Here is a 276,074-nt window from a genome sequence, read left to right on the forward strand (position 1 = left end):
ATTTATAACTATTTTACACTAACAAATACTAATAAGAGCCTCACATAAATAATGTTAGGTTCCAGTCTCACAGCCATGCCCATAATATGAAAAAAAAAGCCACATCTATCCAACATGAAAATAAATAAATGATTTTGCCATATAGGAATTCTTAATTTTCCAAAATATTAAAATAATTCAACTGCTTCAATTTTAGCTCCTAAGTTTTAGCCATAAGTTTCTGACTCCGATTATTTAAAAATCAAAACATTAAAACTTTAGTATGTTATTTTTCTGTGGTATTAGAGGTTGAACAGAGTCATGCTCTATCTCTGAGTTATACCACTAGCCCTTTTAATTATTTATTTTAAAATATTTTTTTTAGTTGTTGATGAACCTTTATTTTATTTATTTATATATGAGACTCGAACCCAGTGCCTCACATGGGCTAAGCAGGCACTCTATCTCTGAGCTACAACCCTAGCCCCATCACTAGCCTTTTTTAGATTTTGAGATAGGGTCTCACTAAATTGCTCAAGCTGGCCTTGAACTTGTGATCCTCCTGCCTCAGTTTTCCAAGCAGCTGGGATGATAGGTATACACCATCATGCTTGGCTAGTACTTTTATTTATTTGGAGTACTAGGGATTAAACCCAGGGTGCTTAACCTCTGAGTCACATCCCCAGCCCCCTTTTTTGTGTGTGTGTGGTTACTGGGGATTGAACTCAGCTGCATTCATCCACTGAGCCACACCCACAGTCCCATTTTGTATTTTATTTAGAGACAGGGTCTCAGTTGTTTAGCAACCCTCTGTTGCTAAGGCTGGCTTTGAACTTTTGATCCTCCTGCCTTAGCCTCCTGAGCTGCTGGGATTACAGGCATGCACCACCTCACCTGGCAGCCTTTTACATATATATATGTATGTGTATACACACACACACACACACATACACACACACACATTTTAAATTTTGAGACTGAGTCTTGCTAAGTTGCTTAGGGACTTGCTAAGTTGCTGAGGCTGGCTTTGAACTTGTGATCCTTCTACCTCAGCTTCCTGAGCCACTGAGATCACAGGTGTGCACCACTTTGCCCAGCATGGCTAGTACCATTATTTTAAAAATTTTTATATCTAAATTTTTGATCCTTTGGATTACCCTAACATAAAACATGAAGTACAGATCTAGCATCAAGTGGTGAATTGTCCATTTTTCTACCACTGACACAAAAGGTCACTTTTCTTTATAAACTAAATTCTACATATTATCTACATATTATTAACATTTGGAGGTAGGCAAGTGAGCTGATCAGCAAGAACAGCTGCAAACCCCTGGAAAAGGAAGACAGTAGGCGAAGCATAACTGGAATTGTGTAACCTTCTTTTCACTCTGGCTGACCCAGTGAGTGCATGTATGGCTGCTGTCACAATATTCTCCTAACAGAGCTACTGGAGGGTTCCTAACTGCCAACCACAACCACACAGAACCAACAGTTGAGAGAAAATGCTTTTTAATATAAAACAGGGTTTGGGCACAAAAATACTATGCATAACCAGAAACCATTATTCTACTAATAAGGACATTATTATTTTATTTAAGAATACAGGAATTATGTTATTAAGGAATGACAGGAAGGAAAAAAATCTTTAAAGTCCTATTCAATTTACTTTGTTAGGGAAAAAGATGTTTATTTGGCTCTGGTCACAGTTCCATCATGTCTACTTTCTTTGTAAGTTCTGCTTCAATGGTATCCTAAAGAAAGAAAGAAAGAATATGAATAAAAATATAAGACTGATGCTATAACTTCTACTTTATTTAAAGTAGGGGAAGCAAGCTGGGGTTGTGGCTCAGTGGTAGAGTGCTCGCCTAGCATGAATGAGGCACTGGTTCGATCCTTAGCACCACATAAATATGAAAATAATAAAGATATTACGTCCACCTAAAACTAAAAAAATAAATATTTAAAAAAAATAAAGTAGAGGAAGCAAAAAAAATATTAAAATACATTTTTGAAAAATATCATTATATCAAATATGTTTTGAGATATTCCCAGTCCCTTACCTTTACATTTCCCTTCTCCCTCCCAGCCTCCATGCCCTAGTTTTCGGATTCCTTCCCCACCTGAAGTGGGGAAGAAGGCTTTAGAGAGATGGGTTAGTGTAGTGGTATGTGTCTAGATTCTTCAGACCTTTACCCCCACAGCAGCATTCCTCGGCAGTGCCTCTCACGTAACCTCTTCTCCATCTCATTGCACTTTCCTCACTGCTTCTCATCTGGCCTAAATGGGCCAACTGTTTTCTGCAATTATCTTTCTCCCTCCAATGCATCTTATAAATGGTTACAGAACAGTCTTCCTAAAGCATTGGCCTCATCAAAAAACACAGTTTTTTTGTTTTGTTTTTGACACTGGTGATTGAACCCAGGGGCTCTTTACCACTGAGCTATATCCCCAGCTGTTTCTTTTCATTTTTTTTTGAGACAGGCTCTTACTAGGTTGCTGAAGCTGGCTTCAAATGTGTGATCATTCTGCCTCAGCCTTCCATGTAGCTGGGATTACATGCATATACCACCATACCAGGCTAAAAAGCACAGTTTTATAATCATTTTTCTTGAACTTAAAACACAAGGAAACAGTTGAGTGTGGTGGTGCCCACCTATAATCCCAATGGGTTGCTGAGACAAGAGGATCGTGAGTTCAAAGCTAGCCTCAGCAACAGCGAGGTGCTAAGTAACTCAGTGAGACCCTGTCTCTAAATAGCATACCAAAAAAAAAAAAAAAAAGGACTGGGATGTGGTTCAGTGGTCGAGTGCCCCTGAGTTCAATTCCTAGTACCCCACCCACTAAAAAAAAAAACAAAAAACAAACAAACAAAAAAAACCCCCAAGGAAACAAAAAGTAACTTTTACTATCCCCTACAGCTTCCTCTATATATTTAGGATACTTTATATCCCAATCCAATGAACCTTTTTACTTTTTGTTTCTGGTAGTGCAGATTGAACCTAGGGGTGCTTAACCAGAGGAGCCCATCTCTAGCCCTTTTTATTTTTGATTTTGAGACAAGGTTTCACTGGGTTGCTAAGGCCCCACTAAATTGCTGAGGCTGACTTTGAACTTTTGATCTTCCTGTCTCAGCATCCAAAGACACTGGGATTGCAGGCATGTGCCAGGCTTCTAACCCTATTTTAAGTTGTACACTCTTAAGCAGCTGGACCTCATCACCAGCCACAGTTTGGAAAAGTCTTCCCATTTTCAATTCTTATGTCTTTGGCCGGAACAATAGGTGGGTATTACATCAACCAATCTTCTTCCATTAGGAAAATCTTCATAAAACTTTAAAAAACAAAATGTGGGCTGGGGTTGTAGCTCAGTGGTACAGTGTTTGCCTAATATGTTTGAGGTACTGGGTTCAATTCCCAGCACCACATAAAAAAATAAATAAAGATATTATTTCCATCTATAGCTAAAAATATTAAAAAAATAAAATTCCACTATGTATATATTTTTTAAATATTTCTTTTTAGTTGTAGATGGACATAACATCTTTATTTTTTATTATTTATTTTTATGTGATGCTGAGGATCAAACCCAGGGCCTCACACCTGCACGGCAAGCACTCTACCACTGAGCTTCAGCCTCAGCCTCAATATGTATATTTTTATGGAAACAAATACACACATATACACACCAAAAAAAAAAAAAAAAAATGAATAGATGCTTGGGAATGACACAGCAACTTTGGAACTACAGTTTACCTAGGAAGAGGAAAGGAAGGAGTATGAAAGGGGGTTTAGTTATACTGGCATTTGTTTTATTTCTTTTAAAGAAATTTTAAGAAAAAAAGTGGGAAGTACTTACTAATTCTCTTTTTGCTTCTTCAATTTTCACTTGAGCAAGTGATGGATTCTTTTAAAGGAAAATAAAATGAGGAAAGGTTATAATACTTCAATTCAGATGGTGGGGTGGTGGGTGGGGCGCAGGCAGAATGTACAACAATTCCTTCCAAAAAGCAGAAGAAATATCCAACATACAGACAACCCTGAAATTCACCAATGACTCTAAATCCTTAAGTGTAAACCCTCTATTATCATGACCATTCAGTGCCTTTTTTTTAATATAAAAAAAATTTTCATTAAAACTGGAAAAGGCACCATAAAAGTCCTAACTCCAGCTGTCCATCTGAAGTAGCACACCATGGAAACAGTGTCACATGGCAGGCACTCTGGGCTCACAGCTCCCTATCATGGCTCAATGGTCAAGCAATCAAGCAGGAAGAAGCTCCCATCTCAATTTGAGGCCCCGATATTACAGAGTTAAGCACCCAGGATCAATTATAGCAGGTGCCACCTTGTGCCTGGCTCTACAAAGCAGGGAGCAACAGGACTTGGTACCCATATGTCACCCTTTGGCTCTGAAAATCTAGATTCAGTTCAGCAAGAAGTCTTTTAACCCACTCCAGGTTCAGGGGGCCTGACCTCACTACCTTGATTTGACTCACTCATTCCCATCTCAGGGCTCTGTGCTTTTCTCTCTGCCTGGATCCCCCTCCCTAGATGTTCACGTGATCCACTCCTAGTTCCTGAAGCCCTGGCTCACATGCACTCTGCCGACCTTTCTAGACCACTTCATCTATACTAGCCTATGAGCACTCTATCATGTTACTTTTTTTTATAGTACTTTTACTAACTAAAACTAAGTTGATTTGTTCTTTGCTTGTTTTGTTTCTTCAACTAGAACACTGGTTCTGTGGAATCAGAGACCTTATTTTTCTTTTCAGTGCTAAATATTCAGGACCTTGAGAAAAGCCTAGCACACAGAAGTTCATGAAAATAGCAGTTACACTGTAATTCCTCACTAGGAAACCCTGCCCTAGGCTGAAAGGGGCCCATAGATCAGGACTATAGGATACAGAAGTCCTACCAGAGGGCCAAGAGAGCACCTATGGCCCAGCCTATCCCATTGGGCTCATTTTAATAAGTCACTCACTGCTCATTCAGTGACTGCCTTCACTTAAAGGCTTAGAGGTATCTGGCTGGTAGGGATTGAGGCCCTGGTCTGAGTTAATTCTCAAAGTTTTGGGGCATAGCCTCTTTTTTGCCAGAAGAGGGCTTTTTGGCCACCAGTCCTTTGTCATCCTTGCTGTTCTTGAGCAGGGCTTTGCTCTCTGAAGGGACGGAGAAGGTGAGAGAGCTCTTGTTGAAATCGAGTGGGAAGACACCAACATCTTCATCAGAGGAGTTCTTGGACACCCGTAGATACCGTTTCCCTGGCCCAGTTACCAGTTTCCTGTCCTGCAAGATCAGGACACTGTCTGCTTCTTGGCTTGTTGTGGCTAAGCCAAATATGGATGCTGTCTGCAGTTCCTTGTCATCATCCTCCTTCCGGGAGTGAGTGACCAGTGTCACGTGGCAGCTGTTGTCTGTTGCAAACTTCTGAAAGGCCCCAAGGATGTAGTCTTCAGCTGCAATTCTGTCTGTAGACAGCTATTCGTGACTCATCATGAACTGCAAGTTGTTGATGACCACATGACAAATATCACAGACATAGACCACATGTTGCATTGTGTCTATTATGCTCTGTTGCCTGTGGAAAGTCATGAAATAGAGGGGCAGGTCCTCAAAGCAGGTGGCCCACTCTTCATATTTGTCCAGTTGTTCTTCCAGCTGTTCCAAGGCAAACTGGGTCAGCAAGACCTGGGCTAGTCTCACATGGCTGATCTCAAAGCTACCCCATAGTGTTCACCACCTGGTTACACAAGTCCAGGGCATACTCACTGATAAATGTCATCTTTCCATTGCCTGTTGGCCCTGTAAAGACTCTCATCTCACCTTTCCGGTGCTCCTTTAAGAGATAATTGAAGTCTGGGAAGTGATTCTAGCAGATACCAGCTGCTTACTCTACATTTGACAGTTCTCCTAGCATCTCTTCCTGAAACTTCCAGAAGGACACAATAGGTTTGTGCCAGGGAGGCAGGGCAGTATGAAGAATACGAGAAATTTAAGCCTTAATTCATGGCCTTGAGGGATGGGGCTATTAGTCTCCAGGATGCACCAAGGAGCAACACATGGGGTTCAGTTTTCAGGCAAACACTTGGCAGTTTCCCAGGACTAAAGGTTATCCCCTAGCCAGAAGAGGACCTGTTGGAACTGTTCAAGGTAAGATAATAAGGCAGGGGGTAAGAAGACAGTTCCTGTGGGGAGAGTAAGGGCAGGAAGTCCCGTAGACTAGTTCAAGGCCAGGCTGTCCAGCTCATGACTGGACAGGACCATCGAAACATCCTGATAGCTGATTGGTGGTACCAACAGGTCATGGGAAGCACCAGGCCAGGGAATAGTGATCTTCATATAGAACATTCCATCTCCTTGGCCTTCAGCCCCCAGAAGCTTCAGGCCTTGTAATTCTAAATCCTGATGGTAGAACCAAGGAAAGACCAGGCTGCAAGCAGGTCAAAGACTCACTTTGGTAAGGCCAAACATCACAAGAGCCATCTGGGCTTTCACTGTGTCAGGAAGCTCCCAGAGGGGTATTGCTTGGTCCCAGATACTCCGGGCCTCCTTACTATCCTTAGCTTCTGGGGCCTCACCTCCCCTCTGGCCCCAACTCTCGTCCCTCAATGCTGGCCTAGAAGTCTTCCCAGCTCCCCTCTGGTTGGCTCCAGTCATTCAGAGAAGGCAGCCTGTGGTCCTGTTAATGAAGAGACTGAAGGAAGTGACAACACCAGTCTGATCTTTGAACTCTGACAACCCCATAAAGGGGCTTGGTGCTCAAAGGCAACCGTAGCCATCTTGTAAGAGGATTCCACATGCCTGCAAATATTGATGGATTTTGGTTGTAGCTACAGGGAACACTAGTACCTCTAAGACTGGGAGACCTTCCTTCCTGTACTTGCGACAAGGAGAACCTGGGACAAACTTCAGGGTAAACCCCTCCAACTCATCCACTCCCCATGCAGGGGCAGCAAGATCAGAGGGGATATGCACCTCAGAGGAGGACCCATATTCCTAGCGGAGTAGGAAGTCAATACTTGAAAAGCTTTAAATGCCTGGTTTGGGTGCCTTCATTAGGACAAACCCTAAGGAACACTCCACAGAGGTCATTGTAGTTGACTTCTGTCTCCCATAAAACTTGTCATAAACACCCCCCTGAATCTTCCTCACCCTTTTTACATTGCCACTTCATATCTGTTCACCTACATGACCTTTCACCTCCATGTCCCTCTATAAAGGCTCTCCTACCTCTAGGGTCCTTAACAGTTTCTCTCTCCCCCCACTTCACCTCTGTAACCCCTCCACATAGTCCTTGCTGCTATGGTTTCTCTGTATCTTTCCTCATCTCTACCACCCCTCCACACACTGTGTTCATCTCTACAGTCAGTCACCTGCATCCTTTTTGTGGTCCCTCTGTTCTATGACCCAAGAGGAAACCCTCTTCACAGCTCCTTTCCCTTTGGAGGGACCCTCCACACAGCTAGGGTGCTACTCTATGACTCCTGCCAGTCAGAACCCCGGAGAACATGCCCCTTTCCACCCTCCCTGCGTCTTTCCTCCACTGTTTCTAAGAGGCCCACGGTCCGGCCCCTGGCCAGACATCACAACCCTCATCTCTCCCCTTTTGCCTACAACATGGGTCATCTGCAGGTGCCACTAGTGGTAACATCAAAAGCAAAACTCCCCATTCAGTGCCTTTGAAGAATGTTAAAGAAAAGCACTTAATACACACACACACACACACACACACACACACACACACACTTACCGGCATTAAATCTAAATAAGACTCCAACTTTTTCTTCAAAGGTACAGTCTGTCGTTTTAGTTCTGCCAATTTCTGAGAGTGAAATAACACAGTCACAGTGAAACCCAGGTATTCACATTGCAAATAAATTCTCTGGTACTGGGGATTGAACCCTTGGTGTTCTACCACTGAACTATATACTTGTTCTTTTTTTTTTTTTTTTTCCATATAGAAACAGGGTCTTGCTAACTTGGTGGGGTTAGCCTCAAATTGTCATCCTCCTGTCTCAGCCTCCCAAGTACCTGGGATTATTAGGCCTATACCATCACTCCTGGCAAAACTGCCCTTTTCTGAAATAAAACGTGATAAAACATTAACACTGGGATATTCTATTTATTTATTTTGTGGTGATGGACATCAAACCCAGGACCTTGTACATGCTAAGCAAGTGCTCTATAACTGAGCTACACCTCCAATCTACGGATATTTTAAATAAAGTTACCAAATAGCTTGGAATAGATAAACTCACTTCCAATGGAAACAATACTTACAAGATGCTTAATATAGGAAAGTTCTACTCTACTCCCCTTTATTAAGAATAGGACTTTAGTATGCTGCCTAGAAACACAAAAGAATGTAATTAAGAAAAATCATAATGTAAAGGAACAACTAGAGTCTCAAATACATATTTATGAGTTGTCAACTTTAGATTCCAAGGAATTGGGCATAGTAACTCAGGCCTGTAATCCCACCCCCTCAGGAGGCTAAGGTAAGAGGTTTACAAAGTTAAAGATCATCTGAACAAGTTAGAAAAAGTCTGAGTCGAAATTTTAAAAATTTTGAAGAAGACTTAGGGGTCAGCAGTATAATACTTGCTATAAATGTGGAAGCCCAGGGGTTCAATCCTCAGTACCACACACACATAAAATGCTAGGAGCTGGGCCTGCTAACACATCTATAATCCCAGCTACTCAGAAGGTTGAGGCAGGACTGATGGACTCCAAGAGTTCAATAGCAGCCTGAGCAACATGTCTTAAAAACAAGTAAGTAAGTAATATAAAATAAATAAATAAATGATGTGGTTTGAATGATCCCTCCAAAACTTATGTTGAAATCTAACTGCCATTATAACAATATCAAGAGGTGGAAACTTTAGAAGTAATTAGGCCATGATCATGTGAGGGAATAAAGTCATTATGGCAGGAGTGCGTTCCCGATGAGAAGGATGAGCTCAGCTGATTTCTCTGACTCCTGCTGGCTTGCCCTTCTGCCAGTAGAAGGCCTTCACCAGAGGTTGCCCTCTCTGATCTTACATTTCTCAGCCCCTAGATAAGTTTCTATTACTTATAAATTACCCAGTCTGTGGCATTCTGTTGCAGCAGCAGACTAAGACAATAAACTCACCTCTGACAGTGCTAGTAGTGACTGATGAGACAGGGATGCATCCATGCCCCTAGCTGAAAGCTGTTCCTACAGTTACAAAAGAAGGTATTTGGTAAGAAAATTATTTTGAAAGTGACCATCATGGAGTATTTTTAATACATAATACAGTGAAGAGGAGCTATACATCACAGATGAAAAATTATACATGCATCTGAGTCTTCTATGTTACACGTAAATCTTTTCCACAGTGATAACTGTGACAAAATGGATATAGGGTTTAAAGGCCTGTGAGCTTCAGGGTTTGAATGCCTGACTTTGAATCTGGATCTGCTGCTAAGTAATTATGCAACGTTGGGCAAGTTACCTCTCTTCTCTGTATTTCCCTCATCCATAAAAACTGACTAATAATATTGCCTAGTTGTAAGGCTGAAGGTCAAAGAGAGCTAGCTATATTTGGTTCTTCACACAAACCTCTGCAGCTTTGATTCCAAATCTGAACTCCTCTGACTTGGCTTTTAGGAAGTCCATGTTCTGAAGACGATTGTCAACTTTGGCCCTTTCAGTAGACAGATGCAGTTCTGCCTTCTTGAGATCCCTTTTTCAAAAGCAAAATTAAAAGCATTTTTTTCTCCTCACCCTCAATGAAATAATTATTAAAACAAACAAACAAAAACTTTTTGGATTCAATACTGGCTTAGCCAATAATAGATAGCCTACTTGCTGGATCCTCTACCATAAATCTCATGTCCCAGACTACCATACATTCTTTCAGGTCACTTTCCTCACCATGCCGCCATCTGGGATTTTTTGCAGAGAATACAAAATAATTTTAAGATTAATTTATATTAATTATTCTTGGAGATAGTAATCTGCTACTCAAGAAAATGACTGAATAGCTGCTATGGTGTTACATGCTACTGAGTGGCTGAGGCAGGAGGAGTGAAAGTTTGGGGCCACATCAAAAACCTAAGGAGACTCTGCTTCTAAAATAAAAATAAAAAAGGGCCATGGATTTGTTTCAGTGGGAGAATGCCCCTGAGTTCAATCCCTAGTAACATAGATATACACAAAGAAAAAGAGAAAAAGTGACAATAAATCCTAAAGTCAATATTGTGTTCTGGGACCTCAGGCTCAGTGCGGGGAGGGCAAATCTCCACTCCCCACAGGCTGCTCCTAAGTGTTCTTTTGTCAGGGGATGCTGGTCTGGTTCCTGTAAAGAGGCGTACTCTCTTCAGTTTCAGGCTCAAATTCTTATCACCAATCTTTCTTCCATGACTACTGGACAATTCTGTTTTACCCACTTTTTTTGTGGGGAGGATGATCAAAATCTTAGAATCAAATGAACCCAGTTACATTTCCATTTTTAATCCTTTATCTTGTTGCTTAATCTTTTTTTTTTTAATTCTGTCAATACATCTTTTATTTTATTTATTTATTTATATGTGGTGCTGAGGATTGAACCCAGGGCCTCACACATGCCAGGCAAGCGCTCTACCACTGAGCCACAACTCCAGCCCTTATTGCTTGACAGTAAAAATCTGTCTACAGTTAACATTGGACAGTTATGATAGGTGCTTACCAAATGTTCTCTAGAACCCAGAAAACTGTCAACCAGAAATTAACAATGTAGATTTCCAAACTAAGAGCCCTGGCAAAGTAGCTAACCCTAGGTGCCAAGGTTACTGGGGCCAGTGTACCCCTTTCTCTGGACCTGGATCATCACTCAATATTTTAACTATTACACTGAAAGCAGGGGATCATTAAAACAAAAAAATGCACACACACACACACACACACATCCTAAAGCCCATTTGAAACACAAGGTTCCAAAGGTCTCTATACTAAATGTGACAATGACACAGTGTCTTGCATGAATTGTCAATATTTGAGTACTTTTATATACTACCAATTACTTCTGTGTTTATATAATCTCTATCACTGGCCCAAATCTCTTGGGCAACAAGGACCTAAAGAAGGACCACAGCATCAAAGAGGAATATCAGGGTTATAGTAAAAAAGCTCAGCAAAATACAAGGTATTTAAGTTTTATGTTAGTTTGGAAATTTCAAAAAAACAAAAACACATACAGTTAGATGTGGTGGCGTAAGCCTGTTATCCTAGTGATTTAGAAGGCTGAGGCAGGAAGACTGAAAGTTCAATGACAGCCTGGGAAACTTAGCAAGAGTCTGTCTCAAAATAAATAATATTTTATTATTTTTTTTAATATTTATTTTTTAGTTTTCGGCGGACACAACATCTTTGTTTGTATGTGGTGCTGAGGATCGAACCCAGGCCGCACGCCTGCCAGGCGAGCCACATCCCCAGCCCATAAATGATATTTTAAAAAGGGCTGGGACATAGCTCAGTGGTAGAGCATCCCAGGGTTCAATATGCAGTACCGAAAGGAAAAAAAAAAAAAGTACATTTGAAAATTATAAAACCCACATTATTTCTAAAACAAAAACAAAGGTAATAAATTATATAAAGTAAAAGGTAAACATTTGTACTTGACCATTCCCCACCTCCATTAAAGTCATTTTCTACAAAAAAAAAAAAAAAAAAAAAGTTTTATGGACCCCATTTTCTTATGTAGTTTTTTTGGTCCTGGAGAAGCAGTACACTTCACCACTGAGTCACATCCCCAGCCCTTTTTATTTTTGATTTTGAGACAGCATCTTGCTAAGTTGCTTAGGGCCTCAATAAACTGCTGAGGCTGGCTTTGAACTTGAGATCCTCCTACCTCAGGCTCCAGAGTTGCATATTACAGGCATGTTCCAAAAGGTCTGGCTTCTCATGTAGTTTTGAAAATCATACCTACTGTCAAAACTAAGTCTCATAATGTTATTACGTCTTTATAATCAAAATTGTCAACACATTCAACTCAATTACTTACTCTTGTAGACATTTTTCTAATACTAAAGTTGCAGTTAGATTTTTTTCAAGTTTTCCCAATTCAAGCTTTATCTCTTCATTTTTGGATTTGGTACGAAAAAGATCAGAGGTCAAATCATTCACTGCAGGGATAAAACTAAAAGAAGAATCTGGTTACATACCTGAGTTGAAGACAATAATGATAATAAGTATTTATTATTAAAAATGATCTTATCTCTATGTAGGTTCTGATATAATCAAATTGTTTCATACGCATTTTTTTGCAAGCTATTTCCATTGCTAGAATAGAAATAGCTTGCAAAAAATTCCATTTGTCTTTTAAATTCTTCAGCTGGCAAAAATTCCATTTGTCTTTTAAAACTCTGCTGTTTGGCCTACATGTTCTTATACCGAAAATGCTGCTCTGAGTATATAGAAATTCCAAGCTTTAATATTGGTAATTAAACAGAACAATTGTGTAGTTCTCTGATTATGATAAGTTATAATGGTAGTCCTAGCTAAGAAATGACCACCAGTGATAGTCAGATGAACTTTGGAGACTGGGTTAGGATCCCAATTTGCTATTTACTAGTTTGGAGAAACTATTAGCCCACTCCTCCCAAGTCTCAGTTTCCTCTTAAGGTTCTTAAAGAATCATGTATAGGTATACATATACAGGCAACTGTCACAAAGAATGAAGGTCTCTATCCTACTTTACTCAATAGAATTATAGGTACATGATCAAGATTTACCATACTGGGGCTGGGGATGTAACTCAGTAGTAAAGCGCTTACATAGCACGTGTGAGGCCTTGGGTTAAATCCCTAGTGTTGTACAGATAAAACAAAATTTACCATGCCTAACCAGATAATTTAGCCTTGTGACAGCTTTTCTTAGTGTTTATAGGGAACAATGTGATACCCAATCCTTCTCCAAATACATGTGAGCCCACCTTCACAACCTAATCCTAAAAGAAGAAAGCACCAAAAATTAACCAGTATCAAATTCATCTTAACTAATCTTTCTTACTAGAAAAAATAAGGAGTTAATTAAAATGGTTTTTGTATTTATTGTTAATTTTCTATACAGAATTACCTTGAGAAACAAAAAGTCTATGGGTCAAGACGTTACAAAATGACTACAAAAATTAAAACTGTCATAATTACCTTGCTAGTGAGGTGTCCTTTGTTTCAAGGGCCACTGCACTGTCAACCAAAGCATTCAGATACCTGGAACCAGTGCTAGACAGATTGGCAGGGGAAAAATTCACACTCTCCATGAGAAGGTCTTGAAGATGCTTAGCTGAAAGATAATTTCATGATGACTAAGATATTTTGTCTTTATTATTTTCTTAAACCTTTAACATCTATATTATAGTACAAGTCATACCATACAATCTACCCACTTAAAGTATACAATTTGATGGATTTTAGTATATTGAATTGTACACCTGTCAACATATCTATTCTAGAACATTTTTGTCACCCCCTAAAATAAACCACATATCTCTTAGTCACAACTTTTCAATCTCCTAAACCACAAATCCCTAGCAGCCACTTTATGTCTCTATTCATCTGTTTATTTTGGACATTTCATATAAATGGTATCATAAAATATGTGGTCCTTTGTGACAGCATAATGGTTTCAAGGTTCATTCATATTACAGCATGTATCAGCATGTTCATTCTCTTTTGTGGCTAAATAATGTTCCAGCATACAGAGAGAATACTCTCTGTTGTATGAACAGATCACATTTTGTTCATCCATTCATTCTTTCATGGACATTTGAAAAAATGAAAAATTCTGCTATAAATATGGATATATGTGATTTTTTTTATTTTTATTGGTTTTATTTTTTTAAATACATGACTGCAGAATGCATTACAGTTCTTATTACACATATAGAGTACAATGATTTATAGGTTTTGATATGAACATACATGTCCATATTTTTTGGTATATACCTTAAGAGTTAAATTACTGGTTGTAAAGTAACTCTATATTTAGCCATCTGAGGAATTACTGGAATGCATTCCCAAATGATCATGCTTTTACATTCTCAACAGAAATAAATGAGGTTTCCAAACTCTTCACATCTTCCCCAAATGTTATTATATCTTTTTGATTACAGCTGACCTATTGGGTACTAGATAGCATTGTAGTTTTGATTTGTATTCCTCAGTGGTTATTGATGCTGCTTATTAGCCATTTGTAAATCTTCTTGGAAGAAATGTCTAGTCATATTCCTTTTGCATTTTAAAAATGTGTCACTTGTCCTATTATTAAATCAGAAAAGTTCTTTGTATGTTGTAGGTATAACTACATGTGTATCAGATATATGATTTACAAATTTTTTTTTTCCCATTCTGTCAACTAACTTTTTTTCATTCTTTCTCTCTCTCACTTTCTCTCTTTTTTGGGGGGTGGGGATTTAACCAAGGGGTGCTCTACCAGCCCTTTTCTATTTTTATTTTGAGACAGGAACTCACTAAGTTGCTAATGCTGGCCTTGTATTTGTAATTCTCCTGCTTCAGTCTCTGGAGTCATTAGGATTATAGGTATGCACCCCTTGCCCAGCTTGAGTTAATCCTTATGAATGGCATGAGGTAGGCTCCAACTTAATTCTTATACATGTGGCCATCCAGTTGTCCCAGCACCATTTGTGGAAAAGACTATTCTTTCCTTTATCGAATTATACTGTCATCCTTACTCAAAAACAATTGACCAAGAGATGATTTCCATCATGAATCATGAACTGTTGCTGGCCTGTTTTCCAGTGAAAATTATAAAAAACAAACAACCACTAAGACACTGGAAATAGTCCTAAAAAAAAAACTAAGCAAAAGAAAAAGCATCTACTCAAGAAAATATCTATGCAAATTCAGTAAGGAAGGTCAAGACTACTCCCTCTCTCCTTCCTTCTAGTTTAATGAGGTGGGGACTCCATTGGGGACTGCTGCAGTCAAGAGCACAGGGCTCCCTTTGCTCCTAACTCCTAGCTTCAGGGCTTTCTTCCTAGTGGGAGCAGGACTACAACATTTTGGATCTTGTTGTAGCCACTGTTGCTAAGACCAAGTCCCAGATGACTTGTCATTGCTTTTGGCATAGTAGTTCAATCTTGGATGAGGTATAATGAGAATACTAGGGCCCCAGTGGCTCCTGCAGCAGCTAGTGAGGCAGAGATTCCACTTCAAGAGAGGCAAGGCAAGATGACCTAAGACTGCCACACTTCCCCACCACTCAGCATCCACAGTAGAGGTGCCACTCAGAAGCTTGCCATTGCTCTACTCCCAGACCCAGAGCCCTGGCTCAGAGGTTTTGCTTGGATGGAGGGGTTGCGGGGAGAAGCAAGTCATAAAATGGATAGTTCACCATCTCTTCCTAAAAGAACTAACTTCATTTGCAACAGAGCATGGAGAAGTTCAAGCCTAAGTGCATTCTCAAAAATGGCAGAAACTGCGGTAAAAGGCAATTGGGAGCACAGTCAGGCCAGTGAGTTTATAGAAGAGAACAAAGGAATAATATATCTAGGAGCCATGCTGGAGTTAGAACAACTATCCAATGGACCGCAAAAACTATTCCTATGCCAAATATTTAGTAGTGGCGATGTACCAATAAATTTTTCCCAGAGAAACAGAATTACTAGGCTTTACTAGGATATATGTAGGAAAGCCAGCAGCAGGCTTCTGATGGTGTAATACAAAGGCAGACTGTCTTCCTCAGGGAATTCTGGTTTTGCTCATAAGACCTTTCACTGATTGGATGAGGTCCAACCAAAATAAAGAGTGTAACTCCTGTACATACAGGCAGCTGATTGTAGATATCAACATCTATAAATTATCCTCCTGGTTGTACCTCTTAATTATTTTATAGATTGTATTGTATGCATTCCCGCTACTGTGAAATCTCTCATGTGACAAACTGACAGAGGTATTCCTTTTTTCCCTTTGTGATATCCCTGAGTTATAGAACATTTCATGTTTTAGGATAACTGGCATTTATCTACTTTTTTTTTTTGTACTTCTTGTGGAAGCTAATGTTCAATCTTTAAAAGTACTCCCAGCAGCACCAGACATATAGAAACTATTCTGAATAATTAAAAATAAATAAATATTTACAGTTATTTGCAAAACAGAAAAAAAAAAACTATTCCTTTGAAGGAGTAAGAATTTGATTAGTTTGTACAGCAACTTATGCCTTGAGGCATTGTTGAAAACAACTGTCAGCTATCAATTTGTGGAATTTCACAGCTGGATGGTCAGTGAGAGAAAGGAACAGAACCCCACCAAAACTACCATCATCCTAGGGTGACTGGGCATATTGAAGCACATGTGTCCCTGAGGAGCATCATCAGAAGCTTAACACTGTTGAAGGTAATGAGACTTCACTACAACAATCCAGCCAGCCACTGAACAAATAAAAAAAAAATAACAATAACAGGAAGGGAAAGGGAGAATAGAACCCAGCATTGCTATAACATATTATCTAAAATGTCTAGTTTCCAACAAAAACTATGAGTGTGGAGGATGGGGATGTATGTAGCTCAGTGGTAGAGTCTTTGCCTAGCATGTGTGAGGCCCTGGGTTCAAACCCCAGCACTGCCAAAAAACAACAACAACAATAACAAAAACAACAACAACAACAACAAAAAAAAAAACAATGAGGGATAGAAAGAACATGAACATATGACCCATAAACTGAAGGAAGGAAAAAAAAAGTAAGCAAAGGTCAGGCATGGCGGCACATGCATGTAATCCCAGTGACTTGGGAGGCTGACAAAGGAAGACCATAAGTTCAGGGCCAGCCTCAGTAACTTAGTGAGGCTCTAAGCAACTTAGCAAGATTCTGTCTCAAAATAAAAAAATAAAAAGGGCTAAATATATGTCTCAGTGTAAAGTACCTTTGGATTCAATCCCTCATACCAAAAAAAAAAAAAAAAAAAAAAGCAAGCAACAGAAACTGCCTGGGAGTCCATTACACTTATCAGGAGACCTCAAAATCTCCAAAATAAGCAAGTTCACAGAACTAAATGATGCCAATTTAAAAAGTAAAGAAAGGTCAGGTGACAATGTTGGATCAAATAGAGAGCATCAATAAAGAGCTAAAATAGTTTTTTTTTTTTTTTTTAAAAAGAACTAAATAGAAACTTGAAATTAATGAGTATAATAATTGAACCAAAAAAATTCGCTAGAGGGGGCTGGGTATGTATGTCAGTGGTGAAGTGATTGCCCAGCATACGTGAGGTCCTGGATCTGATCCCCAACAATACCAAAAAATTTAAAAATAAATCACCAGAGAGGATTAACATTGGATTGAACATAGCAGAAGGAAAAAAAATGAATGAATTTGCCAGGTACATGCCTGTAATCCCAGGGATTCAGAAGACATAGGCAGGAGGATCACAAATTTGAGGCCAGCCTGGGTAACTTAGTAAGTCCCTGTTTCAAAAAAATTAAAAAATAAATAAAAAGAGTTGGATATGTAGCTCAGTGGTAGAATGTTCCTGGGCTCAATCCCCATTACTAGAAAAATAAAAAAAGAAAAAGAAAAAATAAAAAGAAAGTTGAAAAAATGTAATAAGAAATAATACCTAAAAATTTATCACATTTACTAAAAAAAGAATAACTTATACAGTCAGGAAGCCCAACAAAGAGATTCACAAATAGACATTAGAATAAAATGTTGAACGTAAAACACAAGCAGAAAAATCTTAAAAGAAACAAAAGAAAAACTACTTGTTACTTACAAGAAAACCTTACAATAGACTAACAGCCAACAACAGGGACCATACATGGGAAAACATATGCAAAGTGCTCAAGAAAATAACTGTCAACCAAGTATCCCACATCTAGCAAAACTACTTTATGAAAATGAAGGCAAGAGCCTGGGGTCTATCTCAGTGGTGGAGTACTTGCTTAGTGTGCATGAGGCTCTGGTTTTAATCCCTAGGACCACAAAACAGTGTCACTCTGGCCAGGCGCGGTGGTACATGCCTGCAATCTCAGTGGCTCAGGAGGATCAGAGTTCAAAGCCAGCCTCAGCAAGAGCAAGGTGCTAAGCAACTCAGTGAGACCCTGTCTCTAAGTAAAATACAAAATAAGGCTGGGGGCTGGGGATGTGGCTCCGTGGTCAAGTGCCTCTGAGTTCAATCTCCGAACCCCCAAAATATGTCACTCCGAAAGGTTTAAGTCAGAAAAATAACCCTACTTTGAAAATTCTTAAAGTTTTAGTTATAGGCTATAGACAAAAAGAAGGCTCCTACAAAATGAAATTATCCTGGACTCAAAGCCCTTCTTCTATGTTGTATTTTAATAACTACAAAAATAATTATTTAAAAATAGAACAATTTTAGAAGAACATGTACAGAAGAATCTGAATCCAAAGCAGCAGTACATGGGAGCAATGGAATTGTTCTGTATCCTGATTGTGGGGGTGGTTCTAGACTCTACGTGTGTTAAAACAGTACATCAAAACAAAGACTCACGCTAAATGTTAATTTAATTTTATATTTTTGGTATTGGGGATTGAATCCAGGGGTACTTTATCACTAAGTTACATCCCTAGCTTTTAAAAATTATTTTGTTTTGTTTTATTTATTTATTTTATGTGGTGCTGAGGATCGAACCCAGTGCCTCACGTGTGCAAGGCAATTGTTCCAATTGCTCTACCACTGAGCCACAACCCTAGCCCTGCTTTTTTGATTTTATAAGACAGCATCTCCCTAAATTGCTCAGGGCCTTGAACTTGTGATCCTCCTGCCCCAGTCTACTGAGTCTCTGTGATTACAAAATCAACTATGTTAATTTTAGTAAGAAAAATTGGAAGAAAGTACACATGCAATAGAACTAAGTATAAATTGCACTATGTTCAAAACCTATCTAACAGTGCCATCTACTTGGTTAAATATAGGGTAAATGTAAGTTTCATTTCCTTTCTCTTTGGTATAGTTCCATATCTAAAAAGACTTTTATTAATCTTTAGTGGTTTATATTATGAAAAAATGAGTATCTGGAATGTACTTTTTCATTTATTGTTTTTTTTTTTTTGGGGGGGGATGGGGTATCAGGGATTTGACCAGGGGCACTCAACCACTGAGCCACATTCCCAGCCCTATTTTGTATTTTATTTAGAGACAGCGTTGCTTAAACACTAAGTTGCTTAGTGCCTCACTTTTGCTGAAGCTGGCTTTGAACTTGGGATCCTCCTGTTTCAGCCTCCCAAGCCCCTGGGATTACAAGTGTGTGCTGTCGTGCCGGGCTGTACTTTTTCATGTAACACATCCAACAGAAAATTCTAATGTGATTCCCTGATACATAGCCATAAGGTGATATGTCTAAGTTTCCCACTTCATGGCTGCCACCTCAGGTGTCCTAAAAATTCCTTATGACTAAGGCATGGGGGCTGGAAATAGACTAAACAAATATTTAAGGAAAAAAATACAAGGCATCTTATATATGAGGCTTATACTTTTAGACTCTTATTTTTTTAGGGCTTACCTATTTTTCTATTAGAGTACCAATAGAACATTTACTACAATAAAATTTGTGATTTGGAAAGTTACTCCTGGAACATTATAACAGTGGAAGACAATTCTGCATAAAATAAAGGATCAAAACAAGTATATACTAATCTTGAATACTTTCGTGTTATAAAAAATTTGGTTACTTCTATTATCTCTTTCATAATTCTAGACTTAATCTCACCTTCAGATTCATATTCGCTTGCTTTCTGTTTCAAGTCCTCTATTACCAGGTGGACGTCCCTGTCCCGGACCTTGTTGCGTTCTGAAAGGTGATATAAAATCTCTGTGGTCCGTGGGTTCACCTCATACTGTGGAATAGGATGATCTCCAAATATTTTTTTTAACCACGCAGCGACCTAACCATTAAAAGGAGGCAAATATTAAAAGCCTTGTTTGTTGTAATGGCACGATGCGACTATGACGAAGTACTCAAAAGCAAACTAAACGCTAAGCCTATTCCGGCATCCTACTTCACATCCCAATTTGTCTTTGGGGGGATATATTAGATGGCAGGATATAAAAAGCAAGCAAGCACATTGAAAAATGGTACAAAAGTCAAAATGAGCGTGGTGCGGTGGCGCTTGTCGGTAAACACTGCGACTCGGCGGGCTGGGGCAGGTGGATCACAACTTTAAGGTCAGCCTCAGGAACTTAGGGAGGCTCTGTCTCAAAAGAAAAATAAAAAGTTCTTAGGATGTAGTTCAGGGAAAAGTGCCCTTGGGTTCAATCCCCAGTGAGGGCTGGGGGAGAGGCCAAATGACCAAATAAAAATTCATGCCGCCTCACTTTGAAAACTTAAAGCTTGGTAAGCGGTGCAAACGCACGAGTATACACACGCAGGGTCTGAAAACATGCCTTTGCCCACACACCATAAACCCCGCAGTGTCAGGTGAATCGAGGGTCGGGATGCAGCTCTAGAGGAAAAACTCTAGTAGGAAGCAGCAAAGAACCTCAAGGCTTGGCTGGAAGGTGGGTTTGGGCTCAGAAGTCGCACTCCAGTCCTCCCGGAGGGGGTTTGAGAGGTGGCTGGATCCCAGCAAAAGGGAAGGCCGGAGAAAGGAAACGCCTTTCCAAGGGGTCTCAACAGACTAGTGCTCGCAGATTGGGAAGGCGGTTTAGAGTTTGGGAGAGAAAAAGTAGACAGGGCGTGCACAGGACATCCGTAGGCGGCGTGGATGTGTCAAAGATGAAGTTTCCAGGAAACCGCAAAATCCCGCTCCCGTCCCATCACCTGGGCTTCTTTTTCCTCCCTCGCCTCCATCACAGCGCCTCCCGCCACTTCACGCGCCACTCCTCGCGGGAGAAACGCTCCCTCTGAGGGCCCCGCCCACACGCTGTTGTCCCCGCCCCTCATCAGAGCGAGGATTTCTGGGAGTTGTGGTTTTTATTCCGACTCCAGGCCGTGGAGTCCTTGGACTAGGCTTGTCAGGGCTTCACCTCTGCAGCCTCCCCTCCTTGCCACACCTCCCTGTTCTCTCTGCCCTCTGTGGTCTAATCTTCAGGTACAACCCATAACACTGTATTTAACACTATGAGAAGTTCTTTATATAGCGATTTTTAATTTTCTGTACATTTTTATATATTTTTTTTTCACTTACAGGAACTCTGTAAAATAGGTAGACACAAATTATTTTATCCATTTTCACATTAAAACACCCACAAGTGGATTAAATGACAACCAAGATTAGGTAATAGAGTTAGACCTGACCAAAGTGTTCTGGTTGTAATTAGGAATTTCAATCTTCATACTGCTGCTAACAACCTCCTATAGTGTGTACTGTGTTATTATGAAGTGCAGAGAGCTCAAAGGTCTGTGTAATCAACTTTCTGTGATACTCGATTTAATGTGAAATTGTGGGTCAGACTTATCACCAACTATCTCCTAGATCAATTTTATGCCTATTTTAAATGATTAAGTCTTTATTTTCAAAGGAATCTTACTAGCTAGCCAATACCATATTTTATGACCTCTGTTTCAAATACAACTGTGCTCAGTAAACTAAGCAAATTTCAGTAAACTAAGTTGAAATTTATTGCTAAATTTCAGTAAACTAAGCAAATTTCAATAAACTAAGTTGGTGCAACCACTATGTATGGAGAAAATGATCTTTATGTTCTTTGACCTTATTTATTTTTTTACAAAACATATCCCTGAAATTTTGTTTTACATTCCCCCTCCCTCAAAGTACTTTTTTTTTTTTTTTTTACTTTAAGACAGGGTCTTGCTATGTTGTCCAGGCTGGCCTTGAATTTGCAATCCTCCTACCTCAGCCTCCTGAATGCTGGGATTATAGACATGTGCTACCACACCTGCCTGTATACTGTATGTGTGTGTGTGTTTAATTTTTTATTTTTGGTACTGAGGACTTAACCTAGGGGCATTTAACCACTGAGTGGCATCCCTAGCCCTTTTTACTTTGAGTTTTGTTAAATTGCTTATGGTCTCTTTAAATTGCTCAGTCTGGGGGGCTGTGGCTCAGTGGCAGAGCACTTGCCTAGCAAGGGCGAGGCACTGGGTTCAATTCTCCGCACCACATATAAATAAATGAATAAACTAAAGGCCCATCAACATCTTAAAAAATAATAATAATAAAAAATAAATTGCTCAATCTGGCCTTCTCAGGGTTAGCCAGTGCATCCTTAGACAAGGTGATGCTGGGAACCGCTTCTCTGCAGGTTCCGCTACTCACGTGGTCGCCGGGGCAACCACAAGGTCGACTGGAAATACTAAAATAAATATACAATGAATGCTGGGCCGAAGCTGGCAACAGGCGATTCATTCATTTTGAGGGTTCAGCTTAAAAAATAAAAAGAATACTTAAAAAATAAAGAAACCCACCCCTCACTCTCAAAAAAGCAGATTCGCATCCGGTGAAGCGAGGGGCGGTACTTCCGGGTCAGGTGGGCCGGCTACCTTGACCTTCCTCGGCGCTCGGCCATTTTGTCCCAGTCAGTCCGGAGGCTGCGGCTGCAGAGGAACCGCCTGAGCAGAAACCGAAGATGCTGTCCGTGCGCGTCGCCGCGGCCGTGGCCCGCGCCCTCCCTCGGCGGGCCGGGCTGGTGAGCACCGCGGATTGGAGCGGGGCGGCTCGGTGGGGCGGCAGCGGGTGGCGGTGCGCTGGCTCTGGAGCTCTGCAGCGAGACTGAAGGGTTGTGGCGGACGCCGCCATCTTGCACTGTGGCAGCTCGGCTGGGCGGGTGGGCGAGCGACAGAAGGGCCATTTTGCTTGCCATCCATGCGAAATGGTGCAGAGTGGTGCCGGGGAGTTAGTGACCTCGATGTTGCCGCGATACGGGGGTCTCCTTAGGATTCTAGTCTTGGGCCTAGAGCGGCCGGAGCAGAGGCCTTGGGCGAAGGTCAGAAGTTGGGTGCTAGCTTTCTCAGAGGACGGCTCTGGGGCTCGTTCCGGCTGATTGTCCCCATCTGGTACCTCTGAAGGTCAGAGGACTGCTGTCAGCTCTTGCTGAAGCAAGTCAGGGGAGCCTGACATTGTGTGAAGGTCAGCAGGACCCAGCATTTTACTCTAGTCGGAGGTCAGTTCAGAGCAAAGCAAACGTTTCTTGAATTCTTCAGAAGCGGTCGTGGACACACCGTGCAGATGAAGAAAAAAAAATTATTTTTGTGTGGCCAATATATCACAGCAATGAAGCTGGTTTCCAAATTGTTTCGGTGTCACCGAAGTCTGCTTTGTGTGATTTCTTGACGTGTACAGATTTCGTCCTTGAATTGTTCATCTGGTGGTTTGAGGAATTGTTGGACAGTGTTCAAGAATTCAAATAAAATAGAACACAAACTTGGAAAATGCCTCTAAGAGGTAGTGCCCTTTGTTACTTACCTCTGTGAAAGTTGAGTATGAACGTCAAACATTTATTAATTCCTAAGTCTATTGTAAACGCATTCACATTTGCCTCTTTTATCTCAAAAGTAATCTGAATTTGAAAGGTGAAATAAGTATAATGGCCGTTTTGCTGCCCTAAAACAGCCTGGTAGCTTCTTGGTTTTCTGTTAGCTGCAAAACATTTTTAACTATTTTCATCTAGCTCCTATAGAAGGCAGTAGCTTCAAAATTGACAGTGACCTGAAGGTGTGGTGGTGAACATTTGTGATCCCAATGATTGGGGGAGCCTGAGGCAGGAGGATCCAAAGTTTGAGGCCAGCTTCAGCAACTTAGCTGAACCCTGTCTCAAAATAAAAAGAGCTGAACTGGAGATGTAATTGAGTGGTACAGGGTCCCCGTGTTCAATTCTTAGTACTGCAAATACATAAATAAAAGTTGATAGTAACCAATCACAGTATTCTAACTTGAAGGAAAGAGGAGTCGTCCATGTTGCTACAGGATTTATTCATGAAGTTAAAAAAAAAAAAAAGATCCATGTGCCTTATCCTTTTAGTTTCTTAATTTAGCTCTAACATCAGTTTTTGTTTGCTTGTCATTTTCTTTAAAGTAAAATTGGGACCATATTAAGATTTGTCCTTTAGGAAGCTCTGCCATTGAGCTACATTCCAAGCCCCTCTTTAAATTTTTGAGTCAGGGTCTCACTGAGTTTCCAAGACTGGTCTCCTGAGTAACTAGGTACAGGCTATGCCACTGTCCTCAGCTAGGAAGAAGTTGTTAGAATTTCCACAACTCAAGTAAAATCTAAAGCCATAATAGTAGTACCTGATTACTTTGTTAATAGCTGCTTTTTAAAATAGACTCCATTTAAAAAAAATTATTTTATAAAGTGCTAATTGTGTACTAGGAACATTATTATATACTCAACATATACCTAAAGGTACTTCCTCAACTGAATAATACACTTCAAATTTTAAACAGAATATTTTAAATATACTTTATATTTTTATCAATAATTTGATCAAAATATGTCTGCATTTGTGAAGCTTGTCAGTTTCATGAATGAATATTCTTGCACTAGGTCTCCAAAAATGCTTTGGGATCATCCTTCATTGCTGCAAGGAACCTCCATGCCTCTAACACCCATCTTCAGAAGATTGGTAAGTCTGTGCACCACACTTACCACCTTATCATTAAATGAAAATATAATTTACAAAGATTGTATAACTGTTGGGCTGTTTTTTTTTTTTTCCATTTTCTGTCATTTTTAGTTACTACAGAATCCCAGATTCGTACACCTATTTGCCTTTTAGCTTTGTCTTGATATAGGTTCTGTTGTTCTACTGAAATGAACTCTAGTTATATATTTTTCTTTTGTTATTAGTACAGCTTCTTTGTTCTGGTAATTCTTGTGCAAAAACAAGGACATTGTAGTAGGTACCCTTTCTGATTTAGCAAAGAGTTCTTTTTCCTCACCTAAAAGCATTAGAAAATAATGAGCAGTTCTTACTGATATGTTTTCAAAGGCAGTGGCCACTCCTTTATACCTGGAAGTCTGAATTTGCAAGTTGCAAATGCAATAGAGAAATAGGGAGGTGAGTATAGGAATATGCTATAGGTTGGGGAATTTCTTTGAACATGTGTAGTAGGGTTTTTTGTCCTTTTTTTTTTTTTTGGGGGGGGGGGGGATGAGCCCTGGCCTGCATATGTTAGGCAAGCATTCTATCACTAAGCTAAATCACCATTCTTTTTTAAAATTTGAGATAGAGTCTTGCTAAGTTGATGAGGCTGACCTTAAACTTGTGATCCTCTTTCTTTAGTCTCATGGGTAGCTGGGTTACAGGCATATATCACTGCACCTATCTAAGTGCTCTGTGTTTTATATATATGCTGTTTTGAATCTTTAAATTTCTTTTAGTGCTGGGGATCAAACCATACATAGCTTTGCACATTTTAGGCAGGTACCACTGAACTAAACCCAACCCCAAGCCTTAAAACACATTCATGTTTTGTATGGATTTCAGCCAGAAATGTAGGTTTCAACATAGGTATAGGTTCTTTGAAAATTAAACCAGAAGACCAGGTGTGGTGGCACATTTCAGTTATCCCAGCTACTCGATGCTGAGACAGGAGGATCACAAGTTTGAGGCTAGCCTGGTAAACTTAGTTAAGACCCTGTCTTAAAATTAAAAAAAAAAAAAAAGAAGACCCTTAAGGATCTAGGGATGTAGTTCAGTAGTAGAGTGCTTGCTTAGCATGCTTGAGACCCTGGGTTCCATCCCCAGTACCACAAAAAAGAAATTAAACCAAAATGTTTAGCTTTGTTAACTTCTTGCCTGTTTTACATTTGACATGTGGAATACATGGCTTTGAATCATTTTCTTTTTTTATTGGGATGGTGGGTACTGGGGATTGAACTTAGGGGTTTTGGACCACAGAGCCACATCCCCAGCTCTATTTTGTAATTAGAGATGAGTCTCACTGAGTTGCTTAGTGCCTCACTGTTGCTGAGGCTGGCTTTGAACTTGCACTCCGCCTGCCTTATCCTCCTGATCAGTGGGATTATAGGCGTGTGCCACTGCACCCAGCTGAATTTCTTATTTTCATAGTGGTCGATATCCAACTTTTTGTAGAGTTTTGTGTTACATTTTAGATTGTAATTTGATTATTATGATCACAAAACTTTCTTGTTGGGAAATGGGTTTTGAGAATCTTAGCACCGTGTATTTTTTTTTTTTTTTAATTGAATTGTTCTTTCTCAGGCACTGCTGAGATGTCCTCTATTCTTGAAGAGCGTATTCTTGGAGCTGATACATCTGTTGACCTTGAAGAAACTGGGCGTGTCTTAAGTATTGGTGATGGTATTGCCCGAGTTCATGGGCTGAGGAATGTTCAAGCAGAAGAAATGGTAGAGTTTTCTTCAGGCTTAAAGGTAAGTTAAAAAACAATATTTTGGTTTTTTAGGATCTAGTTTTTCTCAATTCCAGAGATTGTGTAAGATTTTTTAAAACTTTTCATTTGTTGATTTTAGATATACCTGATAATGGTGTATTTTTGACATATATGCATAGAGTGCAACCCATTCCAATTAGGATCCCATTCTTGTGGTTGTATATGATGTGGAGTTACATGGGCATAGGAAAGTTATGTTCAGTTCATTCTACTGTCTTTTGTATTCCCATCCACCTCCCCCTCTTCCTTTATTCCCCTTTGTCTGATCCAGTGAACTTGTGTACTACTTCCCCTTTCTCATTGTGGGTTAGCATCCACATACCAGTGAGAACATTCAGTCTCTGTTTTGGGGGGGACTGACTTATTTCACTTAGCATTATATTCTCCAGTTCTATTCATGTACCAGCAAATGCCATAATTTCATTCTTATTTATGGCAGTGTAATATTTGTTAAAAACTTCTAAGTCTCTATTTGCCTCAGGCCCCCATCTTTGTTATTATGGATTAGAAAGGTGTTGTTTTTTTTTTTTTTTGTGTGTGTGTGTGTGTATGTGTATGTGTGTGTGTTTTTGACGGGGTGGGGGGGGACACTATTGGGATGGAACACAGGGCCTATTGCATACAAGAGAAGCACTCTACCACTTTGCTATATCCCCAGCCCTTTTTTTTTTTTTTAAGTTGCCCAGGCTGACCTCAAACTTGTATTCCTCTTATCTTAATCTCCCAAATAGCTGTGATGATAGGCATGTGCCACTGTACCTGGCAAGAGAATAGTGTTACAAGGTTTTGTAAGCGAGGGTTTTTTTTTTTTTTACTCTAAACAGATTTAGTCACACTGACTCCAAAATATAAAATTTTAGTGAACCTTTGCCCAAATGTCAGTAAGTTCAAATCTGGTTGTTTCTTTTCTTTCCTTTTTTTAAACCCCCTCACATGCTGGGGATCAAACCCAGGTCCTGTTTTTTTCCAATTACCTATGTAAAAGCATTTGATAACTTCAACTAAATTAATTTTTGGTGTAAAGTTGAAAGTTGGTGACTTTGTATTATTGATAGTGGAGTAGCTATCAGAAGTTCTGATGATACAAGTCAACTTTGTATTAGGTTGAGCCTAATTGGCCAGTGCAATGGCAATAAAAGTTGTGGGAGTCATGGGTTCTCTGGGGGGAAAAAAAAGAAAATAATAGGGGCAGTTTTATAAGTGTCTACTGTGGATAAAGAGCCTCTTGATATAGAAGACTATAGAGCCGAAGTTACCATTTGACCCCTCTTATCTTCAGTGTATACATCTTTACTAATGTTCAAATTTTGTCTTTCAATTGTGCAGGGTATGTCTCTGAACTTGGAACCAGACAATGTTGGTGTTGTCGTGTTTGGGAATGATAAACTAATTAAAGAAGGAGATATTGTTAAGAGGACAGGAGCCATTGTGGATGTTCCAGTTGGCGAGGAGCTGTTGGGTCGTGTAGTAGATGCCCTTGGTAATGCCATTGATGGAAAGGTAGGTTTGATGTTTATTAGATCTGTTTGCAGCTTCTAACAATCACCATAATTGATTATTCTGGGGGCTCCTTTTTATTTTAAAAATATTATTTATCTTAATTTGTTTCTCTTTTTGAGATGGGGTGTTGCTGTGTTGGCCAGGCTGATCTTGAACTCTTGGGCTCACGTGATCCTCCCTTTTCAGTCTCCTTCAGTAGCTAAAACTTGTTTATTTATTTTTTACAGGGTCCAATTGGTTCCAAGATACGTAGGCGAGTGGGCCTGAAAGCCCCTGGAATCATTCCTCGAATCTCTGTGAGGGAACCAATGCAGACTGGCATTAAGGCTGTGGATAGCTTGGTGCCAATTGGACGTGGTCAACGTGAGCTGATTATTGGTGACAGACAGACTGGGTAAAGACTTAAGCTTGTTAAAAGTTCTAGCTAAATTTGCTTTATGCAAAGATTACTTTTTCATTTTGGAATGATAAATGCTTTGGCTATACTGGGGACAGTAGAATGTGATATGAAGATTAGTAAGTAAAATTTTAGTACTAGTAAAATCCTTTGAAGTATTTAGTAACATTTATGTTTATTGTTTCTTAAGGAAAACATCGATTGCTATTGACACAATTATTAACCAGAAACGTTTCAATGATGGATCTGATGAAAAGAAGAAGCTGTATTGTATCTATGTTGCTATTGGTCAAAAGCGATCCACTGTTGCTCAGTTGGTGAAGAGACTTACAGATGCAGGTATTAAAGAACTCAGTCCCATTGCTGTTGTTTTTTTTGTGGTACTGAGGATTGAACTCGGGTGCTGTACTGTTGAGCTATATTACATTCCCAGCCCATTTTACTTTTTTTTTTTTGGTACAGGGGTACCCCTCAGTTCTATTTTTGTATTTTATTTAGAGACAGAGTCTCACTGAGTTGCTTAGTGCCTTACTATTGCTGAGGCTGGCTTTGAACTTTGAATCCTGTCTCAGCGTCCCGAGCCTCTGGAATTGCATGGGCAATTGTGCCTGGCTCCCCTTTTTACTTTTTTTTTTTTTTTTTTTGAGATAGGGCTTTAAGTTGTCAAGGCTGGCCTCAAACTTGGTGATCCACTTGCCTCAGTCTCCCTAATCTTTGGGATTGTAGGCATGCACCACCGTACCTAGTTCCATTGCTGTTGACGCCTATTGCTACTAATCCTAGAACTTCTAGTTAGCAAAGACTGATTTTTGTTTACTCCCTAATGAACTGAATTTTATAATATAAATAAACAGGTTAAAAAAATGGGAAAGTAATATAAAGTACCAATAAATGTAAAGGTTTTGTTAGTTTTTAAAAAAGTGGATGTTTGGCAATTTTTAATAGTAAATCTTTTTACCACTGAGTAATATTTATTATAGTAACGTCTAATTTAAAATCACAACTTGGCTGAGGGTATAGCTTCCTGGCAAACTGCAGGAGCCCGCTACTTAGAGTTCTCGCTCAGTTCCTGCTGAGTTCACTCGCAATAAAGTAGTTCCCGTTTCAACCTTCAAATTGCTTGTCACCTCCTGTTTATTTTTGCCTAGCCGGACTACGGCAATAGCTCAGTGATAGAGTGCTTGCCTAGTGTGGGCAAGGTCTGAGATTCAGTCCCTGTTACTACAGAAAGTAAATAAGTAAATAAAAGCACAGTATCCATAACCACATAAAATGTAAATCTTTTTCCTCCTCAGATGCTATGAAGTACACCATTGTGGTATCAGCCACTGCTTCTGATGCTGCCCCACTTCAGTACCTGGCTCCTTACTCTGGCTGTTCTATGGGAGAATATTTTAGAGATAATGGCAAACATGCTTTGATCATCTATGATGACTTATCCAAACAGGTCAGAGGAACTATTTAATCTCTTTATATGTTTACAGTACAGTGGAAGTTGACATGAAATTTCTGGTTATTAGGAGAACTTCACAACTCTCTTGTATATCATAGGCTGTTGCATACCGTCAGATGTCTCTGTTGCTACGCCGACCCCCTGGTCGTGAAGCCTATCCTGGTGATGTGTTCTACCTACACTCCCGACTGCTGGAAAGAGCAGCCAAAATGAACGATTCTTTTGGTGGTGGCTCCTTGACTGCTTTACCAGTCATAGAAACACAGGCTGGTGATGTGTCTGCTTACATTCCAACAAATGTCATTTCCATCACTGATGGACAGGTATTATTTTAATGATTAAAATAACTAAAAAGGGTTTGGTTAATTATAAGGTACTGGGTTAGACTAGTATCTATGAACTGACTTGTTAAATGTATTTTTTACTATGGAAAATTTTAAATGTATATAAAAGAATAATATAATGAAGGTTTACGTATTCGTTACCGAGTTATCATTTCACGGAGTAGTATGCTTTATTCTCTTACATAATTTTGAAGCATTTCCCAGAGATGGTAACACTTCCCTTGTAGTTCTTTCTTTTTTTGGTACTGGTGATTGAACCTGATGCTTAACTATTGAGTCATAGCCCCAGTACTTTTTATTTTGAGACAAGTCTTGCTAATTGCTAAGTTAATGAGGCTGACCTTGAACTTGCAATCATTTGGTCTCAGCCTCCTGAGTTGCTGGAGTTACAAGCATATATACCACCTTGCCGAGTTCCCTCGTCTGTCTTTCAGTATAAATTTATTGGTTTTTCCCACTAATTTTTTTTCTTTTAAGTTGTAGATGGACACAATACCTTTATTTTATTTATTTATGTGTGGTGCTGAGGATCGAAACCAGTGCCTCTCACATGCTAGGCAAGTGCTCCACCACTGAGCTAAAACCCCAGTCCCTTTTTCCTTAATCTTAAGCACATCCTGATTCAGCAGTAGGTCATGTAGGCCAGTTTGGATTGTCAAAGATAGGGTACCTCTACCATGAGAAGTCACTTAGCATTCTCTCAAGTTTTGAGTTTCAGTTTGTTGGCATTTTAATTACTTAAATTTGAATATAATTGATTTCCTTCTTTTTAGCCTTCATCATATGTATTTTTGCATTGTAGATCTTCTTGGAAACAGAATTGTTCTATAAAGGTATCCGCCCTGCTATTAACGTTGGTTTATCTGTGTCCCGAGTCGGATCTGCTGCCCAAACTAGGGCTATGAAGCAGGTAATTTTATATCACTTGGCAGAAAGGGGTATTAGGTTAAAATCTTGAAGTATTCAAAATCAGCTGTATTTGTACAGTGCTCTTGTTGTTAATACCAATTTTACTGTATTTCAGGTGGCAGGTACCATGAAGTTGGAATTGGCTCAGTATCGTGAGGTTGCTGCTTTTGCACAGTTTGGTTCTGATCTTGATGCTGCCACTCAACAACTCTTGAGTCGTGGTGTGCGTCTGACTGAGTTGCTGAAGCAAGGACAGTATTGTGAGTTGGTTTTGGTTGTTAGGGTATTCCCAGACCTACAGAGATACATCACCTGTCAATATTATCTTTTATCAAAAACACTGCCTTTGAGTTTAGTGAGTGTCTGTTTCATTATTATTTGAACGTAAATGCTGCGAATTTAGTGAAGGAGAAACTTGGTTCTCTTTTTTGGGGTACCAGGGATTGAACCATTCATTGAGCCACATCCCCAGCCCTTTATTTTATTTTATTTTTTAAATTTTGAGACAGGCCTCACTAAATTGCTAAACCAGGCTTTGGATTTGGCAAACCTCCTGTCTCAACCTCCCATGCTGCTGGGATTATAAACGTGCACCATTGTGCCTGGCATGTTTTTTTTTTTTTTTTTTTTTTCTTTTTTAAATAGTTGTAGATGGACACAATACCTTTATTTTATTTATTTTTGAATGTGGTGCTGAGGTTCAAACCTAGTGCCTCACATGTGCTAGGCAGGTAGTCTACCACTGAGCTACAACTGCAGCCCATTCTTCTTATTTTCAAGAATTAAGACCCTATTGGATCCCGTTCCCTTGGTATGAGTTTGGCAGATTTTAAAGGAATCTGAGTAGTTAGAGGTGTGGTTTAGTGGTATGGTGCTTGCCTAGTATGTGCAACACTGCAGGTTCCATTCCTAGGACTGAAGAAAAAGAAAGTTACTATGTTTTTTACCTTGCCAAAAAATGTCAACAAATTATTTACCCCCAAAATAGTATTAACAGTGCCAGATTATAGTAGTGCTTTTTTGGGTTATACTTAGAAGATGATGCTTCTGTTTATTGGGGAGGGAGGGGAAAAGGAGTGTTGCAGTAGAGTTATAGGCCAATGAGAATATAAGTTATTGAGTTATAGGCCAATGAGAATATAAGAGAAAGTGATATGTTAATAATTGAAAGAAAAAGTTTCTCTGACTTTGGTAACATGACATTTTTTTGAGCAACTTACTTGTTCTTTTTAGCTCCCATGGCTATTGAAGAACAAGTGGCCGTTATCTATGCCGGTGTAAGGGGATATCTTGATAAACTGGAGCCCAGCAAGATCACCAAGTTTGAGAATGCTTTCTTGTCTCATGTGATCAGTCAACACCAAGCCCTCTTGGGCACTATCAGGTATGAATGCAATTGTGGCCTCTTTTGGTAATTTTAAGATACCAAAGTCTTAACTCCTTTTTAGTTCTTCAGTCAGTGAATTTTTGTCCAGATCAGAACTAATGGTCTACTTTTATTTCCTAATAGGGCTGATGGGAAGATCTCCGAACAGTCCGATGCAAAACTGAAAGAGATCGTAACAAACTTCTTGGCTGGATTTGAAGCATAAAATATGGATTCACATCAAATACTGGTTTGGTTTTTGTCATCATTTCTTCTAGTAACATCATTTTCATTTATAAAAAGATTACTCTCATACTCCTGCTGTACAGAAATTACGTTAAAAATAAAAGTTCCATGTTGTGTGGTATTTTTTTTTTCTCTTTTGCTTTTGCATGGTACTGGGAATTGAACCTGCTTTACCATACCACCAAGCTACATTCCCCAGCCCTCTTTTGTATTAATTGTGGATGGACACTTTTTTTTTTTTCTTTTTAAATGTGGTGCTAGGGATTGAACCCAGGGCCTTGTGCATGCTCAACAAGTACTATACCAACTGAGCAATATCTCTATCACCTTATATGTTTATTTTATATGATGTTGAGGATTGAACCTAGTGCCTCACACATGCTAGTCAGTGCTCTATAGCGGAGCTACAACCCCAGACCTTTTTTTTTTTTTTTTTTTTGGCAATGTTTCATTAGTTGCTTCGGGCCTCACTAAATTGCCGAGGCTGACCTTGAACTTATATCCTCCTGCCTTAGCCTGCTGAGTTGGTGGGATTACAGGCATGTACCACCATATCCAGTTAAAATGACGATTTTATAATTTCCTTTATATATTGATTACCTGCCATTCTGTCAAAAGTAAAGCTTTCTTATCAGTTTGGACTCAAGATTTTTTTAAATCAATGTGATGGAATAGATTAGATTTTGACAAGCAGAGAATGAATAAGGGTAGACTTAACTGCACACACAGAGGGATGAAAATAGGAAAGTTATTTAGGGAGTAGTGACTTAATTTGCTTGTAGCATACAGCTTGCCTACCAGGGTTGTGTTTATATGTAGGGGCCTTGTTTTAGAGAGGGCAGTGAATACCATTCAACACTTCAAGCCAATCCAGAATTCCTGGTGAAAAAGTGTACAAAGGGAAAAGAAGCAGATTTGAGGGACATTATTTTGAAGTATTATATACACAACTAGAAATTAGTGGCTTTTGAAAAAAAGAAGCATTAATATTGACTAGAGAAAAGGAAAAACAGGTGGAAGTCAGCCTCATTTAGTTGGTCAAGTTACCAATTGGAGTTCATATCTCAGATCCTCTGTAGATTTGACTTATGCCAGAAATTTATCTATATTTATTTATTTTGCTACTGGGGATTGAATTTGGGCACTCATCCCACTGAGCCACATCCCCAGCCCTATTGTATTTTATTTAGAGACAGGGTCTCACTGAGTTGCTAAAGTGCCTCACCATTGCTAAGGGTGGCTTTGAATTTGCAATTCTCTTGTCTCAGCCTCCGGAGCCACTGGGCATGTGCCATCACACCTGGCCAGGCCAGAAATTTCTGATAATCTCCAAAAGGAACTCAAATAATAAACAATATCCTCTTGGAGGTCTTTATAGAAAATGACAAATTTCTGAGGCTATGTCATTTTTTACTGTGGGTGAAGGGTTTATACCAAGATGTAATTTGGCAAAATCCTCTCTTGGGGGCCAGTGCTGTCTAGAACTAGTTTCTAATCTGACCAAAAACCCTTACGGCCCCATTAATTCTGTTCAAGCACTTTTTGATGCACACTGAGTGGCATTTTCAAATACCCCACAATTTCCAATTCCTTTAGGTGATTTTTTCAACTCCAGCAAGGAACATTGTTGTAAGTTTATCAAAATGAATGGCAGAACATTCTTCAATTTGGCAGCTTTTTCAAGCAACTTATTTGTCCACAATTGTGTTAGGAAAAAGAATGTATTCTGACTTTTCCCTCAAAAGGGTTATAATATACCTAGGAAGGTGAGATATATGAATAAGAGATGGCACTTAAAAGTAACAACAATGGAGCACTAATGTATCTTCTTCCCAAGTCACTTGGTCCAAGAAAAGTTTGCCAACGTTATGGGAATTGCTGAAAAGTTTGCCAACGTTATGGGAATTGCTGAAAAGTTTACAAATATGGAACATTAGCTATTTCTAACTTTAATTAAGAATACTTTGCCAATTTTTCCTTTTTTTTAGTACTATTTTTTTTTGGGGGGGGGGGTCCCTGTTTAAGAAATATCTAGCCTAATTTTAAGATACTCGGTTTTTGATCTTATGTGGGTTTTTTTTTGATTGTTGTTTTATTTCTCTAGAAAATTTTGTTTTCACATTAGGCCTATGTGGTTTGCCAGAACTTGGAATTAGTATGTAGTTAGTTGTACTCATGGTTTGATGTATTAAAGTGAAAGGATGCAGAGCAACATTAGCCATGGGAAATGCTAGGGGGTAGGTTGGAGGAAGGCAAGTGCAAGCTTTCAAGAGTAATCTCCTAGTGGAGATGGACTTAACTGCTCCAGTAATGAACTAACATGCAAACTGTTACCTACAAGGGCCACTCATTGTTCAGAAGTTTTACTGGGGCTGGTCATGTAGACAACCTCTGTCTACCGTGTACCCCAAATCCAGACTTTTAGAAGGAAAGCAGGTATTCAGGATAAACTACATTGTTAAAATAGTTTAGGTACTCTGAGCTACTCATCTTTTAGGGAATATTAATTGTAGGGAAGTATTTGTCAGCTGTTTTAGTCAGCTTTGCATTACTGTGACCAATATACCCAACAAGAACAATTTTGAAAAGTTTATTTGGGGCTCACGGTTTCATGGGTCTCAGTCCACAGATGACTGATTGTATTTCCCTGGGCCCAAGATGAGACAGCATGCCATGGGGGAAGGGACCAGTGGAAGAAAGGTGGGGTTAGGAAGCAGAGGGGGAGAGAGGAAGGCCACAGAAAGATGCACCCATTCAGGGTGTACTCCTAGTAACCTATCTTCCAGCCATACCCCACCTGTCTACAGTTACCACCCAATCAATCTGTTCAAATTTGGGTGGACCGAATAGGTTACAGCTCTCATAATTGAAATATTTCAACTTCTGAATATCTTCATTAATGAATCCATACTGGAGATTTTGGGGGATACCTCATAATCAAACCTAACAAATAGGCAAGTTCTCAGAAACCAGCCAAGGTTTTAGTTCTTGGGCTATGAGAGTCTTTATTAAGCAAGTTGGGGCCTAATCCCACATGATGAAGATTAGGGCCTACTTTTCTTCTATTAGCCGCAGAGTTTAATTCCTAGGTCCTTGATCCACTTTGAGTTGAGTTTTGTGCATGGTGAGAGATGGGGGTTTAATTTCATTTTGTTGCATATGGATTTCCAGTTTTCTCGGCACCATTTGTTGAAGAGGCTATCTTTTCTCCAATGCATGTTTCTGGCGTCTTTGTCTAATATAATTTTGTGGGTTAGTCTCTGTGTCCTCTATTCTGTACCATTGGTCTACCAGTCTGTTTTGGTGTCAACACCATGCTGTTTTTGTTACTAATGCTCTGTAGTATAGTTTAAGGTCTCCTATAATGATGCCATCTGCTTCTGTCTTCCTACTAAGGATTGCTTTAGCTATTCTGGGTCTCTTATTTTTCCAGATGAATTTCATGATTGCTTTTTCTATTTCTATGAGGAATGCTATTGGGATTTTGATCGGAATTGCATTAAATCTGTATAGTGCTTTTGGTAGATCTACCAAGAGCAAGGTAGATCTTTCCATCTTCTAAGGTTTTCTTTGATTTCTTTCTTTAGGGTCTGGTAGTTTTCATTGTATTTCACTTCTTTCATTAAGTTGATTCCCAAGTTTTTTTTTTTGTATTTTTTTTTTTGAGGTTATTGTAAATGGGGTAGTTTTCCTCATTTTCCTCTCAGAGGATTTGTCACTGATATACAGAAATGCCTTTGATTTATGGGTGTTGATTTTATATCCTGATATTTTTCTGAATTCATTTACTAGTTCTAGAAGTTTTCTGGTGGAGCTTTTTGGGTTCTCTAGGTATAGAATAATATCGTCAGCAAATAGTGCTAATTTAAGTTCTTCTTTTCCTTATACAATAAATGGGATGGATTCAAGTTAAAAAGTTTCTTCTCAGCAAAAGAAACAATCTGTGAAGTGAATAGAGAGCCTACATCCTGGAAGCAAATTTTTACCCCTCACACATAGATAGAGCACTAATCTCTAGGGTATATAAATGCCGCAGTCTGGCTGGGCACAAATGCCGCAGTCTGGCTGGGCACACAATCAGGAGCCACCACACAGCTTGTAGATTCAAACAGCAACTCTTTATTCCCGAACTCACACCAGCCGTCTACAATCACGTTCTGGGGAAATCCACGTTCTCTGCCCAAATTCCTCCACTGGGCTTCTATCTCCAAAATATACTGTCTGAATCCCGTGAGAACTCAAGGGGAACTCAGGCAGCAGGATACGCCCTATTCCCAGCAGGAATAATCTTAAACCTTAAACCTGGAACCTAAACCGGGAACGCCCTAATCCGCCTTGGTCCTTGAACAAGGTCACCTACATTCAATGTCACTGCAACATGGGGTACGCTGGCAAGGAAATTGTCATACCTACTTGGCTAATGGCTCCCAGCATATGAAGAACTAAAAAAACTAAGCACCAAAAAAAAAAAAAAAGCCAATCAATAAATGGGCCAAGGACCTGAACAGACACTTCTCAGAAGAGGATATACAATCAATCAACAAATATATGAAAAAATGCTCATTATCTCTAGCAATTAAAGAAATGCAAATCAAAACTCATCTCACTCCAGTCAGAATGGCAGCTATTAGAAAGACAATAAGTGTTGGCGAGGATGTGGGGAAAAAGGTACCACTCTTACATTGCTGGTGGGACGCAAATTGGTGCAGGCAATATGGATAGCAGTATGGAGATTCCTTGGAAAACTGTGAATGAAACCACCATTTGACCCATCTATCCCTCTCCTTGGTCTATACTCAAAGGACTTAAAAACAGCATACTACAGGGACACAGCCACATCAATGTTTATAGCAGCACATTTCACAATAGCTAAACTGTGGAACCAACCTAGATGCCCTTCAGTAGATGAATGGATAAAAAAAAAATGTGGCCTATATACACAATGGAATTTTACTCAGCAATAAAAGAGAATAAAATCATGGCATTTGCAGGTAAATGGATGGCATTGGAGAAGATAATGCTAAGTGAAGTTAGCCAATCCCAAAAATCAAATGCCGAATGTTTTCTCTGATATAAGGAGGCTGATTCATAGTGGGGTAGGGAGGGGGAGCATGAAAGGAATGGGCAGGTGGGAAGGAAAGTGAGGGAGCAGGGGGTTAGCAAAGATTGTGTACTAAGAATTGTAATGCATTCTGCTGTCAAAAAAAAAATATTGCAAATAAAGAATCAAGGATATATAGGAAAAGAATTTAAAAAAGAAGAAACCAGCCAAGGGCTAACCTCGCTACGGGCTTTTCTTTTTTGGGGGATGGAGTACCAGGGGTTGAACTCAGGGGCACTTGACCACTGAGCCACATCCCCAGCCTTATTTTATATTTTTATTTCAGGGTCTCACTGAGTTGCTTAGCACCTTGCTTTTGCTGAGGCTGGCCCTCCCGAGCTGCTTGATTACAGGTCTTTTTTTTTTAGTTTTCGGCGGACCCAACATCTTTATTTGTATGTGGTGCTGAGGATCAAACCCAGCACCCCGCGCATGCCAGGTGAGCGTGCTATCGCTTGAGCCACATCCCCAGCCCTCTTTTTTTTTTTTTTTTTTAAATGATTTATGTATTTTGCATTACAATTTTAATACACCATTATACAATAATTTATCATATCTCTGATTATAAAGATATGTTGATTACAGGTCTTATTAATCTTTTCTCTCTGGCCCAAGACATATCAACTCAGGCACTTAAGCGTAACACTGGCAGACATTTAAAGCTGATCTAAATGTCTTCTGGACTGAGGTAGTTTCATGAAGAACATTAGTATATTTATCGCAACAAAAGAATCAATACTGATAACATTATTAACAACCAAGGTCCAGAATGTTCTGGTTTTTATCTATCATACTTTCTCCCAGAATTCCATCCAGGATACCATGTAATGTTGAGTCATGTCTCCTTAGGCTGCTCTAGGCTCAGACTTTACTTGCTTGTGATGACCTACAGAGTCTTGAGGAGTACTGGCCAGGTATTTCCTTTTTGGTCTGATAGTTTTCTTCTGGTTGGGCTTTTGGGTGGAAGACCACAGAGGTAACATTGCCATTCTCACCTATGATATTAAGGGCACATATAATCAATATGAATTATCATGTTGATGTCAATCTTGATCACCTTCCTGAGGTAATGTTTGTCAGCATTTTCCATTGTAAATTTATTTTTCCTCCATCCTCTTCCTATTGGATTCTTTGGAAGTAAGTCACTATTCAAAGCTCCCACTTAAGGAGCGAGGAATAATGCTCTACCTCTTTGAATGTGATAAAGTATCTACATAAATGATTTGGACTTCATCTGCTCGAGAAATTTGTCTATAGTCAATCCTTTTTATCATGTGGACTCATGGCTATTAATTTCATATTTTGGATTATAATCCAATATTGTATTTATTTTGTAGTTTAGATTGTTCCAGCTTTGGCCATTGGAAACTTTTTCATTTGTCTCCTGTGTCCCTTTGCTATACTCTAATTGTGTGTGCTGCGTGTGGTGGTGGTGGTGGTGTGTGTGTGTGTGTGTGTATGTGTGTGTGTGCGCGTGCTTTTGGGCACCACAAGCTGTTCCAGGCTTATCTTGTATATTTTGGCCCAGATCTAGAAACAGTTTCTGTAGTTATTTTTTTTTTTTTTAATATGCAGTACCTGACTCCCTGCAACTTTGGGTTTATGAGCTCTTTATATACACACAGGATATAAGTCCTTTGTAGGATAAATAAATAAATTTCCTCTTCTAGTCTGTGGCTTGCCCTTCACCCCCACCTCCCTGAGTCTGATAATGGTGATGAACCCAGAGTTTCTTTTTTCCTTTAATTAATTATTTTTGGGGGATTGAACCCAAGCGCACTTAGCCACTGAACCATATCTCCAGCTCTTCTTTTGTATTTTATTTAGTGACAGTGTCTTGCTAAGTTGGTCAGCACCTTGCTAAGATGCTGAGGCTGGCTTTGCACTTGCGATCCTCCTGCCTCAGCCTCCCAAGCCACTGGGATTACAGGTGTGCACCACCATGCCTGGCAGAACCTAGAGTTTCATACATGCTAGGCAAGCACTCTACCACTGAGCTACATCCCTAGCTTTTTTTTTTTTTAATTCATTTTGAATTGGAGCCTTGCTATGCTGTCCTTGAACTTGGAAACCTGCTTCAGCCTCCTGAGTTCCTGGGTTAGAATCATGTGCCAAGGTACACTTCTACCTTTGATTTTTCAATGGTGGCTTTGGATGAAAAAGAGCCCCCACATATGTAGATTGTCCTTTGTGATGGCAGTTATCAGAGTTTATCACTCTATACTACTCTGGCCAGGAAGATCCTTTGAGCCCCTTCCCTCACTAATTTCTTTCTTTTTTTCTTTCTGTCTCCTCAGCTCTGCCTCACTCATTTCAATAAAATTTAAATTGATGTTGTGTCCTATAACTCTTGTTTTTTTTTATTATGAACCCATTTTTTATTTTGAAAAGATATATGTGAAAATTTGAAAGCATACACAAACTGTGAAGCATGGTTAGTCTTTAGAGCATGGTGGGATACTGAACTTTACTTTTTATGTGTTTTCATAATGTTTTGATTGTCTACAGTGAGCATGTGTTATTTTTGTAATAAGAAAAAATACAGGTCTGTGCTGCTAAAAACAATAATTTAAGAAATGACTAAATTTCAGTTTTGCACATTAGATAATTAATAGCCTTCCTCAAATGGCTCATCTAGAAAATTCTGAGAGAAGTGTCCAGCAGGCACACTACTCATTAGAGAAGAAAAACAGGTCCTCTAACCCATGTTCTTACACTGGCAAACCTCAAAACCTACCAAGCAGCTAGCTCTAAGCCACTTAGCCTCCTTCTGGATGTTTTTCCCTTTTATTCCATTCCTGCGCTATCCTTACTCTCTGTTCCATTCTCCCAGTCAGCTTAGTGACAACATCCAGCCTTTCCAGTTCTGACACCAGCTTGCCACCCAGTTTACCCTACTCTTTGTTTGTTTGTTTGAACCCCCCCCCCAAAAAAAAAAATTTGAACCCAGGGGCACTTAGCCACTGAGCCACATTCCCAACCCAGAGTCTCGCTAAGTTGCTGAGGCTGGCTTTGATCTTGCAATCCTCTGCCTTAGCCTCCTAGCTGCTGGGATTATAGGCATGCGCCACTACACCCAGTTCAGTTTACCTTACTCTTGTTACCTTGATACCTTGGCCACTGCTTGGCCAGGTCCAGGTCCTTGGGATCCCCCCTGGCTTTAGCTACCTGGCTACTGGGATCCCTGCTAGGTTTGCTTGCCTCCCTTGAAGGGAGAAATCAGATGATGGGAATTGAAATAAAAATGAGTGTTGCTGTTGATAACTGGGAAGAGTTTATTGAAATCCCTGGCTAGCTTTATCATGGTCCAATTTGTGATTGATTACATGAGAAAATATCATCCTTATCTTGAGGTGCTCTGCAGTCTTGGGAAGGTAAGGATTCCAAGAGGAACAGAAACTAGTGGGGAGGAAAGTAAGGACATAAATAATATATCATTAAGGGATAGTTATGTGACAAGTTCTAGAAATTCAAGAAGTGAGAAGACATTAAGGGCTGGAGAAGTGGTAATGGGGGCAGGTGCAGGAGAAAGGTCACTCAGGTAGCCTGCAAACTCTAGTAAGTAGAGTCCTGAGGACACTGAATTGAATGAAAAGCTCAGGGAATGGGGGGGATGAAGGGAAAAGTAGGGTGGGGCCAGCCTTGGGAAGGAAGGTCTGAGAGGCCAGGCACAGGCAATGGAATTTAATCCCCACCTCACTCCACCCCTCTTGTACTGGGGATAGAACCCAGGGTCACTTTACCCCTGAGCTACATTCCCAAACACCCCTCTTCTTTATTTTAAATTTTCAGATGGTTGTAGAGGCTAGCCTCACACTTCTGATCCTCCTACCTCAGTCTCCCTGAGTTGCTGGGATTACAGGCATGCACCACTTTTCTTGGCTAGTATTTAATTTTGATGGGCAACAGGAAAACTTGGTAGCTTTGTGAGTAGAAGAGGGACCTGAAGAAACAAGAGTTTTAAGGATGATGGACTAAGAAGAGTAACCTGACCAGTAAACAGATGGATTAAGGGAGGGAAGGAGATGGGAGAGGAATGTGTCTCTCAGAGTTTTGTTTGTTTTCTGGTGGCCCTGGGGATTGAACCCAGATCCTTATGAATGCTAAGCATATAGTACCACAAAGGTACACCCCCACCCCCAGAGGGTTTTTTTATTTGTTTGTTTTTTGGTACCAAGGATTGAACCCAGGACTGCTTAACCACTGAGCCACATCCCCAGCCCCAGCCCTTTTTATTTTTGACTTTGAGACAGGGTCTTGCTAAGTTGCTTAGGGCCTCAGCAAGTTGCTGAGGCTGGCTTCAAACTTGTGATCCTCCTGCTTCAGACTCCTGAGCTGTTGGGATTACAGGCTTAAGCCATCATGCCTGGCTGTTTGAAGTATGGATATTGGGGAAATCTTGTAATAATGGCATTTGTTATTTTTGCCACCCACTATTCCTTTATGTCATTTCAGTGAAACTATGTCCCACTTCCTCTGGCCAGGGGGATGGAAGGGCTGTCTTTTCTTCCTTTCTTGGTCTGTGTGCTGCTGGTGTGCAGGACATCCACCCTAGGAGTGCAGGGCTTGTCCCTGGCTAACACTAATTAGTACCTCATGTGCTTCTGGACCAGTAGAGGGGAGAACATGTTTGGGGCATATATTGGGCTAATTAATGTTTGTTTGAAAAGTTAAAGGAAGAGAGGATCTCTGTTTCCTCTTGGAGGATCAATGCAAAACTCCTAGAAGCTGTCACATATAGCTTGAGAATGACACCAACACAGCAAAGGTGGGGCCCAAAGGTGGGGAACACACAGGTCTTGGTAATGTGGTGGGAACCTGAATCTAGCAGGACATGATGTTCTTACTAGCCAGGGTCTTCTTTTCTTTTCTGTTTTCTTCTTTTCTTTTTGTAAGTACTGGGGATTCAGCACAGGCCTACATAAGCTAGGCAAGTGCTCTACATAGAGTTATATCCCCAGCCCTTTTAATATTTTAAATTCTGAGACAAAATCTCAGTAAGTTGCCCAGGTTGGCCTCAGACTTGCGATCTTCTTGCTTCAGCCTTCCAAATACTTGGGATTACATGTGTGCCCCGTGGTGTTTGGTGAGTTTTTACTTTTTGAATTCGGCTAATGCTTGGAACTAGGTGATTAACTGAACTTTTCCAAGGTTCTCCCAAATCATGTCTATATTTCATTGATCCTCCATAGGAAAAAATTGGGAGCAAAAACCCAAAAAAGTCATAGAGAACACCAGTGGACAGTGTTGTACACACATGAAAACTGGTTTCCCCCAAAAACAAATTAAATAAAAACTAATTTAATTCAATTAAATCAATAATTATTGAGTATCTGTAATGGGCTGGGTACTTGTTCTGTGGAATAGACATGTGTGCAACAAAGATAGCAAGTTGATTAGGAAAAAAAAAAAGGCTTTCATAGAGCAAAGGATGTGGATAATTCCCTAAATAGGGAAGAGCCTAAAAAAAAAAAAATATGATCAAGTAGAGATTAAAACCAAGAAAATTTCAGGTTCATTGCATGCTTGTAATCCCAGCTACTAGGTGAATGACACCCTGTCTCAAAATCAAATAAAAAGGGTTGGGGGTATAATTTAGTAGTAGACACTGCCTAGCATGCACAAGGCCTTGGGTTTGATCCTCAGTACAAAACCCATTCCCACAAAAAATCAAAACCATGAAACTTAAAACCACAATGAGATAGTTTTGATGATTAAATTAACAAGGATTATGAATGGTGATGTTATTTACTATCTGAAAATCCAGGGACATAAGCATGCTGCAAACTGCTGAGTACAAACTGATATAACTTTTCTGAAAAATAAGTTGACAATATACTTTATTTATGTATTTGTGTGGTGCTGGGGATAAACTCAGGGCCTTGTGTATTTGAGGCAAATGCTCTACAACTAAGCTACATCCCCAGCCCAGGCAGTACACAAGAACCTTAAAAATGTTTACATTCTTTGATATGCAATTCTGTTATGAATAATGTTGACCAAGATTTATATAAAGCATATTCATTGCAATAGTATTTCCATAACTAGGGAAATGTTAAGTATTGGTACAGCCACTTGATGATTAGAAATTATGCAAAATCTAAGAATGAAATTGAAGATGCTTCTTTTAAAAAAATGTTTTTTTCAGTTTGTAATATCTTAACAGGGTATAAAACCCAAGGTCCAAAAAGACAAAGTGAAAAGTTAGGACTCCCTCCGTCCTGTGTCACTGAGCCCCTAGCCCCTGCCTCAGAGGGAACCATTCAAAGCACATGTCTATTCTTTCACCTCCCTATTCAAATGGCAGCTTGTTTTGTATCTTGCCGGCCCCCCCCCCCGCCCCCCCCCCCCCCCCCCCCCCCGCCTTAGTAATATATATCATACATAAACTTCCTCATTCTTTCTTTTTAATTTTTTTTTCAAAGAGAGAGAGAGAGAGAGAGAGAGAGAGAGAGAGAGAGAGAGAGAGAGTTTTAATATTTATTTTTTAGTTTTCGGCGGACACAACATCTTTGTTTTTGTATGTGGTGCTGAGGATCGAACCCGGGCCGCACGCATGCCAGGCGAGCGCGCTATGGCTTAAGCCACATCCCCAGCCCCCTCATTCTTTTTTTTTTTTTCTTTGCTTGAATATGATTTCATTGTATAGATATACCACAATATATTGAGCTAATTTCCCATAGATGGACATGTAATTGTTTCAAATATTTTGCCATAATAATCATGCTTCTATGAACAACTGTATACATTCTTCAATTTTCAAATGTAAGAATTTACCTAAATAGTTAGTTATTTGACATGAAATTGTTGGGTCAAAAGATAGATGACTCTCCACTCCCAGCTCCCAGCCCCAGTACATGTATGGGTAAATGGAGCCTACATATCCCACATGCTTTTTAACTCTGGTGAACTTTAAAAGGTGCATGCTTGTAATCCCAGCAACTCTGGAGACTGAGACAGAAGGATCACAAGTTAAAGAATTTGGGATGGAACTAAAGACCTCACCCCACCCATGATGAAGAAAATGCCTTTAAAGTGAGACTTAGTATCAGAACAGCTCTTGGTGATAAAGCATATTAAGAATATCTCTTTAGAGCGATGGTGGCTTTCTCCATGAGAAAAGTTCCCAACAGAGAAACAATGGAGTAAGCAAACAGTACAAAAATCTTAATTGGTTATTTGCAATATTATGTGAGACAGTGGATTATTTTAATCTTTGATCTTGAAAATAAATTTTTAGCCAATTGGGAAAAAAAAGATAGATGAATTTTACAATTGGGTGACAACAGTTAAACTAAATTCCTCCTCAGAGAGATTTTTGAGTTTTACATGCAGAAGGGTCTATTTGCTTAAGTATGCTACCAGACTTTTTGTTAGAAAAAGTGTATTTATGCAACACTGGTGAAATATCGTTAAGTTAAAAGAGCACAACTGAAAATTTTGTGTACAGTAAGAATTTACCCATGCAAATGGATATCATTGGAAGAGATTATGCTAAAATATGTGCAGTGGTTATCTTCATGTCCTGGTTATTTAATTTCATTATTGCAAAATTTCTGTAGCAATATTATTTAACTTTTTCTCAAAATATCTGAAATTTCACTTGTCTTTTAAATACACTGCCTGCTCCAACAATAAGTTTAATAATTTGAGGAATAAGTTCTGGCAGCCTGGACAACCATTTTAAATTTTACCATCAGGTGGTGGAAAAGAGTTAAAGTTCCAGGATCTAGAGATCTGAGGCAGGAAAGTTGGGCACAATGTATCAGGAAAGCTTGTTAGTAACTTTAAAAACAATATTCATGTGTTAAAATTTAAAACACAGACAGTGACAATTACATCCAAAACATTTGTCCCAAATATTTAAAATTTCCATGAAAAAACCAGGTACTAACTTTGGCACACCAACTTGTTAAGGGTGCCCTTTTCACCCTTGTAGTTTAGCCCATGCTTCTGGTGCCCCCTGCTGATCCTGCCAAACTTCCCTGCCTTCCTCTGACCTCACTGCTTTCAAAGCATAGGAACCACTAGGTGAACCGATCAATGTATGTCCTTGGAAAAGCCCAGGGCTGGAGGCCATCGCTCCATCTTTTTAGTTATGGGTGACTTTATTGGTGGGGTGTCATCACAATAGATTTGGGGTAGTGTTATGGGGTACAGAAACTTTTAGTCTTCCAAGTCACCCTAGCAACTGCCTTTTCACTATGTCTGGACCTAATTAGAAAAGGCACAAGAGGCAAATGGTTGCATTTCCAAGCTAGGTTGCGGGCGGGGTATTAACCAGTCACGGTACCCTTGACCTTCTTCTCCCCTCCTTGAGCCTCGCTACTTCTTGCCTGGGGTGACTGATGGTTGTCTTGCCTCGGACCCTCTTAAGAAATAGCAACCGGCAGCGCTAGACCTGGGGTTCCGTATTACTTCAAGGCAGAGACGGATCTTGCTCTGGGGTTACATTTATGAGGGTGGCAGACTGGAGGTAAATAAGGAAGCTCGGGCTCCTACTGCTGGGGTGGGATTGGTGAAGAAGAATCTTGGGTCCTGAGGACCCCAAGGGGGTCAGAGAAGAGCTGAGCTCCTGCTAAGGGACCTAGAGTCAAGGGGAGACTGCAGCAATGACATTTTAGACTAAAACTGTAGGGCCTGACCTGCAGTGGACGCTCCCGGAGTCGCGCACAGGACTCGCCAAAGCGTCCACTTCTTCCGCTAGCTTGTCAGTTCCCAGGCTTTAGGGAGCGAACACAGGGTCCTCACCACCACCCTCTGATCAGGCTGGTTTCGAGGCTCCTTTCTGCGAACCAAAGAGCCTGGATTTCTCCGCGAGGGATTCGGGTGAGGGGGGTCTTGTGGGCAGAAACCGGAGTCGAATTCCGGACCATTTCTTTGCAACCCTCAGAGGCTTACTGAAGAAGGGAGGATTCAGGGCTCTTACTGATGATTGCATGTCGACGAGGCGCTTCAGGTTGGCCTGGATCCGGGCATAGATCGCACCCTTTATCCGGCTAGTGCGTCGGATCCCCCAAATTCCTTGGTGCGCGCTGGCGGGGATGGGTGGAGCGCAGAGGGTGGACTGCGGCCCGCGGAATAGGGCGTGGCTTAGGACCTGGGGGCGGTTTCCCTGCGCTACTGTGGAACTCCGAAGTTGTGCCTGACCGAGGGCTGTGACTGGCAGGCCTCCTGTCGTGTTCCCTCCCGCTGCACCGACTCTCCTCCGCGCCACCTACTCGCGCCAGCATGACGGGCTCACTATTCAAGGCAAACTTTTGGGTAAGTCGGCAGGGCGGACAGCAGGTCCGCCCTTGGCTGAGGACAGGATCGAGGGGCGCGGCCAGCGGGCACCCAGCTCCAGCACCACTCGGTGACTGTGCGTCCTGGAGCTCGGCGGGGCCCAGTCCTGCTGCTCTAGGGCACACGCAGAGCGGACAACGGTCGCTATCCTCTCTCTGCCCCAGGCCTCTACCACCGCGTCCGCAAATCTCGGGAGTCAGTCCCTAGGGTCCACCTTGTACCCCCACGAGTGTGTATTCCAGAGGACAGGCATAGCCAGAGACACCTTGGATCAGGCACCTCTAACCCCACAGATGAAAACTGAGCCGCAAAGGGAGGAGCAACAGGTCTGGGCAGAATCGCCGCCGGCCGCTGAGGCTGAGCCTGAGCAGGTTTGGGAGGACCTGGGGTGGAGGCGCAGTCACCCCCAGGGGCTACCTTTTCCAGGAAACTAAAGCTCAGAGGGTTTTCTTTGCTGGCAGCCTGTTTTCTGACGACCTTCATAGCCCATGGGGCACCCCAGGGAGTCCAAGGTGAGAGAGAACCTAGGAGCTGGTGGAGGCATCTAAGGCAAGCCAGGGCTGGTTCAATTCATAGGTGTCATATCTTCCTGTCCCTTCCCTCTGTCCAGTCCTCTTCCCCTGCCTGTCACTCCCCAGGTATCTCTTAAAGATTCATGCCTCCTAATTCAGATGAAGGACCTCGTCCCTTTAAGAAGGATCAAGTAGTTGCCACACCTGAGAGTTGGCCCACAGCAGCCCAGAGGCCCTGCTTGGGACCCTACTTGACTCCTATCTAGCATCACGATCACTTAGCAGGTCCCTGTCCCTTGGGTTGCTGTGTGGAGAAAGCTGGCTGTCTGTCCTCAGGGGACAAAGTTTAGACCCTATCTTGTGAGGCTGACATTTTTGAGGTCCTGGGTACTGCTCACCAGTAGGATGAAGGGCTGTGGCAGCCTCACAGAGAGGATCAATAACCACACAGCTGGCGCTCTCAGGAAGTCTGGGAATTCTTCAAGCACAGTATAGTACTTTTGCATCCCCATGACAGGCACTGTGAAAACAAGCAGGACACACTTGCCTTTCCCCGCTCAAAATGTGATACCCAGTTTTCAGGTCTCAGTGCAAGTGTCCCTTCTGAGAAGCCTTTTTTGACTGCACCCAGTAGACCCTGCTCACATAGCTCATGTTCTGCAACTTCTTAGCATTTACTAGCTAATGAGTTTGGTGGTCCACAGAACACAGCACTCGTGGTCAGGTACTGTGCCTACTGTCTACACCACTGCCCCTTGCATAGCAGGCACACAGTGGGTCCTCGCCAAGTATTTCTTGAATGAGCAAAATGGGTCTGAATCCAACGGGTATGTAACTTGATGAGAGTTGAAATCTCCATCCTCAGAGGGCCCCTGGCAATTGTAAGCAAGTCCCCCTATGCATTCTTTGTGGAGTGGTCAGGGAAGGGACAGAATGAGGTCTGGGTTGAGGGAGTTTGGATGATGTTCTCTGGGAGAGACTCTCTGGGCTTCTACTTTCAGAAGTTCCCTGAGATCCCAGGTGACAGTTTGCAGAGACATTTTCCATCTTTAATTTCCTGTGACCATTGATGTCAGATAATAAAAACGATTGCTATTCTTACTACACACAGACTCTGTCAAACACTGCTCTAAATGCTTCCCTCACATTACCCTATGAGGTAGCTTACTTACTACCCAATTTTATAGACGAGGAAACGGAGTGACAGGGAGCTTAAGCAACATTCCCAAGGCCTTAGGGCTGAGAAATAGTGGCTCACAAGTCTGCATGGACTAATTGCTCAGCAAGTGCCTCAAAAAGGGCGACGCAGAACAAGAGTGTCCCAGTGTAGCTGTTTGAATGGCCTCTTGGGCATGCCAGGGGTGGAGGTGAGCCATCCTTTGACTCTTCACATGAGTCTTTCTCCTGCAGCTCCAGCCATGAGTTCCTGCAGGGTAGGAGTGTTCCAGCTAAGCCCCAGCATCTACCATAGTTCTTAGCATATGGATACCCAGGAATCAGATGGATAGGACATGGTCAGCCAGGACTAGGGAATAAAGGGGCAGGGAGAAGCTTTGGGAGATCTAAGTGCTTCCTGTCAGTGTTTCTGGTCCAGTTTCCTTGATGGTTCCCATTCCCAGTCCCTTCCTCCTCCACATTGTTAAGATCAGGTGTTCTACTCTCAGGGAGTAAAACAGGCAGGGTGTTGATACCGAGGTGATGGCTATAACATTTGTATTTCAGGGATGAGAGGTGGTGATTGGAATAGGAAGAAAACTTTGGAAACAAATGGATATCAATTTACTAGATTTAACAAATTTCTCTGGATAAGGCACTCTAATATAAGGATAAAACCACTACTTGGTTTTAAGATGGATGTCTTTTAGGATGTAAGGTGGGGAGGGAAGTTTTAGCCTTGAACACCTGATCTTAACAATATGGAGGAGGAAGGGACTGGGAATGGGAACTGACTGGCAAGAGTCAAGGAAACTGGGCCAGAGGCAGAGGGATTTGTTCCAGGGTGGAGACTGTAGGGAGGGGATGGAGGTGGGAGGTGATACTGCAGAGGTAAAAGAGGTCAAAGCTGCAGACCAAGAATGAAGATGAATGAAAGCAGGAGAGGAAAGGAGGGTGGGATCAGGCTGCATAGAAGGGGAACTGGAAAATGAGGTGGGGGCCCCTGAAATAAGGAAGTTAGTAGGAGGAACTGGTTTGCAGAGACAGAAGGAGGAGGAGGAGGTGGCAGAAATTATATAAACAATATGTAGTCAAGTTTAGCACCTGCAAGGGCAAAGGCCAGCAGAGTGCAAAGCTCCCCTCTGCACCAGTACATGTTCCTGCCCCTCTGCACCATGCCAGGGTTGCTTCTTTGGGGCGATCTTGCTGCAGTGGAAGTTTTCAGGGCATAGGACGGGTACCAGGCAACAGAGTTTTGAATATTTTAATAACTCAGTACAAACGTGGCATTGTGTACCCCTGATATTTGCTGGTTGATATTCTGGGTTTGTGGGGCTGGTGGAGTTAGCTCTTGGAAAGGGTGTCCATGTGAGAGAATTCATGGAATAGCATGACGTGCAGGAGTGTCATTGGCGGTCAGCAGAAGCTGTGAGACACACTGACTCTTACTAGTTGGGTAATCTTGGGGAGGTTGCTTAAATCCATCAAGCCTATGTTGTCCTATGAATAAAAATGGGTATAATAATAGCGTCTAATCCACAGGACTCTTGTGAGGATTAAACCAGAGGGTTTAGTACAGTGTTTAGGACAGAGCGAGCACTTGTAATTATTAGCTATTGTTATCAACACGGATGACAAAGGAGGTAGGGGACAGTTACTCAAGAAGAAAGAATAAAGAGATAAAGTCCAAAAAAAAATATAAGCACTTTTGGTAAATACCTGTTTTTAGGGAGGGGAGCGAGGGGACAGAGAAAGAGAGACAGGGAGAAGGCCCTGTCTCGCAGGCCCAAGAGAAGAACATTCCAAGGAGTTGAGAAGCCCATGGTAAAATGAAGTACATGTTCCTGAAAAAGTATAAGTCAATGCGTACTTTGCAAATAATCATATTTAAATGCATGATGAAAATGTTAATTTAATGGAAACTTTTGGTGGATAGGTTTCAAAGGGAAATAATCAGCATTCTTTAAAACTGGGATTGGAAAGCTGGGTATGGTTGGTGGTACTTGCCTGTAATCCCAAAGACTCGGAAGGCTGAGGCAGGAGGATTGCAAGTTCGAGGCCAGCCTCAGCAATTTGGCAAGGCCCTAAACAACGTAGTGAGATCCTGTCTCAAAATAAAAAAATAAAATGGGTTGGGGATGTGGCTCAGTGGTTAAGTGCCCCTGGGTTCAATTCCTGGTATAAAAACAAACAAACAAACAAAACTGGGATGGGCCCCAACTTGAGTTTGCCTGATATTAGTGACAGCCTTAGTGTGTTTTCTCTTCCACTCCTCCCTGTACAGACTTTCTTTGTGCCTAGTTGGTTAATTAGTGCTGTGTAATTTATTTTTGTTAACTTTGATGGCTGCTCATTGGAATAAGATAATGACCAAGGATGTGGATGTGGCTTATTATTCGACCATTAAGCCACATCCACAGCTCCAGGAAATGGCCTGGCCACAGTGGAGGAGAAATTCCTGTCTTGGGCAGGATCAGACACAGTGCTCTTCAGATGGACTGTGCTCAGACACAAGTGTCTTTCCAGTGTAGGCACACACAGGTGACTGTGGAACCTGTTCCAGAAGAGGTAGATTAAAGCAGTGTCCTCCCACCCCAGGGGATTTCCAGGTACCTCACTTGAGCTCCAGGTCATTCCTGTCCCTGGATAGTCTTCCTGATTCGCAAGGCTCTTGTCCATTGCAGCTTCTTAGTCTCGCCTCTTGCACCTGCAGGAGGCAGGGCTTTTCTTTCTACCTGGGGATTGACCTGGGGGAAATCCTGGGGCCATCTGAACTAGCTTATTAACCTATTGTCAACTCAGGGCTGTCCCTCTGCTCCCAAACCTTTGACCAGATTGGGATCTTGTCCTTTGGGGACTTTTCCAGAGCTGGAGCTGATGCTATGACTGGCAGCCCTCTTCTCTATAGGTTGCCAGAAGGTCAGCGTGGGAGCCCCCCACCCTTTTTAATGTGTAGAGAGAATAAAAAAAAAAAAACACTACCACAATAGCCACTCCATGCTGACCACATGCACTACTTTATACAATGTTTAGGTTGTTGCTCTAATTTTTAAAAACTTTGTCTTGGATGTGGTCCCTAGAACACGATGAAGATTATTTTATATTATTGTGCAAAAGGCAAAGTGAAGTCATTGGCAGCCACCCTTCTCCAACTCATTCTTCCCAGAGCAACCAGAGAAAGCTCTCTTTAAAGTAATTGTCAAAATTCTGTATCTTCTTTTACCTGAAAAATTTAACAAATAAGGCATGGGACCTATCTTTTAAGGAAAATAAAAAAAATATCTTACTGAAATACATAAGACAAAATCTGGATAAGTGGAAAAGCACAGAAAGTGTTTGGCTGGTAAAAGTTAACATTTTTTTTTTAAAGTCACAGTGAAACAAATACATGCTTAAAAAATTCAAATATTTCCAAAGGCTTATAATTTAAAAAACAGTGTTTTCCTGCCCTATGTTTTTTTTTTAATCAACATGAGTCTGCAGAAACTCTTGGCTCTTTTTTTCTTTTTTTCATACTACCACTGTATAAAGTATGATTATACTGCTCTTTGTGTGTGTGTGTGTGTGTTTTACCGGGAATTGAACTTGGGGATGTTCTACCATTGAGCCACATTCCCAGTCCTTGCTAAATTGCTTAGTCTAGCCTCAATCTTGGGATACTCCCAGTTGCCTGAGATGCTGAAATTATATGAACACATCACTGTGCCTGGTTTATACTGCTCTTTCTTTTTTTCTTTTTTTTTTTTTGGTACCAGGCATTGAACTCAGGGGCATTCGACCATTAATCCACATTCACAGCCCTATTTTGTATTTTATTTAGAGACAAGGTCTCACTGAATTGCTTAGCACCTCGCTTTTGCTGAGGCTGGCTTTGAACTTGAGATCCTCCTGACTCTTCCGCCTCCCGAACTGCTGGGATTTTAGGTATGCTCCACCTAGAGAGTTTGAAACATTAACTCTTGATTTACGGCTGTAATACAAGATTTAGTTCTCTCTCTCTCTCTCTCTTTCTGATACTGGGTATTGGATCTGGGTGTTCTACTACTGAGCTACATCCTCAGCTCTCAGACTCCCAAGTTACTAGGATTACAAGAGCAAGCCACGACACCGGATTTAGCTCTTTTACATCACCATTTCTACTTCCTTATATAACTATACCATCGTTTTTTATTTAGAAAAATTTCAAAGCTACAGAAATCTCAAGGCTATAAAGAATTCACAAATGCCCTTCACTCAGCTTTCTTTTCTTCTTATTTTGGTACCAGGGATTGAACTCAGGGCACTCGACCACTAAGCCACATCACCAGTTATATTTTTATTTTATTTAGAGACAGGGTCTCACTGAGTTGCTTAGCGCCTCGCTTTTGCTGAGGGTGGCTTTGAATTTGCGATACTCCTGCTCAGCCTCCTGAGTCACTGAGATTACAGCCATGCACCACTGCCCCAGCTTCAGCTTTCTTAATGTTCAGCCCCATTTGCTATCTGAATTTCTCCTCTTCTAACTGAATACACATATTTTTTCATCAGACCATTTAAAGTAAATATCACTATGTGTGTGGCATAGGATAGGCAGGAAGATTGCAAGTTCAAGGACAGCCTCCGCAATTTAGCAAGACCCCATCTTCAAACAAAAAATAAAAAGAGCTGGGGGTTCAGCTCAGAGGTAGAATTCTGGGGTTCGATCTCAGTATTGCAAAAAGAAAAAAAAATTTCAGCCTGAGGGTCAGCTCAGTGGTACAAATGAAATAATTTTCTATTCAAGAAGATGATTCTCACATGAAATTTTAAAATAATAAGTTTTTTTTTTTGGGGGGGGTATACTAGTGATTGAATCCACCAGGGACACTTTACCATGGAGCTACATCCCCAGCCCTCTTTAATATTGAGATGAATTCTTCTTAAGTTGCTAAAGCTGGCCTCAAACTTGCAATCCTCCTGCCTCAGTCTCCCAAGTTGTTGGGATTATAGGTGTGCATCACTACACCTGATATTAAAATAATAGTTTTTACTAGTCACATAATATTAAGAAAATTAGCTGGGAATGGTAGTGCATGCCTGTAATCCCATGGCTCGGGAGGCTGAGGCAGGATCATGAGTTCAAAGCCAGCTTCAGCAATTTAGCGAGGCCTTAAGCAACTCAGTGAGACCCTGTATATAAATAAAATGTGAAAAAAAAAAAAAAAAAAAGGCCGGGGATGATGTGGTTCATTGATAAAGCATCCTTGGGTTCAATTGCTGGTGTAAAAAAAGAAAAAATTGAGAAAATTGAAAAGATATCATTAGTAACTTGATATTTTTCCCAACATTTTTCTCTGTATTAATATAATCATAGTATATGTATTATTTTGTATTGTGTATTAAAATATCACAACTTTATTTTAAATATTGCTATTTTCCTGACAACTATTTTTTTTTTTTTAATTTTTATTGTGGGTTGTTCAAAACATTACAAATTTCTTGACATATCATATTCCACACTTTGATTCAAGTGGGTTATGAACTCCCACCTTCACCCCATACACAGATTGCAGAATCACATCAGTTACACATCCATTGATTTACAAATTGCCATACTAGTGTCTGTTGTGCTCCGCTGCCTTTCCCATCCTCCACCCTCCCCCCTCCCCACCTCTCCCCTCCCCTCCCCTCCTCTCTCTCTACCTCCTCCACTGTATAACCCTGAGGGTCTCCTTCCATTACCATGCAATTTCCCTTCTCTCTCCCTTTCCCTCCCACCTCTCATCCCTATTAAATGTTAATCTTCTTCTCCTGTTCTTCGTCCCTACACTGTTCTTAGTTACTCTCCTTATATCAAAGAAGACATTTGGCATTTGTTTTTTAGGGATTGGCTAGCTTCACTTAGAATAAACTGCTCTAATGCCATCCATTTCCCTGTAAATTCTATGATTTTGTCATTTTTTAATGCAGAGTAATACTCCATTGTGTATAAATGCCACATTTTTTTTATCCATTCGTCTATTGAAGGGCATCTAGGTTGGTTCCACAGTCTTGCTATTGTGAACTGTGCTGTTCCTGACAACTATTTAAAAACATAAGTGACACAACTATTCTCTTTCATATGCAAATATGGCAAAATATGCAATTTCCAAACTTTTCTGTAATCAATAATGTTGTGTTTTATTATTATTAATGTAAGGAATTTAAAATTGAGATTCTTTACATATCTATTTCTGGAATCATGTGACAGAACTTGTCACTGCGCAGCTGTGTTCCTGTCACCTGATTCTCTAATAAATTGCTCTCTCCCTTTCCATGATGATAATTTCAGACTTTTTCCACTCTCATAGGAGTGTCAGTCCTTTCTCTGTTCCTCCCCTCTTTTTGCTCCAAGGACATGTTCCTGGTTATAAAACACAGACACTGTTTTCTCCATCCCCAGGAGATCAGATCCTACCCTATAGGATCTGAATTAGATGTTCAAAAAGACCTCAACTGTGAGGAATAGAAAGCATTTACAAGAGGCCTTTGTCCACACTCTTGCAGATGGCCAGGCCAGGTCTAGTCACTGTGGGCTAATCCTATGGGCTGTCTGTCCCTCGCTCAGGCTTTCTCATCTACCTGTCCTATGGTAGTTAGTATCCATCTGTTTAAGCAGGATTCTCATATGATTCCTGCCCACAGGAGCAGTCAACTTGACTCTGACCAGCCCCACCTCAAGGCCACTGTCTTGGATGGGGTCTCTCCCTGGCTGACATAGGTTGGTATTGCTCTTGCCTGGGCAGTGTAGGTGGCATCTGTGGATGAATAACCTTCATGTTCCCCCATGTGTCCTCAACTCTAAGTCAAAGGGAGCAAATGACTTGGAAGAGTCAAGGCACCTACCTGGAGTAATGTGGCCTCTTGTAGAAATTAAATGACAGGCCCCAGGGCCAAGGGCTCGGCAAGCCAGAGCCTCTCTGTTCTCAAAGGGCCGGGAAAGTCCTGGTGTTAGGGTTTCAGATGGAGAAGCTGGGAGCTTGGAAAGACCAGAGCCCTTGAGAAAGTGAGTGTGCAAAGATTGCATCCATTTAGCAGGGAATTGTGATGGATTCAAAGAGAACAGGATGTGGAGGGAGGGAGAGGCCACCAGGCAAAGGCTGTTTTGGTCCTGGCTAGGTGCCACTTAAGGTCTTCACACTATTCTACCCAGGGAATGTGGATGACCTGTCCAAAGCCACCCTGCCAACCACTTGGAACCTGAGCTTCCTGTTGTGCATCAGGCTAGTGAGATCTGCAAGCCTGGTTCTAGGATGACAGTGCCTCAAACTGATGAAGTGGTCCTTATTGTGCTGAGGAGGTGGCTTTGTGGGTGTGATGCACTAGTATGTCAACAGCATAGGGTCTTTGCAATTAAATTAATTTAAAATTGAAAGAATGAAACTGATGAGTGCAATCACTTAAAATTTAAGGAATTTTTAGAACAAGTGAAATTTCGTCTTAGTTTCTAACAATTATTCTTTAAACCAAGCACCAGGAAAGGTAGTTATAATAATAACTCAAAGAAAGTTATTAAACAATTTGTAAGAAAAAGACCTCATTTTCATTTAAAAAATATGAAGACATAGTGGAATACCATTTGGAAAATACTTAGGGGTTGTAAAACAAATATCAATCATTGTTTTCTCTGTGATTTTAGGCAATTTGAAAAATGTAATTATTTTCTTTTTGCTTATCTGTGCTTTAGATTTTTTCTATAATAAAATAAATATAGCTTTTAAAATGAAGAATTAGAGCTATAGATGTGCCTCATGGTCCTGGGTTAAATCCCGGTACTCCGTGTCCACATCTCTCCACCAAGTTAAAAATATTTTTTCTTAATATATTAAAAATGGAACAGGCACACCTGTTCAGATCATAGAATAAAAGTGTCCAACCCAGTTGGCCATCTGTTCATACCAAGGCCAAGACCTTTCTCTTTAGGCACTGGGGACTGCATCCAGCTGGTGACAGGACCAGCCTAATACTTATCCCTGTATTCAGACTCCTCCTTACCACCTTGGCTTTTAAGCAGAGACTTGTCTGTCTAGAAGTGAATGGACAATTTTTTTTTTGAGGGGGGAGGCATATTGGGGAAATGAAGCTAGGAGACCTCTACTACTGAGCCAATGCCCAGTTCTTATCTATTTTTTTATTTTGAAAAAGGGTCTCGTTAATTTGCGATCCTCATGCCTCAACCTCCTGGGTAGTTGGGATTACAGATGTGTGCCACTATAACCAGCTAAATTTTTTTTAAGTGTATAAATGGAAGTTAATCATATATTCTACAACATGTGTTAATTGTAAAAAAATCATACATTCTATAAATTAAAATAATCTTTTAAGTGCTCCCCAAGAAATGTAGTGATGAAATCATGTGCGCATGATTTACCTGTGCAACCGTGATTTACCTTTTTGGGGTACCCTTGTAGAGGTAGAGGTCTCTGCTGAGTGAGGGGAATATAGGGCCAGGAGATACTGGGCTTGGGTCCAAAATATAAGGGAGTGCCAAAAAAGTCTCTCAGTAAATAATTCTTCGGGGGGAGTACCAGCTATTGAACCTGGGCTATTGAACCACTGAGCCACATCCACTGTCCTTTTTATTTTTTGAGACAGGAAGTCGCTGAGGCAGGCCTCAAACATGCAACCCTTCTGCCTTAGCCTCTCCAGTCGCTGGGATCACAGGTGCGAGCTTCTACAACTGGCAAGATAAATAATTCTTTAATGTGTACACAGACATATACACACACACACACACACACACACACATTTTTGCAGTGCTGGGGATCAAACCAAGGACCTTGTGCATACAACATCTTCAGCTCATAATGCAATATTTTTGAAAATCAGTTAATGCAAAAATAAACAAAAAAGAAAAAACAACAAAACCCTCATGATGAAAAAAAGTCAAGATTTTAAAGAAAGCATTTGACCCTGTGATTGCTTCCAACAATCAGAACTGCTCATCTGGCTACAAAGAGAGAAAGAAAAGGGGCTGTGTGTGTGTTTGGGGCCTCTCCAGAGGCTTCGTAAGCGAGGGTGCACACCTCAAGTTCAGCCAGGTACTTACCAAAACAGAAAGTTGCCCTATAAGGGGAGTGGTGGTGCACTCCTGCAATCCCAGCTACTTGGGAGGCAGCAGGAGGATCAGAACTTTGAGGCCAGCCTCAGCAACTTAGTGAGATTCTGTCTCAAAGTAAATAATTAAAAGGGTGAGGATGTAGTTCAGTGGTAAATTGCTGTGTAAAGATTCTGGGTTTTTCCTTAGAAGGAAGATTATACGTCTGCTTTCTCTACCTCTTTTCTTATGGGTATTTTTTTGGTACTTGGAATTGAACTCAGCAACACTACACCATTGAACCACATCCCCAGCCCTATTTTGTATATTATTTAGAGACAGGGTCTCCCTGGGTTGCTTAGCACCTCACTTTTGCTGAAGCTAAGAGATCCTCCTGCCTTAGCTTCTTGAGCTGCTGGGATTACAGGCATGCACCACTGGTTTTAAAAGTGATCTTTCCAATTCACAAGTGAGGATAAAAATGAATTGTGAAAATACAGAAAACCATGTGATGATAATAATAATAATAATAATAATAATAATAATAAACTCAAATGAAAACAGTACTAGGGTTATGTTTTTCACCTAACAAATTTAGGTAGTTTAAAAAAAGTGCCAATGCCTTTCACTGGGTAAGGAACAGGGAAACAGAAAGTAAGTTTTTGCCAGAGGCAAAATAGAGGCAGGGTAAACTGTTGGAGCTGTTTTTGGAAAGGATTTGGCTGTATGTGTTATGAGACTTAACAATCGCAAGTGGTTGCACTGTTACCTCTTTTAGCAATCCAGCCTAAAGAAATATTACAAATATGAAAAGAATCCCAATTTCCTAGAAACAGTTTCATTCATAACAACTAAAAGTTTGGACTAGTCTGGGAAGAGTTGACACTGATTTTACCTATGACAAGAGGTCCAGCTAGAGGCACAGGACCAGATATCACATCCAGGCATGCTAACAATCAGCAAAAGAAAAAAAGAAAGTGTCATAAAGAGCCATTTGCCTGGGGTCCCACCCAGAGGAAGCTTGTCCTAGGGATCTCTTACTCACAACCACCTTCCAATAATGATTTCAAATTTTATTTCCTCTTTTCTTACGAGAGAGCCTATGTTTTACATAACAGACCCTGCGATTCAAATGATCAAAACAAAACAGTTACTTCCATCCCCTGCTTTTCCACCTAGAAATTTCTTTTCGCTAGCCAGGTGCAGTGGTGCACACCTATAATCCCAGCAGCTCAAGAGCCTGAGGCAGGAGGATCATGAGTTCAAAGTCAGACTCAGCAATTTAGTGAGGTCCTGAACAACTCAGCAAGACCCTGTCTCTAAATAAAATATTTTAAAAAGGGCTGGGGGGTGTGGCTCAGTGGTTAAGCACCCTGGGTTCAATCCCTGGTGAAAGTGAAGAAGGAAGGAAGGAAGGAAAGAAGGAAGAAAGGGAGAAAAAAAGAAAGAAAGAGAAAATTCTTGCTCAGGGCTTCCAGAATGTTCCCTTCTATGAGGCCTTGTCTGCACCAACCCTGGCAATGCCGGGATCCTCTGTCTCAACAACCCCATCTCTGTACTTCAGCTGTGATACTATTTTCAATGTTATCCTAGAGGGCTCAGTGGCATAAGGCCCCCGGTGGGTCTGGGTTTGGCCCTGTTTGGCTCTGCTATTGTTGTTCCATCTTTAGCTGGTAGTGGGTGTAACTTCACTGAGTCTCTGTGTCTGCATTGTAACATTCCAGTAAGCATACCTGTCAGGGTTGGGATGAAAATTCCCGTTTTTAACGAGTGTTTATTGAGTATCTCCTTTATGCTAGTTGCAAAAAGGAGGTGTCCATACCCCAGTATATGGAACTCAGAGTAACCAAATAAATATATCATACAATTAAGGATCTTGGTAATTGATTGCAGTAGAGGAAATATGTATATATAAGCTTCCTATTGCTGCTATAACAAATTAGCCTAGACTTAGTGGCTTAAAACAACACAAGATTTACTTTACAATTCTATTTTGCTTTGCAGTATTTGAGATTGAAACCAGGGACTCACTTATGCTAGGCTAGTGCTCTACCATTGAGCTACATTCCCAGACCATCTTATAGTTCTTGATGTCAAAAAATCTCTCTGGACTAAAATCAAGGTGTCAGCAGATTGCATTCCTTAGAGAAGGAAAGGTGGAGGGGAGAATTAGTTCCTTGCTTTTTCAAGCTTCTAGAGTTTGCCTGCTTATTTTGGCTTGTGGGTCTCTTTTATCTTCAAAATCAACAATCACATTACTTTGTTTCTCTGGCTATTAAAGACCCATGTGATTTCATTGGGCCCAGTTGGACAATCCAGGATAACCTTCCTCATCTCAAAGTTCATAATTTAATTATAGTTGTAAAATCTCTTTTGCCATGTAAAGTCACATATTAACTAATTCCACAGATTAGTACATTTTGGGGGGTCGTTATCTGCCTACACCATTGGGAGATTGAATGGAGTACTGATATGTATGGGAGACAGATTGGATGTGGGGAACTTCTCCAAGGAGGTGACAGGTGAACTAAGATGTCAAGCCAGCCTTGTGAACTGCTGGGGGGAAATGAAGGGAGAAGGCAAGGCTGGAAAGTTATGTTTGAGGAACAGAAATTACAATGTGACTTCCAAAGGAGGCAGGCCAAATTGCTGAAAATTTGTTTGAGAAAAGTGAATTTGCTGAAATGACCCATTTACTAGAAAACTTGTTTCTAGTAATTAACTAGAAAGTTAAATCATGATTATCTCATTTTAAACAATTTAAAAAATTAATAGGTTTTCTTTCTTTCTTTTGTACCAGGGATTGAACTGGGGGGTGCTTAACCACTGAGTCACATCCCCAACCTCACCCTCCTGAGTCACCGGGATTACAGGCGTGCAAGACCATACCCAGCAATAGGTTTTATTATTTAGAGCAGTTTTAGGTTTATGGAAAAATTGAACAGAAGTAAAGATTTCCCGTGTAGATAGGTTTCTCCTACCCTACATCCCTTGTCATTAACAAGTAGCATTAGTGTGGCACGATTGATGTGCTAATTGATATACATTATTATCTAAAGTCCATAGTTTATTTTAGGGTTTGCTTTTTTTTTTTTTTTTGTAGCAGGGATTGAACTCAGGGGCACTTGACCACTGAGCCACATCCCCAGCCCTATTTTGTATATTATTTAGAGACAGGGTCTCCCTGGGTTGCTTAGCACCTCGCTTTTGCTGAAGCTAAGAGATCCTCCTGCCTTAGCTTCTTGAGCTGCTGGGATTACAGGCATGCACCACTGGTTTTAAAAGTGATCTTTCCAATTCACAAGTGAGGATAAAAATGAATTGTGAAAATACAGAAAACCATGTGATGATAATAATAATAATAATAATAATAATAATAATAAACTCAAATGAAAACAGTACTAGGGTTATGTTTTTCACCTAACAAATTTAGGTAGTTTAAAAAAAGTGCCAATGCCTTTCACTGGGTAAGGAACAGGGAAACAGAAAGTAAGTTTTTGCCAGAGGCAAAATAGAGGCAGGGTAAACTGTTGGAGCTGTTTTTGGAAAGGATTTGGCTGTATGTGTTATGAGACTTAACAATCGCAAGTGGTTGCACTGTTACCTCTTTTAGCAATCCAGCCTAAAGAAATATTACAAATATGAAAAGAATCCCAATTTCCTAGAAACAGTTTCATTCATAACAACTAAAAGTTTGGACTAGTCTGGGAAGAGTTGACACTGATTTTACCTATGACAAGAGGTCCAGCTAGAGGCACAGGACCAGATATCACATCCAGGCATGCTAACAATCAGCAAAAGAAAAAAAGAAAGTGTCATAAAGAGCCATTTGCCTGGGGTCCCACCCAGAGGAAGCTTGTCCTAGGGATCTCTTACTCACAACCACCTTCCAATAATGATTTCAAATTTTATTTCCTCTTTTCTTACGAGAGAGCCTATGTTTTACATAACAGACCCTGCGATTCAAATGATCAAAACAAAACAGTTACTTCCATCCCCTGCTTTTCCACCTAGAAATTTCTTTTCGCTAGCCAGGTGCAGTGGTGCACACCTATAATCCCAGCAGCTCAAGAGCCTGAGGCAGGAGGATCATGAGTTCAAAGTCAGACTCAGCAATTTAGTGAGGTCCTGAACAACTCAGCAAGACCCTGTCTCTAAATAAAATATTTTAAAAAGGGCTGGGGGGTGTGGCTCAGTGGTTAAGCACCCTGGGTTCAATCCCTGGTGAAAGTGAAGAAGGAAGGAAGGAAGGAAAGAAGGAAGAAAGGGAGAAAAAAAGAAAGAAAGAGAAAATTCTTGCTCAGGGCTTCCAGAATGTTCCCTTCTATGAGGCCTTGTCTGCACCAACCCTGGCAATGCCGGGATCCTCTGTCTCAACAACCCCATCTCTGTACTTCAGCTGTGATACTATTTTCAATGTTATCCTAGAGGGCTCAGTGGCATAAGGCCCCCGGTGGGTCTGGGTTTGGCCCTGTTTGGCTCTGCTATTGTTGTTCCATCTTTAGCTGGTAGTGGGTGTAACTTCACTGAGTCTCTGTGTCTGCATTGTAACATTCCAGTAAGCATACCTGTCAGGGTTGGGATGAAAATTCCCGTTTTTAACGAGTGTTTATTGAGTATCTCCTTTATGCTAGTTGCAAAAAGGAGGTGTCCATACCCCAGTATATGGAACTCAGAGTAACCAAATAAATATATCATACAATTAAGGATCTTGGTAATTGATTGCAGTAGAGGAAATATGTATATATAAGCTTCCTATTGCTGCTATAACAAATTAGCCTAGACTTAGTGGCTTAAAACAACACAAGATTTACTTTACAATTCTATTTTGCTTTGCAGTATTTGAGATTGAAACCAGGGACTCACTTATGCTAGGCTAGTGCTCTACCATTGAGCTACATTCCCAGACCATCTTATAGTTCTTGATGTCAAAAAATCTCTCTGGACTAAAATCAAGGTGTCAGCAGATTGCATTCCTTAGAGAAGGAAAGGTGGAGGGGAGAATTAGTTCCTTGCTTTTTCAAGCTTCTAGAGTTTGCCTGCTTATTTTGGCTTGTGGGTCTCTTTTATCTTCAAAATCAACAATCACATTACTTTGTTTCTCTGGCTATTAAAGACCCATGTGATTTCATTGGGCCCAGTTGGACAATCCAGGATAACCTTCCTCATCTCAAAGTTCATAATTTAATTATAGTTGTAAAATCTCTTTTGCCATGTAAAGTCACATATTAACTAATTCCACAGATTAGTACATTTTGGGGGGTCGTTATCTGCCTACACCATTGGGAGATTGAATGGAGTACTGATATGTATGGGAGACAGATTGGATGTGGGGAACTTCTCCAAGGAGGTGACAGGTGAACTAAGATGTCAAGCCAGCCTTGTGAACTGCTGGGGGGAAATGAAGGGAGAAGGCAAGGCTGGAAAGTTATGTTTGAGGAACAGAAATTACAATGTGACTTCCAAAGGAGGCAGGCCAAATTGCTGAAAATTTGTTTGAGAAAAGTGAATTTGCTGAAATGACCCATTTACTAGAAAACTTGTTTCTAGTAATTAACTAGAAAGTTAAATCATGATTATCTCATTTTAAACAATTTAAAAAATTAATAGGTTTTCTTTCTTTCTTTTGTACCAGGGATTGAACTGGGGGGTGCTTAACCACTGAGTCACATCCCCAACCTCACCCTCCTGAGTCACCGGGATTACAGGCGTGCAAGACCATACCCAGCAATAGGTTTTATTATTTAGAGCAGTTTTAGGTTTATGGAAAAATTGAACAGAAGTAAAGATTTCCCGTGTAGATAGGTTTCTCCTACCCTACATCCCTTGTCATTAACAAGTAGCATTAGTGTGGCACGATTGATGTGCTAATTGATATACATTATTATCTAAAGTCCATAGTTTATTTTAGGGTTTGCTTTTTTTTTTTTTTTTTGTAGCAGGGATTGAACTCAGGGGCACTTGACCACTGAGCCACATCCCCAGCCCTATTTTGTATTTTACTTAGAGACAGGGTCTCACTGAGTTGCTTAGTGCCTTGCTTTTGCTGAGGCTGGTTTTGAACTCTCCATCCTCCTGCCTCAGCCTCTGGAGCTGCTGGGGTTACAGGTATACACCACTGCACAAGCCAGGGTTCACTTTTTGTTATATATGGTTTTTAACAAATAAATAATAATATATCCACCTTTATTGTACATCCAGAATAGTTTCGCTGCCCTCAAATTTCCTGTGTTTCACCTATTCCTCCCTTCTTCCCTTCTTTGAATCCTTAGCAACTGATGATCTTTTTTACTTTTTCTGTAGTTTACCTCTTCCAGAAAATCATACAGTTGGAAGCATATAGTTTGTAGCCTTTTCATATTGGCTTTTTCACCTAGAAATATGGAGTTAAGATTCCCACATCTTTTTGTGGCTTAATAGCTCATTCTTATCACTGAACAATATTCCATTGTACGGATGTACCACCATTTATTTATGTTGTTCGTCTGCTGAGGAATATCTTGTACTCAGCCATAAAGAGAATAAAATTATGGCATTTGCTGGTAAATGGATGAAACTGGAGACTATTGTGCTAAGTGAAATAAAAACCAAAGGCCAAATGTTCTTTCTGATATGTGGATGCTAACACACAATAAGAGGTGGGGGAATAGAAGTTCATTGGATTAGACAAAGGGAAATGAAGGGAAGGGAGGGTAGATGGGAATAGGAAAGAGAGTAGATGAATTGTACATAACTTTTCTATGTTCATATATGAATACACGACCAGTGAAACTCCACATCGTGTACAACCACAAGAATGGGAAGTTATACTCCATGTATGTATAAAATATACTTTACCGTCATGTATAACTAACAAGAAGAAGAACAACAAAAGAACATCTCGGATGCTTCCAAATTTTGGCAATTATGAATAGAGCTGCTATATAAAAAATAGAGCAGTTTGGTATGGGCATACATTTTCACTCAATTTAGTTGAGATTTAGTTTCAACAAATCAGCCTAATTGGTCTGGCTCAGTTGAACATCATTGTTACATGGGTGTCACATTTGATATGCATGAGAACTCTGTTGAAAACTCATGCAAGATGTTCATTGGATCTGCAAGTTAGAGAGGGAGCAGAGACATTGGGCTTGGGTGAACGTGTGCTAGAAGAAATCCTATTATTTGAGACATGCTCAAGTTTGAGATTTGAATATACAAAACATTCTCATTCCAATAAATTATGGACCAAAAGTACAGAAAACCCCAAATACACTGAACTTGAGTTGGACTCAGTGAATAAGAATAAACTAGGCTCTGGGGGTGCAGTTTAGTGATCGAGTACTTGCTTAATGTAACTGAGGTCCCAGGGTCCATCCTCAGAACTGTAACAACAAAGCCCCAAAACAAAATCTAAAATTTAAGTTCAATTTAAAACTTTGGAAAAAATTCTCTAGAACATCACAAATTGTTGTCAATTTTATAAAGAGTTAGCTGGAAGAAGTAGAAACAAGAGCCACATATTTTGGGGGTGGGAGGAGGCTGGCTGGAGTTCACAGTGAATTACTTGGTGTTGTTTCTCAGAACCAAAGTTAATTAGTCTGATGTGCAATTTGGAGATTATTGCATTTATTTGAATATTACTGGTTGAGTAACACCATTTGCATTTATGTATTTCTGTTCATATTAGGAGTATAAAGACTTTAGTCAAAGTGTAAACTAGGCCTTAGTTTCTTCATTTATAAAAGGTGGAAGTTAATTTTATGGTGAATCTCTAAGATGCCTTCTATCTCTAATATCCTAGCACTTCAAACATGACAGAAAACATTCTAGGTATTCTAAGAATGGTGGAACCAAGAATAAACTAGAGTCTGGAGGTCTAGGAAATGGGATATTCTGATTAAGTAGTTCTGATTAATTTCTGGTTCAAACTTGTTAGAAATCATAAATCTACCTTTGCTTGGAAACATGCAAGTCCAGAGAGCATAAGGGAGGTGCTTTTTTTTTTTTTTAAGGATTCTTCTGATTATGTGTTGAAGTTTCAAGAATAGAAATGGATAAGATGGAAGAAACTGAATAGCAATGAATATGCTGAAGCCAGCTTTTACCTTAGAAAAGAACTCTTTTAGGGCTGGGATTGTGGCTCAGCAGCAGAGCGCTCGCCTAGCATGTGCAAGGCCCTGGGTTTGATCCTCAGCACCACATAAAAAAATAAAATAAAACTAAATTTTTTTAAAAAGGAAATCTTTCCCTTAACATGAAATATTTTATATTAACTCATAATTTCTTAGAATGAAGAGTTAAGCTGAGGTTTCCCACTTACAGCTGTGTAGTGCACCTCAGATATTTCTCCTCCTCCTCCTCCTCCTTCTTTCTTCTTCTTTTTCGTACTGGGAATTGAATCCAGGGGCACTTAACCACTGAACCACATCCCCAACCCTTTTTATATTTTCTTTGAGATGGAATCTCACCAAGTTGCTCAGGATCTTGCTAAATTGCTGAGGCTGGTGATCCTCCTGCCTCAGTCTCCAGAGCTGCAGGGATTACAGGCGTGTGACACTGCACCCTGCCCCAGACATGAATTCTTCAGGGATGCAGTAGCTTGTCTTCACAGTTGGTTTCTTCAGACTTCCAGATTTATGCTCTTTTGATTATTCAGTTCAACCAGATTGTTCAGTTGACAGAAATTAAAGACCTTCAAAATTATATTATGGTAGGGATGTGGCATGGAGGTATCAGAAGCTGCTTGGAATTTTTGCAGATTGGGTGCAAACTTTGCACTTGGAGTGAGAGGACACATGTCGGCTGGTACAGCATTGTTGGATGTTCCTCTGAGTTTGACTTACTTTGGATTCCTGGCTCCCAATTCTATATTTTCTTTTGAAAGTAGTAACAATACACTGGTTTTCTTTTTGTGGGGGGGAGGCCAGGGAGTGGTACCAGGAACTGGTACCACTCAACCACTGAGCCACATCCCCAGCCTTATTTGGTATTTTATTTAGAGACAGTGTCTCACTGAGTTGCTTAGCGCCTTGCTTTTGTTGAGGCTGGTTTTGAACTTTAGATCCTCCTGCCTCAGCCTCCTGAGTCTCTGAGATCACAGGTGTGCGCCACTGCGCCCTGCACATTGGTTGTTTGATCTGGCTTGCTTCTTGACTTGGTGTCTGGACTGCTGAAGTTAGTGTCTTAGTCTTGTCCCTCGTGGGAACCTAGTTCTTTTTTTGGGAACAGCCGCCTCTCAGTAGTTGCCTGTCTCTGAAGTTCTGGGCAGTGCTGGGCATGTCTGTGGGAGTCAGCAGGGAATCCCATGAGTCATAGGATGTTGAGGCACCACTGGTTTTACCCTAGATATGTGTCATCAAGTTCCTTTCAGGCATGTCCTCCAGTTCTTCAACTTGTTTTTTTTTTTTTTTTTGGTACTGGGGATTGAAGCAGGGATGCTCTACCAGCCTTTTTTATTTTTAGACAGGGCCTCACTAAGTTGCTGAGTCTGGCTTTGGACTTGCGATCCTCCTGCTTCAGCCTCCCCAACTGCTGAGATTACAGGCATGTGCCACAACACCTGGCCAATTTGATTTGATTCTTGGAACTGAACTTTCTTTAATGCTTGCGTATTTCTGGGTCAAGTTGGTGATTCTTTGAAAATCAGAAAAATGAATCACCCAAAGCAATCCATTAAAGATACACATGCAGGGACCAAGAAAAATGTGACTTTAGTAATCCATATTCATAGTAATTTTGAAGATGCATCAAATTATGCATAGCTAATCAAGGACAATATGTTGACCATATAGTAATGTTAAATATACCATGTTTTGAAATGTGATTTTCTAAATCATTTATTATATATATCGAAATGCCCATGTTTACAGACTTTATGGCCACATTGCATTTACTCTTTTGTCCTTTGCTTTTTCTCATTTAAAAATAAAAACCAGGAATCATTCCATACCACTTGTTAAAGATACTACTAATCATTTTTTTAATGGGTGCATAGAACTTGATTGTATGGATGTACCATGGTTTATCAATCACATTCCTATGTAGGAGCTTTTAGGTTATTTCTTTTGGCTGGGGATATAGCTTAGTTGGTAGAGTGCTTGTTTTGCATGCACAGGGTCCTGGTTCAATCCCCAGAACCACAGGGATAAAATAGTACCACTAATGAATACCTGATGCACATGTATTTTTGTTTTGCTGGAGATGTATCATCAGGGTAACTTATAGGATGGATCAAAAAGTTAACACATAGGTAGCTTGGTTAGATATTGCTGAGTTTCCTCTCCTAAGTTTGGACTAATTTTCATTCTCATAGGGAATGCATGAGTGAATGTTTCCCACAGCTTTCCCAACACAGTGTTGTCATAGTTGTTAATTTTATTAATCTGATGGGTAAGACATGGCATCTTAGTTAAGCTTCATTTGCATTTTTTTGTATGAATGAAGTTGTATATATTTTAATATATTCAAGGAATATACAATAATCTTTTGTTCATACCTTTTGCCCCATTTTAGGTCCTTTTCTGTCAATTTAAAATAATAATAATAATTATTATTATTTTTTGATACGGGGGATTGAATTTAGGGGCACTCGACCACTGAGCCACATCCCCAGCCCTATTTTGTATTTTATTTTAGAGAAAGGGTCTTGCTTAGCTTAATGAGTTGCTTAGTGCCTCATTTTTTGCTAATGCTGGCTTTGAATTTGTGATCCTCCTGCCTTAGCCTCCTGAGCTGCTGGAATTACTGCTGTGTGCCACCATGCCCATCTAAAATATTTTTTTATGTATTTAGAATCTTAGCTCTTTATGATTTTATTGCTAGTATTTTCTCCTACTTTGTTAGTTGTCTTTTTATGCTGTTCATGATTTTTTTTGGCTAGTAAAATTTATTTGATATGGTCAAATTTATAAATATTTTTGCTTTTGGAATTTGGATTTAAGTCATGGGTAGAAAGCCTTTTGAACACCCAAATTATAGTCACCTACGTTTACTTCTAGTTCTCTCAAAGTTTCATGTTTTTCACTAGATCTTTGATCTGTTTTGAACTTATTTTTATGTGTGATGTGGAGTTTGGAATTTTTAAAAAATATTTTTTTCAAAATGGCTAACCAGGTACCTTAGCACCATTTAACAGAAAATTCACCTTCACCTTAATGAAATAAGTGATATGAAGTTGCTGTGCTAGGGACTGGGGGCATATGCTCAGTGATAGAGAGCGTGCTATGCAGGCATTATATCCTGGGTTCAATTCTCAGCACCCTCCTCCCATTTTATTTTCAATTTTATAGTATCTTATATCAATCTTTTAATCTCAAGCAGTCCATTTTGGTAAACTATATTTTAATAATTAGAATAAGCAATTTGTTGGGACTCTCCTTTATATCTTCTATGGTTGGAATTATACTTAGATAAATCTCTCTTACTTGAATATTTTATATATTTCTATATTTTCTTCTTATATGTTTGTTATTTCTATCTTTAGATCTTTAATTCACTAGGAAGGGCTGGGGATGTGGCTCAAGCGGTAGCATGCTCGCCTGGCATGTGAGCGGCCTGGGTTCTTCGATCCTCAGCACCACATACAAACAAAGATGTTGTGTCTGCCGAAAACCAAAAAATAAATATTAAAATTCTCTCTCTCTCTCTCTTAAAAAAAAAGGTTTAATTCACTAGGAATTTATTTTATAATATTATGTTAGGGCTCTATTTTTTTTTTTTTTTTTTTTTTTAGTACTGGGGATTGAATTCATGGCCACCCAACCACAGAGCTACGTCTTCAGCCCTATTTTGTAATTTAATTAGAGACAGGGTCTCACTGAGTTGCTTAGCGCCTCCACGTTGCTGAGGTTGGCTTTGAACTTTCGATCTTCCTGCCTCAGCCTCCAGAGCTGCTGGGATTACAGGCATGCACCACCATGTCCAGCTAGGGCTCTATTTTTAGTCTTTGTCACAGTAACAATTATTGAATTAACCATCCTTTGTTTTCTGATTTCATGTCTCCTTTAAGTGAAGCATAGTGACATATACCTGTAATCCCATCTACTTGGGAGGCTGAAGCAGGAGGATTGTAAATTGGAGACAGCCTTGGTAATTTAGCAAGTCCCTGTTGACACATAAATAAAAAGGGCTGGGCATGTAGCTCAGTAATAGAGTGGCTAAAATGCCAAAAAAGCCTAGCTGGCTTTTTGAATAGTTACCTGTATTGCCTCAACATCCTGTCTCTTGACTTGCTTGGTCTCTTGTTCAGCAAGCAGTAGGACTTGGGTCCAGTAAAAAATCTTAATAGCTTGTAGCTTAGTAGCTTGTATTATTTTTTGTATAATAGGGTAAGTCTTCACTCATTATTATTATTGTTGTTGTTTTTTAACATTTTAGGGGCTATTTTCATTCACCTATTTTTCTGGGTGTCTTTATAATGAATGTAAGTTTTAAAAAGAGATAGCATTAAGAAGAGTATGGTGGTGCATGACATAATCCCAGTGACTCAGGAGGCTGAGGCAGGAGAATCACAAGTTCAATGTCAGTCTCAGCAATTTGTCGAGGCCCTAAGCAACTTAGTGAGACCCTGTCTCAAAATAAAAAAGAAGAAGGCTGGGGATGTGGCTCAGTGGTTATGTACCCCCGGGTTTAATTCCTGGTAAAGACTCACATTTTGAAAAGTATTTTACAGATTTTTTATTGGCATTGTGAATAGGATATTTGAATTTTAATTACATTTTAAAATGGGTACTGGAAAGATATTACTGTTTTTATGTTTAATTCTTTTTCCAGCTTTTTACTTGATAATCTCTGATTTTCTAAGTAGACCTGGCATTGTCCTGGAAAGGCATTTAGAAGACCTCAGAGCTGTGCTCACCATTTTTTCTCTTTGACGTTTCCCTGTGGAGGCTTTGAAGACTGCAGGGGACACTCCCTGTTGCTACTTTGATCTTTAAGTCACTGTTAGGATTCTGCTGCATCTGTCACAGCTTTGGTATAAATGTCAGAAGCAGCTGCTCTGCTTCCACTTGGTGTGGGGCAGGGCATTGGCGGGCTTCCCAACGTCCTTGAAACACCCTGAGTATTATCCATGGCTGCTCCAGTCTTGGTCCCAATGGACTGGAAGCTTAGGCCTTAGGTTCTAGGATTTTGCTGGGAAACTTGGTATACTTTCTTCTCTATTTTACTGTCTTCTGATATCTGTCCATCTAATTTATTTGGTCAGTATTTTTTTTTTTTTTTTTTGGTACTGGGGATTGAGCCACACACCCAGCTCTTTTTATTTTTTGAGACAGGGTCTTGCTAAGATGTTTAGGGCCTCTCTAAATCGATATTGGCCTCCAACTCAATCCTTCTACCTCAGCCTCCTGAGTGGCTGGGATTACAAACATATGCCACCATGCCTGGCCCATTGGTATTTTATATTACCAAAATTCCAAATGAGTCATCTTTTTCACATGTAAAACATGGAAATAACTTCTCTCACTTTGTTTATGGAACATGTTGTAGTCCTTGAATGCAAAAGCACAGCACTCTTGTGTACTTTCTCTGCTGGCCTCCCACAACCACAGTCTTTGTAGATAATGGAAACTAATTTACCTACTTCCCTTTCCAGGGAGGCTCTCTGGGCTTCTATGCCCATTTACATGTTTTACTCAAAACTAGAGGTTTTAAAATAAAATGCAAACCAGAGAGTCTTCCCTGGCTTATTTTCCTTTGTACTTTTTTGACATCATTCTCGTCTCCCCATTCTGCTGTGTCCTCTGCTTTCTTCCTGGAAGCTCCCCCAGGCAGGAATCAGGATGGTCTTTCTCAAACTGCATCTCAGTCACTTGGAAGGAATATAAAACAGTGGAGACTCCCATGCGCCACCCCAGGTTCCAAATCAGCAGGTCTGGGCTCAGCCTGAGGGTTCTACATGTTTAAGGAGTTCCCTGAATGATTCTGGCCTCGTGCATGGTAGGCCAGCACTCTACCATCAGTGAAATCCCAAGCCCCTTGGCCTAGGTGGTCCTTGGAGCCCGTGACTGGAGAGCTTATGTGTAGTGAGCATCCTGATGGGTCTGGGCTTTAGGTGCAGCACAGAACCAAACACGTGGATCCTTGGTAGCAGCACCGGTAGCCATATTGGCTTTGAACTATCATTGTTCTTATTTCTTTTTACACAGATTCATCTTGCCTGTCCTAGAACTTCATGTAAATGGAACTGTGCAGTAAATTCTGTTTGTGTCTAGCATCTTTCGCTCATGGAGAAATGGCTATCTATCCATTCATCAGTTAGACATTTGGGTTGTTTCCAGTTTTTGGCTACTGTGAATACCGTTCTTATGAATATTCTTTCTATTTCTTGATGCATGTTTTCATTTCATGGGTGAATGCTTAGGAGTGGAACTTTGGGTTATAGGGTATGTGCACGTTAGCTTTTTGAGACATTGCCCAAAACTTTTTTTTTTTTTCCAAAACGATTGTACCATTTTATACTCCTATAAGCAGTGCAGGAAACAATTTGGTTGTTCATCATTCTTGATTATACTCAATGTTGACTCTGTTCTTGTGGGCATTAAATTGGATTTCACTATAATGTTGAGGAATTTTTCATGAGCTTTTTGGCGAAAAGGAAAATATAAATATATATATATATATATATATATATATATATATATATATTTTTTTTTTTTTTTTTTTTTGTACTGGGGATTGAATTCAGGGGTACTCAACCACTGAGCCATATCCTTTTTTCTGTTAATGTGGTGAATAATGTGATTGATTTTCCAATATTAAATTAACCTTGCATTATTGAGATAAATAACTTGGGTCATGGTGTGTTATACATTTATTTATTCCTGGAGATGATATAATGATTCAGTAGAGATTTTTACATCTGTTCTTGTGAGAAAGATTTTCTGAGAATACTCTTTTCTTGTAATGCCTTTGTCTTTTTTTTTTTTTTTGTAACAAAGGTTATACTAGACTCATAAAATGAGAAGTCTTTCCTCTTTTTCTGAAAGAGTTTGGGTAAGATTGGTGTTATTTCTCCCCTTAAATATTTGATAGAATTCAATAGTGAATCTGTCTGGTCTACTATTTTTTTTAAACATTTATTTTTTAGTTGTAGGTTGACACAATACCTTTATTTTATATGTGGTGCTGAGGATTGAACCCAGTGTCTCATGCATGCTACGCAAGTGCTCTACCACTGAGCTACATTCCTAGCTCTGACACACTGTTTCTGATGGTAGATCTGTGATGCTTTCTTGGTGCATCATAGACTGCATGTGCATTCCTTTCTTGCTTGGCTCTCTTAGACTGATTTCTGCCAGTTGGCTCACTGTGATGCTCTCTCTCTCTCTCTTTTTTTTTTTTTTTTGGTACCAAGGGTTAGGGTCAGGGGTACTTGTCCACTGAGCCACATCCCCAGCCCTATTCTGGATTTTATTTAGAGACAGGATCTCACTGAGTTGCTTAGCACCTCGTGTTTGCTGAGGTTGGCTTTGAGCTTGTAATCCTCCTGCTGCAGCCTCCAGAGCCGCTGGGATTACAGGCATGTGTCACCCACCATGCCCAGCTCACTGTGATGTTCTTTGAGTAGCATAGTCAGAAGTTTCCAGACCAAATCCTCCACCCCTTTGAACTCAGCCTTGAATATTTTTTTTTTTTTTTTTTTTTTGTCTTTTTCTAGAAGTTTGCTTTCCTGGTTGCCTTGTAGCCCAGTCACTCTCTGGAAGTGACTGTTCTGTTATTTTTACAGTTGACAGCTGGGAGGTCTGGTGTTTTGTGTTTTCAGGAAACAGGTCTCGCTCTGCTCTTCCTGTCCTTCTCAGAGTATCTGTACCCTTAGTTAAGAAGAGGAAAACCACCTTTCCAAATGCACATTGTGAGACAGAGAAGTCAGACGAACAAAGAATTCTGTCTACAAACCAACTTTGAAATTGACCCTTTGTCCCCACTCCTTCATTCCACTAAGGAGTCTTTATGTACATTATTCCCTTCTGATATATCTGGCTGGGAGAAAAGTAGGCATTTTATTCTACAGATGTTCACTGTGGGCCTTTGGTGTGCATAGCATTAAGCTAGATTTCCAGGGGGAAGGGTGCAGGTGTGGTTCAAGACTTGAACAAAGCCCTAGGGACTTGCAATAGAGTTGGGACAGAAAGGTTACTCACAGGGGTGGCACTTAAGATCAAATTCAGATGCTGGGTACCCTAAGAACCCAGAGGAGGGAGTTGTGGCTACTGAGAGAAGACTTCAAGAAAACTAGGATTTGAGAGGCCAGATTTGGATTTGGGAAGGATAGTGTAAGACCCCTCTGTCTTAGCCTACTAGGCTAAGACAGAGGGGTCTGCAAGGAGACAGCAGGTGGAAGATGAGGCTTTGATGTGCCACCATGCTCAGCTCACTGTGATGTTCTTTGAGTAGCATACTGTTTATAAGATCTTTCTTTGGACTTCCCGAAATCTAAATCTATGCTTAAAGAATAGTTACAGAGCATAGAATTCAATGTATTTCTAACTTAGATTTATATGCCCACCTGTAAAATTTATGATGCTTATATAAATCCATTTAACAATGTGATGTGAGATATGGGCTCTTAAATTTCCAGTTGCCATGTTGAAATCAGACTCTGGTCTTAGTCTTGCTGGGGGTCTCTGGGATCACTGCTCAGTCAGGATATCCTGAGTGGCAGCAAATGGAAGAGAGTACATTCTGTTTCTCTAGTATCCAGGACTGGGTGGAGACATAGCTTTAGAAATCTCTCCTTCCACACTCTTTTAGTCAGCTTTTTCACTGCTGTCACTAAAAGATCTGACCAAACAATTTTAGAGGAGGAGAGTTTATTTGAGGGATCATGGTTTCAGAGGTTTAGTCTATAGAAGGCCAGCTGCATTCCTCAGGGCTCGAGGTGAGGCAGAACATCATGACAGAGTATGCCGCAGAGGGAAGCAGCTCACATCATGGTGACCAGGAGGCAGAGAGACTCCACTCTCCAGACACGAATAGATACCCCAAAGCCACGCCCCAATCCCCACCTCCTCCAGCCACACCCTACCACTTCAGTTACCACTCAGTTAATCCCTATCAGGGCATTAATTCACTGACTAGGTTAAGGATCTCACAACCCAATCATTTTCTCCTCTGAACCTTCTTGCTTTGTCTCACACCACATTTGTTATGGAGGACATCACATCTAAACCATAACACACACAGGGCTGCACCTTCCTCCATAGACTGGGGCTGGGAAGGTCAAGTCCTCTTTGTCTGGTCCACTGTGAGTCTAGAGCTCCCAGGACACACCCAGAGGAGGTCTAAACAACCTGGTCTATGGGGGCTGGAGTCCAAATCAGACAACCTGATTGTATTCATGGGGTAGAAAACAGGGAACCAACCTCATAGGGGACACTTTGATACTGTTTACAAGCCCCTGATTTATCAGTATGGGTAACTAAGGACACCTAGATTTTTTTTTTTTTTAAACCAGGGATTGAACTCAGGGGCACTCAGCCACTGAGCCACATCCCCAGCCCTTTTTTATATTTTATTTAGAGACAGGGTCTTGCTGAGTTGCTTAGGGCCTCACTAAGTTGCTGAGGCTGGCTTTGAATTCTTGATCCTCCCGCCTCAGTCTCTTGAGCTGCTGGGATTATAGGCGTGCGCCAATTTACCTGGCGGGAACCTTGATTTTTAAAGTGTACTCCACCTGGAGTTACTGGTTTGGAGGACTTAGCCAGCCAGCTTCCTCCATTATGGAGGACATAGTAGAATAAAATATGAACAAACTGCTAATTTAAGAAATGTAAGCAAGCCAGGCACAGTGGTGCAGGCCTGTAATCCCAGTGGCTCAGGAGACTGAGATAGGAGGATTACCAGTTCAAAGCCAGCTTCAGCAAAAGCAAGGCCCTAAGCAACTCAGTGAGACCTTGTCTCTAAATAAAATACAACATAAGGCTGGGGATGTGGCTCAGTGGTTGAGTGCCCCTAAATTCAATCTCTGGTATCCCCTTCCAAAAACCAAAAATCAAAAAACAAAACAACAGCAACAACAAAAACCGAAAGAAAAAACAGAAAGAAATATAAGTAACACTTTTCTCCAGATTGAGGCCCATGATGACATGGAGCACACTGGCCGCTGGACTCCCCTTCATATTTTTCAATGGGCAGATGGCCACTTTCTCCCACTCTCAGGCCTGATTCCTGGTTCCTGGCTCAGAGCTGCCTGCCTTTTGCAGAGATACTTTGGACTCTCTATAGGGCTAATTGGCTATGGGAAGAGTTGTCAGGGTCAAGCTCAGTGGCAAGTTTAAGGACAAACTGAAAATTGTATAGCTCCTGGTTAAAGTGGATCTGCAGCAGGAGTCAGTTTCCACCATCAGTGTTGTTAGGACAGAACATCAAAGTAATCTCTCGACACAGAGTCTCATGCTCAGAAAGCAAAGTTTCTTGACAGGGAAGGCCTGCCAGGCTGCCCGGTAGAGTGGTGCAGCAGTTCTATTTGAATAGGGGTTTTTATATCTTTTTAATAAGAAACAAGAGTAAGCTGGAAATGGCCCTGAGTGCAGCAAGCTAGAATTGACCCTGAGTGCAGATGGGGGTGATGATGGGAACAGGGTATCTTAAGTTTCTTTTTCTTGGCAGTTTTTAAATTTCGGTTTCAGGTTAAGATGGAGTGACTGATGTCTGGGATATCCCATTGAGTGTGAAGCTGTGCACAGCCGAAAGGCTAGAGTAGGCACTTGCCTCATTTCTGGGCAGGAGTGGAGGCCAGAGAAGGACTTGAGCACAGCCTCCTTCCTCATCCACGTGCCTCTTAGTCCTTTGTCACTTTCTTCCTGTTTTGCGGCCCTTTAATTTCATCATTTGAAAAACCCTACTGCAGCTTCTAGTCATTCTTTTTGGCCACATGTCTTGGAGATAAAGCAATTCAGGAATCTCCCATTGCTTGCTTTCCACCCCATCCGCTCCTTCCACTCTCTAGGCCTTGGGGCTGCCATCTATGCTGTTCCTGGTCTGATGCTGTCATGTTCTTTCCCACCAGAGTACGGACATCCTCAGCACCACCGGCTATGACAGCATCATCCAGCACCTGAACAATGGCCGCAAGAACTGCAAGGAGTTCGAAGAATTTCTAAAAGAAAGGTATGCTGCTGTGTCCCCGTGAACTGGGATGTTCCCACACAGACAAGGAATCACTGGCTGGTTTTGATTGTGCTTAGCAGTTCTGAAGACCCTCTGCTATAAGTTACAAAATGATACCCAAGAAGTAAATGGTATCTCTGTCCTGAAGTTCTTAGGAGCTAGTTTGCGAGAAAAGATTTATGAATGAAGCCAGACACAGTAGTGCACACCTGTAATCCCAGTGGCTCAGGAGGCTGAGGCAGGAGGATCTCAAGTTCAAATTCAGCTTCAACAACTTAGCAAGATCTGTTTCTTTTATTTATTTATTTATTCATTTTAGTTATTGATGGACCTTGATATTTTTTTATATATGGTGCTGAGAATCGAACCCAGTGCCTCACACATTCAAGGCAAGCACTTTACCACTGAGCCACAACCCCAGCCCTCAAGATCCTGTTTCTAAATTAAAAAAAAAAAAAAAAGAAAAGTTGGGGGTGGGGGTGCTCGGGATATGGCTAAGTGGTTAAGAATCACTAGTTTAATCCAAGTACCAAAACAACAACAACAACAACAACAACAAAAAGATCTATGAATGAAACAGCAAACAATAGGTAATAAGTCCCCAAAGTATGCTAAGTAGCATGATACTAAAAGGCCCTGTGAGAAGGATGGATTGTTGAGGATCCATACATTCACAGGGTGGCTTCATGGAGGAGGAGGTCTTGGTATTGGGCCGGAAGGAATTTCTGGATCCTGTGGGAGGGTGGCAAGCCTGGAGGCTGGAATGAGCACTGTCCAGGTGCTTTGAGGGAGGCAGGGCCAGACACCAAGAGCAAGGGTCAGGGCTGGGGAGCCAAGGAAGAGTGAGAGCAGGACGGTGCTCTCTTGAAAGTTCTAGGGGAGAATGTGCTCTGTGCATGCCTTTTAGCTTCTGGGGTTACCACCAGTTCTTGGAATGCCCTGGCTTATAGACCCTGGACTCCTAAACTCCCCGTCATCGTGTGGCTTCCTTTGGTTTTCACATGGGGACCACTCCCCACCTCCACCTCCATTTTTTTTTTTTTTTTTTGTAGTACTGGGGATTGAACTCAGGGATTGCACTGTCTCTGGAGTAGCTGAGATTATAAGCATGCATCATCATGCAGGTTCTCAAGAACTCTGAACACATATAATTCTGAAAGGAAGCCAGGTATAAAAGAAAGCTAGGCATGGTGGCGCACACCTGTAATACCAGTGACTTAGGAGGCTGAGGCAAGAGGATCACAAATTCAAGGCCAGCCTCACCAACGTATAAGATCCTGTGCGATTTAGTAAAACCCTGTATCAAAATAAAAAAAAAAAAACCACTAGGGATGTAACTTAGTGGTAAAGAATCCCTGGGTTCAATCACCAGTGTAAAAATAAATAAATAATTGAATACACAAACAATTGTGAAAAGATAAAATACATGTACATTATATATTTTTAAAAAGTGAAAATGGTCTTAACATCTTTTTACATGTAAAAAATACTTGATGATCATTATAGAATGTCATAATTTAGACACTATATAGATATAGTAAAAAAGGATTCCAGAAGGCAGAATATCATTGCATCTTTTACAAATTTTTTTTTAATTTTATTTTTTAATTAATTTTTAAAATTTATATATGACCTCGAATGCATTACAATTCTTATCACACATATAGAGCCCAGTGTTTCATGTCTCTGGTTGTATACAAAGTATATTCACACCAATTTGTGTCTTCATACATGTACTTTGGATAATGATGACCATCACATTCCACCATCATTTCTAACCCCCTGCCCCCTCCCTTCCCCTCCCACCGCTCTGCCCTATCTAGAGTTCGTCAATTGTATCTTTTCCTATAACTAGAGTCAGTTTCAAGTGTACTTCATTTTAAGTTATCAGGTGCTGGCAAAACTTTAGAAATAGAGTCCAAGAGTAGAGGCCTGAGAAGAAATCAGGTTATGCTCAAACTCTGCTACCGAGCACTCGTAAGATTGGGACATGGAGGAGGCTTCATTTGTACAGTCTCAGAGCAAATAGATAGGGCTGCCCACAGTACCAGCAGGACAAATGACACAATAGCCTAGCAAATGCAGTTGGCTGAAAGGAGGAAAGAAGGAAAGAGGAAATATTTGAACACCTTGATTTTCCCAATTATTTTCACCCAGGGTGCTTTACAACTGAGCTACGTCCCCAGCCTTATTTTGAGACAGGGTGTCACTAAGTTGTTCAGGGTGGCCTCGAATTTGCAGTTCTCCTGCTTTAGCTTCCCAAGTAGCTGGGATCACAGACGTGCACCACTATGCACTACTATGTCCAGCTAATTTTCTCTCTTAATCTGAGAAAGACCTTTTAGAAACCATTTTTCCCCCCTATGGCAAAGAAACAATTATTTAAATTCAGAGATGTCTTCAGCTTCTCTTCAGTTTCCTTTTCTTCTATGAAATTCAAATAAAGTCAGATTGTCTCTAGGTTTTAAAAGTTTGTAGAGTATAGTCTCATTCTTTAAAATTTTTTTATCTATGTCTGTTCATTTTATTTTATCCGAATAGCTCCATAAAGAAATGTCCATTGTAATCATCACCTACTGTTAACACTAATTATTTTTGGTTGGTAGAATTTTGGATAGTGTTTTTGCCATTTCTTCTTATTTTTTAAAAACAATGAATATGTATTGTTTTAATAAATAAATAAAGTTATTATTAAGAAAAGAAAAATAATAGAAGAGGAGAAACTTTGTAACATGAGAATAAATATTATATTTATAGTACATAAAGATATATATATATGATATACATAGTCAGAACAGTAAAAAATTGGATAATTTATAGAAGAAGAAATAACAAATCCCCAATAAGCACATAAAATGGTGTTCAATCATACTAGAAATAAAGGAAATGCAAATTAAAATTAGAGATACTATTTTTTTAATTTTTGTTTAAAGAGAGAGGGGGAGAGAGAGAGAGAGAGAGAGAGAGAGAATTTTTTAATATTTATTTTTTAGTTTTTAGGCGGATACAACATCTTTATTTTATTTTTATGTGGTGCTGAGGATCAAACCCAGCGGCCCGTGCATACCAGGTGAGCACGCTACCGCTTGAGCCACATCCCCAGCCCAGAGATCCTATTTTTTTTTAAGCCTCCTCCCCAGACTGATAGCAATTTTTTTTTTAAAAAAAGTGTTGATATCCAGTGAGAATATCCAGTGAGATGAGGGCTTCTGGGTATGTGAGCTCTTAGACACTTCAGATGCAAGTATAAGTTGACAAGGCTTCTTTGGAGAGCATTTTGTCATAATTTTTCAAGATTTAAAGTATGTGTCTAAACTGGGAACAGTGGCTCAGACCTGTAATCCCAGTGGTTCAGGAGGCTGAGGCAGGGGGATCTTGAATTCAAAGCCAGCCTAAAGTGAGGTGCTAAGCAACTCAGTGAGACCCTGTCTCTAAATAAAATACAAAATAGGGCTGGGGATGTGGCTCAGTGGTCAAGTGCCCCTGAGTGCAATCCCAGTACTCCTTCCCCCAAATATATATATATACATATATGTCTAGAAAATCCTCTTTCTCAGAACTCTTAGGCAAACACTCAGCATACCCATGGATGTGTGTTTGTGTGTGTGTGTGTATGTGTTTGTACACACACACACACACACATGTACACACACACACATCTATATCCCCAATAATTTATTTTTATTTTTTGGTCATAATGAGAAAGTAGCAACAAATCAGGAGACGGTGTATTTACTGTAGAAAACTCCATATTACGCTCCATATTATGAGCATGGTGTATCTCTATATACAGAAAGGGAAAATTCTATACCATGTATTACCAGTGAAAAACGGAACAGCAAATAATAGAACGATCTCAACTAGATAAACAAAAAGTTTTGTATGTGTGTAGGCACATACTGCAGAAGACTGGAAAAGACACACACCAAACTCAACCCTGGCTGCCCCTGGGGAAAGAAGCAGGGTTGGAGGAGAACATCGAGGGGATCTTTGTGCTTTCCACTCTATACCTCTGTGTTGTTTGAATCTTTAGCAGTGAAAATGTATTCATTTATTATTCAGAGTTTTTTTTAAACTGAAGGAAAAGGCTGGTGTAGTGTCACACCCTGTAATCCCACACTGTAATCACACACACTGATTGCACTGTGATTATACACACTGTAATCCCAGCAACCCAGGAGGCTGAGGCAGGAGGATCATAAGTTGCAGGCTAGCCTCAGCAATTTAGCGAGACCCTATCTCAAAGTAAAAAATAAAAAAGGATAGAATTGTAGCTCAGTGGTAATGTGCCCCTGGATTCAATCCCCAGTACCAACCTCTGCAAAAAAAAAAAAAAAAAAAAAAAAAAATCTGAAGATTTCTTTCAGAAAATGAAGATGAAACCTCCATCATCTTTACCTAATACATAGTCTGGATATGCCTCAGCTGGGACAAAAAGTGGAGATGGTGACAGAGAGCAATGGGAGGAGGCAGAGAAGAAGAAGCAGGTGTTTAGTGCTTGAGACAGACCCTGTAATGCTAAGTAGTAAGACATTTTGTGAGACATGCCAACTGCAGAGTTTGTATCTTGAAATTCCCTTTTCTTTGGTACAGTTTGGTTGTGCATTTGAAATGACAGTGAGAGCTCTTCAGGGTGGTAAAAGGCTCTCTTGAGAAGGTGGAGGAGGGCTGGGCCCAAGGAGTGTAGTACTGAGGAATGTACTTCTTACTCCATTAAAAATAAAACACTCAAGCTAGGGGCAGTGGCTGTGCTTGTAATCACAGCTACTTGGGAGGCTGAGACAAGAGGATTACTTGAACTCAGGAGTTTGAGGCCAGCCTTAACAACACAGTGAGACCCCCATTTTAAAACAAAAAGCAACCCCTCCAACCCCTTAGCTTTGCCATGTTAGCCATGCTGGGGACTTCTTGGTGGAGAATATTACCTTAAAGATGAAAGCCCCTGGTGTTCTGGTAATTGTCCCCCGCTTTAAAGAGGGAGATTTGCATTTCAGAGAATGGCATTATATCTGAGCTAAAGGGACAGCTTGCTTTCAAGGGCAGTAGTGTGTGTGTTCAAAGAGCCCTGAGCAGGACCCATGACCCTTTCTCTTCTGTACCCCTAGGGCAGCTATTGAAGAGAAATATGGCAAAGATCTGCTCAGCCTCTCCAGGAAGAAGCCATGTGGACAGTCTGAGATCAAGTAGGTACCACTTGACTCTGGTTCCTGGGATGGCTAAGATGCTTGGGGCTCCCCTGGCTTCAGCAGATCAGGATGGTCCGTAGGTTACAATGTGTTGCGTAGAAAAAAATTCAATGTTTTTTTCTTATTATTTACAATTCTAAAAAAACTAGAGAAGGAGAAAGAAGACTATGGTGGCTATTCTACATTTCTATATTCCATACTTTTTCATAGGTAAGATTATACTGTATATGATTTTATACTACAAATTTAGTAGAGGGGCTTCATTTTATATTTACTAGTACAATAATATATTTTAAAGAAAATAATTATAAAATGATATCAAAAATGGAAATTATATATGTAAATATTTTATGTTCTTACCACCAATGTCAAGTTCCTACACCACATTCTTTATTCTTCATCCATTCACTGAATACTCTGAGGAATGCTGAAATGACCAGGATGCAGTATCTGTTTAAGGAACATCCTCCCTCATATACAGGGCTGGTTCCATGGGTGTTGCACAGGAATTCACACTTTGAAGGGCTTTATAATCCACTCAATGTCCAGCTGGCACGGTTCTGAAAATATTGGTAGTTTATAAACGAGTGGTTCCACATTTCATTTGGCCCTCACAAATTATGTAGCTGGTTTTACTTACATTGAAATTTCCCAATTATTTCCCCAGCATGAGAATAATGAGAGAGACTTGGGAGAAATAGGTCAAGCCCTTTCTCTTCGAACCCAATCAGATGACATACTTACCTGTACACTGCTTTGGCTGTGCTATTGACGCTTATAGAGATGTCCAGAGGTTTGGGTCCTAACAGACAGGACTTGTTTTAAGCTTCAAATTGCCAAATGTCACCAGAGTGGTCTGAAAAATCTTAAGCTAAAAATTTAGTTTAAAGTTGTCTTGGATAGTCAGGTCTCTACTTACCTGGAAGATATTTTAAAAGAAACACAGTAAACACTGAGCTCATTCTGTACACACACACACACACACACACACACACACACACACACAATGATAACTTACCATTAATATGAGTCAGTGGAAGCAATAAACAGCAGAAATAGAAATGCATTAGATTTTAGGTACTAGACTAACAGATCGCCCCCAAATATATATATAAAATATAATATAAAATTATATATATATAATTTTACTTCGAGTCTTGTTAAGTTGGCCAGGTTGGCCCTGAACTTGTCATCATTCTCTCTCAGCCTCTCTATCACTGGAATTTGTCTAAAGAAAATAAAAGAGTTAGTTAAAAGTGTAAATGAGATGACTTTCAGAAATTTCCAGGAAGGACTGGGGATGTGGCTCAGTGGTAGAGCACTTGCCTGGCATGTTGTGAGGACTTGGTTCAATCCCCAGCATCACAAAATAAATAAAATAAAAATAAAAGCATAGAAAAACAAAGTTTGAGAAGTGTCCAAGAGATTTTGAAAGAACATCAGATAAAAATGAAGAACTCTCCAATGGCTGAGGTCAGGGTTAGGGAGATGTAGAATTTTAGTTGTGAAAAGTAAGTTCAAGAGATTTATCATACAATATTATGACTGTAGTTAACAATTATATTTTGAAAAACACAAAGAGAATATATTTTAAGTTGTCACTACAAAAAGTGGTTAAGTTATGTGAAGTAATGTATGTATTAATTAGCTCTATTGAGCCATTCTACAGTGTATACATGTATATCAAAACATCATGTTGTACATGATAAATACATATAATTTTTATTTGTCAATTAAAAATAATTTTTTAAAAAGAAAATCACCCAGAGTTCGTCATGGGAAAAAATGCAGAGATTAAAAATAATAAGTGCTAGGAATGTAGCTCAGTAGTAGAGCACTTGCCTAGAATGGGTGATCCCAACACTGAAAAAAAAAAGAAGGAAAATTAAGAGACATGGAGAATAGAGGAGGGGGTTTCATGCACATTTAATCACAATTACAGAAGAAATAATAGAAGGAATGAGAAGAAATGTTTTAAGCAAGAGAGGTTGAGAATTTTCTAGAACTGATGAGAGCCGAATATCCTCAGATTCAGAAAGCAAAACAAATCCCAAGCATGATCAATTAATAAGCACACAAGAATAGCCCAAATGACTAAGAGCCCAGATAATAAGAAAGTCATAATTTTTCCCCAGGGAATGATTACCCACTAATGAACATTTCTGAGCGTGAAAGCTGATTTTTCAATAGCAACAATGAAGCCAGAGACTGTAGAATTATATCTTCAAAGCACTTAGAAGAAAATTATCAACCTGGATTTGTATGTCCAGAGAAATTATTTTCTAAGAAACAAGAAATAACAGAAGTAGTTTTAGAAAAGCAAAAGTTTTGAAACAAATATTGTTCAGACAAACAAAAAGTTAACTATTACAAACAAATCTTCAATAAAGGAACTTTTAAAGGGTATTCCTCAAGAAGAAGGAAATTAATCCAGGAAAGATCTGAAGTTCAAGAAGGAATAATGAGCAAATAATATGGCAAACATGAGTCTTTGAAGAAATGGTATTCATGCCAATTTCAATTTGTGGAATTAAAAAAGCAAAATGGAACAAAAACATTTAATGGTAATACTATATAACCTAGTAGGAAGGATAATTAGAATTAAAGCATTCTTAGGCATTTTATGGTTTAGGATAAGAATAAAATGTTAACTTTAGATTCTGAACTGATCAGGAGGGTCTTCCTCTGTCAAGCCTGCGGATGAGAATGCAGCCTGGTCAACCTTGATTGCAGCCTGTGAATTCTGCTAAACCATATCCCAATTGCTAACCCACACAAACTGTGAGATAATAAATATGTGTTATTTTATGCTGCTAAATTTTTTAAGCAGCTGTCAAAAAATGAATACAGTACAATTTGTTTAATATCTCCTTCATTAGACTCTGAGGTCTGGGATGATATCTGTCTTGTGGTATTTGAAGTACCAACATCGGACACAATGCATGGCCCATAGCTTATGGTCAATAAGTATATGATGATTGATTGAATGAATGAAAAGGGAGGCAATCAGGAGCTAGGCTTTGAACACTTCCTTTATTATCTTGCTTTTTAATTTCAAATATTTATTTTGGTTGTAGATGAACACAATACTTTTATTTTATGTATTTATTTATATGTGGTGCTGAGGATTGAACCCAGTGCCTCACACCTGCTAGGCAAGTGTTCTACCACTGAGCTACAACCCCAGCTCATTACCTTGCTTCTGTGTTTCTAATTGACATACTTTAAAGAACAACTGGTATTCTTATGAGAAAGGGACCACAACTTCTATATTATCATTGAGGAAAATGAAGCATAGTTTTGGAATCTTGACTTGCCCAGGTAGACAGTGAAGAATTGATTATGCTTGGGATTGAGGAAATTGGATTTAAGGAGTTTTGTTCTTCTGTTGCTATTTTCTTAAGTTCATGGGCAATGATAAATTTGTAGGCTCTAAGATACATGGGAAGAGAGAAGTATGCAAAGGCATTATAATAAGATTTTACAGTTTCCAGAATTGAAATGATATATGTGCTTCTTTTTTAGCACCCTGAAGCGGGCCCTGGAAGTCTTCAAGCAGCGTAAGTTATTTGTAAAACTTTTGTATGCTGTCCTTCATAAGCTCAGTGTGTATCATAAAGGCAAGTTGTAATTTGAATAGCAATTTAATATTGGGTGAAAAAAAATTAGAGCAACTTCTAAGGTGAGAAATAGCCTTTCAGAATTGAGATGAGCTGGTGGACCCTCCAAGCCTGTATGTCACCACGTGCCTTTCACGCTTGAGTTGAGCATTGAAATCACCTGGAGGGCTTATTATTAACAAAGATTCCTGAGCCATCCCTAATATCAGATTTGAAATCTGGAGTGGAGTCTGGGATTCTACAAGTCTTGCAGATTTCCAAGTGATGATGCTGAGGCCACTGGGCCAGGGACCATACTGGGAATAACACCCTTAGAGGGTTATGTCTATACTGCTTCATTCTAACTCAGAGACATAGGCACCTAGGTCCTCATCCAGACTTGTCTATTTACCTAACCCCTTGTGTATTCTTATGTGTAGTCTGGTTTCTCCTCCCAGAGTCTCCTCTGTAGGGCTTCAAGGCTGGGACAACGTTGTGAGTGCCTTGTTCAGACTTTTCCCAGATCCCCCGTCACATTAATCCAGAAATCTTTAATTCCAGCAAGCCTCAAAGGAAACATTATCTTGGCTTCCTTATCTGCTACTCTAATCTGGCACATAACGGTATCATCCTCCTGGAACTTTCCTCTCCAAGGACACTAATAGTCTTTGTGTCACTAAGTCCAGTGGACAAGTGCGGTCATCTTCTTGACTCTTCAGTAGCTTTCAGCACTGTTGAGCTTTCCTCCCATCCCAAAACCCTCCTCCCTTCTGACTCCCTTGGTTCTTCCTGCTTCTCTGGCTAGTCCACTGCCCCTTTCTTAGCTCTTCTCAATCCAGCTCTTCAGTGTGACAGGTCCTCAGTGTGTGCTCCTAGCCCTTCCCACCTCAGTCGGCCCAGATAAGCACATCTCTGGCTCTAGCATCCCCTACAGCCTTTACTCAGAGAATGCACTAATGTGTACTTGAGTCTAGAACTCTCCTAGCACCAGTACTTACATCTACCACCTACTTTATGTTTCTTCTTGTGTGTTTCAAAGGCTTTAAATTCAGACTTTTCAACAGAATTGCCAGTCTTCTAGGCTGACTGCCTGAGGTTGCTCTTCTTTTTGCATCTTGTCCTGCTGTCTCCTTAATTTTTATTTACTTTTTCATCTCTCCCCAAAGTCAGGCTGCTCTATCCTAGATATGACAAGGCCCTTTCCCCATCCTTCTCCCACATCCTCTCAGGAAGAGACCCCAGTGGGTGGGAGCTCCCTTACGTTTGGGGCTGATTTTCTTGCTTTGCACAAACACTCAGCTTCCACTTTAGTGGTCAAGGCTGATTCAGAAACAGAAAGTCTTTAGAAATACCAATGTCCGAGTCAGGGTTTATCTCTTCTGGGGTCAAATAGGTGCAAACCACGATGTCCTCTGTGTGCTAATCTCCCAGTTCTTGTTTCAGTATTGTGGCCTTTGATTGCAAATAGAACTTGGAATTCACCCAGAAGATTTTTATTTAATTCTGATTACCGTAATAGGGTGACAGTCAGGATCTGGGAAACCTGGGGTCAGGCCTGGGACTTTGCTCTTCAAGGGGTCTCCTGTCTAGCTCTAGTGTTCACCAGGACTGGTGCTCAGAGGCTGCTTCTGAGGCTTCTGTCCTGAAGAATGCTTGGGACCTCCAAGTTAAGGACTTTAACAGGCACAGTCTTTGTGACATATGCTTGAAGGATTTCTGTAGCTAGTTGAAGGATTTCTGTAGCTAGCTGAGTGGTATTCTGTCAGAACAAACCCAGCATCTGTTTCCTTTGCTCTCACACCACAATCACCAACACAGAAGACTCTGGATGCCAGATGTGGGAGGATTTCTTCCTCCAGCAAGGAAGAAATCTCTTCTGCAGTGGACACCAGCCAGGTGTCTTGAATCCAATTTGGTTTCTACACTATCAACTTGAAGATAGTGTGTCAGATGCTTTGGACTGAAGGCTCAGTCCCCAGGACCGCACCCCCTCCTCCACTTTAGATACCTGTTGCAAGTTTTGTTAATTGGCTCAAGCAACTCACAGAAGGGAGACACTTCTTTGTTGTTGATGCTTCATAATAAAGGATATTACAAACGATATAGATGAAGAGATGAATAGGGTAAGCTATTGAAGAGGGAGTATGCTTCATGCCCTCTCTGAGCATGGAACCTCTATGGGCTCAGCCATCCAGAACCTCACGGGCCCCATCCTTTTGGATTTTTGTGGGAATTTCATTGCCTAGGCACACTTGTTAGTAGACAAGTGGGGAACCCCACAAGATTCCTTTATTCAGATTCTTTTTGTCCCCTCTGTGGAGTATTCCTTCCTCCAGAGTATAGGGCAGGACCCTTCTGGAATGAGGATGGTCTTGTGACCAACTATCAGGCAAGGGAGGTCTAAGAATTTCTTTATGGCCAGCTAAAGACAGGGGAAGATTAGAGTTTCCATGGTCCTCCTTGGGGAGGGAGTTATAAGCCAAGGAACCATGGACAAAATGCAAATGTCACAAGTGAAACGTTAGCTAAATAAATATTCCTCTTAACTTTCCATAGAAGGTGTCTTCTTCCTTCTTTAACTCATCAATGAATCTATTTCTCAAGGTACAGACAGTATCTTTTCATGTTTGTCTTCTTCTTCTTCTGGGATTGAACCCAGGGGTGCTTAACCATTGAATCATGTCCTTAGCCTTTCTGTTTTTTTTAAATTTAATTTTGAGATAGAGCCTCACTAAGTTGCTGAGGCTGGCACAGAACTTGTGATCTTCCTGCCTCAGCCTCCCAATTTGCTGGGATTATAGGTGTACGCTACCATGTTTGACATGTTCTCTATGTGCACTGTAACATTAAGGATATGACATAGCCCAGGAAAATTCAGTATAGTCTGTTTTCCTAAATATTTACTTTTTTTTTAAAGAGAGAAAGAGAGAGAGAGAGAGAGAGAGAGAGAGAGAGAGAATTTTAATATTTTATTTTTTAGTTTTCGGCGGACACAACATCTTTGTTTGTATGTGGTGCTGAGGATCGAACCCAGGCCGCACGCATGCCAGGCGAGCCGCTACTGCTTGAGCCACATCCCCAGCCCAATATTTACTTTTTTGCTGTTACTTTTATTTTCTCACAAAACAGATTTATTTTCTTCTTGTTAAGATTACCTATTTGTATTTAAAATTCAAGTGAGACAACCAACTATAAAGAAGATAGTATATATGGGCTGGGGGTGTGGCTCAGAGGTAGAGCGTTTGCCTACCATTCGTGAGGCACTGGGTTCAATCCCCAGCATCACATAAAAATAAAATAAAGATATTGTGTCCAGCTAAAACTAAAAAATAAATATAAAAAAAGAAAATAGTATATGGTGAAATTTTCAATTCTCAGTCATACACAGTGTTGAATATGCCACTGGATATTTTAATATAATTATAATATGTATGTATAATATATGTATCTCTTTATATACATAATAATCATAATACCATGGCAGTGGTTCAGAATCTCTGAGACCTGAGCATATGTTTTTAAGTTCCCTTAAAAATAAAAACATCCATTTAAATCATGATAATAATTTGATATATAGCTTTCTAAACCTTTTTCTATGCATTTACCCCCTTCTTCTTTCCTTTTTCTTTTGTGGTATTGTAGCTTGAGTCTGGGCCTTGTACATGGTAGACAAGTGCTCTACTGCTATGTCCCACTCTTCCTTCTTTCTTTAAATTTTAGACACACATATACATTTGGACGTAAGTAAATTTGTTTACAAAATCATCCTATACATATTTCTTTATAATTTACTTTTTTACTTAACAATACATCACAGACAGCTTTCCATTTCAGTTTCCATAGCTCTGCCTCATTCTTTTACATTTAATTTTTTTTTTCTCTATAAAATGCCAGGTTTCCTCCAATGGTTGTGCTGATTCTTCCCCACCAACACTGCTATTTTCCCCTATCCTCACCAATACCCAGAATTTTCTTGCTTTAAATTCTTTTTTAAAACTGAAAGGTAAAAAAAAAAATGACATATTCTGGGTCTTTAAGGTTTTGCATTTTTTTCAGTGGTTTTAAGGTGGAATATATTTTCAAATGTATATTGCACATTTAACCACTCTTTTTTAAATTTCATGCTCTTTATCTATATTTTAATACAAAAGTCTTTTCTATTCATAAAAGTTTTTTTTTAATATAGCTATTTCTTGTTATATAAATTGAGAACTTTTTGTGTGTCTTCCAGCATTCTTTGAGGTTATTTTGATACCCCAGTTTAAAAAACATTTTTTTAGATCAGATTTGTCAATCTTGCTAGATTTAATGCCATGCTTTGTTTTCTTAGTGAAATAAAAACTTACTTTTTTTCTATTAAAAAGGCAAGCCATGCTCATTGTAAAGACCTTCAAAAACAAGGGGAAAAACAGTCACCAGTTATCTTTCTACTCAGATATAACTATGGGAAGCCAAAATTTTGTTGTACAATCTTTCTTATAAATGTTCAGGCTCATAAGAGATTAGAGATGGAAAGAACCCAATAGATTATACAAAGAGGATGAAGAATCAGATTTAAAACTGTTAATGGTAATAATGTCTCCTGGGATGCAAGCTTCATGAATTATAACTTGGCTGACTCTTTCTCTCCAGCCCTGGGCACACACTAGATTAGTGACTGGTAGGGACATGAGGCTAAGCTAAAGACTTTCTAGTCTTGCTGTTGGTGACCTGGGTAGTGCTGGGCACATGAAGGAACTCAATACATGTTGGTGACTAAATGAAGTTTTCTTGACTCTACCACTTGCTCCAGTATTTTATGTGTGTGTGTATGTGTGTGTACGTGTGTGCATGCATAATTTTGTATATTTGAATTTAGAGGCATCTAGAACTTGATTGTTGTTTTATTAAAATTTCTTTTTGCAGAAGTAGACAATGTGGCCCAATGTCACATTCATCTTGCACAGACTCTAAGAGAGGAAGCCAGGAAGATGGAAGATTTCAGGGAAAAGCAAAAGCAACAACGGAAAAAGGTTGGATTTGTGCATGTGTTCAAATGCTGCCCTTGCTCTGTAGAAACCTCTGGGTTTGTCTGTCATTAAACTTCTCAGCTTAGCTTAGCTCTACTCCACATAGTTGTGTTCTTTCTAACCTGAGAACTTCTTTACTGGAGTCCCCTTGGGGGACTTGGACTCCATCTAGGTGGCTGTGCCTCTGCACTGTTTCTGGACTCCAGACCAATCCTCCTTTTGGAAATTCTTGCAGGATTCAGGAGTCTAGCTTGCATTCCTCTTCTTTCAGATCTGCTGCCATATTAAAACTATTGCTGGAGGGGGGCTCCTGACAAATTCCAGCCAGAGGGCTTCCAGACCACACTTCAGGGGAAAGCATCAAGGGGAGGGTGAAGTAGTGGAGGAAGCTCATGCTCTCTCTGAAGTCCATCATGCAGTCGAATGTTCCTATTTTACAAACAGAGAAACTGGGGCACTGGGAAATCCAAGTTTTTTTTTTTTTTTTTAAATCTCTGGAGCACATTGCATAGGCTCTTTTCCATTGCCAGAATTTACACTAACTATATGGAAGGAGATGGGAGCAAACAAGAATTAATAAAACTGGCAAATGTTTGGGAAGTTATAGAAAAGAAGCCCAAGACTTATATGAAAGTATTACTTGGACTAGACCAACCACATTTCTGACTCCTTTTTATTTTGTTTCTGAAAGGCTTGTATATTCATACTTGAACCTACAGTCAAGTATGGCCCTTCCAGAATTTCTTTCTATATTTGGGCTTCAAAACTGGAGCCCTGGCCTCACACGTGAGACAAAGGCTTTCCTCTCTGGCATCCAAAGATTAATTCCCCCCAGGTCCTCTGGGACATCTCTGCAGGGACTTTTGGTGACCTCTTGCACCTTTTCTGGAGGTCCTGTTGGAACCTTTCTGTATCCTGGTTTTTCATGGTCCCCTGAGATTGTCTGAAGTATTTTTATCCAATAAACAAACTATTAAGGCTGATTCTACCCTTACCTCCATCTCAGCAATTGGAATCTAGATCTGATTTCCTTGATAGCACTGGTGTCTGGTGTCTGGGTAGCAACAGTATCTTTTTTTTTTTTTTGGTACCAGGGATTGAACTCACGGGCTCCCTAACCACTGAGCAACATCCCCCAGCCCTTTTTGTATTTTATGTAGAGACAAAGTCTTGTTTAGTTGCTTAGTGCCTTGCCAGGTTGCTGAGAGTGTCTTTGAACTGGAGATCCTCCCTCCTCGGCCTCCGGAGCTGCTGGGATTCCAGGCCCGTGCCACTGAGCCCAACCAGGCAGCAGTATCTTAAGGGCCTGCCTGCGTTGCAATTATGGTCATTTTGTGAAATGCTCTTATCTTAGCATACTGCTGCCCCTTCCCACTTCACAGCCTGTACTTCTAAGGGAAGTACCATGAATATTTAAGGAACACCATATCAAACCCTTTCATACATTCCCTCAAGCTTCATGAGTCAGGCTTGTGGGGTGCATCTGGCCAAGCCTGTTCCTGAGCAAAAATAGCACATTTATCACACCCATTGAATGGCCAGACTCTTGTGCTCGACATTGCCCCTGCCACCTCTCTAGAGGAATTACAATTTTTCAGAAGCAAGAAGCCTTAGACCACAAGAGTATGCACACATGATTTCCACTCTGAGGAGATGAAGTGACATTTCCTCATGTTCTCAAGTGTCTTTGACAGACCTGGCCCTTTTAGGGAGGGTTTTGTTGATTTTGCAAGGTTTCTGAAACTTCCCCTCCTAACAATTTGCACAGACCAAATTGTTATAGCTCGAAAAACACGCTCTGAATTCTGTTAGGCAATAGAGTAGCATATGCTCAATTAGCTGCTATCATCCAAGTTCCCTCTACAGCAGGAAAATACCTTCAGAGCTCTGACAAGTCCAAAGTTCATTAAGAAACTTGTAATTACTTGTATCCATGAACTCTGGACTTGCACCACTTCTGTGTTTAGATATTTGATTGAAAAAAATTAAACTTTAGAAAGAACATTTCCGTACTAACTTCTTGTTTTTTGATGGTCAAAGTTTGCATGCTTGGGACTTCCACTTCTTGGAAATTAAGCCATTTCCACTTTCTTTATTGAAGAACTATCGGTTGGTTTCTTTTAGAAACCTGGGGCAGGGGTGGTGTGAGTGAAATGGCTTCTCACTCAGACAACTGATATTTACAAAGTAGCCACTTCAGTAATTTACTACAGGGTTATTTGGATCATTTGAAAATATCTTCCTCCTTTTCCCCTCCCTCTGGCTCCTCCCAGCCTACATAGCAGGGATGATGGTGTTTTTGCACTCCTTTGTGTTATCAATCACATAACACACCCAAATTCCTGCTGAATTTAGTCTAAACAGGAAGTCTGAGACCTAGAAGAGACACTTCTCCAAAAAGACCTGGAAGAGAACATTTGATTCATTGGAGTCACCATCAGTAGGCCACCCTATAAGTGAATATGGACATAAGGAGACTTAAGACAGTGTAGCAGGCAGAGGTGGACCTGAAATCTTGCCACTAACTCACTGAGTAGCCCTCAGCAAAATAAATCATCTCTTGGACCCCATGGATCCTGCTTCTCAGGTTAGAGTTGGATTGCTGCTTTCTAGGATCCTGTCAACTTTTAAATGCCAGGAATTCCTGAAGCCAGAGGGAGGAATAATAAGAAGTGGAAAGGTTTGGCTGGTGGGGGAAGCTGTAACACCTGAAAGGTGCTTGAAACAGGTGCTGTGTAGAACTTGGAGATAAAAAGATCTATCTTGGGTCACCAATTATAAAACAGTAGCAGCTTCCAAGTGGAAGATTGGCAGTGTGTATATTTGAATTAAAAGGAACTTGGCATTGAATGACATCACTAACAGATCAGCTCATGTATCGTGGAAAAATTAGGAATTATTATTAAATAAATCAACCCAGATCCCCTACCTGGTAGAGGGAAGTAGTCACATATGTAGACCACAGCTCCTTGCCTGCCATCTGCAATGTGTCTTTCCAGGTGGGGCTCATATTGGAGCCCTTCTCTCTGTGTCTCTGCTGTCTTCCAACATTAGCAGGTGAATGGCCACCTCCTGACACTTCTCTTTTGTCTGGCCTGGAAGAAGACTGTTAGGTACTCTGAGGGCCCCTTGGGGCACTCCCAAGGGAATTTCATGTACTCCACAAAGCTCATATTTGAAGTGAGGCCATCTCAATTATTCCATCCAAATATCACAATACCCATGTTTGTGTATTATGGTAAATGGACAGAAACTTAATTTTTATGTATCCACAGGGAAACACATTTGAATTTCATTTTCAATATATTTTTTTTCATTTTGTACAAAATCAAAGTCAGTGCTCATTTTGAATTGTTGCATCTCTCTCTCTCTCTCTCTCTCTCTCTCTCTCTCTCTATATATATATATATATATATATATATATAGTTTTTTTTTTTTTTTTACATTTTTGGTATTATAGCGCTATCACAAGGATAATGGTAGATTAGGGTAATGATAAGGAACAAGGGCTCTGGAGTCAGGCTCCTGGGTTCAGATTTCAGCTCTGTCACCTGCTGACTATGTTACTTTGGGTAAGTTAGCCAAGTTCAGTATCTTCAGGGAAATGGAGATTATAGTACTTAGAGCTGTGATGCATGAAAACTGCTTAACATAGAAGTGCTTGATATATGGGAGCTACTATGATTATGTCCAAGAGGTACATCTTTATTGCTAGCACCATTCTTTTGATTAATAAAAGTATTATCATTATCAGTACAATGAAGAAATTACTTCCAAGTAAACTTGATGGAGGGGTTTCCCTTTGCTGGGTGAGACAGCTTTTCTCAGCTGTCCTACAAACACTTCTTCCCTGCATATTGTCTGGGCACCTTTTGGTAAGGGGTATGTCATTGAAGGCCATAGAAATGAGTGCTTTTAAGCCCCTAATTTAACTGTGTAGACATAGGCTTGCAGAATTTAGACTTTTTTTTTTTTTTCAGTACTAGAAATTGAACCTAGGGGCACTGTATCCTAGAGCTACATTCCCAGCCTTGAACTTGTGATTCTCCTGCTTTAGTCTTCGGAGATAAGACCTATCTTGGGCCACAGGCATCACCATGCCTGGCTTAAAGATTCCCTTTAAAATATAAATGATACTTTAGTAAAAATTTTAAAATTCCTCTCTGAATTCAAAGTTCCTTGATTTCAGGAACTCTACTAAAGGCAGTGCTCTAAGGTGATCAGCCAGTCTCCGTGGTCCATGTTGAACTTAATGATGATCCATGTTGAACACTTAGATCTCAAGAAAAGCTGGTATTAATAATAATTTGTTTTTATTAATAGTGCTTATACTTTTTTTTTTCACAGACAGAGACTGTCATGGATGCTGCCCATAAGCAAAGGAATTTACAATTCAAGAAAACCATGGATGTGAGTTATACTCTTGTGCTTCTCATTTATCTATCTATCTATCTATCTATCTATCTATCTATTTATTGTAATGGTGACATTTTCTGAAATACTGTGCTTTGTATGAATATCTTCCTATTCAAATAAAATCTCAATGTTATTATTTATTCTTGTGGTGTTTTAAGGGAAACAGTCTTTACCAGTTTGGCTTTCCTTCTTTTTAAGGCCTTGGAAAGCTTGAAAATGAAACAAAATAGTGGAAAATACAATGGTATTATCTTTTTGGTAACCTTGGGAAATAGAGCGAGTCAATTTAAATATTTTAGGTTAAGACACAAAAAACATGCATACTATAAAATACCATTTATCTTGTGGTACTGGAGTTTTTACTATGTGGTTATTTTGAATCTTGATTGTTTTGCCTGTTTCACTGAGTGACACTTTCATCTTTTAAGATATATGGGAATTGTGAAAGCCTTCTCTCCTTTAAGTAATTTACAAAAAATTCTAGGCAAGATAGAGGTAAGATAGTTGCTAGGGATTTCACTCTAGCTTTACACAAATCTGTTAACTCTGGATACAATTAGTTCTACCATTAGAACATACATATGGCTACATCTTTTTTTTTTTTTGTACCAGGGATTGAAACTCAGGGGCATTCCACCACTGAGCACATCCCCAGCCCTATTTTGCATTTTATTTAGAGACAGGGTCTCACTGAGTTGCTAAGCACCTCGCTGTTGCTGAGGCTGGCTTTGAACTCATGATCCTCCTGTTTCAGCCTCCAGAACCACTGGGATTACAGGCATGTGCCACAGCACCCGGCTATGGCTACATCTTTGTAAGATGTATCTTCATGATATTCTGACATGGCATAAAAGTGTCGGTAACACGAGAGCAGGAGTCTGTTCTGCTGTATTTCTTTAATCTTTGATGGAGATCTCCTTAGAAGCAATGGATAAATGAGGAATAATGTCAATATAGTGAAGAACTAGTGTGGGTGAATATATGACTTCCCCCCAGACTGTCTGTGTTTTGAATAATCTGGGGCAAGTAGTCTCACAATTAAAGAGACAGCTTTATCAAAATATAATTTTCTTGATTATTTCTTCTACCTACACATAGAGCCATATCAGTGTTAGCAGTTTTTGCCAATGCCCTGCCCTGTAGCCATCATCTGCAGGTTCCCCCTCTGAATTCCAAGTCATTGATTAATTTATGTTCTCTTGTTCTGTCTCTAATCAGGGCTTCGCATCTCTCAGTGAGAAAAAGGAGGCTTATGAAATGAAGAAGAAATAACAATGGGTTGTAAAAAGTATAGTTTATTTGTAGGCCAGAAAATTGTATCTAATTAGAGAATGGAGTATTTTATGTCTTTAATTTCCATGTCTTTTATAGCCAAGTTGCTTAAATATGAAATGCATTTCTTAAGCAAAAACTTGTGTCTAGCTGGGTGTAGTGGCATATGCCTATAATCCCAGTGGCTCAGGAGGCTGAGGCAGGAGGATCTTGAATTCAAAGCTAGTCTCAGCAATTTAGTGAGGCCCTAGACAATTTAGCGAGGCCCTGTTTCTAAATTAAAAAAATAGAAAGGGCTGGGGATGTGTCTCGGCTGGGGATGTGTCTCGGCTGGTGAGTGCCCTTGGGTTCAATCTCTGGTTTAAAAAAAAAAAAACTGGGGAGTAGAGTGAAAGAAGACTATTGTAGTTATCTATTTTCTTACCATGTTCTTTTTATCCTTCTAATGTTCCAAGGTTTCTTGCTGTATGGTTAAATTTTTTTTTTTTTTTTTAGCTTCAGATAGGTCTAGATCCCAGTTCCATGAGTGTTAGATATTTTCTTTTTGTGCCAAAGGTCCCTGAGGCTCTTTATTATTTTTTTTCAGCCTATTTCTTCTCTGTGCATATTAGGTAATTCTACTATTTCTCTTTCAGATCACTGATTCTCTGTCTTTCTCTTGTTAAGCCCATCCGCCAGGTTTTTGTTTTTTGGTTATTGATTTTTTTTTGTTTTGCTCTAAAATTTCCATCTTGTTCTTCTTTATATGATCTATTTCTTGGCTTTTCTAGTTCTTTCCAATACTATGTATTTTTCATTTGTTTCAAATGTACAATTGTGTACTGAATACTTTTATAATAACTGCTTTAACATTTTTGTCAGATAATCTGACATCTCTGTCACCTTGATGTTGGCAACTATGGATGACCTTTATTTTTGTTCAGTTTATTATCTTTCTTGTTGTTGGCATGAGTGGTATGCTTGACATATGATTGATTTTGGACATTCTGGAGTTCTGTTACAAGACTCTGGATCTTATTTCCACCTTCTGTGTTAGTTGGCTTCCTCTGACACCCTTCCAGCAGGGACAGATGGGACACTGCCATTTCACTGCTGTTTGAGGGTCCAAGTCCAGGTCCCCCCTTGTTCTCTACTGACCTCACAGAGTGGGTGTGGCCCTTTTAGACCTGGAGGGTTGTTGAAATACTGATTCTTCATTAGACCTCCTCTGCCACCACCTGGGGTGGGGGCCACCTCAGCACTGTCCAGTGTGGGTGGAAGTCTAAACTTCCCACATAGCTGCCACTGGCACCCTGATTGTGTGGCTTTGTTACCTCCTGATGTGAATGAAAGTCTCAGTTTTCATTTGTCCTTCAGGGATTCTGCCTGAGTAGGGGAGTAGGTGCCTCTTGGCAGCCTCTACTGGCCTTTGCTGGCACGTGTTCAGGTGGGGCCTCAGTGTTTTCTTTGGCGTTTAGCTGCAGTAGAATGGTTATCTTCATGTTCCACTAGGCTGCCCCTTTTCTGGTCTTTTTGGCTATAGAGAATCGGCTTTGTTGGGCTTATTTTGCTGTGATCACTGGTATTTCTGGGTGTCTGCTTCTTCAGCATGTAATCTGTGATAAATGAGGCAAAAAGACACCCAGGGAATTCACTGTTGGGTTGATCTTTGAACCCAGGGTCACTAGCCAGTCTGCCGCCTTACCTTTCAGTGTTCTGATGTTTGTTTTAAATGTAATGTTTAGGGATCTTGGTTGTACTAATGTGGAGGAATGGGGAAAGGATACCTGCTCCATCTTCTCCAAATCTGGGGAATCCTTTTTTTTTTAAATTGTTCTAATTAGTTATACATGATATCAGAATGCATTTTGATTCATTGGACACAAATGGAGCACAACTTTTCATTTCTCTTGTTGTACATGATGGAGCATCACAACATATGTGCATTCATACATGTACCTGGGGTAATGATGTCCATCTCATTCCACTATCTTTCCTGCCCTCAAGCACCCTCACCATCCTTCCTCCTCTCTGCCCAATCAAAGTTCCTTCATTCTTCCCATGCCCCCCCATTATGGATGAGCATCCACTTATCAGAGAGAACATGAGGCCTTTGGTCTTTTGGGATTGGCTTACTTCACTTAGCATGATATTCTCTAACTCCATCCATTTACCTGCAAATGCCAAAATTCCATTCTCTTCTAAAGCTGAGTAATATTCCATTTGTATATATAACACAGTTTCTTTATCCATTTATCTATTGAAGGGCATCTAAGTTGCTTCCACAGTTTAGCTATTGAGAATTGAGCTGCTATGAACATTGATGTGGCTGCATCACTATAGTATGCTGATTTTAAGTCTTTTTGGTATAGACCGAGGAGGGGGATAGCTGGGTCAAATGGGTTCCATTCCAAGTTTTCTAAGGAATCTCCATACTGCTTTCCAGAGTGGTCACACCAATTTGCAGTGCCACCAGCAATGTATGAGTTGGGGAATCTTTTTAAAAAGATGCTTTTGCAACATGTTTTTGGAGCCATATGTGTGAACATATCTCATAAATCTTATACCAAGAATCTAAATTCAGGAATTGCCCCAAATAAGCAAAGGCATGTACATGTTTATACTATGATTTTCACTAATAATGAAAATTGCAAATGATTTAATTACCAACAATTGGAGAAGGGTTAAATATAGTATGTAGACTTTAAAAATACAATTAAAAAGATTGTGTTTTGACAGAGAAAAACTGTTTAACATGCCATATTTAAAAATAAGGAGATAAAGAAAAATCGAGCCAGGTGTGGTGGTGCACACCTTTAATCCCAGCAGCTTGGGAGGTTGAGACAGGAGGATCTTGAATTCAAAGCAAAAGCGAGACACTAAGCAACTCAGTGAGACCCTGTCTCTAAATACAAAATGGGTCTGGGGATGTGGTTCAGCAATCCAATGCCCTGAGTTTAATCCCCAGTACTCCCGCCACTGCCCCCCAAAAGAAAAATAAATAACATGGCAACATTAAAACTTAAGGCTTCTCTATGGTAAAAGAAAAAGAAAATCTCCTTACACATATTTCTATAATAAATGAAACACTGGGAAAAATATTTGTGACACAATATAAGGAACATTAATTGCGTTAGGAATAGTAACCTAATATATAAATTTATATATATTATTAGTATTATAATTTATATATATATATTATATATAAATTTATATATTAGGTTACTATTCCTAATATACACTGAGCTATTAGTAATCAGTTAAAATGAAAAATGTTCCAAGAGGAAAGTAATAAAATACATGAAGTAGAAAGGAAAAACTACTTCAGTAATAGTAAAAGATATGTAAATAAGAACAATATGGAAATATTTTTACTTCAATGTTAGAAAAGATTGAGACTATTGGCTGAACTTGATATTGGTTAGAGTGTGAGGTAGTGTCTCATACTATTGGCAGAAATATACTTGGTACCACTCTTGGAGGGAAATCTGATACAGGTTTATTTTATTTTTTTGCCAGATAATTATATTTCTAGGAATTTTTCCTGTATATATAAATTTACACTACTCAAAATAAAATCAGAGTTTTGTTATGTCTAATAAAAAGTGGGAAGTTGGTGGGATTGTAAGTACAAAAACTATGGAAATCAGTATGGAGGTTTCTCAAAAGGTGAAGCATGGAACCATCGTGTGACCCAGCTTTACCACTCCTTAGTATTCCTCCTAAAGAATTAAAGTCATCATACTATAGCCATACACACAGACCCATGTTTATAGCAACACAATTCACAATAGCCAAACTATGGACCCAGCCCAGGTGTCTAACAATGGATGAATAGATAGAGAAAATGTGGTATGTATACCCAGTGGAATTTTTTTTTAGCTATAAAGAAGAACAAAAATTATGTCATTTGCAGGAAAATGGATGGAACTTGAGAACATTATGTTAAGTGAAATAATCCAAACCCAGAAAGTCAAGTGTTCTATGTTTTCTCTCATATGTAGAAGCCAAAGAGGAAAAAGGAAAAGAAAGCAGTGTGTGTGTGTGGGGGGGGGGAGAGGTGGATTTCAAGAAAATTGAAGGATAGAGCAGAGGAAAGGAACTGGGATGGGAGAGAGGGAAAGGAGAAATGATATTGGCTAAATTATACTGTTATATTGTGTGCACGTAGGAATACAAATCCCACCATTATATACAACTATAATGCACCAATAACAATCTAGAAAAAAAAATAAAAAAGTAGGAACCCAGACCAATGCCCACCAATAGAGATCTGGTTAAGAAAATTATGGCATGTATAAGTAAATAAAAGATATATGTGTGTGTATGCAGATATAAATACAATTTATATCTGCTTTCATTTTCATACACATTTGAGAAAAATATATATTGTATTTATATATAAAATTCTTACTTTATAGACAGAGAAATCAGCACAGAGAGACCGAGTAATTTATTAAAGAACATGTGGAGGGGCTGGGGTTGTGGCTCAGCGGTAGAGTGCTCGCCTAGCATGCACGAGGCCCTGGGTTCGATCCTCAAAAAACCACATAAAAATAAATAAATAAACAAAATAAAGGTATTGTGTCTAACCAAAAAATAAATATTAAAAAAAGAACATATGGAAATAGGGTAGTACTTGGGGTTTAAATGGAGAAAACTATTTTATATTCACTTGTGAATATGTCAAAATGAACCCCACAATTATGTATAACTATAATGCACTAAAAATTTAAAGTCAGAATACACCCATCTATTATAAAGCAAATTATCCATATAAAATTATATTGAAGGGTATTTGTTGACATGCTAACATGTTCACAATGCATTAGAAAAGTAAGTTAAAAAGCAGTATTTGGTAAGTTCCCATTTTTGGAAATAAATGCTAAAATTCTAAAAGAAAAAGGAAAAGAACCCGTGGACAGTGGTAAGGTTGGATTTGAACCTATTCCTGAACCTCCAGTACTTGATCTCTGACTCACCAGCCAAACAAGGACTAAGAAGTGTGGGGTGGTCTTCATTCTTATTCAAGTGTTTTTCCCCACCATTTTTACTTTATTAGCTGATTGTTCAGTTCACAGCTTTGCTCTGTTTAGGCAAGTTAAGGCTCTTTCCATAGTTGAAGCAGATAATTAGTTCTAGGTTGACTAATGATTATTCTTTGTGAACTGTTTCTGTAATACTGATAGTAAGGATGGCATAGAATAGACCATGCAAATTATGTAAAGCAAAATTCTTTAAATGAAAAAGGAACATGACTATACCAAGGAGAAAGAGATGATGGCATTGGTACCCTTCCCGCCGTCCAGAGTTGTACAGCATATTAGAATACAGAGACATAATTAGAATGAATTGGTACCAATGACCAAATGGATTGCACATAAATTCTGATTATGAATGTCATATAAATGTTGGGTTACACATCTTAGAGTTCCATAAATATTTTAATTTTGCCTACTTCAAATTCCATCTTTTATTTCTGTCAATTTTTAGAGCTCATGCACTTTGTGTTATTTAATAGGAATTATTATTTCCTTGATGGAATTTCCACTCCATCCGCAATTTGAAAGAGGGCTAGAGCTAGAGAGACCTTTCAAAGATTGAGAAGAAAAAGTATCTGCCCTCTGAGAGCCACGGTCTAGTGGTGGTCACAGTGTTAACCAGAGTGCTCTGTTTGTGCTGGGTGTGGTGGGCTGGGGCAGCTGCTTTTCAAGGTTACAGCCTGCTCACCTGTCTCGTCCCTCTCTTCATTTATAATAAAGGCAAAGAAGATCTATGAGCAGAAATGCCGGGACAAAGATGAGGCGGAGCAGGCTGTCCACCGGAGCGCCAACATGGCAAACCAAAAGCAACAAGAAAAGGTACCTAGGAGGGCCCACAACATGATAAATCTGAGATTTACATCTATCAGTTTAAAGCCAGCTTAAAAAAAATTTTTTTTGGTGGTCCTGGACATTGAGCCCTGGCCTTTACATGAGCTAGGCAAATGCTGGACCACCAAGCTATGTTCCCTGCCCCTTTTTTATTTATTTAATTTTGAAACAGGGTCTTGTTAAGTTGCCCAGGCTGGCCTTGAACTTGTGATCTTCTTGCCTCATAAACCCAAGTACCTGGGTTTACAGATGTCTGCTACTGCACTGGGCCTAAGAATTTTAATTTAGAAATGGACCTGTACCCTAAGGTTAAGGCAATATCTTCCCTTAATTTATGACGATCTTCTGACCCAGAAAAACCCTTGTCCCATTTTTGGAGTTGGGGAAAAGAACTAGCAAAATATGGCCATAAGGGAACAAGAGGTGGCATTAGAGGTCTGATTTTGTTCACCTTTTTAAAAACTCAACTCCTGGATTTTTTGTTGTTAGGCCGCCTCTTGCTTGGGTGGATTAGAAATGTAATTTTATAAAATATTAGTATAAGATTGTCAGCTGGAGGGCAGGAGCATGTCTTTAGGAAGGCAGGGGCAAGATGCTTTATGATTCTTTTCTAAGGGTGAGAAGATTAAAGAGCAGGTTGAATGATTTGCTCCTGAGGGACTAGTCTCATCTAGTCAAAGTCATTGCTTTTACATCTGTTTTGCCAGGTCCAGTGTTCCTGATCTCTTGTTCTTTTCTTTCCCACAGCTCTTTGTGAAACTGGCAACTTCCAAGACTGCAGTAGAGGACTCTGGTGAGGGCGCTGCCCCCACGGATGGGAAGGGTGGGTGGTGGGGTTTGTGTTATCCTAACCTCTGAGAAAAGTACTTTTACAACTGAGAACAGATGTATATAAAATAGGATTATCAAAACGTCAGAAGTGAAGAAGGAAGGTAGGGCAAGGCATGTAGGGATGTTGGTGAGGGGAGGAAGGAAGAGCAGACCCCAGGTCAGGCCTAGATTCTGGCCACTGTCTGCTGAGGTCTTGCTGTGTGAGGACTGAGTGAAAGGTGGGGTGGGGGGAGACATGTGGTAGCTGCTCTGTAATCAGGTGTGCACTGACTTTTGGGGACATCTATCTAAAAACCTGTTTCAGCCCTGGTAGTCCTTATCTGCTTTAGAAGAATCAGCCAAGTTGCACAGAAATCTAATCAGGTGCTTGTGAAGGCTTCCACTTCCCAGAATATCCTGCAGGAGACAACATGTTATGAGGAGCGTCACTTAGGAAGCCTCTAAATCCAAACTAAAAGTGTCTTAGTGCTCCTTTGGGACTCAGGAGAGTTTCTTTTGCATCTCTTGTCTGATGGTTTTCCTGGAAATGAAAATGATGGAAACCATTGTAGTAGACAAAGGAAACCCTGTTTGAGGTTCCTCTTCAGCTTTCACTTCTTTCTTGGGGCATTTCTTGCTCAATGTTTGGTTCAGTGTTCAACGAAAGTGACACCCATCTTTGCTTATCTCACCAAGAGGTTGTGAGGGTGAAAGATGTAATTTTGGTCTTCCAAAGTTCAGAGCTCCTGGGGACTCTTCAACTCCATGCAAGTCTGATGAGCCTTTCAAGTCTGAGGTGACACTCCTCTCTTCTTTTGCAGACAAAGCGTACATGCTGCACGTCAACACGCTGGATAAGGTCCGAGAGGACTGGAAGAGTGAGCACATCAAAGCCTGCGAGGTAACCGGAACCGGAAGCTGCTCAGGGCATGCCTTCTGCCTACAACCTGTAGACTCTGCCTCTTATTATAGCACCCCAATTCTCATTCCACTAAAAGCTTGAGGGTGTTGGAAACTAGGACTTTCAGTGATGAAGGGAAGGAACTAAAATACTTTCTTCCAGGCCTCATCTTTCAGCTTCCTCCTCATCCTGACCATGCTGTCCAATTCTATCCGGAGCTTTAGTCTAAGGTTTGGTCAGTGCAGACAAGAACCAGCTGAATTGGTGAATGGTTGGCTGAGTCTACTAATGAACATTGAGAGCCTTGCCCGTACTGGCTGGGTTCTATGGGAAATGCAGACAGCTGGTGAGCGGGCTTTGAAGTTGTTTTCCAATTTCACCAGTACCCCCCTTTCATGTTCAGCACATGACCTCATGATTTCCCAGAAAAATTTAAAAGATATAATCCAGAAACCTCCTCAAGTTTCTGTCCCCTTGTCTGGAAGTTTCCTTGCCAGTGGTTGTCCAAGTGTGGTTTTAGGACTAGCAGCATGAGTATCAACTGGGAAATTGTTAGTGATGTAGAGTCTCAGACCAAGCCCAGACCTTTAGAGTCAGAAACTCGGGGTCCGGTGACTTCTATGAATTCAATATGAGAACCACTGATCAATAGCTCCCCTTCTCCTATCAGAAGGGAAAAAGGGTGGCTCCCTGCCCTGTCAAGATCTCATCCCATCTAGTTGGCCTTTTCCCACCCCTTTGGGCACAGCTCTTTTTAACATGAATGGCTGCTGTCTTGTATGCAAACTCCATCATTCCTAGCTTTACATTCCACCAGCTTTTGTTACCCTCTGTATTCTCTCCAATGCTGAGCCCTGGCTGTGAGTTTTGAAGTTCTATTCTAGTCCTTGTCTCAGCCTAAGGTTTGCTTCCCTGCAGCTGCTCCCTCCTCTCTCAGAGGTCACCAAAGATCCCCTTGGTGTGAGGCCCAGTGGGGTCTTTGTACCATTTCATTTTACTTTTTTTGTAGTTGTAGATGGACAGAATGCCTTTATTTTATTTATTTTTATGTGGTGCTGAGGATGGAACCCAGTACCTTAGCATACTAGGCAAGCACTCTGCCACTGAGCTACAGCCCCAGCCCCCATTTCACTTTTTTATTTTACTGTTTGTGGTACTATGGTCAAACCCAAAACTAGGCAAGTGCTCTATCACTGGACTACACCCAAGCCTGGCCTTTGTGGTTTCTAAAGTTTGTTTTTTGACCTCTCTCTACTATTTGATACTGTTGGTCACTATGTCACCACTAAAGGACTTTTTTCTGCTTTATTTTTCTAACTCCACACCCTCATGAAAAGACTGGAATGAGCCCATTTTTATATGATTTAAAAGTTGCCAAGTCATATCACATACATTTCATAGATGCAGATGTACTACTGAAATCTGCACGGGAATGATAATATCTAGGTCATCTCTGGGGAACTGAAGAAATGATAGACATTGGGGAAGTCCCACAGGGAGTTCACCAAAATCTGATGCAAATATGGCCCCCAAATGGTCTGGGGTTGTGGCTCAGCAGTAGAGTACTCGCCTAGCATGTGTGAAGCGCTGGGTTCCATCCTCAGCACCACATAAAAATAAATAAGTAAAATAAAGATATTGTGTCCAACTACAACTAAAAAATAAATATTTTAAAAAAATATGGTCCAAGATTCTGACAGAGCTGGGTGGTTGGTATGCAGGTATTCACTATTTTGCTCTCTATGATTCTATATGAAATATTCTGTAATAAAAATACAGGTGAAATAATGCATTTATTTCAAAATACCCAGGTAGTAGGGTAGTTGGTAGTGATACCAGTAAGATAGAATGAGTCTTGGGTTGATAAATGTTTGATGATGGATACACAGGGACTCATTATACTATTCTCTCTACTGGTGTATATTTCAAGTTTTATATTATAATTATTTTTTTGTAGTAGGGATTGAAACCGGGATGCTTTACCACTGAGCTACATCCCCAGTCCTTTCATCTCCCCACCTCCTCTTTTTAAATTTTGAGATGAGGTTTTGATAAGTTGCTGGAACTTGAGATCCATCTGTCCCAGCCTTCCAAATAGTGGAACTGAAGGTGTGCATCACTGTACCTTGCTCAAGTTTTGTATTACAAGAAGCCTAAAAAATGTAGTAGCTATGGCATTCAATGTTTTAAAAAATGTTAATACATATAATACTTACTGTTGCATAGAACATCATCCACTTTGTTGAATAGCTTGATTTTTCAAAAGTTGGCATTTGCTTATATCCCAAACACTGTTGCTTAGGCAGTGACTTTTATTTTAACTTTTTTTTATTATGGAAAAATTTAAACATACCCTAAGACAAAAAACAAGTAAGAGAGCCCCCACGTCCTCATCAACTAGCTTCAATAATTATGACAGTTTTGCTTGTCAAATTAGTAGGAGGGGAGCATGGGGGCTCTGGCAGGCTACACGGGTGGACATGTCCATAAGGCATTTGGAAATGTCTGCCGGAACTCAGGCTAGAACACTGTTGTCTCTGGTCATCATTATGTCTTACCTTCAGAACTCTATCTAGCCCTGTTTATGTTAAAATGTATCAGGATCCATTTAAGTTGTTAGTACTGAGCTTCTTCAGTGGTGGTGGTGGGGGAGTACCCCATGAGACAATAAGCTTACAGACAATTGAAGGTTGACACTATTTAAGTCCCATCCAGTCTAAAGGATGTCTCCTTTGTCTGCATATGTGTGTACAAATAACTGTCTTTCTGTAGGTATTGGAGGCTCAAGAATGTGAACGAATAAACTTCTTCCGGAATGCACTGTGGGTACATGTGAATCAGCTGTCACAACAATGTGTCAAAAGTGATGATGTAAGTCAGAGGTTCTACGGAGGACTGTGGCTCTGTGTACTGGGTTCATTAGATGGAAAGAACCCCAGGGGCTTATTAGTTCATCCTCTCTCCCTGCTCCCGTGGAGAGAGGCAAAGTGACTTGCCCAAGGCCACACATTGACTTGATACAAGGGCCCAGAAAAACATGCAACCTGCCTGACTCCTGATCCATGACTTTCTAATTAAGACATTCAGAATTAAGGCAGGAGAGCAGAGAAGGGAACCCAAAGACAGCTTAATGGATGGAAGACAGATGTCACAGCATGAATGTGAGTCCCAGAGACTGCTGCAGTCTGTAATAAGGTCACTCAGGATAGCACCAAGTATTGCAGACTGACCTGTGCCCAGGCTGAGGGTCCCTGCAGGGCTGAAGATGTTCTTCACCTGTATTTCCATGACCATTGTCTAGGATCTACTTGTGCACAGTCATTTCAGGTCCCCAGATCTCAGAGCATCACCTCAGGTTATTGCAAACTTCTTTGCTGAGAAATAGCCATTCTTATCCTCACTTAGATGACACACTCACTTTAAAAGAATGTCTTAACACCCAGAAAACCCTTAGAATTGAATGGAAAAATTTTTCTTCAAGGTAGGCAATTGTATTTGTATGTGGTGTTGGTGTTGTATCATGGGACTTTGTATCTAGTTTTTTTTTAAAAAAAAAAACAATTTACAGCCTAAATTTTTGTCTTGACATAAAGATACATTTATTTCCTGGAATATTTTTTTTAAAATTGAATAGCACATATTCACAAAAACCATTATATTAGTCTGGGACCTGGGAATGTTTTTTGTTTCTTTTAAAAATTTGGAGTCAGCCATTCATCAAACCTCTTTTTGTGTGTGTGTGCTATAGGGGCTTGAATCCAGGGGCACTCTACTACTAAAACTACACCTCCCAGGCCTTTTTATTTTGACACATGGCCTTGCTAAATGGCCTAGACTGACCTCTAACTTGTGATCCTCCTGCCTCAGCCTCCTGAGTGACACCATGCCTGGCTCAAATCTCCTTTTCCTTTTTGGTACCAGGGATTAGAATCCAGGGGCTCTTAACCACTGAGCCACATTGCCAGCCCTTTTTCACTTTTTATTTTGAGACAGAGTCTTGTTAAGTAGCTTAGGGTCTCACTAAATTGCCGAGGCTGACTTTGAACTTGTGATCCTCCTACCTCAGCCTCCCAAGTCACTTGTATTACAGGTGTGCATCCCCCCAACCCCCAACCATGACTGGCTCAAACCTCCTTCTTAAAGGAGCTCTGCTACAATTATCACTGACCTGCTTTTATCTAAGGATTCATCTTCTTTTTGTTAGATGTATGAACAAGTTCGTAAAACTTTAGAAATGTGCAGCATTGAGAAGGACATCGAGTACTTTGTGAATCAACGCAAAACTGGACAGATTCCACCAGGTGAAGGGGGACAGGAGGCTGGGATGGGGAGAACTGTTTAAGCCATTCTGTTAGTCTTTCCTGTCAGATGTCATTGAGAATGTAAGGCACCTGCTGAGTTAGTTACTGACTGAAATAAAGGAACTTATAAGAGAAAGGGTTTATTCTGGCTCACAGTTTTGAGGTTCCAGTCCATGGTTGGTTCGCTGGTTCCTTTTGGGCTTATGGTAAGACAACACATCATGGGGGGAGCATGTGACAGAACAAGTGGCTCTCCTCCCAGCTGGGATATGAAAAAGTGAAGGAAGAGAGACCAGGGTCCACAATCTCCTCCAAGGGCACACTCTCAATGACCTCAAGGTGTCCTCCTGGGCCCCACTTCTCCCAATAGTGCCAGGATGTGGACCAAGCCTGTAATGTATGAGCCTTGGGGGGACATTCCAGATCCAGCCTTCAGCTTCTTAATGGTTCCTTCCTCCATGACTCTCCTAGCACCCATCATGTATGAGAATTTCTACTGCCCGCAGCGGAATGCTGCCCCACCAGGAAAGACCACAGGGCCTAACTTGGCAAGGTAACAACCAGCTGCCTTTCACATGACGAAAATACTTCTAATAAATGTTTTTATTATTAATGTTCTAAAGCATAGTCTATTTTTAAAGTTTATTTTTTAATTGACAAACAGAAATGGGCGTATTTATCATGTAAAGACATGACAGTTGGAACAGATCTATCATTGCCTCTGCATAGCGAGGTTGCTAGGTTTTTAGAAACAGCGCTTTGAGCACAAGTGCTAAGTGGATTTTATTGGTCATAGTTCAAGGAGGACTATGTCTTGCCTGAATGTGATCACTATTATTCCTTTATGTATCTTATAGCAGGAGTTAGCAAACTATGACCCCTATGAGTCAAATCTGGTCTACTTATTTTTTGGGGGATAGCAAGGATTGAACTCAGGGGCACTTGACCATTGAGCCACATCCCCAGCCCTATTTTGTATTTTATTTAGAGACAGGGTCTCACCGAGTTGCTTAGCACCTCACTTTTGCTGAGGCTGGCTTTGAACTTGTGACTCCTGCCTCAGCCTCCCAAGCCTCTGGTATTACAGGTGTGCACCACCATGCCTGGCTGATCTGTTTTTGTAGAGTCTGTGAGTTAAGTTTTTACATTTTTAAATAGCTGAAAAAAAATCAAAAGGATTCTATTTCATGACATGTGAAAATCCTATGAGATTCAAATTTCAGTGTTCATGTAGAGACACATTTTGGGACACAGCCACTCTTAGTGGGTTATATTTTGTTTATGTTTTTCCACTAGAGCTGAAGAGAGTTGTGACAGAAACAGTAAATCATTTTCTACTGGGCCCTTAACAGGAAAATTTTGCTGCCTCTCATATTATAGATCCTGAAGGAAGAGAAACTTCTGTTTATATAAAGTCAGTTAGAAGTCTAAGCTGTTGAATTTTCTGTTTAAGTTGTAGGAAACATGGGGAGTGTTTGGGAGGGATTGCATGTTCACTATCGTATTTAAGAACACCAGGCACTGTTCACAATAATTAATGTGAACTAGAAGTTTTAATCCTTACAATGAGGTAGGAGCTGTTAGTATTTCTGTCTACGTAAGAAGATGCTGATGAACAAGGATACCGGTACATCTTGCCCATATAGCTGGGGTTTTAATCCTGCCAGCCTAGGTTGCAGGGGCAGGGCCCTGCATCCCTACCCACTATGCATCTGCCCCTCGGCACCATATCTTGTCTGCACCTCAGATTTCAATAGGTCAGGGCTGCAGATCATCTGCCTCATCTGAGCTTTCTTGGCCCTTTAGTGCAAAAACCTGAGCTGATTAGAGTATACTGTGCTTGTAGTATGAAGCAGGAAATTATGACAATAACACAAACTTATGTGAAGGACTTTGGTTTTCATTTCTTACAGGAGAGGACCTCTCCCAGTTCCTAAAAGTGTACCAGGTAAGCCATCAAGAAAGGCCTTTTGAAATTCTTAGGTCAGGTTTTCTTTAAGATTGAAGAGTTAAAATTTTGAAATAAGGGGTAAGAAGGGATTAAATAGGATTGAATTCCCAAGAGGATGAACTTGTATTAGAATCTCATGGTAATACTGTTTGTCACAGAGTGGAATTTGGTAATTGGTGGTTTATTTTATAGCTTATCCAAGAGAATTTAACAACTAAAGTGACAAAAGAAACGTTTTCTTTTGAGATCTTCAAACCTGCACACAAACACTTTCACTTTGACTGTATTGCTATTACTTTCAGTACAGTGGGAAAGAGAACATCATATTGTTGCAGGAAATGTAACAAAGGCTAGAGGGTTAGGAAATATTGAGAAAAGGGAAGGTTAACATCAATGACTAGGGAGACAGAGACATTACAGTATCTGATGGCTAAAAATTAATTGTGTAGTCCTGTGATTAAAATTCTCAAGCCTGATGATCAACCTGTTGGAGTTCTGATGTAGAAGCTTTCTCTAGAGGTTCTTCCACTGTATAAAAGGGCTAACAAACAATGATAAATTTTTATTAGGGTTGTGGAAAACTAGATAGAGTGAAACCATAGTTTTATTATTTGAGAATTTATAATAAATTGATATCAGAAATGAATTAAAATAGAAGCAATAATGAATGTTTAAAATATTATAAAGGACTTTTTGTCTCTTAAGAACTATAGAAATCTCTATTTTTTTAAAATAAAATAATTATAATTATAAACAATTATTATTTAGTAAATAGACCAACAAAAAGCCTAATGAATTACTGTGTACACTTGCAACCAAAAGAAACTTATTATAAGACAATTTTATCAGAGATTATTTCAGCTTGGATCATGTGATACAATTCCCCCCTTTGGATTACACAGACATGTCATTTATGGAAGGTAAACATATCTGAAAGTATGTAACTTAATGTTATATATTTTGTACACTGCTCATAGTGGGATCTTTCACTGATCACACTGGTAGTCCCCTTTTTCTCTGAACTCCTAGGATTCCTCTGGAAGAACCACACATCTCAGCATTTTTTTGTTAGTTTTTTTCCCCCCCTGGATAATTACAAGATCCCTGAGGACAGGCACTTTATCTTCTCTTGAAACCCTACCTATACCTAATATAGTCCTAGGTACATAGTAGGTCCTTAAAAATATTTACTATTTAAAGGAAAAAAAGTGTTATCTACCAGCATTCAAAGGAATGAGGGAAGAAAATAACTTTGTGTTTGATGGCTCAGTAAAAAATGTAATGACTGATGAATATATAGTGCTGAAATCAAATCTTTGAATAATATATTGATTTAATTTATTTCTTGTTTTCTTATAATTACCAGTTGATTATATGGGACTTAATTTTGTATATTTTTTTGTTCTTTTTAGTTATACATGATAATAGAGTATTATTTTGTAAATTTTTGAAGATGGCTTTATTGCAGATACTAATATCTAGACTTGGATGAAGAAGTCATAATAGGGACTTCTAGAATGTTCTCTGGTTTGTAGTCATGACAGTTATAGGTTTCATTGCCAGATACATTTTCTCCTTACAAAAAGGTAGTCACCCAAATCTTTAAGTAGAGTACCTTGGTTTGAAAAGAGTTAAGATCCATCATGAAAAAACAGTTAGAATGCTGTTTTATGTTCTGTCCTCTGTAGATGACCCTGATTATTCTTTGGTTGATGACTACAGTTTGCTCTATCAATAACATAAAGGTAAGAAATTTTAATTTTCACATAGTCAAGTTGCACTGGGATTGGTGATTGTGTTTCTGAGGCCTTTGAATCCTCTTTATGACACCACCACAAACAAACCAGGCCTTGTGACAGGCCAGCACACTGGTGGGTGTGGTGTCATTTCAGCTTGACCTCTTTGGATCCTACAACCAGAAGCTGACTGGAAACACTCCTTGTGTATTTGAACAGGGCATTTCCCCTTAATTAATTATCCTATGATTCTTTCTGCTTTGGTTAAAGTCTTTCATAGCTATTACACATCTACATTTAGGCGTGCTCATGAGCAACACACACATGGCCCCCCTGTTTAAGTCATTTAGCTTTTAGTGTCTTCTCCTTCCCTCTAAAAGGGGGGAAAAGTCAAGTAAAGAGAAGTCACTGAAAACAATGTAAATGTCATCACACTTATTACATTCACCCTGGAGTCACAGGGGCCAAACCCCTCCAGAATGTCACTGCTCTGAACCCACAAACCACAAGGATTCTTGGAAGAGCACTAGAAAGTCAGCTGTCTCATAGTGGCTGGTTCTCCTTGGCACTCAGATGCTTAGAACAAGCCCCAAATCAAAAGCAGTCTTCACAAATGTAAAAATAAAAAAATAAAAAAAAGGGTTGGAGATATAGCTCAGTGTTAGAGCATTTCTGGGTTCAACCCCAGGACTACAAACAAATAAACAAAAAATTCAATGAAACTCCTCATAAAGGTTTTTTGTTTTTATTTTTGTTTTGGTACTGGGGATTGAACTCAGGGGCACTTGACTGATGAGGCATATCCCAGTCCTATTTTGTATTTAATTTAGAGACAGGGTCTCATTGAGTTGCTTAGTGCCTCACTTTTGCTGAGGTTGGCTTTGAACTCACCATCCTCCTGCTTCAGCCTCCCAAGCTGCTGGGATTACAGGCATGTACTACTGTGTCTGTCTTAAAGCATTTTTTTTTTTTATTTTTTTTACCCAAATGGGCTTACCTGGGCTACAACCCTATAGGCATTTAGAAGCCAAGAAAAAGTCTGAAAGGCTATGTACTTGAATAGGTAGTAGTTTTCCTTTTTGTTTATCCTGTTTTCTAATTTAGCTACAAGAAGAATGTATTACTTCTTTGATGAAAGGCTGTTTTGAAGGGTTGGTCTATTTGCATTTTCTTGATCTTGTTTTTTCTTGGGAATCATAAGAAGTAGGTCAGTGAGATACAGGAAATCATAAAAGAACTGGACAAGCCTTCCACCTTCCCTCACTGGCCTGGTATTAGTAACATTTACTGTCAATTATGAAACAAAACAGGTTGTTTTGTTTGTGGTACTGGGAACTGAACCCAGAGCCTTACACATATTAGGCAAGCACTCTACCACTGAGCTACATTCCTGGCCCTTAAAATTTATTTATTTTATTTATTATAAAATTTATATTTTGGGGGTACCGGGGATTGAACTCAGGGCTACTCGGCTACTGAGCCACATCCCCAGCCCTATTTTGTATTTTATTTAGAGAGAGGATCTCACTGAGTTGTTTAGTGCCTCACTTTTGCTGAGGCTGGCTTTGAACTCGTTATCCTCCTGTTTCAGCCTCCTGAGCCTCTGGGATTACAAGCATGTGCTATGGCTATTTTAAAATTTTGAGACAGGTTCTTACTAAGAGGCTCAGACTGGCCTTGAACTTGTGGTCCTCCTGCTTAAGTCTCCTGGGTAGCTGGGATTACAGGTGTGCACCCCATCTGACACAAAACAGGAGTTAACAGTGCTCTCAAGGGATTTCCTACGGTCTTCTATCCACTGAAAAGTGCTTGCAAGTTAGCACATCATACATTGCTTCAGTTCCTCTAATAATACCTACTTTGTGACTTATAGTCACTTTACTGCATAGTACAGAAGCCAAATTGTCTTAATTAAATAGGAATAATTAACTAGTATCTGTTTATATTTAAATACATGTTCTTGCTTAAGAAATGTATTTCATATTTAAGCAACTTGGCTGTAAAAGTTATGGAAATTGGAGAATAAAATACTCCATTCTCTAACTAGATATATCTTTCTGGTCTACAAATAAACTGTACTCTTTACAACCCATCATCATTGCTTTTTTCTTTCATAAGCTTCCCTTTTTCTCACCGAGAGGTGCAAAGCCCTGATTAGAGACAGAGCAAGAACATGATAAATCAATCAACGACTTGGAATTCAGAGGGGAAACCTGTTCCATTTAACACTGCCCATGATGGCTATGGGGCAGGGCATTGGCAGTTCCAAGAGTTTCTTTTTATTTATTTATTTTTTATTTTATTTTTTTGTTTTTAGTTGTTGATGGACCTTTATTTGGTTCATTTATTTATATGCAGTGCTGGGAATGGAACCCCAGTGCCTCACACATGCAAGTCAAGTGCTTTACCACTGAGCCACAACCCCAGCCCTCTTTTTATTTTTTTAATCTTTCTTTTCTGCCCTTACCTGTTTGGGTAAAGCTTATATTCTAGTAGAATATAATAGCACTGACCCCAAACTATAGCTCCCCAGAGTTCAAGAATCTGATGTATGTGTGCAAGATGCTCGTGCCGTCACATTTACTTGAGTTCTCTCTCTTTCAAGTAATATAATTTTAATGTTTGCACCAGCTCAATGGATAGAGGCTCGATATCTACCTGTGTAATTGACCAAATTACAGAGAATCTTAAAGAAGTGAGCCTGGTTTAGTTAATAATCCAGTTAAGCAATTTATGAAACTTATTACAATACTTAAAATAGTTTTGAGTGAAACTTTGGAATGAAAATTTAAACAGAAAGATTTTGAAATTTGTGATTTGTTCTGTGGTTGTTGATTTTAGCTGCTATTCCTATTTCTCTCTCTCTCTCTCTCTCTCTCTCTCTCTCTGTGTGTGTGTGTGTGTGTGTGTGTGTGTGTGTATGTGTATTTTAAGCTGCTATGACTGATTTTAATTCTAACATGTTTAGGTAAAGACATTATAATTTTTGAATTTAAAAAATGCATATAAAAATATAAGTACTTGTGTTATCTACCATAAAGCATTTCCATTATCATCACCTTTCATTGTTCATTGTGTGGAGTTTCCATTCCTCACCATTTCTTTTCCTTGACTAAGCAACACTTACTCTGGTTGATACACCCTGAAGGTGATGCGAATAGGTCATTCAAGTGAGGTTTCTTTGTAATTTTCTTTCAGAAGAGGAAGCTTTCTCCAGCTAGTGCTTCTGTGGCATGAAAAGAGGCACCCAGAGCAGCAGATTCTAGAGCTTTGTCAATCATGAAGACTTTGAAGTGAACCCTTGTTGCAATTCTTGAATATTTAAAATTTATAGTAGACATCAATTCAAGTTAGTAAAGTGCTACAGTTTTTTTTTTTTTTTTTTTGACAAAGTTTACAAATTGCCCAGACTGGTAAATAATTCTTTCCCACTCATTCACTGAAGTTGCAAAGGAACTGTTTCCTGTTTGGGATTTGTATTTAAATATGTGTATTTAAATATAAACTGTTTTCTGTTTGGGAACTGTTTCCTGTTAGTGCTCCATGGGGCAGAGGGGGCTGCAGTGGAGACTGAGCTGTCAACTGCAGAAGATGCACTTTTGGCTTTGGGCTTTGGCTTTTGCTCTGTATTCTGAGCCACAGAGCAGCATGGCTTTGGAATCTCACAGCAACACACTCTCATGGTTCAAGATTTAAAGTTACCCTCCTTTTTGGCTGGAAGACTTAGAAGCCACATTCTCATTTTACAGATGAAGAAACAAGGCCCAGAAGTGTGAAATCAGTTTCCTTACAGTTCTGCCAGCAGATGAGAGATGGAACTGGACCCAGTGCGCAAGCTCATTCCACATCACTCTTACTAACTCTTCATGAAGCTGTGATGCTCAGGCTAAAATTAAAATTAAAAATGCCAAATAGTTTTGCCAGCATCTTTTTTCAATTGGGAAAATTACTAGGACTTAAATGTTAAACTTTAAAAAAAATATATGATTCACCATGTGTACTAAATTACAGAGCAGCATATTTAACATAATCTGAGAAGCTGTAGATTGTAAATTATGCCACTATTTCATGTACCACTCCGAAGATGGGGTAGTGAAGGTGCCAATAGGTTTGTGACAGCCTGTTGACAGCCAAACCCATTTGAATTTGAGACAGTAAATTGTGACCAAAAAAAAAGTTCATAGAGTCAATGACATATGGTATTTTGATTATCTTTAATTCTGGGTCTCTACAATCTTTTGAAAACTTGCTAGACCCTGGAATCTTTCAAGAATCAGTCCTTTTACAAATATTTGGCTCTTCCTCTGTCACCCATAAGCTATGGGGTGTTATGTACCTTTCATACAACTTTTGAGCAATGAGAAAATGGTGCATTTTAGTTAAAATGAAAATAGCACTATTGCTTGTATGTTGTAAAGGTCACTACAAGGAGCAAATATTTATCTCTCCTGCCCTGTGCAATAACTTTCCTAGAACTATAGGAAAAAAAATGACTAAAAGAAGATTAATTATTTCCCCCTTTTAATATAAGGTACTTCTAAGTGTGACAGCTTCTTATCATAGCAGGAAACTTGCATCAGTTGAATATCCTTTTGAGAAATTCATATTTGCAAAGGACCATTGACTTCCCCAAACTGAAACAGGCTCAGGAAATTTGCCTTTGCATTCAGATCTGTTTTTAACTTTATTATTTATTGTTGGCTCCTCAGGGATTTCACTTTTCTATCAGTGTAATTGATGTAAAAGTGTTTTATGAATAGAACATGATAATTTTATTGCTCTTTAAGTTTATTTGAAGTAAAATAAAGGTTCTTGGTGATTTGGGATTTCTTTTGCATTTCTGTGTTAAAGACATCTCTCTTCCAAGCTCTATTTGACCCCTTGTCCCGTTTGCAGCTGTTAGACAACAGAAAAAGAAAATGCTGGCTAGGAAGGCTAAGTGGAGATGGTGTCATCTACCAATGTCCTTCCTGTGTCAAGAACAATGTCTCTTCCTCTAAGAGGCACTGACCCTGTCTCTAGAAGTTGAGTCTCACTATTGATTTCCCCTCTTTCCTTATTATTACATGATTTGCTCTTGAAAATAATTATTCCAGGTTTGTCTCTCCCCTTAACTCCATGAGAGCAGGACCCTGGTCTGTCCTTTTCCCTGCTATATCTCCAGTGCTTGACACATAGTGGTAAATGTGTTAGAATTAGTGACCTATAATAAAACATAGCTGGAGGTCAGGGTGTGGCTCAATGGTAGAGCTTGTGCCTAGCATTCAGGAGCTATAAGTTCCACTATAGCACTGCAAAAGCAGAAATAAACACAGAAACAACCCATTTGAAAAAGAAGTAAGGAATATAAAGGAAATGAATCTAGACAAAAAGGTATGCATTACATCTAGTAAATATGAGCTGCTCTGTAGATTGTTGACATATACTTCTGGTTCTTTTAGAAGCAGACTCCAAAATAAAGGGTTGAATACAAGTGCTTTTTCAGTATGGGTTGGGAGAGGTCATTTGGCCCACTGAGGCTGGAGTTGCCTCCAAAATTTCTACCAAGAAGTTCCCACAGGTAGTGTCCCAAATTGTCCCCAGCTGGGGCCTTTTGGAATTCCAAAGAAAGAAGCACTAAATACCAGGGTGATCACTCTGAAGCTTTTATTGGGGGAACTTACTTACAGGCAGCTGCAGCACCTTGGATGTTCTACCTAGGTATGGCCTCATCGAAGGGGTCATGTGCTACTGCCCATGAGTCAATGTATTTACCTTGGGCCACATCTCCCTTCACAGTAAGTTCATGACTGGCTGGATTGCATATCGCACTACTTCTTGGGAGTGCTTGTCTTCTCTGTTTTTTTGCAGTCACTTCTGAGTGGGGCTGTAGTGTGGCAGCCATCCTTGCAAAGACCAACAATAGCACACACAACTGACCTGTTGCTGAGTTTTTTTCTTCCTTACCAATTGGGTTGAAGGAAATTTATAAAGGCTATAAGTATGAGCTGGAGGAGAGACCCAGGTGCAACAGAGAACTGATAGGCCTGCATTACCTGTTGGATACCATGCCTGGGCTTTCTGGATTCACTTTGGCCTGAATGCACTGTGCACCATATCCATTGCAGGATGGATTTCTGATGTGCCCACCTTGTCTATGACTCAGGGGATATGAAGAAAGCTGAAGTAATTTAGAAGTAACATTTTTTGCATATTCATATTTCCTTTATAATTTTTCAAAATGCATCTCTCTCTCTCTCTCTCTCTCTCTCTCTCTCTCTCTCTCTCTCTGTATCAAGGGTTGAACTCAGGAGCACTCAACCATTGAGTCACATCCCCAGCCCAATTTTTGTATTTTATTAGACACAGGGTCTCACTTAGAGCCTTGCCTTTGCTGAGGCTAGCTTTGAACTCGAGACCCTCCTGTCTCAGCCTCCTAAACTGCTGGAATTATAGGCGTGTGCCACTGCACCGGGCCCAAAATGCATCTCTTTATTTGCACATTTTTGTGACAGTAAGGATTGAACCCAGGAACATTCTATTATTGAGCTACATCCACCCAAGCCTTTTAATTTTATTTTTTATTTTAAGACAGTGTCTCACAAAATTGACTAAGTTGCCCAGACTGGTCTTAAATTTGCCATCTTGTGCTTCAGCCTCCTAAATAGCTGGGAGTACAGGTATGTGCTACCATTCTTGGCTTTTTGCATCTCTTTAAATGCCACCTTAGCAGCTTTCTGGTGTCCCCACTATTCTCCGAGTGACCCGAGCTTATGATTTTCTTTAGCCCGAAACAGCAATTGATAACCAACCTATTCTATTATCATTTGCCTCCATACCTTTAAAAGACATTGATGTTGGGTGAACTCCTGCACCTGACTTATACCCCAAGCCCCACAGGGGAGGCCAGAGTTATTATGATGCTGCAGCACATATGTGATCATATTCTACTGCCAGTGACATGCTTGTCATTTGGCCAGGTGGGAATAATTGCAGAATGCTATCCTGACACTACTTCTGAGTACCATTTATGATACCAGCCATCTTACTCTGAGGTCCCCCAGAAAGAGGGACTGAGAAAAGGATTTGAGATCAAGTAGTGTACTGAGGAGGTGAATTTAGAAAACATCAATCGTGGAATGGGAAGTGAGAAAGGGAATAAAAGGAAGTAAATAGAGTATGCTATCAATCAAGTTGCTGATGTGGGAAACTGGGGCTTAATTCCCCTGGAGGACTCTGGGAAACAGCATATACTATCTGAGAACTAGTTCAGCCAAGGAAAGGGTGAGGGAACTGGGTGTTAGTATTAGTTTGCTAGAACTGTTATATAAATTGAGTGGCTTAAATAACAGTTTTGGAGGCTGGAAGTCCTCCAAAGATAAGGTGTGGAAAAGACTGGTTTGTTCTGAGGACTGAGGGAGAATCTGTTCCAGATCTCTCTCCTCGCATTGCAGTTGGCCATCTTTTTCTCTGCGTCTTCCTGATGTCTTCCTTCTATAGGTCTCTGTGTCCAAATTGTCATTCTTTGTATGGGCAACAGTTGTATCAGATCAAGAGCCTCCCTTATGATCTCATTTTAACTTGATTTCTCCTGTAAAGACCCAATCTCCAAATAAGGTCACATTCTGAGATACTAGGGGTTTAGGAATTTGGGAAGGGGACATAACTCAATCTGTAGCTGTATTTATATGCCAACTTCCATGTGTTACTGGCTGAGGGTTGCCTCAGTTTGTATTATTTCTCTGACACTTCCATAGCAATGTTCAAAGGGAGCTCTGAGACAAAGAGATGCCAGTTGTTGGGATTTGGGGTTGCACACTCAGAAATGTGAATGTCACAGAATGTGAGTGGGGGCCCTAAAAGTGTCAGATGCTTTGGGGATGCAAATGACTATTTCTTTGACTTTTCAACTTTCTTGTTCTTTTAGCAGAGACTATGAGGACAATAACAGAATAAAGGACAAATATTTTTATGCTCTCCTGTTTATAGAAACAAAATTCTGTTAATGGAAGAGACCCTATCTAAGGAAGACACTCTGCTAACAAAATGTAGGCTGGCCTTTTTTGGTATTTGCTTGTCTCACAAGTGTATTGTCTCAAGACACTGAAATAACTTAGAAGTTGCATGATTGCTTCTCAGTTTTGCAAAAATGTATTTAGTAATCAAGAATGATGAAATATTGTCTTTTACAGAATGTTGTAAAGGAAGTAATTGATTATTGTAGACTAAATGACTTCTCGGGAATCATGTTAGATGTTGCATCAATGGGGGATGGCCACCAGATGGCAACCAGAGACCATGCAATGGATTTTGTAAGCACGCGTAAGAAAGATCAACCCAGGGCTCCTTTGTGAGTCTGGCAGCTTTCACCGAACTAGTTATAAAAAATGATAAGTACTGGTCCAGATTGCGACATAGTCACATTAATTTTTGTAATGCTATAATATGAGAAATATCTTTTTATGAAAGACTAGTTCTCGTTTTTAATTGATCAGGGTTTTTCTCATGAGATTAAATAGTATTTCAAATTCTCAAAGTTGCAGTGAAAATTAACACAACCTGTTAGAGAAAAATTTGACATATATTTATCAAAATTGAAACAAGAATCAGCCTCTGAAAACATTTTCACATCTAAGAATCTATCTTATTGAAATACATATTCATAGGGCTGAGGCTGTAGCTCAGTGGCAGAGCGCTTGCCTAGCATATGTAAGGCACTTGGGTTTGATCCTTAGCACCACATAAAAATAATAAAAACAAATAAAATAAAGGCATTCTGTCCATCTACAACTATAAAAAAAATTGAAAAAAATACACATGTATAGACATATATAAGAATGATCACTTTTATAAGCATTTTTTTTATTTGTTACAGCATTGTTTTTAATAGAGAAAAAATTGCAAGCAGTTTAATGTCTATCAGAAGTCTATTTAAATAAAAATTAACTAAGGGAAAAAATGAGGTAGAATTTTCTGTTTCTGAAAAAAAAGGATATCCAAGGTTTATTAATTAAAAGGTCACAGATGATATATACATAGACGTTGAGCATTTATTTTTGTGTTATTTGTATATGGATTGAAAAAATAACACTGAACTGTTATAATAGTTAACTCTGGGAGAGGAGAATTAACTTATTGGCACATGGACGTCTGTACTGTTTGCAGACACATTTAAAAATAATTATAACTTAATCGGGTGTGGTGGTACATGCCTGTAGTTCCAGCTACTCAGGAGGTTGAGGCAGGAGGATCCTGTGGAGCCTATGAGTTCGGGACCAGCCTGGGAAACACAGGGAGACCATATTTGAAAGAACAAAAAAAATACATTGTAATTTTAAGATATTATAGAAATTTTTGAAGGAAAGCAAAAGTATATAATCTCAACAACTAACAGTCAATATACTGTGACTATTATGAAGAATACAGTGTCTTTTTAAAAAATTTAACAATAGTTGTACACATTTTATGGGATACAGTGTGATAAGTCAATACATTCATACAATGTGTAATGATCAATAAGGGTAATTAGCATTTCCATTTCCTTGAATATTTATCATTTCTTTGTGTTTGGAGACTTGGAGCTTCTCTTTTCTAAGTTCTTTGTAAAATATGTAATGAATTGTTGCAAATATATTCACCCTACTGTGCGGTACAGCACCAGCACTTATCCCTCCTATCTATGACTTATACCCTCATGTTCTTGTTCTCTAGGGAACACTATTCTTCTCTCTACTTCTGATATTAGTTTTTTTAGCTTCCAAATATAAGTGAGAACATACATTTTTTTCAAGGCAATATTTCTAGAATGAAATATTTCTGAACCTTATCTTGGCCCCAATGTGTAAGTATAGAAAGCTGCAAATGTGGAGAAGATAAGCCTGGCTTCCTATCTTAAAAGCCTATTTATGTAGTATTACTGCCTTGGTTCAAATCCCAGCTCCACTATTTACTAACTGTGTGGCCTTAGGCAAACAATCCAACCTCTCTGAGCCTTAACTTTCTCTATGAAATGAAAACAATAAAATCATCAACTTTGTAGGGTTAGGAGAACCAAATGATTTAATATGTGAAAAGTACTCAGAACAACACCCAGAAGATAGTAAGAGCTTAGGAACTGTTGGTGATCATTACAGCACAGGGTAGCAAATCCCTTCACTGCTAATTTGGCTCTGCTTACTCTCAAGGCAAAATTTTTAGCATCTCTGCAAACAGCAATTATAAATAGAAAAGACAATTTGTAGTTGTTTTATTTTTTGAAATTAATCTGTTAAATTATTTTGAGATTAGCTTTCAATTTCATATACACCCATACATTTAAATTTGCCAGGTCTCTTAACCAGCTAAAGCAGCCTCCTTTGAGTTGCTTTCTAAAGGACCCTCATTTCCTCCCTTCTCTTCCTTCTCCCAACCTCCTTGATTAACCCCTTTTTATATGCAGCTCACCTGCCCTCTTGTAACCTTTTTATTCCATCTTCTCAAAGTAGGTCTCTTTTCCCCATAGATAGCAACATCATGATTTATTTATGCGTTGTGTGGGCTTCCTAACTAAACTGTAAAACTGCAAAAACACGCAAGCACTGGTTCTGTCTTGCAGACCAAGTAGTGGGTAGTATATAGTAGAACTTTAAGAATGAAAAGGAATTTGAATTGGTGGAGACCAGTGAGGGTATTTCAAACTGGGAGAAATATCAGCAGAAGTTTCCAAAAGTACCTGGGCATGGTGGTGTGTACCTGTCATCCAGCTATTTAGGAAGCTGAGGCAGGAGGATTGCTTGAGCTCAGGGAGGGATGATCGGGTGGGGTGAATCAATGGGTACTTAGATAGAAGAAGTAAGTTCTGGTGTTTTACTACATTGTAGGATGACTATAAATAATACACTGTATATTTTGAATGTGTTCACAAAAAATGATGTTTGAGAAGATAGATATTTATGTTCTTTTTGGAGCATATGTCTCTTTTCCAGCCTGGAATTTCTATGGAAATAATAATGAATAAATACTATTTGTTGAGATGCCTGTTGCTGCAGGTACCTTTCTCAATTAGCCCATTTAATACTCCTGACATCTCAAACATCAAACATCTCAAAAATCTTACCCTGATTTTTTTTCTCCTATACTGCAGATTTAACCCACTGGTACCTTACACTGAGCTTTTACATGCTCATCTCTTCTCCCTTTTTTTTTTTTTTTGAAATAGGGTCTTACCAAGTTCCCAAGGCTGCCCTGGAACTTGTGATCCTCCTGCCTCAGTCTCCTGAGTTGCTGGGATTATAGGCAAGTGCCATCACTTCCCACACTTATCTTGATTTGAACATTACATAGTGTATATGTGTACCAAAACATAAATCTGTACACTTTTATATGTCAATTAAAAAATTAAAAATAAAGTAAAAAAGAGCATATAGGAAAATATGTAAATACAACACCATTTTATATAAGGGATTTGAGCATCCACAGATTTGGTGTCTGGGGGGCTAAGGTGTGAAGAGTATAGAGGTCAGGAGGGAAAGAAATCCTGGAATCAATCCCCTAAGGATTTGCTTACACCAACCCTAGGATACACAAATATACATTCTGGGTAGCTTGATAACATTTTGGTTGCTGTTGAAGATTTGAAATAAAAACATAGAGAACTGGGCTGGGGATGTATCTCAGAGGTAAAGCACTTTAGTTAGATCCTCGACACCGCTACAAAACAAAACAACTCCCCACAAACTGTATTTCATATGATTAACTCACAAACAAGACATCATATAGACTGTACTCTGAAGTCCTTTCCAATTCCCATGCTATATTCCTGGATTTTTCACTCTAGAGTGTGCTATGGATGAGTGAATTGTCTTTTTTCTCTTCCCATACAGTCTATCTCAACTGTAATTCCAACACCAGACAGAACAGGTCAGATACATTTGCTGGATTCACTGAATCTTGTCTGTGTTGACAATTTTCTAGACACCCTTGGGATACATCAAGGAATGAAAGAAAGAACCCTGCCCTTGAGGAGCTCACATTCTAAGAGGACTGCCAAGCACTAATAATAAACATAAAAACAAATTCTATAGAATTTTAAGAGGTACTAAATGCTTAGGAAAAGAGAAATCATAGAGCTAGGAGAAAGAGATGGGCCCCAATTTTTCACCTTTGGAATTTTCAAATGAAGCAAAGTATGTAAAGTGTACAATATACTTTTTAGAAAAATTTTTTTTGGGTTGTAGATGAACACAATATTTTATTTATTTTTATGTGGTGCTGAAGATCGAACCCAGTGCATCACACATGCAAGGCAAGCGCTCTACCACTGAGCTACAACCCTAGCCAGAAAATATACAATGTACTTTTATGAGTCTTATTTGTTTTATTTATGTTCTTTTTGGAGGATATGTCTTTTTTCCAGCCTGGAATTTCTATGGCAATGATAATGAATAAATACCATTTATTGAGATGCCTGTCGCTGTAGATACCTTTCGCAATTAGCCCATTGAATCCTCCTGACATCTCAAAAGGCAAGTATTACCATTCCCCCTTTTCTAAGAGCAAATTTAAGTGCACTCCCAATGGACATCAACGTTTCTTTCCTGGAGTGCAGTGAAGAGATTTAAGTTATTTAACTGGATCTGATTATTTCAGGATAAAAAAAGAGATTGACAAGCGCCCTCCTCCGACTTCTTAAAGTCAACCAGGGCGAAGTACGCGAGAGCACCTGGGTTCCAAAGAGATCCTGGTTTCTTTGAGCCTGGTGAACACAGCTGACACTCAGGCCAGAGAGTTTACAGCTAAGGCCCGGAACGGCCACAGTACGCGTGCGCAGGAAGGAGCCGGAGCCGGCGCAGGCTTGCCAGAACAGTGGGTGGAGCCTATGCAAGAGGAAGGGGGCGGGGCCATTCTCTCCCAGCGCAAAGGCGTCCCAGACTAGTTTGTCCCACGTTGCGGCCCTTAGAGCCTCGGAGTTGCTGCCTCCTGCCTGGGAGTGGTGGAGATTAAATCATGTGACAGCGGGGAGGCCGGAACTGGCCCGGCTGTGTGAAGAACAGGGCTTTGATAAAAACAAACGGCGACGGCGTCTTGGCTGTGTCTATGGCCGAGGCGGTGAAGCCCCAGCGCCGGGCCAAGGCCAAGGCCAGCCGGACTAAAACCAAGGTGAGGAGCCGTGCCTCCCTCCGGAGGCACCGGCAGTGCGCTGCCGCCTTTCTTTCCCTTGGGCCTCTCCAGCCAACTCTACTCCCATTCCTTGAGCCTCTGCATCCTTCGCTTCCAGCATCTGATCCCACCATTCATTGACACCGGCCCTGCACCTCCATTCCTCCTCAGCTCCGCCTGCCACACTGTCAGGAGCCCACTTCGCCTTCTCCCTCCTCTGATCTTACCCAGCTCTTGCTTTTCTGCTCTCTTCTTGACTTTTCTCACCAGGGTTTGGATTCCTGCTGTGAAACACCTCCCCACCCCCTTTTAATTGCATCTTATTTATTTCATTTTATTTTTTTGTAACGTGGGATTTTTGTTAGTCTCTCCTTGCACAAAGAGGAGAGAGACCTCTCCTCCACACTGAGGCGGTATCCTCTGTCTGAGCTTTATGGGTAGCGACAGATTATAAAATAGACTGTGATGATGTGTCAGTCCTCTTCACTTTCAAAATTGAGGGTGGTACTGCTGTTTCTTCTTATCCCAGTTGTTTATGATGGACTAGAAATTAACCCCAGGCAGGACTCACATAGTAAGAACTTATTTGGGTTTTTCGAGTTTCCGGGTTTAGACTACCTCTGCTATTAATGTAGTTTTAAGTTGATTTGTTCTGTTTTTAGGTGTAAGTTTGGATTTTCATTTTGTCCCTATATATTTTTTTACACTGAATAGATTAAATGCGACTCCTAGATGGCCGGACCTAGGTAATTTGGCTTACCTGAAGCAATTTATATAAACGAAGCAAAGAGGATGGTATTACAACTACAGAAAATTTTCTTTCCAAGTAGTGGGTGATGTTCCAGAGCAGGTGTAACTTAAGCATGATGCCATAATCTGATCCTCCTCACCCCATGGGAACAGGGTTTTAACAAGGTTTTTCATGGTTATCTTATTTACTGAAAATGACTTATGTGGATCACTCTCATTGTGATGTCTTCTTAAAAGTTGTAGTGGAATTAGGCACATCAGTGCATCCAGGTCTATCAGGAGTCACTCACTGAGAAAGCCATTTTGGTACCTAATTTTAGAAATACTTTAAAGAGAAATAACTTTACATTGTAGTAGATTGGTAGAGAACTATCTACACATAAAAGAAAGAGAAAACTTATTGACCAGGCATGCATAAAGTCCCTGAAATTAAAATAGAGTAAGTAGTACATAACATATGAACATCAGTTGTCTATAGAGAGTAGAATCTAAAATCTTAATATCTATGCTTTTTTCTCCTCAAGTAAATGATGAAACTAAATCATAGATGGTTTAAATGATAGTCCAGAGTCATTCAGTAAGCATGGAACTCAAGGTAAGTCAGAAATTCTGACTCTCAATCAGTAGCTTAATAATTATTTCATATCATATGTCTAGATGTCTCTATTTGTAGAACATTATAAATGCTTAAGACGATCAGTAAAGAGGTTTCTCAAGTTATTTTGTTTAAAACAATTTCTAAATTAAAAAAATTGAAAACTGTCTACTTTTGAATCCCTCCACAAAAGCCAATTGCTTATTTTATTGACATATTTCCTAGAGAAACTTTCAATAGATTGTTTTCTTAACTGTTTATGAAGAGGAGATGGGCACAGTGGCACATGCCGGTAATTCCAGTGACTAGGAAGGCTGAGGCAGGAGGATGGCAATTTATTGAGGCCCACAAGCAATTTAGTGATATCCTGTCTCAAAATAAAAAATAAAAAGGGCCAGAGATGTAGCTCAGTGGTTAAGCACCCCTGGGTTTAATCCCCAGTATAAAAAAAAAAAAATGAGGAGTAGCAGGTGTGATAGTGCATGCCTATAATCCCAACAACTGGGAAAACTGAGGCAGGAGCATAGCAAGTTTAAGGTCAGCCTGGGCAACTTCGTAAAATCCTGTCTCAAAATGAAATTAAAGGGGGGCTGTGGATGTAGCTCAGTGGCATAGTGCCCCTGGGTTCAATCTCCAGTACTGCAAAAACAAAATAATAATAAAGAGACCTTCATTTCAGAGGCATTTTTTCAAACCAGAAATCTTTGTTACATACTCTTTCCTCATCCTGTAAATCTAATTAGTCACTAAATCTTATCAGTTGTATTTCCCAAATATTCTTTTTATTCTGCCTATTCCTCTCTGTTCTAACTACCATGACCCTTTTCCAAAGAGGATTTCTGCTGAATTAATCTCTTCACACTCATTCTTGCTGCCCATTCTCTAAACAAGCTTGTTTGATCGAAAGTTTTCCATCTCCCAGGGGTTAGAGTTAAAAGCATTAAAGCCATGCATGATCTGGCCTTCTTCCTCCTTAGCTTTAGTTCTATTACCACTCTCTTTTGATTCTCAACCATATGATCCTTTCCTGCTGCAGGGCCTTTGCACATTCTGTTTTTTCTTCCCTGACACCCTAATTCTAGACCAACTACTGCTCATTTATGATGTCTCAGTTTAAATACTTACTCAGAGAAGCTTTTCCTCAGCCGATTCTCATGTTACTCTCTCCTTCAGTAACACTTTACCCCCCTTCTGTGTCCTTCATCTCACTTGTAGTTACTTTGCCACATTTGTCTTCTCCTTTCTATTGTGAACTCACTGAGGGAGGGACCTGTCTTGTTCCCAGTACCCTTCACAACTCCTGAAGTCACTTGATAATTTGTGTGTGTGTTGGGGGTGGGGCTGGGTGTTTAATCCAGGGCTGCTCTACTGTTTGAGCTATACCCCTGATACCCAATTAATTTTGAGATGGGGTCTTGCTAAATTACTGAGGTTGGCCTTGAATTTGCCATCCTCCTGTCTCAGAGTCCCAAAGTGCTGGGATTACAGAGGTGCACCACCATGCCTGGTGAACAATGTTTGTAGAATGAAGAAATAAATGCCAGAATTGAAGTATACTTCTAACCTTTGTCACTCAATTTCACTCTAGTAAATTTCCTCTGATGGTATAAGAAAACAAATAGAAAAAGTCCACCACCAGCAAGACCCTCTTCCTTGTCAATTTAAGAAAACTAACTCTTCTTTTAGAATAAGATTCCTTTCTTAATGCTGATTGTGGTTCATCGTTGTTTTATAGTCCTTTATTAATGAAACCTTTCCATCTGTGATACAATTTGGCCACTGTTTACAGAGCTATAAAGTAGCTTCAAAGCACAGCTCAAGTGTATAGTGTCATGTGCTATTGTCTTTAGTTTGAGTGGCTTCTGGATTTTACCCAGCTGCTGACCTACATTCCTCAATGTTAATCATCTGGTAGGTGACCTCATGCACTACATTGCCTTTAGGTGTATGGTGTTTTTCACCTGGTACCTTAAAGATAACATTAGATAATGTTCTAATAACATTTTAATTTCAGTATCATTCTTTGCTAAAACATCCCCCAACTCTGAGGACCCTGACTTCCTTGATCTTGGTGAATTTTGTGTCAGGAAAATAAAATTCTTAGATTTGAACTTTAGTCTTCAGGAGTAGCAGATTTCATAATTTTTACAGTTAATATTAAATTCTGAATACCAACAACTCATTAATAGTAAGAGCATCTAGTAATTGCTAAGGAGTGACTGAGAGGTTTCCTGGAAAGCTGGTAGCAGACACCAGAAGATCATTAAATCCCCATCCCTTTGCTCCCTGCTTAGGCATTGAATTCTACTTCTGGTCCCTCCCCACTATGAGGGGATATGAGACTGAATTGGGGCATGCTGTGTAGTATGACTTAGTTTATTTTGTGTCTCCTAATGTCCATTCACATGTTAAGCAGTTGTTGATCATCTGTTGTGTCCCAGAAATGATTTTAGGCACTTGGAGTAAAAAAAGAGAAAGAACCCAAAGAACTGGCCTTCATGAAGCTTCTATTCTTGAGGGAGAAGACAGACAAAAAGCAAAGCAAAACAAAACAAAACCTCATAAAAATTAAAATATACCAGGGCTGGGGATGTAGCTCAGTGGTAGAGTGCTTGTCCCATGCACGAGGCCCTGGGTTTAATTCTTAGCACCACCAAAATATGTGTGTGTGTGTGTGTGTGTGTGTGTGTGTGTGTATGTATACACATGCACATATACTTGTATATGTGTATATATGTGCATATATAGTATACATCACATTAGTACGTGTAAATGCTGTGGAGAAAAGAAAAGAACAGGGTAAAGAGTTGGGGAGTACAGGTGAGGAAGTAGGATGGGATACAGTTTTAAATAGGCAGGGTAGGTCTTACTGAAGGTGACTTTTAAGTGAAGGTGTGTAAGAGATAAGAGATTTTGTCATGTGGGTTATGCACGTGAGTATTTCAGCAGAGGGAACAGCTGGAATAAAGTTGTTACACGGTGGGGGGAGTGATGGTGATTGAGGTCAGAAGGATAGGTCCTTGTCAGGAACAGAATCACCCTAAGTTTTGAGCAGACGAGGGATGTGACCTCATTTAAAGCTCTCAGGGATCACTGTGTTTTCTTTGTTGAGAATGGGTTGTAAGGGCTGGGGTAGAAGTACAGAGACCATCCAAGAGACTTGAAGCCAGCCAGGCAAGAGGGAATGATAACTTGGACCAGGGTAATAGTAGCTAAGGTGCAAGGAAGTGTTTCAAATCCGAGAGGCAAGAGGATTTGCTGAGGTTTGGCTGTGGCATGTGAGAAGAAACTGTCGGGAACACAGAGGGTAGAACAGGTTTTTCTGGGAAGCTTAGATGTGTTTTGGATGTGTTAATTTTCGGCATTCACCAGGAGAGTAGGGTTGGGTATGTGAATTTTACGAGAGAGAGCTTCAGGCTGGAGAAAGAGATTTGCAAGTCATTAGCAAATAGATGATATTTAAAGCCAGAATCTGAATTAGGTCATTTGGAGAATGATTATAGTTAAAAAGGTGACAAGAACTGAACTCAGGGACACTCCTATTTTAAGAGGTTGGGGAGAAGAGGTGCAGCCATCCTGGTAGGATGTGTTCCTGGTGCCCTCTACTGAGAGTGTAGTGCCCTAGAAGCTGAGCGAAGAAAGTGTGGGAAGGAGGAGGGAGAGATCAGGCAAGCCAGATGCTGCTGATATAGGAAGTTAAGATTAGTAAGGGCAGCACTGGAGAAGTGGCAGCCCAGGAGGAGGAGTGTTCAGAGTGAAGTGTGTGGTCCCCATTCTCTGCAAGCTTTCCTACTTGGTAGCTTTCTTGTGTATCCCAAAAGGAGCTGGTGAAATTTGTCTGAGAGCATTGATGTCTGAGAGCATTGATGTGATAGTAGTAGTACTAGAGTGTCTACCCCTGCTCCCTGCTTCTTTTTGTACCAGGGATTGAACTCAGGGGCACTCAACCACTGAGCCACATCCCGAGCCCTATTTGTATTTTATTTAGAGACAGGGTCTCACTGAGTTGCTTAGTGCCTTGCTGTTGCTGAGGCTGGCTTTGAACTCGTGATCTTCCTGTCTCAGCCTCCTGAGCCACTGGAATTACAGGCATGCACCACCACACACTGCCTCTTCTCCTTTTTCTTTTCTTTTCATTTTTTAAAATACTGTCTTTAAAAGTTTTTTTTTTTTGTAATTGTAGATGGAGAGAATGCCTTTATTTTATTTGTTTAATTTTATGTGGTGCTGAGGATCGAACCCAATGCCTCACACATGCTAGGCAAGTGCTCTACCACTGAGCTACAGCCCCCCACCCCCCCGCGCCCCTTTTCAGATCTGTTCTGTGCCAGGCATTGTGCTAAGTCTTATGATAAAGGCATGAATGGTAGGCAGACTCTGCCCTTAAAATAATTTAGTTATAAGTATACTATAAAATATGTAAAATTGAACCATCATGTTGGTGAAGAAGTACCTCATTGTTTTTAAGGAAGGAGTTGTAGTTCTACTTAATGCAGTTTGATGCAAGTAATAAATAGAAACTTCTCATTTGTTTTTCAGAATTTAAAAATAACTTTTAAAAATGATTACTTACAGGGCTGTGGATATAGCTCAGTTGGTAGAATGCTTTCCTTGCATGCACAAGGCCCTGGGTTCAATTCCCAGTGCCACAAAAACAAAAATAAAAAGAAAGAAAAAAGAGCTGAGGGTGTGGCTCAGTGGTAGAGCGCTCTGGGTTCGATCCCCAGCAACAACAACAACAAAATAAATAAATAAAATTGATAACTAATGACTACTTTGCTCATTGCTCACAAAAGTATGTATCAGTGTATACACTTCACACACAGAAATGTACACCCCAGAAATGAGATGGCCAGCATTCCATGTGTTGGAGATAACTGTTTAACAGTCTGTATGTTCTTCTTTAGCTCCCTGCCCCCATACACTTATATGCCAAGGTGTATTTAACTATGTTAAGAATGTTTTTTTATGTTTATCCTTGTCTCTTCTACTTCTATATTGTTTCCTGATTGTTCTTTCTCCTGTCAAATGACTTTTAAATTGTTTCTTTACCTGTATGTAACTTATGTGGAGGTCAAATGTAAAGAAGGCTAACGCAGGAGAATATCGAGTTCAAAGCCATCCTCAGTAACTTAGTGAGGGCCTAAGCAATTTAGCAAGACCCTATCTACAAAATAAATAAATGTACTTATTTAGTACATAAATATTGCTGGGGATGTGGCTTAGTAGTTAAGTGCTCCTGAGTTTAATCCCTGATACCAAGAAAAAGTAAAGAAATATAGATTCTTCTTAATATCCTTGGTCATTTTTAGTTATAAGAAATGTCTTTTGCTTAGAATTATGTAAGTATGGATTTGTGAACAGGTGGTTTGATAATACATTGAGTTGATACATATAGAGTTGGGATTTTATTTCACAGTTTATGATGATTATTATATATAATGTGTCCTATATCATTATCTGTTCTTAAGAAGGCAAAATAACTGGAGGCAGGTTTTCTTTTTTAAAAAAAAATTAATGAAATACAATTTTACATTTTAAGTATAAAAATAGATTTCCACTTCAGAATGAAAGTTCTTTGTTTTGAATTTATTGAATCTTCTTTGTGCTTTCTGGAAAATCATATAAAAATGAACTTCTAAATGTGCCATAGAACATGGTTGATGTAAATATTTGTTGGATAATTCAATAATTTCATTATCTTAGAATGCCAGTACCTGGGACAGAGTCCAGCATGAGTAGGTAGTTATGAATTACAGGTCATTGCTATTATCTTAACTATTTACTGAATACAGTGTCAAAAATCAGTAGTAGATAGGTTTCAAAGAGACCTAAAATAAGTCCATGTCATGTAGATACTTGTGTTGTATTTGGGGAGTCAGAATATAAAGATAAATAACCACATGGGATATTGCAGGACCTGGGCCTGATGGTAAGGACCTGTTGCAGAAATTCCAAGGGAAGCCTGTATGGAAAGGTTTCTCTTGGGACAGAATCATAGCTGAGTCATTGAGGGCACTCAGTGCCAGAGTTGATTTGACCGTTTTTGTTTTTCAGAGTGGTGTTCTAGGGAGACCAGTCTTACAATTGTATTTGGGATGAGTTGCGGTAGAGCAGAGGCTGGAGGCTTGGGGACCATTCAGGATCTGTTTCCCTTTTTGTTCTTTGGAAAAGTAGAGTGAGCCACAGGGAGTCCTCATCATCACTCTGGAGGCACTAATGTTTGATGAAGATCATAGCAAATCCCCTTACTTTCCCTGTGTACTCCAGAGGTCATGTCCCTATCCCTGGGATCTCTGAAGGAACAGAGTCAGGTCTTTGTCATCTGCTTAGATAGTTGTGCTTCCTGCAGTTGCCCATCCCCCTGCTATCTATCTCCCTTGGGCTGACAGATCCATTCTTTGAATCAAAGGCATCTCCTTTTCCTGACCTTGTGTCCTGGGGCACCTCTGGTTTAATCCCCTCCTTAGACTAACTTCCCTAACTGAGGCCAAGGTGGAGTTTTCTTTGTTTCTGCTTTTGAAAGAAGTGAGTTCCACCCTCTGGGGAAATAAAAACCTAAACAAAGACTTCTGTGTTTTTCCAGGTAGAGTAGTAGGGTTAGAAAAAAATCTCTTTCTTGCTTGTCTAATTGCCTTACTGTTGCTATCAGTATGGTTATGATTATTCCCAGGAAGGTAGAGTTGCACTCTGAGGGTTAGGGAGATGGGAAGAAGTTGAAATTGTGGGGGCATCCCTGGAGCTGGGGAGAGGACGCAGCGGGGTGGGGCTGGGGTGAAGTGGTAGGGGGCCAGAGGGAAGGTAAAACTGCCTGAGGGACAGGCTAGGGGAGAAACCTTGGGGTGGCCTTGGAGTTAGGGAGGTGTAGTTTTCCATACCAGAATTTTGTGACCCATCTTGTGACAGCTTCCAGGTCCCTGCCTTCTCTGTTTTTTTTTTTTTTTTTTCTTTAGTGTTAGTGTTTAACACCCTAAGTAAAACTCCATCTGTTCAACATTTTACTCTATGCTTGCTTACTTTTCATTCACTTCTTAACTCACTTTGTTTATAACAGATTTGTTGAGATAAAATTCACTGTACTGTAAATTGGCCTGGTGGAAGTTCATATTCAGCTGGTTTTGGAGTCACAGGGTGCAGCCAGTGCAGCCCTGCTCTCCATAGTGGCCACCTCATGTTTCATTCATTCCACCAGCAGTGTAGGAGGGTTTTAAATGTTCTGAATCTTTGCCAACATTTCCTTTTATTTGACTTTTTACAATAGTTGTCCTATATCTTGTGGTTTTTTTTTTTTTTTTTTTTTTTTTTTTTTTTAGAGAGACGGAGAGAGAGAATTTTCTATTATTTAATTTTCAGTTTTTGGCGGACACAACATCTTTGTTTGTATGTGGTGCTGAGGATTGAACCCAGGCCGCATGTATGCCAGGCAAGCATGTTACTGCTTGAGCCACATCCCCAGCCCTATCTTGTGGTTTTGATTTGCTTTTCTCTATTGGTTAATAATGTTGAGTGCCTTTTTATATGCCATTGACATATCCTCTTTGAAGAAGTACCTATTCAGATCCTTTTCCCATTTTATTTTGTTGGAACTCAGGATTGAATCCAGAGGCACTTTATCACTGAGCCACATCCCCATCCCTTTTTATTTTTTATTTTGAGACAAGGCCTCACAGTTTCTTAGAAGCTTGCTAAGTTGTCGAGGCTGGCTTCAAACTTGTGGTCCTCTTGCCTCAGCCCCCCAAGTTGCTGGAATTATGGGTGTGTGCCACTGCGCCCGGCTCTTTTCCCATTTTAAAGCTGGGTTTTATATCTTTATTACTGAGTTATAAGAATTCTTTGTATACTTAAAATATAAAGTTTTATTTGATTTGCAAACATCATCTCCTATTCTGTTGGACTGTTTCCTTTGCTTTCCTTTTAAAGTCAGACAGGAGACAAATCTCCTCTTCCTCTTCCTTTTTCTTTCTTTCTTTTTGGCTGGTGTTGCTGGGGATTAAACTCAGGGCCTTATGCACGAGGCAAGTGTTTTACAACTCAGCTACATCCCTAACTCTGGTCTGTGAATCTTTTTGATTAAGTTTTATCTGTAAGTCAGGAATCCAAAGTCATCCTTTTGCAATGAGAATACCAAGTTTCTCTAGCTCTGTTTGTTAAAAGGACTATTCTTTTCCTATTGAATGATCTTGACACTCTTGTTAAAAGTTAATTGACCATAAATGCAAGGCTTTCTTTCTGGACTTTCAGTTCTGTTCTGTTCATCTGCTTGTTTGTCCATATACTAGCACTACACCATTTTCATTGCTGTAGCTTTGTAGTAGGTTTCTTTTGTTTGTTTGGTACTTGGATTGAATCCAGGGGTGCTTAATCATTGAGCCACATCCCCAGCCCCTTTTATATTTTATTGAATAATAATTAACAGGGTCTTGCTAAATTGCTTAGGGCCTCGATAAGTTGCTGGTTACTGAGGCTGGCTTTGAACTCGATTCCTTCCTGCCTCAGCCTCCTGAACTGCTGGAATTACAGGTGTACGCCACTATGCTTGGCTGTAGTAGGTTTTGGCAAAGTATAAATTCTCCAACTTTTTTTTTCAAGATTTTTGGGTCTATTCTGGCTTCCTTGCATTTCTGTGTGAATTTTAAGGATCAGCTTGTCAATTTCTTAAAAGAAGGCAGCTAGGATTTTGCAAGGAAGTGTGTTAAGTTTGTAGATGGACTTGAGGAGTATTGCCATCTTAATATTGCAAAAGACGTGGACTGCCTTTCCATTTAAGTATTCTTTAATTCCTTTCAATAATGTTTTGTAATTTCTGAGTACAAATATACTTTTGTTCAATTTATCCTCAAGTACTTGATTTTTTTGTGTTATTGAGAGTGAAATTTTTTTATTAATTTTATTTTCTAATTGTCCCAGTTACTAAAATTGGCCTCTGCCCTGACCAGTACACCAACATTTCTTGCACTCTAATAACCATTTTCCCTTCTAATTTTTTTCTTTTTGAACTCCCAGTCTGAGAAACTTATTTTTTTAATAAGTGTATTAAACATCACACTTGACAAAGTGAGCCAGCCTCCTTTTTCATTTTCTAATTAACACTCATATTTTCCTATTACTTGTGATTTTAGACAGCTTAACCAACTGATTTGTATCAGACACACATTGTATGGCTGATGTCTGAATCTAATATCCAGACGTTCACAGGGTGGAGTGAAGTAATTTTGGAGAGGCACTTTCAGTCTTGAATCATTACACTTGTAAATGTTTGGCAACTTTGGTCATTTTAGCAGACTGACCTCAAATTCCATTTCAAAAACATTTATCTTTTTTCCTAACATAGAAAGGCCCTACTTTTTTGACTGTTCACCTGTCAATTTTTTGTTGTTGTTGTTGAACAGTCAGAGCACGACAATACAAAATCATTAACATTATGCTGGACACATTTGCACACACATGTAATCCCAGCAACATTGGAGGTTGCAGCAGAAGGATGGCATGTTTGTGGCCAGCCTGAGAAACTTAGTGAGACCCTATCTTAAAAAATAAAGCCAGGCACAGTGTATACACTGGTAATCTCAGCAGCTTGGGAGGCTGTGGCAGGAGGATCACAGTTTTAAAGCCAGTTTTAGCAACTTGGTGAAGCCCTAAACAATTCAAATATAAAAAAGAGCAGGAGTGTGGCTCAGTGGTGGAACACTCCGGGGTTCAATCCTCAGTACCAAAAACAAAACAAAATACTGACAACTTGTATAACTCTCTTCCTTAAAATTTCATAGCCAAAGGAAGATTTGAGTAATTTTAGTCAGGTTTTTAGTTTGTTTGAATGTAGCAACTTTTTTTTTAACAGTTACTTCAAATTTTTCCATAATTTTTTCTTGTTAGTCAGCTGGGCCTCCTATGTTACCTAGTTGGTGTGTTAATGCTGCAGATATTTTTTTAAACCATTGTTTTATTTTTTCAATGGTTAACATTTTTATGTTTTTTTGGAGATAATTTTGGTCTTAGTGGAGATTTGTAAATATAATACAGAGAGTCCATATGCTTTTACCCAGCATCCACTTGGGTTATTATCTTATATCACCGAATATTCTATAGCACAGAACATTTATCAAAAGCAAGATATTAACTTTAGTGCAATATAGACACATTTGGATTTAAAAAATATATCCACTAAAGTCCTTTTTCTGTTCCAGGATTCAGTCCAGGATCTCAAATTGTGTTTGGTTGTTTTATCTCTAATTGCCTCTATTCTCCGACCGTTACTCAGTCTTATCTTTCATGACCGTAACACTTAAGTTATTTTGTAGATTGTCCCTTAGCTTGGGTTTTCATCTGGTATTTTCTCATGATAGATTGAGATTGTAGTAGGACATCACTGCAGCAATAGTCCTTCTTGGGATGTTTTATCAGTGAATATCTAATGGTATTACGTATTACTAGTGATGCTAACCTTGGTTATTTGGTTAAGTTTTTGTTTGCCAGAGTTTTCTATTGAAATATACCATTTTCCCTTTGTAATCACTAAATATTTGGGAGGAGATGCTTTGAGGATATGCAAATGACCTGTTCCTGGTTAAGCTCTTGCTTACTCACTTTAACATCCATTGGTCCATCTTGCAATTACTACCATTGCTATGGTTTGGACATGATTTTATGTGTTGGAAGTTTGGTCCCTACGTGGTGATATGGGAGGTGATGCAACCTTTAAGAGGTAGGACCTAGTAGGGTATCCTTGGTGTAGTTTTTGTGGGACCCTGGTTGTTAATTAAGAGAAGGTTGTTATAAAAGGAGTGAGTCTGGCTCTGGCTTCTGGCTCACCACGTGATCTTTTGCTCTTGCTGGGGCTCCTGTTATGTGATGAGCCAGTGTGAGGTTCTCACCAGATCCAGTTTAATGCTTTTGAAGGTCTAAAACTGTCAGTTAAATAAATTATAATTACCTACTCTCTCATATTTTATTAAAGCAGTGGAAAATGGACTAATATAACCATGGCGTTCTAATGGTGATTTTCTTTTCCTTTTTTTATGGTGTTGGAGATCAAACCTAGGGTCTCACACATGCTAGGCAGTTGCTGTACCATTGAGCTTATACTTTCATTCCCTAATGGTCTTTTCCTATTTTTTTGCATTTCTTCTATGTTTATTGATTTCTTCTATATTTATTGGAGTTCTTCTATATGGAAGAGCTTCACTTCCCACCAGTTTTGTTTACATATTTATTTATCCAGGTAATTATGTCAGTATGGGCTCATGGATATTTATTTTATTCTGTAGGTTGTAATCTAATACTGTGGTTGTTTGATTTGGTGCTTGAGTGGTCTGAGCCCATCTGGTTGAGTTTGGAGTTAATATGTTTATGAAGATGAAGACAAACATATTGGTGGCCTAAGATAGTTGGAGACTATTTTGTTTTACTTAACCTCTAGCAGAATGGTGGACAATCCAGTTAAGACTTTCTTCTTTCATGTTTGGATCATAATTTGCTGCTTATTTTGATAGCTTTCTTTTCGGATTAGATTAGTGAATCTCCAAATTCAGCTCACTCAAAATTAGGTAATATAAAAAATGAAATACATCCATTATGAAATGAATTTAGAATCTGTTTGTTAAATGATAAAATTTAGATTTTATTTTAGGCTTCAAAATTCCTTACACTAAGCACATCAATTATTGTTATAAATTATTTTACATTATAAATCTTGCTTTTAGGAAAAGAAGAAATATGAAACCTTTCGGACGGAGGAGTCTGATGAAATCTCTCTTCCAAAAACCTCCAGAGACCAGGAAATCCCTACTCTAGCTTGTGAATTCAAAGGAGACCATCTAAAGGTGTTAACTGAATCCCAGCTCAATAGTGATGCCAGTGGACAAAATGAAAGTGAAATGTTTGATGTACCTCTCACCTCCTTGACTCTAGGTAATGAAGGATCCCTGACATGTAACACACAGTCCCTTGAAGAAGGGGAAGAGTCCAGAACTTACATCAGGGATGACAATGATGAAATCAGGCTGAAGGTGAACTCAGGAGACAATGTTGGAACTAAAGTAGAAACCCCCAAGAGTGTTACAGAAGTAGAGGAAAACACGTTGGTACCATGTGGACCTTCAGAAAGCACACTGCAGTCTGATTTTTCCTGTACTCATCAGGAAATAGAAAATATACAAATCAGAGAAACTCAGAATAGGAAAGAAGATAAACAAGCCCTGGGCTGTTCTTCAGAGATGCTTCAAAGTGTTGGTCTTCAGAGTTCTTATGAAGCCAGAGAAGTGTCTCAGCTACCCAGAGTGAAGAAACTGTATCCCCAGTTGCCAACCGAAATTGCTGGAGAGGCGCCAGCCTTGGTGGCAGTGAAACCCTTACTTTGTAGTGAGAGACTCTACCCAGAACTTCCATCTCAGCCAGAACTGGTACCATTTACTAAAGAACAGCTGAAAATCTTGGAGCCTGGTTCATGGCTAGAGAATGTTGAGTCATATTTAGAAGAATTTGACAGCTTGGCTCATCAGGACAGGCATGAATTTTATGAGTTACTTTTGAACTATTCACGATGTAGGAAGCAGTTGCTGCTGGCTGAAGCTGAGCTACTTACTCTGACGTCTGATTGCCAAAATGCTAAAAGTCGACTCTGGCACTTTAAGGAGGAACAGCTGTCTGTACAGGTATTTTACCTACTGTTCTGTACAGCTTTCAAGAGCCTGGGGAATTTGCAGTGGACCTGCTATTCTTTTGATGCCATCCGGGCCTGCAGTCTACTCATGCTGATCCTGTCTTAACCCAGAGTGTTGATAATACAGGGATCACAAGGTCACATACTACAGGGACAGATGTATAACCTGTGGGAGTGAAGCTGACTGAGTGGGACAGTGGTTACTGGGAAAGCTTGTGCCTGGTCTCAAGGGGGCAGCTGTCCTGGAGTTCTAGTTGATTGTAGCTATGAGAGTGTGATGGTCCAAGATTGCCACATCTTCACGATTTTACCAGAAAAGCTAGAAACCCACATTTTTGTGTGAAGGATCCTAATTGGCAGTGTTGGCACTTGACTAAACACATGCACATACATGCAGTCTAAGCCACGGCAAATCATGTGTCCAGGTCAGATTCAGCCCATGGACCATTAGTTTGAGATCTTTGACATAATCCCATGAACATTCAATGGGTGGAGAATATCAGGCTTGAGAGGAGCTGAGAACAGGGAAGTCCATTAGATGTAACCCTTTGGAGTCCAAGGTGTCCATAAGAAAGCCATTTCATAGTCACCTTGGAGAGATGTCAAGGAAGAGAAGACCACTCCACTCTTGACAAGCTTGACTTTGGAGGGAAGCAGGAGGAGGTACTAGGGGAGAAACAGGTGATTTTCCATTCCATAGCCCTCATTCACTGGGAGACTTGGGTAACTTTCTTTGAGGATAGGAAGGAGACTGTGGAGAGAGAAGCATTTGGAAATATTGAAAAAGAAAGGGTAGAAACAAGAACACAGCTGGAGGAGTTAGTATTGAAGAAGGAGGGTGGTTTCTTTTGAACACAAAGAAGAATGGGGCTAGATCCAGAGAGAGTTTGAGGTCAAGGGGACATCACATTGACTTCAATGTTCATTAAATAGAAGGTAAGATCATGTGAGAGTCTTAGGGACAGGCTCTATTGTTTTCTTGCACTTTTCCCCACTGACTTCTTAGGGTTACTCTGTCCGTCTCTGAACTCGTCATTGCTTTATACTCTTTGACAGATGGTCGTGTATTTGTTTGTGTTATTTTTTACACAGTATCGTTGTACCTGCACCACCATTATGAACTCTTTGAAAATGGTGCTGAAGCCTGTGTATCTTCTGCCTGCTGCCTGATTGCTTCGAATGCAGAGTAACAGTTTTCATATTTTACCCTTTAACCCACTGGTAGGGTATCTGTGCAGATCAAGTGAAAGTTTCCGGCTATCATCGCTACCAGAGAGTAGAGATGAATGAAAATGCACTGGGGGAGCTGAAGAAGCTATTTGATGCCAAATGTGAGCACCTCCACCAGACCCTGGCCCTTCATTCTTACACTTCTGTGCTCTCAAGGTTGCAAGTGGAGTCTTACATCTACTCATTGCTCAATAGCTCAGCTGTTCTGAGGTCCTTAGCAGTTCACCAGCAAGGCCGAGGTGTGTAAGTACTGGAGATCTCACTCTTTCTTAGGTTCTAAAATGGAAAAAAGAACTGAGGAGTACAACCTGGTTGAATTAACTGTGTGCTGATTGGTCTTAACGAGGAGTCATTTGCACTTGCAGTTTTATCTTGCCGCCTCCGGTGTAGGATGGAGACCGGTCTTAATGATATTTCTTGGGAGCAGGGCTAGGCCTCCCTTCCCCATGGCTGTCTTTCTCTGCTTCTCTGGGAGGCCAGAAAGCTCCCTCTCTACCAGTAATGTCTCTTGTGGTTCTAATCTAGTGCTTGTTATCAAGTGGAGTCCAAATAGAGCTTGATTCTAAAACTAATACTTTTTTCATTCTGTCTCTTCCACTTTGTTTTTGCTTGTCCAGTTTATTGGGTTGTTTTATTTAATTTTTAGCAGAGGATATATAATGTTCTGAATTTTTCATCTTATGTTGGGTTTTAAAAAATTAGCCATAGCCATATGATATATTAAGCATTAAATATGCTTATTGAGTTATGTAGTTTTTGTTGGGATGCCAAGAGCTGGGGGTAGGCCAGAGATCTGCTGGTTTTTAAATAGGAACTAATACATTTTGGTAGAGTTGAGTTTCCTTTGCTTTGAAATACTCAACTACTTAGTAGAAATTTTTAAATATCTTTTTTTTTTCTTTTTTTGGTGATGTGGAGATTGAACCCAGGGCCTTGCTCATCCTAGACAAGTGCTCTGCTACTGAGCTGAAGCCCCAACCCTGAAATTAAGATCTTTTTTCATTTTGCTTTTATTAGTGCATTATAGTTATCCATATAGGTGGGTTCATTTTGACAAATTTAATTTAATTGACCCTATTTCAGTCCCCAGTGTCCCTGCTTCCCTTTTCTCTCTCTCATTCCCCTTCTTCTACTCTACTGGTCTTCCTTTTATTCATTTTTAAAATTCATTTTAATTGGTGCTTTATAGATATACATAAAGGTGGAATTCACTGTTTATCTATGCACATAGTTTAATTTTGTCAGATTTTATTGAGCATTTCCTCCTCTCCTGTTCCTCCTCCTTCCCTCTCAATCCTTCTATGCCACAGGTGTTCCCTATATCTTTATGATATCCAGCCTACCCCCACTCCTGTTCTGCTTTTTATCCTTAATTTCTTGCCCCCTGCCCTTTGCTCTAGTTTTACATATGAGAGAGAACACTGACCCTTGATTTTTTGAGTCTGGTTTATGAAATTAAGATATTTTGATAGAATTTTTTCTTTGGATTTTTATCTGAATCAAATATTTTAAATAGTTTGGTTTGTTTTAAGCAAAGATACCAAAAATTTCTTCCCATAAAATGCCATTCATGTGGGACTCATTTAATTCTCTCTTTAATTTATAGCTTCTAAACAGATAGACAGCGTTCCTTCTGATCTGTGTCAGTTGAAGGAGTGTATTAGTGTCTTATTCATGTTCACCAGGAGAGTAAATGAAGATACTCAGTTCCATGAGGATATTCTTCTCTGGCTGCAGAAATTGGTAAGGGAACAAAAATAGACACAACAATCTTTATTTTATTTCCCTAATAACTTTTCTTTAATCATGACACGTGGTAATAAGTATTTATCTAGTGCATTATTGAGCATTTTTTTCTCTCTCATAAATGTGGTAATAAGTATTTATCTAGTGCATTATTGAGCATTTTTTTCATATATATATATATATATGTGTGTGTGTGTATATATATATATATATATATATATATATATATATATATATATAAAATTATTATTATTTTTTTTTTTGTGGTGCTGGGAATTGAACCCAGGGCCTTGTGCATTCAAGGCAAGCACTCTACCAACTGAGTTCTAATCCCAGTCCCCTGTAGCTAATTCTTTTTGACATTGTATGTTTCAAATTGAAGTCATACTTAAATAACTTGTTATTTTTTTTTGGTACTGGGGATTGAACCAAGGGGTCCTGTGCTGTTGAGCTGCATCTCTGGCCCTTTATTATTATTTTGAGACAAGGTCTTGCTAGGTTGCCCAGGCTGGCCTTGAACTTGTGATCCTCCTGCTTCAGCCTCTTAAATAGCTGGGTTTCAGGTATGCACCATTGAAGTGGCTTAAAAAACTTCAAGAGGAAAAAAACAAAAAACCTTCAAGAGAAAGAAGTGTATCAGGATTTGGAGCATTTAGGAATGATGTTAGGTTTATTACAGAGGGAGTGGGTATTCGTTAATCAATTCTCTTTTTCAATGGGGCTGGCTGCCTTGTGTATGTGTTTTTTAGGTTCATTCTAGAATTCTTGAAATTGAGGTGATGTTCCAAGCATATATATTTGGTTTTGATAAACTATTACCAACTAAGAATAGATTAGATGACTTGACGTACATCAATTCACATGTGGCCAGGAATGTTAGTGATTTTTAATTTGCCAGAAAATAAAAATTAGACTGCATGGAAACTACTTAGGATGTTTTTATCATGGTGCTTATAGATTCATTGGCCTCTGGGAGAAACTCACTCAATAGTCTATCTTATGACTGGCTACTCTTTAAAGATTGCATGTACTTAGAGGCTGGGAATGTGGCTCAAGCGGTATTGAGCTTGCCTGGCATACGCAGTGCTGGGTTTGATCCTCAACGCCACATAAAAATAAAAAATAAAGACATTGTGTCCACCTAAAACTAAAAAATAAATATTAAAAAAAAAAGATTGCGTGTACTTTAACATTGGGTGAATAACTTTGCTAGAGCTCTAGATGAATTTTTTTAAACTAGTGAAGCCATGAGTCCTTTCTTGTTTAGGTATCAGTGTTACAAAAAGTTGGCTGTCCTGGAGATCACCTCTTTCTCCTGAACCATATTCTTCGATGCCCAGCTGGAGTTAGTAAGTGGGCTGTTCCTTTCATTCAGGTATGATGTGTGCCTCCTGATGCTGAGGGAGTGGGAAGGGGTCTTCTTAGACATTTTTTTCCTGAAGAAACTGCTTTAAAAGGCTATTTAGAGTTATTTATATTTAAAATAAAAATTTTAAAATAGTATATATTTGAAGGAGTTATTATGCCAAAACTTCTTGGGTCACCCACAGTTGATGTAGTTGTGATGGAATTGCAAAAGTTCAGTTGTAGCCTGGCTTGGTAGCATCAGTAGTGGTTAATTCTGTAAAACTCTTGTGCAGAAAGCATTTCAGAACTATCTTTTCTGTTGTACTCCATGCAGCTTCTTGCATTAATCCATATCACACCCTATCCTAGTTGGTGCAGGTCAAACAGAAGTCACCAGCATACTAGCAGATATCTCAGGCTTGTGTAATCAACCCTCACTTACTTAGGAGTTAAACGTTCAGTTTATACTTTCTCCTCTCAGCTGCTTGCCTTTGGGTCATTTTATTGCTCATTGCAATAAAATGGGTAGATGGGTAGGAGCCAAAATGTATGGCAAGTTCAACTTGTCTATATTTCCTTTCCTTAAGTACTCCTAGTGGCAAGAAGTCTGAATCTTTTTGAAGAGAAGGAGGATTTTTTTTTTGCATTTGTTTTGTGTCTCTTTGGATTGGAATAGTGACAAAGAATGTGGGGAAGGAATGGGTCAGCCTTAACAACTTCCAACATCCCATGTTGTTACAGCTATTTGATTCAGCTGCTCAGCTTCTCTCCTCTGAGCACAGCTGAGATGGTGCCATAACCCGTGAGCTGTGTCTGTTCTTGTGGATTGGGTGCCAGTTTCAGTTTTGTTCTCTTGACAGCAGCTTCATTGTTAGAGTGCTTGTGAACTAAGATTATGAACACTTGAATTGATTTTCTACAGTATGCTTTTTCCTTTTCCCATTTCAGATCAAAGTGTTGAATAACCCATCAGGGGTCTTTCATTTTATGCAGTCGCTTGCCCTACTGATGTCTCCTGTCAAGTAAGTGTGGAAGAACTTTGTGAAGTAGAAATTGAAAGGCTCCTTTCTGTCAAAAGACTGGCTTCCTTATCTGTCCAGATGCAAAGAAGAACTGCTAAGAGAAGTGTTAGCCTAGAACTTAACATTGCAGATTTTATTTGGGTTTGATGCCCATGGCCCCAAAATGACCCTTTTAACTGCTTATTAACCTTTTTTGGGTTCTTCTTTTGAGTGAGTTTTTCTCTTGTATGTGTCATTGTGAAAGGTCCACAGACTTTAAAAGAGATGATATATTCCTTAGAAGAAGATCTTGTGTGGGGGTGGGGGGGCACACACAAGAGATAAATGTCAAATTGGGTTGCTGCAGCAGAAACATTGAGACTAGAGCTGAGTGGAGTAGTCAAAGAGGGTTCCATGGTGGATGAGCTAAGTTGAAAGAATAGGTTGGTTTTCACTGGGAGATCTGTAAGTGAGGAGAACACTGTGAGCAAAGGCCCCAGGTCTTGTGATTGTACAGAGGACAGGCAGATCAGCTGGGCTGGGGTGAAGGCATGTGCAAGAGAAGATAATAAAAGGTAAATAACTGGGGGGCTGGGGCTGTAGCTCAGTGGCAGAGTGCTTGCCTTGCATGTGAGAGGCCCTGGGTTTGATCCTTAGCACGGCATAAAAAAATAAATAAAATGAAGGCATGATGTTCATCTGCAACTACAGTTTTTTTTTAAAAGGTAAATAGCTGGAGGTGGAGGTTGGAAGATAGAAGACTTTGAAATTAAGACTGAGGAATCTAGATTCAGTGTGGTCTGTCATTTGTAGCAAGGAGGATTTTTGAGTAGGACTAAGAGCTGTATCTGAGGAAGATTAGGATGGACAGGAGTCAGAAGAAAAGTATGTGCTTCTGCTTAATTGGGTGGTTATAGACATCTGGCTCTCCTGGCTCTGGAACTCAACCCACCACCATGGAGGTGTCCTTGTGTAGGTGGCCTTGAGCAGTGTTACTACTACCTGCTCTTGAGTCCTGGAAAGCCTACCTCTCTCTAGGTCTACATCAGGGTCATGGCAGTGTGACAGAGGAGGGAAACCTAAAGGGCATCTTCCTGGGAAAGAATTTACTAGCTGATTAAACAAAGAATGTGGAGAAGGAATGAGTTAGCCATAACAACTTCCAAGTCCAGGTGACCGGGAGGGTGTAGGCAGCACTAACAGATAGAAAATACAGAAACAGAGCTAGTTTCTAGGGACAAAAATTTGAGGTCATTGATGTGTACAGGTGGATGTGAACAAGTACTTCATACTGTGGGCAGCTGGAGTCCAGGACTGGAGCTTGTCCTATTGAAAGGCCAGCACTAGGGGTGTGGAGCTGCAAGTTGTGAGAGAAAGGTTTTGTTGAAGAGGACTGAGTGAATATGCAGAGAGAGGAACAAGGGACTGAGGAGAAGAAAAGTTTTGGTTAATCTTGCTCCTCAAATGCAGCCAGCAGCCTGGGGAAGCCCAACTTTGTCTCTCACTGCCTACATGGGGGGCTGCTTCTGTATGTGGTAGTATGTTTTGGCACACAGGTGTTTCTGCATTTTTGTGTACTTTTGGGCCCTAAACAAGTTTGTAGGTTACCTGAGTGTTACCCTTTTGTGTTCAGTAAGGCATGTTTCCGACATGCATTTCCCTGGCAGCACTTTTAAGCCTGGTTTGAGTGGAGGTGCTGCAGCAGGCTTTCTGAACTGTGAGTTATGCTGCTGTAACTGCTCTTCTGCAATTGCTCATCATTGCTAATTTAGAATGGTTGTGGTGTCTCTACCAAAATCAGTGAAGTTTTAGTTTTTTTTTTTTTTTTGTGTGTGTGTGTGTGTGTGGTACTGGGAATGGGATCCAGGACTTCATGCCTCCTAGGCTAGTGCCCTGCCATTGATCTACACCCCCTTTCCTTTTTAAATTTTTATTTTGAGACAGGGTCTTGCTAAGTTGTTGAGGCTGGCCTTGAACTTGTGGTCTTCCTGCTCCGACCTCCTTAGTAGCTGGGATTACAGGCGTGTCCCTTTTGCCTGGTGGGTTTCAGTGTCTTTGATTATCAGCAGGTCTTATTTCTCATTGACTAATTTAAACTGTTTGAAGATTAGGTTAGGCTGCTGGGGTGTGGCTCAGTGGTAGAGTGCTTGTCTCCCATATGTGAGGCACTGGGTTTGATCCTCAGCACCACATAAAAGTAAATAAACAAAATAAAGATACTGCATCCATGTATAACTAAAAATATTAAAAAAAAATTAAGTTAATGCCAAGAGTTCTTTAGGGTATAAAGATGATCCAGAATGTACTTGTGGAGCTTTCTATGTTTATGTGATTGGAGTAATTTCCATTGTCCTCTAGAAATCGAGCAGAGTTCATGTGCCACATGAAGCCCAGTGAGTGGAAGTCATCCTCTTCAGGACCTGCATCTGGGACCTGGACACTCGTGGATGAGGGAGGAGAAGAGGTAACCATGTCTGCATTATTTTAATTCATCATTTTTGAATTCTTTTGTGCTAGAAATAAGCACTTTTCACATATTATTTAATTCTCCCAACAACCCTGTGAGGTAAGTACTGTTGTGATCCTCATTTTACAGATGGGGAAACTGAGGTGCATGTGGTAAAGTAACTCATCCCAGATTGAATGGTCATTAAATATGGAGCCCCCAGAGCCAGTGCTTTGAGCCCATGTACTGTACCTTCATTCTTCTCTAGAGTATCCTTCTGTTTGGATAGGAAGATCTGGAACCTGGAAATGAAATAGAGCCAGACTATGTGAAATTTATATTAGAATTTTCTTGTATATAGTAACTGGTTCTTGGAGTTGGGAAGTTTTGCTTACAGATAATCTTGAGTCTGAATAATGAAGAGCTAAGACTCTAACTTATTATAGACAGCCTATCCAGATCTTCTCATGCGAAGGGCAGAAACTAGTTTTCTATGTTTGATGAGATTTTAAGGATCAAAATTCAGCTTCTTGAGATAATGCTTGTTAAGTTTTCATTCTGCTGTATGCATCCTTAGTGTATGTGTGAGGAATTTTTACTCCAGCTAATTTTCAGCTCTAGTGCTTCTTTGTGGTCTGAATCCTGATTTGGTGTTCTAACGTAGTAGGTCCATTGACCAGATTTACTAAATCCGTCTTTAGAGGGAGACAGGTCTACAGTGTACAATTCTCAGAATGAGAGCCATGGCAGCTGGGGATTGCGAGTGTATGTCCTCAGGTGCTCATTCAGAATGGGACTCCCCACCCTCTTTACAGTTGTTTGATTCCTGAGACTTGTAGCTGGTAGTGGTAGGTAATGTAGATGGTTACAAACACCTTTGCTAGAGACTGAAAAATCTTCTTCAAGAGGCTTCCCAGGAGCTGGTACAAATTAGTCTTTTAAGGAGTGGAGTAGAAAAAAAATTATATATATATGTACATATATATATATTTATAATATATAATTATATATATTAATATTATTTCTAGAGTGTTCTTTCTTAAAAGAGTAGTCTTCTTTTCTGATAGGTTTCCTGAATTTAATCTCAGAGACAGATAATGATTAAGGACCCTGCATTAATAGTTGGTTAGAACTCACTAAATGTTGAGTGAATTCAGGAATTTGTGGAGTCTATGAGAAAGTTTTGTTTAATCAGAAAAGGCTGTAGGGAGGAAGGCTCTCTGGATCATCCATAGCAGTGGTTTTTATATACTAGCTCTGTATTAGAATCACAATCAACTTGTAAACTTTGCTCAGACCCACACTAAGACATCCAGATGTTTTAGAGCTTGCATGGTGATTCTTGTATACTGCCAGAGTTGAGATCTGTTCTATGTAGAGTTTCTGAGGCTCTTATTTGTTAGCCATTTTGGACACTGTACTAGTCTGTTTTGTGATACTGTAATGAAATACTTGAGGCAAGCTAGTTTTATTTAAAAACAGGTTGGAGTTTTGGAGGCTCAGTTTTGGAGGCTCAGATATCCCCTACTCTGTGTGAGCACTGTTATTTTTTATCCTGCTGTCAGTAGCACTAATTGACAGCCGACTTAAGTCATCTGTAACAAATGTTAATTGTTCCCCATAAGTGTGTGAGTATTGCTGTAGACCTTGATTTTGGGAGAAAGAGAATTGTAGCTAAAATAATTTGAACTCTACTACTTGGTTCTTTAATTGATGTTGTCAAAGCACTGAGCCATGCCGTAAGGTCCCTATCTGGAGGAATTTTTTTTCGGTCTTCTTTGGGATGAAAATTTAATGAGAGCTCTTTCAGCCTCTGGAGGATGGATATAACCCAGATACATATAAAATTATGCTTGTAATTTCAGAAGATTTACAGGCTACCTGTGAAATTGAGCCTGTAACTCTCTGTCCTGGAAGAAAAGTCTGTGAGGATTCAGGAGCATACTATATGTGTGCCATGGAGACCTGTGATAATTTAGCTCCTGTAACTCAAGACCACAGTATGATCAGATCAAATTAACTGATGTGACTTTGCATCTTTTTTTCCTAGGATGAAGATCCTGAGACTAGTTGGATTCTCCTTAATGAAGATGACTTGGTTATCCTTTTTTCACAGTTTCCATTCCATGAACTCTTTCAACATCTTCTTGGGTTTAAAGCAAACGGTAGACTAACTTCTTTTGTCATAAAGAAAATATAGTAGTAGCAAGCTCAAATGTCAAGTCCTGCTTCTTTTATAGGCTCCTGATTTTACAGATTTTCCTGTGCCTGCCTAGTCCAGACTGCCCTTGTCTTGTGCTTGTAATTTCCTACTTAGTGCTTAAATGCAAGAAGGCTGGCTAGTTCACATGTTGCCCAGTTTAATGAATTGTTTTTAATTTTGTATTTTGTCTCGAGTTGCCCATTTTGTGTTGACATAGGAGCCAGAGTGATGGGATTGTTAATTCCTCCCCATCTTGGCTTTGTTTTCTTATTAAAATATTTAGACCTGTATCCTTCACCATTTTTTAAAATACCAATTACCATTTTTTCTTTTATCTGATTGACTTCCAGGAGATTATTTACCCGAAACAACAAGACCTCAAGAGATGATGAAAATTTTCGCATTTGCCAACTCATTAGTCGAACTTCTGGCTGTGGGGTTAGAAACCTTTAACAGAGCACGCTATAGGCAGTTCGTGAAGCGGATTGGTTATATGATCAGGTAATACTGCATTTGTGCATCTGTTTGCTTTCACTCTCGTAAGACACAAGTACTGCATAGTTGGGATGATGGGCATTTTACATTTTAGCTCTTAGTTCTTACAAAAGTAAGAATTATTTTTTATTCCCTCTACCAGATGGGAATTTTATAAATGTTCCCAGTCAAAATATTTGCTTGATCTATTCATATTTGTATGTGCCTATACATTGTGTGTGTGTGTGTGTGTGTGTGTGTGCGCATGTGTGTATAAACATATGTACACACACACACACAAACACACACACACCACATGGGCTATTATTTTTTCTACCTACTTCCCTCCAGAAAAAAAACTCCATAAAGCTACAAAACTTCTCCCTTTTTCTCCTTTTGTTTCCAAATCAAAATTAATTTTAGTTCACTTACTTTAGATATGTAATCATCAACTCTATGAGTTTAGGTAAAGGTTGCAGAATACCTTTGAAGTATGGGCTCATTTTTCAGATGTGAAGCAAGTCTTTGGTCCAGAGTAAGGAGAGTGAGACTGTGGGAAGCGGGATGACTGGTGACTTGGAGAGTAATTTCTTAAAAGCTGAAAGCCTGTCTTTACTTGTTTTTGTTATAAATCTACCTAGTCATTCATTTTCTGATCCTTCTTGATAAATAAGGCAATAAGTAAAATTTGTTCTTCAGCTCACATATATAACGTATGACTGCATGTCTACTATGTGCCAGGACTGTGGCTTTTTATTTTATTCTCTTAATAACTGTAGGAAAGATCTTATTATTACTGTTATAAGATCAATGTTCACTCCTTACATTATTATGCAAGTATTTCCATGTGTTATTATTGTAGGGTGTTTGTTGTGATTGTTCTTCTTTTGTTTTTCCATCTGATTACTTTTCTTTGTGTTGATTGCAGATTCCTCTCATACTTTGTAATTGCAGAATGGTTTTCTGAATGGCCCTCCGCAGTGAGGCCTCTTCAGCTCCCAGCTACCCCTTCCCTTGGCCGCCCCTCCATCTCCTGACATACCCTGTTCCCTCTCCTTCTTTATTTTTCTCAGTGCCACTTTCAACCTTGTGATAGACTCTTTCACTTTATTTTGTGGGCTGTTTGCCTTCCACTAGAGTTGGCTCCTGGAGCATAGGGGTTTCATTTTGCCCGTTATGCTACTTTCAGAATTGGAAGATAGTAGGTGCTCAATCAATATGTGCACAATCCTTCAAATGTATTATGAGGATGCTGATAGTGAGTGAATGAAAGGTACGGTTTTGTCTTTCTTCCTGCTCAGGATGACCCTTGGCTATGTAAGTGACCATTGGGCACAATATGTGAGCCACAATGGAGGTTTGGGATCAGCCTTGCAGCCCTACTCCTTGGAAAAACTACAGGTGGAATTTGATGAGCTGTTTTTGAGAGCTGTCCTACATGTGCTGAAAGCCAAAAGGTAAGACATGATACTTTATGGAACTTCCTGGCTAATAAGAAAGAGCAGAGAGAAAGTCAGTGACTAACATGGATCAATGTCTTAGTCTGTTTCATCTATTTCTTATCTTGGAGAAATTCTTGGACTTTAGTGTTCCTACCTGTAGTTTATTCCCTGTTGGTCAAAATGGTATCTGCTTTAGGTTTCTTTCTCTCTTAAAATAACTCAAATCTGAATTCTGTTTTGCTATCCATGAACTTTTGGGCATCCATAAGCAGGGCAAGAATTTTACACCTAAAGGAATTTCATTGCATACCTAATATAGTGAGAGATAGTATGTGCTTAGTGCCCGTTACAAAGTATTTACTGAATTTTATTTAAGTTGTCTTACTATAAGGGTTTTAAAATTTAGAAATGTTGCTGGATGTGGTGGCTCTTCAGTGTGTTTAAGTGCTCTAATGTTCTGAATGCAGAGGGCTCTATTTGGAAGTATGGGTCAAGCTATATTGTAGAAGCCACTGGATGTGAAAGTGAGAGGTTTCAACTTAATTTGGTAACCACTGAGGAGCCATGAATGGTTTTGATTCCTCTCACCCAGTGCCCATGTTGCTGTGTGTACATGCGTTCCTGTATGCCACCTAACACACATATCCACATTAGGTAGCAGCCTGTCACCTTTGTCTTAAAAAGATCTTTGATTCAAAATGCAGCTCAGGCTTTTGTTATTCTCTCTGTGCCTTTGGAACCCCCTGTGTAAATTGGGGATAACACCAATAATTATTGCCCTGGTTTTAGTGAGGATGGAGTGAGTTGATGCTATGTGCAGATTGAGTGTCCCTAATAAAAAATCTCCCAAATCTGAAACTTTTTAGCACTGACATGTTGACCTCATGAAGTTAAATGCACTAAAAATATCATGTAAAATTACCGTTAGGGATATGTGTATAAGATACATATGAAACATAAATGAATTTCATATTTAGGTTTGGTTCTTATACCCCATATATCTTATTATGTATGTGCAGATATTCCAAAATCTGAAAAAATTAAAAATCTGAAGCACTTTTGGTCCCAAGCACTTGAGCAAGTGATATTCAAATATGTATGTATATCATATATCACATAACCTATATCATGTGTATGATATGGCCATTAGAACAATACCTGGCATAGACTAAATGCTTGATGAGTTTTGCTGTTATTGTTATGCATCATTGAGGTGTTTATGACCATGTTAGAAAAATTGTGATAGTATGATTTAAGAATTTTTCTTTTTTCTTTATTTTTTTTCCCCTGAGAATGCTGAGGGTTTGTTTCCACTTTCTTAGTGTGGTGAAACTGAATAGTATATAAAGTTATTCCTGCTCTTTTTAAAACACACAGACTTGGCATTTGGCTGTTTATGTCTGAAATGCCCTTCGGGACGCTGTCAGTTCAGATGCTCTGGAAGCTATTCTACCTCATGCACCAGGTGGAGTGTGGGAACCTGCAGCAGCTCTGCCCTGCCCTCCAGCCGGCTGAGTGCAAGAGGCAGCTCCAAGGTACAGCCTCCCCTGGGGAGGCAGCGCCAGCTCCCCGACTTCCTGCACTTCTCTGTCATTGCCTTCTAACTCTTGGGACTAAGAGAGTATTTTACTTTGTGTACTGATTGATTTTGAAATTCAAGACACTGCTTCATTGCTTGTGTCCAGGCTCTGTGCTACACACTGTGGCAGATATTCAGCCGATGCTGTGTGTGATTCCAGGCCATGCAGCAGCCTGGCCTCCCCGAGGAGCTTAGGTCCTGTGCTGGCAGTTGTCTCTCTGGACTTCAGGCTCTGGTAGCACGTTATCTTCTCTCTTACTGCCTTTTTCACCTGGCACAGAGTTCCTGTGATGCAGCAAAATAGTTTCCTCTACCGTATCAGGTTCTAACTTTGAGATTGTCTTTACACTTGGCCTTCCTGCTCTAATTTGCTATTTTTGCCTCTTCTCATTTGCTTAATCTTTCATGTCCCAAATTTTGTTAAGAGACTTGATTTTTACTGTGTTTATGAAAGCCTAAGATTTTTTGTTTTACCTTTTTGTTATGTTTTATAATTAATAAACATCATAAATTCTTATTCTTATTTATTTATTTTTTTGATACTGGGGATTGAACCCAGGGGTGCTTTACAACTGAGCATATCCTGTTCTTTTCTAATTTTTTATTTTGAGACAGGGTCTTGCTAAATTGTCAAGGCTGGCCTCAAACTTGGCATTCCTCCTGCCTCAGCCTGAAGTCCTGAGATTACAGGTGTGTGCTACCACACCCAGCAGAAATTATTTTTTATAGCCAATTCTTATTTGTCCTAATGGCTATAAGTGATTCTCAAGTCACAGATAATTCCTAAAGAATATATTTTTACTGTTAATTTTAACATTTTAACTAGTGGACTTTTTAGCAGGAATTGCTAAAACTTGGCTGGTTTCATTTTAACTTCTTTTTGTTTCCTTCTTTCTAGTGTGCTCAACACTATGGCCACTAGTAGAATTATATGCAAATTTGATGATAAATATAGAAATGTGTTTATGTTGTTTTCCTTAAAGTTAATGTTTTAAAAGCCAATTAGAAAGCAATTTCTCTCACCCATTTGTTATTTTTATAGAATTCTTTAAAAATGTAACACTTTTCCCTTGTACCTTCAAACATTCTAAGTTTAAATGATTTCTAATTTTTTATTATTCTGAGAACACTCTGTATAGTAATTTCCATTATAAATCTAGTTTTGGGGACAGGAAATGAAAATTGGTTTGATAAGTGCCCCAAGGAGTTATTTGAAACTGCAGGAAATTTGGTGAACTACCTTTGATTTCTCAAATGTGCAAATATGTGAAGAGAATTGTTGGCTTTTTGCCTTCTTACTGTGAAAAGTTCCATCAGAGGAATATATTTCCTAAATGAGCTTTATTCCCTTTTCTCTGTAAATTTTCCCTTGGCAGCATCTAGACATTTCTATCATGTCTTGCAAAGTTGTTAATACTGCCTCCTAGCAACAAGATGTAACATAGCATCCACAGAAATAGCTAACATATTCTGTATTGTTTATTACATTTATGGTATTTCAGTTATGATTATAACTAATATCTCTCCTTAATTTTTACTTATAAGCCCATCACTTTTATTTGTAATCTCATGTTTATGCTGAGTAGTTTGTTAATCTTAATTTTATTAGTAGTATCTTCATTTTTGTGATTGGTCATTATCCAGTAGTTTCAAGCATGCCTGTGACGTTGACAGTGTCACTTTGGTGGGCAAGAACTCTACCACTGAGCTCTGCCCCAGCCTATGTAGTATTGCTTTGAAAGGTGACTTACCTAGTGGCAGTAGTAGTGCTTTATAGTTTGTAAAGCACTTAACTGCTAGCATGTCATTTAATTTTTTAAGTAGTATTTTGAAACAGATGAGGAAACTGAGGCTTAGAGGTGATAAATGCCTCCTCTTAGTGTGCTGGAATTTCGGGGGCCATTTGTTCAGCCTTCTTTCCTGATACCTGTATAATCCATTTCAGAACAAAGAAAGACTTTTTGTATCTTTAAAGTTTTTAAATATCTTTTAATTTTATATTTTCTTTCTCTTTAGAAGAGTAATTAAACCACATGATTTTTTTTTTTCTCTCTCTACTTTAATTTTCTTGACATGAATTTGCAGACCCAGAACATTTTGTGAACTTTGAGAAGTGTCTTTCTTCTATGAATAGCTCGGAAGAGATTTGTCTTCTGACTACCTTTGCTCAGATGGCTCAGGCCAGAAGAACCAACGTGGATGAAGATTTCATAAAAATTATTGTTCTGGAGATATATGAGGTTAGAATATTTATTTTTATAAATCAGCAAAATTTTTTTTGAGTTGTTTATTTGTTGATTTTTTTTTTTGTACTGGGAATTTTATTCAGGGGCGCTTAAGCACTGAGCTACATCCCTAGCCCATTTTATTTTTTATTTTGAGACAGGGTCTCAACTAAGTTGCTTAGTGCCTTGCTAAGTTGCTGAGGCTGGTTTTGAATTTGGGATTCTCTTCCCTCAGTCTTCCAAGTTGCTGGAATTATAGGTATGTGCCACTGTGCCTGGCTTGGTGTTGCTTTTTAAAAAAAATATGACTTATTGAGCTATTGTCTGCACTCAGAAGGAGATAGAGAACCAAAGGAGCTTCCTTTTGCTGTAGAGAGTTTTGAAAACATGAATTATACTCTGCCATTTTTCACTACTATCTCTTGACAGTTGATGCATGGCTTTTGATAAGGAGTAGACAATTTATCACAGCCTGGCATTTGTAGTTTTTTGTACTGTTTTCCTTACTGTTCCTCAGACTCCTTTTTTCATCCCTGCCAGTAACATGGAAACCTGACTTCCAAGCCAATTTAAATGAGAGGGTTGAAAGAATATTGAACCTAGAATCAGAAAACCTGAGTTTTGGCTTGACCCTACTATTAATTACCCATCTTACATCAGAAAAGAAAACTACTACTCTGGGCTTTATGTTCCTCATCTGCAAAATGACAGAGTGGGATGAGATCCTTGCATTCTTTACTTTTTCTCTGAGCCATCCCTGCTGATGGAGGAGAGTGAACTTGGATTCCCTAAGAGTCTAGGGACTAACCCCAACTGGCTGCCAGTATTTCCACTGGAGATGTGTGTATATCCAAAAAGCCATGTGCATTCTGTACTTTAAGCTGTTTGTGTATCTCTTTAAATAAAAAAATCATACTTTCTTCAACGTATTCAAGTGTACTCAAGTAAAACTATATTTGGAGGAGATTGTCTGAGTTTATTATCCCCCAGTATTCCAGTTTGAGAATGGCAGACCTGGATGATTTTAAGTTCTTTCCAGAGCTCTGTTCAGCTGTTGCTACATTTACACTTGTAACCAGGCATGAGGTTAAAACCAATGGATCTGGAATTCCTATCTTTATAGTCTAAAAAAATTCGAAGAGATATATTTTCACTTACATTAAATGACATTCTCGGGATCTATTGTTAACATATATTTATTCTCTTGAGTAGTGTTTTCCAGTGTTTTGACCATGAGTCACAGTAAAAACTACATTCTATATTATATTCTGACCCTAGTGTGCATTATTGAAATAGCAATTAATTTTCCGGTGATATACTCTTAGATTTTTCTATTCTTTTTTATTCTTTCTATTATCTTTCTGTTCTATTTCATTATATAGTTTGAAAGATGTGGTTAAAGAGGAGTTAGTTTAACATTGATATTTTAAAAACTTTTGCAGTTAGGGATCTTAGGGATCTTATTTTGGAGGAGGGATTGTGTATTTCCATTAAATGCATTCTGATTTTTATCATTTTAGTGATTTCCTCAAGTTTAAGTAAGTTTTGACATAAGGGACTATTTCATTGTTACTGACAAACTTTGGGATCTACTTTTTTTTTTTTTTTTTTTAAATTTTTAATGAGATGGGTCGAGAGCGCACTGTGTTGCCCATTCTAGACTTGAGTTCCTGGGTTCAAGTGATTCTCTTGCTTCATCCTCTGAGTAGCTAGGGCTACAGGTAAGTACCACTGAGACTGACTCAACTCTCCTTTTTAAAGGAATCTAGTACTTAAAGTCATTGTTACAAATGTTATCATTTTTAGGAATTCCCTCTCCTCCTGAGTTCCAACCTCTGGTAGATAGTTTGCTGTCTAACCTTCTGACATCTTTTTGAACAAGGTGTGAACTGAGACTCAATGTGAATTCTTTGTTTTATCTGAGAAAACTATGGAAATGTGTTTTGATTGATAATTGTTATTTAAAGTGCTAACTCTGCTCCTCCTATTTACCTTTAGGTATCTTATGTCACCCTCTCCACCAGAGAGACTTTTTCAAAGGTTGGTCGAGAGCTTTTGGGGGCCATTACAGCTGTTCATCCTGAGATAATTTCTATCCTTTTGGATCGAGTTCAAGAGACCATTGACCAGGTTGGAATGGTAAGAGCACTGGCTCTTTATTTGCTTTTATCTTGTTTTTAATCATGAAATAATGGCACATTGGCTAAAATAGGAAGGCTGTTGGATTTGACTGTGTCACTTAAGGGCATAGTAGTATGAATTGAACTAAAATTTACTGTTACTATGTGCCAGGCTCATAATTTGTTTGCCTTTCATAATTCTTAAATTTTACTCTTGGAAGAAACAACTGTGACTAAGAAGGCCATGTTCCAATCAAACACAAAATTAGAAGTAGTAATTTAAGTTGAGCAGGACACAGATATTGCTTATTTCTGTCATTTATTGCAATCCCTTTTGTAATTTCATATAGTTTTTAAAAACAACTTTATTTGATAATTCATGTACCAGAGAGTCCACCTATTTAAAGTGTACAAGGCAGTGGGTTTTTTTAGTAAATTCAGATATATATAGCTGTCACCATAGTCAACTTCAGAATTTTAATCACTTCACAAAGAAACCACCTACACTTCAGCTATCATTCTGTTCCTCCTTCCCCCTCAGCGTGAAGCAACTGCTAATCTGCTTTCTGTATCTCAGTCTGCCTATTTTAGACATTTAATATAAGTGGGATAATAAGTATGTGGTTCATTAGGAGTGGTTTATTTCACTTAACATGGTGTCCTTAAGGTTCATCTGTGTTGTAGTCTTTGTCAGTTTCTTACCTTTTTAAGCAGGCACAATATTCCATTGTATTTATATATTACCTTTGTTTATTCATTCATCTGTTGATAGGCACCTGGGTTGCTTCTACTTTTTGGCTATCATCAGTAATGCTGCTGTTGAACATGGATGCACAAATGTCTCTTTTGAGATTTTGCTTTCAGTTCTTTTGGGTATATACCCAGAAGTAGAATTGCTGGGGCATATGGTAATTTTACTTTTAATTTTTTGAGGAACCACCATCCTCATAATGGCAATGAAAGGCGCCTTTTCCTTTTAAGAAAAGCATTGTGTCCCACAATTATATTTGTAGATGATTGTATTGCAATAAAAAGTCCTTTATGTGCTGTTCAATATAGCAGCAATTTTTTGGTTACACCTTTTTGAGTGACGATTTAATGGAATGAATTCCAGACAAATGTATGGTGAGTCATGTGTTTCTTCTTTTTTAAAAAATATTTATTTTTTAGTTGTAGTTGGACATAATAGTTTTATTTTATTTATTTATTTTTATGTGGTGCTGAGGATCGAACCCAGGGCCTCCCACATGCTAGGCGAGTGCTGTGCTGCTGAGCCACAGCTCCAGCCCCAAGTCATGTGGTTCTTTTAGTTGTATTGAGCTCATGATGGTTTTCTCTCACGTGTTTTTCTGTTTTGGGCAACATTTTCAACTTGGCCATGATACTTGTAGTAGGAAATTATGTCCATATATACTTAATTGTAAATGTAAATCTTGGAACCATATTGTTTTTTAAAGTACATTTATAAGGTGCCGCCATTGTCCGTTTATAAATGTGGTACTCTTGTGCTCTGTGAACTTGCTGAGGTTTTTGGACGGACTTATTCAAGCCACTGTGCCATCAGATAAATAGGATGGCTTTCACTTTGGGTTGATCTTAATTCAGCCTCTAGCTCCAGCGACTGGGAATGAGCTATGGTTGGGGTCCTGAACTTCCACTGACACCCTTGGGGTGTGTCAGAAAATAACTTGGTGTTCTGGAGGCCTAGCCTGAGAGCACTGTGTGGAGATTGCTCTGAGTTAGGGTAATAGTTAATAAGAACCAAGCCTTTGGGACATTCTGGAGTTTCAAAGATAGGCTTACTTTAGAGGACACATTCTCTTTTTGTTAGTGAAATCTGTGTAATTCCCTAGAACCTCTTCAAGCAAAATTTGTGACTTTTTTTTTTTTTTATTTTCAGTGAAAGCATGAGTATATTTTAGAATATGTGATGTAAATCCTATTTTGTTGAATAAATTCTTACTACAACTTTTACTGATTTCTTATTGCTTTGACTGGAACCTTCTTTACAATATTGAATGAAAGTAGAAGGGCAGACTTTCTTGTCTCAGATTCTGTAATAGGGAAGAAGAGTTCAAAAGTTGACTTATCATGTGGAGGTTATAGCTTAGTGGTTGGAATTTGCCTAGCATGCACAAGGCTGTGTTCCAACCCTAGTGACAACAGAAGGATAACTATGAAGTATAATGAGGTTTTTCATGGATGTTCTATGTTAGGCTTGATAAGTTTCTTTTTCTAGTTTAAATCTTTTTTCTTCCTTGAGGAGGTATTCAAGGACTTTCATTTTTGTATCCATTGAGCTGATCTTAGGATTTTTCTCCTTTGCTCTATTAATGCAATTAATAGATTGCATTGACTGGTACCTACAAAATTTCAAATTTTGGTTTCTCAAATGTTGAACCATCACTGTTTCATAAAATTAAAAAAAAAACCTTGATTGTACTATATAATCTTTTCTAGATATTGCTAGGTTCACTTTGATAGTAATTTTTGCATGTATTCATGAAGGTTTGATCTGTAAATTTTATTTTCTTGCTCTATCTTGATGAAGCTTTGGTTCTGGGATTATGTTAGCCTCATGAGTTGAGAAGTACTTCCTCCTCTTTTGTGATGTGGAAAAGTTTTTGCAAGATTGCTATTAATTCTCCTTTTTTTCCCTTTTTTATCATTGTTTTATTTTGAAATAATTATAGACTTCATAGGGCTTTTAAAAAGGGCCTACGAACAAAGATAGCCCGGGTACCCTTCATCCAGTTTCCTCCAATGGTAACATCTTTTTTTTTCCTTCAATTAAAAAAAAAAATTATATTCTCCTTTGAATGTGGTAAAATTTGCCAGTGAAATCATCTGGGCAGGAGTTTTCTTTGTAGGAAGTCTTTTGATAACAAATTGAATGTCCTTAACAGAACCAGGATTATTCACATTTTATTTTTTCTTGAGTCGCTTTTTGGTAAGTTACATTTTAAAGGGATTTTCTTATTTGCTCTAACTAGTTCAATGTATCAGCATAGAATTGTTTGCAATATTTCCTTGTTAATCTTTTCATATCTCTGGAGTCTGTCATGAAAGTGATAACCCCACTTCCATTCTCGATGGGCAGATACATACTATAGCACTACTTTATGTCACTGGGATAGATGCTTTTCAGGACAGATCTCAGGGCTGTGGGCATTGTCCTATTACCACAATTTTGCTGTTTCTGCCAGATACTTGCAAAGTAAAGTAGGACTTTTGTTAGAATTGCCATTTTACCCTTTTATTCATAATATTCAAGACTTTTATTAATGAATCTTCATGAAAATTTGCACTATAGTATAGACATACACAAACAAAGATTTTTTAAAAAGGGACTAGTCTTTCTAAAATCTATTCTTTTTACTTTTCTCTCACATTTTGTTTTGTCTCCAATTTAGAGCTTGCTGATATATAGTTCTAGGACTGGAGGTGAGGCTCAGTGGTAGAGCGCTTGTCTAACATGTGTAAGGCCCTGGGTTCCCTCCCCAGCATTGTAAAAACAAACTAACTAACAAATAAAGCCCCCAAGCAAGTAGTTGTAGGCTGGTGTAATCGGATATGCTAATCACTAGGCCTTGGAACATTGCTCTAAGTGTAAATTACTTAACTGAGTTTGAAAGACAGTATGAACAAAATAATTTCATACATCTTAATAATTTTTGTGGCAGTTTCATGTTGAAAATATTTTGGAGGTCCTTCCTTCCCCTCCTGTGTATGATGGAAACACCATGGCTGCGGCAGCCCAGCTCTCCCTGACACAGTTATCAAGTGGGAATCCTATATGAAAAATATTATAGACAGGTTGATACAGGCAATACTGGAAGGTTGTTGGCTTCAGATGCTGCTGCTTTTCTGAAAAAGTCAGGGCTTCCAGATTTAATACTTGGAAAGATTTGGGATTTAGCTGACACAGATGGCAAAGGCATCCTGAGCAAACAAGAATTCTTTGGGGCTTTGCATCTTGTAGCATGTGCCCAGAATGGACTGGAGGTTTCACTGAATAGCTTGAACTTGGCTGTTCCTCCACCAAGATTTCATGATACCAGCAGTCCTTTACTAACCAGTAGAACCCCTGCAGCTGAGCTTCCATGGGCTCTTAAAAGTAAAGATAAGGCCAAATATGATGCAATTTTTGATAGTTTAAGTCCAGTGGATGGATTTTTGTCTGGTGATAAAGTGAAGCCAGTGTTGCTTAACTCTAAGTTACCTGTGGAAATCCTTGGAAGAGTTTGGGAGTTGAGTGATATTGACCATGAAGGAAAGCTTGACAGAGATGAGTTTTCAGTTGTAAGTAACTTAATGTTCTTAAAATAGAAATATCATAATGGTTTTATCATGTGAAAATTTCCCCTTTTAATTAATCCTTAAAGGAAAACTATGTTTATCAAATTGTTGGTATAAACATTTTTGTCTAGAATTTATAGGTAGTTAATAAATATTTTAAAATAAATGAAAAAACAAAAGAAAATATTTTGGACATTAGTTTAAATAAAATATTAAAATTGATTTTACCTGTTTCTTTTGATTTTTTTTAAAAAATGTGGCTATTAGGAAAATTAAAATTCTACATATGGCTTGCATTGTATTTCCATTGGTCAGCATTGTTGAAGACATGAAATGAATGGCTATTCTGATCTCTCTCCCTTGAAACAAACTTTATTACATGAATACAGATTTATTTAGTACACATAGATAGGTCATTTAAAATAGTGCTGTAAACTTTTTATAAATAGGATTTTAAAAACTTGTTATGATGGAATATTTCAAATACAGAAAAGAGAAGAGAGAGTAGTATAATGAACCCCTGGGTATCCATTATCCAGTTTCAACAGTTATCAACTCTTTTTTTTCCTTTAAGTTATATATGAAATTGTCAAATTCTTGATTGATCTTGTTTCATTGGTTCCCCATTCACTCCTTACCTCCCCTTCCAACTGCTTTGAAAAAAATAGAAATAATCTTTTAAAATGCTACAAATGGAATAAATATTTATAGTACATTTTAAAAAATAAATTGAATGACCATCCCTTGATTTATTATTTTTAAATTTGTATCTTATTATTCAATTTAGGTTTACCTAAATTGAAGCATAACTGATTTACATATTGAGAGATTATCTTTATCAAGATTACCTTTATACTTTTGGTACATCATCAATTTTAATACTGATTTGATTTGGTTGTCTGTAATTTCAATTTTACTCATCTAAAAGTCAAATAAAACTCTGCTTCCTTTTGAAGAAAAATTTTGGCAGCATCATAATGCATTGTGATAACAGAGGATCATCCTCAAATCCTGATTTTAATTATGATTGTTTTCTTTTTAATAAGGTTTCGTTATACTTGTTTAAAGAATTGCCTTTGTATCTCTGGCGACCTTCTGCTTCGGAGCTAGCTGTGATTCGGGGTTGGTTATTGAATCACAACCTGACAGCAGTGAAGAACAAACTGGCCTGTGTTATTTTAGAAGGACTGAATTGGGGATTTGCTGAACAGGTATGTGTTAAAATCATCCCCAGAAATGGGGGATTCTATGAGCCTCAATTTCAGGGAAGCATTTTCTTAGAACAGTAACATTTCCAAATACTATACCCAAGGTCTGCACATTTTCTTTTTTCTAACATTTTATTTTTTTAGTTGTATTTGGACACAATACCTTTATTTATTTATTTGTTATGTGGTGCTGAGGATCAAACCTAGGGCCCTGCATGTGCTAGGCAAGCACTCTACCGCTGAGCCACAACCCCAGCCCCCTGCACATTCTTTTAGTTGTATTGGAGTCTAGGATCTTTAATTCTGTTTTGCAGAGTGAGCATCTTCTAAATGAAGATAAATATTTTCCACATGGATAATTCTTCCCTTTATCCTTAGAACACATGTATCTGTTGTTTTATCCCTGGCTAATTACTGCATTTACTCCTTATTGCCTCCCTGCCTCTGGTCCCTTTTTCTCCTGTAATTTCTCTTGAATGTCTTTGCCAGAGTTGTTTTCTAAAACATCATCAATTAATTAGGAGCCTGAGTTCTGAGCCAGTCTGCCTGGGTTCTAATTTCAGTTCTGCTACTTCCTCATGGTATGACACTGAGCAAGCTTCCTGCATTCTCTGGACCTTAGTTGCTCATCTGTAAACAGTGAAATTAGTAGGCCTTCCTCATAGTGTTGTTGTAAGAATTTAATGAGTAAGGGCATATAAACATTTAGGACAGTTCTTGGCACATGTTAATTACTTGATGTTGTAGTCATTATTAATAGTTTATTACTAAGGATATCATGTCTCCAAAGATGCCACATCAAGTGATTTTGACTATTTCATAACCTTTCCTGTCTCTTTACCATAGGCTTATTAGTTAGCTTCTTGATAAAAAATATTAATATCTTAAAAGAAAAATTGGGGAGAACTCAGCCATCTACAACTCTTCACCAGCTCTGTTCTGGGCAAGTCATTTAATCCTGGCAGTTGTCTTTTGTGTTTTGCATTAATCTGATGCCTGGTATTTAGACTGAAGCCAGGGAGTTTTCCTCTCAGGGGCTCCCTGACCTCCTAGGACTGGAGAGCTAGCAGGGGCAAGCATCAGGGGCTGTTCTTCACCTTCACATTCTCCTGTTTGTGAACAGAGCCCCCAGGATCCCTTCCGCCAGAGAGCTGCATTAAGATTTCCCTGTGAGAGTCTCTTCACTCCTGCCTTAGAATTGGGAGCAACATCTTCTATGCAAGAGTTAGGAACTGACTTTTTCAAAGCTGCAAAGGAAGATGGGGTGGGAAATTTGTAGGCTACTTGAGGCTCTTGAAGCATGTTTTATCTGTGTTGTTATTATTGTTACTATTTTTGGTACTGGGAATTGAACCCAGGGGTGCTTTACCACTGAGCTCCATTCCCAGCTCCCTTTTTTATATTTATTTTTAAAATTTGAGATAGGGTTTCACTAAATTCCTGAGAACCTCATTAATTGCTGAGGTTGTCCTTGAATTTGTGATCCTCCTGCTAAGTCACTGGGATTATAGGATTATATGCTTTACCTATATTATTGAACATCTTATTATTATTGATAGTGGAACGAGAAAAGGGAATGTAGACTTAATTTGTTAGTTGTTTTCCTTTTTAATTAATATCAAGCATTTTCCTGGTTTGTGGCAGTGCCCTTAACTTATAACTTATACCACAGTCTTTGTAGAGATCTAGAGTCGGGTGGGGGATTAGATTAAAATACCAGTTTTAGTCTGGGGTGAGGAATGACTCAGGTTCAGACCTCTCTTGGTACAGTATAATTGCTCTTTAGATTTCAAAATTTTTCCTTTTGTCATTTATAACTTCACTGTTTTAGGGGATGTAATGCTTAGAATATTTGGTTTTTGTATCCAAGACCCTGTTTTACTATTCTGTCTGTATTTTGGGTCAAAGGTATTTTAAAAAGTCAAGTGGGTATGTTTGTGATTATTTCTCTCTTTAAAAGGGTATTCTTCATCTGGATCAAACAGTTCATTCTGAAGTGGCCTTAATGGTTCTAGAAGCTTATCAGAAGTACCTTGCGCAGAAACCATATGCTGGGCTAATTTCTGAAAGTATGAAGCAGGTATTTCTTCCTCTTTTATATTGAAGACATAAATTTTTGTTTACAAATAGACTGGGCATTTGAAGCTACAGTATTGATCCTTAGATTTTTCTAAGAACATCACTGGCAGTTTAAGATATTAACATTGATTTCTATGGTTAAAGTCTTCTTTCTTAAAAAGTAGCTCCTTTATGATCATTTTGGTATCATACAGTTTAAGTTGAGCAGCAGTGATGTATATGCTGGAGCTCACTTCTACTAGCTCAGGTGAACTGACTGTTAAATTTTCAGAAACTTTGCAAGCTAGATTGTTATTTTAGTCTGCTTTTTCACTGTTGTGACCAAAAGACCTAACCAGAACAGTTAGAGGAGGGAAAATTTATTTGGGGGCCCACGGTTTCAGAGGTCCATTGATGGCTGATTCCATTCCTGGGACTCAAGGTGAGGCTGAACATCATGGCAGAAGAATGTGGTGGAGGAAAGAACCTCAGGACATGACCATCAGGAAGCAAAGAGAGCTCTGTTCAACAAAAGGGCAAAATGTATACCCCAAAGGCATGCTCCCAGGAACCCACCTCCTCCAGCCACACCCTACCTGCCTACAGTTACCATCCAGTTAATCCCTGTCTGGGAATAACTACTGATTAGGTTAAGACTCATAACCCAGGCATTTCACCTCTAAACTTTGCATTTTCTCATGGTGAGTGTTTTGGGGGACACCTAATATCTAACCCATAACAATTGTTAAACTATTGGTAGCTTGAAATTGATAGTGGTTTTTATCCCACACAAATTGGCAAATGCTTTGCTTAAATAAGACCTTTCATTCTTAATTACTAAATTTAAAAAAAATTTTTAACCAGCACATGATTTCATGAATATCAAATTTTATATCACTTCTCTTTTGATCACATTCTCAAATTGACTAGCAAGGAAGTACAAATGGTTATTTGTGAGTGAGAAATTGCTTTAATGCATTACCTCAGACATTAATTGTAGGCCAGCAAATAGTATATTCTCTTTCAAAGCCACTATTGATCACAAAAAAGGATGAGTAGATGTGGTTACAGATTTAATTTGTGTGCAACTAATGTGGTTTAAAATAAATAATTGTTTTAGGTTTCATATTTGGCCAGTATTGTTCGATATGGAGAAACCCCTGAGACCTCATTTAACCAATGGGCCTGGAATTTGATCTTGAGGTTAAAACTGCACAGAAATGACTATGGAATACAGCAGAATTGCCCAACTGTTCCCTTCTGCAGCATGGTGCCTGACATGACAGAGTCACCTGCATTTCATCCTCTCTTGAAGGCTGTGAAAGCTGGCATGCCCATTGGCTGTTATCTCGCCTTATCTATGACATCTGTGGGCCACAGGTATGGTGTTTGGGTTGAACCTCTAGAGTTGCTTAACCTTATGGGTAGGAGTTCTACAATCTCATCTTCTACTTACCAAGAGCTAAGGTCTCCATTAAATCTATAGGGAGGTAAATTAGAGCTAAATAATAAGCCTGGATCAGTGGTATCAAGGTAAAGTGCTTTCCAAATATACTCAAGATCATTTACTCTCACTAAATAAATAAAAGTGTGTATAGTGTATGTATGTATATATACACAAAACCACACATGTATACACACACATATACACCCACAAAATATATTAGAACATATATTTTAAATAATTCTGTAGAGCTTCCTTATAAAAGGTAAGGACTTTGTCTTGTTCATTTTTATGCCTACAGAACTTGTACTTGATATTCCACAAATGCTGGTGGATTGAATGAATGTGGGAAGGAGCATCTGGTGTCTGAGTGGGAAGGGTGAGAGGAGGGGAAGAGAGGAAATACTCCTGAATGAAGCCCATGATTCCTCATGGAGAATAAAAGAGATCACATAGTTGGTAGGGTCAAATGTTGGGAAAGATTTGAAAGCTGGGTAAGAGAGGGTAGAACTGATGAGAGAAGGATAGACTTGTTTAGCCTTTAGGAAGGTATCTTTTACATTGTTTCCAGTAGGTCTAGTGTCATAAACAGTTTTCTGAACTTTTAAGTTCCTCATCTCTAAGATGGGAATAATAAAGATAACAGACTTTATGAGTTTCAAGTGAAAAAAAAATATATATCTCTTATTTAGAACAGTGCCTGACATGTGAGTTCTTTGAGGACAGTCTTCTGAACTTGTTTCATGATTATTTCTCTAATTGCTAGTATCCATTCTGGGACTATAGCTCTTTAGTCCTGATATGGGTTCTCTGCAAACATGCTGATCTGTTTAGTACTGATTACTGAATCCTGAATGGAAACAAGGATGAGAATAAGTGTTTCCTTTTGAGGTTCATTACACCGTAGTCATCTGGGATGTAGATGTTCTGGAATAGAGAAATAACTTAAAAATAATCTTATGCATGAGATTGGGGTTGGGGATGGAGTAGACAGGAACATAAGTTATATATGAATATAATATTACAGTATGGAGAATAATAGCCAGAAAGCCACTCAGCATCTTTCCCATACTAGAACGTTGCTTTATTTACTGTTTATTTTTATCTAGTATTTTTCCTTTGCTCTTTTTTTTTTTTTTTACAGTTATGATGTATGTGTAATTTTGTGGCTTGTTTTTCACTTTTAATATAGTAAGTATCTCCCTCATGGTGTAGCCTTTGCATTATTGTTATTTGAAATGATTTTTTTCCTCTAGAGGTGAAACAATGTAACTAAACTGCAGAATTAGGAAAGTGGAAGAAAAAATCACTCACTTCTGCCACTCCAATACAGTGAATATTCTGATGTGACATCATCCCTGTTTTTCTCTCTTTATCTAATTTTTTTTACTACTAGTTTTAATTACAAGTATAAATGTTTATGGGCTTTTTCTCTATTATCATTATAGTGGAAATATTTTCATGTTGTCTTTGGCCGCCATATGTATTATTTAAAAGTGACCCAATAAGATTACTATTGAATAGATTTTTCTTAAATTTACTTAATTCATTTCTGTGTATAAATTTTGTAGCTATAAATAAATAAGAAAATGAATCTTAACATGGATTATCATCCACATTTTTCCCTATATTTGAGATTATTTCTTAAGTACAGAAAGAAGATTTTTATGACATATTGGTTCTAGAAGCTGGGGACAGTGATTACACGCCTGTAATCCCAGGTACTCCAGAGGCTGAGTCAGCAAGATCCCAAGTTTGAGGCCAGCCTTAGCAACTTAGTGAGACACTGTCTAAAAAATTAAATGGTCTGGGGATTAACTTAGTGGTACAGTGCCCCTGAGTTCAATCCCCAGTACTGGGAGAAAACATGGTTTTAGGAGAAATTTGCCAGGTTATATTGACAGATTGATCTCACTTTCAAATCTTTCTTTTGCTGGAGTAACTTCTAGGAATAGCCAAACAAAGAGCCCCATAGCTCTTATAAGAAGCCCTGTTTGAGAAGCTAAATAGGGGAGTGGCAATCTCTCTGAACTGGAAATTTGCAAACCTGGGTTCTCATTTTGACCCTTCCCTAGTAAATTATGCAAATTTGGGCACAATATTAATCCTTTCTCATCTATAAAACAGAAATATAGATAAACTTTTAAGTTCCTTTGTACTTCAGAGTTCTGAGTCTAGTATTTTCTTGTGAAAAATGGACATTAAAAGATATGTTGGAGACTGAGGTACTCCACAGTGTATGATCACTCACTGGAAGAACAGAATTTAAGGAACTAGCTACCTTATATGCTCATTGCCTTTTTGTTCTCCATAGCATTGAGAAGTTCTGTGCAGAAGGCATTCCACTGTTGGGAATTCTGGTCCAGTCGAGGCATTTGAGAACAGTGGTCCATGTCCTAGATAAGATTCTACCTTTGTTTTACCCTTGCCAGTATTACCTTCTGAAGAATGAGCAGTAAGTATGTTCTCTCTGCGGCAGGAGACACTTTAGAAATGGCCCAGTGAACAAATATGACTACATTTGATTTCTGAAGTAAAATGAAGAGAATGATATTTCAGCAATGTATTTTTTAGAGGCAGAAAACTTCTGCGACCCAGTTTAGTATGCAGGTTAATGAACAATGATTCTGGTAACAATTCCAATTTAGTGTCACAAAAGGCATCTCCTTCTCATTTAACTTGAACTGGCTTATTAGAATTTATTAGTATTTAAAAGAGCAGTTATTTCCTTGAGACACCTGGGAACAGTATTCTTGACATTAAGCAGCGATGGCTTTGTCATTGGGACAACAGCCAAACATGCTGTTTTTCATCGCCTACGGTGTGCATAGTGCAGTGTTGTGAATAAATAAATAGGAAGTGGGAAGAGGACCACCTGTTCAGGAGTGGGGAGCTGAGCATCTGGCTGGGCCTCATGAAGAGTACTGAAAGGGGAGGGGAGGCCCTTTGTGGACCCCATAGTGAGGACAGGTAGTACATCCAAGGAGGGCATAAGGGGAACATTCCAGTTTTTCTGTTGCGTATTTTTTCATTCAGTGTGTCTCAGACTTGCTTGGTGATGAGAGTCACCAGAAGGGGCTTATTAAGTATGGATTTCCAGATTCCTCACTTGGAGCTCTGACTTCAGTAAGAAAGGATTAGGGTCTGGGCATCTTGGGTGCTAGGGAAGTTTTGGAATCAAATGACTTGGAACACATTGTTATTTTTATTAGTGGAGGCGGGAGTGCAGAGGAGTTGGGATGCTTGGGGGTGTTTTTCTCTAATGCTCTTTACCCTGCATGTGTTTGTGTGTCTTGGGCCTCTTCATTAAACTTCTGTAGGCAGACAGAATTCCTTTTAGCCCACATCAAATGTGAAAAGCTTATTCTTCTGAAATTCTTGAAGATTTATCAGAACCCATAATAGAGCTTTGGTCTAAAAATGGGGCCAATTTAACATTTTTTCTTTATCCTCATGAGTAATTAACTGCTGGCAGTTCTGCTAACTCCTGATCAGAAGGTACAGTGTGTGATCTGTGTGCTCTGCAGGTTTTTGTCACACTTCCTCCTCTTCCTCCACTTGGACAGTGGTGTACCTCAGGGTGTCACGCAGCAGGTCACTCACAAGGTGGCACAGCACCTCACAGGAGCCAGCTATGGGGACAACGTGAAGCTTCTCAACAGCATGATCCAGGTCAGGGCCCTTGCAAATCCCTAAATACACTTTCCCCCATCTTCCAACCCAAAGCCTGTGGTGTGAGCACATTAATGATGTGGTCATTTAAAATAATTTGTACAGTGCTTTTGGCATAGAGAAGCCCAACTGATTGAGGCTTTAGTGGAGGTAGATGGCATTTTGTTATTGTTTTGAAAATGGGAGGCTGGTTATTACCTTTCACGTCACCCAAGCCATTTCTGCACAGGCGCACATATCTGTAAGCACGCAGCCCAATGAAGTGGGTCCTGTTGCCGTGTTGGAGTTCTGGGTTCAGGTTCTCATAAGCCAGCATCTTTGGTACCGAGAACAACCCATCCTCTTCCTCATGGACCACTTGTGTAAGACAGCCTTTCAGCTGATGCAGGAGGACTGTGTACAGAAGTTACTCTACCAGCAACATAAGGTAACCTGTTAGTTTACATTTTCATCATTGGCTAGATAATAGTTTTCTAAAAGCTTCTCCTAAATGCACAGTTATTGGTATTACCGTGTGGTCACTACTTTTTTAAAGCTTTGCTTTATGGGCGTCTTGTCTTTCCAATCATATCCATTAGCACAGATCCTATGCAACTCAAAGGAAAGGACACTCAGGAAAGGACCTCTGTAGTGCACTGCCTGGAAGAGTTGGTGCAGCTGGCTCATTTTTGAAATCTGTGTTGTATCATCATCTTTCATTCTAGTGGGATAATCACTAACACTCTTGGAAGAGTCAATGATGAAGTTTTAAAAAATCCTGTTCTCTTTGTTCCACCCCTCCTCCCTGGTGTAGAATGCTCTAGGTTACCACTGTGACCGGAGTCTGCTCTCTTCCTTGGTGAGCTGGATCGTGGCAGGCAACATCACTCCATCTTTCATAGAAGGCTTGTCCATGCCCACTCAGGTATGAAGTCCACTGAGAGGACCATTTGTGATCTTTGTCAACTTCAATGTTGTTATCATCCTTATTAATCTATTACTAATAGTCTGCAATTACTAACATTTGTTTAGCACTTAGTACACAGAGGTATGCTTTTCCACTTGGCAGCCCTCTGCCAAGCCCTGTCTATTTTAGAGGTGTTAACAGAGGTTGGGCCAACAGCTTGACTGCTGAGAGGTTAAGAGTGGCGGCCTGGAGCCAAATGGCCCAGGTTTCAGTCTTGGTTCTTCCATTTGTTAGCTGTGTGCATTGGGCCACCTGCTTACATCTCCGTCTTCAACTGTCAAATGAGAATATGATTGCTTTAGGTAAAGCATTCAGAACCATGACTAACACATAGCACTAAGTATTGGCCCTTGTTATTGTCATCTTTATTACTGGTGGCATTATTTTCCATCACTATTACCACTTCTCAGACTGTATAATAAATCATGTCTCTCTTTCATCATTTAAATCACTGAAATCAACATTTCAGTCTTACTTCCTGTTCTTCCTCATATCTCTTTTGATTGAGCAGAAACTGGCTCCTTGCTGTCACCTAGACCCATCTCTGCTTCCCCACCTTCATGCCTCTGTCTCAATTTCTCTCAAGAGACCTGCTTTTCCCACCTGTCTATGCAGAGCCTTCTTTGATCCAGCCCTTTGCCTCCATGCAGTCCTCACCACTGCTCACAGTTTTGGTTACTTATATATTAATCTTGTCTACTCTAATAGATTGGACATTTCTTAAGGACAGAGCCCATGTCTGGCCCTCTTTTCTGCCCCTCACGCATACAGAACTTGTCCAGTAAATATTGTTGGGTGAATGAACATCCTTCTTGAAGTAGACTTTCCAGATGAGTTTAACATTTTCCAGTTGTCTATTTTTGTTTTATTCTATAAATGTGACAAGAATATAGGTAGGTATTAAATATGTGTTAATTTTACAAACTAAATATTTGCTGACTGAGATTGATCATTGAAAACATTTTTTTCCCTGCAGTGCTGGGGATTGAACTCAGGCTCTCATGCATGCTAGGCAAGTGCTCTACCATTGAGCTACAGCCCCAGCCTTAGCAAAGATTTTAACTTCAACTCAGGATGATTGTATCAGTTGAGTTAGTGGCTCATTTCCTTCCCCTTTCTCTGGTGTCATCATAGGTCTGGTTTGCATGGATTGTGCTGAACATGGAATCCATCTTTGAAGAGGACTCCCAGCTCAGAAGAGTTGTTGAAGGGGAATTGGTTATAAACTCTGCTTTTACCCCTGACCAAGCTCTGAAGGTGGAAATAGTAGTTCTGCATTCGAGTGGTGGGGTGGCTTACACTGCGGTGCTGAGGGATTTGGGATTCACCTTAACATGTGAACTTCTGTGTTTTCTTTTCTTGTGAATATTTGGAAATCCCAAACACCCAACCAGTATTTAAAACATTTGTGTAATTGAAGTGTATACTTGGCTTCCCAAAGTTCATTTAGCAACTGGCCTCATACTCAGTAACTTAGAGGTGTGTTCATTGCTCAAGTGAAGGGGATTGCTGTTTTCTTGAAGCAATTGCCATTGTCTCCCAGGTGCATCAGAATCCCTTTGAAAACTTGTTAAAAATTAGATTCCTGATCCCAGCTTTTGAGAGTCTGAATTGTAACCAGGAATTTCTTTTTAACTCCCTAACTGATTCTTAGGCTCACTAATGTGTGAGAAAGACTGAAATAGGGCTTTGGATTTAAAGACCATCTTCTTTTTTTTTTCCTTTAATTTAAATTAATAGTTTTATTTATATCGTTATCATTAAAGACTGTCTGTTTTAGATGCCATAGTATATATTTTGAGTTTGCTTTTGAGTTTCAGAGCCTCTCCAGGAATTCAGTATTCTTAGAAGTCCTTTTAAAATCTAAAATTTCAAAAGACTGATAGAGTTTGACAGTGAGATTGACTTTTGTTTGATTTTCATATCATTCTATGGCCTTGCTCTATAACATTTTTCATGCAAGAGAATTTCATAAGTAGAAGTTAGTTTAGACTAGATGACTCTTAAGACCCATTTTGGTTCTGGGGTCTGTGAAATGTCTTGACAGCAAAAAGTTGCTGCATGTGCCTTGCTACCAAGGAGGTTAATGTGGCAGTGAGTGGGCTGGAGAAGTGAGTTTTGTGTGACTTTTTTTTTTTATTGAATTGAAAACAAAATGTTTAGTATTGCATTTGGGTCACTTAGAGTAAACTGTGTCCATTTCTTAGCTAAAGCTTCTTCTTTGTTGTAGAAAGCCCAGGCCCAGCTGAAGCTCCCGATCGTCCCGTCCCTACAGAGGCTGCTGATTTATCGCTGGGCCCACCAGGCTCTGGTCACACCTTCTGATCATCCTCTTCTGCCACTCATCTGGCAGAAGTTCTTCCTCCTGTATCTTCACCGCCCAGGACCACAATATGGGTACGGTACCTGTGAGTCCATTCCTGAGACTGTGCTCTTACAGTGGAGTGTGAATCAGCATCATTCTTTGGTGACTTTAAACTAGAAGTCTTCCTCACTCTCTGTTTAAAATTTATTAGAATAGATCTTTTTTGAGTTTGAGGTATCTTGAAGCAGCTTTTCTTTACCATTCTTTGTCCCGCACTCCGACTCTGTGCTTTAAACCTCTGGAGATGGTAAAGGGAAAGAAACTTCTTCAAATAGAGGCTCCGTGTGTGACCACTGTGGGACTTGGGCAAGGTCTTTTAGACAGGGTATTTTGAGTAGCTTAGGGCCTTGCTAAGTCTGGTCTCAAACTTGTGATCTTCCTGCCTTAGTCTCTGGAGTTGCTGGGATTATAGACATGAACCACCACACACACCTTCCCTGCCCTTTTTATTTTTGATTTTGAGACAGGGTCTCAGAAAGTTGCCCAGGCTGGCCTTGAACTTTTGATCCTCTTGCATCAGCAGTGCCATCATGCTGACTTTATTCTTTTTAAAAGTACTTTCATATATAGTTCCACCTTCTCTCTAGGGGATATGTTCCAAAATCCCCTGTGGGTCCTTGAAGCCATGGATAGTACTGAACAATAGATATGCTGTTTTCCTTATATACACACATACTTATGGTAAAGTTTAATTTATAAATTAGGCACAGTAAGAGTAACAATAACTAATAATGCATTAGGACCATTATACTGAATATATACTAAAATAAAATTCTTTTAAACCTAAGCATTTTTTATTTCTAGAATTTTCCATTTAATATTTTTGGATGAGGGTTGATTGTAGGTAATTGAATCCACTGAAAGCGAAACTATGAATGAGGAGACACTACTGTACATATCTTGTGGCATCCTCAAAATATCCTTTGAGGTAGAAGTAACAGGTATTGATTTAGTGGTGTGTGGATCCAGCCATAGTAACTTGCCTAGCTGATTGACTGCCACATAGAAAGAGGATCTTGTGTTGAAATGTTATAGATCTGTGCTTTTATTTTTTAAGGTTACCCATAGATGGTTGTATTGGAAGAAGGTTTTTTCAAAGTCCTGTTCATATCAACTTGTTGAAAGACATGAAGAGACGCCTGACTGAGGTGGCCGATTTCCACCATGCTGCGAGCAAGGCCATCCGTGTTCCAGCAGAGGGCAGTGAAGGGCTACCAGAGAGCCAGGATGTCACCCCTGGTTACCTGACTTCTCCAGAACTGCACACAGAACTCGTGAGGTGTGATGGTCATTTAGCAGTTTCCCTTTGTTGTTTGCAGCGTGGGTCTTGGGCTGGCACAGTTAGCTGTGGTTCAGTCTCTAGATGTTACTCTTACTCCTGTGAGATTGAATCCACATGCTTTGATTCATATTGGCATATTGAAATGTTTTTCCCTTATGTTCCTCAAGAGAGAAGTGATGCAGCCACTTGGATATAGCGGGAATCTGAGTGATAATCGGTGTTGACAACCTCTTCTATTTCTCCTTATTTTATTTTATTTTTTTTGCCAATTTTAAATACAGTTTTATTTAAGACATTGCATTTTCCACTTACAGTGTTTATGAAGTGCAATGGTATTTTCTTTCTCTTCTGTTTCTTCATGTAAACATAGAAATAAACCAAAAGAAATTGATCACAGCAGGCACACAACTAAAGCCTTCTAGAAGAGCTCTTTAGAAATCAGTGACCCTGTTTGGGCTCTATAAATGTGGTTCATAGAGTCACCCTGTGGGATTCAGGGATCCACCTGGGGTGGTGGTAGTGGTGGGGTCAAACTTTATCAAAATGGGAGGTTGGAGAACTAGGAAGTAGGTTTGGGTTTTATTCACATTGTTCCCTCACCTTTCATCTATAAATTTAATATAAACCAAATATTAATCTTATAAATAGGATTTAATAAAAATGACTCTTAATAATTAACTCTGACTACAAAAATAGCTTGGTGGGAAAAGCCAGCATTTTATCTGGCACTGAGGCCTCAGGCTTACTTGACCTTAGCCCCTCAGGATTTGTTCTCAGCCTTCAAAATAATTTCTCCCCTTGCTTGGATGAAGGAAAACTCATTTTTTTTTTTAAAAAACCAGGCTTAATCTCTTTGAACATTTCAGATCAGCCAACAAAGACTTTGATACTCCTTCTGTCTCTCTTAAATCCACCCCCTGTGGTGTTTATAAAGTGGCCATCTATCTCACTGAGTCAGAAACTGGAAGCGAGAACTACACACATACCAACCTCTTCCCTTTGGGCCCTCACAGCCCTTCCATGTCTGACTTCTAGACACCCTGCCCTGGAGGTAAAGGACCTAGTCTTCCACTTCACTGAGCATGGCCACGTGCTGATTTCTGGTCATTTGTGTGTGCCAGCTACTTTTCTAGTTCTGTTGATGGAAACAACTGCTCAGAATATCAGTGACCTTAGCTAGTGGACTTTGTGCCTTGTAAAAACAAAAATAAAGGAAACATAATTATATTTTTAAAAAAGTTTTTACTGGAAAATCAAGTTGTTGTTTTTAAAAAAAATTTTTTTTAAAAGCCTGACTTTGTTTATTTCTTCTTAATGGGAACAGGGTGCACACATGGCAGTGAGTTTGATTTATAATTCCTCAAGTCAGGAGCTGGCCATGGAGTCTCTGGCTGGCAAGTTCTTTCAATGCAAAAGGTCTCTGAAAGAGAAAATTTGATCATTTGAATGTTATTTTCACTTTTCCAAACACTAGGGCTTACTGTGACTGAATTGTTCAGGAAAGCAAAGCTGCAAATTCAGATTCTAGGGCTGTGGTATAATCATCTCCTTCAGTTACTTTTTCTGTACACTGTGTTTAACCCTGTGTTAATAATGGAGCTCCCAAAGACCCTTCTTTAGACCTTTTTTTTTTTTTTTTAAAGCAATTATTGCATCAGATTTTAACGATCAGGGACAGTTCTCTACTGCTGGACCATGAGTTTTTTTGGGAGGGGTAGTGGTTGTTTGGTATATTTTCTGGATTGTGGGCTTTCTTTACCCTGATAGACTTGTGCCAGAGGTCTTAGCAATGTAAGAAACTTCATCTGAACATTTAAAAACTCACATAACTTATGTTTTTATCTTTTAGGCTCTTCAATGTATATATATTATGGCTAGAAGATGAAAATTTTCAAAAAGGAGATACCTATATCCCTTCTCTACCAAAGCATTATGATATTCACAGGCTAGCAAAAGTGATGCAGAATCAGCAGGTGAAACTATGGCATTGTCTTGTTGAGCATTTCTGAATGTCATTTGAACCAGTCATAGTTACAATCTCAGGGTGAAACCACTTATTGATATGGAAGTGGGTGGTCATGGGAATGGTCATTATTTCTGTAGGTTTTCTCAATATATAAGTGATTGTGTTGAGAGGATATTCCCTTTTGAATCTCTAGCCCCACTGTGACTTCACCTGGAGGCCTAAACTCATTTTTGAGCTTTTTACAACTTCTACATAGTCTTTCTTTGACTGTTTGTATTCTTTTTTATTTTAAATTGTCAGCAGCAGAACACTTTTAAGCAATCATCTCTACCATAAAAAAGCTCAGGGAAAGTTTAAAAATATTTTTATTTTTTGCAGTTCAGGATTGAGCCCAGGCAGGACCTTATGCATACTTGGCAAATATTCTACCATCAAGCTATATACCCAGCCATTAGTGGAAAGAATTTTAAGCATTCATAAGTTACACAGGCGGTCAGTTGCAGGGAGGAGACGAGGAGCTCACCTTTGTCTTTGAAGAGGTTTATTTCTTGATGTCCTTTCTAGAACCACTTGATTCTAGTCTCTGTGTGTCCTAAGCTGTTTTCTTTCTGGCACCCAAAGATGTCTTTGATCCTTTTTCAGATCCAAACCTCTAATCTCTGGTTTCTTAAAGCTTCTGTGGCCAGCTTGAGATAGGGCTGAGGTTGGGGGAGACATGTCTGTCCTATTATGGATCCTTTCTTCTAGAGCCTGAACTGTATTGGGCATTGACCCCAATGTTGGAATGTGATTTGAGAACCTCTAAGATTTGAGAGGCTTGCCATTGGACCCTTAAGCCTACCCACTTCCACATAATGTGTAATACTTCCTCTCCTGTTGGTTCTGCTGTTTTCTTTTCCTTCCCTTTCTCCCAGGGGTACTTACTGAGTGCCTTATACATTCCAAGAGTTTAATGTCAAAAATACAAAGAGATGTGATATACTCTCTGCTTACAAGGAGCTTCTTATCAAATGGGGGCCTAAACATGTATCACATCTGTGATCAAGACTGGGAGTGGAATGCAGGGTGCTGTGGAAGCAGAGAGGGGTGGCAGTGGTGGGAGACCTATGAAATGAGCCTTGGGGATAGATGGGTCTCTTGCAGACTAGGCAAGAGCTCTCCTGCTGAGCCACTTCAGCAGCCCTCTTCTGAAGTATTTATTTGGAGAGCTATCGAAATAACCCATCAGTGATTAAATGGATGAATTAAAAATATATTGAGGAACAATCAGTAGATTTTATGATGGGTTAATTACACAAGAACTCCAAAATTTCTAGCTTGGGCAGTTAGAAATGCTATTTACCAAGTTAGGGAATGTAGTAAGAGGAAGTGCCTATGGTTTCAGAGAGCTTCTTATTCTGCTGTATTACAAGCACTTGGCCTGGAGGGGAGATACAGATCTAGAATTCAGGAATGAGCCTGGGTGGGAAACGTGGGTTTAAGAGTGATAGAATGTTTAGATTAAGCAGAGGACTGCAGGTGGAATTCTAAGAAATAACATGTAAGGGTCCAGAGAAATAAGGCTGGGGATAGAGGAAAAGTAAATTTGAGATCATGGTGGCCTCAAATCCTTTTAGTGCTGTTCCATGCTCATCTCTTCTTTACATTCTACATCCAAAGTCCTTATGCAAACCTTTGCACAATATAGGTACTTTAAATTTTTTTAAAAAATTTACCATAGCTTTCTTGGTTCTTTCCCTTTAATTCTTATTCCTTAGCATTTGCAATCAATTGCTTTTCTTTTTTTAAGTTTTTGCTTACCATTTAATATGCAACTTTTTTTTTTTTTTAAATCTGTAACTAAAATTCCTGGAATTGTCTTTTGCTTACCCATCAGCAACTCCCACTATTTGCTTTAATCTGTCGGTCTCTGTCAACAGTTATTTAGTGCAGAGATGGACAGGGTGACCTGGTGATGGTATTGATAGGAGATGCGTTGTCTACATAGCAGGAGGATCTGCAACAGTCCAGGTGCAGACAGGACCTGATTGGGTGCAGGATTACTTTGGAGCTTCTTCTCTGATCCTGGAATGCCTTGTCCTGTGCTTAGTTTAGAAATAATGATTTAGTATTTGATAACAGTGGCTTATTAAGAAGCCAGTACATTTTTAGGATTAGAGGGATCCTTGGGACTGTGGAACACTTAATGAGGGGGGCAAGGAGATCATTGCCTACAAAACCATATCATGTTTGATTACTTGCTATGCTGTTTGAAGTCATCATTAGTGTGTGTTATTATCTGACATTTTTATTGTTGTTCAGGGTAGCCCACCATTCTAATATGTGACAATCCCCAAAGTAAAGAAATATAGTTCAGAATATGCAAGATAGCCCACTGAAATATGGAAAGAAAATACTAGAACTTGTTTTTTCTCATTTTATCTACTTATTTATTTTATCTTTTTTTATGAGTAAATTCTGCCATCAAGAAAAATAGAATAACGTAATAGATATGCCCTTTTCCCCCTCCCTCCATGTGTCTAGTTTTCTCTAGCCCATCTGCTCTCTCTACCATATTATCTTGGAGGTAAACTTAGAGGTCATTTGATATATAAAGGTTATTTTAAAAGATAAAGATAAAATAGCCCAATAGCATTTATGTCTAGAAAATATTAATAATTTCTTACTATCAAATATCTAGTCATCTGTTCAAACTTCTTCTTACCTCAAATGTGATAAAAATTTTAAAATTTATTTTTTGGTGCTGGTGATTGGTTGCAGTGGCACTCTGGCACCAACCTATATACCTGGTCTTTTTTTTTCCACCCCCCTGTGGTACTGAGGATTGAAACCAGGGGCATTGTGTCACTGAGCTATACCCCCAATTATGTTTTATAATTGTGTATTTTGAGACAGGGTCTTGCTAAGTTGTCAAGGCTCACACTGAACTTGCAGTCCTCCTGCCGTGGCCTCCTGAGTCATTGGGATTGCAATCATGCACTATCACCCCTGGCAAAAAGTTATTTTTTTAATCATGGTACAGTTTAAAAAAAGAAGTTGCAAATATTGCTAACATTATTAGTGACCATTTAAAATGCAGTCTATCCTAATGCTAGAGAATTTGAAGTTGACCATCTCATATTGAAACTTACTGGTTTACTTTATAGTTAAATGTATAGTTTTATATGCGAATAATAGTTTGTCAGAATTCAAGTACTATGGTTTTATTCCAGGATCTGTGGATGGAGTATTTGAACATGGAACGTATCTATCATGAGTTCCAGGAAACTGTTGGTGTGTGGATGCAGGCCAAGCTCGAATCCCATTCCATACCCTGCAGCTTGTTGGCACAGCTGGACTTCACTGATCCTTTGTTGGGTGAGTTTTATTATCATCAGCCCCTTTAAAGACTGACTGACTGAATGAATGAATGATTGCATCAGAGTCATTGAGGATTACCTTTTCCACACTTTTATCCCTCTGGTGAGAATTGCTTTTGAGTTTAATGTTAACTTAGGACCACTAAGGACTAGGTTAGGCTGCAAATGAGAATCCAAACCAGAAATGACTTAAATCGCTTTGGGTAGAGATTTTCATTTCTCTCACATAGAAGAAGTTTGGAGGCAGGCAGTTGAGAGCAGTAGGATGGGCTCATGACCCCTGCAAGCTTTCAAGGACCTCGTTCCTTCTTTCCTTGCTGTCCCACTGTTTGCACAGATGACATCCACTTCCAGTTCAGGATGGCTGTTTATGCTTAACATTCACATTCCAATAAGCAGAACGGGAAATCTTTCTTAAAAATCTCTTTCAAGAAGCTCACAGACTTTCCAGTTATATCTCATTGCCCCAAACTGAGATACAGGGCTGAACTTAGCTGGAAAGGAAGCTGGGATGCTCATGATTCATTTCTTTTTTGATGCTTTAAAAAGAAATTTCAATTTACTTAGGAAACTATGTGTAAAATGCAACTTCAAATGTAATTATTGTAGGTTTATAGTTTTAGTATTCAAAAGTCTATTTTTCTTTTATACTTTTTTTCTGAACCCAGAACCTATACCATTCAAATGGACCACATTTCCAGAATTGTCTACTATTGTTTCTAGAGGATGTTATAAATTATCAGTTTTCTATGCTGGGCTACCAAAAGCCTATTTAACTTATAAAGTTGCTGATGTATTTCATTAACAAAATTATAGAAGATTATAGTTGACTTACACATTAATGTTAATTGCTGAATGTTTTTAAAATATAGAACATAAAAGTAAAATTGTAAATACAGTTGTTGCCCAAAATATTATAATATATAATATAATAGAATACTGAAGTGATTCAGAAAAAGGCAAAAGAAAATAAACAAAAAAAAAAACCTCTCTTATTCCTCTTATTTCAGCTCTGCTTCAAACAGCTTGTTAGGTGTGTGAAAAGCAAAAACAGAACCTCTCTGGGCTTAAGCTTTGCAAAATGAAGGTGCTGACAGTGTTATCTAATACTTCAAAAAATTTCTCTCCAACATCTTTTTCCTTTGCTTTTTTCCCTGAAATAATAATAATAATAATAATAATAATAATAATATTTTTCTTATTATAAAAGTTATGTACTCATTGGAAAAAAAACCAAAAAACAAGCCAGACATGGTGGTATATGTCTGTAATCCTAGCAACTTGGGAAGCTGAGACATGAGGATTGCAAGTTCAAGGCCAGCCTTAACACCTTAGTGAGGCCCTCAGCATCTTAGTGATACCCTATCTCAAATAAATTAAGGTGATGTACACCTGTAATTCCAGTGGCTCAGGAGGCTGAGACAGGAGGATTGAGAGTTCAGAGCCAACTTCAGCAAAAGTGAGGTGCTAAGCAAGACCTGTCCCTAAATAAAATACAAAAAAGGGCTAGGATGTAACTCAGCAGCTGAATGCCCCTGAGTTCAATCCTTGGTTACCCCCGCCCCTACAAAAAAATTTAAAAAGGGCTTAGGGATATATCTCAGTGGTATAGCACCCCTGGGTTTCCTTGGTACGAGAGAGAGAGAGAGAGAGAGAGAGAGAGAGAGAGAGAGAGAGAGAGAGAGAGAAAAGAAAAGCAGTATAGGAAGATATATAGAGGAAGGTTTGAAAATGGCCTTCCACCTAACTATTCAGATTTTCATTTTCTACTCCTGAAAGTTAGATGAGAAGAATGAACATGTGTTTAGATCTGGAAACTAGTAAATGCTCTCTGTTCATGCCTGTGTGTCTGTAATGCTTTCATTGGTACCCCAATACTGCCCTAAAAGGCTAATTGTCTTTTCTAGAGTTAATACAATAACTTAGTTGGTTTGGGCCACTGTCCTAGTACTTTATGTGTATTAACTCAGTCCTCATATCAGTCCAGTTTGAGTATTCCTTGTTAAGCCGAGAAGCAACCCAAGTGTAGGATGGTTGTTGGGTAACTTGCCTACATGGGCCACATCTAGGAATTCTGGCAGAGCTGTCTGGCTCCTGAGACCCTTCTGTTCACCACTTAATAATATTCCTACTTCTTGTTTCTGACCATCAGTACAGGTTGCAGTTCTAAACAAAATTGGGGCCTGTGTTTCTGAATAACAACTTTCAGGTTTTTTTCAAAGGAGAGCAGATTAGGTGATGATTGTATCAATGATTGAACTTGTTATGGTTGTAGGAAAAATTTGATGAGCCTACTTATGACACTGATTTATATTTCTTGACCTATTTTCTTGGATTGAAAATTTTTCAGTTGTGGTCCAATATATGCCCTGAATTTTAATTTTTTTCTCTTTCGTTTTGTATTTAAAATATTATCCTTGATTTTTCTTTCATGGTAAATTTTATTGGGTTGAAAGGGCCCCCAATTTGTCTTTTAGAGTCATGACCTGTAATGTTGTTTGAAAGAAACTCTTAACACAGATGGTCACAAGTCTTATCCAATGATGACTGTCCAGCTTTGTCACATCTGTGCAAAGAGTGGTGGTTCTAGTGGAAAAACACCAGTTACAAAGGACAGTGCTGTGCTTGATCCTTTTGGAATGTTAACTTTCATCTGTTTGGGGTATAAACAATACAAGTCTCCTTCTGCCAAGTAAAATTATGGCCATTAAATTTTCTTTGATTTTTCTCAACAAGAATAGAAAGTTGAATGTTACATCTGGAATGAGATCGGAAATCCATAGTCGTTGCTTAAGTACTGTTGACTTACTGATCTGAAGTTTCCTTGACCTCTCTCCTCTGATAACTTTACTATTACAGTTTTTATCCCCAAACTGGTGTATAACAGCAGTTTTCCTAGTGTTCTCAGTTCCACCTGCTGTTGGTATGTATATATAGCAAGGTGCAGAGAGGGAGAGGAGATAAATTTACTAGACACATACTATATATACTATTCCATATTAAGTGCAAGAAATATCAGATTTTTGAATTTTATTAATCAGTCTGGGACCATGTGTGATCTAGTGCAGAATTGCTTGGTATGGATTCACCTTTATTTCTTTTGTATGGAACTGGGCAGCTTATTTGGACTATCAGAGCATTTGCTGAGTGAGTGAATGAATAAGTGACCAACTGACTATGTGGCTGCATAAACATGGGTGCTTTTGGATTTTATGCCCATGTCTTCCTTCATTTTATCTTTTATACTTCTAGCCCTGCTGTTCAAATCTTGAATTAGTTTTAGATTTTTCACTTAGTTTTATTCCATAATGTTCATTCCTCCTTCTCCTGTCCTGCAAAGTGTCTTTGGATGGTGGCATTAAGCTATTTTTTTTGCGGGGCGGGGGGGTTACTGGGGGAACTCAACCACTGAACTATATCCCCAGCCCTATTTTGTATTTTATTTAGAGACAGAGTCTCACTGAGTTGATTAGCCATTGCTGAGGCTGGCTTTGAACTCACAATCCTCCTGTCTTAGCCTCTCGAGCTGCTGGGATTAGCAGGTGTGCACCACCGCACCCTGTGCTGTTAAACTCCTAACTGGACTACTTGCCTCTGAATCTATGCTGTTAGCCTCATCCATCATCTAGATGGTAGCTACTGTGTCTTGAGCTTGCTTAGAGCTGCTCTCTAGATCCCTTTTACACTAACATCAAGTCCAAACAGCTTAGTATGTCATGCAAGGCTGTCACAAGTAGTAATTTAATATCATTAACTTTTGCTCTTTAGTTACCATTATATTATAAAATTTTCAAGGACAGGGATTCTATTGAATTGTAGCACATGCCCCTGCTGAGCTCCTAGCTCCTAGTAGAATGTTACTAGACTCATGTGTGCTTACTCAAAACTCACAAGAACCAGAAAATAATGATTTTTATGGCCCCTTGTGGTTTAAGGAACCAATCTGGGGATCTCTAGCATTCTTTATAAAGTAATAGAGCACAGCTTTGTACCATTTGGTATAGTACTACTTACTAGTACCCATTACCTTGTAAATATATTTTTTCTTTTAGCCAAAGAAAGGATCTTAAGTAACTTGCGGAAACACGAGGCTCCCCAACCTCCCCTTGTTCTGCATCCCATGAGGCCTCCTGTGCCAGTTATTTCCTCGACTGTCCTGCTGAGTCACAAGGAAACTACCCAGCTGGTGTGCACAGACCTGAACGTGCTGCAGCAGCAGGCCAGGTAAGACCATGTACCCTCTGGGGTCATGCTCCCGGGCTTGGCTGCCTTGACAGCCTGGATGATTTAGTACCTGACTGGCGTTCTCATGGGCGCTCTTACCGTGAGGTAATTTGACCAGACTGGCCCAGGCAGTTCACTTGGTGAACTGAGCCTTGACAAGTCTTTGAATTTCATGTTGAAATTATGTTTGCTTTTCTTGTGGACTGCCAATCTGACTTATTTTCTGTGGGGGCACTTCTGAGTGACAGCAGTATTGGCCAAGATTTTCTTATGCTTCCCTGAGGAGACTTTCTGATACTGGAAAATGGTGTTGGAAGTGGGGATGAAAAGAGTGTTGCTTTCTTTTGTCACTGCTTTGCTCTATGAACTCTTTGTTCTTTAGAAAATTGACATAGTCACTTGGTTGACGCATGAGAAAGTCCTTCAGTGTTTTTAGTTCACACGGTAGACACGGAATACACTGTTCAAGGTTTTGATGCTAGCTTACACTCTTGTAAGGAGCGTATGTGGAGAAGTCTCTTTTATTAATAGTAAATGAGCCTTATTTTTGTTTTTGTAGATCTTTTGTTCCTTTTTATTGGCAAATTATACACAACAGTAAGATTCATTGTTATATATTTGTATGTGCACATAAATATTACAGTATAATTTGGTCAATTTCATTCTCCTAGCATCTCTCTAAATAAGCCTTATTTTTACAAATCCCATATAAATCAATTTTTTATTGATGTTTTTTTTCTTGCCTCCGTTTGATCCCAATGTTTATTGTGCACACTTTAATCCCAATGTTGTGTGCATACTTGTGCATCTGCCCATTAACATAATAATAAATACAGTTAGAACAGTATTGACATCCCCTATACATAGTTTGCTTTTATAAGTCTTTGATATTTCAGTTTGAATTGCTAATAACTAAATGTTATTTTACTTAAAATTAAGGCATTCTTTTTTAAAAAAGTTTTTTTTTCTAGTTGTAGATGGACAGAATGCCTTGATTATTTTTTTTTAAAAACATTTTTATTTTTTTAGAAGTAGTTGGACATACCCTTTATTTTATTTATTTATTTTTACATGGTGCTGAGGATCGAACCCAGGGCCTTGCACGTGCTAGACGAGTGCTCTACCGCTGAGCCACAATCCCAGTCCCCTTGATTATTTTTGTTTATTTTTATGTGATGCTAAGGATTGAACCCAGTGCCTCACACACGCTAGGCAAGTGCTCTGCCACTGAGCTGTATCTCCAGCCCAAGGGCACTCCTTTAGCATGAATAAATTACAGGTCTTCTTTGTTCTTGTATATTTCAGGATCCATTTTAAAAGCCATATTAATATACAACACATTCTAAATGGAGATTTATTTGAGTAAAAAGTTGTGCCACTTTACCAGAATGCTTTTTCTTTTTTTCTCTTGTTTCTTAACTTTCTGGTCAGTTGGTCTGCTAGGAGTTGGTTTGGCCAAGCCATGGCACATACACCTTTTGTCTTCTTGTTAATTGTTTTATGTTATAGTACCGGCTGGGGTAGCTGGAAGCCTTTATCACTTTTCATAGAACCTTCCGGAAGACTTTCTTTTACCTTCTGGTGGTGTTTTTTAGAACTGCAGCTCTTCGGGAGTCTCAGCAGGTTGCCCTGGATGGTGAGCTGTTGGATATAATGCCCAAACAGTACATGAATCGAGAAGAACAGACCACACTGCATTTGGAGTGTAGAGGCAGCAGTGGTAAGAAATGCCAGGGAGCAGCAGTTGTAACAGTTCAGGTAGGATTGTTTATATTCTTTGTAATATAGAGAATTTTAATTGAGTTGCTAATATTGATACATTATTGAAAAAAAATTGAAAGAACAATAGCCTATGATTTGTGCCTGAAACATTTCATAGTTTTAGGGGGAGTGAGAACACACAGAGCTAATCACACATTTCTTTGAGTACATGAGTACTACAGGATATTCAAATATGAATTCATAGAAATGTAGAATCATTGTGAAGATGAAGATGGGCTTAAACTGATCCTTAGGAGATTTCAATGATGCTGGTTTGGATTCAGTTAGAAAATACGGGGACGGAGTTGCCATGAAGTCACTAGAGGCCAGTGACTAGATCAGTGTATTAGTAGATCAGTCCATTCCACCTGTTTTGTGGAATAGTGGAAAGGTTGGTGTGAGCTATGACAGCTCTGTGGCTGATACCAAAAACAGCAGGGAACTCCTGAGGACCAATACGGGAAGGACAGAGCCAGCAAGTCAGTTGGGTGTAGCTTGCCAACAGGCCATGAGAGACAGACATGTGACTATATATATGACTGAACTATATGAACTCTACGCTTCAGTTGCCTTCTTGCACTTCTTGCGCATCTTTCATTGATGCTAAAAATGAATTTCTGAGCTGGAAAAGAAATATTTAGAGATAGATACTGCCTGCTGCCTGACCACATTAACACAAAATATCTCTTCTTTGTTTATTTTTGGAAATCAAGGGCAGTTTGTTTTGCTTACCTTTTTATTAGATCTGCATTTTACCTGTTGTTTACCTTACATCAATTTCCATGGGAGACTGTTTTCTCTAAAATGTTTTTCTGAAATAATCTCTCATGCTTACTGTATTTGTTATTACCTGATTTTTTTTCTTAAATCACAGTTTTATGCATTTAAAGTTAAGAAATTTGACCTGGCAGGAAAGATGAGTCCAGCTTATTTTTCTGCATTTTATTATAAACACGTGAGGCTCCTGAAATTGAGTTATCTTTGGCCAGATGCTTTGTAAAGCTAGTTTTCTTTGAGGGTAATTTTTCCCGGTTTCTAATGCTGTGGTAAGACCAAGGTGGAGGTATTTAGGAAGGATCACTTGCTAAACTAATAAAACTGGAAGAAAAGTCTTTCAACTTAGAATGGAGTTTGAGCTGGAGGGAAAAACTGAAGATATGGTTATAACACAAGGGGAGGATCTTATTACCAATTCATATCTTCACAAATACAGTGTTTTTCCACGTTTTAAAACTGCATACTGTATCTTTGCCAGGACTTTAGTTCCAGATAGAGAAGGGAATTCTCCTAAAATGTATTTTTTCAGTGACTAGTAAGATAAGTACTAATTCTGGCTGAAGAGTTGTAAATATTTGGTGCCCCAGTCAGAGAAGAATATTGGCCTAACTGTTGGTTTTCAGAGTATTCAGTGGAAAATACTACCAGGCAGGCCAAGGAGCTATATCCCCAGGCCTACCGGTGACTTGCCTTGTCTGTTTTTACAGACACACTGAAATACTTGAGTTTTCTGTTCTAGAAAGAATAATTGGCAGTTGCTAATATTGCTTGTAAAAAGAGGGGAGAAAATGTAAAAAAGGACAAGAGGGATAAGGAGGGGTTTTTTTTTGTTTGTTTTAATTTGAAATAATTCGAAAAATTTAGCTTGTGGTCATAAACCATTATAGATATTCAAGTTTTTTTAAAGCAAGTTTTAATTTTCTGCTGACCTTACTTTTTTGCTCAGAACTCTGACATTGACTTCAGTTTGGAAAGATCCAGAAGCTTGATAACCTTCACTGATGGACCCTAGGAGTTCAGTCTCAACAATAGTAGTATGCATCTAAAGTTAAGAAATATATTGTCCAATAATGCAGATATGCCAGAGGAATTAAAAACTTGAAGACAGTAAATAGCTTTTATATCTTAGACTTAAAAAAGATTTTTATTAACTGGTTGTAGTGGCACATACTTATAACTCCAGCTACTTGTGGCCAGACTAGACAACTTAGTGAGATTCTGTCTCAAAATAAAAAAGGCTAGGGATGTAGTTCAGAAGTAGAGTACCTCTGGGTTCAGTCCCCAGTACCAACGAGGAAGAAAAAAAAGATGTCTCTAGAAAGTTATGAAGTAATTGCTAATTGAGGCTGTCCTGGCTGTCTTGGACAGTGTTGCTGACTGATACTTCTATGAATTGAAGATAAAATTATTATTTTGTGTATTCACTAATAGCTAAGAGCAAGGTAGAAGAAAAGTTGAACGCCTCGCCATGAAGGTTGGGCATTATCTTTGCAAGTCAATTGGTGTTACTCTAATTTTGGTCAGAGATTGTACTCAGACCTAACACCACCCATTACCCAAATGGATAACTTTGGTTGTGGATAACTTAGTTTAGGGAAGCAAGGTGTTAGTGGAGAATGGGGAGGGTGAATTATGAATGTTTACAACTCATGATGAAACTATCATGTTCTATAAGAGATTTTGTTATTTTTATACATAAAAGTTTATCCCTCTATGTACACGTTTATGTCCAATGTCCACTTCATAGCTATATTCAGTGTTTGATTCTGTTTAATATCTATCATCTGGTGATAATGAACTTCATGAGGTCTCTTCGAGTCCTCTTAAATCACATCTCATTTTCCAGGGATTATCTTCCTCAGTTCAGCCCTTAGGTTGCCAGTTGTGCTTGGTTCTACTCCTGATACCGTTCTTCATATGCCATCATCTACTTTCATTGACTGTGCTGGTCTTTTTTTTTTTTTTTTTTTTAGTTGTAGATGGACACAGTACTTTTATTTTTTATTTGTTTATTTTTATGTGGTGCCAGAGATTGAACCCAGTGCCTCACACAAGCTAGGCAAGTGCTCTACCACTGAGCCACAACCCCCGCCCCTGTGCTGGTCTTAATCTGAGGTCTGTGAATGGTCTGTAGCGATTTGGTGCGGTTCCTGAAAGTGAATTTTTTTTTTTTTTTTTTGGAGAATTCATAGGTTCAGTAGATCCTGAGTAGTGCATGACCCTCAGAGATTAAAGATAAGTTGCCATATATTGATGATCCTGCCCAGAATTCTCTTCTGAGTTCCAGATCTTGATTTCTACCTGCCTACTTACAGTCTACCTGAACTTTCTATGGATACCTCAAATTCCATAGGTCCCTCACGAATCTTGATCACATCTTTACTCTCCAAACCTATTCTTCCTGTAACTTTGCCTACCTGATCTCCCAGATGGAGACCTAGCTTTAGTATCATCTAGTTGCTTCCCAAAATATATTGGTTCAGCTTTTGACGTGGCTTTAAATTGATTCCCTTTTCATCATGGCCATTGCCATTGCCTCATGCTAGGCCCACCTCACTTCTCCCCTGCACTGTTGCATCAGGCTCCTGGCCCAGAGCCTCTCCTCATCTCCCTTTCCCATTCAACTCTTTAAACACAGATCACATTTCCAGGCTAAAGCCCCCCATTGGCTGTCCAGTATCTAGCAGGAACAAGACTGCAGAGCCCTTCATAACTGGTTCTTGATCTTTTGCTGTGGCACTATGTTTACTTCCCAGACATTCTATTTTCCAGCCACTTAGGCCTTCTCCATTCTCCAAACATGATATATATTGTCTTTATGCATAAGCTGCCTCTGTTCCCCTCCTACCTCATGTTCCCGACCTCCTGCTCAGCCTTCAGTACTTGGTGCAAACCCTTGAGGTCTTCCTGACTCCTCTGTTGGGTTGAGATGTTCCCTCTATGCATGGCAGCTTGTGCCATAGTGCTCTTGCAGTCTCTTGCTCTTTTTTTTCCCCCTGCCAGACCAAACTGTTTGGGAATAGGGTTTCCATGATCACTTATTTGAATATTTCTACCATCTGGCATGGTCCTGGCACATAGTAGGTGCCTTGTAACATTTCTTGAATTAATCAGTGAAAGTCACCACACACTGATTTAGGTTGTGTGATAGCTAGTTATATATTATGATTAGTTTTACAACTGTTGCTAGATTTTGAGTTCTATGAGGTGAGGGCCCTTGTCTCAATTGTATTTGTATTGTCAGTGCCTCACGTAGTGCCACCAAATGGATGTGTTTGAAGAAATGGACAGCTATAGATTTATATCCTTTGCAGTAAGTTTCTTTATTTAAACTAGAACTTTGTAGGTATTATTTGACTGTGAAAGAAAGACATTATAGAAGTTGCAACTTTTTCTTAGTAGAATTTAGCAGTCATTCTTCGCTTGCACTTACCTCTGGCCTATTTATACAGCATCATTCTTTTTATACAAATCTCAGCCTAAATATTACTCTACATTGCTCACTTGACTTATTTATTTTTTCCTTTATTTATTTTTATGTGGTGCTGAGGATCAAACCCAGTGCCTCACACACACTAGTCAAGTGCTCTAGCACTGAGTCACAACCCCAGCCCCTCACTTAACATTTTTACTCAATTCAAGAGTCTCCCAAGCATTGGATCTTGGAAAGCAGTAAGGATGGTCTTACTACTGCACACCACTGCCTTTTCCAGGCCTGTTCAGAGTCTTTCCTGTCACTTGCTTAGTCACTGAGTCATTGTCACTCAGATATTATGTTAGGTGTTACATTTGCTTACATTACCTTACTTGTCAAAAAATTAGCTTGAGTTCAGAGAAACAGATTCAAAGACACTTAAGAGACCTGCCAATCACATAGTTGATAGTTAGTTCAGTTTGAATTCCAACTTGCATTCCTTCTAAATTCCAGACCCATGCTTTTCCCATTAAATGTCACCACGCCATTTTACTTCAGATGCTGCTCCACTTTCTGAAAACTGGCACCGTGATTCTGAGTTAGCTGATCATGATAGTCACATATTATTTAAATGAAGATGAGTACCATTTTCTTTCTCTTTTTGATTAGAGAATGTATGACCTTAGCCAAACACTTTGGATTAGATCAGTTTTTTTTTATTAGTTGTTGATGGACCTTTATTTTATTTACTTATTTATATGTGGTGCTGAGAATCGAACCCAGTGCCTCACACATGCTAGACAAGTGCTCTACCACTGAGCCACAAACCCAGTCCCAAGATCAGTTTTTTAAAAGTAGCTTCACAGGAGATGATTTTACAAATCAAATGTAATTTTAATAGCTTATTTATCAAGATTTCACATCATTAGATTCAATCATTAGATTGCTTAATAGAATTCTTCTGAAAAGGAAAATTCTGGAAATTTCCAGCACTCTGCAGGTCTTTGAACTATGTATAGCTTGTTTGGGGTATACAAAAAGCCAAGTGTATTTTATGAGAAGTGAGACGTGCCTTTTCTGTGGTCACCCTTCCCAATGGAAGCTTTTAATACTCCAGAGATATTCCCCGAGGAAGTGGTGTGATTTATTATTGGGTTCCTTTGGCCATATTTTGGTATTGTGGGGCATACTTGTTAGACCCAGGATTGATTTATTATCATGTGAAAAATTTATCCATTCCTGCAAATGAAAGATGGAAAAGACCCACTGAGGGCCTCCCATTATTGTAGAAACTTGCTGAGGAATGTACTTTGTCCAAATCTTCAATTTCTTTGTCTACTTAAAATGTCCCAAGTGGAGGGGCTTCCACCATGCTGCTTTGTTCTATTGTCTCCAACTTCTTGTCATTATGAACTGTGAGTTAGTCTTTTATACCTTTGTTCTAATAAGCAAAGAAAATGTTGAACAGTGGTGGGAAAGTAAAGACTTCTAATAATAACATTGGTGAGATTTATAGAAACGAGTCTTCATTATTTTCATGATCATTGAAAATAGGTGTGCTCAGTGGACTGTCAAGAGCTGTGCCCTGCTGGGTTCTGTGTATTGCCATTGCCTTCCAGGAACTCTTGTTAAAGAATTCATGAAAGTCACTTTTTTTTTTAAAATAGTGTTGGGGACGGAACCCAGGGCTTCGTACATACTAGGCAAGTTCTGTACCACTGAGCCATATTCCTAGCTCTTATGAGAGTACCTTTGACAGGGAAACAGGGAATCATTGAAATGATTTGGTGAATTAAATATTTACACTGTTACAGACAACAGATACCTGTAATCATGTAGTGGGTCTGAATACTAGGTTTGGGTAGCTGTGTATAGAGAAAATGTAAACCCACTGCTCACCCACGTGTTTGGAAGACCATCAGAGGAGAATGAGGATTTTAAACTCCTGCATTCTGAATATTCTGGCTCTTCAGCGTTCTCTGCTGTGCATATAATATAAGTTCAAACCTCCTGGTAGCTGCTATTCAGGGCCTCCCCAGGACAGCTCCTGGTAGCTGCTATTCAGGGCCTCCCCAGGACAGCTCCTGGTAGCTGCTATTCAGGGCCTCCCCAGGACAGCTCCTCCTGCTCCCTCGTCTGACTCTGTTGCATTCTTCAGCCTCAACCCCTGGCTGTAGCCCATGGCTTCTCCTTTTTGTCCCTTTGTTTCCCTCAACCTTCACAACTGTCACCATCACAATGGCTCTTTTTTTTCCCCCTAAGTTAAAATTTAGTAGATAAAAAATAAAAAAAGATATTTTGTTCTCGTGGCTGTCCATGGCAGCCTGGCACTAAAATGGCCCACTGTTCAACATTCTTTGCTCTCTTGGACACCAGGCCTGTTGGTATCACTTGCCAGGCTTCCAGCCAGCTGGACACACTTCCTCATGTTTGTCAGTGAACTGGGAGGCTTCCACTAGTCTGAGTCTCATGCACAGAGCAGCCAGTAGGAAGGTCACCTACAGTTGAGGGATATATTTATCACTAATGATAAAGAGGCCCCTGGATGAGATGCCTTCCTCAGCCTTTGAGACCCCATATTTCTGAGCAATGATATGCTTGGGGTGTGATACCAAGGGAATGTTCATGGGTCGCAGTCTTCTTTGTTTCTTGGGTGTGTTGATTCACACCAGATAACAGAAGTGAGAATCCACAGAAGCAACCACTTGGCAGTTGAGTGTCTTAAAATTCTAAACTCTATCACTGAAAGCTGGGATCCCTGTTGGATTCTTAAAGATGAAATCAAGAGGAATATAGAAGAACATAACGTAATTCCCTTTGTAGTCCAGATAGGCCAATATCTTTGAGCTGGCCATGTGGCATAACAACTGTGTCTTTGAACTTGGGGCAGTGTGCCCAGTTTTGGCATTTCCTCATGACATCTTGCTATCAGTAATCTCTAAGACAGAAGCTACCACATCAGGAAGAAGACCCACAGTGGTTCTGTCTTTGTGTGCCATGTGGGCCTAAGATGTCCTCTGTGTCTATCCACATCCACAAAAGGAAATGACAAATGCACAAACACAACCAATCATCATGAGGCTCACCATCAGTTAGAGAAAGCGTGGCGATACCTCCTTCAAGTAGGAAAGACATAATCTTAAAAAACAGTCTTTAGACTAAATTGAAATAAATTTAGTTTTTCTTCACTGAGAATCAGTATAAATTTTATCAGAGACAAGCTTTCAGGAATCACTGAATCGGCCTGTTGTTCCTTCTTTGGCATGCAATTGATTTGGACACCTTTCCATATTTTACCTTATTTTGTTGTTCAGTAATTATATATATTTCCTTCAAAAATGGCAGTTGTTTTGTTAACAGCATCTGTGTCATTCCTGTTTTTATGCTGGGCACACATATTTGAAGTTGAATTGTGTGTGTGTGCTGGGTGGAGAGAACACAGGTTAAGGCGGGGACAGGGGAGGCCGTGCAGTGGGGTGTGATCAACAGAGGAGAACTCCATGTGCCACAGGGAAAGCCTCAGTGGTGGAAGCATTGAGACTGTTTCTGTTGAGGATTTGAGCAGTCAAAACATAAGTGAAATAGAATGTAACCTACAAAAGACTTTAAACCATTGATAAATTAATTCAAGATCATATCAACTTATAAGGTAATCATTTATATAGACATTGTTTTAGTCAGTTTTTTTGCTGCTGTAACCAAAAGACCCAACAAGAACTATTAGAGGAGGAAAAGTTTATTTAGGGGCTCATGGTTTCAGAGGTCTCAGTCCATAGATGACTGACTCCATTGCTTTATGCCTGAGGTGTGGTAGAACATCTTGGCAGAAGGGTGTGGCAGAGGAAAGCAGCTCAGGACATTGCACCAGGATTCAGAGAGAGACTTCTCTCACCAAGAACAAAGTATATAACCCGAAGACATGCCCCCTCCCAATGACCCACCCTATTTGCCTACAGTTACCAACCACAAAATTACTATCAGTGATTGATGCACTGATTAGTGTAAAACTCTTATCGCCCTATCATTTCACCTCTAAACTTTCATGCATTGTCTCACATGAGCTTTTGGGGGACACTTTATATCTAAATCATAAAATAAAAATTTTGACTTTTTTTTTAGAAGAAAATAATTTAAGTTTGATTCTTCATAGAAAATCTGAGAATCTTGAATAGTTTTTTGTTTGTTTTTGGTGGTACTAGGAATTGAACTCAGGGCCTCATGCATGCTAGGCAAAAACTGTACCAATGAGCTACATCCAAACCCTTTGCACATTGAGGTCTCCTCTGTTGATCACACCTCACTGTGCCCAACCCCTGCCTTAACCCTGTGGGTTTTTTTTGAGGGGGGGTAACCAGGAATTGAACTCGGGGCATTGACCACTGAGCCACATCCCCAGCCCTATTTTGTATTTTATTTAGAGATAGGGTCTCATTGAATTGCTTAGTGCCTCCACTTTTGCTGAGGCTGGCTTTGAACTCACAATCCTCCTGTCTCAGCCTCCCGAGCCACTTTGCCCAGCCTGTCAGGGTTAAGTTTTTTGACAAATCTTTTTCTCATCCTTTTCAGGATCAACTGAGTGTTTTGTGTTAAATTATAGTATTAATTGTAATAATACTCTCTTCATCATATGCCAATGTATTTATAGTAAAATATATGTTCTAGAAGCACGTAGGGGAAAAGAAGTCCATTGACTGCTTTAATTTTTGTTAGTTTGAAGGCATGTATAAGAATGAAGCAGTAAGCCAACAGCTTCACATTTTGCGAAAAGAAGTGAAACAGTTGCAAGCAGAAGCTGCTAAACCACCTGCACTGAGTATTGTGGAAGCTGCTGTACATGCAGAGAACCTAATTACGTAAGTTCTGGCAACCTCAAAATTTAAAATACTGTTTTGTTCTTATTAATAGTAATTATACATATTACACCCACCTACTACCTTAGACACCCCAGTGATTAAGTTAATAGAAAAATTAGCAAACTGTGGCCTTTGGGCCAAATCTGATCTCATGCCTATTTTTATAAATAAAAATTTTATTGGAACACAGCTGTCTACATTATTTGTAATATCTATGTCTTTTGAGCTGCAACAGATAGACTTTAAGGCCCAGAAAGCATAAAATATTTACTATCTGGCCCTAGGTAGAAAGAGTTAGCAGACCCCTGAATTATGAGATGTGCATTGAAATTTAATGATGGAGGAACTTAGTGCTTAAGTTTGATATCAAAGTCATCTTTACCCAGTAAGTCACCATTGTCAACTCAGGTTTTTGAATAGTTTCCTGTGTAATTGCTTAGGGGAATTAGGGCTCTCAAGTGTAGCTATTAAATTGAGTGGTCGTGTAGTTTTTCTCTTGGAACTCTTGAGTTTCTTCCACCATCTTCTTTTTTTCCCAAAGCCACCAGGACATAGCTTGGGACAGGGGAGGTTGACTCTCTGTCTTTTACTTTCATGTGACTCCACATTTGGTAGCAGTAGACACTCTCCTTAGTAGATTGGGGTGGAGTGTGTTTGGGGACCTGGGAAGGAGGAGGATATCAGGTGAAGCAGAAGTTGATATTTTTGTCACTGGGTAGGCACTAAAAAAAGTGTGGGAATTAGAAGGAACATCTTTATTTTAGGTCTTATTGTATACCAAAATCTTTTCTTCCACCTCAGTCTGTGCTTGGATTCTAAAATTTAGGGAAACCAGGGTTCTGGTATTTAAAATATGTGTTATATAAGGAATGCAAAAAAGTTATTTTATGCACAAAATATGACCAATTTTAGTGAGTGTGAGAATGTTAATTGGTCCTTATAATGCAGCTGATCTTTGTTTTTCCTGGGAAGCATAAAGTCATAGCTGTGTTTTAAAGTTGAATTGGGTAAAGGTGTAAGTAACACATTTATCACATGAAATGTTTCCAAAGTGGCATTTGCGTGAGGCTCTCAGGACTGTGATGAATATTGTCAGATAAATGTAGAATATGAAAGAAATACTGGCAAATACAGATTCAATTATTATAGACCAGAACTGTGTCCATGTTTTCCCACAGGACCTTAGTGAATGCCTACAAGTTGCAGCCAACACCTGGATTTCAGAAGGTTGGCATTAGCCTTTTCTTTACTGTTGTGGATTATGTGAGCGATGAGACGCAGCGCCACCCCCCTACAAGACAATTCTTCACTTCATGCATTGAGATCTTGGGACAGGTAAGGTTACTATGTTATTTGCCTTATTCAGATAAACTGAGTGCCTGCAGTGTCTTCATTACATACGGTCATCATCAGCTTCAGACTTTATTGCAGGTTCATTCTTACCTGATTCAGAAACCCTTTGGGGATGTTGGCCTCCAAAATGTGATTAGAATTATTGGTAAATAAGGGGCTGGGGTTGTAGCTTAGTAGTAGAGCCCTTGCCTCACATGGATGAGGCACTGGGTTTGATCCTTAACACCTACATAAATAAGTAAGTAAGTAAGAAAGTAAGTAAGTAAATAAATAAAGGTATTGTGTCCATTTACAACTAAAAATATTTTTTTAAAAAAAGAATTGTTGGCAAATAAGAGATTAAATTATTCATGTTTGAAAGTCTAGAGAATCAGATTCTGTGTTATTGATATTAGCAGTAATATTACTGAAGCTCTTTATTGTTTGTAAAATACTGTCTAGTTCATTATTTTATTTCATCATCAAGGTGACTTTGTGTGATTGATTTCATTCCTGTCCTAAAGATGAGAAAACTAGACTCTAAAAGGCTAAGTGACTGGCCTAAAGAATGCATCTGGAGTGCTGAGGCTGATGGGATCCTAAGGCTTCTGACAGTGTCAGTACTCGCTCCACCTCACCACAGCTGCCTCCCAGTTGCTGTTTTGGCCACTATTTATCTATCTATTTGGCTTACAGTTAAATATATGGATGTTTAAAAAGGCAAGGGCAAAGTATCCATGCAGATTTGTGAAAATGTGTCATAAAAGAAAGGAAAGCCACTATTTGATAAACCATGTACTCTCATTGAAATTTAATTGAATGATTACTTCTTTATTGGATACTTACAAGGAAGTGACATAGAATAGATATTAGAATCCATTTTTTTCTAAGTTTTTTTCCCCTAATCTTCAAGTAATTGTATGCTTATGGTAAGCCATATAGATAGTATAGAAAGTATAAAGAAGAAAAATTTCTCATAATCCTGATCAGCTGGAACTAGTTGCATAGCGAAAGTTTCATTATAGTTTGTCTTGTGTATATGTAAACACAGTATGTCATTTCTACCTATATAGGTGTATGTAGAGATACACACTTACAAAGGGACACATACTATTTTGTAATTTCTTTTCATTTCAACATATTTTTAGATATTATTCCATGTTAATAAATATAGACCTGTATCATCACATAGAATTTGAATGTCTGCATAGTGTTTTATGATACAGATGTATTATAATGTGTTGAGCTAATGTTCTAGGTGGATATTTAGGTGATTTGTTTTGCTACAATAAGGTTGACATAAATAGTCTCATATATCTTTGTGACTTCTGGAACTATTTTCTTTAGAATAATTTCCTCAAAGTATGATTGCTATATCAGAAGGATTTGATGTATATTATATATTTGACATGTATTGTGTAGCATTTAATGTTCTTACTTCATTGATCTGGGAAGTTTGCACTTATTTACACTATTGTTTAGCAATGTTGAAGTTTATTCTCTGTATCTTAAACAATGTTAGGAATTATCATTCTTTTATAAGTATTGATAATCTGATAAGGGAAGTGGTATATCATTTTCAAAACTTATAATTCTTGAAGTACTTTAAAGTTATGTTATATATGTGTATTATTTATATGTATGTGTATATATATATGTATATATGAGAAACATATATAGTGAATTAGCTGCTAGCTGTTGTCATTGGCACATTTTCTTTTTTTTAATTTTTAATTTTTTAAAATTTTCTCTTATTTTATTACTTGAATATATAATTTATTTAATAATTTTGAAAAGTAATTTGACACTAGCTAACAAAAATATACATTCTCTCTGACTCATTGATTGTACAATTAATGAAATTAGTTAGGACAATTAGAGATCAGCAGGAAAGGGTGTGGGAGAGAGCAACAGCCACAGACACCAAAAGTGATCTCAGATACAGAGGGTGCAGAGAGACAACTCCCTGAGTTCCTCCACTCTCCATGGAGACACCTTCTCTAGGCTTGGATTAGTAAACACTTCCCTCTGGCACATTTTCTGTTGGAATATCTTGCTACCCCCCTCCGCCCCCGCCCCCACCCCCACCGTTTTGTGGTCCTGGGGATTGAACCCAGGGCCTCATGCATGCCAGGCAAGTACTTTATTCCTGAGCCATATCTGAAGCCCCAATTTCTTGCTTTTTGATTCTTTGAAAGAGTTCCTCAAACTATTAGCCTGATATCTGGAATGTGTTACAAATATGTTTTTCTAATTTGTTATTTTTCTTTCATTTTATAATTCCTTTTGCCTTATAGAAATTAATGTTTGCATATATCTGTTCAGACTTATCAGTCTTTTTTAAAATTTCTGCCTCATCGGAAGAGCCGGAGGAAAAGATTAACATTAAACAGAGACATGAGGTGGGAGGGAAAGGGAGAGAAAAGGGAAATTGCATGGAAATGGAAGGAGACCCTCATTGTTATACAAAATTACATATAAGAGGTTGTGAGGGGAATGGGAATAAAAACAAGGAGAGAAATGAATTACAGTAGATGAGGTAGAGAGAGAAGATGGGAGGGGAGGGGAGGGGGGATAGTAGAGGATAGGAAAGGTAGCAGAATACAACAGTCACTAATATGGCATCATGTAAAAATGTGGATGTGTAACCGATGTGATTCTGCAATCTGTATTTGGGGTAAAAATGGGAGTTCATAACCCACTTGAATCTAATGTATGAAATATGATATGTTAAGAGCTTTGTAATGTTTTAAACAACCAATAAAAAAAAAATTCTGCCTCATCAAAGCCTTTTTGACCCTGAGATTACTTTTATCTTGATTATATTTTGTGAAAGTTAATTTTTTAAATGTATTAAAGGAATATCTCAATAAAATCTATAACCTAAAATTTTATTTTCTTTATGTTGTGCAGGACCACCATGGATTCTTTAGTAACAACACTAGGCACATTACAGACTTTTGGGTGCAGATACCCCAGTATCAACTCCATTGGAAATGATAGGCTTATCTCTGTTGATTTTAGATACCTTTTTCATTTTGTAAAATTATTTTTGCCTTATTTAATACCCCTTAAAAGTTGGTTGCTTAAATAAAAGTGGGGGAGGGGAGGATTTGATGACATTTTTCTTGTTGTTTTTTTAAGGTGTTCATCAGTGGTACTACATCAGAATGCAAAAAGGTACTTCAGACCATTCTGAAGAATAGAAGGCTCTGTTCTCTTCTGTCGCCTTTCTTCACTCCCAATGCTGCGCCTGCAGAATTCATACAACTGTATGAGAAAGTGGTGAAGTTTCTGAGTGAGGACAACAGTGATATGATTTTCATGCTGCTAACCAAGGTGCGAGGTGATTCATTCCTGATACTGTGAAACTGAGAAGTGATCATTGCTTCCCAGTCCATAGAAATGGAAGGACCTCTGGAGGTTTGATCTCGGTGACCAGAGGATAAGAGCCCCTTTGAGCAATCTGACCCCATGAGTTTCTCTTTGGGGAACGGCACACTGGTTGTGTTATGTAGGACTCTCATTCCACATAGTATTAAAAGACTCTCCTTCCCAAGCCCTTTTTTAAAACAGTATAGTTTTGAAAATATTCATAATGGTAGTTTAATAGATCCTCTTTTTAAATTTTCCTGAATTTGAGCCTAAATTGTATTTGATAAGTGAGTTGTAATATGTGAAGTCTCTTGTATTTAGAATAATTCAGCTCTAAACAAATTTTCTTTGTCCTCATTTGGAATAGACTATTTATTCTGTGAGACTAACGGATGAATTTACTTAACTAGTCGAGAATTTCAGAGCTTCACCTATTTTGCCTTCATTTGTACAATTCTCTGACATTTGTGAAGCAGTAAAACTTGGCATTTTTTAGAGCCCAGAGACTGATCTCAATCTATAGTAGAGGAGAACATGTTTTTAAGTGTGGGATTCTGGAAGGTAGTACCAACAGTCTGAATTTTTATTCACTGACGTAGGTAACATAGAGCTCAGAAACATGGCTGTTAAGACAGTTCCATAAAGTGACTGCTTGGCTGTGGTACTGGAACCAGTGAAGGAGAACTTCTGATCCAGGTCTTAGGGAGGAACCTTACTATAATAAAGTCAGATGGAAATGTGTGGATTTTTCAGGAACAAAATAAAATTATAAATAATAATGGTCAAGAAGATATTCATATTACAAAAAAGCCTGTTGTTAAGAAAAGTCTGCCTCTGAAATCTCAGAGCAAGGTAGAGATGGTTGCATAATGGTACCAGTGAGTGAACTTCTTATACATTCTTTCATTTGCCTGTGTGTACATTTATTTTCTATTTTTATAAAAAGATAAATGTGACTTTTAAACTAAATTTGCAAAGACCTCTCTGTACTTCATTTAATTTTCTAGTGTAAATAAATCTGCTTCTTGTTTCTTTTTCTTTTTAGTTCGATCTTAAGCAATGGTTAAACGCCACTAAACCTCCTCTGTCTGATCGTACCAGGCTTCTGGAGTCCATTCATTTGGCACTTACTGCCTGGGGCCTTGAACCAGATGAAGATATTTTGATGCCATTTAATCTTTTCTGTAAGCACTGGACTTACCTTCTTCTCTACCAGTTCCCTGACCAGTACAGTGATGTTCTCAGGCTGCTGATGCAAAGTAAGTATCTTCATTTAATTGTGATTAACTAGATCTCTGCATATATTTAATGCCACATTTACCAGGTAGCATCCAGAAATGTAAGAATAATGTAAACATAGAATTTGAAAATTACTAATCATCACTGAAAGCGCTCAACTAACAGTGCCCAAAGTTGGTATCTGTAAGAATGATCAGCCACTGTCCTGAACGCTAGAATGGGCCCAGCCTGGGCAAGGCAGCTCTCAGGCTTTGGTATTGGTGTCCCCAGTTACACAGTAACTTCTTACCTTGACTTTGCTGCTCTTGAGGTAGGGTGAAGTGGGAGAGGAGCTGCTTACTCTGCAGACAACAAATTTGGCAAGGAAGGGAGCATGTGTTTCATATGCTATTTGGTTTCTCTGTGTTTCCAAGTGGTGGATACATTTTGGGTCATCCCACCCCACCTATTATTTTGACTTATTTTTTACTCCTGCCTTCTGTTCTTGAATGGCAGGATGTACTTATATTTGCCAAGGAATAGAACAACATTAAATTTGCCACATTCCCACCATTTCTATCATCTCTTTCCTGTAATTTTCCAGAGAAGTGTTATAGATTAAAGGAAAAATAAAAGGGTCTAGGCTTGGGCTGGGGTTATGGCCCAGTGGTGGAGCGCTTGCCTAGCACGTGCAAGGCGCTGGGTTCAATCCTTAGCACCACATAAAAATAAAATAAAGGTATTGTGCCCAACTACAACTGAAACAAAATACTTTTAAAATAAAAGGTCTAGGCTTTTTTATTTTGAAATTTCACTAGGCAGTAATTTTATTGAACTTCAGTCAATGAGATAACATTATTTTTCATTCATATGGCATACTATATTTATAAATATAAGGCAAAACTTAGTTTTGCTCTTTACCAAATCTTTGTATTGCTTAATAGAATTTGTTTAATGGACAAGTTAATGATTCATTGTATTGATTCATTGTAATGATTCATTGTTTTGAAAGATCCTTAAATATATAATCTCTCATTTTCAAAGCACTAAGCTAGAGAGGCAAGTTGCAGAGTGGATGGTGAATGGAAATACATTTGTACAAATTTTAATGAATATGTACATAGCTAATATTTATTATACATTTCAAAATTTGATCAAGTATGTATTCTGGGTTTTCCCCTGAAACCTCTCAAAGAGATTGTGACCTATACAGGCTACCACTGACTCATATTTAGCAGAAAATTTCTACTTATCATGAATTTCTACTTACCTTTAACTGAATTACTCTGATTCCATGACCTATGACCTCCTAATTTTCTTTCCCTCCCCTGCTGCCAGAGCAGTATTCCCAGGGTTCCAGCCTTTGCCCTTACACCTGTTCATTCTTCATAGATGAGCTATTCATGGCTTTATTGCCGTCTTCTAAGTCTGCACAACTCTCATACCAGTACATTGATTCCAGGCCTCTGTCCTAGGATCCAGACTATAGGAACCCTGGGGTACCTTGCTGTCCCCTTGATGCCCCCACTTCACATATTGCAGCCAACCTCTCATCTTTCCCCTCAGACTTTCCTGTGAACTTCCATGAACCTGTTTGATTAGGGTTAGGGTTAGGGAGGTATTGTTCTGTCCTGTGGGATGGGAATGTAGGTAGTAGAATGGGAACTAGTTGGGAATACTGGCTGGTGTTCTCCATGTGCTGCCTTTAGGTCTTGGTTTAGGTTTTACCCATTGTAGGAGTAGAATTTTAGCGCTGGATGGACTCTTTCCCAGGAGGCTAGATTCTAGAGTTGCATTCTGCATCCAGTGACCCTTGTCCTGTCACTATTGTTTGTTTCACACCCATAGATAGCTGTCACCCTCCGGCCAGGACAGTGGAACCTTTACCATTCTCCAGCTGGGTTGTAGGCTGGGATTCCCATCTCATTCCAGCTCTAATAGCTTTGCAGAACTCACTTCTATCTGGAACAAGGAAAGTTGAATGTTTAGCTATCAGTTTTTTCAGTAAATTTTCTTTACTTTGGTCTCTTTATCTCAGATATTCCTATGATTTCGTTTGGATTTTTATTTAATTATTATTGCTTTGGTTAAACTGAAAACCTCTAATCATGTATTCTTTGATTAAAGGTGAAAAGTGAGTTTTGGAAGAATACTGACTTGTTCTCTCTGTCTGCTCCCCAGGCTCTTCAGAGCAGTTGCTGAGCCCTGAATGTTGGAAAGCCACTCTGCGAGCCCTGGGCTGCACTGCCCCGAGCTGCCATCAGGGGGCAGCTTCTGCTGAGGGCACTGTGCTGCACAGCTCTTCGAATGTTCTCTTGTCAGACAAGCAGGTGTGTAGCTTTTGGTGGCTGAGGTGTTTGTGTATTTCTTTTTCATTTCCCTTGCTGTTTTTTTTTTTTTTTTTTTAAAACAATTGGAGCATATTTAAAAGTATCCAAGATGCTTTTGGATAACATCTAAAAAGCTGGCTTTTGTGCTCTATCTTTCAGAACGCAATGTTTTTCTTTATTGTTCCTTTACTACCTTCTTGTCCCCTTTGTCTGCATGTTTTTTTATGTCATACTTCTGAGTCCAATTTCTGTCTGTTCCAGATGAGGCCAGGTGCTTTCCTACCTGCCTTAGCCCATCTGACTCAACCCTGAGGCCATTGGGTGGGTTTTCATACAGTGTCTCACAGTCTTGGGTTTTACCAGTTTTATTGCATGTGGGTTCATGTAAGAATTTATTTGAAAGAAGGTTCTTTTACTTTAGAGAATGAATTTGAAACCCACTGATTTATTTTCATGTTTTCTGTCTCTTTGAAACTCTATTAAAAAGTCAAAGACCTCCAGTGTGCTTATCCCAGTTAGACATATAATACTCTTAAAAGCAGATATTTCGTAAGCATTTTGATTGGTCTTTTTTTTTTTTTTTCCAGGTAGTGGAGACCATACAGTGGCTTTCAGACTTTTTTTATAAGCTTCGGTTATCCAAGTTGGACTTTAAAAGCTTTGGTTTATTTTCAAAATGGAATCCGTACATGGCTGATGTGAAGACACTTTTGGGCTATCTTGTGAAAAGGCTGATTGACTCAGAAATGGCCTCCTTGGCCCAAGACCCATCTGCCAGCAGCAAAACAGGTAACATGTCTTTAGTGCAATGTGGAGTAAGATGTTCTGCCCTTCCATTAGAAGACATTTGAATAGCTACATTAGGAGATTTATATCGACTGTCAAGGAGAGGAGATAGAAATTATATAGTCCAAGTGCACCCTATATCTGTGTCATGCTGTATTCATTACACATTGAATATAGGTGGCTTACTGTAGCTCATCTCTAATCCTTTGCAGGGTGTGGTGCAAAGAGATGGGTTTCTATCTCTACTTCCTTCTTTCTATAATTTATGTAGCTAAGGACAGATTCTGAATATTAAGTATTTGTCCTGGAAAAAAATGTATGTTTTAAAATTAGCCATGACATTGTGTTATAATAAAAAAAGTCTTCAACTCAAATTCATTGCAATAAACGAAGCAAACGTATCAAACATATTTAGTTGTACTAAGCATGTTGCTTATATATCAACATAGGCTTATTGAGTGTACATATACTAAGAACTAGATTTTCTATAAAATGTTACCAATGGTATTGACAAAGCATTATCTCCTAAATGTTTGCAGTTTCAGTGCTGAGATCCCTACATTCAGTAACCATCCAGCTCTTTAAGCCATGGATCTTGGTTTTAGAGGACAGTGAAAGGTAAATACTTTTTCAGATATTCAAAATTTGGGGGGACTTATTTACTTACAGTAAGTAATTAAAGGTTTTGATAAAGGTGATGATTGAAGTATTGGGCTATATTTAAATTTAGAATTTTTAAAAATAAAACTTAAGACTTAAAAGTTTATGGAATTATTAGTCTGTGTGATTAGAGATGTTGTCTTGATATTAATTTTGGAACAGAGTAGGAAAATCATTTCCAGTTTTCTACAATAAAGAAGTTGAATGCATTTTGGTACTTGATTTAAAAATAAAAAGATGCTGTTCTCCTGAGGTTCCTCTTAGGTTTTGATAACAGCACTACAAAAGATGGGACTTCCTTAATTTTCTTTACTACCTGAGTTATTTTTTGGAACTAAGTTGATTATTAAATTATTGGGTAGAATTATCCTTTAAAACATGGAAATCTGCTGTTAGATGTGAAAGCATTATTTCATGATTATTAAAAGTACTTAGAGTTATATAGCTGTCCAAATACAATGATGAGTGGGGTGTGTGTGTGTGTGTGTGTGTGTGTGTGTGTGTGTTTTTCTTCCCCCTTTTGAAGCATTAATTTGATCTTGAGGCTCAGAACCTGAATGTTTTAACTCAGGTCTCCTGTCAGTTGGTTGTGTTAAAGTTGGAGCTGGAGCTCAGGTCCTTGACTCCTATTTCCAGTGCTGCTTCAAGAGCCCTTTAGGGGAAACATGAAAGATTCTAGATTTTCTCTTTGACTGTTGTGAAAGCTTCAGGATTTTGTATTGACTGTACATAGACTGGCTATAGTGAAAGGCTGCCTGTTTTATCTTTGAGATGAATTAATAGAATTTATTTTGATAATTAACTTTCTGGACCAGATTCAAAATTTAAAATTTTCATCTAAAGAATTCTTTGGCCATTCCTGTCTGTTAATTTTTGGCCATCTTTTTGTTACATGGATTTTACTTTATTTTTTCATGCTTCAGGTAGAGAAAATTTTTTGTTGAAACGCACCTTAAGGTATTTTTCTAAACTGTTTGAAATGTAACTGAGATATTCAAGGGTATAAATTAGATGCAAAAAGATATTAATTTAAGGATTAGATAGCAACTTCTGAACTTTTAATTGTACCAGAATAAAAGGTCGGAAGGAGAGAAAGTAAACTTATGTGGTTGATGTTACTCTCTACAATTTGCTGCCAGGAATTCACAGCCATTGAAGTGGTCGAGATATGTGTTAGGGGTACGTAATGCAAGATTTTCTAGGACCTGGCCAACCCTAGACTCTGGGAATTAGGGTAATTTGATCAAGGGCACTTTCATTCCTAAGCTTGTGTTTCTTTTCTTTAAAGCACCCAACAGCGACATTACCCTTGGCTGGAGAGTGATGCTGTGGTGGCCTCAGACATTGTGCAGTTGTTCGCTGACTGTGTGGATTTACTGCATGAGAGTTTTAAAGGTAGGGAGGGAGCCTGGATGTCTGGTTAGGGCTCACTTTTTCCCCAAGTTATTCAGTCATGCTTTTGCCTCTGCCTTCTTATTGTATTTTATTTTAATTGATGGGCAGTCAGCTGGGACTGAAGAAAGGCCACTAATAACTATTATGTAATGTTAAGTTTGTGACTTCTTTTTGTGTGATGTTGCTCTGAGTTTGTCATTTGCTGGAAAATTTGCAGCCATCCCCTCTTCAGATGTTGCCTGTTGCTAGTATTTTGAAGACCTCCCCCATCTTTCTCCTTAATGGTTGTACTAATTTACATTCCCACCAACTATTTATAGGAGCTTCTTTCTCTATATCCTCTCCAGCACTCATCTTCTGTCTTTTTAATAAAAGGCAATCTAACAGGTGTGATGTGATGTTTCCTTGTGGATTTAATGGTTTCATTGCATTTCTATAATGATAAATGATATGAGCTACTGGTCATTTGTATGTGTTTTTTTCTATTTTCTGAGAAATGTGTGGAACATTTCTTTTGAGGAATATTGAATTCCTCCAAGGTGCCAGGTGAATGAGGCACTAAATACATGAGACTAAATGAATACATGCTGAGGGCAACAGACTGTAAAAGTATATTAGAGTTAAAAGGCCATATGTCTCCACTATATCAGTTGCCCAAGTAATTAAAATACCAGTCCTTATTATTATCTGCCAGTGTTCCCCCTCCTATACATGAAAATCTTTGAAATTGGATACACATTGAGAACTTTAGATTTTAGATTTTTGGTTCAAATTCATGTTTTCTAATTTTTTTTTTTTTTTTGAAAAAAGAAAAACCAACCAGAAGCAGTGGCATATGCCTAGAATCCCAGTGACTGGGGAGGCTAGGGCAGGAGAATTGCAAGTTCAGGACCAGCCTTAGCAACTTAGTGAGACCCTGTCTCAAAATAAAAAATAAAATGGGCTGGGGATGAGGCTCAGTGGTCAAGTGCCCCTGGGTTCATTCCCCAGTTTAAAAGAGAGAGAGCACGAGAGGGCACATGAGAGAGTGAGAAAGAGAGGGAAAAAAACAAGAAGAAAAAAATACCAAAGGTCCTTAGCTGTATTTTCTTTTTCAATTCTAGACAAGTTGTTGCCAGGTGATGAAGGAGCCCTTCGGTTACACCTGATGCATTATTGTGAAGCATGTACTGCACCCAAAATGCCAGAGTTCATTCTGTATGCTTTTCATAGTGCATACCAGAAACTCCAGTGGAAGGACCTGCATCCCGATCAGATGCTCATGGAGGCCTTCTTCAAAGTGAGCCCTTCACCCGTGTGTCACACCATGGAGTGGTCTGCTGCTGGGGAGCAGCCTCTTCCCCGTGGTTCTGTGCAGGGACAGTGTGTGCCAAAGAGGGCTGTGCACACATTGGGTGCCACCTCAGTGGTACTTGTGGAAAGCAGCAGGCTGTGGAAATAATTTCTTTATGTATGTTAGTAGAGGATCGGAAAATATCTATAGAACAGCTTTTAAAACCCAGAGAAACATTGTGTCTGTAATATGTCAGTCATTTTCTAGACTTTATGTTGGGTGAGTACATAGTTTAATGACTTAGTCTTGCTCGATCTTGGTTGGTGTTTCTGTGTATATGATTTTTCTAGAATGGTGTCATTAGAACAACTTGTTAAATGCTCTATTAAAGAAGATATGAATTGGTACTCAAGCCATTAGTTTCTTTTAGCAAATAAGTGAATGACAATACTGTAGATGATAAAGTGCAGTGTAACAACGGACACTGCATCATAATTATAAAAAAACCCTGAAATGGTCTGAAAAAAGTACCAGTAAGTGTGTGTGTGAGTCTGTAGTAGAAGCAATAGTTAACAAAAAACAGTACTGCAGTGTTACTTATATACCAGTCAGGCATTTGGCACAGTTTTTGTTGTTCTTACTAAGTTTCTGGTTAAAAAAAAAACCACAAAAACACTTTATAATCTAGGTTTAGGTTTATAATCTTAGCTTAGGTTTTTATGATCGTTTCGGTTCATTTGTTTGTTAGTCATCATTTAATTTGTGTTGACTCTCAATGTCATATTTATCATTAAGGCACCCTAAGTGCTTTAGTTGATACATATCTATAGTTATTTTTGATGATTAGTAAATATACTGCAGCCTTTTGTGCTATGGTGAGCCCCGCCCAGTGCTGCTCTTTCCCATCATTCTTGTGTAGCGAGCTCCAGGGAAGCTGATGGTATTCGTTTTAGAGAAATATAAGATTGAAGAATGATTTTTTTTTTTTTAAGAGAGAGAGAGAGAGAGAGAGAGAGAGAATTTTAATATTTATTTTTTAGTTTTCGGCGGACACAACATCTTCGTTTGTATGTGGTGCTGAGGATCGAACCCAGGCCACACGCATGCCAGGCGAGCGCACTACCGCTTGAGCAACATCCCCAGCCCCTGAAGAATGATTTTGTAGTTGCATTTAGTAAATAGTGCACACACTAAATAGATGTTTAATCACCATTATGAACATGAGAGAAAGTTGTTTTAAAGAACTATAAGATGGAATTTTAACTAAGAAAGAGGATGACCTTCACTGTAAGACTGATTGAATAGTAAACCCATCTGACAAGGGATGCTGTAGATCCATCTATGTCTAAGGATATTATTCTGATGATAGATGGCCCTTGACCTGCCCAGAAGCTGGGAATCTTTTTACTTACTATATCTTGTTGGCATAATCAAGTATGCTTTTTTTTTTTTTAACACAAAAATGAGGCTGAGGATGGAGAACAGATTATAAAGGAGGATGAATTGTTTTCTAAGAAGGAAGAGAACTAGTAGTTAGTGTAATATAATACAGTAATGGGAAGGTGTAAATCACTGATCATGAGTTTATGAAGAGCTTTTATTCTTTATTTTGAAAGAAAAATCTTATTACTTAGCCATGTTTTGTTTTTAAATAAATTACAATTATTGAAATAGGCTTATAAAATATAACTCATATAGTTTATAGAATATATCCCCCCAAAAAACCCTACTAAGAATTTAAGCACTATGTAGTCATCAAAAATTATAAAGACCAATAATATGAAGACATTTTTAATAAATATTACATTAAGTATTATATATTGCAGCAGGTCTCAGTGTATGATCCTGGGGACAGCAGCATCAGCATCAGCATCACCTGGGAACTTGTTAGCAGTGCACATTCCTGCTGCCAACCCATATGTGGGAAATTAACAGCTCTGGGGGTAGGCCCAGCCATCTGTGTTCTAAGATCCTGGTGGTTCTGATGCTCACTCAAGTTTGAGAACTACTAACTAGTAGAGCTCAATTTTCATCCTGTCTCAGCACACCTGAAGATTCTGACATACTCTTGCATCTCCAGTGACTCAGTGTGGCAAGGAATCTCCACCAGGGTTGGGGTTAGGGGAGGTGGTTCCTTGCCTGGTAGGAATTATTAGAATCCACCAGGCACAGTGGTGTGCACCTGTAGTTCCAGCATTTAGGAGGCTCATGCAGAAGGATCCTTTGAGCCCTGGAGTTAGAGACCAAGCCTGAACAACATAGTGAAACCTTGTTTCAATAAACAAAACAAAGAATTATTGAAATTTAAAAATGCATGCATGTACAACATGGAAGGAAAGATATGACAAATGTTTATCTCTGGAAGTTAGGATTATGGATGGTATGTATAATCTGGGAAAAATGTTTTTAAAAACAAATACATGAAACACTGATTTATATACATTTTAAAGATAAGTCAAACAGCATAAAGCAAAACACTGATTTTCATCTATTTCCTTGAAGGTGGAACGAGGAAGCCCCAAGAGCTGTTTCTTGTTTTTGGGAACCGTGCTTTGTGAAGTCAATTGGGTTAGTGTGCTTGCTGATGCCTGGAACCCCAACCCCCAGCCTGAAACCCGGAGCATGATTGTCTGCCTCCTTTTCATGATGATTTTACTGGCAAAGGAAGTTCAACTTATAGAACAGACAGTAAGTTTGGGGGGCTTGTGATCACATGAAGCTCTGTAGCTCCTCAGTTTCTACTGGGTCGTGGCTTTTCGGTTGTTTCCTTAGTGCCTCCCTCTGTCAGCATGAATACGTGCGTGGCATATGAGCTGTGCCTTTAATGAGATACTTGCTTTTCTTGGATCATCCATTGCCTAAGTCATGGAGAGAACCTCACTAAGTTAGAACACATCAATTTATTTTATTTTATATCTACTTCCTAGTTTGTGCTCTGTGCTTCAGTGTTGGCGTGTGCCACCAGAGCAGAGTTCCTTTGAAAATTGGTTCCGAATAGTTTTTTAGATCTTAATATTAGTGGGTTTTTGCCATGACTTTGGTTATTGCCATTACTAATGCTCCTAATGAGTAGATTCTTACTTGATATCTGAGATTCTGTGCTTTGATAGAACACCTTAGTAGCTTTCTTATGGAGTAGTTAGAATGACATATTTCTCAGAAGATGGGACTCTGGAACTAAAGCCATCTGTTCCATTTTTAGGATTCGCCTTTACTTAGTCTCCTTGGACAGACAAGCTCACTCTCGTGGCACCTTGTGGACATTGTGTCGTACCAGAGCGTGCTAAGTTATTTCAGCAGTCACTACCCACCGACCATCATCCTGGCAAAGGAATCTTCTGCTGAATTGATTGTGAAGCTTCTGAAAGTGTCTGCAGGACTTTCCATTCCTACTGACAGCCAGAAACATCTTGTAAGTTGAGAGGGTGCTTTAAAAGGCAGGCAAGGTCTTCAGGACTGGAAGTAGCATAAGTACCACTGAGGACAGTCTCAGACGTGCTGACTGCTCAGCAGAGAAGGTTGGGGGAGTGTCATTGTGTATTCATATTGGTCCCTTGCTTGGATCCTTTGGTTTGGGTTTCTCTCTTTTGCAAAGTCTTGACCTATTATCAGTGACACATGTTTACCAGAGGTCAGAAGGATTGAGAGCTGGCAGTGGGCCACTGGTTTCATTTTATGAATGTCATCAGTGGCAGGAACGGTGACGAGTATGAGCTTGAGGTCTGACAGACTCAGGACCACCTCACAAAGTATTATGAGGACTGAATTAGATAGTGAGCATGAAAGTTTTTGGAAAGATCCTGGCAGGTAATCCGTGTGTAGTTAATATGACGAATGTAGTGGAGAAGGAGGGGTGTTGTGTGGAATTGGGAGAAGGTAGGTTCTAATCTAGTTACCGCAGGTTTGCATAGCCCCAAACATGGGACCCTGGGATGCCTGGATGAGGTCCTCGCGTGGCTTCTTGATCTGTCCTCTCCACTCCTTGCCCAAGTGTTCAGAGCAGTGCTATGCTCCCGGGGAATCCTCAGTCCACACTCCTTGCTTGGATTCATTTGAGTGATCCTTTTCTTGTTTGTCAGGATGTGGTTCCAAAATGCCAAGCTTTCACTCATCAGATGGTTCAATTCCTCAGCACCCTGGAACAAACTGGAAAAGTCACCTTTGCTGTCCTAGAACAGGAAATGTCTAAGCTCTTGGATGATATCATTGTCTTTAACCCGCCTGGTAAGTGACCAGTGGGAAGCCACATATTCACATAATCTATGAATTGCTGTCACAGTAAGGCATTGTGGGGTGAGGAAAACGGGCAGGACCCTGCCATTCCCATTTCCAGAGAGACAGTGGTCAAAGAGCTGCTTAGTCAGCCCTGGAGAGAGGCGGAATGTTAAGAACTTGAGGAGGAGCTGGCCCTGGCGATGCTGGTGTGAGGTAAAGTGGACTGGGGGACAAGCTGGACACTCTGGATTTAGTTATTAGAAGGTAGCAGGAAGCCTGCCAGCGAGCAGCATGCCTAGGGGTTTGACTGGGAAGTAGGAGAGCACTTCAGAATCACCTGTAGAATTGTCAAGATACTTTACATGGAGAATTTCTGTTCTTCATGTTTGGTAGACTGGACGACATCCTGGCTGCCTCTCCTTCTGGGAAATCTCAGAGGCCAGAAATGAAGTAAAAGGGGGAACAAACCCTTAAAGGTAGATGAAACAAGATGGCTGTCACCTGAGCCTTCTCAGAGAATAGCAGGGGTGATAAAGCACAGGGCCTGCCCAAGTTGGCAGCCTAAAAGGAGATCCCATGTGTAAGCCACAGAGTGACATCTTTCCTGCACAGATGAGCCAGAGATGCACATGCTCCTGTGAAAGGAGAGAAAAGACAATTACCTGTTCTGGCCTTGGTATGTGGCAGGGAAAGAGGTCCATTTTGAATATTGGTTAAGGACAAATTTTCTTTTATGTGTCCTCCTGTGGTGCTTAAAATCAAACCCAGGGTCTTATGCATACTAGGCAAGTGCTCTACCATAGATCCACATTCCCAGTCCCTCACATGGTTTTGAAATATGAATTCATACTGGTTAAATTGTCCCCCTGTACCCGCTACAAAAAAAGAAAAAGAAAAGTCAGTAGGTACTGGAGAAACTGTGCCACAGTTGGTCATATGTGAGTTGGCCTTGAGGTTTGAACAATAGCTGCCCGGGGAAGGGAGCTGGAAAAGTGTTTTAGGAAAATTTTAATCAGAAGAGTAACAGGATCAGATCTGGTTTTCAGGGAAATGTTTATTGCCCCGGTTGATGATGAACAGGAAGGGGAGAGGCTAGGATCTGTTATGAGGCTTATTGTAGTAATTTGTTACTATGAGTCATAATTAAAAGATAAATTAAAATTGCTTTTTAGTTGAAATTGAGACAAAGACTTAGTCACTAAGAATATTTATACCCATAGAAATATATGAAGAAAAATTCCCAGGCACATTGCTGTTTTTCTTTCTCTCAAGAGTTTTTAAGTTCTTGATTGATAAGAAGTAGATCTTACAGTTGGTAGGGTCTGTTTTACAGTGTATAAGTAGTTTGTTTTGTTGGGTGTGATGAATAAGATCTTCTAACTTTTTACCAGTCCCATGGATGCAAATACTGAATCCTGTGGCAACAAAGCCTTAAGAAAGTTTTGTTTTCTTTTTTTAAAGTACCCAACTCAAAGACAGCTAGAAGCCATTGGTAAAAATCGTGCTTTTTAAAACTCCCAGTGACATGTATTTCTCATGCTTGAGGGTGAAGGATGCTGCCCCAGTGACCTCCCTTCATGCTTGTGAAATAGAATTTGCTCTTTTTCTGGCAGTTTTCTTTGAAAAACGTGTTTATTTTATAGTCTGTTCACTTTTCTTATTTAAAAAACAAAGAAATAGGGCATGGTAACATGTTCTTATAGGCCCAGGAGTTTGAGGCCAGCCTGAGCAACATAGATCTCTTTCTTTAAAAAAAAAAAGGCGGGGGGAGGGGAGTAAAGGGGCGGGGGAGAAGAAATAGAAGAGCTGCTGTTAGGAATCTTTTCCATACTTTTATATTTGCTTTTAAGCTATAATAATCTTTATTCTATGTAAATCACTCTAGACTATTGATAGCTTGGCAATGGCTGTGTTGGGAGTTGGACTCGGGGGTGGAGGGTACTCTTACTAATTAGCTTATCATATCTACCCAAAGCGCAGCTAAGATTGTAGCACTGTTGTTTTCATGATCACATTCTTGTCCCTATGCCAGCGGCCTGAGAGCATGTCTGTGTTCCCCTTCAGACATGGACAGCCAGACCCGCCACATGGCCCTCAGCAGCCTCTTTATGGAAGTCCTGATGATGATGAACAATGCAACTATTCCAACGGCAGAGTTCCTCCGGGGCAGTATCCGGACCTGGATTGGCCAAAAAGTGCATGGGCTGGTGGTGCTGCCCCTGTTAACAGCAGCCTGCCAGAGCTTGGCATCCGTCCGCCACATGGCAGAGACTACAGAAGCCTGCATCTCCGCCTACTTTAAGGAAGGTTAGGGGACACGTCTTCTGTTGGTCTTTCAGGAAAGATTAAAGCTCTGTCACCAGGAAATATATTTCTAGATTCTACCATTCTAATTTCTGCTTTGTAAATGAATGTTCTGACATATCTGTATTGCTGTATATCTATATATCTATATTAATATATATTTTTTTCATAAAGATCTGCAGTTAGCATATGAATCACTCATCCATATCTGTTGGTGCCATCACCTATTTCAAGGGACAAAAGCTCTAACTTGTTTTACATTGGTTTTAGAGTGTATCATAAGCAAAGTCATGGTCCTCAAAACGAATATTGTACTCCAAAGTCTATATAATAATGATCACTCTGTTTATTTTCCCCTTTTTTGGGTCAGTTTTGATAAAAGGAGTTTTTATAGAAATGTTTTTTGTTTGTTTGTTTCTGGTCATGCTTTTTAAACTCTTTTGTGAAGAAATCACTCTCTCCTGTCCTTCCTTGCCTTCTTATTCCCTGCCTCTAAACTTTCAGACTCTGGATGAAGAATTGCTCAGAACAGCCCATCTCAACTCTGATATCCAAATATACATGATACTAGACAGTGGAAGAGAAAGAAGGATATCAGAGCAAGGTTCCAGAAGTGCCCATAACCTGCCATATGTCTTATCCCAACAACCCACAACATTCCATGTCCACCAGTGGAAGTGATATGCACACCACTATGCACCCTGCCCTCACTCTCTGCAGAGCTGAGAATCATTAGGATTAATACTTCTGTTTGAAATTTATTTGTATTATTAAAAAATCAACGTGTGGAGTTATGGCCTGAGCTTTGTGTGTATGTGGTTCTTGGGATCAAACCCAGGGCCTCACACATACTAGGCAGGCACTCTACCACTGAGCCATACTCAGCGCACATTTCACTTCTGTGGCTTATAGAGCCAACATAAGAGATGTTACCTTGGCATGAAGCTTAAAGTGAAAAGATTTGTTGCAGTTGTTAAGTAATTAGACTCTTTTTTATGTCTTGATGTCTTCTCTCTTTTTTTTTTTCCTTAGGCTCCCTCAATCAAAATTTAGGATGGGGTCCCATTCTGGTGTCCCTTCAAGTTCCTGAGCTCACTATAGAAGAATTTCTGCAGGAATGCCTGGCCCTTGGCAGTTATCTGACCCTTTATGTCTACCTGCTCCAGTGTTTGAATAGTGAGCAGACTCTAAGGAATGAAATGAAGGTGCTGCTCATCCTCAGCAAGTGGTTGGAACAGGTGTATCCAAGGTGTGTTGGCTTCTGGCTGCTTTATAAAACTGGTAAGGTACTTGGTTAACTTAGAATTTAAGGATTTAGATAAGAAATTATTTAAGAAGATAGAATTAAGAAAAAACAAACAAGGCTATAAGGTACCATGACACTTGTTTGGAAAAGATTCTTTTCTTGATGGCTTAATTTTCTGAGCAAGTTTTTAATTTCCTAAAATAAGCATTTTAAGCATCAGATTGCAGCTTTCCTATGAAAATCCCTACATCCCAGGGTTGTGAACATTAAGTGAAAGCATGAAACCCAGACACAGTGTCTAGCACAGAGTAAGTAGTCACTAAACTGTAGCATTAACATTTGTTAACACCAATTAGCTTAGGGTTTTAAGGTACTAAATGTCTCCTTTACTTAAAAGTCAAATGTGGACATTCAGTGAAATGGAGTGGGGAAAAAAAAAAAAATCTCACTTCTAATTTTACTCTCTCTGGCACCTTCCCCAGCTCTGCACAGGAAGAGGCAAAGCTATTTCTATGGTGGCACCAAGTCCTGCAGCTGTCCCTGATTCAGACTGAGCAGAACGACTCAGTCCTCACGGAATCTGTTGTCCGAATTCTGCTCATGCTTCAGAGCAGGCAAAACCTCCTGGCTGAGGAGAGGCTCAGCTCTGGGATTTTGGGGGCGATTGGATTGGGCCGGAAGTCTCCCTTGTCCAACAGGTGAGGATGCACCTACCACTGCTTTCTTGGAAGGCCTCAGATATCGGCACCTATTTCAGGGTGGGACTCTGGAGTAGGGTTTTTGATGTAGGAGTTACGTTTTCCAGAAAGACAAAGGGGAGAAAACACAATAACCCAAACCTTTATTATATCTTGGTATTCTAAAAAGCATATTTATTTTTTCTTGTTTGCAACAGTTTGAAGTTCAGTCAGTGTATTTTAGTGTTATCTCTTCTGTGTTGACTTTGTAATCTGATTACACTACTGATTTCTTTTTGGTTTGGAGCCATTGATGGTATGCGAGGTTGGTCATTTCTTAAAGCATGCTGGTACACACCTGTAATTCCAGGGACTCTGGAGGGTAGGCAGAAGGATTGCAAGTTCAAGGCCAGCCTCAGCAAGTAAGCAAGGCTCTAATCAACTTAGCTGTACTGACCTGTCTGAAAATAACAAATAAAAAGGGCTGGGATATAGCTCAGTGGCCAAATTCCCCTGGGTTCAATCCCCAGTACCAAAAAGAAAAGAAGGACCATTTTGTGAAAATGGAATTTTATAATATGTGGCCTCTGGTGTCTGACTTCTTTCACTTAGCATAACATTCTCAAGGTTCAGCTGTGTTGTTCATGTGTCAATTCTTCATTCCTTTATATAGCTGTATAATGTTCTATCTTATGGATCTACTACATTTTGTTTATCCATTTATCAGCTGATAGGTAATTGAACTGTTTCAATCTTTTTGGCTTTTGTGGATAATGTTATTATGAATAGTCATGTACAGATTTTTCTTAGCACATCTGTATTCAGTTCTTTTGGATATATACCTAAGAGTGGAATTGCTGGGTCATATGGAGAGTGTATGTTTTACTTATTAAGTAAGTGCCAAAATGGTTTCCATAGTTCCTGCATCGTTTACATTCCCACCAGCAATATATGAGTGTTCCATTATTCCACATCTTTGCCAATACTTTCATTCTTGGATCTGAATTATGGGCACATTTTTATAATGAAGATTTTCCTAAATAGGCTTATTACACAGTAGATCTGGAAATATGTTTATCATCTTGTGTTTTAGTAGAAAATATGGTATTTATTTTTAAATGCTCACTCTAATGGTCACTTACATGTTTTTGTCTTTCCCTATCACTTCAGGTTCCGAGTGGCTGCCCGAGGCATGGCTGCCTTCCTTTCAATTCAGGTTCCTTCAGAAGATCAGATCCGATTGAAGCCTGGCTCTGAACTACATTTGACCCCAAAAGCTCAGCAGGTCAGTACAGCTAGCCTGGCTCCAGGCTGCTCCCTCTCCACTCTGCAGGATGTCTGTGCATGGTAAGAGCTGAGCCCCCTTAGCCGCTCTTCTTATGCAGCTTGATCATGTCTAAGCCAGCTGCATGCCATGTGAGATATTAAATACAAGGATCAGATGGAATAGTTGGCAGGTTCTTCACAGGGATCCCAGTTCATAAAATACCGAATACTTGTCACTCACTGCTGGAGAGCTGCTGTTGGAATGAATCCCTAGTGTTTTGCATGAAGCAGCACAGTGGGGCAGCTGAGTTCTCTGAGGGTGGGAAGTGCATTTCAATGAGGTGCATTTCAGGGTGTGTTTGAGTCTTCACCTTTCCTGTGGCCCCAAGATCTGGGGCATTGGGATGCTGCTTTAACTTCCTGAGAGTCACCTGGGCTCCCTTTGCTTGCCTTCCAGTAGACTCAAAGCAATGTCTTTCTGCATGTTCCTTACATACTTGCCATCAAGATTTTCAGACTTGAAAAATGTCGTCTTTTTATAAAAGGATTAATTTTAGGCAGCCTGTCATATTGTACCATTTTGGGGGTTAGATGTAAAAAAGGGTAGGGAGTGGGGAGAGAGAATGATTCCTGCCCCCCCACCCCCCCGATTCCCGTCCAACGCTTAAACTGTTCACACAGCTCATACCTTGGTACCAAAATCCCTAGTTTATTTTAAACACTAAGACTTTACAGCTAACCTGGTGATTGATTTCTCAGCTTCTCGGTCACTTATCCTCAAAAAGAAAATCTTCTCCCTTCATGTTTTCTGGACCAACCAAATGATTCTTAATTGATACTCTTTAGTGTCACAGTTCCCACACATAGGAGTAGGTGGAATTGGAGGACTTCACATGGGGGTGGGCGTGCCCCAGTGGGGAGAGGATACTTTCAGAACCCTGGGGTGGGGGGCCCAGCTTGTCAGCTGGAAAATAAAACTCCCCACGCTCAGGAACTACTATTCTGAAATTTTATTTTTTCCATATACAGTCTCTTTCCCTTTCTCCTAGGAAGGAAGGAAAAATTAAAATTATGGAATAGAAGAATGTTTTCCTTATTTCTTCCTTTGAAAACAGATGTGGGGACATTTTCCTCCCTCAGTTTTGGGTCATTTGTCAGATGGAATAGGGGGAAACTTGACCTGTGCATTATGCCTGTTCACCAATTTAATGACCTTATCTTTTACCCTCAGCAGCATGTAGCAGCTGGTTTCCTTAGAATTTCATTCAATTAGATAGTTGAATATGTCATTTTGTAACCTAAGAACAGACCCAGCAGCAAGTTACACAGGTGTCACATTAGCAAGGTGCATCTATGGGTTCTGGTTGGCTTCTACGAAGAGAGGGGCAGCTGATCTGGTGGGGACAACCCCACAGGTGGGACTGGGGAGAACGAGGACAGGGCCTACTCTGGAAATGGGTGTGGCAGGTGAGGAATCCATTGGTAAGACCGGGCCGGCTGCTGCAGTGGTTCCCGGCGAGGCAGGGTTGAGAAATAACAGCACAAAATAGGGGATAAGCTTGGGTTGTGGCCACCTCTGGCTGTGTTAGTCAGCGCCTGCCTTCTGGACTCCTCATTCTGGTTCTGTGGGCTTCCCTCCCTCAAGGCTCACAGTGAGACCAGATACTGACGGTAGTGCTGTACCTGTCACAGTCAGGTGGTGTGCATCTGTGGGGTTAACCCTCTGTCTTTCATGTCTTTTAGGCTCTGACTGCTCTTGAATCCATGACACTGAGTAAGCAGTATGTTGAATACCAGGATCAGATTTTGCAAGCTGCCCAGTTTATAAAGCATCCTGGCCATTGCCTCCAAGATGGGAAAAGCTTCCTGGCTCTTCTCGTTAACTGTCTCTACCCAGAAGTGCATTATCTGGACAACATACGGTAGTAACCACGAGGCTCGTGACAAACTCCATCACTGTTTATGTTTACATTTAACTTTGCTGTTGCACAAATAACTTTGCTTACTTTCATTGCAGAGTTCAGTTTAGCCACGGGATGGGTGACTGGAGATGCAATTGGGAGGCATTAAGTGATTCCGTGTGTCCATGTGTGTGTGTGTGTGTTTTACTCTCTGGGGACTTTTTAGTGTTTATGTTCATCCACAACTGAAACTTACTAAGTTCCACTTGGGTATAGAGCCACTCACAGTTGCCAACTGTCCTCATCTCATAAGACCCGCAGAGGGAATTTTCATGATATGTCTCCAGCTCTGACTCCCCTGTTTTATTTAAACGTCAAGATTCCTGTGCCAGATCTGACTGCTTTGAGAGTCATATATAACCCTCACTTTGAACCCCATTTGTGTGCTTTTAGTGTGAAAAAAATCAACCTTGAGAATTTCTGTATTTCTCAAATGTGGGGAAATACATAGCCTAAAGGTATTATGTTATTTCTCTCAGAAGGGAGATAAAAATGCTGAATTAAAGTGAGTCATGTGAAAAACTTGACACTATAGTGGACAGCAGAGATTGTGACGTGTCTGCTTCCCTCTGACTGTGTATCCTTATGGAAGAGCCTCTGTCTGAATCAACGTGTCAGGCTGGTGCTCTGTGATGAGTGTGCTGGGCACACTCGTGTTTTATTTGGTTCACATGGCAGGGGCTGCAGAGTGCGAGCCCAGAGTCGCTCCATGCCCTTGGGTCCCCTCATTCACCCCACTCCCTCGACATTGAAGTTTGAAATTCTTGATGGACACCAAGATTGCTATCTAAAGGCCCCACTGTTGAGCAGGGGACTGGGGACTCACTTCTCCAAACCCTGCTTGCTTCTTCCCTCCATATTTAAACTCAGATAAAGCTGGTGGACCTGCTGAAACACTTGCCCATGGAAACTGGGCCAGGTCAGGAGAATTTCTAAAATCTGTCTTTTTTTTTTTTTTTTCTTTGAGTCGCCTTGTGCCTTCGGCCGCCCTTGACAGTTATTCATTACCAAAGCCTGTCTACAACGTTGCCTCATTGGTGCCTTCTTCTTGCTCATGTTATTTCCCCCAGGAATTAGTCTGAAAATATTTGTCAACATAACTCTTGGCTCAAAATGGATTTTGTTGCCCAGCTTTCATAATGTGTATTTGTAGGTTTTGTGCAGCCCTACAAAAATACCCCCAAATGCCTAAACATTCACCAAAAGCTCTCAGTAGAGAGAGAGGGATATAGTTAGCAGATGTAGAACTCCTACCATATCCCACATATCCCCCGCATCTGGGAGTTTGTAGGAACTTTTCTTTTTCGTTGGACAGAAAATTCCACCTCACAGACATGCCTTGGCACTCTGATAAAGAAAATCTCTGTTCAGCGTTCGAGTTTCGTAGGCCACAGAGAGTCATCTCACAGTGACATGTCTCAGCTTTCCTTGTTTTTGCTTCTCTCTGCTTTCAAAACAGTCATCTTCTTATTCTACGTATGTGAAAATTTTAGAAGCTGCAGACAGTTAAATTGGCCGATTTGGCAACAGTGATTTTATGACAGGAAATAATTTGTGTGCTGTTTTCTTTGAGGAGAATGAAATTATTGATATCCTCAAATGTGAAGTTTTTGAGTGACAGTATGCACATTCTAAAGAAAATTATGATCAAACTGTTAATTTTTGAAAGTTTATAATATTTATACCATATTTAGTCTGTAAAGATTTTAAAAAATAAAGTCAGCCTTTGGTTGTAACTTCTACGAATCTGAATTTCAGGGCTTCTTCACTAACAGAGTATATCAGAGACTGAAGTTGATGTAGATTTTTATAACTGATGTCATCTTATTTACCTGACCTTGTAACTTGAGTTGCAAAGATGGTCAGTAAAACTGCTTGCACTTCTTCATGCTTCCTGTCAGAAGGTTTGCTTATCTCATAGGTATTTAAAGAACATGGCAGTGCTGCTGTCATCTCTGAGGAAGGAAGGCTCTACCTAGGCCACCCTGCCTTCTGCTTGCAGGTAACAAGCCTTTGCTTGAAAAGATAGCCAGCCTTCACAGAGCACAGGGCCACAGTCTGAGAGACAGTGGCAGGTGCTGCATGTCAGCACTGGCACTGGGCAAGACCAAGGCCCGCTTGTGGGCTGAGCAGTGTGGAAGGTACACACCCTGGATTTCTCCGCACAGTGGCTGGCCATGGCATCTGGCTCAGATAAGGACGTCTGATGCTTTTTGGGAGCAGGAAGGAGGAGACAGTGTTCTGCTCCCAATGAAAAGTGCTGCTCCCATCCTTAGCCGCCCTGCAGTAGAGGTCAGAGAGACAGTTCTGTTCCCCCCATCTCCTGGCTCTACTGACTAGAACAGGTGAAGGGCAGAGAGCTGGGAGCCATGGGCCATGGAGGCAGGAAGGTGCTGCTGGATGTGTCTGCACAGTGTGACACTGGCAGGTGGAGCTTGGTCCCACTGTTTCAAAGGTCCTGCACACTCGCCCTCAGCTCTGACGTGTGGCCGTTTCTTGATCAGTTTCTTGGCTTAGTCTGTGAATGCCTCTGCCTCCCCAGGGTTAAGCCTGAGTCTCTGAGACTGGAGGGAATTAGTGTAGAGAATGCAAACTTATCTAACCTCCTCCAGTCAAGTGACAGTCTTGTTACTCCTGAGTAGTCACGAAAACCAGTGTGCCCATATTGTATAAGTTAATCATGTCTGTGCCTTTGTGTTTGAATGAAAGGTGGTAACACCATTTTTGTGTGGGGGGTTTTTGTTCCTAAAATTAGTTGTTTCTTCTGGAGCTGGAAGTAAATGTCTAGAATAATCAACATTTAAAAGTCAGTAGGAGCATTCACATACCGGGTGCCCACCACTCGCTCACTCAGTGGGATACTCAGCCTCCCCCACCTGGCCATTGGCCACAGGCCAGCCCTTGTAGGGCCATGCAGGCTGCTGCTGGCGGGTCACATGTGGTTCTGCTCTGTCTGACAGCGAGGTGTCTCCTGGAAAGGTTGCCGGTTGGCTGTGGACCTACCTGGCGCAGTCCAGGCTGGCTCCATCTCTTGCTCCCCTCTCAGCACACATTTCCCTTCCCGTCACACCTCTGACACCATGTGGCCCCATCTCTTAGTCCTTTCCAGACTAAATGCCCCACAATCCTTAGTTTTCTACCATGATGTCCAGAGGGCTGCCCCGGGGCACAGTATGGGACTAGGTGAGGCACCTAGAGCACAGTTGAGGAGGTTGGTAATCAACAGTGCCAGGAGAGGGCGCTCCTTCGCCTTCTCTGCCTTGGTGCCTCCCTCTCCTCATCCTGGCCCCTGCCCTGGCATGTCATGCTTGAGGTCAAGCAGTGCAGTTCACTCCTCTGGACACTTGGGCAGTATTGGCTCTAGCTGTGATGTATGGTTGGCACATTAAACACATTAAACTCGTGGCGAGTTCAAACTCTATACCTCGGTTTAATATGAGTTGCTGCTGAAGACTGGTCTCATTGCATGGGTGTGAGGCACGTCTCACAAACAAGGTGCTCCACGCTTAGTCCTTTACTGCTGTCTGCCCTCCATGTTGGAAGCGTGTCCTTTTCAAAAGAAACGTCCCCCTACCCTGATCTTCCATTTGCATCTGGGTCGTGCTGGGTAAAACTCTTGACATAAGTCAGGCCCTAAGACTGACTTTGTTTCTCCACCATGATACTCGTATTCTGGAGCATCCTGTGACCTGTGCAGCTGTCTCTGAAGTTCCCTTCACTTTGGATAGCTTCCTGATTTCTGATGAGAAAAACTTGAAAAAAATTACTGATCCTATTTTGGGATAATGAACTTGCTAAGGAATGTTGTTGATTATAACTTGTTTTTAAATGTACCAATGTGATCTCTCACTGAGCACTGAGAGTTAGAATTTATTTTTCTTTCTATGGTTGAAAATCACTAAAGTTGGAGACAAATACTTCAGTGTATTCAACTTTTTCTTCCCACATGTCTAAAGTGGCCTTTAAAAACCTCTACTTTATTTTGATCATTAAATGTGCAATATTCACTTCTTATGTGTTGTTCAATGTTTTACATGCTTCTACAGAAGATGAGTTTTTATATCATGGTGAGAAACAAGAATAAATAAGAATTGATTAAGGAAAATTCTGCAAATAAACTACATTCAGAGTCAATTTACCTATGGTGGGCCTGTCTCATTGTTTTTGGCAAGATTGTTGGCAGGTCGTCTTTTTATACATACATCACATGAAGAAAAATTTTAAATTAGTTTGTAATGGCTTTTAGATCTTTACTCTGTGGTGTTTACTTCAGTGGTGAAGCCTCTAATTTCAAAAAGAATTGGCGTGAACCAGAGACTGTCAGAGAGATCAGGAGACCCCTCACAGTCTGTAATGTGGCCTAACCTCTGTAGGAGGTGGGGCTTAAGAGCTGCACTGAGGCTCCCCCTGCCTGAGTGGTGAGCTGGTGTGAGGGAGGGAGCTGCCAGAAGGCCTAGCTGCCAGCAGAGGGCAGCGCCCCAGGGGTTGCTAAAAGGGTCTGCTCTGAAAATGGGCCTTCAGTATTGGAATCCCAGGAAATTTCTCCTTAATGTTAATTTTCATGGATTTGTAAGACATGCCTAGAATTGGCGGGAGGGGCTGCACATTCCACTGGGGATTATCATCAATTTGGGATTAACCAAGGATGAGGCCTTCTGGGTGTGGTGGGTCTCACATCGCTCTCTGAGTTGGGCTGCTTTCCAGGTAAAAACCACAGGGTTTAAGGGTTGGAAAGTGGCTCATGAGCAGACTTGTTTTCATGGGTGCTGTGCTGAGGGAACAGAAGGCTCCAGCCTGTACCCTGTACCCCTTGGGGAAGTCCAGTCATGAGAACACCAACTCATCTTGGTCATTTCTCTCCTTGACTTTGTGGCTCTAAGAGGAGAGTGGAGAGTCCCAACTGCTGACCCAGCCTGTTGCCCAGGTCTCTGGCTTTGCTTGCCAGAGGCCTGAGTGTCCTGAGAGGGCTGGAGAGGGGAGGAGGGGGGGCATGTGCTATCCCTGAGGGGTGGGGCAGAGCAGCTTCTTTATCAGGAGGCCAAGCAAAGGCTGCTTGGACTGTGTACAGGTTGTTAAAGGGGACTCCAGTTGTCCATGAACCTGCTCCCCATGGCCACGGTGATCTGAAACCACTCCATCAGAGTCCATTCCTGCTTCTTCCACTAAATAAGTCCTGCTGTCAAGTGAAATCCTGCAGCCAAGGGCACCAGATCATTAGCCAGCTCCCCTGTACTCCGGGATAATAATGTGAACAATGTCAGGTGCCCCGGAGAGCAAGTGACCAACTTCTGCTTGCCTAAGAGTCACCTGGAGTCATCTGGATCCTGGTTATAAATAACAAGATCAAGCCGACATTTGGAGGACTGTTGGGGAAATCTGAATCTGGACCGTAAGGTGGCATTACTGAATTACTGTTAATTTTCTCAGGCGTGGTAATGGTAGAGGAGAATGCTCTTGTCCTTCAAAGGTGTTTAGGGTAAAGGATTGTGATGTCTGCAGCTAATTTGCAAATGGTCCAGTCAAGCGTGTACACACACACACACACACACACACACACACACAGAATGTGAGTAACGGAGGTAGTGATGTGTGGGTGAGCATCTCACTTTTTCAAGTTTGTTGGTGTATGTTTGAAATTGATAACAAAAGGATGGGGCAAAGCCACTTAAAGAATTTGTTTAAAATGTTAGTTCCTCTGCCCTGAGCTTGTGGTTCAGTATGTCCTGGTGGTGCTCAGACTGGGCATTTGAACAAACTCCCAGGTGTTCCTGATGCAGGTGTCCCTTGGAACTCACCAGGGAGACCCTGCTCCAGGCCCAGGGCCCAGCCCAGGATATCCAGTCTCTGAGATGGCAGTGGACAGAAAGTGAAAGCAGCCATGGCAAGTAGTATGAGGGACTCGGTGCCACACTCACCCCCTTGTGTGCCCTGAGTCCCTTCTGCTATTCTCATGTCTTGAGGGGCAGCACCCAACACTCGGTGCCCTACCTCTTCAGCCCTGGCCACATTCTGTCCCTACCCTCTGGGTCTGGCAACTTCCAACTGCTTATACCATGTGGTATCCAATTTCCTGTTTTTGCTCCAACTGTCCTTTTGTTTATTTTTATGATTTTGTGTGTGTGTGCTGGGGACTGAATCCATGGCCTTGTACATGCGAGGAGGCAAGCGTTCTACCAACCAAGCTATATCCCAGCCCCTGTCCCTTTGTTTAGAATGTTCTTTTTTCCTACCCCCAACCTCCATTCTTCTATTTACACAGCCAACAAGTACTGTCCCCAGGTAGATTTTTCCAGAAGGCTTCCCCAAGATGGGGCCAGTTGCCTTGTTTATGTGATCCCACAGCACCCCTCCTCCACCCCCCACCCCACCCCTCGCTGTCTCTACCTACACATAATTTTCTTTCTTCTCTTCCTTGTGGTGCTGCGGATGGAACTCAGGGCTTTATGAGCACCAGGCAAGTGCTCTGCCACTGAGTTACGATAAGGTTGTGTTGCTCACTAGCTTGAGAGCTTCTGGAGTCTTACTGGGGAGTCACCTATCCTGTTCCCAAATGTCCTCCTTCCAAATTCCACATTGAGTTCTGCTGCCTGGTGTCTTTAGGGTGAACTGGGCAGGTAGTCAGTTCTGGCTAATGAACTGTGATCACCAGTGGGAGGCCCTCCAGGGGGTTCTTTTTGCCTCTGACCCAGCAGTCCTCAACATCAGAGGGGACCTGAGTAGCAACACAGGAGCAAAGACCATCTGGCAGTTCATGATAAATTCATAGCTTTGGCAAGAAACAAAGCCTTATGTTTCCAGCCACTGTGATTTTAGGGTATGTTACCACAGCACAACCTAGCCCACCTGACTGACTGAGATGCCTTTGTGCCTGTCTGTTTGTTTGTTTGTTTTAGGCAGTGGGTATTGAGCCCAGGGGCACTTGGCCACTGAGCCACATCCTCAGCCCTTTTTATTTATTTATTTTTATTTTGGGAACAGGGTCTTACTAAGTTGTCCAGAGCTTCACTAAAGTTGCTGAGGCTGGCCTCAAACTTGTGATCCTCCTTCCTCAGCCTCCTGAGCCTCTGGCATACAGGTATCACCACCATACCCAGTGCCACCTTCATTTTTAAAGTATCCCTAAACACCTTACCCAATTCATAGCACAAAACAGATACACAAGAAATAATTCCTGTCAGTTTTCCTTGGTTGTAAAACTGGCTTCAAAGACCAAGGAGGTGTTCTAATACACATCTCTCCTTTGTCCCTAACTTATTCCCTGGTGATACAGAACTTTCCATGGAGGTGCCTAAAAGCATCTCTGAGCAACAAGATACAGATGCCAACTCTTGTGACCTCTTACTAGCTAAGAGAGGCTCCTTGGTGGATCCCACGTTACCATGAGCTGCTACCACCCACTGACCCTGGTGAAGGCTCTGGTGTGGAGGGGAGCCTGGTAATGTGCTGCTCTCAACCTTCAACCCATCTCCCTCGCCTGTGGCCCTTCCTCTTGACAGCTTACCTGGATCCCACTCCTGCTCTCTTAATAGTACCAACAAATTCACACTGTAGTGTAAATAGGGAAGGCAGCACCCTTCCCTCTTCCCCCACAAAATCATCCAGGCTGAACTGGGGCAGATGGGACAAAATTGCCATTGCTTTTGGACTTCCCACATCCTAGGAGGAAGCATGCTGTGGAGAGAGGTCAGCACTGTCATGAAGCCAGATTTAGACAGGCATCCATCTGTACAGGTAGGTAAATGGAGTCAAGTCGGATCAAGGAGGCCAATTTGAATGAGTCCCTGAAGTTGGAGACTGTCCCTCTGAAATGCCTTCCTCCACCCTATCAAGAGAACCTGCCCCTGGGCCAACCTGTTGTTAAGGTAACCTGCCCCAGGAAGTGCCCTTCTCTACAGGGAGTTATAAAGTTGTTAGTTAATGTGTCCTGGGCTGCTCCATCTGTCTCTTCCCCCGTCCATCTGCTTCTCACCTTTTGGCATTCCCACGGAGCACCTCCTGGCCTAGTCACCCATAAGCAGGAAGGAGAGAGATGAGGGTAAGAGAGCAGGAGAACAAAGGAAGCCTGGGACATATGAAAAAGGTAAAACCCCTCACTTCGTGGAATACCACGATACCAGCTATGACCCTCTTCTCCAACCCGGGAGAAGTCTAGGTTACCTCTTTTTAAATAAATCCTGCTATATGTGTTTGCTTCCGCGTGTTCTCTAATGTCATTCTTCAACATGTGAAGAAGCAGGACTCGTGGATACCAGCGATATCAGTAGTTGGGTTTTTGGTTTTTTTCCTTTTATGGTACTGGGAATGGAACCCAGTGCCTTACCATGGTAGGTACGTTGCTCTATCATTGAGCTCTATCCACAGCCCTTTACTTCTTTCTTTCTTCTTCTTTTTTTTTTTTTTTTTGCCCTTTACATTTTTCAATTTTATTTTAAAAGAGTTTCACTAGGTTTAGGCCTCAAACTTGCTGTCCTGCCTCAGCCTCTGGAGTGGCTGGGGTTCCAAGCATGGGACAAGATGCTTCTTGTAGCTTCTTAATTCATGGGGATCCAGAGCTTTCCTAGGGGCTTCCAGCTTTCAGTCCCTGAGACTAAAGCTTCCAGATGCTTTGAGATAACGGTCTTTGATTTCCTTTCCTTGGGGTCCCAGCTTGAGGTAGCAAGAGGTGGGCAGAGGGTGCAGGACAGTCACAGTGGTGATGGAAGAAGGTAGGACTCCAGGTCTTCCCATGCTACCAGGTTTCCAGAATTTGCTCTTCCTCTGGCCACAGTTTGCACACCCCCATCTTTTGTTTTCTCTTGTGGGCTTTGTTCCCCACAAGGCTGCTGAGAGGGCTACATTCATCCAGGAACTCTGCACATCCAAAGGCTCACACCTGAGATAGGCTCATACTCTCCAAAGTCCCATCACATCTGTTATTTCTTCAGATCTTGATAGACCTACCATTCCCGGGGTGGGGGGAAATGTGGTTTTCCCTGTTCAGCAGTGGATAAGTTGAGACCCAGTGAGTGGAAGAAAGTGCCCTGGTCCACACAGTAGTTTGGTGACAGAGCAGGATGGAGCCTGGGCCTCCAGACCTTGTGGTCGGTTTCCTGTCCTAGATAATTAAGGTTGAGGGGAGCTGTTCTGGAAGTTTCCTGCTGAGGTTCACATGTACACACACACACTTTCAGAATGCTTGCTCCACTAGAATAATTATCACAGGGGCTCAAAGATGTTCAGTAAAGGCCACCTTGGGGGTCACCTGGCGGGGGCTGCCTGGGAACCAAACCTCATGCTGGCCTTCACTTGGTGTGCAAAATGATGCTGGTGGCTGAGGGGCTCCTCATGGGGAACATGTGGCAGCTGGTGGGCCCCTGGGGTTCATCTGGCTCAAATTTTCATAATTGGATTCTTGAGTCTGGGGCCTGCAGACAGGAGAAAGTGAACTGACCACCCAGTGAGAGGCAACTAGCAGCTAGGATCAGTCTCTACCACCTCCAAGTAGTCTTATCAGAGGCTCCACAAACCAGCTCCATGTCCCTGACCTCTATTCCCTGTCTCCAAGTCCCTTCATCTTTCCACACTTCTGCTGGAGGTATCCTGGCAGGATCTCAAACCTCCAAGGCCTCCCCAGCTGCTCCTCTTCCCTATCACCTTGGTAAGAATTCCTGGGCTCAAGCTCCAACCCCGGGTGTCCTGGCTCCCTCTCTCACATGCTGCTACCCCATCCTCAGGCAAGCCCCACCTTCCATCTCCCCACCTCCACTTGTGACACCTCTGTCCACGCAGCCACACGGCCTCCTCCCTCCTTGTTCAGTTGGGGCCATTCCTGCTGAAACCATTCTCCCAGCCCATCCAGAATAGCACCTCCAGCCCTCCTCCAGCCCCACCTGCCCACTTCACATCCATGCTCTGGCCTCACTGCCTCCCTCCTGAGTCCCAACTGTGCCTTCCCCTCGCCTTTTCCCTCCTCAGATTGCCCCATCCCCTGTCCTCCTGGCTCCAGCCTCCAGCTTCAGGTTTCCTAAGGGCCACATGCCCAGCCCATGGTCAACCTGTCTCCGAGGGCTCAGCTTCACCACTGCATCCACTTTTCACGGTCCTTATTTGTAGTCTACCATGATTTGTGTATGTGTTTATTAAAATTCTCCATTATGGAACATGAGTTCAGGGATTTTCTCTCTTTAACTTCCAAGTCAGTGCTTGCTACATAGGGGGCACTTGAATGTTTGTTAAATGATTAAACAACAGCTGGCTTCCTGATTTAAGGGACTTGGCTCAATAGTACATTAGCAAAAAAAAAAAAAAAAAAGGGGGGATATGTGACAGATCAACACTGCAGGAGATGCTTGAGCATTCAGCTGGAGAGGGGACTAGGCTCATCTGAGGGCCTGGAAGGACTGTACCCTACCCCCGCCAGCATCCAGCACAGGGTACCCAGTATCTAGAACTGTTTTTTTTTTTTTTTTTATACCAGGGACTGAACCCAGGGGCACTTAACCACTGAGCCTTTTAAATATTTTGTTTAAAGATAGGGTCTCACTGAGTTACTTAGGACCTTGCTAAGTTGCTGAGGCTGGCTTTGAACTCGAGATCCTCCTGCCTCAGCCTTCCAAGCCACTGTGATTACAGGCATGCACCACTGCACCCAGCTAGAATTCAGTTCTTTCTTCCTTCAACACAGGGCTTCACTTGGGTGGACACCACAGAGGACAGCATGACCTCTGGTCAATGTCTTCCTAGCTGGGATTCCCAGATCCCTCATCTAAGCCAGATCCTAAAACCTCTAATGAAATTTTGTGTGGGAAGCCTTCAGCAGAGTGCCTGGGAGAATAAGTGTCCCCATGGTGGGATTGCCTGTTCCAGAATCCTGGGGGACTATAAGACCAAAAAGCCTGGAGGTGTCACTCCTCAGCACCATGGACAGCAGGCGGGGGGAGGGGGTGGTAGGGGAACAGCTCCCTGATCTATCCAAAGAATGGTGTGCTGTACTGAGGCAGGCTGTGAGGTAGGCCCAGACCCTGGTCGGGGACCCTGGCCCTTCCCTTAGCCTGTTCTTTCTCCTTGTGCTACGGTCTGAGAAGCTGGCACCCCCCTGGCCAGTGGGACCAGGTGGGGTGAAATACGGGAGGCAATGAGCACACTTACCGCGGAGGGGTGTCCTGGGTGACCTGGTGCTCTGTGTGGGGGAAAGAACAAGGAGTTATAAGTATGCCTGCAGCATCCAGCCTACATGCCTACACGCCCCCCCCCCCCCCCCCGCACTGCACCCCACCGTGTAGAATGGTCTCAAGGAGACACGTGGCAGACAGCAGAGGAGCAGGGTGTGCAGAGGTGACATTAAGCCCTCCACCTGAAAGAGGACCACAAGTAAAGAAGGAAAAGGACAGAGTGAGGGGCTGTTCACCAGAAAGAAAACACGATGGCTTTCTAAGCACAACCCCCCCCCCCCCAAGCATGGGCATGAAATGCTTGGTGACTTTGCAGAACCAGCAAGAATGCCAGGATGGCCACAGCAAGGACAGCAGCCAGGTAACTGTGGCAAATTTTGGATTTCATCCCTACATTTGAAGGCTAGTGCTATCGATCTGGGAGGACTGAGAACCTGGGGACACAACAAATTTGTCACCCAGCACAGCAACAGCAGTGTGGCAGCTCTCTAGAGATACCTGCCAGTTCAAGTTGCCAGGCTTTTGCACATGCTGTCCCCTCTGCCAGTGCACATTTTGCTCCTTGGTTTCCGAGCTCATGTGTATTTAGATTTTTTGGCTTGGCTCCCACCTCACTTCTTGGGCAAGTCCTTCCCTCCTGGCCACACCAGAATAGAACAGCATCCTTTGGCTTCTGCGGTTAGTGGCATCTAGGTGACCCCTCTCACAGTGCCCTGCAAAGCTGTGCTGACAAGTCAGCTCCCGTGGGGGGCGTCCCAGCACCATGCACCCCAAAGCTGGTTCTCAGGATGCTTGTAGTAACACAATGGAACGGTGCCTACTGGGAAAGCCTGCGGCTTAAGCGCTTAAGGTGGTGGTAAAGGGGCGGCTCTAGAGCCAGACGTGGCTGAATCTCTGTATCAGTGACTCCAGGTAAAAGGCCAGGTGCTTAACCTTCCTAGCTGTGAAATCCGACTCACCCTGGCTCCCACCTCCTGGGCTCCACTAAGGGAGAAGAAAGCGAGCCTAAGCACAGGTGCAAAATGGACGTTCTGGTTGTGTCAAGCCTGCTGGTCAGCAGGCCGATCTCACCTGAGGGGACAGCCCCGGCCCGCCCTCTCGCACCTCCCCGGGTCTTTGGCACACCCACCTAGCCGGCGGCGGGTGGCGAGAGCGGCCAGAACGCCCAGCAGCAGCAGAGCCTTCAGGCCCAGCGCACCCAGCAGGAGCGCGATCGCCGAGGCCCGGGTGGCGCCGCGGAAGCGGAACAAGTAGACGCTGGCCTCCGCGTGGCCCAGGCTGTTGGTGGCCGTACAAGTGTAGCGGCCGTCGTGGGTCAGCGCGGAGAGCTCGGCAGTCACCCGGTATCCGTGACTCTGTCCCAGCACCGCCGCGGAGTGGTTGCCCAGGGCCGGGCCGGACCAGGCAAGGGCAGGCGGCGGCTCCCCTTCAGCCGTGCAGAGCGCACGGAAGGCGTGCGCTGGGCTCGGCAGCACCGAGATGTTGACGATTCGTGGTGCGCCTGTGGGAAAGGGAAAAGGGGGACTATGTCACTGGTCAAGGAGCGGCGGCCCAGTGGAGAGGGAGAAAGCCTAGTGCAGTGACAGAGAAGCGGGCAAGAGGCACCCCTCCCTTCCGCGTGCCCTTGGGACGCCAGTACTCTAGGAGTGAGGTGCAGGGACCTCAAGGAGGACATGTGGACTCCTGGGTGCCAGGATGCCAGGCTCCCAATACAGCTGTAGCCTTGGACAAACCATTCCACTTCTCTTTGCCTCAGTTTGTCCTTGTGTAAAACGGGGATCGTCAACAGAACCTGCCTCGTGGGGTTGTTGAGATTTAGCAAATCAATACTTGTGGCGTGATTGGACTAGGGCCTGGCCTGGTAGCAAGTGCTCATTAAATGGTCATTCATTATTGTCCTAGCTCAGGGTTGGTGCCACAGTGGAGAGCTACTGATCTAGGGACGAGGACCTGCTTCAGGCATCTTTGTATCTTAATCTAGCCAAGTGCCAAGCACTTGGGGGTGGTGGTGGTCCCTGTGCACCTCTTGGGAGGAGGAATGCGGTGTCCTTCAGTGCAAATCATTGCAGCACTTGTCATAGTGAAGATTATGGTTCTTCCTTTTTTCTCTTCCCCTTGTCTGCCAGTTTCTGGGGACACTCACTCTCTGAGTTGCATTACATTGCGTATTCCCGGGGTCCCACCTCAATCCTTTCTGCGAAAAAAATTTTGCATTTCTGACAAGTTCCCAGGTCGCCCTTATCCACTAAGTTTTGAGAGCCCCTGGGGTGGATGAGCGGGGACAGGTCTTGTTGCGTCCCTGTCGCAGCGGCGTGCACGGCGCAGCCGGACTGGGAAGGAGAAAACCATTTGCCCCCATGTGGCCCTGGCCACCCGCCAGCCTCACCCGAGACGCGCAGCCAGACCCCGTGGCGGCTCTCGTAGCGGTCGTGGACGTCCCCGGAGAACTCGATGCGGCAGAAGTAGCGGCCATCGTCGGCCAGCGCGAGGCGCTCGACGCGCAGCGACAGGTCGTTGTGGCGTGGGTTGCCCAGCAGGCGGAAGCGGCCGTGCAGGCTCAGCGCTGTCTGGCAGAGCTCGCTGCCGCGGGCCGCCGCGCACCGGAACACCTGCGGGCCCGCGTAGGGCTCGCCCGCGCGCCAGATGGCGGTCAGCGGCCCGTCATAATGGCGGTGCGGGTGCGTGAAGGTGCAGGGCAGCACTGCTGCATCGCCCGCCACTGCGCTCACCTCCGAGGGCACCTGCATGGACCAGCGCTGCGCTGGCGGGCCTGCGGACCGTGGGGAGCGTCAGGGTGGCCTGGGGACCCATCCCCAGTCTGCAGAGCATCTCTACCCGCCAGGCCCTGGAACCCCAGGACTCAGGAAGCACCTTCCCCTCCCCAGGGAACCTGGCACCCCATTTCCTGATTTGAGAGGAATCTCCCCAGCCTGTACTTCCATGACAGGGACCCCCGCCCTCTTCCTGGGATCATCTGCCTCATTCGTGGAGGTCTCCACCTCGGCCATAGGCCCAGTGCCTCTGTACTCTTCCCTTTAGCTTTTCCCTGACACCTGCTCCGGTTCCTACTGAGTTGCAAGATCCCCAAGATGGTGATAAGAGAAAAAGCACTTACTGTGCCCCTCAGTGTGGAGTAAATTCCCCGTAGTATCTCTTTTAGTTCTCATGAGTGATCCTAGAGGTAAGCATGATCATCCCTGTTACATGTTGTTAAACTGAGGCACAGAGAGGTTAACTGAGGTCACACAGCTAAGCAAAGTTGGCATTCACACTTGGGACTTTCTTGCTCCACAATGTGCACTGTAGTTCACTAGAGGCTTGGGGGACATCTGAGTACACCAACACTCCCTGGGAGGTCACTGCAGCCCTTGACACATTTACCCTTCTGGATTCTCATTCACTCCTTCTCCTCTTTCCTTTGTCTGCCAGTGTTTTGATGGGTTGAGCCAGTGGACAGTATTCCTCTAGAATTCAGGTCAACCCGGTGGACTGTGCTCTGACTGACTTCCCAAAAGGCTAGTCCCCAGGCAGGGAGCAGAGAGGCTGGAGTAGCAGCTGCTCTGTTGACTCATGGCCCTGTGCATGTGCTTTTGGACTGTTTTCCCACCTCCCATCTTAAGAACACTGAAGAATGTAGAGCTGAGCTCTGTCCCCAGCTGAACCAGGACTGGAGAGTCCCAGGGCCATGTGTTGAGGATCAGGTCAGGGGTGGTGCCTCCGTTAGGAGGGAGGGAGGGAGGTAATCCTGCCCAGCTAGTGCCCTGGGGTGTGGCACACAAAAGGGACCTTTAGAAGGAGTGGTATTGGGCATTGCAGTTTACACAGCTCTTTCACATATACCTTGCGCGTGACCCTCAAAGCACCCTGGGGGAGAAAGGGGAGGAAGATTCTGTTATAGTCACAGAGGTAGCAAGTGGGAGAAGCCTAGTTTTTCAGATTCCAAACCCAGTGCTCTTTGCTCTTCGATGTAATTTAGCACCACTCACTCCTTGGTCAGAAATTTCCTCAGCCCACTCCCACCAATGAGTAACCTAGAGGTGAAGACATTCTTCCTGCACAGAACCAACATCTATATTCACCCTCAGGGCCGCCATTGCTGTTTGGAGCATGCACATCTCCCCCTGGGATCCCACCCCAGCCATCCTGTATCCATTGTGCCTTCTCTTTTCTGGTGGAAAAGTCCCAGTCCTTCACCTGCCCCTCAAGGAGTCGCCCTTCCTTGAGTACAGCGTCCTGACCCAGGTGGCTGCCGGGCTGTGCACCTGCACAGTGATGTAAACCCCACAGTGTGGCCTCAGGCTGTGGGAGCTGTGCCTTCAAGAAACCCTGTGGGCTCACACCCACTCACCATCAAGTACAACCACAGTGCTTCTTCACGGAACCTGTTTGGGGGCCTAATCGCTTTCATTCTGGACTAGGGGAATTATATTTTTTCATCCACGTGGAGGATTTGACATTGATCCCTAGAAAGAGCTTGTTTGCTTAGTGGTTCATAATCAAAGGGCTGTGCCTGCTGCAGAAAGTGTCTCCCTAGTCTTAAGGCTCTGGGCTGTCTCAGTTCCCTATCAACTGCCCACTCCCTGTGATCTCAGCCTCTTCTGATCTCTTGCATCTTGCAGGCATTGAGGATCCAGGCACAATCCCCTCTGTATTGTTTGCTGAACATTTGCCAGTTCAGCGAACATTTGCCAATTCGGCAAACATTTATTGAATACTTTCCCACTCCATGTCAGGCACTGGAATATGAGCTGCGGTGCCAAGGATGAACAAGAGACCTTGTCAGCCTGCTGGAGCTCAGAAAAGGAGACAGATCTGTGAGCACGTAATTAATTCCACGAGCCTGCCAGGTGTTCCATGGTGAACCTGAACAATATTCCTGCTGTCTGAACGTGGTTCCTGGCCCATTATCACGCATCCTCAGTTTTTGCTGAGTTGTCCCTGCAGAAGGAGAACTTTCCTGAGTCCAGACCTGGCTCTGGTGTCTTTCCCTGTGCCTCAGGGCTGGCATGGACACTTTCTCAACCTAGACATTGCCTATGTGTGTTTAATGCCTGGCTCTGTGATGCCTGCAAGAAGCTGTGGAAGGGCAGGATCCATGTCCCTGTGGTCTTGTTTGTGTCACTGTGGTCCAGCATGTGGTTCTCCATGCTGAACTGAATTGCTATGACTGAGCAGAAGGGAGGGGGGCCATGGTGGAAGGAGTGGGTGAGGCAGTGGAGAGGGGTATGCAGATGCTGGGTTGGAAGGGATTGGAGAACCCATGAGAGAGGAGTTGTGTGTTTGCAGAGCCTAGAGAAAGGAGGGCATGTCCCTGTGCCTGGGGGTGGCATTCTAGGAACAGGGAACAGCGAAGCAAAGCTACAAGGCACGGGCATCCTAGGGACACAGAGTTTGCAGGCAGGAGAGGGTAAGGAGGCCAGACAGCTGAAGAGTGGGGAAATGTTGGGAGATACTCCTCACTTGTTTAAAATACACAGCTGCCCCATGAGATGCCATGATCAGCCCCTTTTTAGAGAAGGGGGATCTGGGGCTTTCCGAGCCTGAGTTACTTGGCAAAGTTATTTCACCAACCGGTAGCAGAGCTATGGCTCGCCCCTGGGAAGCTCTGTCCCCTTGTTCACGTTCTTGCCTTAATCCCTGCATCCCGTTGCTCAAGGCCTGGTTTGAAAACACTCTGCAATGTGGCAGGCCTGGGCCCGCCCTCCTGGCTGGGTTTTGCTCCAGGAGTGGAAGGGGAACACAGAGGCCCTTTCACCACTGGTTCTGACCTTGGCTCCTGGTAGATGTGTGCTTGGTGTTTGCCTGCTCACAGGGTCCAGAGAGGTGGTGCCTGTGCTGCCTCTTACACAGAGAACTTTGGATGAGCCTGCCCCAGAGATTCGAAGGGAGGGCGGAAAGGCCCCAGCTGAATTACCTGGGGAACAGAGGCATTTGCTTTAGCAGGAACCCAAGCCTCCAGCATCTGGTGACATTTAACAATGCCTCGGGCAGCTCATGCCAGCTGCTAAAACAGGGCAGGGGGGATTACTCATTTGGAAACTTATCGTAAGGGACCATATAATCTCTCTGCCTCATGTCTGTCAACCTCCAGGGGTCAACGGGAGACCCACATTCTCCCAGTTGTCTAAAATACAGCCTCTCTGTGGTGGGCCAAATGGATGGTGGGGATCAGGACAGCTCTGGCACAGCTAGACCTAGGTGACCATCCTCCCTCTGGCCATTCTTTCATCAAACTTTTATCAAGCACCTGATCTGTGCCTGGCACTGGTCTGGGCTCCTTCAGGTACTGGGTAATCACTAGGCAAGTTCCTGAAACCCAGGTTAGGGTCCCTCTGCTGCAAAGTGGGGGACATAGCAGCATCCTCAGAGGACGAAGAACTGAATAAAACCACCTGGGTAGATCACCTGCTTTGTCTGTCTGACACGGCCAGGGTGTTAGTTCCTTTCCCTCACTGGAGAGTGTGCAAAGGAGTGTGAACAGAGTGGGGAAGGGCTGCTAAGCAGAGACGTGCCCAGGTGATGCATGAGGTTCAAAGACTCAGTCCCCACCTTGTCCTAGAACAGCTAGAGTGAACAGCCTGGTCCTCATCCTGCGCTCACCTGCAAACTGGTTATATAGTCAATCAATTATCTACTCCATCACATTTATTGAGAGTTTACTGTCAAACATACTGTGCAGGGTGTAAGGGATACAGCTGCCATGGCAATGCCCTCCTTAGTATGTTGACAGTACTCTCTGCCACTGCTTGTTTTTAATGTATACACAATTCTAACTAGTTTATTTACGTTTCCAGCCCAGAGAAGTAGAAACTGAGAAGCTGGAAGGTGGTTTTGGTTTGTAGGCAACAAACCAAACCATTGAAGGCAGCAAGACAGGATGTTGCCACTCACTCAGAGAGTAGGGGGTCAGTCAAAATAATGAAAAGATAGCCTGGGACAGAAATGATAATGTACAGTGTCAAAGGACTGTTGGAGATGAGCCCGAGTCACTATGACACTGCAGAAGGCTACTGAAACTGGTGCATACGTGATGACCTGAGTCACTATGGGAAAGTTTATTGTCACAATATGCCTTGCCTTAGTTGTGTGTCCCTTTGATGGAGTGTCAGGGCTTTGACTGAGGCTCTGAAGCTGTCTTTGGGGACCTTAGCTATGTTGCTGTAGCCCTCTGCCTCAGAAGACCCATTCATGCAATGAAGTTTCTAGATGTTTAATAAAGTAACTTTCAAGTCTAAAAATCTGTCTGAAAGCCAAATCTGGATAAAATGACAAGGAAGCACATAAAATATTTTAGAAATATGTCTACATAAAATAAAGACTTTTAGGTATTTAAAAATAAGCCACTATTGGCTGGGCACTAATCCCAGCAATTTGGGAGGTTGAGGCAGAAGGATCATGAGTTCAAAGCCAGCCTCAGCAACTTAGTGAGGCCCTAAGCAACTCAGTGAGACCCTGTCTCTAAATGAAACACAAAAAAGAGCTGGGAATGTGACTTAGTGTTTAAGTGTCCCCAGGTTCAATCTCCAGTACCAAAAAAAAAAAAAAAAAAAAGCCACTAACTAGCCAGAAAACTCAGCTGCCCAGAAAGATGCACTCACGCTCACACTCACGCTCACGCCTCGATAGTCCTTCATAGCCATTTACTAAACACTCCATGTGGCTCCCTGTGTGTCTCCTCCTGACACCTGGTTAAACAGGAACAGAGCTCCCACATAATCACAATGGTTATTCACCTAGGGAAGAGTTGGTCAGAGCCCAGAGCCCTGCACCAGAGGTAAGAAGGAACTCACCTCTGGAGGAAAAAAGAACACAGCTACAGAAAGGGAATGGGGGAGAGCCACAACTGGAAGGGATCAGAAATAGAAGCCTTGGTTTGGGCCACAGCTGACTAAAGATTTCCACCAGTCCCTGGATGAGGAAGGAGGCAGGAATTTGCCTCTCTGTGGCTCACCTGTGGGGTGGCAAATGTAGTCACACTTCCATTAACTACAGAGGAAGCTGCTTATTGGTTTCATGGCAAAGTGGAGTCAGGCAATGTCCATGCATCTTTTGATTTTTTTTTCTTTTTTAGTACTGGGAATTGGACCTCTTGCTAATTTGCCCAGGCTGACCTTGAACTTACAATCCTCCTGTCTCAGCCTCTTGAGTAGGTGTATGACCTGGCACCCTGCTCTTTTGATGTTTTCATAGTGTCTAGCATTGAAGAACCTCCCTAGGATATCACAGAGAGGAAAGTGAGCCCCATGGTGGTCACTGTGGGACAATGGCTAGAGCAGTGGGTGTCCTCATAGAATGACGCTATAACAAGAATTAGGTCTGCTGGGGTGGGCTTTATAGCACAGTTTTCTGGAAGGAGCAAGTTATGGATTTTGAGGGCAGGGGCGGGATAAGGCCAGGTGGAAGTCACTGACTGTGACTCCAGGAGAGATGGTGTCCTGGTACTCAGAATCAGAGCCCCTCAACAGCCTTCTGTGCTTCAGTGCTACTACCCCATGGTTGACTTTACCCAATATGACAAGCTCGACTATCTGTAAGTGTCCATCCTTCTTGAGGTTACCTGGGCAGCCAATGGGTATTCTGGGGAGTAGATTTAGTGGTGGCTTCTCAGACATTGTAGAGTCTGGAGGGCGAGGAGAAGCGTTTTGGGGTAAGGATCCTTGATCATCCTGGCCATCAGTATTCACCAGTGTGGGTCCCTGGGGCATATGATCTTTCATTCTATTTCTTCCTGTCCCTCAGTTTGCTCTCAGTGATTCTCTCCTGGGCTTATGGCTTGTCAGGATAGGTTATCAGTGGAGAGAAGGTGAGAGAGACTGAAATAGAGACCAGAGAGGAGAGGAGGAAGGGGAAGCAAGAATTCCATCCTTCAGTGTAAACCAGACCCAGGAAGGAGCTAGTGTGAGGGAGTGGGAGTGAAAGCCCTGGCATGTCCCGACGGCCCCCAGGGTGAGCCATTGAACTCCCCTTGAACTCTGGAATCTCTAGCCATTTGGTTGTGGACATGGGTGTGGCCTGCTACATGAGCTGGTGGAGATGCAGTCACAGGCTGCCCGCATCCTGCAGCCAGTGCCACCACAGTGCTGCCCTTCAGAGTTCTGAAGGGAGGCCCTGCTCTTCTTCCCTCCTCTGCCTCCCGGGTAGGACTCCTCAGTTGAGCAAACCTGTCCACAGTTGCTTTGGGAGCAGAAGAGCCTCAGTTCATTCAACCCTCCCATTTCCTCCTGGCCCCATGACAGCAGCCCATCTCCTCCCTGACCTTTCTCTGCCTCCCAAATAAGCACCACCAGGTCCTTGGATGCCTGCTGCTATTTCTTTTGCCATTTTGATTTGTTTTTCTGCACTAATTCAGAGCTGGTAAAGTAAATAGCTCTTAGAACCAGGCTTTATCCAACCCCGGCTCCCAGGTAGGTGGCAGAATAGCTTGAGGAGCTGGGTGTGTCCCGAAAGGACTCCCTTCACATTCAGGCTGTGATGTTCCAGCAAAGTCACTTTGGTTTGCCAAGATGCCCTGAAACAGGAACAAGGCTCCTCTCCTTGCAGGTCATGACAAAAAGAAAATGAGCTGTTCGTCAGTAACCTGGCACCAGGGGTCCCTGAGGATGGCAGTACCACACCTGCATATCACAGGCTTGTGAACCCCTGAGGCCTCCAAGCTCACCGAGGTGGTCACAGCTGCCCCCTACCCTGAACTGCCTCACCTCTCCAGTTTTCTAAAATGAATTTGGTGGAAGTGAGAGGGGCAAAGACAAGGGAGGTGATGTGGGAGCCCGTGGAGGTTAGGGTGTGGGTGGAGAAGGTTATGGAAAGTGGGATTCCTCCTGCTTCTCTTTCATCAAGGTTCTACCCCACTCTCCCAGACATGGACAGGGCAGTGTCTGTGACCAGCAGGCCCATGTTAGCATAGGAGCTCACTGGCTTAGCACGTGGCAGTGGAGACATGGCCTGTGTCCTCTAGCTGAGGCACGTGGGGAGCTCACAGGTGAACAACACAAGGACTTCAGGAAATGCAGTTCCTGGGCCACCCTGGTTCACTGGCCTCATGGTTCTAACAGCGCAGTGGCTGCTGGTCTGTAGAGGAAAGGGTTCTCCTCAGCCCAGCCGGCTATGGGCGTGGGTGGCCTGGCCTGGCTCCCCCTCTCTCCACATAGCTAGAGCCTACTTAAGGTTTGGTTTTTGTTCTTGAACACATAGCTGCCCTATCTGTGCTTCCTCTAAGTATTTTTGTCTTTAACTGATTCACGGCAGCTGACCCTCAGCAGGAGAAAAATAACCAAACTGGAGCCCAAAGCCCCGCCTCCCTCTTGCGCTGTGGCCTCTCCCCCTTTTCGCTGCTGCTCATTGTGCAACTGCTGGGCCCAGGCGCTGCATGGGGCCTTCATTCTGGATCCAGTTATCCTGCTTTGCACCACCATGAAGTGGCAGGGACCCCATTCCACGGGGCCCAGGAAAGTTAGACCACCTGCCACAACTCACCACTGCTGAATGGCAGAGCCAGGATTCTAAGTGGTGCCTGACATCAACACCTGTGTGCTTAACAGTGCTCCCGTCTGCCAGTCAGGTGTGAGCAGGGACGCCTCCTCCACCTCCAACCTCTTAGTGGGACCATCCCTAAATCATCCCAGAAAGATGACTGAGTGAGGTCAGCTTGGGGAAAGATAGTCCCTTTCCTGTCTCTATCCCTGTCATGGGACAGGGACAGCATTTGTGAGTGGGGAGAGGGCCCAGAGCCACGCACACCTGGGTTTCTATCCTGGCTCCACCCAGCCTTTCTGTGCTTGTTTCTTCAACTGTGAAAAGGGAACATAAATAGGTTGTTTCTCACAGGGTCACGAGGCTCATGGGAGTTACTGAAGCAAGCACCCAGAACTTCCTAAGAATCACACATCAGACCAGAACTGGACTCCACAGTGTTAAATGCTAGAGGAAGGCACAGGAGCTTAAGGCCTGGGAATTTATCATCAGTTGTGAGACAAGACCCCATACCAGGAATGTTGATTGACAGCTTAGAACATCGCGATACCAGGATGTGGCACTTGACGGCCATACACACAATAGCACACAGCTAAGTCCAGGAGCATAGTGATGGGAGGGGCATCCCAGGTTGGGGCTGGGGAAAGGATTAGGCGTGGAGAGAGGGGCTCACGAGAATGGCCTTTGCTATTTATCTCCTCAACTGCAGGCATCAGAATCATTCAAGAAGGTGGCTGCCAATGCAGATTCCCAGGCCCTGCTGTCTGATATTCTGATTCTGCAGTTTTGGGAGGAGCCAGAGAATCTGTATTTTAAGTAATGCCCCTCCCCTGGGATTCTGATGTAGAGGGTTCCTGTACCCTTTGAGGAGCAGTTCCCAGGGACATCAATTTACAGAGCTAAGTGACATTGCTACCTCAGCCTGCCAAAGGAGCTCCCACTTACCTCTTGGTGTTCCTGCTGGGGAGTCAGGCTGGCCTCCATCACTGGCCCAATTCCCCACATAAAATCATCCTTCTTACTCCACACTTCCCCAAACAGCCACGAGCTCTCCTCCCCCTGTCCTCGGGGCTGTGCCCAATAGGACATAAAACACTTGGATGACAGCAACATCCAAAGTTTGTTCAGCTCCGTCTTCCCCATTCCAGGCCCATTATTCCCCCATGGCAACGTGTGGTATAGGTGGCCTTTGTTCCTGGGGGGGGACACCGAGGCCCAGAAAGTCGGGGGACTGCCTCGAGTCACCAGAAAACCTAAGGCAAAGCCCTGACTTGAACAACTTCTCTGCAGACCTAGAGGCTCTGGGCAAACCCAGCTGCCCTTCAAGCTTAAAGGGAGAAGAGCACAGCTAAGACTGACTACTCTGGACCCGAAAGATAAGTGCAAACTCACCCACTGGGACAGCAAATACCAAGCAGGCCAGGAGTTGGAGGGACCCTTCCATGTTGCAGCATCTGGAGACTCAGCAGCCCCACACCCAGCCAGGCCCCCAGTGAGAACCTGCTTGGCTCAGGTGTGGCCACAGTAGGTGGGGATGGGCACGGGGCTGCAGGCCCGGCTGGCTCTGGGAGCTGGAGGAACTGGGATGAAGCAGCCAGGCAGCCGGGGGTGTGATTAGACTGGACCCGTGCAGTTTAGTCATGTGGAAAACCAAGAGGGGAACCACTGGATGGTTTTCCAGCCCAGGAAACAGGGAAGTGTATGGGGAAGCAGGGGTTCTATGGCACCAGCCTGGGCCTTTTCTTCTTTCCTGCCCTCTGTGCCTATATTTTAGTGTACCATATGGGTTTCATCTCCCTCCATCTTCTTTTTTCTCCTTTTTCACTACCAGAGAGATTTGGGCAAATTATCAAAAAAGGGGAGGAGCCTGCTAACATAATAATTCAGTGACCTGAAGCTAGGGAAAGTTGTCGGTATTTACAAGGAAAAAAAACAGTCTAGGTGATGATTCATGTTCGTGACCAGGGCCCCCTTGGAGGGTCTTCAGTCCTAGAACAGCACTTCTAAAACTTTAATGGTAATAGGGATCCTTTGGGGATCATGTTAAAATGCAGATTCAGATCCAGGTGGTCTGAGGCAGCAGGTAACTTGCATCTCTAAGTCCAAGGTGATGCCTAAGCTGGGGTCCTCTAGAGCCCTACTTCTGCAGCCACAGCTAGGAGACTCCCATCCTGGGAACCACGGGGTGGCATTATCAAGAGGACATCAAGACCCCAGTGGGGGGACAGGAGGAAGTTCTGGAGGCTTACTGTGTGGGTTTGAGACTGGAGTGGGGATTGGACCCATAGTGAGATCCCATGAGGACTGAAACTGTATTTGGATTTGGATTTGGCCTGTCTGGTAGATGACTTCTTTACTGGCAATGAACTGGATTGGACCCTTTCACTCTATGTCGCATGGCTCCTCCTGTGGGTTGGACAGTAGTGGAGTTTGCAACCTCGAGGGCTAAGAGATAAAATGAGATGTGGTTTTTCAAGATTGTGAAATGCACTTAAGACAAAGGCCGTTGCTCTTTCAAACCAGCCCTGTCAGGGTGGCAATGCCCTTCAGAGACTCAAGTAGTGTGCTCCTCAGAGACTGCAGTCATGGTGAGTTACAGTTTCTTCAAAAGTATTTTAAGTAATGTGAGTTACAGTTTTTTTCAAGAGTGAATGGGGCCCCGTTCCCCCAAATTTACCTGTAAGAGCTGGGAGATGGAGTCTCCTCAGTGATGGCGCAGCTGGGCTAAGTTGCTCCTTTCTGGACATCCTTTCCATTTCCAATCTTGGAGGTGCCCTCAGTGCATAGTCTTGTTCCCAGCTGGAGTTCTAAGGAAGGTGATCTTCGGGAAATCGAAATCTGTGGTGTTAGTTCTGAAAGCAAAGCTGGGACCCGGGGAGGGGACTTGGAGGGTAGCAATCATCTTGCCAGACAGGGGGACACACCCTCCACCCTAGGCTTTATAGTTACACATACAAATCTCTCCCCCTCTTCCCTCCCTCTCCTTGTACCCCTTCTACCCTCCAGTGTTACCAAGATAAGTTAGTCCAAGTTGCCCAAGTTCAAAGGACAGGATTCAAGACAAGAGCTGTCGGAGGGAGTCAGGTTAACTCAACGGCCAGCCCTGAAGAAGATAGGATGGCTACTGACCTGGAAACTCCATCAGGGGACTCAGGAGCACCATCAGGGGACTTAGGAGCATCATCAGGGGACTCAGGAGCACCAAGGGCTTTTTTTTTTTTTTTTTTTTAGTTGTAGTTGGAGACGATACCTTTATTTTATTTATTTTTATGCTGTGCTGAGGATTGAAGCCAGTGCCTCACATGTGCTAGGCAAGTGCTCTATCACTGAGCTACAACCCCAGGCCACAGAGGACTTTTATAGGGTGGGGAAGGGGGAGCAGGGCAGGAAGGCTACATGCTGAGCAGGGTCTTCACCATTGAGGACATGTGTCTTCTTTCTCTGGCACATGACAATGGACCATGGCCTCCTGGGTCATCTGGGGCTAGCTTCTATAAAATGTCTCTCATTTTAGAAAGACATATTGCTTTTCTGTAAGTTAAACCCCATAGCAATTTATATGCTTTCTGTTAATTGGTGTCTAGAACTAAAACTCATTTAATTGAGCCATTACTATGTATATATACTGTGTGTGTGTGCATCTATATCTCCATACATACACAAAGCTGGACACTGAAGACCCAGCCCAAGCTTTAACATCCCATCTTGATTCACCTTCTTAGTCGGCCAGGTATATCTTATAAAAGTGTTCAAAAGTCATCAGATATTCTGGGTTCTGTAAATCTAAAGATTATTTAGCAGTTAACACCTTAATCATTTAGGTGGGGCTTCTCTCTAGAACTTAGAATGCTGGGGAAAAGGGAGGAGATGACGTAAGAGGAATAGGGAGGTGCAAAACCTTGGGCAAGGGAAGGGCAAAGGGAATGACTTTGCCAAGACAACTCCCCAGAGGAGCGGCCCTGTCACACCAGGGCTTCTCTTATCACAGTCGGGCCAGGCTCTGGTTTACAACAAGTATTCTTGAAGAGGATAATAGAATAGAAGTTTCACCTGCAGACTAAGCTAGTGAATCAGTGTCCCACATTCTCAAAGCTTGGCTGGACTTAAGTGCCCAGCTTCTGTGTGTGTGTGTGTGTGTGTGTGTGTGTGTGTATGGAAATACATAAGTGTATACACACACCCTGATGTTTCTGTTTGTATTATTGAATGGGAAGCTGATGTTCCTTCTCCCAGTCTCCCTGTATTAATGGATTAAGGTATGTTTTGCTTACTGCTCAAAGACCAATATTCAAGAGATGAGTGGTATGGGGAGCAGGTTGTACCTTGTTCTGAGCTGGAACATATAAACCTAGCCCGGAGCTACTCCATTTTGAGTACAAGTGCTAAGGAAGAGTGATTTGGTAACTTGTTTGGGTAAATAGATAATCACCAGATGTTGGACACACAGAACTTATCAAAAGGAATAACTCCCATTTACACAGTACAATCATGAGACACAAACTGATAAATTAATAAAAAAAAATGACCACCTATTAACTTATGGAAGTAAATCAGAAGTACATGGATATATGAGTATAACAAATCATATCAGAAAAAGCAGGCCCATGCACTTATCAGTCTCACTAGATACAACCCCCTTACCTGTAATCCATATGAGTAGAAGCACCCCAAGACTACTTAGGGTGGCACACACTGACCCTTAAGCAGGCCGTCTGGTGAACATGTCACGAGATCAACAGGCAACAAACCTCTGACTCTTTGTCCCTGGGCTTCAGCTTAGCTTGACTTCCCTTGACACGGTCCATTTCAAACTGTCTGTCGTCTGGACCCTGGAAGAGAAGTTCTTTGCTGTCTGCACTGTGTCCAGGACAAGTTCTCTGCTAGTTCATGATCTTATCTGATCACCTGCAGTGACTCTCTTTCCTGTTTGTCTCTGCTCTCTGCCTTTTTTGGCATTGCATCCTGAAGCCTTGTCTTGTGACTGATACCACCTTTTCTTAACCTTTCTGGATATATATATATATATATATATATATATATATATATATATATATAATTTTTTTCCTGTGAAGTATGATGTGTGACTTGAGTATTGTAGACATTAGTAATTAACATTGGAATAAAAGAACTTGTGAGTCTGAGATGGCCTGGCTTATGGCTACCAAGTGACCCACAAATACCAGTGAATTGCAGCCAATGAAAATGATGTCTTTTGTGAATTTATTGTTATTTAATAGATTCAGACAGTGTGGAAGACACAAATGTTAATGGCACAGCTTGCTCATAACATGAGAGTCCATAGAAAGGAGTCATGTTTATTCAAGGTCTGGCCCTGAAGAAGATGGAGTGGCTGTCAATCTCAGAGCTCCATCCTGGGGGGCTCAGGAGCACAAACGGCTTCAGAGGGAGGGGAAGGAGGGGCAGGGCAGGAGGGTTACATGCTGAGCAGGGTCTTCATCATTCAGGACACATGTCTTCTTCTCTGGAACATGACAAGGGGCCATGGCCTCCTGGGGTCATCTGGGGCTAGCTCTTGAAATTCTTTTTAGATAGATATATTACTTTTCTGCAAGTTAAATCATTTTAAAATTTTTTTATTTGTTCTAATTAGTTATACATGACAGTAGAATGCATTTTGACATATCATACATATATGGAGTGTAACAATCATTCTGGTTGTACATGATGTAGAGTTACACGGATCATGTAATCATATATGCACATAGGGTAATAACGCCCAATTCATTCCACCATCTGCAAGTTAAATTATCACTAGGGAAAAACCTTAAATAAACCCTTAAGTTTTACTTGCCCTTAGTTTACTTAAAAATCACCTATTTTGGAGGTCACCACTATTAGCCTCCCGCTAACTTTGTAGGTATAACCTCTAACGTGTGGATTATGATAGTAACAGTTGCCTAGGTTACTCTTCAGGGACCTGAGGACTGCTTTTGCAACCTGACTCTTCACTTAGGCCTGCTGATGTCCTATGGGTGGCTGAAATGGGATCAAAAGGCTTGGCATCTCTGTCTTTATATTGTATCTGTCTCCTTTGTTGCCTTAACTTTTGGGTCAGATTTTACTTAACTCTGCAGTAGACCTGTTGAACATTTGAGAAATATATCGTCCAGAACAATAAATAGAGTTAACTTGATTTTATTTGCCTAGCCTCCACCTCCACGCCCCCATTAAGGCTAAAGACACGTACCAACTACCATGGTTGGAAAAAGCAGAGTGAAAGTCAGGAAGAGGTAGGTAGCACCCGAGTTCCTGGAAGACCTCTGCCTATTCTCAGAAAAGACAGTGAACTCCTTCCCTTTCTTAGCCTCTCCCTCTCCCTCACTACTCCTCCTCTATCTGTAACCCCCTGACCCCTGGAGTTGAGCAGTCCATTTGAGAGCAAGGGCTCCCACTTCTCTGTTTTTTGGCCTTTGAATAAAGCCTTTTTTTCTCCCCAACACTCGACTCTTGGGCATTGGTTTTTCCTTGGAATGAGCTTCTGAACCAGGCGGTAACATACCTCACACCAATTTCTGTGCTTTGTGTTAGTTGATGCACAAAACTAAACACTAAGGAGGGGTGTTACAAAGGTCGCCAGATCTACGCAAGAATACTGGGTTCTGTAAATCTGAAGAAAGATTATTTAGCAGTTAACATCTTAACCATTTAGGTGGGGCTTCTCTGTAGAACACAGAATGGTGTACAAAAGGGATTTGCCAAAGGATTAGGGGAGGGCGGAAGGGCAAAGGGAGATGGAAGCCAAGTAACTCTGCCAGGGACAATTTGCCAGAGGAGCGGTCCTGTTACACCTGGGCAGGCCCTTTTGGTGCTTTATAAATGTGACTGTATAACTAACTATCCAAATCAGGACACTTTTGCCTAGACAGGTGCTAAAGTCTTGGGACACCAGTATAATAGTCATGACCTAGGACTATCCTGGGCACGCCACACGTGGATGCCTTTTTTTTTTTTTTTAAGAAACATCCTGTACCATGAACTTCTTGCAGATGTCTCAAATGCTTTATTGATCCATGCAGGAATACTGGGGGTATTCATGGAGCTGGCAGGAAGCCCAAGTAGAGCCTGTCCAATTATGATGGTTTTACTTGCATCCTTTTGATCTTGACAATGGTGTGAAAGTGATATACAGTTGGTAGAGCTGTTGCTGGAGTCCGAGGCCAGAGATCTGACTCTAGAGAGAGGAAATCAGGTCCAGCCACACATCCCAAGAACCAAACAGGAGGGGTAATGGTGAAAAGCAGGAGAGGAACTTCAATCTGTAGCTATGTCAGGAAACAAGGGGGCCTGTGTCCTTATGCCCATCTTTGAGGGGGTGACAATGACTTAGAGGTTTTATAAAAAGGAGAACAGGGCAAGGATTAGGGGCTTTGCACAGCTGCCACAATAGGTGCTCTTGATCAGGTGTGACCTGTCCATCATCATCTCAGGATTGGTCAGATAGGGCCTTGTCTGAGAGAAGGCAGTAGCTGCCACCTGGGGGATGGCATTGACTCATCTCAAAATATTTATCTATTAGCACTTGTTCCTGGAATCCCATTTGACTCAAAGCCAAGGAGAAGAATGCAAAATGGAGATAGAGATGCCAAGACTTAATCAAGCTTCTGGTTACCTTCGGATATTTGGAGGTAAAAGTGAAGAGTCTAAGTTCTTATTACAGAAACTACTTCAAAATTTGAACTTCAGTCTTTCCCCAGGCAGTGGGGGATGTGCAGTATGATCCTCTTTCAAGATGCTGGGCAGCCCTAGCAAACCGCAGCCCTCTTCAGCCACAAGGTGACCAGGGTTAACAGCTGACACTATGGTGTCCTGTGTGGCTAAGCTGTGATGTCTTGGGAGTTAGGTATGTTAAATGCATTTTCATCTTCTGATGGGCCTATGAGGGCAAACCCCACCATAAGTGAGGAGCACCTGGATTCTCAGCTATCCGAACAGAGCTTGCCCTTTCCTTCTAACTTCCTTGGCACTGTCTGAGGGGTTGAGATGTATGTGCACAGGGTCTCTGGGGGTGAGCTGTAAATTGATGCTGGGGTTCCATGGTTGAGAAGACGTTCCTCCACACATGTTCTCTCCATTTCCTCCTCTCTGAAAAGCCTGGTTATTTTCAGTCTTCCGTAACATTTTCCCCTCACTCTATAAATCACAGGGGAAAGGCCGCAGTGCATCCAGGCAGGAGCACAGCTTCTGTGCCAATCAATGGGAGTGGAGGCCTAGCTTTGCCACTATCTACCAAGACTCTAGGCAACAGCTTGTTTTCTGTGTAAAGTGTGGGTGAGCACCATGGCCTCCCTGCAGTGTTGTTGCAAGGTAGGTGAGCTGACAAATGCTGATGACCAGGGCCTGGCTCATAGTAAGAACTCAAGTAATCATCAGAAAAATGCAATGTAATCCTTTTATTTTGGGTCCCATCTGCTTGGAATATGAATAGATTCAGATCCTTTTTAAAATTAAAAAAAAAAAAATTTTGGCACCAGTGATTGAAACACTGAGCCACATCCCTAGCCCTTTTTTGTATTTTATCTTAAGACAGGGTTTCGCTGAGTTGCTTTAGGACCTTGCTAACTTGCTGAGGTTGGCTTTGAACTGTGTTTCTCCTGCCTCAGCCTCCCGGGGATTATAGGCGTGTGACACTATGCCTGGCCGTAGATTCAGATTCTGATGAAAAATCAACATGAGCTCAAGAGTTACAGGTTGTAGTGAAAATAGATACCTATGGGGTTCAAAACGATTTCAAGCATTGTAGAAACATTTGGAGAGCTAATTAACTGTCCTGTTGTCTGTTAAAATATAGACAAGTCTTCATTACTAGTTTTCATTACTTGGAGAGGCAACATAATTGCTTTTTGAAATACAATCATATAATTTAAACATCTATGTCTTTTCTGCATGCTCCCTATATCTTCCCCTGTCCAGCTATGCTTCCTTTCTGGCTTTAAACTCCTAAGCTCCAGAACTTTCTTTTCTCTCTGTGCTTCAAAAACTGCCCTTAGAGAGAAGTTTCAGATCAATAAAATGAAGTAGAGAGTGTATAAATAGTCTCCAAAGCTGAAGGGAACATAGCATATAAAACAAAATGGAGCTAGGTGTGGTGGCACACACCTGTTCTCCCAGTGACTTGGGAGGCTGAGGAAGGAGGATCCCAAGTTCAAAGTCAGGCTCAGCAACTTAGTGAGGTCTTAAGAAACTTAGCAAAAACATGTCTTAAAATAAAAATTAAAAAAGGGCGGGGGGCTGGGGATGTGGCTCAATGGTATAATGCTTCTGGGTTCAATTCCCAGTACCTCAAATTAAAAAAAAAAAAAAAGGATTGTGATTCTTATGCCCTTTCATTCAGCAATTCTACTCCAGGAACTTATTTTTTTAAATACTGGGGATTAAATAATTTAATACAGGGGTGCTTTACCATTAAGCTACATCCCTAGCCCTTTTTATTTATTTATTTTTTATTTTCAGTCAGGGTCTTACCAACTTGCTGAGGATGGTTTTGAAACTTGTGATCCTCTTGCCTCATCCTCCTGAGTTGCTGGGATTACAGGTGTGTCCTACCATGCCTGGCTAAGGAATTAATTCTTTAGATATCCTTACATAAATTGATAAAAATACACATATTAAGAATGTCAGTAGGATTTAGTAGGAATTGCATTAAATCTGTATAATGCCTTGTAGTATAGCCATTTTGACAATATTAATTCTGCCTATCCAGGAGCATGGGAGATCTTTCCATCTTATGAGGTTTTCTTCAATTTCTTTCTTTAGTGTTCTATAGTTTTCATTGTAGAGGTCTTTCATCTCTTTTGTTAAATTGATTCCCAGGTATTAAAAAAATTTTTTTTGAGGCTATTGTGAATGAAGTAGTTTTCCTAATTTCTCTTTCAGTGGATTCATTGCTGATGTATAGGAATGCATTTGATTTATGGGTGTTGATTTTATATCCTTCTACTTTGCTGAATTTGTTTATTAGTTTTAGAAGGTTTCTGGTGGAATTTTTTTGGATCTTCTAGATATAGAATCATGTCATCAGCAAATAGTGATAGTTTGAGTTCTTCTTTACCTATTTGTATCCCTTTAATTTCTTTCTTTTGTCTAATTGCTCTGGCTAGAGTTTCAAGGATGATGTTGAATAGAAGTGGTGAAAGAGGACATAATTGTCTTGTTCCAGTGTTTAGAGGGAATGCTTTCAATTTTTCTCCATTTAGAATGATGCTGGCCTTGGGATTAGCATATATAGCTTTTACAATGTTGAGGTATGTTCCTACTATCCCTAGTTTTTCTTGTGTTTTAGGTGTGCTGTATTTTTTTCTGCATCTATTGAGATGATAATATGATTCTTGTTTTTAAGTCTATTAATAGGACATTTCTTAATATTACATTTCTTAATTTCCATATGTTGAACCAAACCTGCATCCCTGGGATGAATCCCACTTTATCTTGGTGCACTACCTTTTTTTTTTTTTGAGAGAGAGAGAGAGAGAGAGAGAAAGAGAGAGAGAGATAATTCTTTTTAAATATTTATTTTTTAGTTTTCGGCAGACACAACATCTTTGTTTGTATGTGGTGCTGAGGATCGAACCCGGGCTGCACGCATGCCAAGCGAGCGTGCTACCGCTTGAGCCACATCCCCAGCTCCACTATCTTTTTAATAAGTTTTTGTATGTGATTTGCCAGAATTTATTGAGAATTTTTGCATCTATGTTCATCAGGTATATTGGTCTGAAGTTTTCTTTCCTTGATGTGTCTTTGTCTGGTTTTGGTATCAGGGTGATAATAACTCATAGAATGAGTTTGGAAGGGTTCCCTCCTTTTCTATTTCATGAAATACTTTGAGTATTGGTGTTAATTCTTCTTTGAGAGTCTTGTAGAACTCCACTGAGAATCCATCTGGTCCTGGGCTTTTCTTGGTTGGTAGGCTTTTGATGGGGTTTTTCTATTTCATTACTTGAAATTGATCTGTTTCAATCATGTATGACCTCCTTATTCAGTTTGGGTAGGTCATATGTCTCTAAAAATTTGTCAATGTCTTTGATATTTTCTATTTTATTATAGTATAAATTTTCAAAGTAGTGTCTACTTCTGTATTTCAAATGTGTCTGTTGTGATATTTCTTTCTTATCTTGTATTTTAGTAATTTGAGTTTTCTCTTTGTTAGCATGGCCAGAGGTTTATCTATTACAGAATAGAGGACACAGAGACAAACCCATGTAAATATGCTTATCTCATACTAGACAAGGGTGCCAAAAACATTCACTGGAGAAAAGATAGCCTATTCAAGAAATGGTGCTGGCAAAACTGGAAATCCATATGTATCAAAATGAAATCAAACCTCATCTCTCACCCTGCACAAAAATCAACTCAAAGTGGACCAAAGACTTAGGCACTAGAACAGAAGAAAAAATAGGTCCAAATCTTCAACACATTGGCCTAGGATCTGACTTCCTTAACAAGACTTCTAAAGCACAAGAAGTAAAATCAAGAATCAATAAATGGGATGGATTCAAATTAGAAAGCTTCTTCTCAGCGAAGGAAACAATTAATAATGTGAGGAGAGAGCCTACAGATTGGTAGAAAATCTTTACCACATGCACTTCTGATAAAGCATTAATCTCTAGGGTATAAAGAATTCAAAAAACTTAACACCAAAAAAAAAAAAAACCCACAAATAACCCAATCAATCAATGAGCAAAGGAACTGAACAGACACTTCACAGAAGAAGAAATACATTGATCAACAAATATATAAAAAAGTGTTCAACATCTCTAGCAATTAGAGAAATGCAAATCAAAACTACTATAAGTTTTCATCTTACTCCTATCAGAATGGCAATCATCAATAATACAGGCAACAATACATGTTGGCGAGGATGTGGTAAAAAAGGGTACACTTATACACTGCTGGTGGGACTGCAAATTGGTACAATCACTATGGAAAGCAGTATGGAGATTCCTCAGAAAACTGGGACTGGAGCCATCATTTGACCCAGATATTCCACTCCTTGGTTTATATCCAAAGGACTTAAACTCAGAATACTAGTGTCACAGCCACATCAATGTTTATAGCAGCTCAATTCACAATAGCTAGACTATGGAACCAACCAAGGTGTCCCTCAATAGATGAATGGATAAAGAAAATGTGGTAAATATACTCAATGGAGTATTACTCAGATTTAAAAAGAGTGTAATTATGGCATCTACCAGTAAATGGTTGGAGTTGAAGAATATCATGCTAAGAAAAATAAGCCAATCCCACACAACCAAAGGCTAAATGTTTTCTCTAATATGCAGATGCTAATTCAGAGTAAGGTGGGGAGCACTAGTGAAGAATAGCATTACCTTAGATTTGGTAGAGGAAAGTGATGGGAGGGGAGGGGAGGGGATGTGGGGATAGGAAGATAGTAGAATGAAATAGACATTATTATTGTATGAATATATGTGACTACATGACCAATATGATTCTGCATCATGTACACTCAGAAAAATGAGAATTTATATCCCATCTATGTATGGTATATCAAAGTACATAAATGCATTCTACTGTCAATGTATAACTAATTAAAATAAATTTTAAAATTTAAAAAATATATACATATTAGAATCTTCCTTGAAGTATTGTTCTGCTACAGTGAACAACTGTAGACAACTTGCATGGCAATTGGTAGGGGCCTCTTCAGTGTGTTAAGCATGTATGTGATTGGATACTTCAAGTTATCAAAAAGACTAGAAGAGATCTAGAAGTGCTGATTTAGGAAGATTCTCAAAATATGTTATTGATTGAAATGAACAAGGGGGAAAATAATATACATAGTGAAAATTTTACCTATTTTAAAAGAAAAATGGGTGATAAGTTTGTGTGGGCATACACAATTTCTGAAAAGATGCAGAAGAAACATGTATCAGGTATTTCCTTCTGGGGAGATGCCATGTTCCAACAACACACTTCCGTTTCAGAGGGTGAAGCCTAATTCCCTTAGAGCCTGCCTGTGTTGGCTCATTCTCCTTACTTCTTCCTTCCTTCTGTCCTTCCTTCCCACTTTCTTGCTGGTGCTGGGTTGAACCCAGGGCACTCTACCACTGATCTGCATCCCTAGCTCTTATTACTTTTTATTCTGAGACAGGGTCTCATTAAGTTGCCCAGGCTGGCCTTGAACTTGCAATCCTCCTGCTTCAGTCTTCCAAATACCTAGAATTATAGGTGTGCTCCACCATGCCTGGCTTATTGACCTGATTCTAATAGATTGAGTATAGCAGAAGTTGATTGCGACTTTTAAAACTATATCATAAAAGTTATTGTGGCTTCCTTCTCTCTCTCTCTTTTGGGTTAGTCATTCCAGGGGAGGCCAGCTGACATGTCATGAGGACACTCAGGACTATGGAGAGGTTCCTGTGGGAAGGAATTAAGCCATCTTGACAACAGCCAGTGAGGACCTAAGACCATTTGCCAATAGTCACATGAATGATAGAACATAGAAGCACATCTGCCAGCTCCAGTGTGCCTCTGGATGATTGTAGATGCTGTTAGCCAGCCCTCTGAGCCTAGAACAAAACACTTGACACAAGCTACTTATGAAGTAAAGAGAGGTTTTCTTTGCTTACAGTTTTGGAGGTTCAAAGTCAATGTTGGAGCAGCCTCATTTGTTTAGCCTCTAGTGAGGGTGGCAGATGGTGGCACGTCATGGTAGGAACATGTGTAGGAGCAAAGGATCACACCTTCAATTGGAGCAGAGGGAAATAGAGCCAGGGATTCCACAAATCCCCTTCAAGGAGTTGCCCTTAATGACATCCCACTAGGCAGATCCTAAGATTCAGTAGTGCCACCTGGCAGACCAACGCTGTGTTTTCAATAGACCCTTGTGGGCCACTCAAATTATACAAATCAAATGATATCTAAACCTTAGCACTCTTGTGAATATCCTGGCCATAATCTCGTTAAAGATCCTGGGCCTCAACTTTCCATCATGTCAGCTTAGGAACCAACATTCTCAGTGAGACTCCTAAAGTGCAAGAAGTAAAATCTAGGATCAACCAATGGTATTATATCAAACTAAAAAAGGTTTTCACAGCAAAGAAAACAATAAAGAATGTGATGAGAGAGACTATAGAATTGGAGAAAATCTTTGCTACCTGCACCTCAGAGTATTAATCTCCAGGATACAAAAAAAAAAAATTCAAAAATCTTAACACCAAAAACAAAAGCAAAAAAAAAAAAAAAAAAAATCCCAATAAATAAATGGGTGAAGGAACTGAACAAGCACTTCACAGAAGAAATACAAATGGTCAACAAATATATGAAAAATATTCAACTTCTCTAGCAATTAGGGAAATGCAAATTAAAAATGTGTGAAATTATGGCATTTGCTGGTAAATGGATGGAGCTGGAGAATATCATGCTAAGCAAAATAGTCAATCTTAAAAAACAAAGGCCAAATTTTTTCTCTGATATGTGGCTGATAATTGACAATAAGGAGGGCGGGCTAGGAAAGAATAGAGTTAGATTAGGTAGAGGGGAGTAAAGGAAGGGGAGGGAGTATGGGGGTACGAAGAATAGTGGAATGAATCAGACATTATTACCCTATGTACATATATGACTACATGACTAGGGTGATTCCACATCATGTACAACCAAAAAATGAGAAATTATACTCCATTTATGTATGATGTGTCAAAGTGCATTTTACTGTCATGTATAACTTATCAGAATAAATTAAGAAACAGAAAAACAACTACACTCAGATTCTATCTCCTTCCAGTCAAGATGGCAATTATGAAGAATACAAGTAATAGTAAATGTTGGCAAGAATTTGGGAGAAAAGGTACACTTGTACATTCCTGGTGGGACTTCAAATTTGTGCAACCACTCTGGAAAGCAGTATGGAGATTCCTCAGAAAACTTGGAATAGAACAACCATTTGACCCAGTTATCCCATTCCTCAAGGGCCTTAAAATCAGAATACTACAGTGACAACAGCCACATCAATGTTTATAGTAGCACAATTCACAATAGCTAAACAGAGGAACAAACCTAGCTGCCCTTCAATAGATGAATGGATAAAAAAAATGTGGCATATATACACAACGGAATATTACTCAGCCATAAAAAGAATGACTTTATGACTTTTACCAGTAAATGGATGGATCTGGAGAGTATCGTGCTAAGTGAAATAAGCCAATCCCAAAAAACCAAAGGCTGTAAGTTCTCTCTGATATGTGGCTGCAAACCCACAATAAGGTGGGGGAGGGAAGAACAGAAGTTCAGTGGAGTAGACAAAGAGGAATGAAGGGAAGGGGTGGGAATGGGAAAAACAGTAGATGAATTGGACATAACTTTTCTGCGTTCATGTATGGATACACGACCAGTGTCACTCCACATCATGTACAACCACAAGAATGGGAAGTTATACTCCATGTATGTATAATATGTCAAAACACAATATACTGTCACGTATATCTAAAAAGAATAAAAATAAGTAAGTAAATAAGCAAATAAATACAAAAACCAAAACAAACAAAAAAAGACACGAGGCCTAATAAGCTGCCCTTGAATTCCTGTACCACAGAAATGATGAAATAAATGTGGAGCTACACCATTATAGTTTTATGATATTTGTAGTGGGATCATAGGTAACTAATAGAAGTATAACTGGTGAAAGAAAAAAGAAAGGGAAGAATTAATTTTTACTTTTCTATTCTTCTGTAACATAGTTTTCTATAATATGCATAAATTTGTCCCTCCCTCCCTTCCCTCCCTCCTTCCTTCCTTTTATCTCTGTTTCTTTCTTTCCACTAGGAATTGAACCCAGGGGCACTCTACCACTGAGCTATTGTTTTTTGTTTTGTTTTGTTTTTTAAATTTCAAGACAGGGCATCACTAAGTTCTGAGGCTTGCCTTGAACTTGCAATCCTCCTGCCTCAGCCTCCCAAGTACTTGGGATTATAGGTGTTAGCCACCATGTTCAGCTGTAGTTTTATGATTAAACACAATGTTTTCTTTTATATTTAACTCTTTAAGGATTTGCTCTTTACTAGATACTTTGGCAAATTAACTCCTGCTAATGGGACACTATTGGGATGGAAGCTTTTCCCTACCCAGATGAGTAGCTAATAATAGCTAATAACTATTTATTATGATTTATTATGCACATGGACTGGCTAAACAATTAACCTGTTTAATCCTTACAGCACCTCCAAACGTGGGTTCATTATTAGTTCCATTTTATAGATGCAAAAAGTGGTTAACAGTGTTTTCGGATCACCTGGATCTCAAATTTTGTTCTTAATTTTTCTATCAAAGGCAGAGAGAGAGAGAGAGAGGTGATCAAATCTCCAAAATTCCTTAACAACCTTTGGTTATAGAATTGTCTGTTTCTTCCTTTAGTGTTATCAATTTTTTTCCAATACAGGCATTTCTTTTGTTTTATTAGTTTTAATTAGTTATACTCGATTTTTGCTCATGTATTTTGAAGCTCTGTTATCAGCTGAAGACACACATGAGATTTCTTAGCTTTCCTGATGGAATTTCAGTCATCCTGAGATGGTGATTTTTATGTTTGGTGATATTCCTTTTTTTAAAATATTTTTTAGTTGTAGATGAACACAAAACCTTTATTTTATTTATTTATTTAATGTGGTGCCGAGGATCGAACCCAGTGCCTCACACATGCTAGGCCAGTGCTCTGCCACTGAGCTACAGCCCCAGCTTTGTTTGGTGATATTCTTGTCTTGAATTGTATTTTTATTTCTGCATGGTATATACTTTTGAATCAATTTACTTTCAACCTACCTATACCTTCATATTTAAAGTAGGTCTCATTTACAGTATATACTTTGCTATAATTTTGGTTTTTAATCCATTCTGACAAAATCTGACTTCATTGGAGTATTTATGTTAATACAATCATTTAATGTTATTATTAATAATTTTATACAGTATTATTTCATTGGTTTTCTGTTTTTCCTTCTCTGATATTTGTTCTTTTGTTCATTCTTTCCTGTCTATCAATAAGTTCTTTACTGCACAATGTTAGACCTACAGAAAAGTTGCAAAGAGGAGCGCATGCATACTGTCCATGAAAGTTAACCTCTTACATTATTGTTGTGCATCTTTCACAACTAAGAAATAACATTGAACCAGGTGTGGTGATGCTCAGGAGACTGAGGCAGGAGGATTGCAAGTTACAGCCAGCCTCAGCAACTTAGAGAGACCTTGTTTCAAAATAAAATTTGAAAAAGGGCTGGGGATGTAGCGCAGTGGCAAAATGCCCTTGGGTTCTATCCCCAGTCAAACAAAACAAAACAAGGCAAAATAGAAATCAACTAGTGGGCTGGGGGTGTAGCTAGAAGTATTGTAAGAATGGTTAACTTGATGGGAGTCAGACTATAAACTGCTTCTTAAGTGGCATCTCAAATATCTCTGTTCTTGTGGTGGTAGGGCTTGAACCCAGGGCCTTGTGCATGTTAGTTGAGCTATACCCCCAGCACCTGTTCTCTTGCCCTTGGACTGCTTACAGTGTATCCTTCTTTACATGGATGACTAGGGGTCAGGCAAAAACCTCGGCAGAGTTTACATATGAACTTTGGGACTTCCTCTCTCCAGCTCTCTTCTTTCCAGGACTCCCACTCTCTCTAGCAGCTCTGATTGCCCCAAAGTCTGTCTCCTGCTTCTTTAGGCCAGATGGACTGTGGACTTCCTTTCAGTTTTAATTGCAAGTCAGGACACTAACTTCCGCTGGCCCTCAGGATAAAAGTCATCAAATCAGGAGACGCACCTCATACTGTCCCCTCCTTCTAAGTGTCAATTTCCCTCTAGAGTTGGCCTGCTTCTGTGTACTCTTCAGGGCCTACCGCCCCCCATCCCTGTTTACAGTTATTTAAGGGAAGGTGAGTGTAGTCATACCAAAGTGGAACACAGTGCATATTCTGATTCGTAACCACCTGGATGTACTGACTGTCACTCACTACAGAGCTATTCTGGCCTCATCAAATATTTTATGAAAGGTCATTGCTCTGAGAAATGTTTCAAATGATAGGTTTTCAGATACTACGTAAAGCTGGTGATATCTTCAGAGAAGTGGAATTTTTGTCCATGCCTTTCAGATTACAACACCCAGCCCATCTCTAGACCAGGGAAAGTAATGCCTTTGTACACAAACAGGAGATACTGACTCATGAAGGGCCAAGCCAACCCCTGTGAGTGACTCACTGTGCCTTAAGAGATCAGACAGAGGAAATGGCCAAGAGGTTGGGCTGCCTGCTAATGTCTGGTTCTGACTTGACTAGATTTAGAGTATGTGGACTCTGATTTGGGAGAGTTTACTGGGTCATTAGAGGGCATCTCTGTTCACTTTTATTTACCATCAAGAGGGCATGAGATCCTAGGATGTGATTAGAAGTGCGCAAATAAATGCAATTTGAATTAAGTCATCCAGTCACGCAGCAGAGCAGGCAGGGGAGCGGAGGGTAAAGGGAGGTGCTAGGACCAGGTGGGGAGCGCTTAGAGGTTCTGGGCCCATAGGGCCCTGCTGTCTTTAGACCCCCTCTCTGGGCATTGGGGTGGGATTGGCTATTTGAGGGTAGCTGGGAAGGCTTCGACTCCTAAAGATTTATGCCAGCATTTGTTATAACTTTGGTCTTCTCTGACGGAACAGCTTTGGGACAATTGGAAGTCACCATACAATATTCTCCCTTTTCTCCCTCTATAAAACTATGGCAATGGACTAGATACTCTTGAAGGACCACTCTCATTCCATGAATCCCCAGGGAGGAGCCACTTCACTTATTGGCCCTCACCAGAGGGGGATCATGGGGACAGTGGCCAAGACCAGGGAAGGCAGAGGCAGGAAGGAATGGACACTGGAGAGTAAGATGCCAGAGGCCGAAGGCATGGGCACCTTTCTCTTTTAGTCTTTCTATCATCAAACTGCGGGTGGGGTGGGCAGAACCTAGGGGCCCTCCTGCAGAGAGTGTGATAAAGCCCAGTTCCCTGGGAGAGCTGGGGATGGCAGGGCTGGGTGTCAGAGTTGTCCTATGATAGCTTAGCTGTTGTCTGAAATCCTGCCAGGGAAGCATTCTGGGTTAAGTCCCTAACTTAAGTCCCATTTCAGCTGCAGACAAGGGCCTTGGGGGAGGGGAAGCATGTGTCCTCATTTCTCTTCCCTCCTGGGGCTGGGATTCCAGGAGGGTTGAAGCAGGGGATAGAGGCAAGGAGCAAGGAGGTCAAAAGATAGGAAAGGCTGAGCGAGGTGGTGCACACCTGTAATCCCAGCAATGGCGGGGGTGGGGGGGGAGGGCTGAGGCGGGGGTCACAAGTTCAAAGCCAGTCTCAACTTTATGAGGCCTTAAAAAACTCAGCGAGACCCTGACTCTAAATAAAATATATGTGGCTCAGTGGTTAAGCACGTCTAGTTTCAATCCCCAGGTCCAAAAAAAAAAAAAAAAAAAAAAAGAGGGGAAAGGAGGCGAAGTTTGATAAAACCGGAAGGGATAGTAAGAGGGTGTGTGATCCAAATGACAAAAATTCTGTGTTGCCGATTGGACTCAGCTCAGGACTTCCCACTCTTCCCTCCCATCTCCTCCTCTTCTGAGTTTGGGTAGATTCTTTTCCTTCTTCTTGTTTATTAACTATTGAGATTTTGCTCATCAAACCTCCTTCATCAAATTATAAAAAGCAGGGAGTCTATACACTCCCTCTTTTAAAGTTCTCTTCTGAATTCTCCTTCTAAGAGGCTTCTCTATTTGGAGTGCCAGAGTCGGAACTTTCTCTGAAAATGTTTGGTCTCATCACACAGAGACTTGTGGAAGGAACATTTTTGGTGGTGAAATGTAGAGGGAGGTCTAAACAGGTTTTCCAACTTCTAAGTCGTATGCTCCTGCCACACACCACAGGGCTTTCAAGAAGAGGGAAGGGACTTGTGACTGGGAAGGGACAGGATGTCTGGAGGTTGCTACCTGATACCCGTGGGTAGCCCAATAGGAGGGGTGCATCTTTCCCCAAGCAGAAAAGGCAGTTCAGAAAAAGAAGCTGCAGCATCAAGTGCATGAAGATTTGCAAATGAGTCAAGAGGTGGGACCTCCGGCCACAGATTTACAGCCAGGGCTCAATGAAATGTCCCACCAGCATTTGTTGTCACTTTTGCTTTATTATTGCAGTGGGGGAGTGAACCCAGGGTCTCGCCCTTGCTAGGTGAGCTCTGGACCACTGAGCTACATTATTTTTCTTTTTAGCTTTCCTTCTAGGCTTCATGGTGCTGTTTGCTCACTGTAAGAAATTTTAGAAATCAGGGAAAATGATAAGGGGTTGAAGAAAATGGGCCATAATTTACTACCAACTTCTAAAGAATGGACACATTCACTTCAAGTCTTTTCTTGTTTGTTTTTGTTTTGTTTTTGGTACTGGGGATTGAACCCAAGGGTGCTTAGCCACTGAGCCACATCCCCAGCCCTTTTTAATATTTTTACTTAGAGGCAGGGTCTCTCTGAGTTGCTTAGGGCCTTGCTAAGTTGCTGAGGCTGGCTTTGACCTCATGATCCTCCTACCTCAGCCTCCTGAGTCACTGAGTCCGGCTATAAGCATCATTTTAAATGGCTACATGACATCCTGTCTAAAGTATGGGTCTATTTTACTTAAAAATTGTGTTTTCTTTTTTTTGGTAAATTGTTGCATATCTGAGTTGTTTCCCCTTTTAAGTTATTTCAAGTCAATCTGAATTGACCCATTGGTGCACAAGTCCTCTAGTATGGGCTCCCGGGATGGGCTGACCAGCACAGGTTTCCCTTCATCCTCGGGAACCTGTCTTTCCTAGACTCTTTTCCTTCTGAGGAATGAGCTTGAGGCTCATTCTTAAGCCATTGTCCTCCACCTCATTATTTCCAAACTTTGTACCAGTTGGCATTCACACGAACACTGGGTGGAAATTCAAGTTATTTTAAGAGGGCCTTTGCAAGCTGGAAAATCCCTCATGTTGGTTTGCTCACAAGGAAAGTTACACATCCCTCTGACCTCCCATCAAAGGGCCAGACTTCTTAGGCTGTCCCCCAAATAATGATACCATTAAGTATCACACCATTAAATGTCACCTTTAAGTCTCTCTCTCTCTCTCTCTCTCTCTCTCTCTCTCTCTCTCTCTCTCTCTCACACACACACACACACACACACACAAAATCAACAAATCTTTAGGTAAGTTCTAATTTCATTCTGAGTATTTTGTATGTAATGGAATCCTCATAGCAGCCCTGAGAGATAGCACCATTCCCATTTTATAGATGAAGAAGCAGAGGCTTGGATATGATAAGGAACTTACCCAAAGGCATCTGGTGGTGAGAGGTAGAGGGAGGTCTAAACAGGTTTTCCAACTTCTAAGTCGTGTGCTCCTGCTACACACCACAGGACTTTCAAGAAGAGGGAAGGGACTTGTGACTGTGTGCTGAGGTCTGGATTTCTAAGGGTTTGAGAGTCACTTGAGAATGGGAGGTAGAAAGGCAGGTTAGGGTGTCATGGACACAGGTTTTGGCCTTATCATCTGGGTCACCTGAGATTGAAGGCAACAGGTGGCTGCTTAAGGCTACGGCTCTGGAAGGACAGGTCTTCTCAATTCTGATGTAGGCAGAGATTTTCCAAAAGTGCCACTCCTGTCCCAATTACATGGTCCAGGCTGCAGGGCCCTGGGGACTGGATTTCCCTAAACTGAGACAGTGCAGCTGCTCTATTTCCCTGAAATACCAGACACTTTTAATTTCACATCCTAGTGCAAACACAAAGTCAGTAACTGCAAAAATATAATTGCATGTGCCATATATAACCCATGCTCATTTGTACACAGTTTTTTTCCTCTCTTTATTCTCTTTTGTTTGTTTGCTTTTAACTTCCCTTCCTTATTCACAACAGAGTCCTGTCCCTTCCCTCAGGTAACCCATGTTCATAACTACTCTTCCCCTGGCCATATTTCTGCATGTTATGTGATGCCACGGTGGTACATGTGTCTATATGTAGTGTATGTATATGTGTATACATTCATTTGCATATATACATACATATACAAATATTTATATACCCAGCATTTTTGGACAATTAGTGTACAAGTTAATGGCTACTTGACTGTGACTTGCTTTTATTCCCCCATAAGCTATCTGGAGATCCCTTTATGTCAGGTATTCTATATTGTTTTAGTCCATTTTTCTGTTGCCATAATAAAGTACTGTGACTGGGTAATTTTCAAAAACTTGAGATTTTGCAGTTCTAGAGACTGGGAGATGGAGAAGCACAATGCTGGCCAGGGCCTAATGCTGCCTCAACTCATGGTAGAAAGTGAAAGGGTGAGTGGGCAAGTGCTCACGAGGAGAAACACAGGCAGCTGCTTTGCTTTAAACAATTTGCTTTGGAAATAATGAAGCCAGTCCCTCTTAGTAACCTGAGGACCTCCTAAATACCCTTCATCCTGACACCACCACAATGGCAATCCAATTTCAACTCAAGTTTTGGAGGGGGCAATGCATATTCAAACCATAGCCCATATCTAACTCATTTTTTTTAAATAATGGCATAAGGCCAGGTGTGGTGGCATCCACCTGTAACCCAAGCAACCCAGGAGGCTGAGATAGGAGGATCATAAGTTCCAGTCCAGGCTTAGCATTTTAGTGAGGCCCTAAACAACTCAGTGAGGCCTTGTCTCAAAATTAAAAAGAAAAAGGGCTGAGGATGTGGCTCAGAAGTAAAGCACCCTGGCTTCAATCCCCAGTACCCTGCCCCCCAAATTGGCATATTATTCCCTGGTGTGTTGTACCAAACTGTCTTTAGCTCTTTTCCTATGAATTGTAATTTCATCGGTTTCCATTTTCCCTCTTTGTGAACATGCTGCAACAAATGTCCTCGCACATATATCCTTTTGTACTGATGATTTTATGCCTATAGGAAATATTCCCAGAAGTAAGATTTTTAAGGTCAAAAGGTATATGCATTTTCAATTTTAGTGATAGCACTAAAACAGTTGGCAGTCTAGGTGTCTGTCAACAAATTAATAGGTAAGAGAAAATGTGGTATATATACATAATGGAGTTCTATTCAATCATAAAGAAGAACAAAATTATGTCATTTACAGGAAAATGAATGAAAATTGGAGAGCATCATTTTAAATGAAATAAGGCCAAGACTCAGGAAGTCAAGGGTCTTATGTTTTCTGTTATATGTGGAAACTAGAGAGAAAAAATTTTAAAAGGGCCTCATAAAAATAAAAGGGAGACAAGCAAGGAGGAGGAAAGGGGATGGGGTGGAGGAGGAGGGGAGGGAAAGGGAAGGTACTGGGGAATGAAATTGATGACATTTAGTTATGTGCATGTATGAATATGTCATGAGGAACCACACTATTATGTATAATCATAATAGACCAAAAATAAAATCAAATGGTTCTGATACCTTGCATTTCTGCCAGCAATACAGAATATCATTTTTCCACATCCACACTAGCAATAGGAATTTTAGTTTTTTTAATCTATTTGCTTGTCAAAAGATATGAAGTGAGTTAGGTGCAGTGCACACACTTGTAATCCCAGTGACTCAGGAAGCTGAGAGAGGATTCCAAGTTCAAAGTCAACCTCAGCAACTTAGCAAGACCCTGTCTCAAAATAAACTACAAAAAGCCTGGGATATGGTTTAATGGTTAAGCACCTCTAGGTTTAATGCCCAATACCAAAAAAGACATAAATGATATTTTATTATTGTGTAATATTTATTTCTGTCTACTAGATTTGATTGTCTTGTGTTTGCTAGCTCTTTGGATTTGCTTCTCAGTGTTTATTTATATTTTCAGTATTAGGAATTGAATCTAGGGCCTCATGCTTGCTAGGAAATACTACTATTGTATTGCATTACCAGCCCTTTTTATCTTTTTTTTTTTTTTTCACTAATTTGCTCAGATCCCTTTGCTGAACCCAGGTGTGCTTTACCACTGAGCTACATCCCTAGTCCTTTTTTACTTTGAGGCAGTGTCTTAACTAGGTTGCTGGGGGTCTCACTAAGTTTCCCAGGCTGTTCTCAAACTTGCCATCCTCCTGCCTCAGCCTCTTTTGGTCTACTGTGATTATACATAATAGTGTGATTCCTCGTGATGTATACAGAGATGCACTTAACATAATGTCATACCTATAATCCCGAGATGCTGGGATTATAGGCGTGCCCAAAGGTGTCTGACTACCTTTCGTTTTATTTTACCACTTGGGTATATTCCTAAAACATTGCATCATTTAATTTGGATGTTTATATAATTGGAATCATGCAGTATGTGTGTGTGTATATATATATATATATATATATATATATATATATATATATATATATATATAAAATTGCATTTTTTGCTTAATATTTTGTTTTCATGATTTAGTCACATGGATGTATTAGCTGAATTCACTTATTATCAACACTGTATTATTCTCTATTATTGATAACGTTTGACTGTTCCCAGTATTTTGCTCCCACACTATGAATATTTGTTTTAAATTATATTTAAAAAATTTTAGATAGTTATAATTTTTATTAAGGTTGAACATAAATGCAGTTTAAAATGTAAAAGAAGGGCTGGGGGGCCTATTTCTGTGATAGAGCACTTGCCTGGCAGATGCTAGGCCCTTTGATCCCTAGCATGGAAAAATGAAATATGAAAGATAAACAAGGCTTTTTAAAAAATGAGCAGTTCCTTCCCCTCCATCCCAATCCCCTTTTCCTGTTCCTTGAAAATAATATGCATACAATGTTTGAATGTTTAGTTCTCTTTCATATAAACCTTCTCATCCCAATGCATGTCCTATCCTCCCATTGTCTTATGTTTCCATATAATTGTGTTGCAATATTTACTAGATCAATCTTATTGCTATATAACTGCTTTTGCAATTATTTGTCTTCCTTGGACAATTTCTTCCGTTCTGTATAATTAAGACTTTAATGCATGCTTAGTTTTTAAGTACTTTGCACAATTAAATGCAAACTCACCCTATTCTCTTTGGTGGATATCTGATCTCCATGTGTTCAACCACATTCTTAGTCTATCAATTTCGTCATCTCGATGGTATCTTACCAGGTGTCTGATGTCCTGCTGCACCTGGGGCTGGTTGCTGGTCTGGCGTGGTCTGCCTTGAAGGCTTCCCTTACAACCATCCAGCAGTTTTCCCCTTACTTGTCTCCTGGATTCCACATCTTCCTCTTTCTTGTATCAATCCATTGTGTTCTTGGGTCACATCATCCAGATGACAAAGGGTACATTAGTTTTGAGTCCTTAACATATGCAAATATCTTTGTTTTACCCTAACACTTGGTTAATAATGTAACTGGCAAGGGAATTCTAGGTTGAAGTCATTTTTCCTTGTACTTTGGAAAGCATTCCCCCGTTGTCTGCCAGCTGAGAAGCCTGATGACAGTTTTGATCTTTGTACTTTGTAAGTGATGCATATTTCACCCCTGAGACCCCACTGTATGGATCTTCTTTTTGTCCTTGGTGTCCTGAAATCTGTGCCTTATTGTAGATCTATTTCCATATATTACTTTGGGCATTTGGTAACCTCATTTGATCTGGAAACTTATGCCCTTTCATTCTGGGAAGTTTTCTTAAATTACTTTATTGCCAGGTGTGGTGGCACACACCTGTAATACAGCAACTCAGGAGGCCCAAGAGAGAGGATGGTAAGTTGAGGCCAGCCTCTGTGACTTCACAAGACCTTATCTCAAAAATAAAAATAAAAAATGGGCTGGGGATGTAGCTCAGTAATAGAGCTCTCCTGGTTAAATCCCTAGAACCATAAAAAACTTATTTTATTGAGGATTTTCTGTCCTACCTTTGGATTTTATTATTCTCTGCTATTTTCCATCTTTGTTATACTTTTGGGGAGAGTTCTTCAATAATATCTTCAAAACTTTATTTTAAAATAACTTTCAGTCTACTATAATATTTTTAATTTCTAAGATTTTTTTTTCATTGTAGCTTCTAGTTCTTGTTTTTGCTCTATGATTTAAAAAAATCTCTAAGAATAATAATAATAGCTTTTTGTTTTACATTTTCTTCTCCCTGCATAGCTTTCTGTTTCCTCTATACTACTTTTTTTTTTTCATTGCTAAGCATTGAACCCAGGGCTTCATAAATTCTAGGCAAATGCTCTATTACTGAACTACATTCCCAGCCCCAGACTTCTTTTCAAAAAAGGTTTATTTTGGACTCTGTCACAGTAGATACTTCCTCTAAAAGCTAGTGATGGGTTGCTGACTCCTTATTTAACAGTGGAACTAAAAAGTAGATTTGTCCAGGCATGGTGGTACATGCCTTTAATTCTAGTGACCTGGGAGGTTGATGTAAATTTGAGGCTGGCCTCAGCAGCTTAACAAGGCCCTAAGCAATTTAGCAATACCTTGTCTCAAAATAAAAAAAAATAAAAGGGACTGGGGATATAGCTCAGTGGTCAAGTGACCCTGGGTTTAATCCACAGTACCAAAATAAAATTATATAAACAAACAAATAAATAAAGAATTAATTTAAGCTCTGATTATGTGGGTGGGGCTTCCAATTTTGGCCTTATGCATAGAATAATCTGGGTGGACTGTTCCACTGTTGATTCGTATGTGTGTATGTACGTATGTATGTACGTATCTTTCTTTTGGCAGTACTAGGGTTTAAACTCAAGAGCTTTTTACTACTGAGCTATATCCCCAGCCATTTTTATTTTCTATTTTGAGAAAGGATCTCACTAAGTTACCCAGGCTGGCCTCAAATTTATGCCTCTTGTCTCAGCCTCCCAAGTTGCTGGAATCACAGGTATGAACCACTTTGCCTACCCTGCTGGTATCTTTAGATGTTTCGTTTTGGATTAGGGATTATCTTTAGAGAAATACACTGTAGTTACTTTCCTGGGGCCGTGGGCCTTGATCCTATTTTCTGGAAGCTAAGGTATACAAGAACCTGGCAGACCCCGTACCAAGTAAACACTTAGCTCTGTGCTGCTCAGCCTATTCCCAGTCATGACACACATAGATTTTCTACAGTAAACTGGTGAACTATCAATGAGGCTGTTTGCTTGGGGTGACTGCCCTGGAAGCTCTAGTTATGGGACTCCACCTGGTCACCCCGTGTGAATGTGAGCTTCTTAAGAATTCTCTCTCTCTTTCTTGTATTTTTTCCTGGCTTCATCCAGAGCCAAGGCCCAGATAGACACATAACTGCAGCTTTTTTTTCCCCTCAACAGCAGGGGATGTTCTGGCTTAACAATGAGGGGGCCATCTTTTTGGGGGTCTTAATATAGTGTGATGCCCACTCTGCTTGATCCCTAGGTTTTTATCCCTTCTCCCTTTCTCATACATCTTAGGGCACAGGGATTGGCAGATACCTCCAAGGGTAAGCCCCAGCTCTGGCACTTTCTCAGTCTATTGTGTTTGCATTTTATAATCTTTTCTAGCTTCTGGAAATTCTCCTCCTTTCCTCCAAGCTCATAAATATCTTTTATGAAAAATAAAATTTAAATATCTTTTATAAACCCAAGATTTTTAAATGTGCTGTACTGGAGGTCTTTTGCTAAGTACCTTGTCTACCATAAAGCTGGAAAATGAAATTCCAACATAATACAGGATAAGACCTGCCTGTTTTTATGTGACCAATTTTTGCTCAGTGTCCCTCAGTGTAGCATGCTCTGGTAGATACTGAGGGACATAAAAGTAATAAAATCTGGTTCTCTTTCTCAAGGAAGCTTCTAATCTAACAAGGGAGAAAACTATGGTACAAAAAGAGATGGTGTTTGAAGGACGTGCTGGGAGGAAGAAACTGTTCTAAACTTGTTCAGCAGGTGGAGGTGTGAATGGAAGCCTTTTAAGAGGGGGCCTTGCCTGCAACTGAGCACTTAATGCAAGCGGGGGTGGTGGTGTTCCTATAACTCAGTTATAGGAAAGACTTCAATTGAAGTATTTTTCCCCTTCTTTTCTAATTTATTGGGTTTTTTTCATTACACATGACTCAATAATCCATTTTAATATAATTATACAAGCATGGATTATATCTTATCAGTTGAAGTCTTCTTCCCCTCATCTCTACTCTATTCTTTGGGTCTGTGCTGAATCAATCCAGCTCTGCAGATTTTTCTCTCTCTCCTGCCCATGGAAGCTAAGGTCAGAGTCTGTGACCAGGTGGATGATTCCACATGGACTGTGAACCTGGGAGGAATGACACACTAGGAGGGATGGGTTGGGGTTACTCAACAGTTGAGGTGGAGGTGAGAGTCTGGAGAAGGTAGCTGAAGGAGTCCAGTCTGGCCATCCCTCTAGACTGTCCCCAGGGCTGCACCAGCTGCTTGTTTCAGTCTGTTTTCCAAGTCTAGTTCCCCAGCCTTTCTGTCATTTATCATCTACCACTGTGTTCTTTTTCTGCCTAAGTTAGAGTTCATTTTTATTATTGATGGTGTGAACTATGACTTGTTGTACGAAAGCTCTTGCTCCCTGCATCCCCCTTTCTGCTCCCTGCTGGTTATGATGACCAGTGCTGCTCCCCTTTACCTTTCAGTGGGGACTGCCAGCCCATAGAATGTTCTCAGGGGCAGGAGGAACTCACTCCATGGTGGGGCAAACAGCAGAGGCCTGTCCAGGGCCTTACCTGAGGCCAGCATTGTCCCACTGACTATTCCTGAGGGCTAACATGCAACTAATTTCTTGGAAGGGACACAAAGATCTGGTGCACCTTGTTTAAGAACAATAGACAGTGGCTACAATTAATCCAAACTGGCTTCCCCACAGCAGGAAAAGAGCTTTGCACGGAAGGTCAGAAGGACTCAGGCTCTATGCTGGGAATTTTCCAGAGGATCTTTCAGAACCCTACTTGTCCTCCTTAAAGATTTGTTCCACCCTAGAGACTGAGGCCATAACATTCCTAAGCAAGAGAAATGGAAAGTGGCACTAAAGGGTACAAAATGTGCTCACATATGGAAATCCATTAACCTACATTAACAGATTTCAGTAAGGGTACATGGAAAAACAGCAGTACACACACTGGAAACACACATCCCAATATGCACAGGTAGACAAAAGGCCTGGGCATTCCTTCCCTAATGGTCACCATAAAATAAATGCAAGCTAGACAGGGGTGCATACCTATGGTACCAGCTGTTTGGGAGGCAGAGGAATTGCTTGAGCTCAGGAGTTGGGGGGCAGCCTGGGAGGGAGGGAGAAAGGAAGGAGAAGGGAGGGAGAATATAGATGCAGCAAACATGTGGCTGGGGAGGGACAGGGAGCATTCACATTTCAAGTTCTGCTAAAGTCATAGCAATTAATAAGGTGTTGTCTTTTCTTGATCCTTTAAATTACAAACCAAAAGGAAATGGAATGGCTTCTTCAGTACCTGTACCTGAACAAAAAGAAGGAATTTGTTAAAGTCATGAAAGAATAACCTTGGGAGGCAGTGATTTCTCCCCTACTATTTCCCACACTTAGTTATGTGAACTTGAACACATCACTTAGCCCCTTGAATCTTGAGAGGAATGGGGATAAGTTGATCTGAAAGAGTAAGAGTTGGGCTTCAGGAAGAGCTAATGCTCAGGAATCTCAGGAATCCCAGAGAAGAACCTTGTACACCATTGTAAACACCATGCAAAATTTCACCCTTTCCTGCTCCCTGGAGCCTAAAATGAGTTTTGCAAGGACAACTGTCTCTCTTTTTCTTATACAACCAGACAAGAAACTGTAGCCCCCTGGAGCTATGCTATACTGAAGTGTCAGTGATTAGTAAGGAATCTTATGAAAGCTTTTGGTAAGGAGTAAAGGAGCATGGTGATGAGAATCCAAAGAGGAATGGGGGTGGGGATTACAGAGAGGACAGGGTGGAGACAGGCCATAGACAAAGTGTCCTGTTTTCCCGCACTGTGATGGTTGTTTAATCCTTTGCTGTTTCTTGGATACCTTGTTTACTGAGCCAGATGCCTTGAGGCTTGCCCAAGTCTGCATTTGCTGTTTCACTGGGCACTCTTTGTACACAATAAAAACATGGCATCGAGTTCTGGGAAGCACCTGGATTTCAAGATGTCTTTCATTAACATACGCATAAAAAGGTGTGCAAGGGATTGGGGCCTGCAGGGAAACTACCATTTATTTGAAGAAATCCTCCGGAAGAGGGTGAGACACTGTGGAACCCAAGTTCCATCCTGGGTATATGTTGGCACCAGGAGAATGAGCAATTCCACTCATCTTCCCTTCCCCTAATTACATGTGTGTAAGCTAGGGTTTGGGTTGAGCTACTGGGAATCCCAAAGACCTGATGTTATGAATACAAGTACACATACAGTTTCTATCACCTGTCACCTGCCTGCTAGATGAGGGTGAGGACTGGCACCTCCTCTAGTTCCTGAGACACAGGAGGATGACACCAGGTAGTAGAGGGCTTTCATAAGGATTGAGAGCAGGCTTGGTATCAGAATTTAAGTGAATTAAGGAGGATGAGAAAGAGATGCTCCCTTCCTTGTTTTGAAGACTTGAGATGAGGCAAAGTTCTGGCCGGGGAAATATGAAAAAGAAGTACTGAGCAGGCAGGGCTGGCTTCTTTCTTTATTCTGAGTAGAGGACTTTGCTGTCAAAGAGCTAGGGGACAATTCAAAGAATGGCCAGTGTTCATTCATTCATCCAAGATATAATTCACACCAGGCAGTTACTACTGTGTGTTGGGGATGCAGAAGCCCAGCGTCTGTTCTCAGGGAACTCATGGCTTCTTTCTACCTCTGTGCCTCTGCTCACACCATTCCCTCTGCCTGACCTACTCTCCACTGATTCAAGGGTTTATCAGCTTGGGCACTATTGGCATTATGGGTTGGATAACTCTTTCCTGTGGGGGATTTTCCTGTGTATCACATTCTTGGCAGCATCCCTGGCTTCTGCCCACTAGATGCTACCTACCCTTTCAGGTTGTGACACCCCAAAGCAGTTCTAGACACTGTCAGGTGTCCTCTGGGACCATGGAACCACTGATCTATTTTGAGTTTGTTCCTCTTTCATCCTCACTTCTTCCATGGAACTTACTTTTGCTACTTCTGCTCATGCTGACTTCTCATGGCTTGGGTTCCCATGCCCATCATTGCCACTGCTATGCTGCTTAACATGGGATCACCACTCCTTTCTTTTGATTCAGGAAAATGTTCTTGGAGACAAAGTCTCATGTAAGCACCATGAAAAATTACATCTCCTAGAATGAGCTGCTCTCATTCTGCCAGGGAGACCCCAGTTTCCTCAAATGTCAAATCACAATTTTCAACCCTGCATCATCAAAGATACGGAGGAGTCAATTGAGCAGGTTTCTAGGTGGCTTAGCTCTTCTTCAAATGAAGCAGATTTCATGTTGCATACCTTGAGTTTCTGTATGGGGTTTGGTTAGAATGATAACTATGGCTAAAACATGTCCAAACTCACTAGATTATCTTAAGCCTTTTCTAACATTCAATAATGAGATTTCATTTATTTGTATTGAACTGTTGTCTCTCAACTAGGTTGTGAGTACCTTCAGTGCTATCTATCTTGGCAATGTCTACAGTACCAATTCATTCACCACTGGGCTCACAGGCAGGTCCATCAATATTTGATGTTTGATCATTTCTTTCTGAAGACTGAGGAGATTTTACTCTGATGCTGGTTCTTGACATTCTCAATCTCCCAGCATTGGTTAGAAGTGGTTTTTCTTGCAAATCATAGAAAATCTAACCACAGGAGATTGAAACAACAGTAATTTTTTTTTTTTTTTTTTTTTTTTTTTTTTTTTTTTTTGCTTTCACACAGAAGAAAGCAAAGTCAGGGGTCATGGTTTAAAGATTTTCTGGGCCTTTCCCTTCCTCATGGTCACAAGAAGGCTACTTCAAGGCAATACATCTACATTCAAGCATGGAATCAGTGCCAGCCTCATTTGTGTCTTATTAGCAAAGCTAAAGCTTTCTCAGAACTGTCCCACCAATCTTCTGAATATATCTCTTTGGCCAGTACTGTATCCCATGACCACTGTAAGAAGCAGGGAGTCTGGGCTAATGAATATTGACCTACTTTCAACTCTGCAGTAGAGAGTGCTCCTGGGGGGAAACAGTGGAGGCTGGATGCTGTGCAGGTCAAGCAGCAGGGTCTGCTATCACCTCTACTCAGCACCTATAGCTCTGGAAGGCAGGCAGCCAGGGGGATTTACCTGCCTCAACTTCAGATTTTTGCCTCAGCCCTGGGCTTCTGCCTCAGTAGTGCAGTCTAGGTAGCGTAGCTCTGTCCCATGGCTCAGAGTGGCTTTCTGAAAGGAGGGATGATGGTTCAGTGCTCTTGGAGAGGGGCTTAATCCATCTGTGGTTTAGGTTTTCCTTTCCTCTTGGCAGAACCTGAAGTTGGATTAGGAGACTCCCCAACAAGGAAGCAATTAAACAAGTTAGACGATGCTGCCTGGTTTTGAAATGCCACAGGTTTAACTAGGATTAGAAGTACCAATTTGAGCATTAACTCAATACATTCTTTGATACTTTCTGCTGGCTGAAGTATGGAAAAGAAACCAATAAAAACAATTTTTCCTCTGATCTTACCTTTCCACAGACCCTTGCAAGAGCTCCCTCATATTATCTTACTCATCACTTCTTATTATTACTATTTTTTCTTTTTTTTGGCATGGGGGATTGACCCCAGAATGCTTTGCCACTGAGCTGTATTCCCCCTTTTTAACCTTTTAAGACATGGTCTTGTTAAATTTGGCCTTGAAATTGCAGCTCTCCAGGCTCAGCCCCATTGTGCTTGCTTCTATTACCACTTTCTGATTAATCTCTTTGTTCATGTCCTTTCGTTCCTCAAAAATTTTGGCCCTCATTTACATCCACAGCTCCTACCAGACCTCTACTTCTCAGAGAGGCAGATGAGGCAATATGGGTCAAACTTCCCACTGCAGAAAACTGAAAAGTTTGGTGAACTTTTTTAAAAAAAGATTTTAAAAAATCTTTTCCCCTAAAACATCAAAAAACTAATAAGATAGATATACAAAATGGCTAGTGAAGATCTAGGAGATGATCCAGAGAAGTGAGCTGGGGGGCCACTTTTGCCTAGGAAGCCTTTGCTGATCTGAAGAATAATTGAGAAATGAGTGGATTTAAAAATTTTCAAGTGTCTATGGGCCCAGAAGTTAAAATATTATTGCTTACTTTCTTTTCCAGGCTATGGGCTCTGATAAACTACTTGGTACTTAAGAGTTGAGGTTCCAAAGGTAACTAGAAGCAAACTGTATTTGACAGTTTTAGCTTCAAACTTTAGCTTAGCTATTTGGATGGCATAAAAAGCTTGTCTTGACTTTTTAAAAACATTTTTTAAAAGCCAAGGGTGCTTTATCACTGAATCCTTTTTATTTTGAGACAGGATCTCACTAAGATTGCTGAGACTGGCCTCTCACTTGAGATTCTTCTGCTTCTACCTCTCCTGCCTGGCTGAAGCCTTGAATTTGGATTAAAGGGATCATGGATTGCTAGTGTCCCTAGATGCCTGATAGAAAATAAAAATCCTATTTAGAAGAAGATGTCATCTTAAATTCACAAATTATTTCCATAGATACTTTTTCAAACATAATGTTCAACTCACAATAAAAAATAATTAAGCATATGAGGAACAAAGATAACATAAATGAGAACCAGCACAAACAAGAGGTAATAAAAATACTCATGGTTATTCTTTCCTTTTATATTATTTTGTTTTGAGATAGGTTTTTTTTTTTTTTTTTTTTTTAAATTGCCAAGGCTGGCCTCCAACTTGCGATTCTCTTGCCTCAACCTCCTTAGTAGCTGGACTAAAGCACAGACCATCTTCATGGTTATTCTTGACTGTGGAATTATCATGCATAGATTTTAAAGAAACTATACTTATTATGTATTTAAGGATATAAAGCCAAACTTAAAATTTAGCAATAGCTAAAATTTATTGGTAGCTATAAAACATAATTGTGCAGATTTGACAAAGAACCTTCAGAAACATTCTAATTAAAAATATAATAACCAAAATAAAAATCTCAACAGATGTTTATCAGAAAATACTGGCAGTTAAGAGAATTATAAAGCAGGTCAGAAGCAACATAACAGAAAAAGGATAAGAAATGCAACATATAGTATATAGTAAAGAAACATATAGAATATAGTAAAAGAATGTACAGTATATTCAAAAGAAGTCCCAAAAGTAGGAGGGGCAGGGAAGAGAATGAATGAAAATGATCTGAAGAAAGAAATGTTGAGAATTTGCCCAAATTGACAAAAGTCCTATTAATCTCAAGCAAAACAATTATGAGACACTCACCTAGATACCTCATAGTCAAATTTCAGATGGTCAAAGGCAAAGAGAAAAACCTTTAAAATAGTAGGCAGGGGACAAAAGTCAGGAGAAACAGAAAGAGGGCAGACTTTGCAAAAAACACAACAGAAATGAGAAGATAGTACAGTGATATGTTCAATTCACTGAAAGAAAATATGGACAGTCTAGAACTTTTCACCTAATTATCCTTTAACAATGATGGTAAAATGAAACCAGTCAATTAAATAAATAAATACACATTTTTTTTTTTTTTGGTTTTATGGTAGTGGGGACTGAACTCAGGGGTGCTTTATCACTGAGCTATACCTGTAAGCTTTTAAATTTTTTGACACAGGGTCTCTCTTGCCAAGGTAGGACTTGAACTTGCAATCCACCTGCCTCAGACTCCTGAGTTGCTAGGATTATAGGCAGTGCATTACTATGTCCAGTTCAAAGATATTTCTTTGAAGAAACAGAAAATGACCTCAGATGGAAGTCTGTAGATGAACAAAAAATAAAGAGGGATAAAAATGGCTATGCAGGTAAATTTGGATAAATACTGACTATATAAAACAAAATAATTATGTCTAGTGAGGTTTAAAATATACAATCAAAAACATGATAATAGAATACAGATTATGAAGAGGTAAATGGAATGAAAATGTCTTAAGACTTTACATTGTCTGGAAGGGGGAAAAGTAATAGTTAATATTTAGGTCTGAAAAATCAAGGATGGATGTTGTAATATCAAGAGGAGACATGACATATTAATAAAAGTGTGTAAAATCCCATCAAGTTAACTTTCAGTGGTTTATGAAGTGGCCCTACCAGTTTTATCTTTGATTCTCACAGCTCCCCTTAATACCTAGGCTACAGCAATCAGATCTATGTCCTATCTCCGACTACCTGAGTTCCTGTCTTTGTTCATTTAATTGATTCCTTTCTCCTGTGAGGCCCTCTCATCACATTGATTAAAATCCACATCTGTCTAGTCATCCCATAATTTCTGTCTCTGCCACAATCATATTTTCCCTACTGTGCCATCCATGACTACTGTGTCCACCAAACTCCTAGAGTCTTGAAGGACTGAATCACTCAAGATTGGATTTACTGTACACTGTTTTATGTTGGGGTTATTTGGACAGTAAGTTTTATTTTCTTCTGGATTATAGGTTCTTGGAGGACAAGGATCATGCCATTAATAGCTTTTGTATCTCCTATGTGTCCATTACAATGTTTTGTACACAGAAACAATAATATTTACAGAAACAGGTAACCATGGAAAGCAATTTAATATCTGAGTCATTTCTTAGTTGTTAAAATGACTAAAACAGCACCTACTCTAACTCACAGTACTGCTGAGACTTAAATGGGATAGATAATAGATATGAGAATCTGAATTATATAACACATTATAAAGAATTATGAAAAGTAATAAGCACTGACAGATCAAGCAGTCATGGGAATTTATAATATGAAGAACACTGAATTATCAATGCTGACAGATTTAGAAGAATCAGAAGTCATTATGTGACCCTTCAGAAAGCTGATAACAGAATTAAGATATCTGTTTACTCACTTATGCAATGACATGATAAGGACATACTAAGTGGCTGTGGGCAGAAATAAATTTTCTATCCTCACCTAGCTCAGTCTGGTGGGGGACCTGATAAAGGTGGTGATGGATATAGATATTCATAAGATGCTGCAAAAGCAGAGATATATCTGACCCAGGGGAGGGAAGTATTAAATGGCCTTCCTGGAAGAGGTGACCACCAAAACAAGGCTTGAAGAACAAACAGGAGCAAGATAATGGAAGAAAAGAGTCTATTTCAGGAAGAAGAAATAGCATACCTAAGGGCATTTGTATTCA

General features: G+C 40.5%; 5 protein-coding genes and 2 pseudogenes across 5 annotated transcripts; 3 read left to right on the plus strand and 4 right to left on the minus strand.

Annotated features, from left to right (window-relative positions):
- Window positions 1-1,471: 1,471 nt before the first annotated feature.
- Window positions 1,472-20,786, minus strand: Haus1 (HAUS augmin like complex subunit 1). Its single transcript, XM_027935749.3, has 9 exons — window positions 20,718-20,786; window positions 19,668-19,842; window positions 13,131-13,266; window positions 11,987-12,121; window positions 9,565-9,688; window positions 9,115-9,180; window positions 7,732-7,803; window positions 3,835-3,882; window positions 1,472-1,730 (listed from the first exon to the last, which is right to left on the minus strand). The coding sequence occupies exons 1-9, from the start codon at window positions 20,745-20,747 to the stop codon at window positions 1,680-1,682; spliced, it is 837 nt and encodes a 278-aa protein (XP_027791550.1). The 5' UTR covers window positions 20,748-20,786; the 3' UTR covers window positions 1,472-1,679.
- LOC139702219 (twinkle mtDNA helicase pseudogene) lies at window positions 3,889-7,711 on the minus strand (annotated as a pseudogene).
- A 1,635-nt stretch (window positions 20,787-22,421) lies between the features above and the next one.
- Window positions 22,422-32,610, plus strand: Atp5f1a (ATP synthase F1 subunit alpha). Its single transcript, XM_027935638.2, has 12 exons — window positions 22,422-22,546; window positions 24,404-24,482; window positions 26,085-26,254; window positions 27,601-27,774; window positions 28,002-28,168; window positions 28,362-28,510; window positions 29,467-29,618; window positions 29,723-29,947; window positions 30,771-30,878; window positions 30,993-31,137; window positions 32,111-32,261; window positions 32,388-32,610. The coding sequence occupies exons 1-12, from the start codon at window positions 22,487-22,489 to the stop codon at window positions 32,467-32,469; spliced, it is 1,662 nt and encodes a 553-aa protein (XP_027791439.1). The 5' UTR covers window positions 22,422-22,486; the 3' UTR covers window positions 32,470-32,610.
- A 14,102-nt stretch (window positions 32,611-46,712) lies between these two features.
- Window positions 46,713-116,527, plus strand: Pstpip2 (proline-serine-threonine phosphatase interacting protein 2). The gene is made up of 15 exons (XM_027935691.2): window positions 46,713-46,854; window positions 76,568-76,668; window positions 81,774-81,851; window positions 85,380-85,414; window positions 90,359-90,465; window positions 94,810-94,872; window positions 101,892-101,990; window positions 102,750-102,795; window positions 103,634-103,713; window positions 106,486-106,584; window positions 107,918-108,014; window positions 108,486-108,567; window positions 109,928-109,962; window positions 111,654-111,710; window positions 114,900-116,527. Exons 1-14 carry the CDS (start codon window positions 46,822-46,824, stop codon window positions 111,701-111,703), a joined length of 1,005 nt encoding a protein of 334 aa, XP_027791492.2. The 5' UTR covers window positions 46,713-46,821; the 3' UTR covers window positions 111,704-111,710; window positions 114,900-116,527.
- Window positions 116,528-124,679: 8,152 nt separating this feature from the next.
- Epg5 (ectopic P-granules 5 autophagy tethering factor) lies at window positions 124,680-222,438 on the plus strand. Its single transcript, XM_027935642.2, has 44 exons — window positions 124,680-124,817; window positions 137,862-138,812; window positions 140,046-140,289; window positions 141,657-141,793; window positions 143,064-143,171; window positions 144,092-144,165; window positions 146,503-146,608; window positions 148,641-148,755; window positions 149,144-149,294; window positions 150,569-150,724; window positions 152,087-152,244; window positions 154,374-154,528; window positions 156,512-156,652; window positions 161,979-162,143; window positions 164,101-164,220; window positions 165,319-165,578; window positions 167,957-168,097; window positions 169,170-169,314; window positions 169,544-169,741; window positions 170,108-170,218; window positions 171,395-171,517; window positions 172,491-172,657; window positions 173,683-173,904; window positions 175,757-175,880; window positions 179,086-179,230; window positions 183,285-183,456; window positions 185,052-185,214; window positions 194,120-194,262; window positions 195,441-195,597; window positions 198,739-198,933; window positions 200,015-200,228; window positions 202,369-202,517; window positions 203,105-203,306; window positions 203,843-203,921; window positions 205,252-205,358; window positions 206,462-206,637; window positions 209,134-209,319; window positions 209,834-210,043; window positions 210,711-210,855; window positions 212,911-213,153; window positions 214,183-214,399; window positions 214,879-215,094; window positions 216,244-216,358; window positions 218,083-222,438. Exons 1-44 carry the CDS (start codon window positions 124,755-124,757, stop codon window positions 218,263-218,265), a joined length of 7,752 nt encoding a protein of 2,583 aa, XP_027791443.2. The 5' UTR covers window positions 124,680-124,754; the 3' UTR covers window positions 218,266-222,438.
- LOC114092950 (peroxiredoxin-1 pseudogene) lies at window positions 191,757-192,330 on the minus strand (annotated as a pseudogene).
- Window positions 222,439-226,717: 4,279 nt separating the features above from the next.
- On the minus strand, window positions 226,718-241,364 carry Siglec15 (sialic acid binding Ig like lectin 15). Its single transcript, XM_027935739.2, has 6 exons — window positions 241,313-241,364; window positions 232,566-232,625; window positions 231,837-232,220; window positions 230,580-230,951; window positions 229,428-229,458; window positions 226,718-227,704 (listed from the first exon to the last, which is right to left on the minus strand). Exons 1-6 carry the CDS (start codon window positions 241,362-241,364, stop codon window positions 227,623-227,625), a joined length of 981 nt encoding a protein of 326 aa, XP_027791540.1. The 3' UTR covers window positions 226,718-227,622.
- Window positions 241,365-276,074: the final 34,710 nt, after the last annotated feature.

Source organism: Marmota flaviventris, chromosome 16, assembly GCF_047511675.1.
Source record: "Marmota flaviventris isolate mMarFla1 chromosome 16, mMarFla1.hap1, whole genome shotgun sequence".
Lineage (NCBI taxonomy): Eukaryota > Metazoa > Chordata > Mammalia > Rodentia > Sciuridae > Marmota > Marmota flaviventris.

Excerpts from the sequence above, each read along its gene's own strand:
- Haus1 (XM_027935749.3), bottom strand. The coding sequence starts at position 20,747 with ATGGAGGCGAGGGAGGAAAAAGAAGCCCAG. Across the intron at positions 3,883-7,731 it reads CTTATTTAGATTTAATGCCG|AATCCATCACTTGCTCAAGT; the intron begins GTAAGTGTGTGT and ends TTCCTTTAAAAG. Across the intron at positions 1,731-3,834 it reads AAGAAGCAAAAAGAGAATTA|GATACCATTGAAGCAGAACT; the intron begins GTAAGTACTTCC and ends TTCTTTCTTTAG.
- Atp5f1a (XM_027935638.2), top strand. The coding sequence starts at position 22,487 with ATGCTGTCCGTGCGCGTCGCCGCGGCCGTGGCCCGCGCCCTCCCTCGG. Across the intron at positions 29,948-30,770 it reads TTTCCATCACTGATGGACAG|ATCTTCTTGGAAACAGAATT; the intron begins GTATTATTTTAA and ends TTTGCATTGTAG. Across the intron at positions 31,138-32,110 it reads GCTGAAGCAAGGACAGTATT|CTCCCATGGCTATTGAAGAA; the intron begins GTGAGTTGGTTT and ends TGTTCTTTTTAG.
- Pstpip2 (XM_027935691.2), top strand. The coding sequence starts at position 46,822 with ATGACGGGCTCACTATTCAAGGCAAACTTTTGG. Across the intron at positions 90,466-94,809 it reads AAAAGCAACAACGGAAAAAG|ACAGAGACTGTCATGGATGC; the intron begins GTTGGATTTGTG and ends TTTTTTTCACAG. Across the intron at positions 101,991-102,749 it reads ACCAAAAGCAACAAGAAAAG|CTCTTTGTGAAACTGGCAAC; the intron begins GTACCTAGGAGG and ends TCTTTCCCACAG.
- Epg5 (XM_027935642.2), top strand. The coding sequence starts at position 124,755 with ATGGCCGAGGCGGTGAAGCCCCAGCGCCGGGCCAAGGCCAAGGCCAGC. Across the intron at positions 162,144-164,100 it reads ATTGGGGATTTGCTGAACAG|GGTATTCTTCATCTGGATCA; the intron begins GTATGTGTTAAA and ends TCTCTTTAAAAG. Across the intron at positions 195,598-198,738 it reads GCATTGAGATCTTGGGACAG|GTGTTCATCAGTGGTACTAC; the intron begins GTAAGGTTACTA and ends TGTTTTTTTAAG.
- Siglec15 (XM_027935739.2), bottom strand. The coding sequence starts at position 241,364 with ATGGAAGGGTCCCTCCAACTCCTGGCCTGCTTGGTATTTGCTGTCCCA. Across the intron at positions 232,626-241,312 it reads GGTATTTGCTGTCCCAGTGG|GATCACTCATGAGAACTAAA; the intron begins GTGAGTTTGCAC and ends GCTTACCTCTAG. Across the intron at positions 229,459-230,579 it reads CGCCACCCGCCGCCGGCTAG|AGCACCAGGTCACCCAGGAC; the intron begins GTGGGTGTGCCA and ends TCCCCCACACAG.